A 288,358-nucleotide genomic window follows, 5' to 3' on the forward strand; every position below is an offset into this window, starting at 1 on the left:
ATTTGAAAACTTATTAAACTACAAAAAATAAACCTCATCAAAGTTCTAATCAATTCAAGAGTAATATCAATTTAAGCCTAAAAGCCTTGGATATACAAGATGCTCTGTAAGGACCATCCCAAATATATATTTTTCATAACCCTTTTCAAAAATGTAGGGATAAAGAACCTGCACATTGAGTTGGCAAAAATAAAAATATTATCGAAATCTGGAAAATCACTGATAAAAGGAGGAGGGAATGAAAGCAATAAAACTTATTTTATTGCCAGAGGAAATAAAAAGGAGTTAAAAGGTGATTATTAGAATAACCTCTAAGTTTCATCTAGCAATCAAAGTAGTTTTGATGCTTTTTCATCCTGTGGGACTAACTTAGGATTCGATAAGTTTCGATTAGCAGTTTTGTTTCATTCTCGCTTAAATATTAATTTCCATATTACGACAGCATATTACAAGAAATCCGCTATTACGACATATTTCTAAGTCACTTTTCAGATATTAAATAAACAAAAAAATTTATGTTTATGGCAAATTAAAAACTAATAACCTTCCACTAGTAGGACAAAAAATGTCCTTCTGCTGCTTAAGTGATACAAAATAGGCTCAAATACCAGACATTTTTATTTATATCTAGTATCAATACAATAAAACGAAAGTAAACATCGTTTAAAGCGAACATCGTTATATTCTTACAATTTTAATCCCTTATTTTTTTAAAAGCAATGCCTGTACGACCACCGGCTAAGTTATCTTAATCCTAAAAAAGAAAAATACTACCATTCTTTTTAAAATTCCTAATATGCACTAAAAGAATCTACCTTCTGTTGACAATGTGCCTATCATGTATGCCAAATTGATTATTTCCCTAATGAACCTTCTCAGCAAAATAAGAAAATTACAAACACGGTGATCCAGATTCGAACCCCAGTGATGGCTCGTTGATATGAATTCTGCACGCGACTCGCAAAGACAGTACTGACGTAAAATATCAGTTGTTGTAGACGGATCATGGGTGAGAGTTCACTTGCTGTCAAGCTAACGGTGGGAGGTCTGTGTGGTTTTCTTCTCCATGTAACGCACATGCGGTGTTAGTTCCATCAAAAAAACCTCCACGGAAACTAGTTTCTCCCAATGCTTAATCGAGGAGTTCCCTTTTCTTCTGGGTTGGGTTCAAAATAGCAAAGGCTACGGAGTTAGACATTGATAGTTGTTAACTCAGAATTAGGTCGGCTGCTCAAAGCCGGTTGCAAATAAATAAATAAAAAAACGCAAGAAATTCTCAACAACCTCTTCCTGTTTTTTGCATTTACTTGTAAACTTTAAATGTAGTAATATATTTTTAGAAATAAATTTAGATAAAAAATGTATCTTTTCATTTTCGCATTAATTTTTTTTATAAAATTCTAAGCGGTATATTTAATATTTTTTTGTCTTTTTCTTTGGTGATCAAACATTTTGACCTCATAAACTCATTAATCATTTTCTTACAACTTTTTCTTGCCCTAAATTTAAATTTAATTACTAATATAAAACTTTCCAAATTTAAATTTTTTGCTAAATTTAGAAAAAAGATTCAAAATAAAGGGATTTAAGTGTCTTACCCTAGCATTGATAACACCTTTCCTCCCAGCTGTAAGTAACAACAAGCAAACCACAACCCTCCCTTTGATACTTTGGAACAAATAAATAAATAAATATTTGGTTAGCTTTTGTCAACAATGCAAGAGTTTTGTCTTCGTAAATAGATGTATTTCATTGTGCCGGCGACGATTGGTGACTACGACAAATTGTGCTCACAATGTAAAACGAATTGTTACGGCAACGAATTGTGCACACGACGAATTATCTCGGGTACAGTTTGTGTCCACGATTAATGGTGGCTGGGACGAATTGTGCTTACGACGAACTGCCTAAATTGTCCTGAACTCTTTTTTACTTGTAACGAAAGTAGCGTAAAAACGTAAATTAAGGAATAACTTAAATGTAAATGTAGCTTTTCCTTTCACCAAGTCTTGTTGCAGGTTAACTTATTCGCTCTCTGTTTTCTGGAGGCTAATTTTTTAAAAAAGGAAAAACAAAATGTCGAACTATCTGGATAATGTCTTAAAAAAGGGAAAACAAAATATTGAACAATATGGCTACTGTTTTAAAGAGTAAGAACAAAATATCTAACAATACGGCTAATTTTTTTAAAAACGAAAAGGAAAATCAAAGGGCCTTGAGCAAAACATTTCGAAGGGCCCTTTAAATATTCTCTTTTAGCGAAAATCCTTAAGTGTTACGTTTTCGACTAAATCATTGAAATCGATTATTTATTTATAATTCTGTGAAATTTTATATCTAAGAATTAACATCAGTATTTCTTTTTTTAATTTTATTTTCAAATTTATATAAACGTTTAAATTTTCTTCATGCTGATAGTCTTAGAAGTAGAAGTGTTGAGTTATGTGCTTCATGCTGATTAAATCATCATCTATAAATGTTTAATTGCTTTCCCGAACTTTAAGATTTTTAAGAATAGTTTCCTTTTGCTGGGCTGCTTGAAATATGGTCACCATTGATTTCCAGTAACATGCCTAGGTTCCAGATTATCATCTATTTGATGTTATAGTCGTAGGGCATTAAGGTAAGGGGTGCGATTGTTCTTGTTTTCCAGTAGAGCCATTTATGGCCAAGAATTCAATTTCTGCGGCACCCATACGTTATAGGGCGCACCCATTTATGCACCCAGTCATTCAAATAACAGATCGTAATTTTGACCTGAACCAGAGAGCAGTCGATCTCAAATTCAGTACTCTTAGAGGTATAATTTGTTATGGGAACATGGAGGACTTTGTGACCCGAGAGATTTAACGTACACCAGTCACTTTTTACTTCGGCCTGCTAGATTCGAACCCCCGTTCTCACAAACGTGAGTCCAGCGCCCTGACGACTAGACTATCCCGGCAAATCTATTTGATTCAAATAGATAATGAATTTTTCAATGCTACGGGGAAAAAAAATTTTAAAAATCTCAATTTTCATAATTATCATAAATATATATATGGGGCTTTCTTAAGTTCTAGAAATGTGGTGTCCTGGGAAAATGCCTCGCCTCTTAATGTCTTTACACTTTAGCATCTAAGTGCCCGAAATTAAGGGGTTAACATGAAATTGATTATATATTAACATACTGTGAATTATAGAGCAACGCAAATTCTTTATTTATTAAGTAACTAAATAATATTTTGGAATATTTTTGGTTTCATTTTATTCATTTATAGAATCTAACTACCAAATTTTAAAATTTAATGCTGTTGTCATACTTAAAACCTTAAAAATTGGTAGCCATGTTTAAAAGAACATAGATCAATGAATAAATGGAAAAAAAATGAAGGTATTTATTTTAATTACTTAATAAATTATGTTCTAATAATTCTCAGAAAGTTTATATAGGGGAAAAGATCCCCTTTTACGTTTAAAGAGAATTCTTATATCAGTAAATTCTAAATGATAATCTTAAATTCTAATTTTTCCGCTGACTTCAGAAATATACTTTTCAGAAGAAAAAAAAAGGCATTCAACAATGCATTTTGCAATTTACGAAGAGTTAAAGATAGTTGAAATTGAAGATATGCATAATTTTTCGGTATGTTTAAAGCATATATTTAAACCGGAAATTTGCGAAAGTTAGCCTTTCATTCAAATTTTTCTTTTCCTATTGGTTTTGAAGGGGGAAAAAAAAAATTAAGGTTTTTTCTTGTAAACGTTTTTTCTCGTAAGGTTTTTTCTTGCTTTACTTATGTAAAATTATAGAAAAAAAATTCTAGTTGTGAATAAAATTTTTATTGTTATTTATATGGTACAAATTTGAAAAATTAAGGAAACGTCGCTTTAATTTATATGAAAAACAAGAAATCAGAGATTTATCGCCAAATCTGGCGATTTATTTCATCAAAGCAAAATCCCACTACTACCGGCGCGGCGCCGCGTGCCCCTGCTGTAATTGCTTTACCCGTAATTGGGCTTTGTTTGTCAACAAATATTCCTGGAACGGAAGATATTTGTCGGACAATTTGGGGCCTTTTGCTTGGCACCCCCTCCTCCAGGCGAAATTCTACCAACCCCTCATACAACCCTCCCCTTCTGTTCCAGCCCGCCAAAGTTGCCCTCTCATCAACTTGATTCAATTACCCACGTTTATTTGTAATTTAAATGGTGTGTATCTTATTAATATCTTAATGAATTCGTCGCAGAAACCCCCTCTATTCAAGACTTCGCCAAAGTGGAGAACTTGGGGAAAGTGGTAAAGACTATGGATGCTGAACGAAGCCAAATGTTGAAAGACCAACATTGAACAATTTGAGGCCCCGATTTCTTTTTCTGAATTTCCCATACCTCCTCAACCCCTTTCACACATATTCTAGATGAATAAATCTTTACTGGAATATAAGAATAGACCGCTTTATCTTAGAATAAAAAATAAAAATAATTCGTGATATTTTTTTTTTATCAAAATTCCCGTTGTATGCAGATTCGTTTGTAAGAAGACTGCATTTTTTTATTTTTTTCATACAATTTTTTTATATATATACATTTCCCTCCCATAAACTCCGCTTTTTCCCCAATGTTTGCACAGATTCAGTTTAAGAGATGAAGGGATATTTTTTCCCTTTCTTTACCTCGTGCATTTAAGAAAAGGGTAAAAAAAAAAAAGAAATAATAATGCTCTATGCGTTGGTTGTGATTGCCTTTACCGGTAACAACTCTAAAAAGAAAAAAATAATAATATTTTTTTATTGTGCTAACAGTTCGTGTCAAATACGTTTTATTAATCTTTTTTTTTTTATTCCTTTTATGTGACATTATTTTCATATTCCAATAAAGTTTCACATTTTTTTGTGGAAGCTTTTTCAATCATTCCTAAATATATTCAGTTAAATAATAAAATTAAGTTCATAAAGACACTTTTTATTTGCTTCTTTTTTATACTTTCAGCTCGCTTTTTCAATTTAGTAAAATGTTTGCTTTTTTATTAACAGAATATATCCGAATCTCGGATTTTAATATCTACCACAAGCTGTAAAAGTTTTTAATACCCCTTACCCCCATAAAAAGAATTTGAAGAAAAAAAAATGCAAAAAAAAGTTCCAAGCCAAAAGAAACTTCTTTTAGAGTCAAACGACTTTATTTTCTTAATTCTAAATTTGATTATGTTATTAAAAACATCTGCTAGACGTTGGAATTTTTGATTAGATATACTTAAAGAAAAAAAAAGAATGTTAAACTTTTAAATTGCTCAAAAAATGGCTAAAAGGGGAGGATACAGGGTGGGGCTACAAAAAAACTTTTTTTATGGAAGTTTAACAAAAGAAATGTTACTTTTCTGTAACAGATATTCACCAGCTATGAAAGCAGTAGCTAATTAAGCAAAGTACAAATTAAGTTAGCCTTTGTTCAGCTTCGTGCCCAGTTGCGGAGATAAAATTTGATTGGGTAAGTTGTTTTTTTCTGAAATTTGAAAAGAGGCGGAAAAAACATTATTTTTTTAATAGCTTGAAAAAGAACCCCAAGCTCAAATTCTTTTTTTCTTTTAATTTTGAATAATTAAAAAAAAAGAATGCCGCGTTTTTCATTTCGTTTCATAAAAGAAGTCTTTGTCAAATTTACCATGCATATTGAATAAAAATTATCCATCTATGCCAAAGGTTATTTAATTCTGATTTGCTCTGATTAAAGTTTAACAAAAAGATTTGTCTTTTAATTTTCTCTCGTAAGAAAAGATGAGTTTTTGCAGTTTTTTTCCCCTCCTTGTTTGTTCTTTCTTTTTTGGAATCCTGTTATGAATTCAAATTACTATTTGTGTATTCTATTAAATGATAATACTTCCTGTATTTGCTTGAATATTAACAATGTAGGCTCTAATTATCTTTTCAGACGGTTTTATAATGCATAAATTATTAATATTCAATAAACTGGAAAAATCCTACTAGTTTAGTACAATAAAACATGTTTTATTCACAATGTGAAGAGTTAATTTTTTTTTTCTAAAATCATAAGTATGAGACAGTAAAATAATTTCATTTTCAATTTAGTTTCAATCGGCAGAAATACCGTGTAAAAACATTGGTGATTAATACTGAAAATTGCAAAACAAAATAATAATATTCAATAAACTAGAAAAATCTTGCTAGTTTATTAAAATAAAACATGTTTTATTCATAATGTATTAGTGGAGGGTTAATTATCTTGTCTAGAATGAGTATTAAACATTAAAATAATTTCATTTTTGTAATTTAGTTTTATTCGGCAAACATATGGTGCAAAATAATGATGATTAATACAGAAAAAAGTGTAAATGACACTGAAAATTGTAAAAGTTTTAAAAACTAAGTATTTAAATTTATCACTTTAAAAAGACGTTTGGAAGGATTTTTGGTATTATTATAAGCTTATTAATTTTTGGTAAAAAAAATAAATAATAATATTTTCTTCTACCTAGTTCACCTTTAAAAACGTGATTTTTAAAATTGTTCTTTTATTTCCACCTTTTTATTTACCTGAAATTTATTTTGTTTAAGGAAAGTTATCCAACTTTCCATTGGTTACAAAATGGCAAAAAAAATTAGCTTTTCATCATTTAGATAACAATTGTATCTAGCATTGTCTTTAGGCAGAGAGCTGTAGTTGAAAACTGAATATCATCCAGTGGTCGGAAAAATTAAATTACTTTGTTACAAATACTACAACTACAAACTACTTTGGAATTCACTAACTACTTGGCTACTTTAAGCAGACGAACTTACATTAAATGTAAGGGAATAATTAAGAATTATTGAAGTGATACTTCTTATGCGACTTCCAACAAGGTTGCGTTAAACGTTTAACGCTACATTTTTATTGGCCGGGAAATCACGTGGTAGGATCCAGTTTTCCCTGATTCATTTCCATATTGTTTTGGTTCTCACTAGCATAAAAATAATAAAAGTATTGTTTTTCTATAAATATTTTTTTTGTTTATTTTAATACACATATAATTTAAAAGTATAGTATTTTTTATTTTCAAATTTAGTGGATAACAATTGTAAAAAATGAGTGAAAACAATCCCACGGACAATGCGACGGATTTAAGGTTATGTCAAGGTATGTCTCTTGTGACTATCAATTGATTGTTAGGTTTTCTCTTTTGAAATTACATTATGACGCATTCACATACATTATTAATGCAAATACATTTTCCATGGCGAGACGATGAGGCAACCACAAGCACTTCCACTGGTTCAAGAGGGAAAAATGCACAATATTACCGTTATTACAGAGCACGGAAGCGAGCGGAGCAGGAAAAAGAGTCGTTGAATAGAACTAGTGATTCTTCTACGACTGCTGATTTTTCTACAATTAACGTCGCAGGTTACGAAGTTTAACTTCTTCCGCGTGGAGGGACTCCGCGCACTATTTTTTTTTTGTTTATACTTACATGAGCCAGTAATGTTATTCCAAAATATTTTATTTTTAATTTATTCACTTAACTTCAACTTTCTATGCTTTTCTAGACAGCAAATAATTATCAAGTACTGGAATTTTTTTAATTGTTTAATGCTCTCTTTACTGTAAGAAATTAAGTGCATCGAAAATATGCTTCCTTCCTTTGTCCTTGCTAACGTCATCAATGTTTCACGAGTTTAGATTAGCATGTAAAAGTGCGAAAATCAAAGTAATAAATAATCTATTTTACATAATGGTTAGTTTAAATATTTGTCATACTAGAGCCCCTGAATAGAGTATAGTATAGGAGCCTTAAGTTACAATGTGATTCTAAAATACCTAATTCCTGTTAACGCTCAGCTGCAGCCACATGGTCATTTTTATGGACGGACATAGCAAAATTTATACACATCAAATTCGAAAAATTATTTGCGCTAGAGTCATGTTTCTTAACTAAACTAACGCAAAAAGTAGTTGCCATAAAACGCTACTGATTTTTTTATTTTTTTTTTTATTTATTTATTGGCAAGATGGGTCTTGGTCTGGATCTGATGGCGTCCGCACGTTTCAACTTCGTTCAAGAATAATAGTAAACAGTGAGCAGGGCCGGATTAAGCCAACACCTCCTAGAAAAGAGCAGGCCTCAGCACGGGTTACCATAAATATCCTTTAGTAGTCCAAACGTAATGACATATTTCGTATTTTCAACCACTGCGCAGCTTAGTACCCCGAGCGTAATGACATGTTTCTCATTTTTCGTCTACTGCGCAGTTAACTTCGTCACATCGGACTACTAAATTGATCCGTGCTCAGGCCTTCCTACTTCTAGGAGGTGTTGATTGAGCGCACGCGGGGCCCCAGGCCATTCAAATTTTTGGGGCCTTTACTTTAAATTTTTTTCTCGTACATTTTTTTTTCATTCAAATATCAAAGTATTTATATATATTTTCATTTAAGAAAGCACGTGCAAAATTAAAATAAATAATAATAAATTTAATTTTACTTTATTTTATTAAATTAAAACTAAAAAATAATCATAAAATTTTGAAAAAATCAGCGTTTTTCTTAATTTTTTAAAATTTATTTTCAAAAACTCCATTTTAAGGGGGCCCCAGGCCATGGCCTAGTGGGTAATACAGCCCTGACAGTGCGCGTGCGTTGCTATGGCGACAGCTGCCGGTTTTCTTTTGATTTTTACTAGCAGGCATTTTTAATGTATTTACATAATAATAATTTAAAGTATTTTTGTATTCTTTTTATTATTAACATATATAATTACTGGCTTGATGGTGATTTCAATATAAATATGAATGCTGAGGAAGGAAAAGTATTTTGTAACGTCTGAAACACGTAGACAGGCAGGATATGAAAACCAATCCGACGACAAGCATCAATTGAGACAGTTTTTGCAACCCATGGTTTGAAATGTCGTGGCGTTTAACGGAGTCAATCCAGAAAGAAAGAGCGTTTGACCAGTAATCCTAATAAGCCGATCACAACTTTTATTTTTTATTTTAACTTAATTTTGTTTTCTTTTATTTTTATTTTGTATTGCACTACTCACTACACTTTTTTTTTTTTGAAAAAGTACTACTACACACACTATGCTACAAACTATGAAAAAAAGTAGCGACTACGGTAATTTTCCACTTGTAGTGCATTACTTCCGACCACTGATATCATCGAATCAAAAAATTGGGTGGATAATAAATCTTGTTTGGCGATAAATTCTGCCAGTAGCGGTCAGAAAACTTACAATGAACGATATTTTTTCTTACGTAAAAACAATATTATACCTGGAAAATTACATTTATTGAAACTCATATCGGGAAAAATATACTTGAGGGTGCCTCTTGGCGAAATTGGCGACCTATGTTTGGCGCTATTCCTGTTTGCGTGGAACATCGTGGTAACTTAAAAGGCAGCCAAAACATAATGTTATTTCAATAAAACATTGGAAAATTTAAACAAAACATCGGCCAAAACTTGCAATGAACCCAATAAAAGCAAAATTAATAAACCCAATAAAAGGATTTTGAATCGAAGCAAAAATTAATGGAGTAGGCGCAGAAAGAAAAGGAAGAAAACAACTCACTTCTTCATTTAAGCTTGAATATTCTCAGATTTAGGTGGACAGAATTATCTAAGTAATAACAGTTGGATACTGTTTAAATTCATCATGAATAGAATTTGTGTACATCCATCGCCACATAAATTTGACGAAATACGAATCGAAAATGGCGTCTGTAAGCGGTGAAATTTTTTTCTTAAATTCCTTTTTATTACTGCCCACATACTTTCGATCTTATTGATCAGATTCAAAAGTAACCTTACCAGCCGGTATTCAACGTAGAACAAACGGACTTCTGAAATTACATATACCGTTGAACATTTAAAAATAACGTAAAAATCTAAACCAATCAGAATCACGATTGGGTTTCAACATCGCCTAGCTTGGCGATCAACTGCGATCTCAACTTGGCGAGAATCAAGGGCACCCTCAAATATAATCTACCCCTCATATCATCAACAAACGCGGAACTCCAATTAAAATTCAGCTAGTTAAAATTTATGTTGAAGATAATTCCTATTAGGCGATACTTTCTGCTTGTAGTGGTCAAGAAAAGAGATGCAGTGTGCAGTTACAATTTTGATTAGTGATAATACGACGACTAATTCTAGCGATCAGAAACCGAATGAAACTTTTAGTAACATTCTGGAACAGAGCTTGCATTGAAATTTCAGCACTCAAACTAACCTTAAAATAGTCTAAATTTTGATTAATGATAAATTTTATTTGGCGATAAAATGAGAGGTCGTCAATTTAAGAACTTAAGTAAACCGCCAGAAGTATAAGAGTCCTAGTGAGACGAACCAGGTAACCAATTTTTTCTTTTTTTTAAAGTTAGTTCAAATTTAAACATTTGACTACGTAAATCTCCCAAATATTATCTCAATGAGTCCCTAACTTCGTCTACAATAAAATCACACTGAAATTTGAGAAGGGGTGATATTATTATAACACCACCTGTGCATATATTAACTAAATTAATTAACAATCATTGTCATCAATAATAGTAAAACGATATTTTACGTTTCTCTTAAGCAAATAAGCACTTTTTGCCTTTGAATATATGACTAATATTTTTCTTTCAATTACCTTCGATCGATTATACTTTTACACATTTTAAAAGAATATCTGTACAAAAGAGAAAAGAAAAAAAATAGTGCGTGGAGTCCCTCCGTGGAGAAGAAGTTAAACTTCGCACCCTGCGACGTTAATTGTAGAAGAGTCAGCAGTCGTAGAAGGATCACTAGTTTTATTCAACGACTCTTTTTCCTGCTCCGCTCGCTTCCGCGCTCTGTAATCACGGTAATATTGTGCATTTTTCCCACCTGGACCTCTTGAACCAGTGCTTATGGTTGCCTCATCGTCTCGCCCTGCAAAATGTATTTGTATAAATAATGTATGTGAATGCGCCATAATGTAATTTCAGAACAGAAACAATCAATTGATATTCACAAGAGACGTACCTTGACATAACCTTAAATCTGTCGCATTGTCCGTGGGATTGTTTTCACTCATTTCTTACAATTGTTATCCACTAAATTTGAAAATAAAAAATACTACTCTATTAAATTATATGTGTATCAAAACAAACTAAAAAAATATTTACACAAAAACAATACTTTTATTATTTTTATGCTAGTGAGAACCAAGACAATATGGAAATGAATGAGGGAAAACTCGATCATACCACGTGATTTCCTGGCCAATAAAAATGTAGCGTTAAACGTTTAACGCAACCTTGTTGGAAGTCGCATAAGAAGTATAACTTCAAAAATTACTATATTTTATTAGTACATGCTAGCTGATCAAGTTCTATAAACTAATGAAAATCAAATACATTAGGTTAAACAATAAAAAAAAACTATACAATAGATGGTATAAGAGCAATGCCTAGCTAGTGGCAAACCTGCCACCATTGAAGAAATAATGGAGATTTTACTAGTGACATTTTAAGGCAACGCGTAAAGTTTTGATACATCATGCATAATCATGTAAGTCAAAATTAGAAATAATATAAACACTTACATATAGCGAAGTAAAAAATATGTATATAAATCTTAATCTAAAGAAAATTTGTTAAAACCATTATTTATAATTACTTAAACAATAGTTAATTCAAAAGCCGCCGCTGAACAACCGACACAATTTTTTGAACCCGCATTTGCGTTACAGGGAGAGGAAGACCACTAGAAACTCCCACGGTTAGCCTGACGGCAAGGGGACTCTAACCCATGATCCGTCTACCACTGAGGATATTTCACGTCAGCACTGTGGTCGGTGCAAGCAGAATTCGTATCGACTGGGATTCGAACCCGGTTTGCTGTATCCCCTGAACCATAGCCGCTCTAATGTTGTTCATTGCATTTATCTGTCATAGCAAATAAAAAATAATTAAATATTGAAGTGCAATGCAAAAACTTTTTTTTTTTATCAAATAGATCTATCGGTCAGCAAATTTCACTAATATTATGTTTAAAACACTTAATAAATTGAATCGTCTATAGTTGAACCGCGATGGCTCAGGGGATAGAGCGTTCCAATGCGGCGAACCGGGTACAAATCGTAGTCGGTACGAATTCCGCACCACACTGCTAACGTGAAATATCCTCAGTGGTAGACGAATCATGGGTTAGAGTCCCCTTGCCGTCAGGCTAACCGTGGGAGGTTCTAGTTGTCTTCCTCTCCCTGTAACGCAAATGTGGGTTAGCTCCATCAAAAAGTCCTCCACGAAGGTTAATTTCTCCCAATACTCGATCCAGGAGTTCCCTTGTCTTCTGGATTGGGTTCAAGATTACAAGGCTAGGGAGTTGAACATTAGTAGTCGTAACCTAGTCATTAGTAGTAAACCTCCTAGACATTAGTAGTCGTAAAATTGGGCCAGCTGTGCAACGACGGTTATAAAATAAAATCGTCTATAGTTAAGTTTAAAGCAATGACTACCGCTTAACCAATCAGAAAATTCTATTTCGTTTATAGCTCATCCAGCTAGAACGATTCGTCATAGAATGTTCTTATGTCAACTGTGACCTTCCTCGTGCTACAAATTATCTATGTTCCGAATTTCATGGGTTCGGGCGGATGGCTTAGGAGTCTATAAAGGACACACAGACAGTCAAATATTTATATATATATATATATATAGATGTTCAAAATGGATCAGTCATTTAGTTAGACATCCTTTATGTTAAGACTTCAAAAATTAAAAAAAAAATTTCTGATAAAACTTAACTTTGTTTTCTTGTTCATTTTTTATAAAAATTTTTTCCCATTTCAGAAACTTATTTGCCTGAAAATACTGTTGCTTAATGAGGTTATCATGCAATTTTTTAAATATTTTATTAATTTATTTATAATTAATTCCATAAAATTGAATATCACCCTCAGAAATTAACAGTATTTTCAGGCATTAACGTTACTTATTCTAAAATGGAAAAAAAAGTTCAATGAAAATATTACAAATAAATTTAAAACAAAATTAAGTACGATTTAATTAAAACAGTTAGAAAAAATGAATGCCCTTTTTTTTCCCCTCCTCATACTCTTTTGATATAATGATTTAAAAGGTCTTCATTATTACTGATAAGCATTTGTGAGAAACATAATTTATGAAATTAGACATAAAAATTTATTTTTTTCTGACTAACCATAATAGGTTTTAAAATTTTCAAAAATAAGAAAGACTTATTCATTCAAAATTTTGGCTATTTCTTCACTTCAAAAGGTTTCATTCTCATTAATAAAAATGATTAAATGAAAAAATAGGCTGTCACCTCTAGAAAAAAAAAATTTCTAATTCTGTAACTTAAATGTTTAGAAATATTTATACTTTCTTTTTTTTAAGTAACATTTTCAATTTTTTTTCTCAAGTCTAAAAAAAAATATTTTTTATTTAAACATTTTTGAGTTTTGATTACATTTTCAAACCTGTACCTTTTAATAAATAAATGATTTCCTAAGATACAATTAAGATGAGTTTTGAATAATTTTTTTTTTCATTATTTTGTTGAATAAAAACAATTTTTTTTAATGTTAAAAAAAAAGATAAAGAAGTTCATCAAAGCTACATTGCTAAAAGCAATGTCAAATGAAAAAGGACTAAAATTTGTTACAGAGAAACAAAAACTCTTCTCATCTTTTAAAATAGGTGTAAATAATGTTTTTTTTTTTTCAATAAAATAAATGTGCTCAGTTGCAATCAAATTATGAAACACTTTATTTCTTTAAAAAATATAGCATTAAAAATTTTATGAAACACACAACAGTCATGCAAGAAAAATCACAGATTCTTACAAAATAGGAAACATCTTAAAAGCATGTTTTCAAAAACGACACATTTAAGTAAATAGTTATGGACATTCAGCAAAAAAAAAAACAAAGCTTACACAATGTAAAGTAATCAAAGAAAACTAAACTTTATGCCCAAGTCTTTAGATTGAAACTTTTAATGCAAACTATTGCATTATGAAATAAAACAATAAATCAATCACACAAAAAATTCATTTCAGTGATACACAACAAAAATTAAAATATACCATTTTATGAACCATCATTAACGTGCAATCATAAAAATGCAGGGTGCATTAAAATTTTATTTGAAAAACAAAAATATATATGAATTTCTTATGGGTGTATTTTTTTTTATTCAAGTGCAAATAATATAAATTAAAAACAAAATAATTAAAAATACTAAAGTAAATAAATCAAATATCTTTACAAAATAACAAAGCAAACTACTAAAACTAATTAAGACATACAAAGGAGAAGAATAGAAAATTTAAAAAAATATATTTACAGTAAAAATAGTTTCGTAAAAAAAATTTTCTTTCTTAAATAAAATAAGAATAGTTAAAGTTACTACTACAGAATCAGATATATGTGATTGTCTAAGCTATAATTTTTTTAAGCAAAAATTATCAATTTGACCAATTTATTTGCAGTAATTTTTTAATTTATCAACTTTTTCTTTTTAAATTTATTTGTATTGATTTGAAAGAAATTACAATTTATTATATATTTTTTATTCAAGTGAAAATATTATAGATTAAAAATAAAATAACTAAAAATATTTAATAAAAATAAATCAAGATAAATATCATTACAAAGCAAAATACTACAACCCAATTAGTATACAAGACAAAAAAATAAATTGCATAGTAAAAAAATTTTTTTTTTTGAATTAAAATAATAATAGTCAAAGTTACTAATCCAGTATCAGATAAGTGTGATAGTTGAAGTTACAATTATCACCAATTTGTATTAATTTTTTTTTTAATTGATCAACTTTTTTCTTTCCGATTTATTTGTATAGATTTCAAAAAAATTACAATTTACAGCAAATGCTGAACCCCAGGATCATAAAAAATATAAAACAGAATGATAACAAAAAGTTAAACTAGATCATTAATTTTCGGTTAAAAAGCAAGACTGAAAAAATAACTTTTTCTTTCTTATAAATAATAATTTTTAAAACAGTACAGTAAGAACAATTCAATAGCTTTGTGGGCCACTTTTGGACCTGTTGTGGACCTTGAACAAAAAAAAAGGAAAAGAAAAACAACATCTATAGAACACAACACAGATTAAAATTTATAACTAAAAAAATAAAAATTTAAATTTTCAGACGATAGAATAACCATTCCTAACTGACAATGAAGTTTTTTTCTATAGAAAATATAAATATTTAATAATAAAATAAAAAAATAAAGAAAAGAAAATTAACTATTAAATCTTATTTTGAAAGAGGAAAGTTGTGAACACAAAACTAAAGAGACATATCAATAAGCAAAAAAATAGTAATATAATTAAAAAAGAATACTTTATTATAATTTTAAATAACATGCTGAGTTAGAATTCTGATAAACTACATCAGACATACAATAAGATAAAATTTATCAAAAAATCTAATTGTCTTCACACAAAATTTTTTTAGTTAATAATTAACAACATAACTTTAAGAAAAGAAGGTTTTATATAAAATTATAATCCTGATAAACATTTTATACTAACAATGGAATGAATTGTAATAGGAAAAAAAACAGTTTTATACACAAAGTTATAATCAAAAACTAAAATTTTAAACTTTGGAAATGTCAAAATAACACTAAATAGGAATGAGTTTAAAGTAATTAAAAAAGTAATTTTTAGTTCTTTAGAGCCAATTTAAATTAAATTAGTATTTTAGATAATTTTAAAACTATCTTAAATAAATAAATATGTCAGCCTTTTTAAATTAGCAAGTATTAATTTACTTTGAAATTTGCATTTAATTTTGTAAATTCAGCAAAAGTATATACTATGAGGGAAGTATACAGAAGCAAGGCTAAAAACTTAGAAAAAAATTTAAGTGAAAGAGATAAAAATATCTATATATGATGTTCAATACAGCATTTCAGGTTTTAAATGTTATATAAAGTTTCAAACGAAGAAAAATTTAATTGAAAAATAGGTTTAATGAAAAATTATTAATTTTACTGAGTTATATTTATAAAGAGAAATTATGAACATGAGTTAATATTACAAATTAAGAAAATAGAAGTATGAAATTCATATTTAACATTGCATTAAATGTAAATATATTAACAAAAATTTTACAAAGCTCATTCCATTTTAATTTCTCAAACTGTTTTACAATTTGACATGATTTGTAAGAATGTTTCCCCATAGACACTGCTTAACAATCTAATGACAGGTGAAAAACCGGTTTTTTTTTTAAAAAAAGAAAGAAAGGTTCATACTCTTCAAGTTTTGTACAGGCATGGACATTACTAAGTTATTTCTATTAAGTAAATCACATTTTTACTTTTACATGCACATTTAAAAAGCGGACAGTCACTATAGAAAGGATCAATAACACTTGCATTTATAAAGACATGAATGAAAAAAGCCTATATTGTACAGTAAATTATGTCAAAATTTACACAAATCTTATTACAAAACATATTGCACAACAGTAAAAACACCAAAACCAGTTTTCTTTAATTTTATTATACAGTTTAACTAACAAGTTTAGTTATGCTTGTACTTTTAAGTTGTACAAAATAAAATTATTTTCAATATCTCATATTTTAAAGTTGAAGTTATAAAAAATATAGCAACAACTCTACTATCTTCATCATATAAGGCCATTTAAATTTTGCACTAAAAAATTAGTCATTTAAAAAGTTCTTAAGATAAATTTCAAAAAGTTGCAATTAAGAAACTTTGCATATCTTGCCTCTCAAGATATTATTGTAGAAATGTATAACTTCAATTATTAAAATTATTTTTAATTGCTACTGTTCTTTTTATAAAAGTTTAACTTTGTTTGTTATTGCATACGTAATTTTGAAATTTATTATTACTTGAAAATTTCTAAAACAAAACACTATATTACAATAAGAATATTATCTATGACTAAAGTACAAAAATAGTTATAAATTAAGCTCTTTTTATGGCGTATAAGAAACATAAAAAACTGATTTCCAAGTAAACATTTATCTTGAGTGATTCTGATAATAAACCATTATTGTTCAGAAAAGATAAATAAAATTTAACGCCAAAATATCAACTTGGTTAGATATTAAATAAAAATCTAACAACAAGCAATTTAAATTAAAGTATTTAAAAAATTATTCAACTTTTATTGATAATTAAATACTATATGCTAATAATAAAATTTTTAAACATTATTTTTTTTATTCTTTTATACAAGATAGTTAAACCAGCAAAACATTAGGAAACATACAGTACGTAACATTTTCTACAAGTAATACACTTATGAAATACACATTTTTCCTCATATAAGGAACAAACAATTTAATATTAAAGGAAATACAACAGTAATCTCTAAATTTCTCCCCAATAGATATTTTTTTCAAAAAAATTCAATACCTTACAGTTTTGTGCACCAATATCTAAACAAATATTTAAGTGATAACTGCTCAATAGGCTAATAACATATATAAATCATCTACAATATAAACATTGAACAACATCTAACAAACATATGGAAATGAATTCTGCCTTTCTCCTCTCTCAAAAGTGAATAGGAGATAAAAACTATTACCAAGAAACAAATGTAACAAAAAAATACAACCACAAAAAAAAAAATGGTTTTGTTGATTAAAAACAGTTTATAAGTCATATTGGAAGTCTAAAAGCCAACAGCAGGCCGAGCAGCAGCCATTAGTTTCGAAAAATGACTGTTGGGATTACTCAGCAAAATAGTAGGCTGATCAAATTCAACAATCTGTATAAAAAAGAAAAGATATTTTACTATTACATACATACAAGCAGATCAAGTTCTATAATCTAATGAAAATCAAATACATTAGGTTAAACAATAAAATTATACACTAGATGGCATGAGAGCAATGCCTAGCTAGTGGCATACCTGCCACCATTGAAGAAATAATGGAGATTTTACTAGCAACATTTTTTAGGCAACGAGTAACGTTTTGATACATCCTGCATAATCATCTACGTCAAAATTAGAAATAATATATGTACTAACATATAGTAAAGTAAAAAATATGTATATAAAACTTAATCTATAAAAGATTTTTTAAAACTATTATTTATAACTAGGAAGCTTCGCCCCCTACTCGCTGGCGCTCGCCAACCCCCGGAACTGCTTTCGCAGTTCATTTCGGATTGCTTCGCAATCCAATGCTCGCTCATTGGATACGTTCTTAACGTCTAGCTTTTGTATACTTTTTTGAATACTGAAGTTCCGAAAACTTTTCACTGTAGAAAATTCTAAACCTGTACATTTCAATATTAATTTGAAATTGCAATTGTTAATTTGGGCATTTGGAGATACAACACTTATAGAATTGAAGGATTTGTTACGTCAAGCGCTCAGGTATCATAATTTTGATCTAGTTGCGCTTCTATGTCATTTTGTTTTATGTTGCTAAATTAACTTTCAAAAAATTCTGTGGCTGGCAACAGCATTTTTATTTTTTAAGTTGTTTATTTTTATTTTTTTTAGAATTCGTTCTTTTCTTAGCGAAATGATTTTTAACCTAACAGAATTCTTTGCCGACTGTTTTCTCTATAAATGAAGAAAATAAAGTAAATATTTAGGTGTTGTGAAAAGAATCTTATTTAGTTGTACTAAGTACTTCAGAAAAGCGCTTTCGACAAAATACTAAAATAGAGATCTACTACTCACTTCTGCCTAGCTTAATAGTATGAGATTATCGCAGCTGAATAGAACAACCTGATAATGCTCACTCTGGTTATTGTTTCCGTTTTTAAAAGCGCTATATGTTAAGCCACCTCATATAGATTTGCCATGTGACATTTTTAGCAGCAATTATTGGTCGATTTTCTAACGTTGCCATTCGGGGAGTTGTAATGAGGCTTTTTTTTTGGTGCCGTGTAAGAGAAATATATATATAGATCACTTCAACGACGGTTATAAAATGAAATATAGTTTAACAGCCGACCCAATTTTTTGAGTTGACGACTACTAATGTTCAACTACATAAGCCTTGCAAATTTGAACCTAATCCAGAAGACAAGGGAACTCCTGGATCAAGTATTGGGAGAAATTTGCCTCACCCCATTTGCGTTACATGGAGAGGAAGAACACAAGAACCACACACGGTTAGCCTGACGGCAAGGGGACTCTAACCTATGATCCGCCTACCACTACTAAGGATATTTTACGTCAGCACTGTGGTCGGTATAAGCCGGATGCAAAATTCATTTCGACCAGCCATCGCTGGGATTCAAACCCGGTTCACCTCAGTGGAAAAAAACAACAATTAAAACTAGTTTTAAAATACTTAGCATTCAAAATTCACCTCACAAAAAGACATTTTTGTAACAACAATTATCTAAAAATAACCTGTAAAGATTAATATTTATTTTCCTCAATCTCTTTAGGGCTGTTATCACATATACATGATCACACTCTTCTCCCGTCAGAGTCCAGGGTATTGTGCATGAAACGAGAATTTCTAACTCTAGCAGTCCAATATCGCAGAGACTTGATCACAATAAGGTGCTCTTGTATTAGTCAGTATACATACTCTTTAGTATGTATATACTGGAACTTTCTCCACCAGCCGATCCACAAGGGGTTAATAAAACATTACACTTAATACGTTTAAGTTCTAGTTATATTATCACAAAATTAAAAATAAAAAAAAATCCATCATATAAGTTGGTATGATTAGTAAGATTGTGAACACTTGCAGGATGTTATGACTCAATAATCACTATTTTTTATAGTTCAATGGAATAAACACAATATCATAAAATACCTCAGATTCTGTATATGTTTAAAATAATGCTGAAGTTTAAGTACTGTAGAAAGAAACTTACCTTTCCTTCAGACAAAACCATTACCCTATCACAATTGGCAACAGTTGTTAATCTATGAGCAATAGTCAGAACAGTGGAATTGGCAAATACTTGATTAATAGCATTTTGTATAACTTTGTCAGTTTCATTATCCACAGCAGCAGTCGCCTCATCTAACAATACAACCTAAAAAAAAATTTAAAACTTAGGCGAATGAGTACTAAATTTCAATAATTAGTTGAAGAAAGTTCTGAAAATTGGCCGATTCAATGTAAAATAACCTTTTTCAAAGGTTAAAAATAATTTATATACATGCTCTACAGGACTGGAAGTTCAAAATATAAAAAAATTAAGGACTAAATTATTTTTAAATTTAAGAACACTGATTCTTAAATGGGAGCAATTTGTATGGCATGGATATACAATCGGGGATAGTTTTAGGAGTTTTTAAAAATTACATTTTTCTCTATAAAAAAAAATGAGAGGGGATAATTCGTATAAATACAGATAATCATTTAGTAGTAGAAAAATATAAGGATTTTACCATTAAAAACTGTACAGTATGACAAGGGGAGGGGGAAAGAGAAATTAGAGCTTTTTATAAATTCCTCCAATATCGAATGTTTTCATAGTTAGTCCTAATTAAGTGTCATTTTCACCAACAATGGAAGTACGTTAAATTGATGCCATACTTGATGCGCTATAAAGACTTTAACATTCATTTCAGCAGATACTTTGTCTCAAAGAAAATAACAATTTCTAAATTTAAATTGTTTTTAATTCGTTATTAGAAATTTAATATTTATTCGTCCTGTTAACGTCAACCAAAATTAGGAAAATTGCAACAATTTCAGGACATTTAGGAAAATTGTGAAAAGTTTCAATGTTTTAAAAATATGCCAAAACATTTTTACTTACTTTACTTTCGCGTAATAATGCTCGTGCCATACACAACAACTGTCTTTCACCTACTGAAAAATTATTGCCTCCTTCAACGACAGGTGAATCAAGACCACCATCAAGGGAAGAAATCTAAAAAAAATATTTCGTTAGGAGAAAAATAGCACATTGATAAAGTTTTAAATTAATATAAATTTAGTTAAAAACTTATGTAAACCAATCGAAGGAATTAGCTTTTAAACACACAATCAAATTTACTCAAAACTAGAGAAAAACAAGATTCACAAAAGTCTGTTTTAAAGTTTAAAACAAAATTATAGCATTTTGCTAGTATTTTATGAAATTGGTGTGCTAATTAGATACTGACAGAGGAGTATGATCAAGAGCTATGTTATTTTCATCGCGCCTTACATATTTACATTTTATTTCAATGATATCAATATTTGATGTGACAATAACATGACTCTTTCTTGCTTTCCAGACACCTATTAGAAAAATAGTGTGTTTCAAAAAATCTAACCAGAAATTTTTTTTTTTTTTTTACTTTTCCCTATCACTTGGAGAGTAGAATATTTGAAGGAAAGTGGAAGTCCCTCAATTTCAAGGACAAAAAAAAAAAGAAGCAATTTCACAACCTCATCAAAAAATTTTGAAAATGTTTCTAAGAAAGCAGCAAAATATAGCACAGTCCTGTTAACCAGACAACTTTGTTAATTGGTAGTTCTAATTGGCACTTCTCTATAGCTTTTTATTAAAAAAGTAACTAGAAGTTTAAGGCTATCTAGACTCAAATTTATTATGAATACAGATTAAAAAAAAAAAAAAAATAAGTATTTTAATAACGCAAAGTCACAATAAGTTTAAAAACCTAATAACCCAAACATAATTAATTTATTTCTAATTTTTGTAAATTCATATGGAAATCATAATATATTTTTAAAAAATAGGAAAACATACAAAAGTTTACAAAAAAAAATATATATACAAATCATACCTTTAATTTCATATCAACTTCACTAAGAACTTTCCATAATATTTCATCTTCATACTCGCCCATTGGATCAAGGTTGTATCTACAAATTAAATGTTAAAACATTTTAAAAAAGATAAATATTTTAAATCATTGGCAATACAAAAATATTTCTTGATTTAAGACAATTTCCCTTCATATTATAAAATTATTTTTTCATTGAATTGTAGAAAAATAAATTAATCACTTTTGCAAGACAGTAAAAAAGTTTTGGTTCAATTTTGTATTCATTAAATCTAATTTTTTGAATTACAGGCAAAAGGCAGAAGAAACATTCTATTTGAAATATAAGTATACAGAAATTTAACTAACAAAACAAAGCATCCAGAATGAACTAACACATTTGCTAACAAAAATGAAAGAATTTACCTAGGGTTATCGTAGAAAATATAAGTAAAAGAAATAACTGAATGCATTGGTGAAAGCATAACAAATTTGTTGGAAAGAATATTAATAATAATACTAAAAATACATAGATCTCGAAAATAAAACAAAATGACAAAAATCTCAAATTTTCTACGTGTCATGCTAGGCATGTTAGCCTTATAAATACATGACTAAAAAAATTTTTCGAGTAAAAGTAACTATTTCTTAAAATAAACTTATGACTGCATAATCCTCTACACTAACCAGAACAACAAAATAGTAAAAGGATATTCCAATATAAAGTAAGAACAAAATCCTCTAAAGATGTTGTATAGAGGTACTAGAATTATATCATTATCGTTTTTATATTTAATTTTTTTTACTAAGCACAGCATTTAGGTTCATTTTTTTAAATAAAAATATGCAGGATTAGAATTTTAACTCACTGATGGTTCTGCGCGTAAAAAGTCGCAATATTGCTTGAAAACCTTACACAATGGAAACATGCATATAAAAACTTAAAACAAACGTGTATCTACTAACATAAAAGATATATGGGGAATAATTAATGCTGCCATTATAAAATTAAAATAAGAGAAATTATTTTCGTTCTTTTAAGAAGTTTTTACATTACATAAAAAGTCAATATTTATCAAAAACTACACAAAGGGTTTGTATTTTTAATGCATATTTCAATTGCAAATGTTCCTTTTTTTGACACTTTGAAAGCTTTAAAAATCTGTTCTATAGACGATGCATTTCATTTTAGAAAATACAAAACTAAAACAAAATAATGTTTCTCCATATGTTTAGAATTGAAAGAAAAGAAAAGATAATGTACCTGATAGATCCTTGAAATAATACGGGATCCTGTGGGATAACAGACATTCTAGATCTTAAATCTTCTAATCCAAGATTCTCAATGTTGATGCCATCAATTATTATATTCCCAGAATTCAATTCAACTAATCTAAAAAGGGCTGCTCCAAGGGAAGATTTTCCTGCAAAGATCGATATGTATATATAAAGTAATGAAAACATAACGGATAAATTCAGTACAGTATTAGGTGTAATATAAAATATACAAAAAGTATGACTTAGGGATAACATACCTAAAGGAAGTGGCCCAGAAGTAGCACACGAAATAAAATTATTACCCCTATTAGTAATCATGAGGTTTTTTATAAAAACTTTGAAACAGCTTTTTTATTGCTTCAAACAGCTTTGCTACTTTTTTTAAGTGCTTATTTTTAAATAGAAATAATTGAAATCTTTACACTTTTACATAAAAATCTCATAATTATATCAATTTTAAGAATAAGAAACTTTTTAAGGCATTTCATATGTTTTTAGAGATATGTAAAATACCTTAAATACCTAATTAAAAACAAAACTGCACAAATGTAATAAAATATTTGGTTTATTTATAAAAATAATACATTGTAATATATTCACATTTTACTACAAACATCCTACTCGTAAGAGATTGACGTACTTAATAATGAAAATTCACATACTTAAATAATGAGCAAGATAGGCTATTTAAAATTGTTACATTAAAACCATACTATAATTAGCTTAAGGTAATTACTGCTACAAAAAAACAACTTACATTTAGAATTACAATCAGATTTATAGCCAAAGAAATTTCCCCCTAAGTGTTCTTAGAAGGGTGACCCACCCTACCTGCTCTTTTGCACAGGTAAATGCATCCTCAGGACCTTTTCGCAAAGTTGTCTTTTTTTCAACAAAAAAAAAGTTCATTTTTTAATTTTAAGATAAAAAAAGTTGCAGTAGCAGAAACCAGGAACTTCAGATTATCATAACTATTGCAAATTGTTTTTAGGCTGAATTAATCTAAAATATAATTTCTCATATCTGAGTATTTTAAATTCTGTTTTGAAAGGCACTAATCTATCTAGATATAATTTTCAAGATTAGTGCCCTTTAAAACTGAAGACTCCCTTGTTTCAGAAAAAACACCATGCCCTTTGTTATTTTTGGTGAGATCTCTAAAAATACCCAAATAATTTATTAAGAATTAAGAGCATAAAATTGCTCATATTTTGAATGAACTACTGGCATTTGCAATATGAAAAGTAATATAAAAAGTAATATGAAAGTGAAAAATGCAATAAAAAATTATACAAGGTCCGGCTATTAATTTCCAGGACTGACGTAACTGTAGGAGAACGAAAAGCCGGAAGATGGCGCTAATGATTGCATATTGAAGAGTGTTTTCTTGCGCATGTGCAGTGCAATCGGCACCGTACTGAAGTAAGTGGTTCTCGTTGAAAGGTGCATTAAAACGTAGCTCTTAAATTCCTGTTGTCGAAGTGAAAATGGAGCAAGAATAAACATTAAATGTTGCTTCAAATTGGGCAAGACAGCTGCGGAAACCTACAAATTGTTAAAACAAGTTTACGGCGAGGAAGCATTATGTCGCTCAAGAACTTTTGAATGGTTTAAAAGCTTTCGGGACAGCGCGAAAGCGTGGAAGATGATCCACACACAGGTTGGCCGCAGACGTTACGCACGCCGCAAGCAATTGAAAAAGTTCGCTTCCACACATTGCGTTGCCTGTGAGGCTATTCTTAACCCAGCATGGTGTCGTTAAGATGCAGCATCCACCATACTCTCCAGACCTAGCACTCGGAGACTGTTTCCTAAGCTGAAAAATTCGCTGAAGGGGACAAGATTTCAAGATGTCGAAGCCATCAAGAAGACTGTAACGTCACTATTAAAGAGCACTTTAAAACTTCTTTCCGAAATTTGTACAGCCGAGCACAGACGTGCATTACGGCTGATGGGGATTACTTCGAATAATATTAAATGGCTATGTGTTTAATTTTATTTTCTTCTGAGTTATTCTATGAGTCCTGGAAATTAATAGCCGGACCTTGTATATAACAAGAAAGAAATTAATTTCCTGATTGAAAATAGATCAAAGAAAGTTGAAGGAATATAATTTTAACAATGCTATCAGGATAAAAAACATTTCTTTTTAGTTAATCTCAAATACCCTTGCTTGCATGAAAGTTAAGTAAAATGATGTCAATATATATAAAAAAGAGATGAAAACAGTAAGCTGCTATATATCAGTACAGTGGGTGATCGGTTAACGAACAGATCGGTTAACGAACAAATCGGTTAACGAACACTTGCACGAAAGGTTTTTGTGTTCGGTTAACGAACACATATTCGGATAACGAACACTTTCAAGAAAGATTTTTTGTGTTCGGACAACGAACACATATTCGGATAATGAACAAAACGAATTCTAACGAACACTTCTCGGCCTGAAAAAAAAGTACTATTAAACGTTTGTTTTCATTTTGCATACAAAATAAGATCACTGAAAGGAGAAATATTTAAAGCATGCTTAGTATTGATAATTACTAAATGAAACTTGAATTAACAATGAATTTAAATTTAAAGGTCATTCAATAATTATTATTATAAAGCTTAAAACACTTCTCGTTTACCACTCTGAGAATCCCAGAGCATTAAAAAAAATTCCATAATTAAGAACAAACTGCCAGTAATGTGGAGATCGAATCAGAGGTCATGGGTCATGCAGTATCTTTTCAAAGAATGGCTATTTGAAGTTTGTGCCCCGAGCATCAAGGACTACCTTGATACCAATGACTTGCCGTTGAAAGCACTGCTGCTATTGGACAATGCACCAGGACATCCAAAGGATCTTGAAGATAATTTGTTGACAGACCTTCCCTGGCTGACAGTTCAGTTTTTACCTCCGAATACGACTTCGCTGATTCAGCCGATGGATCAGGAAGTTATTGCGGCTTTCAAGAAATTGTACACTCGCGTGCTGTTTCGTCGGTGTTTTAAAGCAAGCCAATTCTTCTCAACAATGACTTCAAAAAAGTTTAGGAAAGAAAAATTTGACACTCTTGAAGCTATTCGTATCATTCAAAAGGCGTGGTCAGAAGTCACACAGCGGCAGTTGATTTCTGCTTGGCGGAAGCTGTGTCCATCCTTCGTTCAAGGTGACAGAGGTGATCAGGGAGACACCCCTGAAATTATGGATGAAATTTTGATAACTGCTAGAGATCTGGAATTGGAGGTGAACGAGGATGACATAGAAGAGCTCATAATGGGACATGTAGATTAACTGACGACAGAAGAACTCAAAGAAATTTTGAATGAAGAACACCAAGAAACACAGCGAAATGTGTCTCCTTCTGAACAAAAGGAAGACGAAAGAGGAAACCAATGCCGACATCTGCCGTTAAAGATCTTTTGAAAAAGTGGGAGGATGCCAGAGCAATGGTCTTAGAATGGCACCCAAACTAAGCTGATGTCAGTAGGGTTGGGGATTTTTACAACGACAATGCTATTAATTACTTCCGGAAAATCCTGAAAGAGAGAGAAAAGCAATCGACATTGGACATGTTTTTCTACGCCCCATAAGCAAAAAATGAATAGGACTGATTAATATGCAAAACTATATGTATGCATTATTTTTTAAAAAACTTAATAAGAAATTATACATTCTTTTAAATTTAATTTTTAGGGTCTCCAGAACGAATTAATCGATTTCACATAGAAGTCTATGGTGAATCAATGATCGGTTAACGAACAATTCGGATAGCGAACATAGTCTTGGAACGGATTATGTTCGTTAACCGATCACCCACTGTATAATATTTTAGAAAAAACCTCACCAGCGCCAGTTCTTCCAACTATTCCTATCTTTTCTTGATGTTCAATTTCAAAAGATAATCCTTTCAAAACTAAAGGCAAACTAGGCCTGTATCCCATTTTAACATCTTTAAAAACAATGTGACCACGCATAGGCCAGTCTGGTGAAGGTCTTGTCTTATCAATGGCAGAAGGAGCTTCTGATTCTAAGTCCTCAATGTAAGACTGCATACGTTCCACTGACGTAAATCTCGATTCTACCTCGCACATGAGTCTCACTATATATTGGTACAGACCACTTAGCTAAATGAAATAAAATATATATTCTTTTAAGAAAGTGCAACTTTACATGTTATAAAATGAATATGAATACCAAACAGATTAGTTAAGTATCAGAAAAAAATTCCATAAAATCTGATCATCACATACAAAATACGAATGAGATGTTGTTAAAGACATAATCTTGCAAAACATCTACCTGAGAACTATGTTTAAATACTAGAAACATTTAAAAATTTATAAATTTTTTTTTTTGTAATAATTTCTGTTTCTAAACAAATCCTGTAATTTAAGTGTTTTGGAATTATTTAAATTCCATTACATTTTTTTATCCAATTCATAAAATAGTATTACATAGATCTTTTACTGTAATAGCAAACTGTATACTCCCAAAAACTTATATTAATAATATAAAAGTTTATATTTGGCCTTGAATTCAAAGTACAGTGCCATTTTAAAGAGTTTAAAAAGTAGATAGCACTAAGGAATATTCACTTGGTACAAACAAATATGTACCACTTTTTAACATAGGCGTTTTTCAAATATAGACCACATTTTGTGGTTGGGAATTAATGGTTTAATACTTTATTTCACTAAAAACTTAGAACTATTAACATTTATTATGTTTAATTTTGTACCATCTCACTTTATTTTCAAGTTTTTTTTTCCAAAAAAGATCAAAATGCTATTAAAGACTGAAAACTTTTATAATCAATTAATCATATATACATGCTTAAAATTATTGATCAGTCAAAGTGAGTAAGACAGTTTTTTTTTTCCTACTTCACAAACCAATAGTTATATATTGAAACTTTAATGTTACTACCGCAAAGAAAAATTTTCTTCAAATGCAGTTATGCCATTTGAAATAAACAATTATTCAATTGTTTCAATTAATGTTAAATTTTAAATTAATTTTTTTTTTACTTTATTGGTTAATTCAAAATCTGGAGCTGAAAATCACCAATTTTCAATCATTAATCAAGAAATAACAGGTTAAGGAAAAGTTTAAAATAGTTTATGTAACATATAGAGGTTTAAACTGTATTCACTTTTAATGATAAACATGTATGTTATGGTCTTTACCTCAACTTACTAATTTAGATGAATTTGCAACTGTTTTTTTACAGGCATTTTAAAGTCTGTAATAGCAACTTTCAGAATGATTAAGATAAAAAATACATTGGAAAATCCTAAGCAAAAATAATAGTACTCAATATATATCAAGTACCAATAATAGTACTCAATATATACAAGTAAGTCCAACTCATATATACAGAAAATATGCTGAATAATTTTTTTATTTATTTTATTCAGGACAATCACAACTAAAGTAATTATAAAAAGAATAGGAATTCCTCATAATAAGAATATTTCCCCTCCATGTTACTGTGGTTTTGTCAAATCTGGCTTTTCTCTCAAACAAGTATATTTCAACTTCTTGGTTAACATATTGTTGAGGGAATTCACAACACTACAGCAAGATTTGCCGAAACCATGGTAATAGTGAGAGAGAAAATATGAAGAGCAGGGAAATCATATAACTTTGAGATGTCTAATCTATTAGGGAAAACTATATTCATGACTTATTATAAAATTATATTCCTCTGCGAGACAAACTAATCAAAATAATTTTTAATAAAAATCAAGAACACGGTGCGTAGCCAAATTTTGCAACAAAAAATAAGCACCTTTTAAGCACTTTTCAAGCACTCAAAAATATTTTTAAGCACTTTAAAAAATATATATAATTAGGCAGGGTTGGAAAGTTTTTGGCAGTTGAAGGTTTTAGCCGTCATGTCAAAAAAAAAAAAAAATTTTAGCATAGTTTTTGACAATTGTCAAAAATCATGAAATTTTTAATCATGTAAAACGAATGGAGTTTTCATACGCTACTAACCGACAGTATGCCAAAATTGATTGGGGTTGAATTAATTGTGAAAATGTTGAATAGAACAATGTGAATAATGTCTTTTTGTATAATACATGGTAAAAATTAACATGGTAAAGGAAAAATTAAGCACTTTTTAAAAACACCCAATGAAAAAAGCACCTTTAAGGGCTTTTAAAAAACAAAAATTTAAAATAAGCATCTTTAAGCACTTTTTCAAAACTCTACGCACCCTGAAGAAACTGAAGACTATGATTTAAAACAATTCTTACCTGCAGAACAAGAACTAATGCAAGAGCAGCAAATGCGGGATTAACTTGATCCCTCAAATAAATAACGAATAAAATAGTAGTCAAAGTTATTGTAAGGCACATAATGTCCATTCGGATTCCCATCCATCTCAGGGCACAATAGTAAAGATACTGAGGTGATGAGTGCTCATCTACAAGTTGAGTAAACCTGAAAAGTTAAAACTTAAAATTCAGTTTTAAATTAGAAAATTAAACATTTACATTTAAATATTATACAACATTTTAAGTTCAAACAAATCTAGAGCTTTTAAATATAAATTCTAACAAATATGCTCATTAATATGACAAAGACATGAGCATGTGCCCTACAAACATCAACCAATATAAAAATATCAATCAGGCGGAGACATTTAATTGAAATATACTTTTTAAATTTCCAATACTTACAGGGTTTTGTTCTCGCAGAGTAATTATATTCTTGATTAACTCAACAGTAAATAAATATTAATAATTTAAAAATAAAAAAATGTGTTTCTTTTTATATATTGATTCAATAATGAGATGCATAAAAATAAATAAAACAGAACAGGTAAGTAAAATATATTAAAATTTTATTTCTCAATTGCTAGAGTCATTAGAGTTTTTTTTTTACAACTAACAAGTACTACATCTGTTTTATACCTGAAAGAGAGAAATATTACAGTAATTTAAATATCAAATAATAAGTTTTTCACAAAGAAAATAATACTATTTATGTATTTAAATTAAAAATATTTGTAAATAAAAATTTAATCAAAAATATTGTTTTTAAATTATTAAAGAAGAATAACTATCTTGACTGCCATGTCATTGCCCACAATGAATTTAACTTGCATAAGAATTACATTCAAACTTAAGTTTTCTTCATTTAATTAGCTGTAAAGCATGCCTTATTATAAGGTACAAAAAACCTTAGAGGTGTTTTTATGCACACCTAGACTCACACAAGTGAATTTCCAAAATTATGCTTTTAAAATGTAACATTCAATAACAAAATGAAATAGAAAAATAATAATACCTATCAAAAAATTCTTCTTGTTTCTCGTAAGCTCTTATAGTTGATAAACCTTTCACAGTTGCAGCAACATGACTGAATACAGGAGATCGTGAGAAATTTTCATATCTCTTCAAGTCCCTAGTAGCTGATTTAAATAGCTTCTGTAACATGAAAAACACTATGCCAAGGAAGATTATAGGAATACCAAACCAATGGTAAACAATGACAACAAGAAGCAATGCAAAAATCATGGTCATCATCCTTTGTAAGAAAACCACCATCACTGTTGGCAGGTGAGTGTCAACTGAAAAATAAAAATATTTTCATTAAACTAGAATAAAATTAAACTATCGAAATAAATACCTCAAAGTTATTAAATAAAACTTCAATAATAGAAATACAGTTTATAGACATGGGTCTGTCCAGGACAAATTTTTATCGTTCACTTTCTACCGTTTAGTGGAACCTTCACAAATTCAACTTTAGGAAAAACGGTAATTTTACGAAATGCTTTTTCTTAAAATTTTATTTTTGTATTCCGTCAGAAACGTTGATTTTTTAAAATAATTTTTAATTTTCACAAATTATATATAAATTTTCAAAAATAGGTACCTTTTTATGAAATTTGAATTTATAATTTATGGAAGTATAAAAATATTAACATGGTTTATAATTTAAACCATGTTCATACACTTTTCATTATTTTTAGGCCACTTTTATCATTATTTTTCCATATATAAAATTTATACTTAGTTGAACTATAAAAAAACACTTTTTTCTAATACAGTCAAACTTGCTTATCATAAGCAATAATTTAACGAAAACCCCAATTCAACAAAGAAGTTGGAAATGTACTAAGTTTGTAAAATGTAAAATTTATGAGAAAATAGTGCCATGATAAGAAGTGAACCCATGCTTTAATGAGTAATAACTGTGAACTGTGTTTCATAAAATTTGCTCTCACTTGTTGACAAAATACTAATCTGTTAGCATCAATGCTATTGCTTCCAAGATACCTAGAGGACATTGTAGCTCAAATTCAATCTAACAAAGAAAAAAAGGAATGAAAGCAGTGGATATGAAGAATTTCAAGCTGAATTACTCCCAACATACTTAATGGCTCTCGAGCTGGCAGAAAAACTTCAATAATTTTTCCTTTTTTGACAGAAGGATGACATACATTTATGTTTTTTTGTGACATGAATCTTATTCGAAGAGAATTAACACAGTGAAATAACAACAAGACAGTTCACAGCAAATTAAATAACTTCTTTTGGGCTATTTAGAAATAAAATAATTAATAAAGTGCTATATTTATAGCTTAGTAAATGTGTATGAACTTTCATAATTTCTTTTTCACAAACCAGACTTTTACAGGAAATCGATAATAAGAAGTAAATAATGTGTTCCCTTCCAGCTTAGTATTAATTAGTTTGATTATAGTTATTTAATTACGCAGAAGCATAACATGTGTAATATATTATGTGTCTACCAAACACTAAATACTCTTAAAAAATTGATATACTCTTTTTTAAAGTTAATAAATCTGATGTAAAATTTGCAGAAAATTCCAATAAGTTATAGACTTACTTTCATCAACATCATGAGTAAATAAATTTAAAATTCTTCCAACAGGTGTAACATCAAAAAAATGCATTGGACTTCTAAAAACCTTCTGTAACAATTTATCATGAAGGCTACTAGATGCTCTTAAAGAAGCCTGAAAAATATTTAAACAAAAAAAATATCAAAAAGTTGAACTTGATTATAAAAATGACAAATTAGAGTAAAAAACTCTATTAACTAGTGCATATTAAATTCTAATATAAATGACAATAAAAAATTTAATCAATTAAAAACATGAAGAGTAACATACAAATAAACTTTTACAACATTGATTATGTTTATGTTAGCCAGTTTAAGTTGTGATAAAACAATGTAGCGAAATTTTTTTAACATTCTTTAAAATGTGAGCGCATAACCTGCTGTTATAGATAGAATGGTCTATGTTTAATAGCCACCTTGCAGTAAAAATAAATAAATAATAATAATTAAAACTTAATAATTTACTAAATAATTATCACATTCCAATAGATTCTGAAAAAAATACATTTAATACAGAAATGGAAAACTACAACCTATAGCCTGAGGGCCAATAATTACCCATGGTGTCTTTTGGCTAGACCCTTGAACTGTCTTAAATACTAATGAAAATATTGCAGGAAAGAAAAGCAGTAAATAACTGATCTAGTTCAGCCTTCCTCATAACACCAGATTATAAATACTTCATTTTACAAGTTTTATTATGCAATGGAATTTATGTTCATGGTAAAATATGATATCTCACAAATTTATTTAATTAAGTAAATTAATAAATTACAATTTTAATCTGAACTATCACATTTTATACAATATAAGCAATAAATTTCGATTTTTGAAATAAAATAAAAATTAACTTCTATAGCAAAAACCTTTGAATTTACTATGCAAACTTATATTTTTCTAGATTAACAGATTTTTAAATACTTAAATTATTCGCTTTAATGTTATTATCTGCACATGAGAAAATAATTTATGTGAATAAATTATTTGTATAACTTTTAAATAGAATTTAAATATGAGGCGTTTTCGAAAAGTAAAGATACAATGCTGCATACTTGCTTGAAAAAATTTTAATTGATTAAATGTATATTACAAATTTATTATAGGTATGTGCATACTTTTAAACATAGTTTCCACCATTGTCAAAGCATTTATTTAATATAGGCACAAGCTTTTGTATTTCACAGTCATAGAACATTGTCTCTTGTTGTCAGAACTACACTCCAACTTCAGTTATTATTAATCGAGAAAATTTCACCCTGCAAGAAGTTTCTTTAGGTAAAGGAATAAGGGAAAGTACCTGGGTGCAAGTCCAAGCTGTATGGCTGATAACTTAAAATTTGCCATTTGAAACTGGTTTAAAGCACTGTGTGAGAATGAACTTTATTGCACAACAAGTCAATTCTGCATGTCAGCAAGCCCGTTTGTTTATTTTTAATTGAATGATTTTAGTATACTTTTTTATGACTTTTTGCAAACCTAACCTTTTGCTTGAAGAAAACGAATTATGAGATACACTTTACATTTGGCGGTGTTCTGAATAGATGCAGATAATTATAAAGATGGCCTGTCAAACAAAGCTGACCATAAAAATAATGATCTCAAGGGAAAAAGTGAAATCAGTCAGTGTTGCCAATGAATTAACAGAAACTTTTCCTTTGGTATTGGAGAAGTATCTTTACTTTCAGAAAACGCCTCCTACATATTGCATTTTTACGATAACAGCTTTAACCATTTGCTTACTGCTGATACAACGTGGACCACATTAAAACATGATGCACTGTAAACAAAGGGTTAAGTTAGCGTTGATCCTCCATATATTATTCTTCAGTTCTTGTGGCATAGTATCAAAACATGGTTGTGCATTCCCAATTTAGAATTAAGTTATTTAATTCTAATATGCCCGATAATAAAAAAATAATCAAAATAATTATAATCTTGAATAATTGAGAATTCAATCTAATAATACTATGAAGGAATTGTTCCAAATAAATTATTTACCTTTGTAAAAAGATATCCATTGATTAGACTGATGACAAGCATAATCAAAACAGACAAACCATAAACCAACTGGTAAAATTCCACATGGGGGTGATCTGTTATGTTGATTGGCTCAAATGTAGGAGCAGCTTCAACTGATGAATTAACAGCATGTGCCATGCCAACAACAACGGATGAATTAACAGGATGAGCCATGCCGACAACAACTGATTTGAAAGTTTCATTCTAGAAGAAAATAGGAAACATATTTTTAAAAAAATAACTGAGGTATAAAAGAACATTTGATTTCATGTTAAAATATTAAATTTCTACATCAAGAATTAAATTTTAGATTATTTAATGAATATTGTTCCTGCAATCATATCAAGTTCTGCTCAATTATATTGGTAATTCAATGAATAAAATTTTCAAGAAAGAGAAAAGCTTAACAAGATCTTTAAATTACATATTTAGTTTATATTCAAAATGCATATAAAATACAGTCTTGTTAAGAATTTTTTTCCCCTGCAATCAAATTCAACTGTCAAATAAGCATTGATGGGAGAAAACGCTGAATGCAGTGCTTTTACTTAATCTTTACAAATAAAATATATATATATATATATATATATATATATATATATATATATATATATATATATATATATATATATATATATATATATATATATATATATATATATATATATAATATTTGCATAAAGTAACCCCAATTCTCAGGCAATGGCTTTTTTCAATTTAAAAATAAAGGCAAAAAATCACCATGCAGTGATTAAATATTGAAAGGGCTATTAAATTTTACACCAACAAACTTAATCACCAAGTAGAAATACTGAATAAAAAAAGTAAAAACATAAAATAGAAAGAATTAAAAATATTGTAGATGTTAAACCTTAAGAGAAAAAAAGTTTATTTAACCAAAAATTGACTTGTTTCTGAGCCTTATAATTTTTTTTTAAAGTTATGCATTAAAATCCTTTTCCTAATTACTAATTATTTAATTTCTTAAAAATATTAAAATCAAACTTAAAAAAGTAAAACTTTTATTTTAATAACAAAATTGTAAGAGAATCCCATTTAATTAATAGATTAAAGTTAAAAATGATTCAAAAGATAAATCAATATCTTTTGATAAGGCTGGAAAATGACTAATTGACATTTAAAGCTTATCTATCAACAATTTAGATATTTAACTTAAATGTAATAAAGAAAATTGATTTAATAAACATTTGCCAAAATGTCCCCTAATTTCTGTATCAAAGTGCAATAAAGTTCAACTATGTGTAATCAGTATTTTAATAAAACAAGAAATATCAAATATATAATCTGTTTCATTAAAATTTTATTATGAACTTACTCCATTTCCTTGAGAAAGCCACAAACTCAGCCAATATTTGCTGAATTCAACAGAGGCTGCTTGAATAATGAACCATATAATAACTAAAGAACTTATTATAAAACCACCTGCAGCAGCAATATAGCCCATGTAGGTATTGTACGATATGTTCCCTGATGCAATTTTCTCTTCCTCAGTCAGTTGCCCTGTAATTATTAAACATTGTAAAATTTCATAAAAATTATAAACTATTTGCAAATAATTTGACTCAAAATTCTAACATCGAAAATTCACTTACCATCACAACACAAATCACTGTCATTCAAATCTGAAACGGAACTTAATGTAGGAGAATTCATTCTACTGTGTGAAGGAGATCGTGATTCTTCATCAGTCACACTTGATTTATTTTCTATAAAAAAATTCAAAAAAGAACAAATCAAAACAAAAACTATAAATAGATGCATAATTCTATAATTATAAAATTAATCTAAAAATTAGTTCAATTATAATATAAGAATTTTTTCATTAATCTTCCCTATTGTCAGCAAAAATAAGTAAATTTAATATTTTTTTTGTTCACATTCTGTTTTATTGTTCACAACTTCACTTTCTACCATGTCTGCAAAATTAAATCACAAATTTCTTCATTCCCCTAAGGTGCTTACATAATATTTGAACATACCTGAAGATATTCAACCAATGAAAAGCAAACAAATAAATGTTAGTGCAAGTGATAACATTTTTGTATTGTATTATTTTCCACTTAACACTTTAAGAACTTCCAATAAATTCTCTGAGATGGATGCTAAGGACCATACAAATCAACCACTTAATTTCATTATTTGCTAACTGCAGTAAACATTGCTCTGGGGACCCTGTCAGTTTCCTGATTCTAAAATCATTCAACACTGCTATTTAACTACTTATCCCGACTTCTGGGAATCATTTTACATTTTGTACAATTCCTTTAATTTAGTTAAAGATCTTTCCAGCATCCTATTCTTTCTTGATGTTTGAAAATCAATTCCAATTTAATTTCCAAATTTTGCACCCAGGGGATACCTGTCCTTACACCTGTTTCTTATTTTCCTTCTTTTATTGTCCTGTTCCTCTTCCCCTGTTAGTTAAATTACTTTTATTCTTATTGAAATGTGTTTACGGCATTACATTGCTTCTGCCATTTTGTGTTTTGACATTGAAAAAGGTTCTTGTTTGTGTGCCAAAACTATAGTAGACTCATTTTTAACTTTATATTTGAGTTTTATTCAGGTTTTCTTTAATCAACAGCACATTTATTTAAATCTTAACCAAAATGATGACACTAAGAAATATAATAATCATCAAAATTGTAATAAACAGAAAGATAAAAAATTCCCAACATACATTCCTAATTGGTTAAAAACAGTTTTCTCTGTTTGAAATATAATGTAAAAGAGAAATACCTTCAGATAAATCTATTCTATATTCATCATCTTTTGAAAGCATTTGAATCAATGATGCATATTCAGAATCTTTAGCCATTAGTTCAGTATGTGTACCTTGCTCCATTATAGTGCCATCTCTCATGAATATTATGCTATCACACTCTTGAAGATACTAAAAATGAGTTCGTCAATTATAAACCTGGCAGCATTATAAATATTTAATAATAACAAGACAAAAAAGATTTTTAAAAAAATTTCTGTGCAATAACAAAACACACAAATTTAGTGAATGACTTAAAACAGAACGGTGAAAAAATAATTTAAAAGCAGAAACTTACTAATAACTTAAAAGCTGTAGCAAAACAAGTTTTTGCATCTTAATTTTTTTTTAAACAGCAGGTACTGAACTTTCATTTACCACCTGTTGATCATTTAACATTACCCAGTGGGCACCTGTGAATCTAAGTTACGGAGGCGAGCAACATTATCATTGCCACACTGCTAAAGATACCCGTTCATAGGATGGGCCACATTCATACAACAGAGAACACACACACATAGGGAAACATCCATGCCCTGAGAGGGATTCGAACCCACAGCCAATGGCTTCACAGTCAGGCACTCTGGACGGCAGGTGGCCGAGATCTTAATTGTAGATTACTTAAAACTCCTTAAAAATTGTTAAAATTTATTGTGATTTATGATTGTTTAAGTTTGTTATAGATTTTGCTCACCGTTAAAAGTTACAGAATTAATTATACTGCTTAACTAAATGGTAAATAAAACACAATGTACAACAATTTCTACATAAAGTTTCAATTTAAAAAATAATAGACTTTTTTTTTATTATAGTTAGATTTTCATGCCTAATACAGATTTTTTTGTCCCCTTGAAATTTACCAGCACTGCATTTTCAAAATTTCAATAAATATTAAGAAAACTTTGAGCAGTAACAAATTTAAAATTCCATTTTAAAGAATTTTTATTCTTGTTTAATCTTACAAACTAAAATGGTTTTATGTAAACAAATTATTTATAAACATAAGTAGTTGTGAGATTACCTGCATTTGATGAGTGACAAGTAAAATGCTTTTTCCTTTCAGGGCACCTTTAATACAATGTTGGAATATATGTCGTCCAATTTGGTTGTCAACGGATGATAAAGGATCATCTAACAAATACAGGTCTTTATCAGAATATTGAGCTCTAGCAAGGCTGATTCTCTGCTTTTGGCCTCCACTCACATTAACTCCTCTTTCTCCAAGCTAAACAACAATATACATAATTATTTTGTACAGAAAAAAATTATCGATTTATTAATAAAATCTATCTACTGCTGTTGAATTGTTAGCAGAATTAAAAAAAAAAAAGAATTAACACGTTGAATGCCATGGTAATTTTACATGGCTTGCCCATCTGGCTAAACGGTAAATAACGACAAACTAAATTCGCAAATTTGACAGATATTGCTAGTTTTTTAAAAGGTTTAGCACGACATATCTGAAAAAAGTGGAGAATTAAATAAGCATACTAATAGTTTAGAAATAGTGGTGGATAAAAATCTACTAAATTGAATTTATTAAACCAAGAATCACAATTAATAAACTACCACTTGAAAATATTTTTTCGCTGTCTGGAGCAAGTTGGTATTTCCCTATATAAGAAAAACTATTTTTGCGTGTTCTATAATGCATTAATTTCTTCAAACCATTTTAGTAACGATAATAATAAAAAAATATAAAAAATTTACTCAAATTATGTTTTTCTAACAATCTTGGCTTCGCCGGTCACCGGTGACCCCCGTGGTGCAATGAACAAACTCAGTACCGGTTACCCCATGGCATTCAACATGTTGATAAAAAGAGCACATTTTTTTAAAAAACTATGGTGGTATTGCATTTCAGTTTTTTAATATTTGAAAATAAAAAAAAGAAGAAGACATCTTAAAAGTGTAATAGCTATTCTTCTAAATTATTAATAATAGAAATAATAATAAATTCTTATTAATGGAATAATATGTTCTTCAAAACTATTCTATTAATAAATTTAGTTTTCCATTTTTATACTGATAAGTAATATTTATTGTTGTTAAAAAATCTCAAAGAAAATTAAGAATATTTAATTACGTTTTTGTAAAAATAATTTAATTAAAAACTTTTTTTAAGATAATTTAACCAAAAAAAAAGAGAAGTAAAACTAATTGCTCACCAACAGTTATAATAACAATGCTAATAATAATAATTTTCTTATTTAAGCTTCTCTTAAATAAGAAAAATTCTAGATATTCTAAAACTAAGTTAATGAATGAAAACAGTTCAATCCTTTATTGTAAAACATTAAACAACATTAGCGAATTCCAATTTACATGAGCTTCTTTCCATAATTGCATTTTCTCGGGTATTTTTCTTTTTATATACAGATATTGAATTCTTCTTTCTCTTTTCTCATTGTTTTTTCCCCTTTTTGAACTGAAGTCAATAAATTGAATTCAATTGAAATCAATAAATTTCTCGATGGAATATATTCATGGAAAGTTATGTATTTCTAGAAGGAATATATTTCTAGAAAGGTATACATTTCCAGAAGGAATATATTTCTAAAAAGGTATACATTTCTCGAAGGAATATATTTATAGAAAGGTATATATTTCTAGAAGGAATATATTTCTAGAAAAGTATATATTTTTAGAAGGAATATATTTCTAGAAAGGTATATGTCCATTCCGTCTTATTACCAAAATTTTAAAATGCAAACAAAAGATAAAATAAAACATACGTAAAGACAATTTATATGTATTTCTTTTTTACTAGTCAGTAATGAAAATTGAAATACAAAATTAGTCATAATATTTTTCTTTTGTAATGGACATTAAATAAAGTTGAACATAATTTTTTTTTATTCTTAAATAGACTTTTAAAAAATAATAAATTACTTCAGACATTTGCAATTTATTACTGAATAGCATATAGGTTAATGATAACAAAAATACACACTTTTGAATTACTTAAAAATAGAACATTATCAATAACAAAAATAATAATCAAACATTTTAAATCAAGAGGAATCAACTTGTTACTATGTATGTGGTCAACATCATTATTTAATTATAACTTATTTAAATTTTGTAGCCAACAATAAACTGAGAGAAGAATCTTTTTGGATAATTACTTTTATAAAAGCTTTATTAACTTTAGAAAACTTTAATATCCAGAAAATTTTTGATTAAAAAAGGAAACTAGCAGAAAGTGGCTAAATTGAGTATTCAACTAGAAAATCTAGGAAAATTAGCTGATAAACAGTATTATATGAACTACAATTTCATACAATTTAGATTTTAAGAAAATGACTAACAAAATAAATATTTCAAAGTAAAAATTACTAAATATAACTACAAATTCTATCAAATGAAATTGTGTTACCTCTGTTTGATCACCAGCAGGCAATGCTGCAATATCTTCAGGTAAACCACATGCATAAACAGCTTCATAATATCTATGAAAATTAAATAATTATTGAAATGTATAACCATAATAGATAGAATATTTGGTGATACTGATTGCAGATACTTTTAGAATGTTTATGAAAAAATTTATGCAAATTTTATGAGAAAAATGTAAGAATTTTTTTTTTAAAGAAAACTTAATTTAATAGGATTTATATTATTTGCTAGCCATCAATATAATTTTAACAAACCATATCCATCTGTGGTCTAAAACAGCCTAAAACCCGTAATTAACTTAATCTAATTAAGATATTTTATGATTGACAAATATGAGTGAACACACATTTAGCTTAATCATTTGTCACAAATCTTACCTTTTTGAGCTAAAGAGTTCACCAAATAAGACATTTTCCCGTAAAGTTGCATTTAATATCCATGGTTGTTGAGGCACATAAGCAATTGACCCTCTAACAGCTATTTGCCCTTTTAATAAGCGCATCTAAAAGAAAAGGGAATAATTTTTATATTCTAGTAATTAATGTATTTAGTTTTAATTACAAATTAAATAATGGTGAGACAATTACCTGCCCTAGAAGTGCTCCAAATATAGAAGATTTTCCACTAGCAAATGGACCACAAATTCCAACTAATTTGCCCTGGGATAACATTAATTCAGTTCATGATAATTTCATTTTATGTAACATTTTAAACACTCTTGTAAATTATATATACATATAAATTTCTTAAGCTCTTGAGAAAAGAATATAATATAGATGACTTACCCGTTGGAGAGTAAAATTAAGATCAGTAAGAGCAGGGGGTAGGCCTGACTCCAGTTGCAGAGTATTTACTAAAGCTGTGTCGCAATTTATTTCTTCTCCAACAGTTTTCTCATTATCAGTATCTAAATTTCACAAAATTCTTAATTAAATGATAGCATTAAGTAGAACAAAAATTCTCTATGATCAGGTGGGATTAAGTGGGTATTTGTTAAAAAAAAAACATTATTTTCTCTTTTTAAACTGAGGTAATTTGTTTAATATTTTTCGACGCATTTACTGGAATTGTGAAAAGCAGTTTTGTTTCAGTTTCAGAAACTGAAAATAAATTTAATGTTTAGATCAGATGTTAAAGATATCTGTTTATGATCTATTACATGTAAGTTTAAGCTTTTCACAAACTTTAATCTAATATCATTAATAGCAATTTTAGTTGAAACTGGTATAGGGGCATCAAAAGAATAGATCTACATAGAAATTTAAGAATTAAATTCAAAATTCTCTTCATTATGATTGTTTTCAGAAGTGGGGTAAGGTGGGTATAAGGTTAGGCTTAGCTAAATGTTATAAGATCTAAGCTAATGTTGACCGATCATAAATAAACGGTTCCCGGTAGAACACCACATTCAAGCATCACTGGCTGCGGTCAGTAAGCGGGTGGGTGACCACTTTGATGAGCCTGCGTAAAGACCCAGGGTGTGCGGTATCGGTCCTCGTTAAACTGTCCTACTGCAAAGTGCTCGGTTGAGTCCTCAGTTGAGAATCAAAATTTCAATGTCATGTCTTCGAGTCATCCTCAGGGATGTTTCCCAGACCCTCGACAATAGTCCATTGTGCAGTTCTAGTGCGACGTAAATAAAGTACCTATCTACCTAATTATTATATTATTTTTTAATCCAAAAAGAAAAAAAATACTCCATTCATCTTGATTTAACAAAAATAATTAAAGTAAAATCTATTCTTAAAATATTTCTGTTATGAGTTCAGTAAAATTAAAATGCTTGTTTAAACTAATATATTACATTAAATTTTGAGGAGTAGCAGTACATTGCAGAGTTATGCATTCAGAAAGCTGCTCTATATTCTTTTTTTAAACCTCACAATCGTAAAATGAAATTTGATATTTTTGTCAATGAAACAATAAAATAGAAATGTCACTTATAAACCTCAAACAGAACTCACCTAAGCAATTTACTTCACCCTTCCCGGATTTAAGACCATTAATTAAGCTAGTTGGCACCGCTTGCTCCCAATCCAACGTGGCTTTGGATACATTTACAGCAATATCTACACGATTTGGAATAACTGTATAATTTTCTTTATCTTCTAATCTCAATATTGCCTAATAATTAAAAGAAGAAGAAAAACTTAAGCATGCATTTTATGTAATTTTCCAATCTAAACAAACAAAAAAATTTATAATGTCCTTACTTGCAATCTTGAAAGAGCAACAGTTCCATTTACGACAGCTCTAAAACATACAGGTAAAGTCTTTAAACCATGAGCAGCAATTGAGTTAACCATGACTAAAGTGAAGGCCTGAAAACATGCATGCCATTACTATCATTAAACTGATAATAGCATATTTCATCAACATATTTAAGATAAAAGTTTTATTGCTAAAAAAATCTATAATATTAAGGATTTTATTTTACTGTATAATAGGAGTGTTAGCATGTTTACATTTTTGCATTTCACATGAATAATAGATGAAAAACTCTTTAGGGATTGTATTAATAAACAAAAGATTCCTCCGACCAAATTTTTCAGAAGTAGTACTATTTATAGAGTATTGAACTTAAATAAAATTTAAGATAAAGAAATAAGAAATGCTTGTTTTATTTTGATAGGTCTATTTCAGATGAAAAGATTTTAACTTCTTGTATTAATTAAAAAAAACATGCACTTTTATGATTTATAATCTTTGTGTTTTTAAAAGATTCTCAAAGAATCCTAGTTGTGTTGATAATTGTAACAGTTATTTTCTTAAAATGAGTTTTCACCTAAATGGATCTAACATAAAAGGAAAAAAAAAATTCAAAAATATAATAATATAAAAAAATAATATATTATGAATAAAATAATAAAATACGATATAATATATAACAAATAAAATAATAAAAATAAGAATTTTTCTATGAAAAATTCATCTTTGAAGAGGAAAAAACAATACAAAAAGTTTTTTATACTTCAAATAATTGGATAAATTTGAAAAAAAAAATTGGTCTATTTTTTTTTTATTTTTTAGCTTAGCATTATAATGATACCCAAATTAACATGTTTATGGTAATGCCATTACAACTACAGTAAATAAAGTCCTAAATAAAAAAAAATTAATTAATTCATAAGCTTTATAAATGTAGTTATCATGTTAACTAGACATTTTAAAGAATAAAAAAATAGAAGCTATAATTAAAAATTGTGAGTTAATTTTTGTTGTAATTACTTAGAAAAATAAATCTTTGAGGCACAATTTAGCTGCAATTCATAGAGAGAGTGGATTAAATATCTTATGAGTTTCGATTATTAAAACAAAATAAACATTGGACTCTATTGCAAATTTATGACACTTTTTTACTTCTTTTTCATGGTCCAGTTATCTCCCATGAAAGAAAATCTTACATAGATACAACATAATATATTGCAATAAAAATTTAAATATAAATATATACTGATAAAAATTCTCTTAAAATAAGGCAATAATTTAAATTGACTGAATGAGATCTTTAATAAAAGCTAGTATCATTTTTACCAAGTTCAAAATTTTCCACAAAAAAAATAAAAAATCATGTTTGTTTCATAAAAATTAAAGTGAAATCATTTAGTAAACAACTAAAAAAATATCTGTCTACTTTGAGAACAGAAATGACGAAATTTTAATAGAATTCTCAAGATTTTATTAAAAAATTTGCTGAATGCAAATAAATGAAATAATTTTGAATGCAAGCCAATTAAATAAAACTATTAATTAATGAGTGTGACTTAAAAATAACTATATTTTGAATTTGATACGTGCTGCCAATGCAAATATGTTAAACAATGATTTGTGCTAAAATGTTTTAAGCTTATGATGCATGTTTTAGAGCTTGACCTTAAAATGGATCCATAGGCACAACTGTGTTGAATACATCTAAAAAAAGGGAATTAACAATAACTTCAACTTCAACTTACTTCTGCAGGATCAATATCAAAACCAAAAAGAGTAAATGCTAATATGGTGAAAATTGTTGCAACTGCTGCTGTTATAAATGAGACAGATGAGCCTACAGAGTGAAGATACTGAACCTTTTCAATTAAATTTCTTTCTGAAACTCTTGCACCTAACAAAAGGAAGAAAAAAATTATCATAATTTAACTACAAACCATAGCAAACTGATATTTTATGTTATCCATAAACAGTCAAACTAGACTGAATTTATTAAAACATTTCCAGCGGAGAAGTGCTTTTTCCTTTTTTCATTTAAAAACAAAATTTAAAGCTAGCTATGAAAGAAAGCAACACAGTTCTACATTTAACTGAGTCAAAATAACATTTAATTTTTATGAAGCTTAAAGATGAATCATAAAAGACATTTTACAAAATAAGAATTACTCAAGACTGTAATTCTCTCCAAAATTTTAGTCTGTTTATTAATGAAAGATTTGTCCCCAAATAAAATACAATGTTTTGAAAGAGATTTGGATTTGAGAAAGTAAAAAAAATACAAATTTTTTCATACATTACAGAGTAATATAAGAACAAAATTTATAATAACTGTGAAAATAATGATAACAAAATTTTAAAAATAATATAACCAATTTATAAAAATATCAACAAAAATAAGAATCACAGAATAAAAAAAAATATGATAAACAGATCTCATGTTTATGCATAAAAAATTTAAGGAAGTGAAAAATAATTATATTCTGAAAGTAATGATTGCAAAAGGTGTAAAATTGAAAAATATTAATCTGAAAAACTTGTAACAAAGATAAATAAAAGAATCATAGAATAATAGAAAAAAAGAGAGCATACCTCTTATATTGTCAATTAAATGCTTTTCCCATGCATAGAGTTTTATCAGTTTTACATTGGACAAAAATTCAGACATCAAAGAAACCTGATCAATACATACATATTTGTTAGAAAATTATTTAACACTTTCTTAGAAATTCTCTCTTTTTTTTAAAAAATAATAATACTTACACGTTCATCTGTCGCTTTTATGGCTTTCTTTAAGTATCGAGCAGATAAAAGGGAGATCACAAACTGAAATACATATTAATCTATTTAATACTTATACAATTACTTGGAAAAAATAATAAAGAACATAAAGTAAGTAAAAACTAAGGACATTTCATACTAATACATGAAAACAGTTTTTTCAATTGTTATAGAATTCAAAGAGAACTTTCAAATATGACCTTAATCACTTTTAAAATGATTAAGTTGCTTTTTATTGTCTTTAAAGAATTGATAAGTACTTAGTATGAAAGAAAATATAAAAATAGGAGAATACTGTGAGCACAAATTAAATTACATCTAGAGTAGGATTGAAACAGTTTAAAACACATCTAAGATCTATTTGAGTATGACAGAAACAGGTGTGGAGCAGTTATAGAGTAGTTTAGAACAAATCTAGCATGTTTTGGGAATGAAATAAGTTTGGAGCAATTTAGCATAAAATAGGCTATTCTGAAAATTACAGCAACAAAAGCAAATTAAGTAAGTTTATTCATCATATTAATTTGTAGAGATTAGAGTAATTTGAAAAATAAAACTTTAGAATGAATGAAATATAAATTTACAAGCTGCAAACTAACCTGAATTCCATAAGTGATTAGGAATACAGCTATACCAACAAAACACACAGGTCCCAACAAATAGTATGTATAAACAACGGTTCCGATAACAACAAGAGGTCCTCCAATAATTAAAGGAAAGTTATATACCATCATGAAAACTTTCCGACAGTCATTAGAGAACAAGTTGACAAGCTGTAAATGAAATGTAAAAAAATAAAAATTTGCTTGCAAATAAGACAAAAAATTTAAAGGAAGTAATTTTTATCTAAACATTCTCTAAATTTGAGGCAGATCTTTTTATCTCATGAAAAATTAATAGAAAGTGCTGTGTTATTTTCTAATAAAAAATGAAAATTTTAAAACAGAAAAAAAATAAGGTCCGTAAAAATCACGATTAAAAAGAAAATCAAAAGTGTCAGTTTCCTTTTATATTCAAGTCACTTTTTTTCTTCAATATTTACCAATAAAACTTCTGATTATATATTTTAACAATACTAAAACTAATATAATTAATATTTGAAGCTAAAACTGTTAATATTATTTATTTATATTAACAGTTTATTAACTTTACATATTGATTATTAATTAATTGTCAATGTTGTTAATTTATTATTACTCCATAAACTAATCACTAAATCTCAATTATTTTTATACAAGCTCAACAGCCTAATAGTTTGTCAATTAGATATCAATTAAAGAATAGATTAGAAAACATTAAGAAAAAATCAGTTTTTCTAAGTTATTTTAACAGAACAAGTTTTCTTCATTGTTTAAACACATTTGCTTCATATTAAATTAACTTGAAACAATTATTTTCTTTAAAAACAATAAAGTGACTTAATTTCATAGTTAAATCATGACTTAACAGAATCTCAGTCTCTGATTAAAACAAGAAATGCAACTATCAAAACAGAAAAATTTCAAAGATATTGCAGATTGTTTTAAAAAGTAAAACCACCACAAATACAGACCTCACCAGTTGATGTGTTTGACAAAATCTTTAAAGAGGTTATTTTTTTGTACAAAAGAGCTGATACAGCAGATGAAGCTCGAATGGAAGTCCTAATGTTGATTGCCCACATAAGGGATAAACAGAATATACGTAGAGTTTCACAAAATAAAAGACCAAGCATCCATGTGATGCCTTCAAACTCATCTTCATTCGGTGATTGAATATATTCCAACAGCAGTCTCATAAAAATTGTCTAAAATAAAAAAATTAGATTAAATAATAATAAGAAATCATCAATATAATATACTGCCGTGCAATAGAAAATCAACATAAGCAATAAAAAATTTTAAATTAAAATAATTTTTTTTTTTCAAAAATCAATTTTCTTTCTCAGTTTTCTGAAATTCAATTTTATAGCATTAATTTGATAGCATTAATGTGGGAAAGAAAATAGTTATCAAGCAGTTTTTCTATCATGATCTGATCTATTGTGATGCCCTTACTCTGTTTTTTAAACTGCATGGTGGTATATGCTACTGATTTTAAATAGTCATCATGATCCAAATACTAATTGTACAGAAAAATGAGTAATAAATGATTTAAAGCTTATTATCTTTCTGCAGTCAGGATAAATGGGAAATTTTGCACAACAAAATTTACTGTCATGTCTGGTTCAACCAAAGGAAGAACAAAATGGAATGTTTAGCAAAAAAGGAAATGTTGGTAATTAAAAGATCAACTCACTGAACATTTGCGACTTCTAAAGCAGTGCGTCTACTAATTGTTTATCTGATGCAAAAAAGAAAAAGAAAAACAGTTTATCCTTTGTTATTTAATAAGAAAGTTATGTACGTTAGGGTAAGGTAAATTTTCTTTACACATTTGGCCACTCAGTCTTTTAAATATACTGAAAACTTTAGATCAATAAGAGAAATTGACTAATGACAAAACTATACCAAAAACTAGCTTTATAGGCAGAAGAATGTAACATTTTTCTTAACATATTGCGTTTTATTTTCTCATTTATATAAAAATAAATGAAAACCAATATGATTTATACTTCATTTCATATTTTCCCCATAGAAAGCAATCATTAATTGTGAAAAAACTTAAAATTCATGTGATGCTAAAAATTATCTGCTACCTTCGTTGTATGTGCCTAAATATTTTAAACTAACACAGCGTTTACCTAATGAGTTATTCTGGAAATTCAATTTCATGAATATTCAAAAACTAAATATTAGGTGTTTTTTTTCCTTTTGCAAATGATTAGTATTAAAGAATATTATTACAAATAGAAATAAAAACTATTGATTACCCTCCTATTTATTTTGGCATACTATGAACAGAGTATTGTAATATAAATATAGTTATTATCGATATTTTCTTCTTTTTATTAATTTGAAAGAATATGGCTTTTCTACATTTAATAATCATTTAGCATACAGAGAGGATGCTAAAAATACAGCAATTTAATGCTACAAGTATATTTATTCTCTAAATATCCTTAAAATACTTTTTACTATGAAAACTTAAACAACTCCAGCCATAATTATTATTAGAGTTTGAATATAGTTAAAATTTCAAACTTTATGCAATTAACATTATCGAAACTAACTAACATTTACTCATTAAAATAATGCCAAACAGATTATTTTTCCCTTGACAAAAAACATTACTTTAGTTTAATCAATTGTTTGAATAAAAACTGGTTCTAAATTAATTTAAATAATTGAAATTCTACTGTAGCTGAAATGTTGAAGCTCAAAAAAAAAATCTGAATTTTATTTACAAGAGGGTTAAATCTAAGTAGTAATTGATATATAAATAAAATACTTACAGGCCCAATGAAACCAAACAACACACAAAGAATATACATCAGGCAGGAAATGATATAACGTGTCTTCATGAAAAGAAATAGTGTATGTGAAAGTGAAGTTCGCTGAAGGCCATACTTCTTAGTTTCTCGAGACCATATAGAAGAAAATCTAAACAAAGAGATAATAATAAATAACAAGACACCAGATAATTACGAATGACCTATGGCAGGAATTCCGAAATTCCATGAGCCACATACTTGATTAACAATGCAAGCAAAAAAATTTATTGGTAGTTAGACTATAACAATTTTTGAGCAAATGACTGAAATTTATAATTCTAATATATTTTTATGCTTTAAAATTCTTTAATTAAAATTTAGACAATTTATTTTATACATTTATTGGCTAAAATAAAAAAGAAATATGATTCCACTTATGCAAGCGGACCACCATTAATATATATTTTTTTATAATCCTTGTCAAAAATAAAATATAAAAAGTATACATATAAGGGATCACTAACTAATAATAATTTAAAAAAAATTATTTAAATTATTTCGAATCATTACAAGAAAGGATGGGCTTTGAGTAACTTTTCAAGTAAAAACTGCGAAAGAGAGAGGACAAGCCATACTTACACATTTTCAAATACCTTTCTTTCAACACAAATTTATATTATATTGTAATAAATTTCAAAATAATTAAATACAAATATCCACAAAAAATTTAATCTTTTGCTTCTCGCTGTAAAGTATATACAGGGCTTTTGTGTGTATCAAGTACAAAAGTATTTAATAAAATATATATATATATATATACTATAAAACACACCCATGCCTTCTCATCAAACCTTTCTTAAATAAAGTATTCATTATTTACATTCGATTCTCTTTATAAAGCTCAAAAATATTCTTATTGATAAAAATAAATAAAATGCATTTGATGCAATATGGATAAATGTCAATCTAGAATATGTTAAAGTTTGGGACAACTATGTGTAGCATAGGAACTTACCGAGCTCCATTAATATGACAACTATCAGCAGGTGAACAATGATAGAGATCTGTTTGCACAAGGCCACGTCGAAAAGTACGCCATATTAAGGGTGTCAACCAAGAGAAAAATGTAAATGCACAACAGCCTGTCATATCTACAGGCATGTACGTTCCTGGACTGTAAAGAAAGATATTTTTGTAACATGAATAGCAAGACATGAAATAAAAAATTTAAACAATAAAAGTCTGGAGACACATAGTCTTTTTAGGAAATCAACTATAAATGACATGAATTCTAGAATACATATTAAATAAATTAGAATTCTTTGAATTAAAAGATTAAATCACAACTGTACAATACAACACACAGATATGTGGATGAATTCAAAACGTCTAATCCCTAGTACCAAAATAACATTGGCCCTTAGTGCACCAATGTTCACGAAACCTGGCTCAATAAGGTTATTTTCCAATATTAGCCCTGTATAGAATTGTCCGATTTACCCAATATTTCAAAGTTGTAGAGCCGCGATGGCTCAGGGGATAGAGCGTTCGCTTTCCAATGAGGCGAGCCAGGTTCGATTCCCAGTCAATACGAATTCCGCATCCAGCTGGCACTGACCACAGTGCTGACGTGAAATATCCTCAGTGGTAGACGGATCATGGGTTAGAGTCCCCTTGCCATCAGGCTAACCGTGGGAGGTCCCCATGGTCTTCCTCTCCAAGTAATGCAAATGCGGGTTAGCTCCATCTAAAAGTCCTCCACGAAGGCAAATTTCTCCCAATACTTGATCCAGGAGTTCCCTTGTCTTCTGGATTTGGTTAAAAATTACAACATTACATTAATTGAACATTAGTAGTCGTAAACCCATAAAATTGGGTCGGCTGTTCCACGAAGGATATAAAATAAAATAAAAAATATTTCGAAGTTACTTTACAACCAACATCGGCCCTACATAGAATTGACATATTCATCCGATATTTTATACTCAATATTCAGCCAATATAGGCCATATATTGATCATTTGTAGGCCAATATTGGTCCCTCGGTGCATGTTCATATAGGACACATATTAAACCAATTTTGAACCCAATTGGGGCCAATGTATAATTGTTTCTAAGGACAGTATTACACAGCCTTAGGTTTGCTAAATAATACACGGGGAGATAATTTTTACACTGCAAGTTAATGACAATATGAAAAAATTATTCATATTTAAATAAATTATTCATATTCAAATATATTTTACTCATGAATATTTTAAATTTACAAATTTTACAGCTTCCTTGAATTTAAAAAATAAAAACTCCATTTAAATAAGTCTTAATTAAAATTTTAAAAAATAAGGAAGAATGATCCAGACTATACAGGAAAATATGGTAAGCTTATCTAAAAACATAGATATAAAATAATTTAATATACCCAGTTCTGACTCTGACTGGTAGCAGATGCTTCAAAGAATGGACATAGCGCTTGATTCCAGGTTGACTTTCATACTTGAATGAAACAGTAGTTGGTTTGTATACGGATTCATACGAATCATTTTCTCCCAGAGAGCTAAAAAGAAATTGAAAACAAAAGCGACTTAAAAAATATAAATGTTGTTAAATTTGTATATAATAGGTAGTCTGTTTTTTAAAAGATTACGAAATAGTTATTTAGTAACTAAGTTCATGAAACATCTCTTTCTATAGAAATGCAGCATAGAAATCAATTCAACCGTTAACTTATTCCTGAAGCCCAGGAAGCTTTGGAAATGAAAATCGTGATTTTTTGCAAGTAAAAAATAATATCTTTAGAAGCAACTGTGTCAATTACAATATTACACAAAGCTTCTAACTTTTCATCACTAAAATAAGTTGACACAATTTTAAAACTTATACTGCTTACACAGACAGAAATACATCAGACTAAAACAAATTATGCAACCAAAAAAGAGTTAGCTTATTGTTTTGCAATGCATAAGTGCAGAGTTAAAGGTCATGTGGGGAGAGTTGTTATCGACAATGTCAACCTTCATCTATGAAAAGGTACCCCCAGGGATGAGAGTAGTCAGAAAATAAAAAAGAGGAAATCCAAGAATGAATATATATATATATATATATATATATATATATATATATATATATATATATATATATATATATATATATATATATATACACAAAAACTTGACAAATAAAGTGCGATTTTTAAACTGAAATTTATAATTCCGATGATTAATTTCAAAATTGTATGAATATGAATCACATGCATGATTTTAAATTGAGAGAATATGAATCCCGATATGAAACTCTATATCGAATTTTAAAAAATGCGAAAATACAAATCATAATGCGTAATTTTTAGATCATGTAAATACAAATCACAATGTCCAATTTTTGAAGCACGTATAAATACGAAAATCGACGTTTGATATTACAACAGCTAAAACGAATCACGACATCGGATTTTAAGCTCGTGTGAATACAAATCGCTACATAGGGTTTTAAAAGAGCATAAATACAAATCGCGATATTGGAATTTTAAATCTCGTAAATAAGAATCGCAATGTACAAGAGTTAAATCGCCTGAATAAGAATCGCAATGTTCAACTTTTAAATCAGGTAAATACGAAAATCAATGTTTGATAGTAAAATCGCGATTTTAAAAATGCATACATACAAAACGCGATATTGGATTTTTAAATCTCGTAAATAAGAATCATAATGTACAATGTTTAAATAACGTAAAATAGAATCGCAATATGCAACTTTTAAATCAGGTAAATACGGAAATTGATAATTGAGATAAAAAATCGCGTGAATAAGAATCGAGATATTTGCAGAGTCTGAACTTGGGATTATTAAAAGGCTCGTTTGTATTGTTTTTGTTAAGACATAATAAATAAAAATTTACAAGATTAATTGAATGATTAAATAAATATTTTCCCAGCAAATCCACCTCCATTTTTTTTTTCTTCGTTTGCTTTTATGCCAGACAACAGGGTCACGCCGTCTGAATTGCGAAAATACGAGCTATCAGGCGGACAAATAAAAATACGGAAAATCATATTTTCAGTGTGTAAAAGCGGAGAAAATAGCTAAAATAAGTAAAAATACAGAAGGGTTAGCAGCAAGGACGTAGTTTGATTTTTCTGTTTATCTTTGAAAATCGTAAATAAATATAATTATTTCATTTCAACGACTGAATTTTCAAACAAAAAAGAAGCAATATTTGTATATAAAAAAAATTTAAAAAACAAAACTTTTAGAGAATCTGAGTTTTTGATAAAAAGGCTGAAATTTGAGAGGGAAAAGCGAAAAAAATCTCATCCCTGTATCAACCAGTTTTATCCCAAGGAAATGATTTTAAGAGAAACTCCAGAGGAAGGAATGAGGACTTCAATATTTTCATTCCGTGGAAAATTAAATTCCTCATAAAATATTTTTACTTGTTAAAAAAAAAATTTAGCTGAAATTAGCGGAAAAAATGGAAAAATCTGAAAAAAGTGGAAATCCGCAAATCCATGGAAGAATCACATCCCTGTACCCCTCATAGAATCGAGTTAACATGTCTTCTAGTGAATTGGAATTTTGTAGTGGTAGACACATCAGCACTCCCCCACCAGAATTATACCTGTGATAGAATTCGATGAACGGATACCACTTGTTGATTTATTGCTGTTTTATGAGAAGCTGCATTAAGATCACCGAATTTTTTTTTACTGCTGACCGTGAGAGCTGTATTAAGTTCACGATGGTGGTCTCTCCCGTGTTGCCTTTAGCAGTAAAGTGTATACTTTGTGTGTGATTGAGACTGAGAAGCAACCGTGTGAGGAGGACAATGTCGCAGTCACGAGTAGCAAGTCAACTATTCAATGTGGACCATCCATCAAAGTAGGCGTGTTTAAATCGTAGTGGGCGCATCTGCCAAGGTTGGCCTGTTCACATCACGTCCGAAGGTCACCAATGTTGGGAGAGTAGATATTGACAATGTCAACCTTCATCTATGAAAAGGTACCCCACCATAGAATAGAGTTAACATGTCTTATATACAAGTGAATAGGAATTTTGTATGGTAGAAACACTACAGTCATTTTGCATTTAATTTTTTTAGCACCTCAAACAGCTAATGAGAAGAATGAGCAATAAACAAATTAATAGGTGATATGAACCTTCACTTTTAGAACAAGTATTTTAAATATTATAGAGGAAAATATTTACTAATTAATTAAAATCCATAGAAAAAACTTTATAAGTAAACGCTGAACTTACCTTTCAGTTCCTTCAGGAGATTTGTTTGAAGTCAACAAACAGTTAGACTGAATCTCATTGATTTTCTTCATTCGTTCTAGAGAGCCTACTCCTGCCATTGTGGTACTTTTTATTATGATCCAAAGAACTTAGTCTTGCTATGAAATAAAAATAAGAAAAATTTTTACAAATAGAAATTAACAAGTTTATTCAGAAAACTCTATAAAAACAAATTTATTAAAAATAAATTTTAAAAATATTATTTTTCTCCAAATTTTTGTAATGCGCAATTTTTACTATTTTACTACTCATTAGAGTCCTATTATTAGATTAAAAATATATAGATGTTCTGAGTAAGTTTAATAAAACATCAACTTTCAGACCACTATTCTGCAGCTCCTTATCAGAATCCCACTTATTTGTCAAGTACTTATATTTCTTCATGTTCACAACAATTGCCATTTCTAAGGCACTACAGCCTGGTTCTTGCAATAAATTAAAAAAATATAAATATATGAAGTCGTGCCTGTTGGTGGATATGAATCACCCATGAGTTTATCTCTTTTTTTTTTATGACTTCTATTTTGTTTGTTTATTTATTGCATGTCAATGTCAAGTTATTGCAAAACTTAAGTGACTTTTTTGAAACAATTACCAATGAAGAAATATTCTGCTAACTAGAAACATATAGATTACTTATACAGAGCATGTGCTACAGATTTCAAATCATTAACCAGTAAATTAGAAAAAGATCACAAGAATTCGCCAAATGCAAATCCTTATTTATGATAAAAAAATTTCTCTTAGAAAACTATTTTACGGTAGTTTGTTTCAGGCTTATATTATTTCGACCAAATTGTAATTAGTTAGGCGGCACATTTATCAAAATTACTATAATTGGATTTAAAAAAACTGCTTTGTTTAGAAAAATTCATTTTGATGTAATTTTGAGGATCGAGTTAAATATATATTGTCTTTCTAGTGGAAAAAAATCCTCGGGCCGGGCAAGGTTGACTCAGCCTTTCATCCCTTCAGTGGGTCGATAAATGAGTATCAAGCATGCTTGGGAACTAAACACTGGGTGTTCCGTGTTCGGCTGACCACCTGACCAGAACATCTGCTCCTGCACCCCAGAGCCCAAGGTCAAGAAAACTGAGATGGGCACAGTAGGCCTTGGCCCACTATGGGCTGTCGCGCTGCTGAGTTTAGTTTTAGTGGGGGAAAAACCATTTGCTAATACTTTCACCGAAACACAATTTTATTCGCGAAATTTATGATCCTGTCGTATTTGGCAAGGTGATGAACTCTTATGTATGTTTCTACAGTGCTCTCCCAAAGCATGTTTAGAAGCCTTTCATTTAAAAATGCACCTTTAAATGATTATTTTTTCAAAATTTTCAGTTTAAAATAGTAAAAAAAAAAAAAAAAAATTCAAGTTTCTTTATCAGTTAATCCTTTTTTTAGTTTACTTTTTTAAGAAAATTTACACACCAAAATTTTTTTTCAGCTTACCACCTTCAATTATTCTTTGAAAGCTTTAAATTTGACACTTATTTTGATAATGAGTGAGAATTACTTTGTGAAATATACAGATAAAATAGTTTAAGAGCAGGGGTCTGTCTAGGTTATTCTGTGAGGTACCTATTTTGTGAAAATTTAGGCATAATTTGTAAAAATTATATAAAAAATTTACACAAAAATGTGGTAAAAATATGAATTTATAGTTTCTGAAGGGATACAAAAATAAAATTAAGAAAAAGTATTTTGTGAAACTACCGTTTTTTTCTAAAGTTGAATTTGTGAAGGTACCGCTAAATGGCAGTAAATTAGGCCTGGACAGACCTCTGAAGAGGGTAATTTAAAAACTGTGAATCAAATTTAGTTATTACATAATATTACACATTTAGATAAATTTTAACAGTGGTAATCATAACCCATTCAAAACTCTAAATGCACTTTTCTGTGAGAAAGCAATCTAATTTTTTTTCCACATAGATTTTTGCCTGAGGGTGACTACAATTTATACTTTTCAAGCTAGCCCTCTTTTGTGGTTTTTTTTTCTTGTGGCTTGCTGCCTGGTAATCTCCAATAACTGGTGATTATTCTGCGAAATTATTCTGTCGCAAATATGAAAATCTTCCCCAGTAAATAAAAGATTATCACAAAATCTGGCAAACAGAACGAAGCTTAACTCTGAACAAACTACTCCGTTATATATTGGTATATACGTATATATTATTACAGTACAAAAACAGAACAGTTTTACTAAGCGATTTCAAATGACAAACAGTTACCAATATGTATAAATTTGACCCATCTGCTAATATGACATTTCAATTTACCACAAAATAAAATATAACAATTTAGTGATATATATTACTTAATCTTGAAAGAAAAAATATAATAATAAATATGAATTTTATCATTTACGAAAATCACACTTGTAGAATTTAAATATATGGAATAATTATTTGAATATCCATATTAGATCGTCCAAAGATTTAATCAAATGGGCATTTTGCTCTTAACAAGAAAAGATCACATTCTTGGTTGAAAACGAAACTTCATTAACTCTTCTCTTCCACGCTGCAAAAAACGTTCTGCTCTAGGGTTGCATTATTTTTATTCACCACAAATACACATAATTAAGTTAAAAAGGATCAAATTGTAAATTTTTAAAAATTGAAAACTGGTTGTTATGGGAATAACATAATATGGTTTCATTTGTAACAACCAATAACTAGAAAATGACTGATAATAGTGTATATGACACCAAAAGTTACTTTATGAAAATTTCTTAGAACTGTTTAATGTCTGCAGATATTTTACAAGCATTCAGAATAGGTAGAGTTGTCCAATAGTAAGAAGTAGTACAAGTTTGTTTGTCTTTGCTGCTGAATTTGCAGAACGCTTGAATATGAAGAAACCTTATGTGAAAATTTAAAAATAAAGGGCTTCTTTAAATCGATCTTAACACCATAATTGAAACTGTTGCAAATGAAAAAATACTTATTAATAATAATATATTTCATACGAATTATAATTTATACATTTGAATACTATAAAAATAAATAAAATTTATATATTTAACAGTTTATTAGCTTAATAGTGTCATCATACCTATCAATATATACATTTTTTAATTTTCTTAGAAAAAGTAATTTCTCTACAAAATACATTTTATAAAAGAATCGCAATTTATAATTAATACATCAGATCAAAATGCAATGGAAAAATTTTTAAAAAAAAGTAAACTCATAAAAATTTTAAGGATCAACACAAATTATTTGTTTTACTGCATATCTGAATCAAAACAAATCCACAGGTGATATTTCGCACAGTAAATAGTTTCACTGTCGAAGACCGCACATATAAATACAAAACCGCAATATTTATTCGAACAGTTAAAACACAGAATAAAATTCTTACGGTGAAGGTAATTAATGGCATCTTGTAATTAATATGTAATTGATTTTCATCAGTTTAGATATTTTTCAACCCACGATAAAGCTTTCCTATTAAATTTTCGTTTGAAAAAGAAAAAGAAAAGAAAACAAATTATCTTGTGTTTGTGACAGTAGAGTTGAGTTGACGATAACCCTTAATAACAAATGTTTGTTAAGATGCTAACGGATACAGTTAAATATAAAAAAATAATAATTTTTGTCAGCAATGGGGCTAAATTTTCTAATAATAGTACTAGAATGCGAAGAAAAATGTTTTATCAATTTACAGTTTCCCTTCTATCTTATAGTAGCTTTGTTTTGTTTCGTTCTCATCACAAGCTCGGTTTTTCGCGGCTCCCCATCGATAAACACCAAACCGTGTTATAAATACGGAATTACGGGCTTAATTTTAATTAACCATCAAAAGAATTCGCGATCGCAACGCTCGAGTACGCCGTCTAGCGGGAGCCTGTAAATATCGGACATTAATTTATCACGTTTTCATTTAGTTCCATCAAAGTCATTGACTGAATCAGACGCCATTTTTTAGCAGCAAATAAGAAACAAAATTTCCCTAAGGAAAAGGCCGAAGAACTTGAAAAAAATCTCCAGAATATTAGTAAATCTTTCAGGAACAGAACACGCCAAACATTTGAAGAAAAATTCCTCAATAATTTTTAATTTCTATTATCAACAAACTTGCAACTGATGACTTCCGATTTCGGATACTGTTACAGATGTGTGTATTAAGGTAAAATGCATTTCTTCTGTCTTCAATTCATTACGAATTAAAGTGAAGTCAACATTGCTTTCGTCATTCCAGTGAATAAATATGAATTCAGAACATACAGAATTGTAATAGTTATAGCATATTCTTCTTCGTTATAGAATAGTATATATTTCTGTATCCATATAATTCGGAAAACAACAATAAAAAATTATCCAAGTTACTTGAAATAGTGCCATTTGTGCTGATTCTTAATTAATTTAAATCGTTTTCTTGGTAAGTTTTTTTTAATTTTGAAAGAATAAGTTCAACTAGAATTCAGCTATTCTGTTTTTAGCTACATATTCAAATTCATATCAATTATAAAATTTTGCTGTGTAGTATGTTATCTAAAAGTAATGAAGGTATAAACTATGTATCTATTATTTGAGAATAAAGTTTTCAAACAAGGAACTTATCATTTTGGTATTCTCCGGGAATTATAAATCAGGTAAGTGCAATGATTCTTACAATAAAACATTTGCTTGTAAATATTTTTTTTTCATTTGATGATGGTTCTCTACAGAATGGTTTTTTACGTCTGATTAAGAACTATAAGAATAATAAAAAAAGAAACAATATGAAAGTTTTTATTTCAATGTTAATAATTCTCAAAATCGTTTTTTTTTATCCTAAGAATTCTTTATTTTCCGTTTTTTAGTTTATAATTTTTTGATAAAAATTGTTCTCAAAATACTTTTGAAAAATTAAATGGTATAACATTATGTGTTTATGTATACTTCTTGTATATTCCAATGTTTGAAATAATATGATTCAGAAAAGTATGGAATAAAAATTCGGTACTTACGACGTATTAACGCCACCGCCGCTACAGATTTGGCGGTTTTTAAGTGCCGCCAATCTACACTTAAAATTTTTGCGACAGTTCATAAAATAAAACACTTTATTTAAAATCAAAATAGTTAATTGGATTTCGGTGGAAAATGAGCCGATATAGAGTTAGCATAGATTCAAAACAATCATATCGCCATATGAACTCTGATGAATAAGATTCCAAATGAAATAACATTTCCAAAACGTACGTTTGCCAAGATAAAGTTTTATGTTGTGGGAATTACATTTTCGTTTTTTCGGTAAAATATTTCCCTCCTGAAAAAATAAAATTGCATCTTGTTTTGTTTTTGGCAAATCCCAAAGACGAATATTCGTAGCACTAAAAATGGCGACAAAAAAGAATTGTTTTTTTTTTTTTTTTTTTTTTTTGTTTCGTCAGCATTCTTTATTTTACGTTTCTAAGTTTCTAAATAATGATTTTTATTGAAACTTGAAATTTTTTGATAAAAATTGTTGTCAAAAAACGTTGTTTACAAAATTAAATTTCATAAAATTATGAGGCTTATGTATACTTTTTGTTCATTTTAATTTTTGAACTAATATGATTCTTAAAACTATAGAATGTAAAGTTTAAATGGGCCTTTCATGTTATATCATTACATTTAGTAATACTATTTCTCGGGCATTAGGTTTTAACTCTTATAAGAATATACATATTTTTTTCTGTTAATGTGCAAATATTTTTCCGATGTGTTTTGGATATTCCTTCTCTAATAAAAAGAGATACCATTTTGTTTTCGGTTGTACAAGAAAGAAGATCAAGCATTTTTCTTTTTTAAATTTAATAAGCCACATTAAAGAAGGAACGTTGCAATGCTACACGCTACATTAACGACGTCTCCAGAGTAACTGAATGACGGTTCATATGGAAATCGCAGGTAAGCGTCTCATACAACAACGCCCCCTATAGTTCGTTGCGATCGCGAATCGAAAATGGAAAAGAACTCCCAGCTACTCATCAATCATATTGCTTTTGTCAGCATTGTGTATGAGACACTTTGTGACACCTTTTCAAAAGACTAAAATAAGTAAAAGAAAGAAAAGAAGGAAAGTCATACAACACTTATAAAGTTTGTAAATAAAACATTAAATCTAAATTTATTAAATTTGGAAAAATAAATTCTGTTATTTTCAGAGACATGAGTTTTTTTTTAAAACATGTACGCTTCATTGTATTAATTATGTTAATTAAATTAATAAATCAACTCTCATTATAAAAACTAAAAATTTACTTAAAAAATTTGCAAACAATGTCTCAACTTAGAAAAAAATCCTTATTGCAATTCTTTTATTCGAACTTTTTCTTTATTATTGTTATTTATTATTATTCTTTATTATTATCATTTCTTGCAGGGTGCCGAATTGAGAGGTCACAGTGACCTCCCAAATACTTTCAATATTCGGCAAATTTTGACTGTCCATTCGGTATATTAACGAAAAAAATATTTTCCTATATTTTATTTAGAAAACTACAAATGAAATTATGAGAAACTCATCATACTTATAATAAAATTCTAATATATTTGGCGTTATTAAATTCCGAGTTATTAAGTTCTGAGGATTGAGGAGTACATAGCAGAGGGCCTAGCCTTTAATGCGAATAAAATAAAATGTAACAAAAATATCGAGACAAAAATTGGGGTATTACATAAAACTTTAGCTCACTCAGAAGGAACTGCGTCAGAACTTACTGGGATTGACGGGCGATAGCGAGCAGGAAACATAGCAACTCTTGTGATTATTAAATAAAATATTAAGAATTTAGCACTTATAAAAATTACGTGTTTATTAAATTGGTGGGAGGCTCTTACAAAATTCATTAGTTGCTTTAAGAAAAAAAAAAGAAAAAAAGGAAAAAAACTAATTCAAACTGCGAACTTTTAAAATATTTATTTTTATAGTAGTAATTTTAAAATATTCATTTTTATTTCATTTGTTTGTATGCTGGTTTTATTTTATTTATCGAATAATTAATAATTATGTGTATTAGCTGGAAAAATAAGACATAAAATCGTATTTATTATATCCATTCATATCTACTTTATTTCATTTTTTAACCCATTAACGCCCACTGTCCTCAATTGAGGGCAATCAATAAAACATTAAGTAAAATTTTTATTTTTATTTTAAAAAGAATTTTTCTTTTCTGGGAATATAGTTAGCAGCACTATCAACACATCCGCAATATTTTTAATAAATATGCTACTATATTTGGTTTGTTATTTGGATAGCCATTTTGAGATTTTTCTAGCCTCACACAAGCATCTTCTTTTTATGTAGTAATATCAAATAAATTAAAGGCAAATTATTTTATTTATTTCAGTTTTTCTCTTAAGAGTATATTTCAATACATAACGCTAAATAAATTTGTTTTTTACAGTTTCTTTTCTTTTTATATAACATTAAATTTTACTGTCCTCGATTGAGGACACTGGGCGTTACAGACAAATTTTAAAGAATTTTCCAGAATTTGTTTTAATTCATTTAATTACGCACGCGTGTTTGTATTTTGATAGAGTAAGTGAATTATAGAATTTGCAGACATTTTTTAAACATTATTTCCTTTATTTTTAGAAATTATTTTACCTTGTACGTGATTTTTAAATGTTCGCATTTTTTTTTTCAAAAATTCAATGCAATACTACATCCCGTAAATTTCTTACAATAAGATAGGATTTATTACAGTAGCTCAGGAATATTTGTTCTCGAACGAATTTAGGCAGTTATTTCAATTCCTCCTGAGGTTAATGAGCAGGATTTGGATGGAATGACAATAAACCAATTACAATTGCAATGAATTTCGAATAAATTAATTCTGTGGGGGCAAACAATGTGGTGGTGCAAAGTACAAAAGGAAAGAGTACCTGTTCCGCAATTAAAAATCATACGTGAGTGCAACACTTTCATGGGGTGGGGGGGGGATCAACATACCTGTTTCTCAGAAAAGCACACTAAATCAATAAGGGGCAAAAATGGAATTGGTGTTTATTTACAAGAATGATGGACATGTAGATAGTGAATGCTTACATTTTGTAAAAAACTCTTAACAAGAAAGAGAGTAAGGAGCAGATTTCAATAAAGTATGTTCGAGGTGAGATTGTCGTAGCATATTTGAAAAAAAGGACAGTTAGATCGAGTAGACGGCAAATGACAAAATCAACCTCTACTGCTGCAACTAGGATCGTACTGGTGAAGTACGATCCTATTGGACATACAATAGCAAAAAAGGAGAAGCAAAGACGTTGTCAGATGAAGAACTGTACATCAAAACCAAGAATATTTTCTCAGAAATGCAACGCAACATCATGCATTGCATGCTTTGTTTTCCAAAGTTTCATAATAAATTGAACAACTAATGGTGTATATAATTTAGTGTATATTTTATATGCTTTCATGTACTGAATATTTTACTTATTTTTACTTATTTTATGTACTTACGTATTTTAAAAATGCTCTACTAAATAAGTATACATAAAGTGAAATTACGTGGTATTATTTATTTACTGAAATTGGCTCTCTTCATATTGTTCCTTTTTTGTAAATCAAAAATTAAAAAATACTAACAATAATGTTCACAAACATTATCAGAAGTCTAATATTCGATTTAGTTTTCAGGAATAATGCAATTTATACTTATTCTATAACAAAAAAATTAAATAGACTTTTAAAATAAGAACTAACCACAATATTTGCATGTTGTTCCAAGAAAAATCATTTTCTCTCTGGAATGCCCAGTGTCCTCAAATGAGGACGGGCTGTAATTTTAAAATGAATGCAAAATATTCACAAATTTTAAGGTTTGTACTCTATTTAGGTCATAATAAATAGGATTTGAAAGATTTATTGAAATATATTAAGTAGAATTAATTTGGGCGTAAATATAGTACTTTAAATAAGACCAAACTACATTTTTTTTATCTTAAAGTACAATTCTCATAATACCTGTTTTACTTTTATCTGGTATTCGCTGAGATTTGCCGAATAAAAAAAATTTTATTATTCGATTCATGGAATTAAAATCATGGAGTAAAAAAATTATGTCTTCATTTTAGCTACGAATTCATTTCTTTCTTCAATTTCACTTATTTTTCATTTATTTATTTTACTTTATTTTTTTTACCTTTATTTACCAAATTGTTAATTTTATAGCTAATTTATTGACTAGAATAAAATTAAGGATTCCTGCAAGAGCCCTTTGTGGGAGGATTCATGGATGTTAATGCTTCACAATGTGGCAATCGCTGTTTGTGGCGTCGCGCAAAAGCAGTCTTGACTTCCTAGACAGACTGGCAACTATCGGGTAATTGAATGAATATTCGTACCCGGTGTCCTTTTTTAAAAGTCTTTGTCAAAACTAAATAAAAAAAACACATTAAGAATCGCTTATTCGGCATCGCATATAGACACATAACACACTAAGGGTTTCCAAATCAATATAAAAAGTGAGAGAAAATAATTAAAATAGTATAGAAATTTTACGAATCACTATTGAGAAAAGTGGGTCGTCAAAACCTGTTTAATTCCAGGATAAAACGCGAAGGTGTTTCTAATAAGTGCCTTCAATTCCGACGGACGATCAAGCTGATATTTCTCTTTTAAATTCTCCCTTTTTCAATTTTAATGCATTTGACTTTCTTTTTCTCTTTTTCTCGTTTAAATATTAGTTTAATTACGATTTTTTTTGACAAAATTGTAAAAATATAAATTATGAATTCAATTAAAACAATCTTTTATTTTATGAGATAAAAACTTTAGTTGAACTTCTTATAATATTATTCTTCTTAAATTACTATTGATAAAAAAATTTTTTTATCTTCAGTTACAACGATTTCCTGGTACGCCACATCCTGTGTTTCATCACATTGTTGTATTTCATGAAAAAAATTAATCATAGGTATTACTGAAAGTTTCTGAGATCCCCTCGAATTCTTGAATTTTTTTCCTTATCATTCAATCATGAGCATCATATATCTTTTTTAAGATACTACGATAGTTATTTTAGCCCATTATATTAGTCATAAATCGTTTATCGGTATCATTTAAGGCTACACAGTACCCTAAAAGTCGCAAAAATATGCAAAAAAATATTTTTGCATTTTTGGGTGGCTAATGTGGTTGGGAAGCAAGTTGAAAAATTTTGCATCTGAGATCTAATTAGTTTTAGAGATATTAGGATTTTTCCGAGTTGTGTCAGACTCACAATTTGACATGCGAGGGGGCGTGGTTAGTTTCGTTTTCTTTTAAATCTAATTTTAAAACTTTTTTTTTCAAAAAAAGACTTATTTTATTTCGATGATTATTAATTTTCACTTTCTTCAAAAGTTATCAAATTTCACTTTCACTTCTAGAAGCATTGTTGTTTATTTATGTTCGGTGTTTTATGGATGCGTTCTAAAGTTGTGTTTATACTAAATTTTTATTTATAAAAAGTCTTTCTTAAGACTAATATTTTTTAATTTATAAATACATTCGTAACAGAATATTTGTTATACTTGATTGACTGAATATTTATATAATTATGCTAGCTATTTCTTTAATCCTATTGCTTTGTTTGTCTAAACCAATGTTACGTGTATTTTAGCCGATACAGGTTACATATAAATTTTAAATGTGAAAAAATATAATACTATTAATATTCAAGTAAATTAGTGTTTTTGGACCAGCAATAAGTTTGTTTATAATATATTAAGAAAGTAGGACTGTACAAGCATTTTTAGTTTTGGTTTTATGGTTCTCTTTACTTTAAATGTCATTTTCTCAGACTTTCTTTTTTGTTGATGCCACTGTTTTCGATTCCCTAAGGCTTTTTTCCCCTTAAAGATAAAGCCTTGAAATTTCTTGTAGAAACTTTTATGTATATACAGACCAAAAGTTAGTATGGATTTTAGTGTGAGATGTATACATTTTTTTTAATAAAAATTTGAAGTTGGAGTTTTTAGAATTTTCGGATTTTCCACGTGTTTAGTAACGATAAAAATAATTAAGATTCAACTAAGTATCAGAGCATCAAATCCATACTAACTTTTGTTCCTAATAATCTAAGATATTTATATTATTTAAAATAACTGGAAAATTTTAAAAATTAAAAAAGTTATAAAAATTTAAAAAAATCTTGAATTTTTAAAAAAAATTTAAATTTTTTAAATTGTGGTTTGTCGATTTCCCTTTTCTTTTTGAAAATCAGTTTAATAATATAATACAAATGAAAATCTATTATTAATTTTAATATTACAGGCCTTAAAAAATTTTTTTAAAAAAGGGTACCGTGTAGCCTTAAGATGATTACTTATCAGAAGTAAAATTAATGGTCTATATTTAGAACATAAATGTTTTCATATAATTTTCGCGAGTTTCTTTGACAATTAAATCTCAGCATAGCATTCTCGTTTCATGGTGTACTTTGACTTTTTTGTTGATAATTCCAATGTTATTTTTTTTTATCATTGTGTAAGTAATACCAAATAAAATTCTTGCTTTAGTTTCCTTTCGAAATAACTGGATTTATCTTTGAATTGGGACATTTATCTAATCTAAAGCTAAAATTCCTTTTTTAAGATGAATAATGTGTAACATTTCGACATTTTCACAAAGCATTTTTTTGGGGTGAATCATTAAATGTTCGGTTCAGTCCATACTATAAATTTAATTTTTCCGGAAGAATTTATCTTTTCCTCACTATACCATCATAATATGAAATGAAGTTGAATATTTATTGCTATGGATTTGATTTTTAAAAAAATTAAAAAAGGATAATTTTTGCATTTTAACTTCTTATGAAAGTCGTTAGTCCACCAAATATGGTGCCCCTGGGAAAGTGGCCAACAAATCTGCCCTTCAGATGCCTGTATGATGTAGGTCCAGGATGGCGAACCAATGGCACGCGTGCCATTTATGGCACGCGACACACTATTCCGGGCACGCCACCGATCACAAAGTTCACTATGAAGCGTGTTAACAATTAAAATAAATTCACAAAAAGCAAACAAAATAAATAAACAATTATCAACAAAAAAATTAACAATTAAGCCAACAAAACAATTTATGACCATAAAAACCTAGCTAACAATAAATAACCGGTAAAAAAAATTTAGCAGTCCTATTTAAACTAACATCTTACAACCTAATATATAAGTTATTTGTCATCTAATCTGCAACAGCAGAAGTCACACTGATGTTACTTTAAGTTGAATTACGCTGATAACTGACACATTGCAAAATGTTTTTTTTTTTTTCATAGTAAATAAAGAGTTTTGAGTTGATCAAACAATGTTGAACAATTTTTTGAAAAAATGGCTCGTTGGTGCATAAAGGTTCGCCATCCCTGATGTAGGTCATTCCCCAGGAGGGCATTGGAAAAAAAAAAAAACTTCTTATGAAGGTCTGAAGATGTGAAAAATGATAAAACATAAATAGTTGAAGCAAGTAGGAATATCGTAGAAGAGTTTTGCATTTAATTTGTAAAATATTTCATTACAAATGTATTATCTTTATTTGCAATTTTTTTCACTTATTTTATATATTTCATAGCCTTTTTCATCTCTGAGATACCCTTTAATAACTAAAATATTTACCCAAGATTTTATCTAAAAGCGTATATGGGGAAGCTCAGTAAGTCCTCGTACAACGAATCTTCCAAACTTTATCGCGAAAGCTCTGGTTCTCTGGTAGGGAGAAAATTAATTATACTTTAAGCATTAATATTCTTCAGAAAGAACTGGAGTTAAATAGATATACGTTAAAAATATACTTTATGCACATTATGCATTCTAAAAAGCATATGACTTCTTAACTAATATTAGTTTAAATGATTTAGTTTTGGTTTAATTCAATTCAGCGCAAAAAATTATATAGTAAACAATACCTCACTTGTCTAGATCGAAAAATTCAAGTGTTTCCCTCTTTCATTCCTCCCCGAAGTTTCCACGGTGGCGGGGACAAACTTCAGGTTTTCATCAATCATGATTTCTAAAAGCAATTTGTAGCGTTTTCGTAATTATTCAAAATTTTACGTATTGTAACGCAAAAATTGACTCATAACTAAATGTGTCTTAATATACGAGTTATTGTTTATTTATTTAAAAACAAACTTGTTAATGGGAGTCAAAATTGAAGTAAAAACTAGAACTAGATACTTAATTATAAATATTTTTCGTTCAAAACTAGGATGGAGTATAATATTAGTGGGTCATTTATAAATAATATGCGCTTTTTTATATTCTGATAAGTCGAGAAAAGCGACTAGACATAATTTACTCTTTAACTTCTCCCTCTTCCGGATTGTTTCCGTTCTGTCTGATGAATTACATCCGCTTTATTTTTACAAATATAAATGTTAAAACCCGAAACGTTCTCATTAAGGCATAAATTATTATATTAAAATGACCTAAATTTTTATATTTTGTCTCGTTTAATGACATTTAGTTTATACTGGATACATTTGATTGCAAGAAGTTATTTTACTTGATTTTTATAAATGTACAACTTGCAAAAAAGGGAACTTTCAATATAGGGTATTCAGTAATCACCACCTTTAGCATACATTTATACTATAAGTCTCAAAATTGAAGTAAAAAAGGTGTACAATGCGCTAAAAAATAAATGAAACACCCTGAATAATTTTTGATCTAATGATCAGATCTTCATGTTTTAGATTCTATCCTAATGTTTCATGAGTTTGACTTCAAATATGTTAATTAGTAGGTGCAAACGATATTTTAAGTTACGATATCAGACGCAAAAATGCTCCTTCTAAGAATAAACACACCTTTTCTTCGACAGATTCAGATATTTGATTCTCAAAACATTGATAGTAGCTTCAATCTGAGAAATACAGTTTGGTTAGGAAAGACGTCACAAGTTTCGACCCTTTAATGTTAATTTTACTATTTGCGTATTTCGTCATATCATGAGAACACTTTAGGCGAATTAAAAAAGTTTTGCACACAGTTGTAAAGTTCGTGTACCCGAAACAATTAAATTCAAAAAATAATTTTTAATATAATTTATTATATTTTGTTATTTTATTTAATAATCGCAAAATTTTTGAACAGTAAGGTTTAAAAATATTTACACAATTTCATAATTCAGCTGCTGTAGATTAAATTTTAAAAAAAGTAGTAGATAAGATTTTATCAAAGCTGAAGCAAACTATGTCGCTATAGTTACAAAGTCAATTACAATGGAAAAAAAAATTCGCAGAGTAATTTTAGTATTTCTGCAAATCTTTCGAGTACATTTACATCTGTGGTAATAGCGGATGGGTTATTTCTTTGAAAAAGAAAGCGAACGCGAAATAATCTTGCTATCGCTTTCTCAACTTTATCGAAAAAATTACATATTAACATTTCACGTATTCAAAAACGTATTTTTACGTGACCTGCATAAATTGAGTTAAATAAGATTATTCAACAAAATCACAAACAAAAAAAATTTGCGAAATTTTAAGAAAACAATAATATATTTGAAAAAAAATTCAGGAAATTGTTTCATTCAAAAACTGTAGTTTTATCCTTTCTAAACCAGACACTGATAAGTCTTTGTGTTGAAACGGAGGAACAAATGATAAGATATCGAAATATTTATTTGTTCAGTTGGTTCACATAATATCGTCTTACTTATTGCACGCGGTTTGAATGTTTAAAAAGAAACTCGGTCGTGACTGACTATTTTCTTCACTGAATTAATTATTAAGATGATGCACTGATGTATTTCTCCCTACTGTTTCGGAATGCACTGAGTCAGTGAATGCATAAGTCGAAACATTTTAATACTTTTTTTTTTACTAAAATGTCAAATGGATGTAAATTTAAAAGTCGTCCATTTTAATATTTTTTTTAATAAAATGATAATAGAAAAAATTAGAAATTAGCCATTTAAATATGTTTTTATAATAGTGTAAAATAGAAGGAAATTTAAAAATTGATCTCCTTAATATTTTTTTTAAAACGTGAAATAGAAATAAATTTAAATGTCAACCATGTTAATATTCTTTATTGAAATGTCAAATAAAAGGAGTTTAAAAATGGACCATTTTAATATTTTTTTATTAAAATGTCAAATTGAAGTGATTTTTAAAAGTCTGCCATTTTAATGTTTTCTTCATAAAAATGTCAAATAAAAATGAATTTAAAAATCGGCCATGTTAGTATTTTTTTATTTTCATTAAAATGTGAAATCGAAGTGCTTTTAAAAATTAGCCATTTTTTTTAATTAAAATGTCAAAAAGAAATTAATTTAAAAGTCGGCCATTTATATATATATATATATATTCTTTTTATTAAAATGTAAAATAGAAGGGAATTTAAAAGTCGGCCATTTTAATATTTTTTTTTATCCAAATCCATAACGTAAATAATGCAATCAATTTTTATTCATTGTTACCAGTAAAATCGAGAAAATTTCTATCATTTCGCGTTCTTATTACAAAGATTAGGAAAGACCCGAATTGAAATTTAATTTCGGCTATTCATTGCAATATTTTAGTTACATCTCGATCTTTCTACACCTAATATCAGCAATAGAGTTACACTAATGTGTCTAAGAGTAAGACAGTGAACGAGAAAATCAGCGGATCGACAGAAGAGGAATCAATAAATGAATACACTAGCGAACCAATGAATGTGTGAATCAACAAATCACTGTTTCGATTAATCAGTTAATAAATTACTGAATCTACACCAATAAATAAATAAGGTAATACCATCGAAATATAAATTAGTAAATCATTTTGATTTTAAATGTCTTCTCTAGCATTAGAATTGTGGTAGAAAGTGTGGACGAAGTTTTACTTGAACGGAAGTAAACTCATAAATACGATAAGTTTCAAATTCAATTATTTAAATTTTTTGTTAAAATATTTTAATAAACATGAAAAATAATAAATTATCAAACGATAATTAATTATTACAGGAAAAATAATAAAATTTAATTATTTGCGATTTGTACATATTATAGGATAATTTTATTGTTTGTTTCATTTTTGTTCATAAAATAATCCACAACAGCTGAACAAATAAATCCCTATAAGACAATTAGAAAGGTTACTCGAATAAAATTTCTTATTATTTTTAGTTGTAATTGAAAATTTCAACCAACTTAGGTAAAATCAATTATATTTTTGCGTAGACGATTGCTTTGTAAAGACATTCCAACATTAAAAATATATATATTATTTATTATGTGATAAAATTGTACCAAATGTTATTGGTTCCTGAATGTAAAATTATTTAATTGCAAATAGTTTTTCTTTAAATTTCAATCAGTTTTCTTTCTTAAATGACTTAATACTTTATAAAACAGGAGCGGTTTTATTCGAAAACTTTTATTTCGAGCCACCAGATATGTGCGTGATATTTCCAAATAAATGACCAAAATAAGTCAGGCAATTATCTGAGTTAAGTAAATATTTAAGTTTGACCAATATGTTTGCACTTTCTGTTTTCCTGGCAGTAACGCTAATGAAGTCTGTTTGACATATAGCTATTGATTCAAAACTCTTGACCTCTCCTCTTCCTTTCGTGCCAGTTTAAAAGTTTCAGTTGAAAGAAAAGTTCTAGACGGTTTCAAAACCGTAATAAAAAGTAGGTAAAAAATGAGGTAAGCTTTATGATTAATTGGATAAATAGACTACTACCGGTTATTTTAACGTAATTTTAGAATGAAAAATTCTAACAGTGTACCTTGAGACAGTTCAGGCCGTTCTTAGATCTGTTCATTCTAATTCTGGCCACCGTAACGCCATTTCGGTAAGCTTCTTCGCTGCTTTAATATAATCTTTATTTACCAGAAACAATTACAATTATCCAGCTGCAGACAATTAACATAGAATACACATAACAGGAAGACCATCACGAGACAATTTCGCAGTCTTAGTCATAAATGTTCCTATTCGTAGAATCTCTTAAATTCTAAATTTCTCATAGCCCTAGAGTACTTTGAACAATTTTTTCTTTCATTCAGCCATTTCTTGTCCTTTAACATAAAAATAAAAAGGAACATTAAAGATTGAGCATGATCAAAGTGAGTTTTGAGATAAAAAAAAAACATTTTTTCCGATTAAATTTCTAAATATTCATTCAAAAATCATTTCTTCCTTCAAACAAATAATTTTAATTGAAGTCATTCGTATAGTAAACCTGAATAATTTTTGTTGTAAACCTACCGATAAGAATAAACAACAACCTTTAGTTCAGTCAAACTGAATTTAATTTGAATTGAAAAAATTCTTAATTCTAATATATTACAAATTATAATATAAAATTCTAAATTATAATAAATTATAAGTCTAAGGCAAGAGTGTTAAAAAAATAAGACACGTGGATTTGAGGACAATGACATTTGCTTTTTTTTACTCATTTGCGAGTTTTTTAAAATCTTTTAGGCCATTTGAGATTTTACGATAAGTTTATTCAAGAGTTTAGTTAATATGTCTTTTGCATAGAAAGAGAAATTTCAACTATATGAAACAAAAGTTGCAGCTGAATTACTGGTTTACTGTTTTCCACCGTGTTCGAAAAGGTAGCTATTCAACTTATAAAAACAAGAAAATAAGAGTCTCAACGTTTGATAGAGCAAAGTAATTAATTCATACACAAAAAATCACTATTTTATAAAGAATTAAATAAGGGATTTTTACGTTTGTTAATAACGTTCCTCTAGAAAGGCGTGTGCCATTTGCTCAAAATCTATACTGATAATTTATATTGAAACCTTGAACAAAATTAGAGACAACGTAGGAAAACGTTTAATCAAATGGGACTAAACAATTGCCTTTCCTTATTTTTGCTTCAAGCGTTATAATTTTTAAAAAAAATTATAAAAATTACACCTAGATTCCTCTTAATATAGTTGGCAAAACTGCCCAGGGTGGGCAAAGGCGCATTGTTGAAGATTCCACCAGAAAAACCTATTTCTTTAACTGAACTACTATTCATTTACCCAGATCTCTCTCACAAGGTAAACTAGGGAAGTGTGACTCGCCAATTTTGAAATAAACAAGTGGGATGTATGCCTTATGAGGAATAATTTCAGGGGGCAACATTCGTTTCGGCCCATAGAAGGTCCTGTGAGAGATAAAAAATAATTCAATATATAGAAAAATCAGTATTTTATTACTTCAATGCAGACTATTAGTTATTGTAATTGTCTCATATTCCAACTAATTTGTAATTAATTGGATAATTAATTAATTTGCTAATTAATAAATTAATTAACATTCGTTTCGGCTCATAGAAGGTCCTGTGAAAGATAAAAAGTAATTCAATATATAGAAAAATCGGTGTTGTATTACTTCAATGCAGACTATTAGTTATTGTAATTGTCTCATAATCCAATTAATTTGTAATGAATTAGATAACTAATTAATTTGCTAATTAATAAATTAATTAAAAAATAAATAATTAATAAATTATTGTTAATTAATTGTTAATTAATTATTAATTGATTTGCAATAATTGCATACTCCAATTAATTTGGAAAGTTTTTTGAAGAAAAAAAAATTTGATGTCAATTTTTTTTTTAAATTTACCTAACAGGTTTTTCTGAAAAACCTGTTAGGTAAAACCTGAACTGATATATAAAATTTTCGAAATCATTTTTGACAATAAATATGCATTATATAGTACGTGAAAGTACCACAAAATTAATTGGAGTATGAGACAATTACAATAACTAATAGTCTGCATTGAAGTAATGATATACCGATTTTTCTATATATTGAATTATTTTTTATCTCTCACAGGACCTTCTATGGGCCGAAACGAATGTTGGCCCCTAAAATTATTCCTCATAACGCATACATCCCACTAGTTTATTTCAAAATTGGCGAGTCACACATCCCTAGTTTCCCATGTAAGTCAGATTACATGGAATCTAACCATCATGATTTCGGACTTTCCCTTTTTCGAATTGTGAAGAGTTTAAGGTTCTCGTGGTCTTCCTCTCCATGTAACGCAGATGCAGGTTAGTTCCATCAAAATAATCCTCCACGAAGGCAAATTTCTCCCAATACTTGATCCTGGAGTTTCCTTGTCTTCTGGATTGGATTCAAAATTACAAGGCTGCGCAGTTGAACATTAGTAGTCGTAAACCTAAAAATTGAGTTGGCTGTTGAATAACGGTTATAAAATAAAATCATATTACGAACATCAAGAATAAATTCATATCAAGAATTGAAGATCATCTTACACAACAGAATGTGCTAAAAACATGATGCGCCATTAAAAATTATTAATGATAAACTACGTTTGTTACCCAATACACCTTACAGCAATTTTGAGTAGTCCACAAAAAATCTAACTTCATATTAAAACTACTTTTACGATCCAAATGTTTGGTTCAAAATTAAATTTTAATGAATGTTTTTTTTTCCAATGGCAGGCACTGAATTTGAATCTTTTGCCTATACTATGCCAGAATTGTTGCTCATTTCGCGTTACCCAGTGGGCACCTGTGAACCAAAGTCACGGAGGCGAGCAACATTGCCCACGCCACACTGCCACAAACCCGTTTATAGGGTTGGCCACATTCACTCATCATACACACAACAGAGGACAGCACAAAGAGAGAGAGAAACATCCATGCCCAGAGTGGGATTCGAACCCGCAGCCTATGGCTTCGCAGTCAGGCACGCTAACCGCTCGGCCACCTGACCGGCTTAATGAATATTTCAATACATTCATTCTAAAAAGTTAAATGTTAGCTTCAAAATGATAAAATTAAAGTGATAGCTTCAATTGATAGAAGAAAAATTCAATACTAAAAGTAGTTTATTAATTTTATAACTTATAAATAATTCAACTCAAATATGTGAGAATGCTATTCTTATCGTTAGATTATTATCATATGATTGGTATTATAACAGCTTACTCAATAAAAACTTATCGAACCAGAAAAACAAAATTTAAATAAACACAATAAGTTTTTAACAGAACTCGTTATTACTTATTAACTTTAAATTAAACCATACAACAAATAAAAGAATGGTTAAACAATTCAAGTTTCTACTTTACAGTGTGAGTTCGAAATTAAATTGAGCCCCCCGAGAAAATTTTTCCCATAAATAAATTATGTATGCTGATAAAGTTTTTCGGCGTTCAAGCGCTTTTCTAATAATGTCATTCTAATAATTTCATTCTAAAACGTTATTTTAATAGTTAACAATAAGTTATTTGTTAACCAATTTGGTGATAATGATCACCAAAGGAATAATGACAAATAATTTTCAAAATAATGACAAATTTATGCTTAAAAACTATTAATTATTCATGTCACGCTAACTGTTCTACAACAAATTGCATTGTATAAACATCCAAATAATTTTTTATCTAGAGCAATAATACGACTGCATGTGTTTCGAACAAAAATCTTTAAAAAATATCAAATAAACAATAAAATAGAACTTAATGTAAAGCTAAATATTGTTTTTTTAAAAAAAACAAAAATTCTAAACATTCTTAAAAGCATGATAAAAAATGACTTCACGCTTATACAATAGCTTTCAGTTCCGAAGCGTAGCTAATATTATACATAATCTATATACAAAGTATCAAAAAATCTATATTAATAAATTAAAATGTTAATACAAAAATTATAAGAGTTTGAAGTAATTGTATCGCAAATTTTTTCCTCCATTTCTTTTTTCTTTTTTTTATTAATTTTTTTTTTTTTTAAATCAGTTTCTTAATTTTTGGGTCGCAAAGCCTGCTGTAGGGGGTGGCAAAATTTTTTTAGCAAAATATTGATATTTTGTTTAATATATTGCAATAATTTTATGCTGAGAAATATTTTTACGCAATGTGCATGAAAATAAACATTAGACACGCAAAGAATCGGATAATATCGAATAATTAATTTGGAAAAAATTACTCATTTACCATTAAAATTGCACTAAGAACTTGTTGAGTTATTGAAGGATTCGGGAGTGAAAATAGATTTTAATACCAAGTCTTTAGAAAATTTTTCTCTAGAAGTAGCAAAAAAAGTTTTTAGCGAATTCTGAAATTACCATAAACTATCTTTTACCTTTTTTCAGTGGCTGGGTGGCGCAGTTTGTTTGTCGTCGGCCTTCTGAGCCCAAGTCTGCGGGTTCGATCCAGACATCGGATTTTCTGGATGCAGAAAATCCTCAGCGGCCATGTCGTATGATTATGCGGCATGTAAAAGATCCCTGGAGTGCCTTATTGACTCTTGGTATTTCTGGCAAAATTAAATTCCTTGTGCACTTTAGCATCCAAATAGAGTATCGGTGCTGCCATCTAGTGTGGCAGAAACAAGACGTCCAAATTAACATGACCAACCGTATCTCACCCATTGTGGTGGCCACTGAAAGAGTGGATACCACCTCTGGAGAAGGCACTAGGTCTGCTCATCGGCAAGACCGATTGTGCAGCTCATTGGAAATAAAAAAAAATTAATAATCTTTCAGCTTTTTCTACGTCATATTTGTGGGAGGAGACAAAAAATCAATGGACCGATCAAACCGAAAGAATATTGAAGAAATGCTTCGTCCTGCGGTGCCAACTAGTTTGGCAAGATTTAATATATAATTACAAATAAACACGTAACCCCTTCCAATTGATATTTAATCTTTGCATATGCGTTGTTAGAAGTAAGCTTGTTAATTAAATTATGCATATTTAGAGTTTCTCTCATCTAACTTCGTTAGAGAGTAACGACATAGACGCATACATTTCTGATTGGTCCAGAGCCAAAATTTACTGAAATAAAACTAAACAAACATTTCCTCGTAGACTTAACATAGAGTGATCAACTAGGTAATTTTATCTGGCGGAATCTGATAATTCCAGGTTCGTATTATTTTCCTTTGCCTTCAAAAATATCTTAATTGTTCAAAGTATTCTTTATATATAAATTTAATGTTAAAAAATCATTTATTTCGTGATACAATTAAATTTTAAAAACTGCCGGCCAGGTGGCCGAGCGGTTAACGCGCCCGACTGCGAAGCCACTTTGCTGCGGGTTCGAATCCCGCTCTGAGTATGGATGTTTCTCTCTCTCTCTCTTTGTGCTGTCCTCTGGTGTGTGTGATGTGTGAATGTGGCCCACCCTATAAACGGGTTTGTGGCAGTGTGGCGTGGGCAACGTTGCTCGCCTCCGTGACTTTAGTTCACAGGTGCCCATTGGGTAACGCTAAATGAGTTAAAATTCCGGCAACTTCATAGGCAAAGATTCAAATTCAGTGCCTGCCATTCGGGAAAAAAAAAACTATGATAGCTCCACTTTTATCAAGTTATTTATGCTGTTATATGCCAAATAATTTTTTAATTTTCTCATAAAAAGTTAATTGTCTGCTAAAAAATTGTTTCCAGGAACAAATTTTGCAAAAGGACTTAAAAAACAATTGTATTTTTATATTCAATGATCTGAATTTGTACACTCACAATTTGCTGTACTTGAACTCTAGCCTTTTGGCTGGAAAATTAAAAATGAAACATAACTAAATATTGATACCATAGCAACAATAAAAATTCCAAAATAAACGAAATTTCGATAGAATAATTCCCGAGAAATTGAATTTTAAAAACGTCGCATATTTAAAATTAGATTTTTCAGGAACTATACGACATATTTCGTTCAAATTTTGCATTTTGACTAAAAATTACATTATTTAAAATGGTGTAAAAATTTGTATTGCAAATTTAAACTTATCAAAATACTCAATAAAATAATAAAAATAATTATTAAAAATTATTTCTTAAATGGAATTATCTCTGAATTAATGAATTTTATAAATTTGAGTGAAATCATTTTTCGATTAGCTTAAAACATTTTCGGGATAAGGTGATATAAGTAAAAACTAACATTATTGGCTCAAACTTAGAGTCTCTCTCCTCTCTAATCAAACTAATGGAGCCCAGGCTGTGGCTACCTCCTATATTTTAAGAGTCAGAAATCCGTCGGAAAAAAAATGTATATTCAAAAAAAGAACGTTTTTGTGTCTGATTTAGTAAATTAAAATATCGTCTGCACTTAGTATGTTCGATGTCAACCCGTTGAAACATTAAAACCGAGTCCTAGTACGTGAATGTAGATCAAAAGTTATTCAGGATGATGAGTTTATTTTACTCTGTACACTAACAAATTATTAAACAAATTTTACAAATGAAATTATTGATTCACTGAAACAACTTTTGATTGCAGGTACGCATTTAATTCTGTAGTTTTCCATTTCAAGATTTAGACACGCGAAATTTATGATGTTTACATAAACGGACTACAAATATAAGGTTAAGCAATCTTAATTATGCCTGGATAGAATGATTTTAATTCAATTTGCGTTATAGTCGCACCTGAGTAAATGCTTGAAATTATTTAAAGCAACAGTAGATAATAAAATTTTCACATTCACTCACTCAAACTAATAATGTCAGCCATTTTCGCATTTTTGATAATCGGTGTAATATCTCAGACATTCTCTCAAGATTTATTCCAAAGTATTGCGAGGTTAAATATTCCTCAACCACACAGAGCTGCTGGCCTTAAGAACAGTCCAATCACCGACAATGATGACAGCCAGCTGGAAGAGACCGATTTAAACACTCATATTATAACTAAATTTGCAGCCTACAACTTGCACGTTTCGAAACTGGATGGCATTTGCCCTATCTTGTTTGATGTTTCGTTGTCTCCCGATGAAGTAAGAGAGAATTTCTATAATGAAGCTGTTTACTTTGCCCTTGATAACGGTCTGTATGAGGTTGGAGATCTTCCTCAGCGACTTGCTGTTGCTGCTGCGCAAGCTTTCCCTAATTTAACACCTTTGGAATTTTTCAAAGTTACTTCTAATACTTTACAGCTCATCATGCAGAGAGCTGGAATCGTAACTGAGGACAACTATCAAGTCTTGGACCGCTTGAATGCAAAATCCATTGAAGATGCTATGGATTCAATCAAAGTAAAGGATTCTCAATCTGCTTTGCACGCAATCATTGTGGGAGCCGGAGTATTTTTAAGGTCTTTATCTATAAATTCCCCGGAGGATATCAGGTATGCACTTGCAACATATGCAGATCAGTTTTCAAAAGTACCAACCACTGGAGATTTCCAATAGAACTAAATAGTTTTCACTGATATATATCTAATTATTTTCTACTTTCTATTTCTCACGCTTCTGAAATTCAACACTAGAAATTGTTCTAGTAGCTGATATGCGAGTATTTATGAATGAGTTAATGAAAATGCGTAATTTAGATTAATTTATATGATATTTTTAAAAATTTTAAAGTTGCTCACCATCTCACCATCCAGTGGAGTTGGAAGATAGAGTTTAGTATCATTGGATTGTTTTTAAAAACTATTGAAAGCGTTTATTTCCTCTTTTTCGCTCAGATGTATATTTTTTGTGTTATTTGACATTCTCCTAACTTTTTTACATCGTGTATATAATCTAGTTTTGTAATAAAATGCCTCTTTTAAATTATAAATATAGTATACTTTTGTGTTTCCCTTCAGTATTTCACTACCTCCAGCTGAAGTTATAATGGGATTTTTTTTTTTAAAGTCTCGTTTTTCTTGGAAATCTTTTTGAAGTTGCGTTTTTCTCTAACAAATCTGCGTAAAAAAATTAGTAATAGCGCGTGAACGAGAATTTAAGAAACGAAAGCGAGAACTAAAAAGGCAGAATAATGTCTTGTTGACAGGATATTAAGTAAATAGCGAAATTTAAATTAGTGAAATTCCGGGTCGCGGAACGTAAATTATTGACGGGGGTTACCGCAATCTGGAAAATGTGATCCCAATAGTTTCGGTTGGAGAGGGGTCGAAAGTTAGGGTCCCTTAATTTTAATTTCTCTATCCGCTTATTTAGCCATATTTCGAAATGTCTTAAAGAAAATAGAAGACCTTTTACTCACGATTATAAATTAAATTTACCCAAAGATGTAAAAAAAAACATGCGAAGAAAAAATGCAAATGGTATTTTATAATTTTTTATTATTTCATTTAATAAGAGTAAAAAATATTAAATTGTAATGTATGCATATTTGCTATGTACACTATGTAATTTTAAATGACATATAAAACTTAACTGAAATCAGCTAAATAGTTTTTGAATTATAAAATTTCAGAATTGTCATATTTTTAAAATTACATTCCAAATTCTGACATTTAAAATTACGTTGATTAAAATGATGTAAAAATTTGCATACCTTACAATTCATAATATTTTCTATCCTTATTAAATAAAATAATGTAAAAAAATTTAAAAAAAAACATTTAAAAAAAAACATTCAAAACATTTTTTGCGCGAAATTATCTTTGGGTAAACTTAATATATAATTTTGTGCGAAAACATTTTTGATTTGCTTAATAAACTTCCGAGCTATAGTTAGCTTTCTTGACTATGCTATCGGAACCATATTTTCCAGATTTCCGTGTTTCCCATACAGTGATAGTAAAAAATGCAAATCAGTCGAAAAAAAGTAAGCTTAATCAGAAAAAGAACGAATAGTAACAACTAATATTGCATTATTTAATGCTTATAATATTAAAATGCTTCTATCAAATATTAAAATTACCGGCATAATATTTCCTAATATGCCTTGCGTCTGAATTGTATTATTATCGAATAGACAGTTGAGTTTTCGTCGAATGTCATGCTTTTTTTCTATAACTACTAGACGAAACACTCTTTGTCCTCATCTTCTAAATATTTAACATTAGTCTTCTGAGCTAATGAGTTGAATATAGAGATCAAGAGCTGGTCTTGTGCGTTTACAACAAATCAATTTTATCTCTCTTTAAAAATTGTCAATATGTTTTCATCGATTAAAAAGTTTCTTATAAAACTAATTTAAGAGGTTTAATGCAGCAAAAGAATCTTCCGCAGCAAGAGCTACAAAAAACATGCTTTAAGAGTTTAGTACATTAAGCATTGCATCGTAAGCATTTTATAGTTTACTTAAAATTTTTGTTATTGTCGAAGTCTTAGCAAGCAATTATATTAGTTATTCGTACAGAAAATATGTCTTAGGTGCGCAATGTCGGTTTTAAATTTTTATAAACTTTTGATTTCAAAAAGTCATTTAAATTTTATATTGATTTCAATATAAGGAAGTTTCATTTGAAAATACTAAAATTATTATTTGTCTTTGTTTTTTTGAAGAAAAAAAAATTCTGACAAATATTTCGCTTAAGGGTTAAAACTCATATCCTAACATTTGACCAAAGTCCAAAGCATGATTTTTTTTATCACAAAACAAAGTTACCATTGATTATAAAAGTATGGATTTGTAATTATTATTAGCAATTTTATTTATCAGTCATATTCAACAATTTGAGTTAATTTCATATCTCTTTCTAAATAATAATAATTTCAACGCTTCAAATATTCCCTAAAATTTTGCAAAGATATTAAAAAAACTAACTAGTTTTATAAACTAGTAATTAGTTTGACTAGTTAACTCCATGTAACGCAAATGTGAATTAGTTCCATCAAAAAGTCCTCCACGAAGGCACATTTCTCCCAATACTTGATCCAGGATTTCTATTGTCCTCTGGATTGGGTTCAAAATGACAAGGCTACGGAGTTGAACATTAGTAGTTGTAAACCCAAAAATTGGGTTGACTGTTCAACGACGGTTATAAAATTAAATAAAATAGAAATAATTGAGCTGCGGTGGCTCAGGCTTTATAGAACGTTGGCCTCCCAATAAATTAATCCAGGTTCGAGGGGCATTGGCTGGTTGATTCCAATTCTGCTACCTGCCTGCACCAACCGCAATGCTGACGTAAAATATACTGTATGATACACATATAATGGGTTAAAAAATCCCCATGCCACCTAATACATGGAAATTTTACCATGTTTTTCTCTCCATGTAACGCTCCATGTAACTCCGGAATGTTCTGGTTAGTTCCATTGAAAATTCTTTCACGAAAGCTTGTTTAGCCTAATGCTTGATCCGTGAGTTCACTAGTCTCCTGACTTGGGTTCAAAGTTACAAGGATAAAACTTAAAGTTCGCATGAAGAAAATATAACTGAGGAAAAAAAAACTCAAAAAACTACAGCAGCTTTCTGTTTTTTATCTTTTTTCTCTCTCAGCAACTGTGGTTTTTCTAATTTTGTTTCTCACCTTTATTTTTCCATTTTTTTCGTTGGCAACTTTACGTTTTATATTTCAAATCACTTTTTCTTATCATTCTAGCAAGTCTTGAAAATAAGTGCCAATTTTCGAGCTCTTGAAACATGTCGATTGTTATTTCCATCTTGTATATTTTTAAAACGAATGAAGTTTTAAATCAAGCAATTAAGAACCTTTTCAGTTTCTTAGGATTATTTGTTCAACTATAATATTATGTTTAATTATTTAAGATGTGTTAGATCAAAAATCTATATATATATTTCTCTTACACGGCGATAAAAAAAGCCTCATTACAACTCTCCGAATGGCAACGCTAGAAAATCAACCAATAATTGCCGCTAAAAATGTCACATGCCAAATCTAGATTGGGTGGCTCAACATATAGCGCTTCTAAAAACGGAAATAACCAGAGTGTAAAATATTATGTGCTTATGCGCATCGTATTTTTTGTTAAATAATTTATTTATTATATATCAGTTTATAGATGGTAACGAGAAGAGTTTTGTGGTTGCTATGGTGACTAATTAGAAGGTAAATTGTTTTTTCGAGTGAGTGTGAGATTTGTTTTTTGGAACTGCGATGCTATAATTTTATTGCTTAGTTAATAAATCTTCCTTTTATATTAAACGTGATAGTAGTTTACTTAATTATTTGATTCGAAGTCCTTGGAGTTTTATTTGAGGTCAGTTTATTTTGTATTTTTTGACAAGAGAGAGCATTCTCACCAAACGAGATTTCTTCCGAAATTCAATGTTTTGTTTATGCAGGGTTTTTCCATTGCAATTTCTCTTATTTAAATTTTTAATAGACTTAATTATAGCCAAAATTTTAACCTTTTTAAAGAGATATCAGTTTTAGAAATTTTATCTTAAGATTTTATACTATAGTACATTTCTAATAGGTTTAACGAATTACATGTCATTTATTTGAATTCAAATTTATTTTAATGACTTAGTATTTACTAAAAAGATTTAATTTTGTTTTAAAAAAAAAGTTGTTATATGGATTTGAATGATTGTTTTGAATTCTTAGAATTTTGTGCATTTGCAATGTACCTAAGTTAGTAGCGAGCGAAGCGAGCTTGGTTTGCGAAGCAAACCATATAAGATTGCGTAGCAATTTTCGGGGGTTGGCGAGCGTTAGCGAGCAGGGGGCACAGCCCACTAGTATAATTTAATACTATCAAACAAATAATAATATTATCATACGAATTTGATTATACTATTATACTTGATCTAAAACGTCTTGAATCAAATATAATAATATCCATACATATAAATATATAAACGTTCTATTAATATGATAATATAATAATAATAATATTATATTAATACAATAATGTAAACATTCTACTTTTAACATTTTAGTAATAAAAACTAAATAAGAATTCTTTTCGCTGTACTTTGAATTTGTATATTTTAAAAAAAAACAAGGACAAAAATTATAAAGTTCCATAACTTGTAATTCCAATATGCACAACATAGATCAAACATAATAATATTCTAAAGCACCTAATTTTCGGTGTATTTTATTCGAGGTAATACGGAAGTTATAATTGATCTATCAATCTTCGAAATGATCGATCCTTGGGAATACAAATGACAGGCACAGTTTCAACTGCAACGTCAATGGAATTAATGCAATAGGCCATAACTGTGTTAGGTAATTATGGTAATATTCCCAAAATAGATCAATATAGAACATTATACTCCGCCAAAGGCATCAATAAAAGGATAAAAATAATTGCCTTTCCATTTCTGGTAAAAGTGTAGGTGAGATCAAATGCAAATATATGGAAATATGGTATTAATATTAGTATTAATATGGTATAAATATTTAGGGAAATATGGTTAACTGTAAGAACGAATATTTTTTTTTCATGTGTAGATAAACAGTTTCCTGAATTTCAATTTATTTAGATTAATTAATTACTTTTGTTATTTTTTATAATAATAAAACCTTTTATTTGATTTTGGGAACTGATTTAATAAAGAAGTTTTGAGTGTAGCAGTTCGATAAAATAAAAAAAATCATTTTCTCCATTTTTGTCTAAGCTTAGGAAAAAAAAATCTAAAAAAAAGCTATAAAAAACTTTTTGCATTATATTGCCGAGGATTCCATCATTTATAATCTGTTATATTGTTTGCAATAATCCCTCTAAATGTTCGAATCTAGTAAAAGCATTTTAGCACATTATTTTACTTGTCAAAGTAAATCGGTTAGTTATTTTTTTCTCACTTTCTACAAAACATTATCAATTTCTCTAAAAATAAATATAGCTATTTATATATTAAAATATAGCTAATATGGCTGAAATATAGCTAATTTCGAGAATTGACTATATGATTGATATTTTTGTTTTAAACGTTTCCTTTTTCTCAGTGACATTTTAAACTTCTCGAACTTAACTAACATTACTTAAAACTTATTTTTAGTAGGTTTAATGTGAATTTCTAATTCAAATATCTTATGCTGTGAACCGATTACGACATGACTTTCTTTTTTATCTGATAAAACATTATTATTTTTTTTACTTAAATGTTATATGTGAAGTAATTTCAAAACTTAGTTCGCAAAACAAATAAGAATTGCGAAAGTTCACTCAGTTATACAATATAGCAGGCGTGGCCAAGCTCCTTGATAGTCGATCCATTTTTCAAAATGTGAAATTTTTTGCGAGCCGCAATTCAATACGTATTTAAAAGGTATGCAAAAAAGGTCTTAAGATTTTTTTTTACATAAATTATATTTATTGAGAACATATAAGCAAAAGTGCAAAATATGTGTATTGAATTTAAATGTTAAAAATTAAACACATTTATTTTACTTGATAATTCTCTAAAATTTGGTGAATAATTGGTGGCAGCACTTCTCAGTAATTTTTTCAGATGCTAGTTAGTTAATACTAATCGGTTTTTGGATTTCACGAATTTTAAAGTGGAATAAAATGATTCACATAAGTACGTTGTTCCGAATATTGAAATAATTCTACAATCAGCCTTTTTTAATACTTCGATTCTGGTTCAAATTTCCAAAATTTAGTAATCGACGTCGACTTCTATTTTAATTGTAGAGCTTGTTCTTCTTGCAGCTCTATTAATTCTAATTCTCCAGATGCTTTTTGTGTCATAACTATATTGGAAATGGAAAACTCTCCTTGAATTGAACAACGTTGCACTTAGTCTTTCATATTTGCTCTCAGTAATTTAAAAGACATTTTGAAACACATAAGAATCGATAATAACTTTTTAGAATATAATATCACAAAAATTGAAAGGGAACTCGGGTACATTTATCGAGAGCCACAAATAATCCATCAAAGAGCCACATGTGGCTCGCAGGTTGGCCACCTCTGCAATATAGAATAAAAACTATCACCAAACTCCATCGATCACTCTCTGAGTGTAAGTTAATTTATTTAATATATTTTTTTTAATTCTTCAGGGAAACTGAATCTCATCCAGAAATTCACGTTTCTCCTATTCAGCTATCATTAATGTGGAAATATACGTGTTTCATAGACATGAACTTTTCTTAAATCTGAATAATAAGTCTTGCCTGACTCAACTTTGTCTTGCTTATTTTTCTTCTTCTTTTGTCAGAAAGAAGAAGGAAAAAAAATGATCCAGATTAGCATTTTTCTTTATTTTCCAGACACTGTATCTTATTTAAATAAATAAGAAAAAAAGTAAACGAGAACTATGGGAATAGCCACTGAATTAACATATCGGTAGTTTTTAGATCTTGAGCACCAGCCCACATTAGCAAATTAAACGATGAAAAAAAAAAAAAAAAAAGTGATAATCGAGGCAGAAATGGTGGGGAAAAGTCCATCACTTCTCATTCTAGTCATAGAAATAGTCAGACGGACGGGAACCAGGAGTTTGGCGCCATTCCACGATAGGTACGATCACTTCTAAATCAGATCTAATTGCATACCTGGGAAAAATGAGAGCTAGGAAAAGGTGGAGTATTTTATGACCACTTTGCGTGACAAACGACCGGTGAGGGAGAACTGTAGGCATTGCTGTTTAAAATTTTGAATTTCCATTTTGGAACAGTTACAAAAGGTGATTTTGGTTTTTTTTTCGGTCAAAGGAATTTCAAATTTTGAAAATTTCTCTTTAACTCTTTTATACCTAAATTTTATTATTTTTCTTTATTTTAATTTGCGTTTTTCATGCTAGGGTCTAAATTTTATTTAAAAAAAATTTAATTTTTGCTGCATTTTTCATTTTTTTTTAGACAAAAGTACCATGTATGCTTATAATATATAGTACCATAGTATATAGTATGAATAGTCCATGGATCAAACACAAATAAAAATAGAAAGAAAAAAAATTCGAAGCAAAAAGTAAAAAAAAAAAAAAAGAAGAAAGGAAGACTTATCTTCATTACGGCACAGACCATTCTAAATTCGAAAATTTCTCCAAAATTGATATGAATATTAGTAATTTTCGCGCAAATCTTAACGAAAAGGTATTTAACTCTGCTTTGTCCCAATGATTTAAAACAAAGCTATCTCCACAGTTAAAAATTAAATTCAAGAAGTTTTAGATTAACAACAAATAATATTTGCAATAGTAGTAAGATTCAAATAGTAGTAAAAGTTGTATAACTTGTGCGTCCCATTTCATTATATATTTTACCTCCCATTTTGCTGTACGCAATACATTTACTGTTTATCAATTTGGTTTGTTAAAATTTCAATTTTTTAAAAAAAAACTATTTGCATTCATTTTATTTTTATTTAGCAAAAGTTGTTGAAAATTTAAATATCAATTTTCATTATTAGGTAACAAACTTTAATTTTCATTTTCGTATTTACATATTTTTCTCTCAATATTATTTTATACCCCCATATTTTAAATGCATAAATTTTGTAATTAAATTAATTTAATACTAGGTTGGAAAATTTATCTTTATAACCTCATCGTAATATACTTATATTTATTTTTATTTATTACTATAACTTTTTTCTACCCTCAATTAGGAAATAACAAAGAAAATGAGGTAACCTTTTATGAAATATTTGAAATATTATTTTCACTAATAACGGTGTGTAATAGTCATAGTTAAAAATCATTTCAAATATTTGAGTATAAAAGAGAATAGCTACTAATGATTTATAAGATAAAAACTGAATTATTATTATGAGTTTTGTTAAATGTTATTATTTTTATTACAGCTTAAAAGATATTGCAATCCTATAACAACCAAAGTAATTTCTTCCTCTCCTCCAATTTTTTTTTTCGAAACACATAAATCTACGAGAATCAAAATCGTGGAAGCAAGCAATTCTAACATTCATATTTACAAAATATTTTTTGGCTCATTTTATAATGAAGAAAAAAACATTACAACCCTAAGTAGAAAAGGTAATTGATCATCTTCACCTTACAAGAGAAAGGTATTTTGATTAACCGGAACTTTCTGGGAAGGTACCATAAATACAGGAGAAAGCACTCATCTAAATTGCAATTTAATAAGCGCAGAAATAGAGAGCGGACTTAAAAACAAGATTCAGCGGTTTAGGCTCATTGCAAGGGAAATGTTCTCCTCCACTTTTGAGGGGAAAATGCCACTCATGGATATACAAGATAATTTCTTTCATGCTCTCTTTATTTTTGTTTCAAAAAGCTTTTCACTCTTAAAATTATACGTGTAGTAGAAAGAATTCGTAAGCTAAAGTTTGAAATGATGTACATTGTGCAAAAAATATAAATAAATGGACCATCCTAAATTACTTTTGATCTAATAGTCGAATTTTCACATTCTAAAACTAAATGGTTCGATGGGGAGGGACCTCAAATATGCTAATATTTTTAATTTGCAAAATCAGTCACAAAAACAGGATTTCTCTGAATAAACATGCCTTTTTTTCGACTGATTTCTGACCCCCAAAATATAGAGGGTGTTCACAATCTGGGAAATATGGTGTCCTTAGTTTGATCAGGAGAATGATCCAAATTGTTTGCGTATTTTGCTATATTTCGAGAACTTTTGTACCAGGTCAAATTTTGTATTTTGCCTTGCAAATTTACGTACTTTAAAATGATGTAAAAAATTTTTACACCTTATTATGCAAAATTTTTCCGACTGTTGTTTAATAAAATAATAAAAATTAAAAAATGTTTGTTAAAATTTATTTTGGGCATGGATTAACGAATTTTATAATTGTGTGCATGTGTAGAAATTTTCAATTCGTTTAAAAAGTTTTCGAGAAATAACGAACACGCAAAGAGTGAAATTATCATTAAGGGATCCAAACTTTGGATCACTCTCCTGACCAAACTATGCAGACCATATTTTTCAGATTGCGACTGCCCACTATATTTTGAGGACCAGAAATCCGAGTCTTTTGGGAAAAAGGTATGTTTATTCAGAGAAAGTAAGTATTTAAGTCTGGTTTCGTCGCTCAAAATACCGTCTACACTAATTAATTAGCCTATTTTGAGATCACCCCTTAGAACCATTAAGATTGAGTCCCAGTACGTGAAGATCCGATTATTAAATCAAACGTTATTCAGGGTGGCCAGTATATTTTTTTTTGCGCACGGTACAATTAAAGAGCATTCCATTTATAACGGATTTTTAAAAAAATCAGATTTCTTAAGCGTCGAAACATTGGAAAGGTATTTGCAAAGTATTTCTTTCACTGAAAACCAACGTGTTTTAAAACTTTTGTTCTAAACTAAAGTTCTTTAAGTGAAACCTATGATTTACAATGAAGACTTAAAAATTATGTATTTTCAAAGCGTTACTTAACGTGTTCTACCACAAAAATCTTTATTTTTGCTTATCAGATTTTATTTTAAAACAAAATTAAGTGTTTTAGGATGATTTATTTTTACATATCCACCATTTGTTTAGAAGAATCTTCTTGGCATTATAGCCCAGAGCAGACCAGGGCCGCCCCAAGGAGTTGCTGCTAGATGCCTGTCATTTCCAATTAGTCATTTTTAATGACTGAAATCTTTCTCCACATCATCAAGATATCTGAGAAAGGGTCCTTTTGTTTTCTAATGCTATCTGGCTAGTTGAAGGTTAACAGCTACCTGGGGTTGTTATCCTCTGATTGAAATAAGTCACCAAGACACACTATTTGGTTTGATTTGATAACTTCTTACTATATTTGGTTGCTAGTATGGATTATAAATATTATGATTGCAAAGAATTTGAAAGACGTTATTTTTTTAAACTGCATCGAAAAATTTTGTTTTAACTCTCCAATCGTTGAGTTCCTGCGCAAAATTGTATTGTAAAATTCCTGCTACGCACTTTTTCCCACTCAATGACATGAAGAAACCTGATTTTTCATACAGAAAAGCCCGCATCTAAAAATTAGATGAAAGCCAAGACGATCAGAGGGTTAAAGATTATTTGCATTAATTAAAAAAATTAGGAAAAAATAAAAAACTATTTGATAATAAGTTCAGTGTAAGGGAGCAAAACGGTGAATCAAATTTATCAAAGATTTAATGGACGGGTTTTCACGAACTATGATGACTCAATCTTGATGGTTTGAGAGCACGATCTTAAATATGCTAATTAATTAACTCAAATGATATTTTAAGTTAAGAAATGAGACACAAAAACATATTTTCACTGAATAATTATAATCATTTTTACGAATTGTAAAAATTTCTGACCCTTGAAATATGAAGGGCAGCTGTAATTTGAAAATGTGGTCTTTTATATTTGGTCAGTAGGGCAGTCAAAAGTTTTAATCCTTTAAATTTCATTTCATTTTTTGGTTACATCTCGAACTTTCAAAGCAAATCGAAAAATATTTGTACACAGTTACAAAGTTCGCTTTATCAAAGATATTTCTTTACAAAAAAAATTTTTTTTATAATACTTATATTTTAATTAATGATAGTCTAATATATTTTGAATTGTGAGTATTAGAAAAGTTTTCGTCATTTTAAAGTATATTAATTTAAGTGTATGAATTACGTCATTTTAAAGTATACGAATTTGAAGAGAAATGGGCCAAATAGTTTCTGAGTTATCAGTTTTTAAAAATCTTTGACATAATTTTTTTTTCAAATAGTAAAAATTAATACATTAATAATAATAATAATACTTGTACTAAACTGTTACACTTTGGTTAAAATTAAAAGTTATCGATTAATAAATAAGATCAATAAATAATTAGTATTTATTAATCGATAAAATATTACTGATTAGTTACATTTTAGCTTCAAAAAAAGTTTCAGCTTTTATTTGAGTATCACGATTTTTAAACTAAAATTTTAGTAAATGAGTAAACTAAAATAATATTCGATTCCTAACTATTTGCTGCTCAGATTTTCATCAGTGATTTTTTTTCATCAATTTATACTAGAAAAGTGGAAAATGATGGGGAAAACTTTAATATTCATCTGTTAGAACAAAAATACCAAAAAATCTACAAATAATTTATATTACAAAAAAAAAACCCAGAAACATTACGAAATTTGTGATCATGTCTCTGATATAAATGTAAGCCATAAACTTTATAATCATGAAATGGCGTTCTTCTTAGAACTTTTTTTTCACTTGTTCTGCAATAAAAATCCAATTTTCTCACTTAGCAAACGAAATACAAATAAAGCTATTTAGAAAGTATATTTTAGCCATCAAAAGTACACATTTTCCCACCCCTTTCTTCTTTTTTTAATATCTAAGAAATGTTCGTGAAGTCTGCAATGGGAGACAGAGATGCAATATTTTGAGTTTTATTGGTTGATCGGACTGGTTTTTATTACTGGGATTGATTGCTTGTTCTATAATAACGTCTGCAAAATAGTTCCAAAAGTTTAGTTGTTTTCGTACTTAGGGTTAATATCGTTTGGTTTTATTTTGTTTTAGAATAGTGAGTTCAAGTTCCTCTTCAAAATCTGAATTTCTTTATTGCTCTCTATGATACAATGTTGTGTTGTTAATTCCTATCTCGGAAAGTGCAACTAGCAATTTATAATTTTTTTTCAAACCAGTTAAAAGTTCTACAAAAGTATTTTTATAGTAGACAGAATAGAATAAGCAATATACATTTTGTAAAATGCATTATACATTTAAAAAGTAAAAGAAAGAGTAACTGTAAAATATATGTAGAACAGTAAAGATTTTGTTACATCATTACCATTTTTAATAGATTTTTGAAAATTAAATTAAAAAAATTATAATAAATAAACAAATAATTAAAAAGTTATTTAATTAGTATTTAATTAGTTAATTAATAATTTAATATTTAATTAATTAATAATAAATTGATTAATATTTAATTAATTAATGTATAAGTAATTTTATAATTAATAATCAATTAATTTATCGATTAATTAATGAAAAATTATTAATTAAATTACTTAAGTGGTCGCAAATTTAGGAGAAACAAAAACGCTATCAAAAATTTGTCGGAATTCTGCGAAGAAAAATGGGATTTTAAACATCAAAATTAATTGATTGCCTGATGAATTTTGAAGGTGCTTCCAATAACTACCTTTGAACTCATTTATGTTTTCTTCGGCAATCAAACACGTTATGGTGTTTTTGGCCTCACTTTTTAAAAATAATTTGTTCGATTTCCAGCTGCCCTTTTGTTTTTCATTCGTAGTCATTTGTCTAATATTCTAACCACATGCTTGTTCTTAGCCACCACAGCAAAGAACCATATTAATTTTACAGCATTAAACAATTCTGTTCGGTCGCTCAACTAGATGTTGAGATATATAAAATTCAAAATGTTATTTTATAAACTTTATTTGAATAGCAATCCTCTTTTTTTTCTTCTTGATAATACTGCATGCTATGTTTGCCTAATAAAAAAATTTTATCGACCACTATGACTACTACGTACGGAATTAAAGCAACCGCAAAAGATTAAAAATTAATTTGGAATCTCTAATGTATAAACCTTTTTGGTTTCAGTTTTGACAATAATTTTAAAACTATATATTAAGGATAGACATTATAGAACACCCTATATGATGTTGCTGTATGCGCCGTAGGCTGTTTGGCAAATCGGGCTATTTGCAAACAATCGACGTCACTTTGCAATGCTCTTACAAGGCTCACTGCAATAAACCTAATAAATGACGTTGCCAGTTTGCAAAAAGCAGATATCGTAATTAGCTGACGACATAAACATAAACAAACTATGATTACTCATGGTAAAATCATTAACTGTCGTACTTTCATATTATAAGGAGCTATTCTCTTTTTAAATTATTGTGCTATAGTATGATAAAGAACCTAAATATGCTATTAAAATATGATTTAAAAAAAAGTTATCCCTGAACATGAAATATCTCTTCCGCTGAACACTTTCAAGTGATAACGCAAGAATTCAACAGAAAACTTTAAAATAATTTCTGTTGTTACGAAATATTTACGAATATGTTGAATTTCAAAAGGAGTTTCAGTTATCTTGCATTTTCCTGCTGCAGCGATTTTCTTTATATGTTATTCTTCTAAAATCGCCAAATCATTTCATTTCGAGTTGCAGTTGAATCACTTATCTGCACTACCGATTCCTCTTTTACTGTCTCTTGAGTTTGTTTACGCATCAACAAACTTTTTCCTCGTTATCATGACATCCTCAGTTTATTCAGTTTCCTTCAAGTTTCTCTACAAAAATCTAATTTTCATATCATTTTTTTCACACGCAAACTTCTTTTTTCTCAACTCAGAATGAAATTCTTTTCCAGAGTTGGTTGTTCGCGTTCGTAATTTGCTCGTATAAGGAATACAAATGGTTTGTTCAACACAAAATTTAAGCAAATGAATTCTGTCAGTCAGTGCATCTAGAAATTTTAAAAATATGTTGAGTTTAATAGCTGAACAACTTTAGACTCAATATATGCTGCGTTATTGTGAAGTTAAAATACGTAGTTTTAGCTTAAAGAAAATAAGAAAATGAATCAGAATTTGCAATTTTTGACTGAAATAAAATTGGTAAAAACTTTATCAATGAGTAATAAAACTTAGATATTTTGAATCTTTAATGTTAATTTCTTTGAACCTTATTGTTAGGTTATATAGGTACAAACATGTTGTTGTTTTTTTTTTAAAAAAAAGGGGGGGAGCGTGATAATGAGAACAATTTTATAAATTTGGCAAAAATGGTTGCATCACCGTTTTGGACACATCTAATAAAAAAAAATTCTTATAATTTGATTCTATATCTTGTTCTTGAATGCTACATTAGCTGATAAAAAAGTACAGTCTTTTAATAATATGTTTTTTTGAAAATAAAGAGTTGATTTTGCTTAAATTTACCCCATAATATGAAACCTGCAGGGATAAGTCAAAGGATTAGTTGTTTTATTTAACTTTTAAAAGGCATGCAACATCAAGGAAACTAATTTCAAGCTAAAGAAAGGCGTTTTAAATAAATATTCTTAGCAATGTTATTAATTGGTTTTAGGCCTCGTAAATTCAATTAATCAATTTTGTTTAGTCACCAGTATCATTTGTCATTATTAATTGAATTTATTTATATATTATATACGTGTGGGAATTATGTATCACGCTGGTCAAATAATTTTAAGGCAAATTTATTAAACCAAAAATAAAAAAAATCACGAAAAAAATTTATGATTAACCTTTGTAATACTCTTTTTCTTACATATTTTCAAACTGATACACTGATTTATTGCATCCCTGATGCCTTTTTTTTCTCTCTATTCACTCGCTGTATCAAAATTTTTTCATAAAAAAATATTAAATGACGATAACTGAAGTTCATTTCTACTTTCCCTTGGCTAATATACAGGGTGATATATATGGCGTTATATCAGGTGATCTGGGTGACCAAGGAATTGGACCTCCTCGCCCAATCCATCTTCCTGTCTCATCAGTCGTCGGTCTCATCAGTCGTATACTTAGACATGTTGGAAAACTTCGTATTTCCACAACTAGAATAGCTTCAGCCACATGTCTTTTTGCAACAAGATGGTGCACCACCTCATTAGGGTACCATCGTTCGTAGTTCTTTGAATGACGAGGAGGTCCAATTCCTTGGCCACCCAGATCACCTGATATAACGCAGCTGGACTTTTTTCTTTGGGGATTTATAAAGGACAATGTTTACAGAATCGTGTCGAACATTGATGACCTAAAAGCCAGAATTACGACCGCAATAGCTTCTGTGGATGCCGACATGCTTGCCGCTACCTGGCGTGAAATTGACTAGCGACTTGATATTCTCCGTGCGACGAAGGGGGCACACGCGGAAGTTCATTAACAAGGGTCATGAAACTTTTCGAATCTATCTAACCGTTTATGCTGTTAATTTTAATCTATCTTTATTATTTTATGAGTTATTAAACATCAAAATGGGTCCGGGACTTTATAAACACCCTGAATATTAACCTTATAAAAATTTGATAAGAAATTTTTCGAAAAGTTAAGGATCGATATATAAACGCATCACATTTTTAAACTTTACACTAACTTATATTATATATATATATATATATAAAGAAGTACGTGACAGATGAAGTTTGATTTTTTGTTATATGAAAACGATTTAATGGTTTCACATGGTTACGAACAATTATTCTAATTTTTTGGGTGTTTTCCAATTAAATTTTCTAGAACTGTTTCAGGGAGACAAAAATATACTTCCGTTTGTGGCGCTGAACTAAGTGCCTGTCTATGGCTACCGCTTACCTTGTAACCTAGCAACCAATTTCATAAAAGGCTGTGTCACCGTCTGGGGTGGTTTCCCTGTCGGTTCCTCATTTAAGCATGAGCGGGAAATTTAGTTTCGCCATGGACGAGTCGTTGAGTTTAGTTCGATATAAATTTCTAAATTATTTATAAACTTATTTTTAAGTGGTTTTTTATCGTAGTAGGAGATCAATATATTTAACCTAAGTGATTGACATCGAAAATGGATAATAATTAAAATGAAATGATACCAGAGGAATTCATTTTGATTACCAAAATGAATTTATGATAATCTGCAAAACTTTCTCCCTGATTGAAATTTTTTTTAAAAAATGGGATTGAGATGCGTAGAACACACATTGTTCGTTTTGTTATGCTCTGGATGTGTTACCGCATGGTTTAATTTATTTGTCAGTAGAACGGAAGGAAAAAGAATTCTAGGTAAGTTTTTGGGCATGGTTTAAGATTTACTTAAAATATAAATACTAAAATATTTTACTGTAATATTTATCGACCTTAAAATTATCTATCTATTAACGCCTGACTTTGTCTTGAAATCTCTATTACAAAAATTATGTTTAAACAGAGAAGTGAATATTTTTTTATGCTACGACCTCTTTAAAAAAAAGTCCCAACAGCATTATTTATGTAGTATTAGGATTTTGGTGAGATTTAAGATTTTTATATCAGCTTATAAGTTGTAGTTAAGACAATAGAACACTGCCAAAATAAATGTTAATAGTTAACCATACAATTTTTTATCTTTATGAAAGAAAAATTAGGAAATGACCTCATTCGATGATGCTGTGCATTAATGGGTTAAAAGAGTTGCTGTTACCTTTATTGTGCTTTAATTGCTTAGAGTGGTGGCTGAAAAGCTGAGTAAAAACATTATAGTGTGCAGAATCGTTTTTAAAAATTTTCAGTAGTGCTTGTATCTTACAATCATCACCGCATTATAAAAAGTTATTTACATACATGTTTGAATTATTTTTCTGGCGTGGCAATCAAAGCCATCTTAAATCAGATTTTAAAAAATAGACAATCAAATATTGTGAATTTTTTATACCAACTGATAAAAATTCTTCCTGAAAAGGCATGAAAGTTGGCAACTATCATTATATGGTTTACGACTATCAATGATCAATTCCGTAGTCTTGCATTTTTGATTACAGAACTACGTAACAAGGTGAATCCCGAATCAAACGTTGATACAAACTAGCGGTCGGGTACGGCATTCTTAATGGAAATAACTCGCATTTGAGTTACATTGGAGAAAAAAATCTCGAACCCATATTCGGTCTACGACTGGAAATATTTTCTCAATTGCACTTGACTGATGCATAAATCGCATTTATCAGTCATCGATTTGTATTCGAACCTAGGTCACTTCATTGAGCTCCTTACAGCCTGAGCCACCGTGGCTCTCTGTCAATTGATTTTATTATATTTTATAACCATCGTTGAACAGCTGACCCAATTTTTTGGGTTTATGACTGCTAATCTTCAAGTTCGTAGCCTTGTTATTTTGAATTCAATCCAGAAGACAAGAGAATTCCCAGATCAAGTATTGGGCGAAATTTGCCTTTCATGGAGGACTTTTAGGTGGAACTAACCCTCATTTGCGTTACATGGAGCGGAAAAACACGAAAACTCCTACGGTTAGCCTGACGGCAAGTGGACACTAACCCAAGATCGATCTACCACTGGGGATATTTTACGTCAGCACTGTGGTTGGTGCGCGCCAGATGCGGAATTCGTATCGACCAGCCATTGTTGGGATTCGTACCCGGTTCACCTCATTGGAAGGCAAACGCTTTATCCCCTGAGCCATCATGGCTCTCTGTCAAGTGATTTTATTTTATTTTATAACCGTTGTTGAACAGCCGACCCAATTTCATGGGTTTACGACTACTTACGTTCAACTCCGTAGCCTTGTAATTTTGAACCAATCCAGAAGACAAGGAAACTCCTGGATCAGTACCCCCAGAGGTATTGATTTGTTGTGGGAACATGGAGGACTTTGAGACTTGACAGATTTAACGTGCATCAGTCACCATTTACTACACGGGGAGTCTTCGGCCGGCGAGGATCGAACCCACGACCTCTTGGAGATGGGCCCAGCGCCCTACCGACCAGGCTATCCCGCCCCCTCTGTCAAGTGATTGAAATAATTTCGAAACGAATGACATTAACTTTTCATACTTTACTAGGTGTGTTTATAGTGCGAGCGACAGTGTAAATTTTTTACAGCTGAATATCTATTTTTTGCAAGTAGTAAAAAAAACCTCTTGTTTTACAAATAAATATAACTTCTTTCTTAAATAAAAGTTAAAAAAGTATAATTCTGAAAAAATATAAATTCCGTTCTTAAATAAATTCTGGTGTTGGAGTTTTATAGGTTTTCAGAGCGGTTGGTGATGTATTTTTTCCCTATAAATTAAACAGTTAACAATTCGAAAACTAACTATCAAAATTCCTTTCACCGAATTACTCTCTGTACTTTTTTCAGCACACCATGATATTTTCAAGTTTCTAAACCTCATAATTTTAGAGCAGCAAAATAAAATGTAACGTTATATTAGACCTTCAAAACTGTGGCATACTGGCTTTTTTTTAAAGGAAATTCGAAGACATAGATAATTGTTACATTTTTATATGATGCATAATTAAAAAAAACTTTGAATACTAAATTAATTATACAATTTTCACTATAATATATAAACACTGGAATGCAATTTAGTTACTTCTTAAAACGTGTATGCATTCTTTTAGTTTCTCTTTTTTAAATTTGTTATTCAATAAATAAAAAAATTCACAATTCTGCTAAACCCAAACAATTCTGCTATTCCTAAAGTTTTTAAAAATTAAAAAAATTTTTTTTTTTTTAAATTTTGATAATGTTAAAACAATTCTATTTAAATCCTTTGTTTTTAACAATTTTAACAATTTTTCAATTAACTTAACAATTATTAATTTTTTTCAATTATTTTAACAATTCCATTTATTTTGTATAAAAATATTCATCTTTTAATATTGTAACAATAATTGTATATACTAAAATTTATATATTCACTTTATATATTTAATATAAAATTTTTATACTACTTATTAATTAATATTCTTTATGTAGGATTGAATGCTGAGTTGCGTTATGTAGACAATGGAACAGTTAATGATTATGCCCTTGGATTTTCAATAATGGTTCCGGAACACGTATGGGAATTATTTTTCACCTGGAATAGCTTAAAGCCCACACCAGTAAGATTTGACATGACTCAAAATAATTAATTAATAATAAAGAAATTTTGTTCTATTTCTATTGCAGATGAAATGTGCTCCATAATTGACTTAAACGGTCCTCAAATCCTATGAAGTCCATTTAGTTTAGGTCTCAAAAAGTAAGACAAAACTAACTCATCTATATTTCTTGTTCAAAGGCCTAAGAGAAAAAGATATCCATCTGTTAATGAATTTGATCATGGATAAATCTTCCACTAGACTTCCGCAAAACTAATTTAGTGGAAGATACTTAACCTTCTACAAAAGTTCATCTTCACCAAAGAGAAATATTTCTAATTATGTTATTTATTAAATAAATTTCTTTCGAGCTTTTGTTCAAAAGAATCTTATGGAGCTCTGTGCTTGAACTTAAGTATATTAGCTCGAGTGTCTTAAAATTAAGTGTAAAGAAATTCATAAACTAAATCATAATTAAATGGAATAGGAGAAAAAATATTCATCTTCCAGAAAAATGAATTCAAATCAATTTCAGTGTGATTTAAGTATTCAAAAAAAGTGCTAATGTTAGATAATGTATTTATTCTTATCACGGTTTTTATAATTCAAAATTTTAATTATATTTAGTTTTAAAATCGTTGATGTCTGATTATTTTATTTTAATGAATTTTAAAATTTATTTTGTTAAATTACTTTTAAATTAAATTTCAATTTCAATTTTTTTATTAATTTTTTTATTTTATTAAATTTTGTATTTATTTGTTATGTATTATGTTATGTGTTTTGTATTATATGCTTATTAAATTTTAATTTTAAAATTTTTTTTATTTTATTGAATTCAAACTTTTAAATTTATTATTTAAATTATGTTTAAATTGAATCTTAATTTTATTTTTTTTATTATTTATTTTATTATATTTTAATTTAAAACTTATTTCCTTTAATTTATTAAATTTTAATTTTAAAATTTATTTTATTAAATTATTTTTAAATTAAATTTCAATTTAAAATTTTTTCAAATTATTTATTTTATTTTATTAAATTTTAATTTCAAAATTTATTAAGCTGTTTTTAAATTAAATTTAAATTTCAAATTTTTTTTCAATTACTTATTTTATTTTTTTAAATTTTAATTTTGCGAAATGAAAATTGCAATTTTAATTACGATAGTTAATTTTGGCTAGAGACGACTGACACAGTTTTGCTTTGCGACGTAAGTTATTGAACTTAACTTAAGTTATTGAACTAAAACTTACACCTTCTATTTCATAAAATAAGCATTTTCATTTATATATGATCTTGCAAATGACATTTAATTCGTAAAGAAAGTATCTCGAAATAGCAAACAAGTTCAATTAGAGAGAGAAAAAATAAAAACATTAAATAACTTTTGATCTAATCATCGGATTTTCATATCAAATTGTTATTTTAATGATTTACTGAATTTAACAGTACACGTTAAATATTCAAATTATCTCAACATTTATGATAAACAATGAGACACAAAAAGGTCTTGCTATGAATAAGCAACTTCCAATTCCGAGGAAATTTGATTCTTGCACAATTCGTGCGTTTCGTGTGAATATCGCACGAAACTTCAGCGTGAACGAAATGACTAAAACTTAAAAATACTTTGAAAAGTTTTAACATTTTTCGTTTTTGAAAGTTTTTTTTCTTCTATTTACCACCACAAATGCACATCATGCCAAAAGTAATAGCCGATTATGAGGAATATATTCTAGTTGTAAACAATCTCTGGTAATTTCATAATTTCATCTGATGATAAAACTGGTCGTAAATCCGCGCTTTCACTTTCAGCAACAAAGCTATTAGTGGATCTATAATTTTTCTTCCTTTTAGGATATAGCTTTTAGATTAATATTAAGTTATAACTTAATATTTATTGAATAAACAGATAGTTCTATAGATACTAGACTGTAAGGAATTCAGCCGTTGCCTGCTATAACAGTAAATATAGTCAAACCCAGTTATAGTGAACATGGTTTATAGTGAACTGTCGGATATAGTGAACGAAATGTCCTTACTATGCACATATAATATTATTTTTTGTGGATATAGCGAACGAAAAGAAGGGAGGAAATTGGATATTATGAACTTTTTTCTGTCTTCAACTGATTTTTTCCCTTTATTTTTTTGGTAATTTTGAAATTTCTACATAAAATACATACACCGATTTTTAAAACCATCTATTGATTGGAATGTAGCCATAAGCATTTTTTCTTGTTTGCTTCTTCTATCTCAGTTTCCCATCTCTAAATATAGGCGATCCCTAAATTTTTTGTACGCAAGACGAAGAGTAATAAAAATAAAAGTTAACACATATTTTTTTTGTTACTACATATTAATTTTTAATCGTTTTTGTATTTTTTTTATTGGTCATTTATTTAAATAATGTGTAGTAAAAGGGAGCATTTTGGAAATTTTTTTTAAAATTGTTTGCAGTAGGGATATAGTGAACTCCCGGTTATAGTGAACAGATATTTCGGTCCCTTTGAAGTTTCACTATAGCAGGGTTTGACTGTATTTTATTTGCATACCTTGTATTATATTTGCTTTTGCAAAATAATTTGCTTCTTAAATTTTTTTTAAATGTTTCCACCATTAAATTTTAGATTTTCAACAAAAATTATCATTGAAAGTTGATTGAATATATATCTTATAAGAGAATTTCAAGCAAAAAATTACAACATAACATCAAATAGATTCATTATTATTAAGCAGAGTGCAGTGATGACGGCCATACTAACACACATATGTAAATTAAAACGGACAATAACAAGATTAATTTAAAATTAATGCACTTTGTAAGCACTTTCACTAGAGTGTATATAGTGTTTGTAGAAGAACATGAAATTATCTTTCCTAAAGTTGATGACACTATAATTTTTTTTTTTAGATTCCCTACACCATAGATATAGGTGTGAGCAACTATGAGGCAATGATGAGACCACAACTAAATATCACTCGAAAAGGATTCGTGCCTATGCATTTAGGAAGTAAATCTGTCTTTTTACTTTCTTAGCAATTGAGTTATTTTTTGAAGCAATACGCTAATTTATGTATTTTATCTTCTTACTGTTATAATTTCTCTTAATATGTATTTGTTGAAACCTTATTGGAAATGAAGTCAAATAAATATAAACATACTTGGGAACAAACAATTTATTTAACCTATGAATCTCTTCGTATAAAATTGTTTTGCAATTATTTCTTCGTATAGAATCTCACAATTGGTATTCCTTTGGTTAATTTTTTTTCAAGCACAAATAATATATTCTATACAATTGTTATTTTTCAAACCAAAGTGATCCTCTATTTCGTTCCATTAGCAAAATATTCTTGGATAAAGCTACAATAATTATATATTTTTAAACCAAAATGTTTAGCGGTTTTGTGGGAAATATTTGTGTTTTAGAAGAAGTAAACAATGATGAATAAGAAGCAATTACGAGAGTTGGCGAGAGGATCGAATCCTTCTTGTTTATTGAACTAATAAGAATGTACAGAAATATTTAAAAATATATCTCACACTTATATTTCAAATGGCTTCCTAACAATATTTGTTTTTATTTTTCCAATCAGAGTTTAACTGTACGCATGCAAGAACCTGAAAAAAAGTTTACATTTAATATGTAAATCTTATTACAGTGCATTGATTATCGACCTTATTTCTAAAAAAAATTATGAAAATTTATTTTATTCAAAAATACAAGTCAAAATAATTTTTTATAAGATTTAAAGCTATAAGATTTAAAAAATTCTACACATAATAAGTACCATTTTCTGTTTTAGCATTCCGATTGTTGCTGCGATGTACTGGAAAGGTCGATGCAGAAGTAGGAATATTTATGAGAATGAATTTTTCGATGCCACCTCCTTTTCCTGAATCTATTTACTTCACACTGAAAAGGAAAAAGATATGCCACATCAGTAATTTGACTTCACCTATATTATTATAGAAATATTTAATAACTAACTATTAATAACTGTTAAAGATAAATTTACTTTGTTACGATTCACATACGAGAAATTTTTTCATAAAAATTACTATTTATATATTTTTTTTAAATTTATTTAATTTATTATGAAATTTATTTTTTTTATTAAAAACACATATAGATAGAAAACTAATAATTATGACTTTTTTGCTAATTTTATATCCCACGAGAGCGTATAACTTCGACAGATATATGAAAAATTGCGATTTATAAACATTTAAAACATTTATGTCAAAAATGGTTATACATTCAAGTTTACATTTCAATAACTTAGCAATAAAAATATTTTTTAAATTTGTCCAATCACTGTTGACGAAAACGGACAGAAAGACATCAAAACCAGTTTGATTGCCGGATAAAAACTAAAGATCTTTTCGATAACTGTTTTTTTACCTCCGCTCAATTTCTCCCGGAAATCAAAATAGTCTTGATGTTTTCAATCTTGCTTTTTTGTTTATAAATACATATAACATAAAGCATTGGTTTTGATATCGCATTTCTCATTTCTTCTCTCATTAATTTGACTTAGTTCTTCTTTGATGACTTATTTTACAAGAATTCTAAAAATATGAATCTTCTTGAGACCTGAGCTTTAAATAAAGGTAGAAAACTAATTTTCACTTACGAAAATGTGGTTTAAAAGACAGTAAACTGATAAAGTCGATTATATATTTTCTTTAAAAATTAAATTAATTGAACTAATTAATTAATTTTTAATTTAATTGAATTAAATAATTTTTTATTACATTTTACATAAAAATTCTTATATTTTAATTTCCACATTTTTAGCGTATTGTAGAATATTTTTATAGTGTAGGTATTTCTTCGTATTTTAGCCATGAAACAAAATTTACTATAGACTGCTCAATACTACTTGCTGTTTTAATTCACTGTGCAATAAAATATACATATGACATAAAACGATTATAAAAATTACGATTATAAAATTTTCCTACCTTTCTTTTTTTTGTGATTTTTTATTTATTTCTTATTATTTTTTTTAATTATTATTACTTTTTTTTTTTTGTCGACCGAAAATATTAAATCCAGTCATATTTTTACATAGACATTCGCCTTGTAAACTCATTGAAGAGAAAAAATTGTAAAATATTATTGAAATGATAAAAGTGTACTAAATACACCCCTATATACTGGGAGATGAGAGATTAAAAGTAATAAATTGTCAAATAAATAAAAAAAAATCTTGAGATCTCTTCGAATCTTAAGACTAAAGTAGCACGTATTATTTGAATCAGAGAAATAAAAATGACATTTCACAAAAGAAAAATTAATAAATAAATAAGTATATCCTAAAATGAAAGACGCAAAATATTTGTATTAAAAAGTTGCTTATTTTATATGACTTTTCGAAAATTAACTGTGATAGGTAAAAGGAGAAATTGTCTACTATACTTAATTATAAATTTTCATTTTTTTTTCATTTCGCCATTTATTGCGATTTTACAATAAGGTTTACTTATCAATCATAGCTTTCAGTGACTTTATAGAACCGTTTTGCTCAAATAATTCTAATATAGCTTAAATTGGACATACTTTTTAATGATATTTTTAAATTTAAACAAAACAACACTATAGGACTTAACAAAACAGGGATGTGAAAATGTACGACTGTTGATAAAATTAAAATAAATATTGAATGAATGTAATAATGCACAGCAAATGCTTTCCAAAGAAATTTAAATTAGAAATAATAATCACTGAAGCAAGCAAATTAACATTTTAAAACTATTGTAACTAGTATAACGTTTTGTAAACTATTTTACGACTTAGCATAAGGCAGCTATTCTAAATTTCCATAACTTGTCACATTAATCACGTGAATAACCATTTTTCATTCTATAATGTCATTTGTTCCTACCGAAGTAAAGAGTTTAAAATATTTTCAACTTGATGTCCGGTAATCTGATAATTTTTAAAAATCTGACTTTTTAAAATGAGTTTTAAGTAAAAAAAATTTTCGAATGGATTGGTCTTTTGGTGTTTGTCATCTTTCATGCTCTTCTGACTGCTGTTAACAGTTAGACCACCGAAACGCTTTTAAAAAAAAATTTATTTGAAGTATTTGGTATTTTTAATTTTCACCATTTTTCTTTTACGTGGAAAGTTTAATGTTTTATAAAGCATTAAATATTTCTTATTTGCTACGTAAATAGAAAATAATTTCTTCAACAGCTGTTTTTGGGCCAGGGAGTCATTAAGGTTGAGGATCAGCTGTTAAATTTTTTAACAGTCTGGTATTTTCAATTTAAATGAAGATTAGAAGAAATGAAGCGTAAAAAATTTCGTCGGGATACAAAGCATTTTGTACTTCCTTTTGTATTTAAGGAAATATTTGATGAAAAATACTTATTTACTAAGTTCATTTATTTATTCTATTCATTTTTTTTAATTTTGTCATTACCTTTTTTTTCATCTTTGAAATTTAGCCTGTTCCACAGCACCGAGTGCTTAGAGCCCGCTCCAAACTTCTTCAACTTTTTAAAGGTTATCGTTTACGGTTATTAATTGTTTAACAGTTGAATTTTCAATTGATTCAATTCAAAATTCAATTTAATAACGCTATTCCATCATTATTTGTTCATTTTCTCATTCTTATTCCTCTTGACGCAATAGTAGTTCTTTTTTTTATCAACTTTAAATAATTCTTTCAGAAAATTAAACTGTAGTAAAAAAGTTAAAAACTTAAAGAATAATGAAATATAATTCACGATTTTTACGAACTTAGAGAACATTTCTACTAAATGTGATTTGATTGTACTACTTTAAATCCTCCCGCCAAATTCTTAATTTCTTATTTTATATGAACTTTTATTTTGATAAAAAAAACGGTTTAGCTTTATAAAATATTGTATCAAAATGAATATATGATTGGTATTAAAATGAAAAGTTTTATTTAAAAACATTTGAATTTCTCACAAAATCGTTAATTTATAACAAAAAGAGATGAAAAGAACCTATCCACTCATGTCTTAAGATGAAAACCGATTAAATTTCAGTTTGTTTTCGAATGCCACTGTCAGAACAATTTGGAACCAGCTCTATAAAAGCTCCGTTTTAGGGAACTGACCCAGTATCTCTCAACAGCCCATTTAAATCAATAATTTCTAATAAAATAATTAAATTTAAATTCACAAACAAATTTAAATTCACAATTATTTTTCAGGAAACAATACTTCAGGTGACAGTCTTACAATTGGTAAGTTTAAAAAATTTTACTTTTTTAATCTTACTTGACTTATTTCTAAAAGCATATTATAAATAAATAAGTAAAAACACTTTCTCTATTTTTTAAAGATTGTGCCTTGCTTTAAAAGAATTTCATTCAAAGTGCATTCATGTCTTAAGCTTACGCTCTAAACGATATTTACGTTTTAAAAATATAACCAATTTTTAACCCTCTAACTATAAACTACTCTGCGATATTTGTTCAAAGATTCTTATAATTAGTCAATTCATTAAGGCATTTAAAGAATAGAGAAAACAATAAGGATCTAATGTTTATTCTCTATGAAAATTTGAAAAAAAAGACACTCTAAAATACCTTAACTGAAAATTCGTTTCTTAATCTATCATCATGCTAAATTTCGTAGCTTTAAGTATCCTCCCCAAATCAACAGAAGCAAAAACACAACAATGTGTAATGTTACCAGATGCCCAAAACAGTGAAAACAGTACTGATTTAAAAAATCTATTAAAAAGATGCAAAGATACAGAAATGCACTGCTTGCTGTCGTCTGCTTAGGAAACAATAATTTAACTAATCCAAGTTTTAAAATCGATTAAGACAATTGCAAGCAGATGTCGCATTTGATTTTGTCCTCAGACTGTGCTACTGTTCTGTGAATGGTAGTTGTTTTTAAAATAAATTGTTTTATAATTTTTCCTAACTGGCCGCGATCAGATGATTAACTTCGAAATTAATTTTAAAACTCTGTGAAAATAAATAAACCAGCTTCCTAGGCAAAATGCAGCTGATTGTATATTTTTATCACCTTACATTTTTAAGTTCAGAGAGAAAAAAACTATAGTGAAAACTACCAGAATCTTAAAATTTACCATTTTTATGACTCTATGGTAACATAAAAAACCTCGGTAATTTTTATCGAAGCTCATTGACAATGATTTTGGTATAATTAACTACAAAACAGGGTTTCATAATATGACATTTTTTATTTCCAATGAGCTGCACAGTCGGTCGTGCCGATGAGCAGACCTAGTGCGTTCTCCAGAGGTGGTATCCACTCTTTCAGGACCACCACAATGGGTGAGATACCGTTGGTCATGTTAATTTGGACGTCTAGTTTCTGCCACACTGGATGGCAGCACCGAGACTCTATTTGGATGCTAAAGTGCACTAGGAATTTAATTTTGCCGGAAATACCAAGAGCCAATAAGGCACTCCAGGGATCTTTTACATGCCGCATAATCATACGACATGGCCGCTGAGGATTTTCTGCATCCCGAAAATCCGGCTTCTGGGCCGGGGATCGAACCCGCAGACTGCGGTTCGTATTTTTTGCACGCAGAAAGCCGACGACAGATCAATTGCGCGTATACAACTGCATAATATGACATAGAATTTGATAATGTGATAAAATTTGATTATTTTATAATGCTACCTACGGCAGGGTATTAAAAAAAACATTTAAGCTGTTAAATTTACTTTCCAGTTTTGTATTTTTTACTAAACGTTTGGTAACAGGAACTATAATTTTAAAAACCAGAACTGCAATAAACTCTTATCACATAAATAGAAAAAATATGAAATAAAATGGTTTAAATACTGTATATTTAGGTTTTATTAACCAAAATTAGGTTTCGCTTTTTTTTTTTTCAAAAATAGATCTATTTTCATACAGTACGGTGGTTTTACCAGAACCTTTTTCTCCGCGTTTATTTCACAAATTACCAGTCATTTTTGGAGAGCAAATAGCGTAGTATGACAAATCGCTTAAGGATAACAAATAATTGTAATGTATTTTATGAACTTAATATGAAACTTACATACTTTTTTTATACCTTTAGCTGATGCAATGATTGACACAACTGGTTCTCTGTACATTGCTGTTGGCTTCATAAGCGCTTTTATTCTTATAATAGCCATGGTGGCTGTATTATGCTATGTGAGAACAGTAAAAGCTCGGATGTCAGATGTTATACAGTAAGTCTATACTAAAAATATATTATATTCAAAACAATTTAATCACAATAAAAACGTAAGTATACCAGGGCTTAGATATTTTTATACGGAGAAATTATTTTTTTTATGAAGACCATATAGAGGCACATCCGTAATCAATTCCTTTAGCATAACGTTTTAGACTCGCTGCCAAAATTTAAGTCCAGAAAGCATGCAAATTTGAATATCACTAATTAATGCACTATTGGAGCAGACCTGCAATCAAAAATGTGATTAGAAAGCAATAGATTTTATAATGCTGATTTCAGGAATAATAGTGAAAACAGTATCAAGTACTCTTTCTTCAACAAATCGAAAATTTTGATTTTTATAGTATTTATTACATACGCATCCATAATATTATAATCTATTAAAAATAAAGGGGGATAAATTAATGGCATAAATTGTGAATACCTACTGGCAAACATTTGTGGTATAATGGGTAGTCTGTGATTCGATCAAATAACAGCAAATTTTCAGGTACAAACTTCAACTTTTTTTTAATAGATTTAAGTTCAAGATAGATTTTATTCGAGAGAAGAGGCCAAGATATTCCGATCTAGACTAAAGAGATATCATTTAATGCATTTTATTGCGCTGAATCGAATAAAAAAAATCTCAAGTCGATGGGACTACAAGCTTAGAAGGCATTAATATTTTATATATCAAAAGTACATTTTGATCTCATTTGTACTTTTCGTATTGACTGAGACAATTAAATACTTCTAAGATTACTATCAAGATGTATAAGGTATTAAATCTTATGTATTTTTTAATATTAAGTCTAATAAAATCAAAATTAGATCAAACTAAAAGTATAAAAGAAATGCGGGTTTTATATATTAGAGTTGCCGACCAGGTGGCCGAGTGGTTAGCGTGCCTGTCTGCGGAGCCGATGGTTGCTGTGTTCTATGTCCTTTCTCCCTTGTGTGAATGTGACCCGCCCTATAAACGGGTTTGTGATTGTGTGACGTGGGCGACGCTGCTCCACCGCCGTGGCTTCGCCACTGGTGCCCATCGGGTTACGAAAAGAGAGTAGCAGTTCTGGCATAAGAGGCCAATGGGGCAATACATCCCAAGTGTCCGCCATTAAAAAAAAATATATATATATATATATATATATATATATATATATATATAAACTGCTGTTTGTAGAAAATGCAACACCATGAAGGAATCATCAGAATCAAATGAAATTCGCAGCAAATGTCAATTATAGGATATTATGCAAATTAATAAAGTTTCAGAGCTATCGCGCGTGCGTGGCGCGCGCAGCGCCCTCTGAATTGATGCTGAAAGCGTATAAATAAAGTGCTGTAGCGGGACGTTGAAAATAGTCTATGATTATTTGTTAGTGGCAAACGTTTAGTGAGACCTGAGTATGCCTCCACGACGGAAGAATAAGAAATTCAAGCAACTTACGGAGTTTGAACGAGGGAGGATAATCGGCCTTCGAGAAGGAGGATTTTCCTATCGCGCAATAGCAGCTCGTATGCAGCGGAACAGTTCCACAGTGATGCGAGTTTGGAAGCAGTGGACCGACGAGCACCGAACAACTCGAAAAACAGGCACTGGACGACAGAAGGTGACGTCAGAGCGCGATGATCGACACCTGCTCCGCATGGCGGTGAATGATCGCACAGCTTCCTCCAGGCAGCTGGCAGCACATTGGTCTACTGCTACAGGTGTACAATTGTCGGCTTCGTCAATTCGTCGTCGTCTGCTGCGCCGTGGATTGCGTGCAAGGGTGCCATTATACAGGATTCCCCTCACGGCGGATCATCGACGGCTGCGTCGGCAGTGGGCTCTTGAGCACAGAGACTGGCGAGCTGATTGGCACCAAGTTGTCTTTTCAGATGAATCACGCTTCAATTTGTGGACCCATGATGGCCGTGTTCGTGTTAGACGTTATGCCGGTCAACGCTGCCTTCCTGAGTGTATTATTGAACGACATAGTGATCGAACACCCGGAGTTATGGTCTGGGGTGCGATTTCGTATCATGGACGATCCAATTTGATACGAATTGAGGGTAATCTCAATAGCAACAGATACGTCCGTGAAGTGCTACAGCCCGAAGTCGTTCCTTTCCTTCAAGGCATCCCTGGAGCTATCTTTCAGCAGGATAATGCACGCCCACATGTTGCGCGGACTGTTAGAGACTTCTGTTCAGCACAACGCATGCAACTTCTTCCTTGGCCTGCTTATTCGCCGGATATGTCGCCTATTGAGCACGTGTGGGATATGGTTGGTCGGCGTCTCACTCGTGATCCGCGTCCTGCAGTTTCCAAAGACGAACTTTGGTTGCGCATACAAGCGATATGGAATTCTCTTCCTCAAGCAGATATTCAACATCTGTTTGACTCCATGCCACGTCGTATAGCAGCACTTATTGCAGCGCGTGGTGGCTGCACCAAATACTGATTTCGGACGCTTAATTTGTTTCTTTTGTTTTGAAAATTTCATCATTTATTTGTATCAGTACAAGTCGTTTCTGCATTAAATTTCATTTGATTCTGATGATTCTTTCATGGTGTTGCATTTTCTACAAACAGCAGTTTATATATATATACATATATTAGAGTTACACTCTTTAATTTATACCCGAGCGTCCAAACACAAAACCCTTACAGCTTCAGTACTGTAGCTCCATTTATTCTTAGTTTTATCGATTTTATAAAAAATATACATGAAACAATAACATTTCTATTTAGCATTCTATTTTTAAAAAAAATTGGTATAAATATATAAAATTAGTACTATCCCAATATGCGATCCACCAGGTATTTATTATGAATGGTTGATTTTTTTTTTTTTTTTTAGCTTTAAGATAAAGTACCACTGTCCAGTATACCATATATTTATGTTTTCTAAGGTTAAGTGCCCCTGCCTGGTATATATTTGCCCGGTATACCCTACACTGATGTTTCCCAGAATACTGTAATGTTCTATACTGCAGTTGCGCCAACTATTGATCAGCTAAATAACTACACTGGCGGATCGCATATTGGGACAATACCTGTACTTTTGTACAACATAACTCCTTCAACTTTTAAACTACCAGCCCCAATGACTTTAATTTTATCTCATTCAATTTAGCGTAAAAATTTTTTCAAAAACGACACCTCACTTATTCTTATACGAGGGGCATCCAGAAAGTAAGTTTCCCTATTTTTTTTTAAAAAAAAAAGAACTCACACTTTCAGAAACATGTACAACAATGTTTCTGAAAGTGTGAGTATGTACAACAATTGTACAACATGTACAACAATTGGCAACAAGTACAGCAATGTTTCAGCTATTTTTTAACATAGCCACCACCAGAATTGAGACACTTGTCGTATCGAAAAATCAATTTTTGTATCCCTCTGTCGTAGAACTTTGCCGCCTGTGAATGGAACCAGCGTGTGACAGACGTCTGCGGCTCTTCGTCGTTGCCAAAACGCTCACCGGAGAACAGGAATTTTTTGAGGTGCAAAAAAGAAGTGAAAATCGCTGGGAGCAAGATCAGGACTGTAAGGTGGATGATCAAAAAACTTCCGTCAAAACAGCTGCTGTGCGTCGAGCCGTATGTGGACGAGCACAACACCTGCACTAAGCATTCCACGCCTCTTGTCTTGAATGGCACGTCGGAATTTCTGCAGTTCCGTTGAAGACGTCTGTCACACGCTGGTTCCATTCACAGGCGGCAGAGTTCTACGACAGAGGGATACAAAAGTTGATCCCACGATACGACAAGTGTCTCAATTCTGGTTGTGGCTAAATTGAAAAATAGCTGAAACATTGCTGTACTTGTTGTCGATAAATATGTTCCTCAAAGTGTGAGTTTTTTTTAAAAAAAATAGGGAAACTTACTTTCTGTATGACCCTCGTAGTAATGGCTTAGTTTCTTCTTCGCTCCATAATGGGTAAAATATTCATTTTTCACCTTATATTTAAACCCAGTTCGTGAAAAATTCTTATATGACTGAAAAAGTAATGGATACCAACAAACAATATTAAAAATTAGGTATCGCAATAATTTTTTCAAACTTCAAATTTTGCAAGCCTGTGCATTTAAGTCAGGAAAAAAAAAATTGGCAAAATCGAATTATTCATTGTTGAAGAAAACGTAATGAAGATCCATTACGTCAATTAAATTGACGGGTGAAACTTGAAGATGTTTCTAATAATAACCCTATGAACCTCCTCTCAGTTTCATCAATCAGTTTAACAGTTGTGTTGGGCCGGGGTAGCCTGGTCGGTAGGGTGCTGGGCCTATGTTCAAGAGTTCGTGGGTTCGAACCCCACCGGCCGAAGAGTGATTGACGACTCGACGTTAAATCTGTCGAGTCGCAAAAATCCTCCATGTTCCCATAACAAATCAATACCTCTGGGTGTACTGGTCAATCGTTCTTTGATTCAGGTCAAAATTACGATCTGTGGATGAATGAATGGATGTATGAATGGGTCCGCCCTATAAACGGGTGTGACAAATGATGTGGCAGAAGTCGAATTCTTGGTCATAGATGGCGCCACTGGAAAACAAAAACAATCGCACTTGATCTCAATTGTGCTTGTTTTTATTACTTCATTTCTTTAAATAAATCACTTTTTTTAAAGTACATTTGTGAGTTTTCATGGAACTTAGGGCTCACCATCTTACAAGGGTTTGATTTGTATAAGCTAAAATTACCAAATTAGTTCAAATAGAGACATGAATGACATGCTTCTTATATTTTCAAACAATCAAATGAAATTAAAATATGATTTTATAATGAAAATTTGGATGTAATTCTTTGCCTGTGCTTCTTATTTATAGTTATGGAGAAACTTCGCCTGTACTTTTGGCTTCAACACAGAATGCCTTCTTGAAATCTAATACCCCAAGTGTTCACAGTCATGCTAACAGTAAGTTTAAACTCTTTACTTAATATTAATAAAAATTATAAATACAATTATTTTTAAACGCATTTTTAAACTGACGATTATTTTAAACCAATAAACCTTTCTAAAAGGCACCAATTTATTTCTCAAAACAATATTTATTTGATATATTAAAAAGAAAGTTGCTATCATGATGATAAAAAGGTTTATTTTTCTTTACTCACAATTAATGCAAAATAAGTTTTTTCGATTTTCGATATTTCACTTCCTATAAGAACAAAAAAAAAGAGAGCAACAATTAATTAAAGAAAGAAGTGTAGGATTTGCTGTGTTTTGCTTCAGAAACTAAGTTTATCCTTACCAAGTTGCAAAATTAGTTGTTTTAAGCTCGTTAACTGTGTAATGTGATTCCACAACAACAACAGAAAACTATAAAAGAATGTTTTCAAAATAGCACCATTTGCAGCAAAAACGAAGACAAAATAAATAAATCCAGTATAATTACAAGGTGACCACAATCTGGAAAGTTATAAAAAGTAATACTGATAGCAAATGTTTCCCAAGGCTGTTAGAAAACATAATTTCGTTTAATGAAGAAGAAATGAAGTTGGAATTTAGAAATGAAGTTGGTCAGTTATAATATCATGATATACACCGAAGAGTCATTGCATTATGACCACCCTCCATCTATAACAACGGGCTCGCCCAGGTTTTAATGGCTTCTCACCCAGGAACAATGTTTTCAAGAGGCACATTAGGAATCATAATCCCCATAGAACAATCCCTGACGCCTGTAAGCTACTTGAACATAGTTGCAGACCAGGTTCACCCATTCATTGCAACAGTTTTTCCTGCGGGGGATGGTGTTTAATAACAGGATAATGCGCCATGTCATAAGGGTCAAATCGTCATGGATTGGTTCGAGGAACATTCCAGGGACTTTCAAGTTATGTCTTGAAACCCCAAATTCACCTGGTCTTAATCCAATAGAGCATTTGTGGTCCTACTTGGAAAACCAAATTCGTGCTGCCACGCTACCCCCTCGCAATGTGAGGGAATTGCAGGACCAGTTGGTGAGCGCTTGGTACCAGATACCTCAGACTACCTATCAGCGCCTTGTGGAATCAATGCCACGGCGGGTGCTGGCAGTTTTGAGGTCTAAAGGTGGTCCTACATGTTGTTAGCAGGGTGGTCATAATGTAATGACTCTTCTATCTATTTCCTCTAATTTACAAATATATTTTGGTAGATAGAAATTATAAAAGACAATTTTCTTCTTCAATATTTCTGTGCAACTTTATAAATTTTTCCCTGTTGCTTTAAATTATTTCAGTTTGATTTATGAAGAAGAATGCATTTTCAATAGCCTTTCCATTCAGTATAACGTCATCTCATTAAAGAAATATGAAAATAATTTTGAAACTTCGAGAGAATAAAGTACCTCGTTCCTACCAAAAAATTCAGCCAACCATACATGTATGCCTTTTTCCATATTTCTTTAATTGATTTTTCAAACCATAGTTCTTATTTTTTTCTTTCTTTGGTTACCCGTAATTGATGACCATTGCCCTGGTTCGGGACGAAAAAAATATTCTTGCCCACGGCAGATCTTGAAAATGTAGCTGTTACCGTGACTAACCAAAAGCAAAAGAATGTCGACTTTCACCGGTTAATGTCAACAATCACATAGTCGTTTTGGTGAATGTTCGAAATATTTGTTGCATCCGATTTGATATTCATTTACTCGTTAATATTATTATATTTATTCGATATTTTAATATCTGCTGTGGATAGATTAAGAGAAACATCAATGTTCGAAGTAGCGGTTAATTGCATACTGGGCAGTGGCACTTGACCTTAAAAAAACATTGATGTAGGGCATACCGGGCAAATGCATACCGGGTAGTGGCGCTTATTTAAACCTAGTATATATTTCAGACATTTACCAAAGCGACTCTGTGATTGTCAACATTCACCGGTGGAAGTCAACAACCACCCATTTCTGTCACTCACAGTAACCCAAGAACAGCATGTTAAACATTAGAAATACATTAAAAAAACTTACGCATACAACAATGGCGGAGTTAAATAATATTGGTGAGGCATGTATATATATATGGTGAATAAATTAATCGAATATTTCTTATTAGTGAATAAATTATTAGAACAATTTCCCTTAGAACAAAACGTATTTTTTTCTTTAAGGTTTTGCAAGCAGTAAGAAACTAACTTCTTCTACCAACATCCCTTACGAACATGTATCTAGTTTGAAACAAATCAGAGATTTGAGACACGTATCCGAATATGTGGCTGAGATCAGGATGGATAGAAGAAACATAATTCTTCGAGAAAAATTACAAAAAGGTATTATAATTGCATTTACTCTTTTTTATTATTATTAATATTTCCATTTATTCCCAATCTTTTCAAGCTACAAACATTTTAATTTTTGAAATAGGAACGTATGGGAGAATATATAGTGCAGTAATAGTTGACTCGAATGAATTGTTACCAAAAAGAAAACCAGCAATTGTCAAAACAGTTACAGGTACACGGCTTTCTCACACTTTCTCAATGCATGTTTTCTTTCTTCTTCTCCTCTCCCTTTTTTTTCTTTTTAATGCAAAAAATTTTAATTTAAAAGCAATAACTTTTATTTTTAAATTTAGAAGAAAACCTATAGTTTTATTGTTTCATAAATTAGATTACGTTAAACGATTTTTGCTAAAAATGCAGGTTTTATCCAACAAAAAAACATTGAAATGCATGCAAGCACAGGTTATAGGTAGCATACTGGGTGTTTTTAATTTTAAAATGCAGCACCTTTAAAAATATTTTAGCGTCTTTGCAAAAAAACTTCTTAAGTACGTGCATTTAAATTATTTTTTTAAACAGAACAATTTGGAAAAAAAACCTGTAACTTTATTTATATATTACGTAAAAGGATTTTTACTAAAATTGCAGGTATTTAGCAGGCGAAAAATTCTGTTGAGATGCATTGCTAGAGTAGATTGTAAGCAGCTTAATAAATCTTTTTAATTTTAAAATACACCACCATTTAGAATCTTTGCCAAAGAGCCGCGATGGCTCAGGTGATAGAGCACTCGACTTCCAATGAGGTGAACCGGGTTCGAATCCCAGCAATGGCTGGTCGATACGAATCAGCAGCCGACTTGCACCGACCACAGTGCTGATTTGAAATATCCTCAGTGGTAGACGGATCATGGGTTAGAGTACCTTTGCCATCAGGCTAACTCGTGGTCTTCCTCTCCATGTAACGCAAATGCGGGTTACTTCCGTCAAAAAGTCCTCAGCGAAGGCAAATTTCTCCTAATACTTGATCCAGGAGTTCCCTTGTCTTCTGAATTGGATTCAAAATTACAAGGCTACGAAGTTGAACATTAGCAATTGTAAACCCAAAAATTGGGTCGGCTGTTCAATGACGTTTAATGTTCAATCATTTAATAACAAAAAATTAAATTAAAAACTTCCAAATTAAATAAATCATTAAGAAACAGTGACATTAAATTCTATTTTCTACGATAAATTAAAAGGGTTGTTGCAATAAATTAATCTAATTTCAATTTGGGAATTCATAAAATCTTATTCTGTGTTAAATATCTGTTTTTGCATATAGAAATAAATTTTATCTTTTCATTTATCGGTATTATTCATGATTGCAAGATAATTTTTTTTTCTTTCTCCAGATCAAGCTAACTCTTTCCAAACATCACTTTTAATTAAAGAAGGGATGAAAATGTTGGGATTACAGCATGAGTACGTCTTACCACTCATTGGCTTATGCACTGAAGATCAGTTGCATCCAATACTTGTTTATCCTTTTATGGCCAATGGAAATTTGAAATTGTTTCTGCAACAATGCTCAGCAGGATACGGATGTGTAAGTATCTTTTTTTTTTCTTTGTTAGGTTCCATACCTTCTGCATTGACTTCTACACAAATTGATTCTCTTTCTTTAATTTAAAATGCAACTTAACCCTTTACTATTTATAAAACCGTGGGAAGCATACTTCTCATAAGCATCATTAATCTTTAAATGTCGATGGAGCCAGGATAGCCTTGTTGGTAGGACGTTGGGCTCGTGCTCGTGAGAACAGACGTTCAAATCTCACCAGCTGAAGTGTGTTCCAATACCTGTGTATCAAATGGTGACTAGAGCAAGTTAAATCTGTCAGGGTCACAAAGGCCTCCACGTCCCCATAACAAATCAATTCTTCTGGGGGTACTGAATAGAAGATTGATTGTTTTCTGTTTCAGATCAAAATTACTATTCATAGGTGAATGAATGAAGTATGATTGGGTCCTCCTTGTAAACGGGCTGTGGCGTGTGCAAGACTGAAGTTGTATTCTTTGTCACTGAAAAAACAAGAAACGCACCCTTTGTCATAAAAATTCGCTTGATTTCAAGCAGGCTTTCTAATTGGCAAGTGGCACAAGTAACAACAACAAATGTCGATGAGAAGCTATATTATCACTTATGATTTGTACGGTCATCTGCTTATAACTTCAGAAAATAGAAGAAAAGAAATTCCAGTGTAGGGCATTGTTTACATAAATGAAGGTAACAGTAAAGGTTTGCGCATGATCAGGAAGAGGCGCCGACACTGGAGACTTATTTCCTCTCGTGCATTTCGCACTCTTTCATTTGATCATATTTCATTGAGTTTATTTTTAGTTATAAACACAGAAATCATAAACACAGTTATTTATAAACACAGAAGTTCAAGCTCAATGCCAATTTTGGATTGTACAAAAATATTTTGAAAATCCCACCTACAAAAAAATGAAATTGATTTTTATGTAATAAGCTATTTTATTTTTTTTTTAGAAAAAATCAATTTCAGTCCTAAAAATATTTTTAAAATAACATTGCTATAACGTTAGAAAAAGATAGCCGTATAAAGTGTTAAACCGTTTTTCCTTTATTGCAACCTTTCGTCTCCAGACTGGAAAGAAGAGCATTGTGTGACAGATAAGATGAATTCTCTTTTACGGTTAATTAGTGTTTTGTACTTAATAAGGCAATGAAGAAAAGTTAAAAGCTTTAGGAGAGATAAGACAGGCGGAACAATAAAATATTGGATTATTTTTCGACATGACTTTGCCACATTAACAATTTTTTTCGAATTTCAATTTTTTAATAGGTATAAATTGTACAAAATTGTTTACATATTTACAATATTAAAATTAAATATTCATCGCATTAAAAATGGTAGAAATGTATCCTTTGATGAAACTAATTTGATTCACTGGTCATCAGAAAAAATTTAACTCATGTTGTAACAGCCCTGTGTAATTCTTTCATTATATCCTCCGGTATTTATTTTTTTATTCATTCAATTCATCGATATTGAAGTACATAAAATACGAATTAAAAGTTTAATCAAACATAGATTTTGCAATAGTACTGCATCTTGTAAAATTATAGATGTCTTTTTAGGCATTTGGAATTTTTTAAAACATGTGCAAAAAATGATTTTAGACATGTCAAGGAGACGCAAAAAATAAAATAAAAATTGGGAATGAAAAAAACTGCAAAAAAAAAAAAAAAAAAAAAAAAACTTTAAAAAAATCTATTTCACTCCTTTAAACTCTCGATTTTATTTAAACTTTACATCTGAGTTGGTTATTCAGCGTCCATAACACTGCTAGCATACTCATTTTTTTTACGTTTATTATATTACAATAAAAAACCAGACGATTTTAATTCAAAAATATCTCACGATTTCATCAAAGAAGCGATTTCATAAATAAGTGTTTAAAAAAAATGGCCCTTTTTATCGAATAGTTTTGTAATAACCTTTAATGTCTCTCTTTGGGAAAAAGTATTTAACTAACTAAATTAATTCAAAGTAAACTGCTGAAATTAAAAACTAATGAATAATTTATTTTTTCAAAGGTATTATGGAGAGTAAAAATCAAACAACGTAAATAAAAGAAAAAGGAAAGTAACGACAATGTCGCCACAAACTTCACCTGTAACATTTTGGCATTTGTTTTGATTTTTAAATGAATAAATTGGAATAAACGAGATTCATACAATGTTTTAAGGAAAAAAATAGAACATGCTAAAAGTTAATTTTTATACAGCAAATAAAACAATAGTAATTCCAAAAAGTGATAAATTAACTTACTTATGAAACATATAAGATCCTCTTATAACAAAGTTTTCCAATGCAATTAATATATTTTCTATACAACTGAATGTAGCTCAGAAAACCTCCATATTTTAAGATTTTTGACTTTAAAATTTCCGCATATTTTCTTTCTTCAATAAAAGCTAACAATTAGAAACGGAAGGTAGAAAATTTTCCTCTCATTTCGCCCTCCAGTCACGTGGTTCAGTCGCATTTTAACCCTCAATGCACCGGGTTCACACAAACATCCATCATATGGTTTTAGCCTGTTGCATACACACAAAATATGGAAAACCATAAAATTACTGACATTTTCGTGAATTTGCCAAAGGGTCTATTAACAGGATACAAATGTTCAATTCAAATTAACATTTTGCAGTGGTTTGTGCTGTTCCCCAAAAAGGAATTTATAATGAAGAGTAATGAAACTTTGAGTAAACTATTTAATAAATAATTTGTGATGTGTGCAAATATTTGAAACACGGTATTTTTCTTTTATCTAGGTTCTAACGACAATCGATCTAGTGTCGATGGCTATACAGATTATCAAAGCCATTGAATACTTGCATTATAGAGGAGTCATTCACAAGGATATTGCAACAAGAAATTGTGTGTATGTTTTACAATCACATTTTTAACTACGTAAAATTATACGATAATACATATTATGAAATTTATAATGGTATGTTATAAATATTGTTTAATATGTGTTATGAACGTATTACAATTACATTTTTCAAATATGGTATAGTTATAGTATGTTTTTTAAATAGGTTGCGTGTATAGGATTAAATAAACTTTCTTCATTAAATGGCATTTTTTCAAAAGAATATTTTAATAATCGGATGTATGATAACACATTCAATTTTTTTTCTGACTTAATAACTATAAACTAATCTGACTTAAAAATTAATCATGTATATAACAAATATGATGGAAACATTTCATTTGCTTTAAAAATTATAATGGTGGAAAAGTCAACATGTTTTAAGCACCCAAAAACAAGGCGCTCATTTTCAAGACCTACAAGACGTGGGATAAAGTATTTTTTTTTTTTCATAACCGTCGTTGAACGTTCAACTCCGTAGCCTTGTAATTTTGAACCCAATCTAGAAGACAAGGGAACTCCTAGATCGAATATTGGGAGAAATTTGCCTTCGTGGAGGACTTTTTGATGGAGCTAACCCGCATTTGCGTTACATGGAGAGGAAGACCACGAGAACCTCCCAAGGTTAGCCTGACGGCAAGGGGACTCTAACCCATGATCCGTTTACCACTGAGGATATTTCACGTCAACACTATGGTCGGTGCAAACCGGATTCGAACCCGGTTTGCCGCATTGGCCATCACGGCTCTGGGATATAGTATTTGTTGAATTAGACGCTTTTTGAATTAAACGTCATTCATAAGATTTGTATTAATGGTCGCCTTACTTTTGAGCGCACGAAGTATGTCAATTTTTTACACCTTTATAGTTTTTTTTAATGACGTTTTTCCATTTTCAAGTTTATCTTTCAGAGTCAGTTTCTTGGAATTATTTATATTATGTAACTAATGCAATTTTCATTGAGAGTAATATTTTCATTCAGCAAATAGCTTTTAAAGATCGTTTAGAAACGTTTACGACATTCCCTCGAAAGGTGGCTTTTATCTGGTTATGAAGTAAATGCCAGAAATCTAATAAAATAATTCAGCGTGCAAATGAAGACTTAAGTTTTACACACGCAGTGAAATTTTCAAGTAAAGTCGATGAATATTTGAGAAGTTAGAACGGACTGTTCTAAGAAAAAGTAGCTCAAAGCCGTGTAATTTCGTATATGATTACAGTCAGTGCAAAAAGAGCTGAACCATTCTTATATGCGAGTTTCTATTTATACTTTTAGAGCAAATGCAAAAGACATTTTGAATGCTCTAAAATCGTGTATACTGTCGTATTGCTTTGGCGAAAATTGCCTGAAACTCTCCTTTAAAACAAAAATATGACTAAGTCTTTTTACTTATACTAAGAATATTTATTATTACGTAAGAATTAATTTTAGTATTTAAACAGATAAACTGTGATTGTGAAAAATTTTAAATTAATATTTATACCGAAGGATATTAATTTCGAACAACAGTGGAAGATTTTGTATTAATATAAATTTAGAATAGAAAACTTACGGATTAAACATAAAATAATAATGGAAGGAATAAAAAAAATAGTAATAGTATTTTCGATAAATAGTATAAAATATACTATTAGTAGAGAATACTATAGTACAAAATTCTGAACTAATACAAATTTAAAATAAAAAACTTACGGTTGAAAATAGACTAATAATGGAAGGTATAAATAAAATAGTATAGTATTTTTCATAGTATAGTATTTCCTAACCTTATCCCTCTGATATACACTAAAAAGGAAAAATTGGAATTATAGTAGACAATTTTATACTAACTTACTAAAAGAGATAAGCTTCTAGTAATAGTGGAAAATTTTACACTTCAAGTAATTTGTGATTATTAAATTATATTTTATGGTGCATACATATAATTTTTTTCCCGCTTTTTTCCTTAGAGTGAATGAAGATCTTCAAATTAAACTTGCTGATAATGCTCTTGCAAGAGACCTTTTCCCAAATGATTATCATTGTTTGTGTGATAGTGAGAATAGGCCAATCAAGTGGTTAGCTGTTGAAAGTATAGTGAGGAATGAATTTTCATTTGAAACAGACGTGGTTAGTAATTGATTCTATATAATTATTAATGTGCATACCATATATATACGTCAGAGCAATTTTTATACACCTTTCTAGTTTTAAGATTCTATATTATGAAAAATCAATTTAGAGTAGTGTTTTGATAATAAAAAAATAGCTTACCTTGAATATAAAAACCAATTTCGAGCTAGCGAACTTTATGAACTACATATATATTAAAATATTTGTAATTATTTAGTAGGATATCATAAATAAAAAACATTGTTTATGCGAAGAATCTGTTCTAATTATATCTCAAGAATATTTTACATAACTATTGTCCTACAGTTTAATAGTATGCTCGCATAGTCATAATAGTATGCTCGCTTAATGTAAAAAAAACAATCTAAATCGTTTTCATATTTCAGTTGGATTTTGAATTGTTTGCGTAATTCAAACCATTGCCATGAATTTGTCAACTATTCTTTCGGGTCATCTGCATGTAAAGCAGAAATCATATATATATATATATATATATATATATATATATATATATATATATATATATATATATATATATATATATATATATATATATATATATATATATATATATATTGCAGCTTATGAGCAGTAAAGAAAACTTATTATAATTTTCTTCGTTGATCTCTCTTTTATCCTTTTTGTCTGTGTTATATATATAATTAATTCGTGAGATGTAACTTATTTATTTTTAATTTTTTCATTTGGTATACAAAGGACAAAAATTTTATTTCAAAATCTGAAAGCCCGAAGAAAATATTTCAAAATTTTCAAAGTAAAACCCAGATTTTTTAAGAATTGGTTACGAATATAAGAACTTGCTGTCCAAGAAATAAATTAACTGGTGTTCTAAGCAGAACGCAGCAGCAGAAAATCATTCATTTCTATTTTTGTTTGGTTTTCATTGATTTTTCATATTCTTTTATGCTTTTTATGGGGGGGGGGGTGAGGGGTATCTGGTACTTAGGATTAACCTAATAGCAATCTTTCCTTTACAAAAAGCTTATATATTTCAGTTCATTTATTGTTCAAAATGTATTCTTTATTTCAATAGTGGTCTTTTGGAGTTACATTATGGGAGCTGGTCACTCTAGGACATCAACCCTATGCATCAGTAGATGCGTTTGAAATGTTTTCCACTCTGATGGATGGATATAGATTAAATCAACCGAAAAACTGCCCAGATGATCTGTAAGAATTTCATGCCTATAACTATAACCATAGTTTAAGATTTATATATGTTAAAAAGAATTTAATTTTACAATTATGCAAACTAGATAAATTTTAAAAAATAAAAGAACACTCACATTTCTAACAATAAATACACTGCATGCCTCATAAAAGCTGATTAATTGGGTAATTTGTGCTGCTTATCTAATTTCCACACATTAAATTTGCTACAGTTAAATTTTTAAGTACAAAAATCTTAAATATAAATCTAAAGCACTGATTGAAATATCCCAAAATACAAGTACAATTAATATTTTTATAAATTCTAATTCTTGCTTTCCAGGTATAAATTGATGTGGTACTGCTGGTCAGAATTACCAGAAATCAGACCGTCTGTTAGGGAACTCGTAAGATGCTTACAAGATCTGTATATAAAATTAGGAAGTTTTATATGAATAAATTATATACATCCTTTTTGTTATTAATTTTATTGTATTACTGGAATAGAATTAAATACTAATACGCATTACTTTTTTAGCCTACCAAATGCAAATAAACAATTTTTTTAAAACTATATTAAGGTTATTGATGGCTTAAGAAGTCAAAATTTAGAAATACTGAGTTTTAAACTTAATGCTAACTTTTCAATAAAAAATATCGAATGATTATAATTAGAACCCAATATGAAAAAAATTATTACAAAATAAATATAGGTTTTATTATTACTTGAATATAATAAAAATGTGCTTTAATAATACGCAGATCTCTCTTTTAAAAAGAAACAGAATCAAGATTTTGTGTAGTGCAAGTATTAAGCCAGGAACACACATGTAATCACATAAACAACACTCTACATAAAATTCATTTAATGGTTTGCATAGCAAAATTTTTTATTAGTTATTGCAACAGTTTAATTTAAGGTAAAACACATATAAGAACTTTACATTCTTTATCTTTATAGTTACAATTTTCGAACCAGAACCAGGTGTTTTTAAACTTTTCAGAGGGGAATAAAATTTCTTAGAATAGTCTAATTCTTTTTTCTTTTTTTTCTCATAGCTTTAATAAAATTGCTTTGAAGAAATTTTTAAAAAATTCATCATTAAACCTAAAAGGACTTTGAACTAAATTTTTAACATTAAATCAGACAATTATCGCATTATCCTTGCTAACCTCAGGATCTTGTTTAAGCAATACTCATACAAGAATGCTTAGAGAGTAACAAAAAATAATAAACACAAAGGAAAAGTTGGAAAAGAGAGTCAACAAAAAATTGGTTTTAAGCAAAAACAAATAAATATAAAAAATTTTTAAAAAAAAATGCTATTTTTTCTTCCATTTATAGAATTGTTATTGTTTATTTATTTCAGTGAAAAGCAAGTAGTAACATTGATTTAAATAACACTTTCATTTACATGAAAGAATCATACACATTTCCCAGTCTATATTCTCATCAGATTTTGATGTATTTTTGTCACCCAGTGTTTTCCTTTATTCTTAAACTTAACTCAATATTTTTTTTTTAAAAAAAGACAAATTTAAATTTTTATTTATAAATTAAAAAAACTAATAAAATGCAAATAGAAAAAAAAGCATTAACTACAAAGTAAATGCAAGCTAAATAACAAATTCAATTACAAATATATGCAACAAATAATAATGTTGAATAAATTTTTATTAGTAGTAAATATAATATACATAAATCTGAAATACTCTGACATAAACAATTCTTTATTTTTTCACTCGTTAATATTTCTTTTCATTCTCCAAATAAAGACAATGAACAAATAATGCAAGTCATTTAATTAAACACATTAAAATTAGTTTGAAGGCAGTTCTCTGACAGCCTAGTTAAAAAAGATTTAAAAAAAAACAATTAGGAAAAAAGTTTCAACTACTAGTTTTGTTTTCTCTTTTCTTAATGCTTTTAAAGCTTTCAATAGTAGTGCACAGTTATTTTTTAAAAGAGACTTTGCTTGATAATTTAATGGCTATCTCATTTAGAATAACTTTTTTACAAAGATGTCTTTAAATAGAAATTGTGCTTTTTCTAAAATAACTATACTAAAAAATAGAAATTTAAAAGATATTTTTTCACCACTTGAAACTGGATGAATCTCTCATCAAGTAGCATCTCAAATCTTTAAAAATTGTTCTAATCTAGCTTTTAATCATCAAAACTCCAATAAGTACTGTAACAAACAGTTCCCACTGAGTGAAACTCTGATAAGGCAAACATCAAAACATAATTAAAAACTAATTATTATTTTTTCGAAATGCACAAGAGTTTATAATTAATATATATCCAGTATTCTTACTGACCCAAGAAGAAGAGATCAGAATAAATAACTACACATATATGATACATATACTACAAATATATTTAAGTTCAAGGCACAAACATTTATATTAAGCAAATTAATACTGGATGGAAATTGAAGCTATACATCATCGCACTAACAACTGAAATCCAGATATATACAAAGGTAAATTTGAAACATCAGTTCATGCATAGATAAATTTGACTAAGGATATCACAAATTCTGATATAAAAAATAAAAAAAATGATTCCCTAATTCTTTTAACGGTGGGCACGTGTATTTATTTATTATGAAAAACATGATCAATTTTCTTGCACAAATGCTATTGCTATGAGAAAAATTTTATTTTGTTTTGGTGTTACATAAATAAAATACATTTTTTTCAATGAAAATAAAACTGTACATGACAAGGTTTTATTAAAAAAAAGAATTGCAAGAAATGTGAATCCTTAACTTCTTCAGATGTCCAGCAGAAGAGTTATTAGTAGTACAAAGGAAAACATATAAACAATTTTCTTACATGAATCTTAACTCTATGGTGAAAATGTGATTTCAGTTTTGTAGTTATCTATTAAAAACATTTATTAAATAAAAACCAGAACTGCACACTTCAAGATATTAGTCAACTATATCAAATGACAGAAATCAAATTAATATCAATCCTTAATTCTTTCAGATATTTAAGGCTAAAATTGACACTTTATCCATAGAGTCAACATAGCCATAAGGAACAAAATTATTGTTAACCATTCCACGTTAATTTTCCTTAAATGCATTTGCTTTTTCAGAAAGTTTACTAAATTTTATTAATTTGGTTAATAATTTTTACCGATTTTATGTTTACCTTTTCCTGTCATGACGTCCTTTATTAATTTTTCCTACTTAATAAGAAGCATTTTATGCAAAATTTAATGATGACGCTTTGCACCTCCTTGTCCTTTTTACAATACGCAGACATTTTGATTCATTGTTAAAAATGTAATAAAATAATATGTAACAGTGTAATCTATGCATATTAGCAACTGATCAATAACATACATGTGTGCAACTTCAAAATGCTTATAAATAAATAATTGTTTTTTATTGAGGAATATTTGAAAGCAAAATATTTATGAAATGGCGAAGCAAAATATAAAAGATGTATTATTATCTATTTTATTTTATAAAAAATTGATTTTTGCTAATCTCTCATGCTATTTTAAAATTTGACTTTATAAAAGAAGTTAATTGCTTTAAGAGAAATATTTTGCTTTCTTTTTGATTGTAAGAAACATTTTAATGCAAAACTCAATGAGGACACTTGGCTCCCCCTTTTCCTCCTTTACCACGACAAGACATGTTGAGACTTTGTCAGTAAGGAAATGAAATAACATTAAACTGTGTAATATATCTGCATATTTGCCACTGATTAATAACCAACACCTGAGAAGTTTCAAAATGTTTAAGAATAAAAAATTATTTTCTATTAATAAACGTTTAGAAGTAAAATACTTATGAAAGATGGAAGCAAAATATTAAAAGGTGCAGCCTAGTTATATTTACATTCAATTTAATTTATCTTGTGAAAAATTACTTGCTAATTTCTTATTTTAATAGGATTTTCAGAAATTTACCATGATAAAAGAGGCTAACTGATTCTTAATAAAGATGACTTAACAATGGATAGTTTCATGACAACTATTTCATTTTTTTTAAATATATATATAAGTGCAAATATTATGTAGAACCAGAAACTTGGCTCAGAATATATAACCATACTTATTCAATTTTAAACTTACTTAACACTAAGAAACTGTATACTGGCACATAATCATGAAAAACAATTCATAATAGCCTAATGAGTGCCCACCTAAGATCTAACTAATAGAAATATAAAAAGTTTGAAATGCATTACTTAGTAGCATAAAAATTAAAATAATAACTACTAAAATGCAACTTAAATATTTTTCTTTACTTTTATCAAAACAATAAAATTTCACAGTGCACAAAACAATTTCTTTATAAATCTATAATCATTTCAACAAACCGTTAGAAAATTTTAGCAATTAATATCCAATAAAACACATTAGAAATCAATGCATACATATATATATATATATATAAACATCATGATACTTGTGAATTAAAAGTGATATGGAATGTGTAATGAGTTCTTCATACACATATTATCTCAGTATGGCGTTCTTGGAGAGATGTTTACCAGATCATGTGTGCTGTAACACATAAAAGAAATCAATTAACACACAATTCACAATCAAAAAGATAGAAAAAATTTATTGAAATGACATGAATATTTGATAGATATACAAAATTATTATGGAAACTAAACATTCATTAAACTAAACAAAAATTTCCGAAAAAAAATGAATTTCTTATAGGATAGAAACAGGGTTAGAAATTCAGAAAATTTGGTAACTGGTACAAAGGACCAGTAACTAAAAGACATTACTAGTCTGCACACATTTTTACTCATCTGTTTACATGTCTCTGTTAAATTTGTTCTAAAAACATTAACTCAGTGAATTAAATGAAAATTTAAAATTACAGTATAGAAATGTGTATTGTTTACAAATATGATGAAATATGCTATATTGTGGCAAAAACACATACCAAAACATAAAACATACCATCTTTTATATCAATTGCGACTCAGAATAACTATTGATTACTTATTTGTTAGTGATCTTGGACCAACAGACCACCAAAAATTTTAAATTCTTAGAAATATGAAAATCCTAATCTACAGAAATAACTGTTTCAAGAAAAGCCGAATTACAAATTCATTTAGCATTGAATAATAGTGTAACAAATTTGGTATAAAATTTGATTTTTAAAATGAAAATAATAATAACTTTAAGCCCTACATCTGAGGAGGTAATTAGAGGAAAACCGTGACACGGTGTACAAGATTGACACTTAGTTTTACTATGTTATTCAATGAATTAAAGATTGCTGGGTGAAAGAGGTTAGCAGCATGAGAACTCCCGCAAAGATCACGTAAACTGAACTCAAGAGTCAGAGATGACTCAAAGTGTCAGTCATACAAAACTGAGTCATCAATCAAGCCCTGGAACAAAAGAACACTTCTTCCAAAATAACAAAAATAAAATATATGAATAGTTATAAACTAAGTTACCCTATCCTCTCATTATTAAAAGTAATGAGTTTAATAAACTACTTTTTTTTCAATAATCACAGCAATTTTTTTCAAAATAATCAAAGCAAATACATAATTCAACGGATTGTTAAAAGAACAATTGGTTCTATATTATTTGTACGTTCAAAAAATTGAAAAAAATTTCATCTTTACAAACCCTTTCCGTATAGACATAAAGATGAAAAAAATTTCATCTTTATGTCTATACAGAAAGGGTTTAAATACACAATATAAACTAGTTTAATAAAAAAAATACTGCCAAACATACCTTTTTCCATACTTGAAATGGATAATTAAAAAGATGACAGCAAGTAATAAACAAATACTTCCCACAACTATGTATGCAATGCCAAGAAAAGGATTCTTCCCTCCCAGCCAAGAAGTATTGGACAATATTATTCTTTTGGTTCCTTTAAATGAAGTGACTTTATAGCCTGATATTTTAGTTAAGCAAAAATAAAAATGTTTTTCTAACAACAAAAACATTCTAAAATTTTTATTAACAATAAGTAAAAAACAATAGACTTGAATAAACATGGGTGCCGAACTTATATTTTTAGGAGGGGAAAAGTTTCTATTTTGCCAAATGAAATTCCAAATGATTATACCAAATGAAATATGACAGAATCATAAATTAGCATCTGCAATTATTCTATCATATTATTAAGGGACATTAGGTTATATAAAAGGACATCAAAAGCGACTCAAACCAATTTTTTTGAAGATATAAGTTATAATTAACATAGTTGTCAACTTTTCTTATTTTCCCCAGAAGATTTTACTTTTATATTTCAAGTGTTAGCAAAATTTATACTTTGATAATTTACTCAGTGTTGAAATAAATTTGATTTAAAATATTCTAGCTCATTATCATACATAATCAATTCTCTCAGTAAATGCTAAAGTAATGCAATAGTGCTAAAGAAATTTACGATGGCAGTTTAGAAATTAAGTATGATTGGTGTAGTATAAAATCTACAAATAAGTATATTAATCTGAAGGCCACACCAATTCTGGAAACTGTGAAGGCCATGCATGCATTAGATAAAGGTAAAGAAATTCAATAGCATGAGGAGAATAGCAGTTCATCTTAATAAGCTAATGAATATTTTCTGTTTTGGAATTTTACTTTCGGAACAAATTAAACTAACAACTGTTTCAACTATGAGTTTCACAGTGAGAAAAATACTGTGTTTGCAAATGTCTTTTATGAATGGTACAAAAAATTAATATTATAAGATAATGTTTCGGATGGAACTGGCTTCCATGTATTAAAAAATAAGACCACCATGATGAGTGACTAACAATGGCAAGGATGGGATAAGATTTAAGACGAAATTGTGAAATGGCTACATTAAACTATACTTAATATATTTTTTTCATAGCTATTTAAAAATGTCGAATAAGTGTGTAATAATTTTTTTGCGTTTCTTAAAAAATAAAAGTGGGAATATGAAATTCTATAAGTATGCCATATAGCCAGACAATATTTGATGAATAGTGAAAATCTTGGAGGTCCCAACGACCTCCCATCCCGGCTACTCTATGAATAAATTATATATTGATCAGATTTTTTCATACTAACATTCAAACTTCATGCTTCAAAGGTTTGTCGCTAAAATATACTAGTATAGGGCCTCAAAAAGTTAATTAAGAGAGTAAATGAAAATTTGAATATCTTAATGCCTATAAAAATGTAGAAATGCTTCCTGACAAATTCTGTCTCCTCTCCACTGCCAATTTAAAGTTTTAATCGAAAAAAAAGTGAGTTCAAGTAATCTTAGAGTAAACCATAAAGTTCTTAATAATAAATATTGTTCTTTCAAAATATCAACGGTAATACAAATTATAGCATAGTTCCTATGTTACATATAAATAATACTTCCTCTGTGTAATTCCACAATAATTTGTTTGAATTTTGATAGCTTCAAAAATATTTTAAGTATTTGAGACTTTATGATTTATCTGAACTCACTTCACATTTTTTTACATGAACTCACTTCACATTTCGAATTACTAACGTAGATGCAGAATTTTCAAATGAAATATTTCGCCAACAGCATAATGTCTCTTTAATGTTAATTTTAACATATTTTGCCATATCTTTAAAAAACCATAACTTATTTTGCCATATCTTTCAGAATTATTTGTTCCATCATGTTCAGATTTTGTGTATTTTTCAACTTTATACATATATAAAGAACTTATTGTTTCACAGTGAATAAATAATTTTCAAAACATAAGTATCAAAAGATAGAGAATGAAATTGAAAATGCAAATCAAGAAAAAAAATACACCTGGCTTTTTAAAAAAAAGTTAATTATACAAGTCTCAATAATAAAAAGGATACGGTATTTAATTTCCAATTCATACAATCCTTCTGGAAGACCAATTCTATAACCCTCTTTTTCATGATTGACTCGACGATACAATTTCCTAAAAGTAGGCAAGGCTGCTGTTCTCATCCATACAATCAAATCTTCATTTTCAAAACCGTTATTGTTCTTATTCTGTTTGTCAAGATCCCAAACAGCAACACTCCAATTTATGGGTTTCACCGTACCATTAAAAGCTAAATTTGAAAGAAAAAAATGTGCATATGTTACTCAATACTTTAAACAGTCCTAAAAATGAAATTGTTTATTCTCAGAAAAAAGCTTAACATGAAATTTAAGAACTCATTTTATTTAAGTCTAATATTGCCTCTCCCTGAGATATTTTTTACACATAAACATTTTTAAATAAAAAAATAAAGGTTTCAAAGATGTACAAATATGGATTATTTTATGAAAAGCTGTACACATATGGTATATTTTAGGAAAACTAAACAAATTGTACGCTTTTTTTCCTATTTAATAACTAAGCAAATATACAACAATACACATAATTATTCAAAACATAATTTAAAACCAAGTTAATACGCACATGTTAATACACCAAACAAATTTTAATGACCACAGCAATAGGTTATTATATTTTTTAAAAAAATGTCAGTACAATGATAAAATTAAAACAATAAACTACAAACCAATATTAAAATGCTTGATTTATTAATATCTCTTTTAAGGGAAAAATATTTTGCTTAATTAAAAGGTATTATAAACCATTCAATCATTTTTAATTTTTCAAGGCATTTACTGATTAATAAACTGTTCATAATATTAATGTAAATAAAACTATGTGTTTATTTTAAAGTTTAAGGTATCTTACTTTTTCACATATATCCACAGGCTTTTAAAATCAATTTAATTTTATTAAAATAATTTGATACTAATTTAGATTGGGGAGAGAGGGGGGGGTAATTGTGCCCATGTTGGGAGCCTATGGTTTAAATATACCTTTTTAAGCAGGAGTCATTGGCTTTAGGTTAAAATTTTTAGCATGAATGAATTAGCACTTCAAATGAATAACTTAATATAGAACTGGTAATTAATCTTTACTGATTAATAAATTATTCATCTCTATTGGGATGAGTAATCTGTGAACAATTACCCAACTTTGAAAGCAAAAATTAAATCTGGTTTAGAAGTTTCATATTAGTTACAATATTATAGTTTACTCATTGGGAACACAATTGTAAAAAATAAAATTTCTTTCATATAGTATTCACTAAAAAATTATGCTTAGTAATACAGCAAAGCGATACATAATTTAAAATAAGACCCATACACACAAAAAGAAATGCAACAAACCTCGTTCTGGATTTACATCAAAACCTGGAGGATTTCTGAATTTCACTTTCTTATCAGTAGGCCATGCAATACCATCTTTACGGACGGGCACCTCATCTCTCTTTTTATTAGGTAAGTGAATAAACAGATTAATTTCATCTGAAAAGCAAATAAATAAAAAATTTATAAACAGAAGTACAAGTTAAAACATTAAGAACTAAGTTAAATTTACACACATACAAATGCAAGAAATTAGTTAAATATATGCCAAAAAACAAAACCGGAATTTTAATTTGTAGCATTTTTCTCCCTTTTTACTTTAAAAGGTTATAAATTAGAATTAAAATGAAGTAAAAGTAGAGGATTTACAACCTTATTGCCATGATTAACTTTTTGTACAGCTCATGCTATAAAAATAATTAAAGAACTACAACTTTTTTTACCAAATAAAACTTATATGTGGAATTTATTTAGTTTTGATTTGCTACACATTCTGTTGCCATAAGAAAGAAATTTAAAATATTCTTTTAATTCAAATATATCTTTGTAAAGTAATGAATAAGAAATTGAAAGCTTCATAAAATGATAAATAAGAATAGAAAGTTCTATAAAAGAAATAATTTTTATAAAGAGAAAATTCTTATTCATTATTTCACATAATTTCTTCTATAAACGTTCTTTTTTTTGTGCTAATGATGAATAAATTCTAATAACATATACTGCAATTAGATAAATTTATAAATAAAATATAAATACATAAATGTAATTTGATTACGCATTTTAAAGCAGCTCTAATTAAATTTCCATATTATCTAATCTAGGGTGTTCCTATAAACCTTTACCTTTTTTATTTTTCATTGAACTTTTTCTTTAAAAAAAAAATTAAGATTTGTCTTCCTAAACCCCTTCCTTTTTTTGTTATCAATATTTAAACGAAATTTAAACCAACAGGTATAAGAATAAAAATATAATAAAAAAATTAAATGAACAAGCTTAAATTTTCCTTAATATCATGATTGTGATTATATTTGAGCGATCATTAAACAAAATTGGAATTTAAATATTGTTTTTCCAGAAAAAAACATCATGATAACTTATAATTTTTATTTATAAATAAAAACTTTCGAAAAAATTATTCTATTTATTGCTAAAAAATGTGAAAAATACAGAAATAAAACAAACAAATACTACAAAAAAAAATTGAATTTAAATAAGATTTTCTTTTGCAAAACTGAAATGTCATGCTAATAAAAATTTTTTTATTTATAACAATATAATAAATAAATAACAATAGTATATCTTATTAAATGATCTCATTTATAACAGTTTAGTGAAGAGAAAGTTCAAAACTCTTTTAACAAAAGAGAAACAGACTGTGAAGCTATCATTAGCAGAAAATGAATAAAAATTCTCAAGCTAATTTATCTGTGAATCATTATTGATTTTTATCGGCTGTAATATATTCTCTCACTATTATTACACTGCTAATTTTATTTCATAAATGAAGATTAAGACTAAAATAGCTTTTAGTTAGTTTTAGTTGCTTTAATTTTGTTAAGATATCTGATAATAATAGATTATAAATATCCTAAAAAAATAATAATAATACATAGCATTTCATGGTTAGCACTTTGAGTTACCAAGTGATTAATAGTCATTAAACTACCAAAAATAAACATGATACTCTTCCATAAGCGAATTTTATAAGTGTAATTTTAAAAAAAATGTTTCTAATAAAAGTGTGAACACTCAACAAATCATAATGCATACAGAAAAAAATTAAAACTAAAATAAAAAATTTGGGTTTATTTGTATTATTTATTTTTAACAAGTTCTTTAGCCAAACATATATATCAAGTATATTTTTAGAATAACTAGTCTCAAATATTAGGCTGCACGTTACAGTTTTTAATTTAATTGTTTAAAATTTTTTCTTAAGAAACATAAAATATAGAACAAAGAGATTCTATATCCTTTTTTAACACAATATCCTTTTTTAACACAATATCCTTTTTTAACGTAAAAATTATAAACGTATAAAGGTTAAGTAATTGTTTACATATAAAGGTAATGTGCAAAGATAAAATAATTACAAACCATTAAAAAGACTGTTAGCGATAGCTCCACATGGAGCAATTGGAACATTATCTATCTTATCATAAGGAGCACAATCTCCAGAAGGTTCTTTAGTTAAATCTCCTAACAGTTGGGCATCATCCCTAGACTTAACATAGCGTCGATGATTTTGATAATAGTTAGTGAGTCCATAATAAATAAATACATCACGCTAAAAAAAAAAAGATTATATATCAGAATATAAATCTAAGCAACCTAAGCCCAAAAAAATTAATTTTCTACATTATGCTGAAATAAATAAATACATTATGCTGAAAAAAATAGTTTATTAACTAAAATATAAATTTAAACATAACATTTGTAAAAAGTTTACATAGTAACAATAATAAATAAGCTCATAAGATATTAGTTAACAACATAAATCTAAAATAACACAGATACACTATTTATTAAGTAAAAATAATTAGATAACAAATAATTACATATTTAATAAATGCATTATGCAGGAAAAAATTAGTTAACAAGTTAGAATAAAAATTTAAATAACATAAAATAAACAAAAAATATTTATTGATAAATCTGAACAACAAATTAGTGAGCCAATAATAAATACATTATATTGGAAAAAGTTTTAGTGAACAAGCTTGAACGTAAATTTTAACAACATATACAAAGAAATATTTATAATCATTGATAAATATCAACAACAAAATAGTATGTCCTAAATAAATATAATAAGCTGGGGAAAAACAAATAAAACTACAAAACTGAATAATATGATGCGCACAAAAAATAAAATAAATCAGTAATAAATCAATATAACAAATTAGTCAGCCCAAAATAAATAAAAACCTTTACAGGAAAAAATAGTAACAAATTAGAATATAAATCTAAATAATATACATAAAATATTTACTTTTAAATATGATAAAGATGCCTGCTAATATTATATTAATCACTAGTCAAAAAGTAAATATTAATAACTATAATAAACTGAATCTTGTTAAAAAAAAACAAAATTCTTCCCAAAATCAAAATGAAAACATATCTATTGAAAATATTTTATAATTATCAATATATTATTCTAATTAAATCTAAATCTATTAAAAATTAATGACTATGAAGAAATATTTTAAGTATTAAAAATGTACAGAAAACCACTAATTTCAAGAATTTTATTATTAACTTCTGCATTTGTATAAAGGTAAAACAAAACAATTTTTTTCAAATACCTGATAATACAGAATTTAAAATTCAAATTAATAAAAAACAACAATACTAAAGAGTTAGTTTTAGACAAAACATTTTTCTAAATATCTATAAAATGTTATAGTTCAGGTAATTAATACTTAGATTAATAAGAAATAACAAAAATAATAAATTGTTTCCAAAAAACATATCCTAAAAATTGCAAGATTTCAAAATACAATAAACTTATATAAATTCGAGAAAAATTAGCAGTGCATATAACTAAGTGCATAAACGGTAGCATGTAACTAAAACAAAATTTTAATGCTATAATTTATTAAAATTAAAAAAAAAATGAGCTAAACTTAAAATAAAAATAATTGAAAATTCATCTGAACTAAATAATTAAAGAAAATGCACAAGTCTAATAAATAAAAATATTATTTTTTAAATTTTGAACTTTCGTATTTAATTAATAAAATTGAAATAAAGTGTACAAAAATATTTCAAACTAGAAAAAATTAATATAGGTAAAAAATACATACCTTAAACTGCGTAGTTATATTAAAGAAAAGATTACAAGTGCAGTTAGTTACACCTTTATCTAATAAATCAGCACAACTCTCTCCTTTATCAATAGGGTTTGAACTGTTACAATAGGTATAAGGAATTTGCTTTTCTTGTACCTAAGATTATACAAAAGTAAGATTAGACTTCTTTCCACAAAAATAGCACTGTTGAAAAATAACTTAAGAAAAACACTAGCAACTATTTTAAAAAAATTTTTTAAAACAATTATAAAACTAATGAAATAAAAATGTTAATGAAATAATTATGAATGAATTACAAATGACATTTAACAAAAAACTCATATTATGCAATTTGACCAAGTTTTTTTAAGAGATAAGGTTCTAAAACCAAATGATATTAATGATCACTGCATATAAAAACAGAAACTATCTTCCCTTGCTTTAAACACAGTTATTGTACGTTAAGCAGAGTGCGCAGCCAAATTTTTCAACAAAAAATAAGCACCTTTTAAGTACTTTTTATGCATTCAAAATAGTATATTTTTAAGCAATTTAAAAAATATTATAATTAGGATAAGTACAGTCATATTTTCCCCCTTTATATTGCTGAAAGTTCTTTTTATATACATGTTAACAAAATGTAAAATACTTTTCATGATCATGATAAAATAACTAGTTTCTGACAAAGAATTATTTTCTTGATTATATTAACCACCATAAAAACAATTTTAAATAGATTCAATATTGAGTGAATCATTCAATTTTTTAAAATTAATAATTACTTTACACAATCATGTAAAAAAAATTATTCAAAATTATAAATAATTAATTTAACTGTTATTTAAAAAGATTATCTCTCTTGCAAAATGCAGCAAAGTTGCTCATGAGAATGCATGAATCCTTCCCACCGAATACAACCCAGTATTCGAACCCGCAAATATTTCATAAAATGATTGGCGCTTTCATACGCTACGGACTGAAATATATTGTGGTTGAAGGAATTACGAAAACGTTGAATAGAACAATGTGAAAACCACGTTTTTTTCGTAATTTGAGGCAAAAATAGATATGGTAAAGAAGAAGAAAAAAACTCATTTTGGAAAAGGGAAAATGAAGCACTTTATTAAAACACCAAATGAAAAAAGCACCTCTAAGGGCTTCAAAAAAGGAAAATCAAACTAAGCACCTTAAAGCATTTTTTAAAAATGCTACGCAAGTATACTTAAGGTACTATTAAAGTATACTTAAAACTTTATGCGTCTCTCAACCAATTTCTTAATAAATGAAAAGCATAGTCTGAATATAGACTTGGATTTTGAATTTAATGACCAATTAAAGACAAAACCTTATTATTACTAATACATTTACAACCAACATTATAAAGTATTGTTTGCATTTAGTTTAGTTATGTTACCATAATTATTTGATTTTGCATAAATTTCAGAAATCTGATATAATTTTGCAAATTATTTCCTGCTTGCAATATAATTTACTAAAAATCCAATTCTTATAATATGACCTATATTACTTACATGCTTTTAAATGGATAATATAACCTCCTGTTTGGTATCAAATTCAAAATTTTTGTTCAAAACTTTATAGTCAATATATTGGTTTAAAACAAAACATTCAACTTCAAGAACACTGGCATTTCAACAATTCTATTTTTAGATTTCAACTAATTGAGTGCATGTGCATTTCATTCAATTGATATTATGACACTTATTCAAGACAAATGTTTAAAAAGATAAAATGGGGTGAATGCATTTAGGTTCACCTTCTTTCGACACAAGCTTGCAAGAGAAAGATTACAGAGTGATAGTGACAGAATACTTAAAAAGTAATGTCTTTCATACCCCTTTGTTGTCATTCACTTTGTCTTTCACTTCCTTTGTTGTTTAATTTCAAACTATAGAAAGGATGTGCTTTAGGATAAGGTTATGGATTTGGGGGGCCATTATACTTTTTTGTGCTATTTGACAATAATAAAATTATAATTTTACATCTAAAGGGTTATTCAATATGCTCCCTACAACGGTATTGAATAAATTCTTGAGATTTATAGTTCTACCTTTCTGACTCTCGCGATTTACTTCACTTCCCTGATGAAAAAAAATTTATGAAATTAGTTAATTGAGGAAAGTGTGTTCTATTAATTTTTTTATTTGCCTCATTTAGCTTGCTCTTAGCACCATGTCTAGGAGAAGCATAACAACACAACAAATGATGACCTTGTGAGAATAATTTTCTGATCTAATTCAGATCTAGAGATTTCCCAATTGGAGAATTACAAGCCATTTTCGCTCAAGGGATACAGCGTTCGCCTTCCAATGAGGTGAACCAGGTTTGAATCCCAGCGATCACTGGTCGATAGGAATTCAGCACCCGGCTGGCAGCAATGACAGTGTTGACATAAAATATCCTCAGTGGCAGACGGATCATGGGTTAAAGTCTGCTCATCATCAGACTAACCATGGAGGTCTTCGTGGTTCTCCTTTCCATGTAACACAAATACAGATTAGTTCTATCCAAAAGTCCTAGATGAAGGCAAATTTCTCCCAATACTTGATCCAAGAGTTCCCTTGTCTTCTGGACTGGGTAAAAAATTACAAGACTCATCAAACGAAAATTACTAGTCGTAAACCCAAAAAATTGATCAGTTGATCAATAACAGTGATAAAATAAAATAAAAAAAATTAGAGAATGATAAACCAGGAATTTTAATAGATAGGGAAAACATATAAGAAAATTAAGGAGTTGCACTCTAGATAGTAATGCAAAAGAAAAAAAAATTGCCATAAAAAGAAGTTACACTAGCTCAAAATACAAAATAATTATGTCCAAATGTCATATAACTAAACCTTGTTAGTCATGATACAAAACTTTAATTTGACATTACTTGGAGTTAGGAATAATGACTATAAATAAAGTGCAACTATTAAGAACACCACTGCAACAGGAAAGAATAAATTTTGATCATCTGAAATTCGTTTTTTTGTTACGTAATGATACTAATAACTTTGGACGATTAGAGCGCTACAGTAGTACATTAAATGACTTACTTGATTTGAAGAAACAAGCAGACCAATTCCAACTGGTATAAATGCCAATCCAATGATGAAAAAAGTAGGTAATACAGTTCCTGCAGTTAAAATAGGCTGCCAGGCAGGGAGCTTTTGTTGTTTGAAGGCACTATCTGAAAATATGAATTAAGTTAAAATCCTATTAAATATTATGCATAAAATTAAATGGACATATGTTCCTATTTAAAATAAATGGCAAATACTAATTTTTTTAGAAATCGCTTACTTAATTTTAAAAAAAATGATTGTCGAAAGATTATTCTCGAGTATTTTTTTCATGAAATTTAGAAAATATGACTTTTAAAATTGACGCTTAAAAACTTTCTCCCAAATAAAAATACTTTAACGTAAACAATGTAACTGAATGGACATAAAATATAATATTAAAAAAAAAACTCTGATGAAAGAAAAATTCTATAAGCTAATATTCAATATTTAAATGATACAGGTATATCATAATTTTATTAATAAGGTCATTATAATTGCTACTAAATTTAGTCAATAAATGAATGGAAATAAGCATATTAAAAAAATTTAGATGTTTTAAGCTTACCATGAAAACATTTAGATAACCTATTTTAAAATATAAAAAGAATGGAAAAAAAAGTTAAGGATTAGGTAGAAATATGTCCATTGGTTGTAACAGTAAATTAGTGCTCTACTACAAAATTTGCAAAATATTTTTCAAACAAATTTGATGTTTTCCTGTGTATATTTAGATTAACAATAAAACTCGGAACTTTCATTTAAAAAAATATGCGGAAAAATATTGATATTGAATAATTAGAGATTAGATTAAAAAATTGTAAAAACGATTGGATTGTTAAGATTAAAAATATAGTTAAAAAAATTAAAATAGTCATTCATAAACAGTTGGGGAAAAATGTTCACAACTTTAAAATGTATCGCAAAAACAAAATTGTTTCATAACGATAAATGAATAATAAATAAACATTAGGTAAACAAAAATTAAAAGAAATAATAATATGTAATTAGTATATAAAACACTCCCAGTAAGAAATTATCTCTTTGATAATACAATAAATGATTGAAAAATTTAAGATAATTACTGGAAGGTTTTTTCGAATTCAAATGTGGGTCTGCAGACACTTGAGAAGCCATCTTTAATAAATTTGTTTTGGTTTGATTTTCAGCGTTGCCATTTAAATTATGCAAACTCAGAAAACGCCTGCACAAAAATTAGCAGCCAGAAACATCAATTCGCGATCGCAACGAACTATAGAGGGCGTTGTTGTATAAGACTAATATCTGCGATTTCTATATGAACAGTAATTCAGTTACTTCAGAGACGTCGTTAATGTAGCACGTAGCATTGCAACGTTCCTTCTTTATTGTGGCTAATTAAATTTAAAAAAGAAAAATGCTTGATATTATCTTATGCAAACGAAAACAAAATGGTATCTCTTTTTATTAGAGAAGGAACATCCAAAACACATCGGAAAAATATTTGTACATTAACAGAAAAAAATATGTATATTCTTATAAGAGTTAAAACCTAATGCCCGAGAAATAGTATTACTAAATTTAATGATATAACATGAAAGGCCCATTTAAACTTTACATTCTATAGTTTTAAGAATCATATTACTTCAAAAATTAAAATGAACAAAAAGTATACATAAGCCTCATAATTTTATGAAATTTAATTTTGTAAACAAAGTTTTTTGACAACAATTTTTATCAAAAAATTTCTAGTTTCAATAAAAATCATTATTTAGGAACTAAGAAACGTAAAATAAAGAATGATGACGAAACAAAAACAAAAAAAAGCAATTCTTTTTTGTCGTCATTTTTAGTGCTACGAAAATTCGTCTTTGGGATTTGCCAAAAACAAAACAAGATGCAATTTTATTTTTTCAGGAGGGAAATATTTTACCGAAAAAACGAAAATGTACCAATTCCCACAACATAAAACTTTATCTTGGTAAACGTACGTTTTGGAAATGTTATTTCATTTGGAATCTTATTTATCAGAGTTCATATGGCGATATGATTGTTTTGAATCTATGCTAAACTCTATATCGGCTCATTTTCCACCGAAATTCGATTGACTATTTTGATTCTAAATAAAGTGTTTTATTTAATGAATTGTCGCAAAAATTTTAAGTGTAGATTGGCGGCACTTAAAAACCGCCAAATCTGTAGCGGCGGTGGCGTTAATACGTAAGTACCGAATTTTTATTCCATACTTTTCTGAATCATATTACTTCAAACATTGGAATATACAAGAAGTATACATAAACACATAATGTTATACCATTTAATTCTTCAAAAAAAGTATTTTGAGAACAATTTTTATCAAATAATTATAAACTAAAAAACGAAAAATAAAGAATTCTTAGGATAAAAAAACGATTTTAAGAATTCTTTACATTGAAATAAAAACTTTCATATTGTTTCTTTTTTTATTATTCTTATAGTTCTTAATCAGAAGACGTAAAAAACCATTCTGTAGAGAACCATCATCAAATGAAAAAAAAATATTTACAAGCAAATTTTTTATTGTAAAAATCATTGCACTTACCTCATTTATAATTCCCGGAGAATTCCAAAATGATAAGTTCCTTGTTTGAAAACTTTATTCTCAAATAAAAGATACATAGTTTATCCCTTCATTACTTTTAGATAACATACTACACAGCAAAATTTTATAATTGATATGAATTTGAATATGTAGCTTCAAACAGAATAGCTGAATTCTAGTTGAACTTATTCTTTCAAAACTAAAAAATACTTACCAAGAAAACGATTAAAATTAATTAAGAATTAGCACAAATGGCACTGTTTCAAGTAACTTGGATAATTTTTTATTGTTGTTTTCCGAATTATATGGATACAGAAATATATACTATTCTATAACGAAGAAGAATATGCTATAACTATTACAATTCTGTATGTTCTGAATTCATATTTATTCCCTGGAGTGACGAAAGCAATGTTGACTTCACTTTAATTCGTAATGAATTGAAGACAGAAGAAAGGCATTTTACCTTAATACACACATCTGTAACAGTATCCGAAATCAGAAGTCATCAGTTGCAAGTTTGTTGATAGTAGAAACTAAAAATTATTGAGGAATTTTTCTTCAAATGTTTGGCGTGTTCTGTTCCTGAAAGATTTACTAATATTCTGGAGATTTTTTTCAAGTTCTTCGGCCTTTTCCTTAGGAAAATTTTGTTTCTTATTTGCTGCTAAAAAATGGCGCCTGATTCAGTCAATGATTTTGATGGAACTAAATGAAAACGTGATAAATTAATGTCTGATATTTACAGGCTCCCACTAGACGGCGTACTCGAGCGTTGCGATCGTGAATTAAAAATCTCAATATATATTTGCGCTATCTAATGACTATCTAGCAGCATTAGTTCGCATTTGTTTTAAACATGTACTAAACTGACTACTAACTATAGTTTGTCTACAGTAAGAGTACCCCCGCAACAAAGTCTAAGTCTGCATGCTGCTATGGAAGCAAGAATAACGCCCTTCAGGAAGGGCGACTCCCTTTCTCTCGCAGACCCGAGCTAAAACTTGTCATAAACAGTGACCCTACTTAAGATAGTTATACCTAGTTATTATTGTCACCTTAACGGGTCCTGACGAATGGCTAGGAGGTTCTGTAACTCGCTTTATAACTAGACTAACTATAAACTCCCCATAAAAGGCCCAAGCCTACAGCTTTCTTGATCATGTGCTCAAGGGTGCAACAGCAGACGTTTCAGTAGGGTGGTCAGCCGAACATGAAACTCCCAGTGTTTGGTTCCCAAGCATGCTTGGTCCTCATTTTATCAACACAGAAGGGATGAAAGGAGGGGTCAACCTTGCGGAGGAGCAAACCAAAGACCCGTGACACGAGAGCCCAAAGCACTACCACTCAGTCACTGGGCGTCATTGTGAACATATAAGATTTTAAAAAATAACATTTTTAAAGCTAGAAAGAAATTATATGGCGTCCTCTTAAAATCTGACAGACTTGTAAATTATCTACTTCTTCCTCGACCACATTATAATATATATATTCCTGAGTAATTAATACCTTTTCTAACAAGCGGCATCTTAAAATTCTTATTTAATTTTGGCCCAATCTATAAAATTTTGGATTTGGTCATATGAAATTACGTACTTTAAATGTTGTAAAAATATGTATTAATCGCTAGGTATCAAAACAATAATAATAAAAATATTTTTTACACAGAATAATGCTTGACTTTTCAGATTTAAGTATAAAATGTTTATGAGCTTAACAATAAGATCTCTATTACTTGATTATAAACTTCATACATTTCAAAAATATGTAAATAACAATAAATATTTTTGGAGAGAATAACGTTTTTATTAAGTAATATCTTACCACTTCAGTTTTTTTTGGATTGTATTTACTTAATATCGGATTACTATTTCAGGTACCCCCGCTAAATTGTTCCCAGGGGTACGGGAACAGTTTAGCGGGGGTACGTGTTCTTATGCGAAATAACTTGCAACAAACGAAAATTTCAAAATTAGCCATGCAAATTACGAAAGTTTATGTACTTTTCTATTGGTTATTTTTTGCTGAGTTTAACAGTTAATAATTAGTAGTGTCAACTGCCAGTTGTGATTTTTAACTTTTGTGCAATTTTTTTTATGGTAAAAAATGCATTCAATTTAATCAGGGGCACACAAATACATTTTTAATTAGGGGTACACAACGTAACGAAAAATTTAGAAAGGGTACACAAAAGTCAAAGTTTGGGAAACACTGATCGAGAATCAAAATCTGTTAAGAAAGAGGCATCTTTAAAAATAATGACAAATAATTGCTTTTTAATGCAAAATTTTTTAAATGAAATAATTGTCACCACAATTATTTATCATATTGAAGACTACTCTTAAGCGATTAAGATTGTATCTCTTAATACGCAATAAATTCTATTATTAGGTGAAAATTATTAAAGTGCTCCATTTATTATTTTGCGCACTGTACAATACTTAAAAAAAGAAAGAAAGAAAAAACGGATTACCTTGAATAACTTCTGATCTAATAATCGGAATTTTGCGTTTTTGACTAAAGGCTCAAGGCGCGATCTCAGCTATGCCTATGCTAAGTGCCGACGTCATTTTAAGTTACGAAATCAGACACAAAACCATACTTTTTTCTGAATAAACATAATTATTTTATGATTTGGATTTTTGATTCCAAAATATAGGGAGTAGCCGCCATCTGGGATATATGGTTCCCATAGAGAGCGTTCGAAGTTCGAACCTTTAAATGTCAGTTTTACTTTTTGCGTATTTCGCTACATCTCGAGAACTTTTTAAGCAAACTGTAAAATTTTACAATTATTCAATTATTCACATGTAAAATGCACATTTATAAAATTCGATTATATAAAATAATCCACACAAAAATAACTGTTATTTAATATTTATTATTTTTATTTAATTTAATAATAATCGAAAATACGTTGAATTTTAAGGAATACAGCTTTTTACATATTTTTAAATATATTTAAATATTTTATTGTAATTTTGCATGGCAAATGCCAAAGTTTCGTTAAAATCAGTTGAAAAGTTCATGAAAAATCGAATTTTTAAACAAAAATCGTAATTTAAAATTCGATTTCTTAGGAACTATTTGATCAATTTTTGCTCAAATTTTATATTTTGACATGTAAAAATGCATTCTCTTAAGTGATGTAAAAACTGTGTACCCCTAGAATATATTTACTATAAATTCCTTTTTTATATGAAATTATCTTTGGATAAACGAATTTTATAATTGTGGGCTAACATTTTTTTAATTCGCTTGCAAATTTCTCGAGATATAGCGAAACACGCAAAAAGTAAAATTAACAATAAAAGGTTCAAACTTTCACCGCAGTCTGAACCAAACTATTGGGACCCTATTTCCAAGATGGCTGCCCCCTATATTTCAAGGGTCAGAAATTGATATTCGTAAAAAAGGGATATGTTTATTCAGAGTAAGTATGTTTTTGTTTCTTATTTCGTTACTTAAAATATCTTCTACACTTATTAATTAACATATTTGAGGCCACTGCTTAAACCAGGGGTCGCCAAACTTTTTTGATCATCGACCCTATATATTTTTCGAAATCTCCATCGACCCCCACAAAAGTAATTTTCTGTTAATTAAAATAAAACTCTATTAGATACTGTGTTTGTACATTTATTTTATGATTTTAAACATTTATTAAAGTAATAGTTCATTGTGTAACAATAGTTTTATGAAAAATATATTAATATTGAAATTTAAATACCTTATTATTAAATGATAAGTAATTATGCATAAGTAGATATAATAAGTAAAGATTTACTGCTTCTTGATCAATGAGATGGGTGTGCCTGGTGTTTTTTTGCAAGGTTCGCTATATTGGATTCAAAATTGATCAATTTTAATTTTCGTCAAAATTGGTCAATTTTGTAATTTTCGTAAAAAAATACAAAGTGTGCTATAGTTTTGTCGCAGGCTGTACTAATCCATATTATTAATGCTTACCTTCCTTTTTGTGCATTGATAATTAAAATTGATATCTAAACCAAACGAATGGTTTTATCGAAACATAACTAATTATCCAAAACTATAAAAGTTTTAATAGTGACACTGCAAATATTCAACACAGTTTGCAAAGATAGCTGAAACTGCGTGTGATATTTGCATTTGTAACGTCATTGCTCGTCACACGTGACATTTGGACAAGCGCACATATGTATATGACTTATAAAGTGCGCTGAGTTCGTGCCACTGCGCGGTGGTACGTAAATACTTGTTTCACCCCAATAAATATACGTTTATTAATTTATGTTTTATAAAGAAACTGATATTGGGTCAATTATAAAAAAAAATTCACAAATTATACATACTTAATTAGGTATGTGTGATTTGCGTATTGAGAACCGTTTTTTTTCGACCCTTCCGATTCGGATCGACCCCCATTCGCCCCCCTGTCTCAGATCGACCCCCGCTTTTGCTAAATAGACCCCTGGGGGTCTATATAGACCACTTTGGCGACCTCTGGCTTAAACCAATAAGATTGAGTCCTAGAAGGTGAAGATCATAAGTTATTCAGGATGGTCCATTAATTTCTTTTTTTTTTTTTTTGCGCATCGTACATTATATGTAACAAGATGTGTTTCAATGTTCGTCTCTAAATAATAGTTTTTTCTTTTAAAAAAATATAAACTAAAAAATATTGCGGCAATTGTTTTTTTTTTTTTTTTTCATTTGATGATTTTTATAATCTTGATCATTTTACAATCGAAAATTGACGACAGAAACTACGAAAAAAATAATAATATAGGTAATACAGAAAAACAGTACAAGACTATTTTCTGATCCTTTCGTGCAGACCAATGGTCATGCTTCTTCGGTTGTCCTTGAAAACATCTTAAAGAAACGCATTGACCTCTCATTTGTCAGGTAACCACTGGAAAAACGAGGTGAAATTGAGATGTTCATTTATGTTTAATTCATGCGAATAAAAAAAAAAGATTCTATCAAAAACATCAAGCGATTTTGAATTCCCTATTTGAACCAAAAATAAAAATTCAAATTAGAAAACGATAAATAAAACACGCCATTTATAAATTGTTTGTTGAAAAAAAATTTATTCTTTTATCATGCATAAGTATTAGTATTAATATTTATGCATATAAAGCTCCTAACTTATTTTGAATATCGAATTAACTTATTAGTACAAGGTGTAAAATTAACTTTAATGCAAGATGTCACAGTATAATAATTAAAAGAAAAATAGAAACCATATCGTTAAATAAATTAAGACAAAATAATGCGAATTAAAATACATAATGTTAAGCAAAACATTATATTTCAATCGTTTCCGGCACAATTTATTATTTCAAAAATCACTTAATTAAAATTATAATTTTGGTAAGCAGAAGTCTAAAATTATAAGTTTTGAGTAAAATATAAAAATTTATGAAATATTTTTCAAAATAAGAGCAAATGCTCTTATTTTGAAAATTATTGCTTAAAATCTGCAAATTTTTCATGTCACGCTAACAGCTCTACAATAAATTGCAATGCATAAATGAAAATTTCTAAATATTCTTATTTAAAGCTTGATGAAAATAGAAATTCACACTTAGACCTTAGCTTTTGGTTCAAAACATTGTACTATTATGCAAAATCTACATACACAAAACGCCAAAGATTTCTAGAGTATAAGATTCTATAATAAATTTTATTTGTAATGTGTGTAAGCGTAAAGATTTTTTTTTTCGAAATCAACGTTTTTTAGAAAATGCATTTAAAATGCAAGGAAATTCTGAAAACAAAAAAGTTGATTAAGTTCTAAAAAGTAAATTTTATTCGCTTTAAAAACATAATTTATTTCATACATAATAAATTTTCGGAAAATTACAACCGGTCAGCGAAGAAATTACTATAAATTCATTTTTATAAATCGAAGATCAAAATTTCAAAGTGTTTTGAAAAGCTAATGAAATAAAAGTCAAAGATGAATAATAATTATAATTATTATTATAATAATAGTAATAGAATTTTTTGTCGAAATAATTAATTTTTACCCTGTCGGTTACTTTAAAAATTAGGAAATGATCTTAAAAACATGTCAATTTGTAATTGTTTGCTAAAAAACTATTTAGAGCGTGTGTTCTTTCCTTTCACGATAAAATATTAATAAAATACTATTTTTTAATTATGTGTAAGATACTTTTCAAACAAAAGATTATAGAACTGGACTAATTGGTTGTAATATTCGAAAAATAATTTTACACGTGATATTTTTTGATAAAAAAAATCATAAAAATGCGAATTTATTTAGGTTTGGAGCGCAATAAGCAACGCGTTATTCATTGTATGCATTATCTGAAATTAATTAACTTTTTGTTTATTTTAATAAAGAGATTAATTACCCAGGTTTGAGGTAATTAGTGATCACTTACAGGATACTCGGTATTACAGAAATGAACGCAAAAATAAATTCGTTTGATAAATTATCAATGTATTTATATATAGCTTACAGAACGTTTATTTTGATATTAATATGCTTTACGAGAAAGAAAAATTGTCATTATTCAACCACGATCTATTGGCCAGTGACCGAAAGGCTTAGTGGAAGAGGGTTTCTTTTTTATCGGTATGGAAAGTTAAAGCACCCGAAATAGCGAAATATCAATATATCTTTTTTGGCGAGAATTAGAAACTGGTACACCATGATTCTTTGGTTTAAAACGATAGAGCATCAGAGCTTAAGTTACATTTTTTTATTCGTTGGAATAAGCTCTACCAGTTCGCTATACTCTTACTTTCCGCACACCAACTCGGGTTGAGAGACTTATAATCTAAACAGAATAATTAGTTTTGAAATTAAATTACTACTTTACCCCGGGTGTTTTTTTCTTCTTTTTTCTCACACTATCATTGAAGAATTGGTTCGCATAGCGGATGTGCGTCTTTTACGTTTTTAGCACTGCAATTTGTAAATTTTTAACTCAACCTTGTAAACAAAAATTATTGAGACAAGTATTGAGACAAGAAAAACTTTTTAAAAAAACTTATCAGATTTTAATTAATCATGCATCACTTTCGAATTTTGGCTTTTGATGATTAAACAAATTGCAGTTTTATGTAGACAATCAGTTGAGAATATATGCGGAAAAAAAATATTTTACTCGAATTTAAAAAAAAAAATGGATTCCAAATATAAATAGGCATTGATTGCGTCTAAAAGGTTAAAAATTAAACGAATGCACGACCAAGATGATCCTTCGTGCGATTAAAATAAAACAAAAGATGACAAACAAAAAAATAATAAAAAAAAATTGTTTACGAATAATTATAAAGATCACCTTACTTATTCCGTTTTTAGAAGTGGACATGCAACGATGCGATCAATATCTGCATCCATTCATTTTTTGGGGACAAACGGAAATTTACAGAGTGGACACAAGATCGTGTTAACAGCTCGAGTGCATCCTAAATTGCTTCTAAAAAGGAATCAACGTCGTTGAGCAAGCTGTAAGTTGAAATGTTAAACTTTCTATGACTAAATTTTTGTAATTTTAATCTTGGATACAGTATTTACTAATTTAGTTAAAATATTTATTAATTTTTAGTCATAATTTTTAATTTTATGTATCTAACTGTACGTACTTTCTAATTTTGATCATGAATGCTATATTTTATTAGTACTGATCTATGGCGTAATATGCTTTCCTCGGCTGAATCATGTATTATATAGCTGAAGAACAAGGTATATTTTGTATTACAGTATCAAATAAACTAAAATAAATATCTATCTATACTGTAATGTACCAATCGTACCTGTACTTTCTCATAGTATTGAAACGATGCAACAATCTTTTTCTCGCGTGTTTAATAAGTCTTTTCTGTGTTTGTGGTTATGGTTTCAATTGTTTTATCACAGCTGCAAGCATAACTTATCATTATACTATCACCAAATATAATTTATAATTAAGTTTCGATGACTTTCTGATTAGTTAGAGCACTCAAATTTAAACTGGAATTCCGTTTAAGATGAAAATAGAAGTTTCAATCATTTTAGAATTCATAACACCATTTTATAGCCCATCGTTACTTTGACCGTTTTTCGACGATTTTATTTTATAACCGTCGTTGAACAACTGACCCAATTTTGAATTGACAACTATCAATGTTCAACTCCGTAAACCCAACCCAGGCGACAAGGGAACTCCTGGATTAAGTATTGGAACAAACTAGCTTTATTGGAGGACTTTTTGACGGAACTAATCCTTATTCGCGTTGCATGGAGAGGAAAACCACGAAACTCTACCTTGGTTAGCCCGACAACACAGGGTTTGTGACCCATGATCCGTCAACCATTGATGATATTTTTACGTCAACACTGTGGTCGGTTCGAGCAGGGAGCAAAATTCGCATCAACCAGCCACAGCTGGAATTCGAACCTGGTTCACCTCATTGGGAGGCGAATGCGCTGTCGCCTGAACCACCGCGGCGCTTACCGACAATTTTATAACCGTCGTTGAACAGTCGACCCTATTTTTGGCTTACGACTATGTATGTTCAACTCCATCGCCTTGTAATTTTGAGCCCAATCCAAAAGACAAGGAATCTCCTGGATTAAGCATTGGGAGAAATAATGTTATTATGTATGCTATTATACGTTGTTCTACTGTATATTATATTGTATATATATCTTAATGACAAGTCAAGCTAATGCAGCTTGTCAAAAAATTGCATCTGTGTAAAGGACATTTTGGGGAAAAAACAATTTCGCATTTGAATTACGTAGATGAAAACTGCACAAACCTCAAATTATCTTATAACTGTAAGCAATATTTGAACAAAGGAATAGAGACATTTTCCCCCCACGCTTAGAGTTTTGTATTCGTTTATCAAAAGTACTTTGGGTTTAATAAAGTAAAGTAGTGCGAAGTTTTCATGTTTTTATTTTTTGTGCAGATTGAGTTAGTGCTAGTCCTATGAAATTAATATCACAAAGATGATTAGTCTGCGTAGGGACCGAGGGTGTGCGGTATTGGTGATCGTTAAACTGTTCTACCGTAAAGTGCTCGACTTCGCGTGTAGGTCGTCTGGCTATCGACTAGGAGGTGCCATCCCCTCTGCAGAGGATCAAAATTGTGATGGCATGTCTTCGGATCATCCTGAGGGATGTTTCCCAGATTGTCGCCAATAGCCCATTGTGCAGCTCTCGTGCGACGTAAATTAACTACAACAACAACATCACAAAGAGCGAATTTCAAAGATCTAGCTAGCAGCTGACTTGTGAAATGTGTTGAAAACATTTCTTAATAAGTTAAGGTGTTTGAATCGTGTTCTTTATCAAATCGTGTTTTTTCGTTTTTCGGAATAATTAGCTATCGTCGCATGAAATGATGCTTTTTTTGAGAATAATATGCTAGTTTTATAGCTAATGTAAGTTAGAACACAACTATTCATGACAATTAGATCAAGTTTAGCCTATGTTTAGCCATCGTCTTCTATGTTTATTTTGAAAATGGTGCAAAACGATATTTTCGTTGGCGCAAGAGATTCGAAAAAGCATGTTCATACTAAATAAGACTTACTTATTAAGATAAGAAATTTCTAATTTTTGGCTACGTATTCCTCAGATTATAAGAAAAAAAAAAAAACAATATTGACATTTTGTAATGATCGGAAAAATTAGAGAAAACTAAAAAAATCAAATTAAATGAAAAAAAACTAAATAAATGAATGAAAATGTAAATTTTTTCTTCTTTTTTTCTAGAGGCTATGCTGGAGCAGCTAGGCCGTCTGATTTCAGTTCTTTTCATTATTAATATATGTTCACGGATAGTGGCAGACATCGAAAATAAACAACAACGTTTTCCTTCTTCTGTCAACCACCAGCAGCCATTTTTTAACCAATCAAATGGCATGGAAGAATCGAAGATGAAGGCAACTTGGATTTTTCTGGACAAACCTGCCGAAGAAGCTTTGAATGAAGAGAAGTTAATGAGAATGGCTAATTGGGTATCGCAAGTAACGGCACTCCCGCCACCCATGAAATATCCCAATACCAAAAGACAGGAGACAGAGACAACAAAAGAATGGCAAAAAGGTCCAGAGGAGGAAATGAAAGAACCAGCTGGATCTAAGAAACCACCTGGCTGTGCACAGTATGGTCGATATTATTGCAGCTACAAAGAAGATTATCCCGTGTAAGTGGTAGTCAGAAGTTCATCTACAAGAGGAACTATCTCCGCTGATCAGCGAATTTAAACATAATTCAAGTTCTAAAATGATTCATTATATATTACGTTATTGAGTAAAGTAGTAGATCATTTGGAGTCAAATTTTTAGAATTTATTTGTTTAAAAAGAAAATGGCGAGGTTATAAATGTCTTCAAACAAGAAGTTTAAATTCGCTGATCAACGAAGATAGTTCCCTTATTTTTCATTAGGTAAGACATTTGTTTTGAAAAGCATTTTTGCGATGTACTAAAATACTAAAACAGTTTGTGAAACTTATTGTAATTGTTGTAAATCATGATAGCTTAAAATGATATTACATCAAGCAATATTATACAAAACCCAAATAGCACAAGAAATATATTAATTTTGAAAATATTGTCCCATATCATAAAGACGTGTGTTACAATATTGAATCCATGCTTGAATTTTTGTAAATTCCTAAAAGCGCTACGAGTTTTTCATTTTCATTTTTCAGTAAAATTGGAATATAATCAGGCTTCAAAAATTTATTATTTAATCAAGTAAAGAAAAATATGATATTTACTTGAAAAAAAAATAAAAAATTCAAATTTTTTTACTTAAAATTTATTTTCTTGGCACACTTTAAAGATTAGTTGACTACACCACAGTATAATTTTATTCGCAGTTCGTTAACTATAATAAACTTATTAATACGAATGAAGTAAACAATTTGATCTTAATTTAAATGCTACAATTATTGATATAAATCGCTGAAATGTGGGTACATTATTGAATGAATTTTTTTTTTTTTGTCTCTGAGTTGTAATAATTACTGAAAAGCACGATCTTGAAATAAGTTTTATACAGTCAAACCTCGATATCTCGATGTTGAAGGGAAAGGAGAAAAAATTCGAGATACCGAAAATTCGAATTATCGAAAATCGCATGTTATCGATGGTAGAATAAAGAAAAATGCTCTTTACATAACTTATTCACTATTCCATATTTATTCTAAAAACACTTTTTACACTTAAAAAGATTCAATTGTTGTTTGCTTTAGCGATGTGTAAAAAAAGTTTGTCTATAGCACTTTCGAAGTGGACTATAGCTTTAAATGCCTCCTCTGACATATTCAGCTGCCTCTCAATAAATCTCCTTACAGTGTTCACTGAAGAAAGTGCTTGTTTGAGAATTGGTTATAATTATGAGAATTAGTTTTCTATTCTTAAAATTTTTTTTGGAATATTTTTTTATTTTCAGGAAAAAAATCTACACTATTTATGGAGAAAAAAATTCAAGTTATCGAGGGATTAGAAAAAAAATTCGAGAAATCAAGTTTTTTTTAACGTTGAGTGTATAGGAAATTTAACGGTACAACTTTGAACTTTATGAGCTCTATAAACATCCTCAAATTATGCAGATAATCCGAAGCAACCGACTAAGATGGCTCGGCCATATCTGGAGAGGCTCTGAAGATAGCCCTGTAAAAATTGCCACCTTCAAGAACCCTCAGGGGTCCCGCTCTAGAGGTAGACCACCTACTCGATGGCTCAACGACACCGAAAACGACCTCAAAGTCCTAAAACTTAAGAACTGGAGGGGAGTTGCCATGGACAGAGGGAGCTGGAGAAGGCGTGCTGTTGAGGCAGCCAAGGCCTGCAAAGGGCTGTTGCGCTCCTGAAGAAGAAGTATAGGAAATTTGAAGGGAATATTTTTTTCTTTGAGATATCGAAAAATTCGTGAAATCGAGGTTCGAGTTAGCGAGGTTCAACTGTATTTCCCATTTTAAATTGGAATGTATCCCTCAAGACATTCCTAACACATTATTCTATCACTTAAACTATTATTGCGTTAAATAGTTTAGCGCGACGCAGTTTTTCCTTAAAGTAGTAGGTAAAATTAAATATTTCTTTATATTGCATCTAAAAATATATTTCAAAATTAAAAAAAAAAGAAGAAAAAAAGAATTCCTAAAAATAATTTCTGACAATGCTTACTTTACATTTTGTCTCCTCAAAAGGTAAAAGAAAGCATAATTTATCACATGCACTAATGTTCTCATCTCTTATGTTTCAGAGACGTGGTGAGCCAAGTAATTAAGTACATGAAATGGCCCCTGGAAAAATTATTCAGAGATTTAAAACAACAAAGAATGCCACGAATAGCAGAAAATGCAGACGGTGCTCTGGTATGTGATTCCATTACGCGTATGATACGTCCTGGATGGGCGAAGAACAACAACGGCAGATGGGTCGTTATTATCAACACAGAACAGTATGCGCAGTTTGTGACAGAAGTTATATGCAGGTAAATAATTATTCACAGGGTGTTTTGTAATAACTGCTCTTAATGCATGTTTTTAGAATCCTTGTTTAAAAGAAGTAAAAAATATATGCAGCATATAAGTAAAAAATTAATATTTATATAAGGAAGAACAAAATATTTTCAAATCGCGATCCAGCACTTTTGGAAGTTTGTAAGGAAAAAGTAAACATAAGAGTTTGAGGTAACATGATGATAAGCCACATTTTCAAATTTTTATTTTAACTTGATAACACCATGCTATCCAGTAAGACAATAAAGTGTTTTCTGGGTGTTGTGCTGTTATCTAATGGAAATTCCAAAATAAAAATTGTAAATTATCAAGCTGGAAACAATAATAAGGAATAGTTTGAAGTAAAAATTTCCTCGTTGAAAAAAGTGTGGCTTAACACTAAATTTTCCTTAGCCCATGAAAACAAATTTACTTGAAATAGAACTTAAAGCCTAAAATACTCAATTTCACTGGACAAATCAACTGTTTTTTATGATTTTAACTCTTCCTTTGATATTTCCAACTCAAATAATTATTGCCCTGATTTCAATTTTTTTTAATCACTTAAACAATAACTTACGACCCATGACAGGCATAATTTTTGAGAATTCTAAAAAGGTGAATTAAACTGCCTAATCACACATTTTCAGGATTTTTTGTATTATGACATTTGAATTTATTCTAAGCTGAAACGTTATCACGCTTTCTGCAGTCTCATGATTGCCAAAACGAAGTGTCATTTTCTTCTAGTTCCATATTTCCACAGCTAGAAAACAGCTACCTTAATAAGCTTCCATGGTAATAAAATGAAATATTACTATTTTTAAATTTAAGCTTATTAAAAGTGAAAAATTTTACAGACAGATATCTTTTAGCTAAAAATAGAAATCAAGTATTGAAAGCTTTGGGAGAAACATATTTTTTATCCAAGTCATTTATACTACTTCAATATTTAGATTTCTGCTAGTGTTTGGTGTTACAATATAGCGATGCAACGTCATGAAATATTGATTTTTCATTTCGATATGTTTTTACTAATTTACATTGATCAGCATTTTTTTTATTCCAATGAAATTTATCAACAATACGTTTATTCGATATTTATGGTTATCGACAATTTTAGCGAAAGTGTAGAGTTTGTAATCATCTGTCTTCGTTATTTAAAGCTTTTGCTATTGACCCCGATATTATCGTTATTGATTGTTATCGTTTGATTTTCTTTGAAAGCATTGTATTTTATAATGTGTTGTGAGAATTAAAATATAATTATTGTGTTACTAAAAAATATCTATATTTCACAATTTTGCAGCTCTTGTTACTAAATAACGTCTGAATGAATGAAAATAGGTGATAAGCTTGTAACATGTTTTTTTATCACAAAAATATCTAAGATGATAAATATTTATATTAGCTTCAATAGCTCACCAACTAGTGGGTGATTTAAGTATGTAATATGTGTACAGGATTGTACACAATGCGCTGGTTCATTGAATACTAGAAGTTTAGCAAACAATACTTTATTTAACAATTGTAAATAATCAAACCAAAATCATTGCGCTATTGCAATGGTAGCCACGACTGGCTCAAACAAGAGTTCAAGAGCAACTGACTAGTTCGAAACAATTACAACAGATGGCGTTTCGCTTAAGACTGAACAATATGATTTATGGATATAGAGTAACGCGTGTATTTTCCAAATAAGGTCAAGGTCGAGCTCTTTTTAACGAACTGTGATTTAACGAGAATTCGGATTCAGTAAAGAAGTTGGAAATACTTGGTTAGTACAATATTTAGCCTATTACAGTATAGCTCGCTTTTAACACGTTAACTTCGGTTATAACGATCAATATTTTGTGGCCGAAAAAGAAGAAGTAGACTAGAGAATAATTTGAAAGTTATGCAAGTGTTGTTGAAAATGTTTTCACTTTCGAGATACCTACTCCCGAGGATATTGTAGCTGAAATTTAAGCTGTTTTTTTCTCCTTTTTTTCAAGCTAAGGCAGATGAAAAATATTTATAAAAGAATTTCCAACTGAACTGCCCTGTTAATGTTAGTATTACCAGTGGTCAATACCAGCAATCCTGCTTCGTGAAACCAAGCGAATTTTTAAGGCAGAGAGTGCGTTTCTTGTCTTTCAGTGGCGCCGTCAATGGCCAAGGATACGACTTAAGCCACACACACCTCACAGCCCGTTTTATAAGGCGGACTCATTCGTACTCCATTCACAGATCGTCATCAAGACCCGAATCAGAGAACAATCAGTCTCCAATTCAGTACCCCCAGAGGTATTGATTCGTTATGGTAATTCGGAGGACATTGCGACCCTGACAGATTTAACGTGCACCAATCAGCATTCAGGCAGGATTCGAACTCCCGTTCTCATGAACATGAGCCCAACGTCCTACCAACCAGGCTATTCCGGACCTTTGAACTGCCCTAACATTGCTAAATGGTTTTACAGTGCGTTACAGTTTCACAGTAGAAAAATTGCAAACTTTTTTCGAAAGTAAGAGTTCCTTTGACAATGTCTTTCGGGCCTTAAATCTTATTTAAAAAGCAATAACACAACAAAAATGCAATAATATAATTCCAAGCAAATTAGCTAATTGCTTCTGTTCTGTACAGTAATAAATTATGTAAGAACTGTATTTTTAATTCAGTGACAACTTTTTCATGTACGAACTTTTACGATTTTTTCGCGAACATTTTAATGAGAACTCGGTTATAACGAGCGAACATTGCGACCCCTTCGTGTTCGTCATAGGCGAGTTCAACTGTGTTTGAAAATTATAAAATTAAGTATTATAACTGGGATAATGATTGCTATTCACTTTTTTTATAGATACGATAATTCCTACTGCAACTTTGTACCACCATGTTATCAAGCAACCTGCCAACAAAGATACAACACCCAGACGTTATTGGCGATAGATCCATATAATCCACACAAAGGACCATTTCTTTCCAAGTTCCTTTTCCCTTCCTGCTGCGTTTGTTATGTGCCCAAAGTTAAATTTGATAAAAACAGTGACGATTATTGAAAATATGAAAAACAGGGTGTTTCTTAACGGTCACCCTTAATACATATTTCTCGAATCTTAGTAAAAAATGAAGTCAAAGAAATATGCACGTTTGGAGTTGCAATTTAATGTAAAGCTATAGGATAAAAATGTCATCAAAACTTGACGAATCACTACTGAGGAAGGCTAAATTAAAAAATTTCAGGTGAAACTAAGAAAAGGTGAAAAGTGATTGTTAGTTTCATATTGTAAGCTGGTTTTGATCCTTCCTTCCTCAATAGTGAATCGACAAACTTAGATAGTTTTTTTTTCATAGCTTAAATATTTTGTGATTCCTAATGTGCATACCTTTTGGACTTAATTATTGAGAAAGATTCTAAAAATATATATTAAAGATGGTCATTACGGCACAGCCTTCATATTGTCCGTTTTTAAGACAATATATTTTAAGTAAATGTATTAAAATATAGCAGTTTTATGTTTATTTAATTTATTTTATAACCGAATTAGCTAACAGCATGTAATATTTATGTAAAATAATTAGATTAGGAAGAGCAGGCTCTTAGATTGTTGTATTTTACTTTTAAATAAAAAAAGTTTATGAAATCTCAAGTTAGATTTTAAAATATAATTGTTATATGTTATTATTTGAATTTAAAATATAATGGTATACATTGGTTTTAATTACTAAAAAAAAAATCTAAACGTTCCTACAACACCTTGTTGTGGTCTAGAAGGGCAATGTGCATAAAAGTTTTACTGTTTCTGATCAACAACACGATTTCGGCAAAGTGGAGAGCACTGCGCACCGTCCGTCTTTACTTTGAAGACATGCGGGTACTAATCGATCGGCAGTTAGATGTGATTCAAACCGCAATCTGGGATAGAACCCCGGTACTTTACAATCACTTTACCACTGTCTACTGAGGGTCTATTAAAATTTATTTAAACAAGAAAAATATGGAAACAGTGAAATTGCTAAAATTGTGGTTAAAATTATTTAAGCACGAAATAAGAGAAATTACAAAAATTATGATTACTCAACACGTTGAAAAAAAAATTATGTACCATTGTTTTCATATACAGAGTTTCAAGGCAGGAAAAAAAAATACAGAATTTAAAATTTCTCAAACTAAAAAAGAATTACTCTGAATTCAAAATATTAGTGAATTTCATTTCAAATTATTCCAATAAATGAAAACAGTTTTTTTAATTAAACAAAAATATTCCTAAATTAGAGGGTAGATTCGGAAACAATGAGGACTTCTTGAATTTTAAGGTTCAGTTAGTGAGAAAACAGTTTAAAAGCGTGCTTCATATACCACTAGATAAAGTTGTAAAACTCTTTGAATATTATTTGTTCTCACATTCTATAGTGCTATGCGAAAAGGAGAAAAGCTTCATACCAGTTTTAGTAGCATTATAATAGCCGATAAACTATTTATCAAATAAAACTTTGCAATAAGATTACAAGAATAATAATAAGCTATCTGTTGCTACAAGGAATAACCAAAATAGAAGGACATAAAAATTAGCTGTTTGTCATATTCTGTTTAAAAAGTTTGACACTTATTCTCCTATAGTTTCAAAGTTAGTTACAAGATTGTGAATAGGTGGCATTGGTAGCTTGCGCTCAGCTCAATATGACCACTATTTGTAGAAACAAAATACTAGTACAGTCTGAGAAGAAAATGAACGAACATTCTAAAAAAATTATTTAGAATTGTCTACTATGCACTAGAATTATATTTTAGCTCTACTAAGCAGCATCCGTTGACAAACATTGAAATTTAGTGAATAAATTCTTGATTCCTAAGCAGAACGCAGCTATTGTCATTTCAAATTGTCGCTTAGAACACTAATGATATACAGTCAAATCCTGCTATAATGAACCTTCAAGGGACCGAAATTTCGGTTCACTATAACTAGGACTTTTCTCTATATCCATTCTGCAAACAATTTTTAACTAATGGTTTCAAACTCCCCCCTTTTATTACACATTATTTAAATAAATGATCAATAAAATGAAATACAAAAATGACTGAAAAAATTTACGTAGTAACAAAAGATGTGTTAACATATATTTTTTTATTACTCTTCGTCTTGCGCACAAAAAAAAAAAATAAGTAATCTTTAACTGATGAGAAATCCTCAACATCAGATATGGAAACACATTCCGACTCTCCGATAATTTTTTCTGAATTTATGTTATTCTGCTTTTTAAACCTGTCCCACCAGCCATTCGAGCACACATAAGTAGTCTCACCAAATCGCCTAGCAAATTCATTGGCTTTGACGTGAATCATTTGTTCAGATACTGGAAGATAGCGGCTTCTTTGAATGCTGAACCAATTCAATAATGAAGCAAACAAGAAAAATGCTTGTTGCTACATTCCATGATAAAAGATAGTTTTAAAAATCGATATATGTATTTATTTTGAAGTAGAAATTTCAAAATTATTACAAAAAAAAAAAAAATGAAGAATATCAGTCAAAAACAGAAAAAAAGTTCATAATATTCAACTTTTTCTCTTTTTTTGGTTCACTATAACCACAAAAAATAACACTATACGTGCATAGCAAGGAACGGGAACGAACATTTCGTTCACTATATCCGGGAGTTCACTATAACCCATGTTCATTATAGCGGGGTTTGACTCCATATACTAAAATTATCAAATAATTTGATGAGACAATGAAAATGTTTTTGTCATTAAGTACAACACCAAAACCATGGTCACCACCACCAAAACAAATTTTACTGTGGTAATGGAAATATGTCAATTTTTTCAAATAAATATTTAATGCTATGCATAACAACAAATGCAATGTATAATATTGAAACCCACTAAAAAGTTGCGTGGAAAAAAAAACAATACAAAAGGAATTTTAAACATTTTTATTTAAATATCACTTGGGCAAGCAAAACGCTGCATAATAATTATAAATATAGCCATGAACAAAATAACACATTAATTCAAAGTGAAATTAATATGATTTTCACTTTTCTTTTTCATGACTTTAAAAAATGCAAATTGACAACGCAGACATAAAACATAATTTAGTTAGCATACAATCTATGACATAGAAATATCACTCATAATTTAGAAAACACCAAACAAGTGTTATTCTTTTTCAAAATGCTTCACTTAAATTTTCAAAAGAACGGTTGAAAGCATACAATTCATTGTGTTTATGTAATTACCCTCCCCTTAATATACACTTTTAAAACCCTTTACAAAAATTAAATTACTATCAAATTAATAATTTTGTCAAGAAAAAAAAAACAGTATCAAAATCTGTGGAATCATTCAAGTTAAAAATGGCATTAAAAGCAGCAAAACCTGTTTAATTTCTTGATCAAGTTAAGGGGCTTTTCCAAAGACAGTCTTTCAACTCCTTACTGTTTACTAGGCAATCAAAGAGGTTTTGCTGTTTTCAATTACATTCCTTTAGCTTTGATTCATTACATTTCAATAGTGTTTTTGCTTCTTTTTAAGTCCAGCATTTAATTGCAAAACATGTGTTCTTTTGACAAGGATTCCAATGATATATATTAAGAGTGATAATTACATAACACCTTGTATATAATAGGCTTATTATGAAACAATAAAAAGTAACAAGCCACAGAGTATTTAAATTAAAAAAAAATCTGTAAAATCAGGTGCATACTTTTTTGTTTTATAATTCAGTATAATTGCTGGCTTTGGGGGTACGTATGAATACATATATAAACATACAAGGATTTGCAAATCCTTCCATGACAAAATTTTTAAAAAAAATTATGTATGGCGAAAACAACATTTTAACACAAAACCAAAGAACAGTAATGCTAGTTTACATTCTATAACAGGATGCCTCCTAGAAATTTTCAATTTTATAAAAATCAGTATATATACACTAAGAGAATTTTTTTTTTTAAATGTGGCTTGTTATTGTTCCTTAATAAGCTCTTCATATCAATTTTGGTAAATGAGAATCCAATGCCTCACAAAGCAAATAATTTTTTCTTTTCAATATTTTTCGTAGTCTACACTGTAGTAATAACATTCGCAAAGTAGATTTCTCTAAAATGGAGACTCTTATTATCTTATTAGAATTTGACTTAGATCACTCAACAATATTCAGGGAAAATTTCCGAGTTCCAAATACAGTAGAGAACCGATTATCCGGAATGATCGGGACTATCGCTATTCCGGATAACTAAAAAACCGTTAAACCCAACTAAAAAAGAAATATATTTATAAATAATCTTAAAAATAAGAAAAAACGATGAGGTAATACACTAATGATTATTTCTGAAATGATGGTAAGGTAAACATCTTTCAAAAAAGAAAGAAAAATCCTAAAATCTGATGAGGAAAATTTTTTTTTTTAAAAAAAAAAATTGCGGGAAAATTCATCGAATTTCGTTCCGGTTTTTTGGTTTTCCGGTTTTCTGATTTCCGAATAACGGGTTCTGTACTGTATTCCTTCCTTAATAACAATAGGAGAATATATACCATTTATCAAACTCAATTCATTTGTGCTCAGCAACAAAGGGAATTTGATAGAATCTCTCTTACAAAATGGATCAGACAGTTTTCACCTAACAACAAAGAGATTTCTTGGTTAGAAGAGAATGATTCCTGCTGTCCAATGAGTAGGACAAATTACCTAAATTTTATTACTTGTATAAATTTCGAAGTTTAAATACTTGGGGATAGTTGCAACTAATTTTCCAAAATAAATCTGTTTTCAAATGTAGTATCTGATTTTACAATTATTGGAATATTAAATTTAATGAAGACGATGACAATTTATTTTCTTCTTTATCAGAAAATAAACTAGGAAGTTAAATCTTGCTGACTAACAGGAAATATTACTTAATTCTGCAGTGAAAGTTAATTTAATTCTTAAACTGGCATTACTGTTTTTACACTTAGTGAAAAACAATCTAACTACCTAAATAAAAATGCATACAGTTTATTTTTGGACAATTTTGATTAAAGTTCGTGATTTTAAAAACTTAGGTTTACAGTTAGCTGAATTTCACAAATGTAATTAAAAGTGAAATATACATACAATATATTTCGAATAATATTAATTCAGCAAAACTGTTTAATAGCAATACATAATGATTGATTCAAATTAATTAAAAATGGAAAAGAAATTAACCAAAGTAACTACTGAAAAACGAAATAACAAAGCCAAAGAAAAAAAGTAATAACAATAATTTTACATTTATTACTTTTTAATACTTGAAATGACAAAAAAAAAGAAAAAAAAGAAAGTTTTTTATACCTTTAATGTAGGTTGAAAAATACTTCTTTATACAACAACTCAACTAATTTATTTATTAAGAAAAAGGTACTCCAGGGAAAGATAATTTCTTAAAATTTTAAATGAATGCCATTTAAAAATTTAAATTACTTCACATTATAATGCTTTGTAGATTTTTAAATCAGTGCTTTCTATAATTTTTTTTTCTTTGAATCAATATTTTTTTATAAACGAATTTAAATTAAGCTGATTTGAATCAATGAACCCTGATTGGGATAGTAAAAATAAGTAAATATAAATTGCATTTAATTTAGTTTTTAAGTAATAAGTTTTCTATTAAAGTCAGATTAATAATCATTCAGCATTGGAAGTTTTATTAGAGTTTTTATTAATGTTTTAAAGATGACAGTAGCTTACTGAAATCTCCAAACTTGAGAAAGTCAGACGTAGTTTATCAGAAATTCATGGTTGCAGTGTTCTTAAAGAAGTGGTAATAGTGCCTCTGGACTAAGATTGAAAGGCTTCAATCATTCCCCCTTCATCAATCAAGTCTCTAATCAATAATCATCAATCAAGTCTCTAATATTTTTCTTATAAAAATTTGACAGATATGACATTTTAAAAAGCGAATTCTACAAGAAGATTACATAGATAATAGTGAAACCAAAACTAAAATAAGAACTTTTAAAAAAAAAATATTAAAAGTGACTCATTAATTTGCCAAACTATTTTAAAATTGAAAAATAGCTTCAATAAACATTATTCATATACTAAATTGACAATTGATTTTGCTGATAGGCCTTAATCCTATACATGTCATTATATAGCTCAATAGTACACAAGAGTGTATAATAAATAGCCTTTATATTTCCCTGATGTTGCCATAGAGTTGATATAGTAGGTAGAGGAACCAAGTCCGCTTTATTCCTTCCGAAAAGACACGCCACAGATAGCAAGCAAAGAGTTACAATCACGTGATGGAAAGAGTGCAATACTTGGCGCAGTATCACAAATGTTGGCGCACTAAGTTTTTAAATAGCTTTATTTCGATATTACCGATGCGCAAATAATCGGAGCATTTGAAAGACAAGTTTTTAAACAGCTTTATTTCGATATTACCGACGCGCAAATAATCGGAGCATTTGAAAGAGAGAAAAAAAATATTTTCGTTAATCATATTTCTTTAATATTATTAAATGGGTTTTTAAAACATGAGGAGTTTTTTTTTCTCTTAACAAATAATTTTTAATTAAAGTACTGCCTTTATTTAAAAAAATTCAGTAGTTCTCGTCTGTACCCTTAACACTATTCCTTAAAATTTATTCATTATATAAAAATAAAAAACGATATTCTGCATCACTTATATTTATTACTATATTCAGAAATTTTTTTTAAAAATGTTTTTATTGCAAAGACCTATTTTAAAAAAAAAATTACTAATATATATTGTAATAACTATTGTTATTTTTTTAAAAGAAAAATAATAACTTAGATACAAAAATCAGGATTTTTTTTAAATCTACCAGGGCTTGAAATGTGAATTTGAAAATGTTGCCCTCCTTTTTTAATGAAACACAAGTTCGTTTAAAAAATTAATTTAATCTTTACGTTTTAAAAGTTTTATCACTGTTAGATAAAACAAATTGTAAAATTAAACAGATTGTCTGAAAAAAGTTCGATGCTTAGAAATAACGTTAATGTTGCAACACTTTTATCATTTTTATTTATGCTCACCAAGAGACTGCTCGAGAGGTAATATCAAATTTCGGGAAAAATAGCTTCGGGGAAAATAAAACCCGTTTTTAGTAGAACAGATTAGTTAGAAAACATATTTTTGATTAAATTTAATTACGTTTAGAATTTTATTTATATATTGAATACATTAAATTATTTATACAATAAAGATTATTTACATTATTAATTTAGAATTTTGACTTCTTTTTCTCCTGACACTTAAAATAGATATTTTCAAAAATAAACTGCTGTTGCATTTTAACTTAATGCTCAACAATTTGTCTAAATATGAAATAAAATATTTATTCTAATATAAAAGTTTTCAGCTCCGAATAGAGAAAAATATAAGATTAAAAGCATTAAACTAATCAAAGAAAATAATAAGAGTTTAATTAGAAATTTTACTTTGTATTTCATGTACAATCTAATTCCATAAATTACTAGGAAGTTTAAATTGTACACACAAAGAGACTAGTAGAAAAGCTTTCGAAATTTAAACAAAAAATACTTAAATAAAATAGAAAGCAATTAGAATTTTTACTTTGTACTAAATGTAGATTGAAACTAATGACGAACTTATAATTAAAATATCTTACTTTTATTTGTGATAGAAATTGCAATTTATGCAACTTTTTATGAGGTAAATTTATGCAACTATTATAGGTCAATGTATATTTAATAATTTTTATGCAGAAAACCAGTATCTTAAAAAGTAGCAGTTAAAAATATTTTACTTTACAAATAAAAGAACCATAATCATTTTATGGACATTAAGAAAATTACAATGCCCATTCATAAAAAATGCAATTTTCTTAAAAATAGTAAGTGCATTTAAAACTATATCTTTTAGCCAGCTGCAAATTAAATATATACAATCTAGATAAAGGTAAAAACAGTTGAAATTTTACAAGAAAGGTTCACGATGCTAAATCTTTGCACCACAGCCAGCTGTTAGCCTTGGCCGTCTGAGCAGTTTATTCCATACCAATGCATAACATGCGCTAATTTACTCCTATACAACTTATCCACTTCTATGTTATGTTTTCTAAATTTGTTGCACTAAATCAAACTAATTCTACGCTTTAATATACTAGTAAAATAAAGTATTTCCAATAAAGCAACTATTTTTAAATAAAAAGAAGATAAACAAGTACTTAATGATTATATTAAATATACCTTAATTTATTTTCTAAATAGTACATAATTTGTATTCATTTTATGTATAGTAACAGAATTATATAATTTTATTAAAAATTAACACTAAAACTACTATACACTATTTTATGTTTAAATACTAAAAATATTTCATAGAATTTAATTATTCATCAAACATATAAGAATATACAAATAATTTGGTTTTCAAGCATTCCTATGTAATTTAAAAAAACACAACTTCTTATGTACCATATTTTTTATTTAAATATATATATTTAAAGGAAACATTTTAGAGCAAGATAAATATTGGGTTTTAGTAATCAAGAGGTAAAGATATACAAAATCTTCAGAATATACAGAAATGATATCGACATTTAAAGAGAACTAAAACAAAACCGAAAGTTTACTCAACTGTTCCTTGGCGCTAAAGTATCTCGCCAAGGAAGCCAACAAAGCTTTGCAGCTATTTCAGCTAAAAATAGAATATATATTGAAATATACTTAAACATTATAAGTTTAAAGTTTAAGAAACAATAAAAATTTATGTTAAATGCAAAAAAAGTGAGCAAAAACGAGCGTAATTGATTATTAAAGCAAATAAAATATGATTATCAGAGCATGATTGAGTATCGGAAAAATTTTAAAATCAATTTTAAAATAGAAAAAGTGAAAAAAAATGTCGCCCTTTCTTGTAAAAAGTTATCGGACAGTCCCTAGAAAACTTCTCCGTGCAGCAAAATGCTCAGGACTTTTGTACCATTCTTATTTCTGAAGTAAAAAGACAGACAGTTAATTGCATCAGACGATCTCAATGCTAAACGAATGGACGGGAATCGAAGCGGTCTCAGTGAACGGCAAGTTTGGGCTACAGTCACGTGACTTTATCTTGTCCACGGGTTGGGGGTTATTCTACTCTCTCTACCCAGTATTTCAACTCTATGGATGTTGCATGATATATAAATAATAAGCTCAATTATTTTTTATTTAATAACAGCAATTTGTAAATCCAGTAGCATAAAAGGAAATACTATGTTTTAAAGGTAACATAGGTAGTACATATTTAAACAAATGGATTTACATATATAAAGTAGGTTATGTATATGTGTATCTACTTTATACTAATCTGCACTTCTGAATAGATCCGCTTCAAAGTATGGTATTGAATATAGTTAATCTTTATTTTGATGAGATGAACTTTAAACAAAATTTTTTGCTTAATCTAATAACGTAAAAACACCAAAAGGGGCAATAAATAATAAATAAAAATTGAATATGTTTTAGCTTAATTAATTGCGGTATACGTCTTTGATTTTTGTGCATGATTTTTTACTGTTGATTGATACCGACTTATTGATTATTTACATTTTCCATCCAACTCAAACAAAAAAGGGTATTCAGCTAGTTTATAAGTATAATTTTATTAAATAGGCATTTTAGGTCACAATACTTAATTGCTGATTTACTTAGCACTTTACGATTGCTTTAGAAATCAAAACAGCATATTTGAATCCCTATTTCTAAGCACAGATTAAAGTTCATAAACAGATATGGTATTTTTAAGTTATCTTGGTACCAGACAAAAGTCCATGCCTTAAAATTATAGCTAAGAGTTTTAAGTATAGTTACAACTAAACTTAAATTATCAAATATCTGCCTGTTACAACTTTTAAAAAGTTTATCTTCGGAAAAATAAGTTTAGTTTGAGATTTCACTATCTATTCAAACACTAAAATTAATTAACAATTTGGCAACAATGCAATTTATATAAAAGTCTGCAAGAGTTAAATATATAATTAGCTCATGCATTGCTGACACATTTTTTATGCACTGATGCTTTGCCAGGTATCGAGAAACAGGATAAGTATTGTCCAAATAAAAAATATTAATAGACTAAAACTGGATGAGATTGTATAAAAATTAAACTATTTTATTAGATGCAATTGAGTAACCCAGATGCTCGTAATATATAATTATATATATATTTGATTAATGTGAACATACTTTTTTTCCTATTTTAATTTAGAAAAAAATTAGTTAACAATTTAAATTTCATAAAGCATGAAATATCAAGGGCTTCGGGTAATAGAGTGGTAGAGAGTACTTTTACCAAATTTGAAATTTTTACATCACACTGTAGTTAAGCATTGTTTTTAGGTAGATACACGTGTTTCCAGAAAATCTACAAGATAACAGCCCAATACATAGAAGAGATCTCTTATGGCTCACAACAAAATGTTAGTGTGTTTCCCCAAAAATGCTCTCTAGATAAATTTGAAAAGAAAATGCTTTGTATCCATACATTGTCCTAAATCATTCATGTATGTTAGTTAAAATTTTCAATAAGAAAGGCTTACACTCTTGCAAGAGGAAAAAAATAAAAAACAACTATGGGGGGAAAAAAATCAACAAATTAACTGACATTAGAGACATCCTAGAGAGGAAGTACTTTAGAACTTTCAAAGTATTTTTACGACTTTATATAGCTATTAAACAAAACAATAATTTCCAAATTTTTTACTCAGTATTCTTTTATATCTAAAGCTGTTCATAAAGCATCAAAATTGGGCTTTTTAAAACACATTTTTAATACATACAAACACATACAATACATTCTTATTAAAGAAATAAAGCAATATACTTTTACTGAATGATTTAAATCTTTATAATAAGAAATATTATTTTAAAAAACATATCTTACTTCATTATTAAAATTTAAAAAAAAAGCAAATATTAAATATGGACTACTTTAATAAGTCCATGATTTAAAAAAATGTAGATAAAACTTACTTACTTAAATGTGTTTTACAATAACGTTTGATCAATAATGAATTTATATTTTGACAAACTTGAAAAATATATCACTAACAGAATAATATTTATACATAGATATATAAATAAATTCTTTAAAAAAAAATAACGAAAATTTTTAATTATTAACTATTTTAACTTCAAATCATTAAAACTCTTTGCAAAAAAAATCATTATATTAAATAATCGTGCTTATACTACAAGGTCATTATTTTTTCAAAAATTGTTTTATTTGTTAAGTTAAAAGTACTATTTTTAAAGTTTTTTTTTTAAAGTTAACAATCAAATTAAATCTGTTGTTTGTAAATATCCCTAGTATACAACGTGTCAAAAATAAAGACTTTTATGAAATTAAAGTATTATTGATCAAAATATTGATGATTAAAGTCATAATTTAAACCTGTTTTTTTAAAATCATTAATCCTTTAAGCCTACAGACATTGGGTAAAACTGTGGCAAAACTCCTCTGTTATACAAGATTTCCATTGAAAAACACGGGGAAAATCTATTTATTGATGCAGGTATGTCACCAGCTTAAATTTCGAAAAAAAAAAACAGGCACTAGCGCTCAGAAGGTTAACATAAAGCAAAAATAAGATAATTTGTCATGCTTTTTAATGAGATTTTTAACAATAAAAACAAAAATGCAACCATTTTAAAGTAATGAATGTTTAGAAATTTTAAATAAGCTTAATATTATGTTAGCAAAAGCTATATTTAGAGTTTAAAAAATACAAAATGCTAGCAATATTGCTAATTTTAGTAAGATATTTTTGATGTTATATTATTAAAATATATATTTTGGTATCATATAACATTGTAACACTTTGTGTACAATTTAAATAATTATTAATTAAATCACTTGATGCAGAAAAGAAATAAAACAACGAAAAACTTTCCTGTTTTAATTAATTGTTTAACGAATTGTATTAATTTACATTTTCACTAAATATATATATGAAATATACTTGCTAAAAAAACTAATTAAAGATTTAATAGCTTTAAAATTTCTGATGTTCTTTAAAATGTAATAAAGTTTAGAAAAAAAAATTCAAATTAATAACAACAACAATAAAAACGATTTAAAACTAATAATAACTACTTAAAAGGAAATTGGGTTGTAATTCTTATGAACAGCTTTTTTGAATTCCAATTGCTATACTTCTTACTTGTTTAATATGAGTATCATGAATCCTCTTACACAATATGATAATTTCAGAATGCTACATAGAAAAATATTGTAATCTATTTAAATGCAACTATAAAATAAAATGAATATTTAATTGATGATATTGAGTAAGAAATTTAAAAAATATCCACAAAAATAAAAGTTTAAAACCATTTACATGACTTAGAGATGTTATGCATTAGACATTTCAATCAATGTTTTAACATTGAAACAATTTCAAACAATGCACATACTCTAGATGAAGAGTTTTCTGATAAGTCTAAGGACAAACTGTGGTGGAAGGTTTACAAAAATGTGTTCCGTACATAAAACTCGACTATACATCTAATCCAACAATATTAGAAAAAATAGCCTTCTATAAATCCAATCATGCATTAACAATTTCTTTTTGAAAAATGTTGATTCAAAGTTCTAAAATTTTCGTGTACAATATTTAGAGAAATAAGTTTCACATTATTCTCTTGCATATAGTTTAAGTAATGTTATTGTTTCAAGGGAAAATAACCCTACAGGACTAAAATAAGCTTGATAATAGTTAGGAGGTTACCACATGCTGATTAAGTTTTTTTTTTCTTCATCAGGAGTAGAAGTAACAGTTCCTCTACTTGCATCTCATACCCTCAAACTCAGTTTGTTTGGTAGGTGGTCAAAAGTGCAGCATCAACAGGTTCCATGCAAGATGGGCAAGTAAAAGATCTCATGAGCCAGTCGTCAATGCAATCAGTATGATAGATATGCATGCATGGCAAGAATCGGATGGGATCCCCAAAGAGGAATTCTCCCATACAAATGACACATCTGAAACAAAACAAGAGATAAGATTTCAAAACTCTGGACCTCTATTAGGTACACAAGATCTTTACTAGACAAACATTAGATCTTGCGGATCTAGAAGCATAAGATCTTGCTGATCTAGTGCTTCTAGTTTCTTCTTCAAAAAAGGGCTAAAATTTATCTCTTATGGATGGTTTCTTATCTATATTTTATTTTTATAACCGTCATTGAACAGCTGACCCTATTTTCTTGGGTTTATGACTACTAATGTTCAACTCCGCAGTGTCATAATTTTGAACCTAATTCAGAAGACAAGGGAACTCCTGGATCAAGTATTCGGAGAAATTTTGCCTTTGTGGAGGATTTTTTTGATGGATCTCACTCGCATTTGCGTTACATGGAGAGGAAGACCGCGAAAGCCTCCCACGGTTAGCCCGACTGCAAGGGGACTCTTACCTTAATGGAAGGTAAATGCTCTATCGCCTGAGCCATCAAGGCGGACCATGTATGGACGGTTGACCACGTAAAGCTAAACAGATAGCACTAGGGGTTAAAGTTCATCGAACCCCTGTGAACATTTATTTATGCTGTGATATTAATTTTGCTTGTATTAGGTTCACGATCTGTTAGAACTTATAAATTACAGATAACTCTTATGAATGGTAAAATTATGCATGAATTTAAAAACAAATCACAATAATAAAACTTCCTAGAATATTGAGCCTGTTCACACATAGCATAATATGTGAGGAAAGAAACACCAGAAGTTTACTAAATTTCTAACGGTTTCAGGAAACTTGTTATTGTTTACATTCAGTCAATTATGCATAACAAATAAAAAGTAACAATCATTCCATTTAATAGTGTATAGAAACCGAATTATTCAACATTTATTGATTATTTGTGGTTGAAAATATTACATTGCAATGTGTAGATTGTATTTTTAATGTGATTTTTTTCATTGCAGTGAACACTTAAATGCCCTGGGGAAAAAAAAATCTGATTGGTCTAATTTAAGCACAGGAGTCATACCAAATTCAATAAGAATAACCCTTATATTCCCAAAAATGATGAATTGAAAAACATTATTAATTCAGTTTTAAACTGTTCTGTTATTGCTTTTTTATCAATAGTTATTTTAAACATTTATAAAAGAATTATCATGTAATTTGAAAACAATGAACTAAATGTTTTGAAAATCTTACAGTGGAATGAATTAAGGAAAAATTGCAACTTGAAAGTTGTAATTTTGTAAATGTAATCAGAACCTGCTTCACAATCTAAACATTGTAAAACTCTTCCAGTATAAATAAATAAAAAAAGATTTACTTGCAATAAATTTAAAACATATTAGAGTTACAAAAAAGAGATCATATCAAATACCTGATTAATGATTTATATATTGCTAGCAGATAGAAACTACAGAAGTATTTAGGTAAGATTAATAATTGGATAAAAGTAATTTTCTTCAATTAAATCTTCAAACTGAAGTAAAATGTATATAATAATTATCATACTATGGAAACATTGAACGATTCTCTAGATACATTTGTATCAATATGACAAGTTGGGATTAATTCAAATTATTTGTTTTCAATTTAATTATTTTTAAAATGATATGTTATAAAAAATTTTTTGGTGTTAAATACAAATTTGTCTTTAAAATTAAAAGATAAGGTATAATATTTTTAAATTAATAAAACATGTAAAGTTTTGCACACTTTGCATAATTATAGTGGATTTTGAACTTTTTCTGTTAAAATATTATTTTTCAACTGTATATAAATTATTTGAGCGGAGAATCTCAGTGGTTAAGGGACTGAACTGCTGTTGTGAAGAACTGGGGTTTGATCCCTAGTGGAGGCTGAAAGCCCACCCAATTTCAGATCAATGGGTACCAGTTTGTCTAGGAAGCAGAGGCAGCAATGTGTGCAGTGCTGACTACATTGTCACAATCATGGCATTGGTCACAAAATTATGGAGTCTTAACCTCTACGACCACCCGGCCTACAGTGGGCTGTTTCTGGGATGATTTATTTTATATAAATTATTTGAATGTCTTATTTTTATATAAATCTATAAACTACATTAATTATGAAAATCTATAAAAAATAAAATAATAATTCAAAAGGCTTTTTGACACCTTGAATTAGAATTTCCTCTCTCTATATTTTTATCAAATTATATAAACTGAATATTGTTTAAAAAAATAGGTGCTAGATATGTAATTTTATCCAATTAGTTTTCGGCTGGCAGGCAAAAGGTCACACACTGACCAGTCAAGAACGCATTTGACCCTCTAGGCTGAATGCTTTGTATCCCTAATATAAAGCAACCATAAGAAATTAAATTCTTCTCATTCTGGTACTTAGAATAATTTCTCACTATGCAAATAAACAATTTCTCCATAATAGTTAATTATTCATAAAATCGTTTCTCCACAAAAATAAAAAAGCACTTAATATATACCGAAAGGCGATAAAAATTTTTGAAAAATTGTTCCCATAAGAAAAATGATGGAAATAGTAATAGATATAAAAATGTTATAAAAATTAATAATTTGCATACTCTCTATTTTTCTTGCTTCCGTCATATTTACCAACAGGTAAGTGCTGAATCAATCCAATTCTTTGGGCAATTTTTATTTGCTCTTCTTCAGTTAATTGTGACGCAGGACGACTGACATTGGGAGATGGATAATATACTGGTACTGACACTGTTTCCTACAGAAATATACTCACATTTAAGAAATTGCCAATTTTCAATAAATTAAACAAGCAAAAAAATTTCAAATTTTTGATGAAAGTATTATTTTTTTCAATAACATAATTTCGCTTTTATTTGAAACTTGATCTATAAAAGAGAAAACACTAAATTAAAATTATTTTTTTATTTTTGAAGTATGTAGTGTATTCTTACTCTAATTGATCCTACTAAACTAATTGTAAAAGTATAGTTAAGAAAAACAATCAAGTGAACACTTCTTTGAAGAAAAAATTAATAAATATATAAAAAGTTGTCAACAAAATACTTTCAAAACTTTTGTATTTTAGAATATATTCCTAAATCTCGTATAATAATCTTATAATTCTAATAGAAAAACTGAATTAATAATTTTATCTTGGTAGACCAAAAATCTGAAAAAAAAAGAAAAAGATAATTTGCTTTTTTTTCGGTTTAGTAGTTATTAATAATTTGTTTAAAACGAAATTTGTTATAAAAAAAGTATAGTTCTTAAAAGAATAAAAGTAAATTAATGAGAGTGATACTTGTTAAAGAACAGAAAATTGAACTTTTAAAATTTTTTTATTTTTTTTAAAAATTATATTCTCGTAAAATAAATGATATTGCAATAACAGGCTGAATCAAAAGCATTATGTTTATAAGTATAGATCGAAAAAACAGCAATAACTCTTATATGAGTACGAAACGCAAAACAATAATTTCTAATAAAATTAATCATTTATGAATAAAATTAATTATTTATGAATAAAAGTAATAACGTTAAAAAATTCAAATAGTTTAACTTCTTTAAAATTATTTCCAACTAAAAAAAAATTTAAAACATAAAACTTTATTAAAACATTAATTTTAGTGATTTTTTTAAATCTATTAATTACTTGATACGGTGGTGGGGGCCCTAGCTGATCAGATGAAGATTCTCTTGCGCTCTGATTTTCTCTTAACAAAGAAATATCATCAGTTGAAACAGATTTTAAGCAGTTCCCCATTTTTAATTGATATAGTAAATGTATCAGGGCAGTAGCACCAGTGAAAGTAGTCCGACAACTACGAAACTCTAAATGTGACCATCATAACAAAGGAATGGGTCTGGAGAGATTGCTATCTAATTTTTATTGAGCTCTTTTAAATGAATTTTGCACTCAAGTTGGTGCATTTGTAATGGAAAACTTCGGGGAAGTAGATAGCATGCCAATTGTTGAAGTATATATACTTCAGAGCATAAAAATATTATTTATCAACAATGGAACTATCGTCAACACAAAACAGCTGAGGACAGACAACAAAGATGCAATACAACAACCAATAGGAAACTAGTAAACATTGCAGGCCTATGAAAGTTTATCTTCTTCTTACGTATCGAATGAATTTCGTATGAAATAGTTGATTTTTTCGTCTTTCCATTTAGCAAAATCATCCATAAGTATATTTTTAATGATATATATTCTTTATAGCTAAAAGATTTTCACATTTCCTGCGAAAAATTAATATGAAAATAATTTTTAATAATGACTGCAAAATTAACTGTGACTGTTTCTCCAAAGAGTTCGAATCTAATGTTTATTTACATTTTAAGTTTTGTTTTGGTCGTTCTTGGATATCGCATGATATTTGCTGTTCATGTTAGCACTGTCTATGATTTTAGTTTTAGTTATTTGAAGTTGCGTTGTTTGAAAAAATAATGGTATTATTGTTATTTAATTCAAATAAAATTTGTAATGGTGTAAGAAAATGAACAAGTAAAACAAATTTATTAAATTTATTACTCTAGTGAAGGCTTACTGCATTGTGTTTCCAATAACGTTAATATTATAACTTTAATCGGTTGCTATGACTTTTTATTGGAATTATTCTGTTTATATGAAGTAATATTTGATTTTATTAATCTATAAAATAGGTGGAAGCAATACACTTTGCACAGTGAATGAAAGCTGCATTTTAGTGCTATTTGGTTTTCTTAAAAATTTATTTAATTATACAAAATGCAGCATAGGTATAAAATTTTTTTTTTTTTGGGGGGGGGGGATTCTATACGGGCTTATTGTGATGCTTTATGGGTATATTTTTCGTATTTTGTAGATTTGGAAACAATTTTAAGTTAATATTAGAATTTCAATTAGTTTTATAAAATTTGAATTACTTTTAAGTTATTTAGTGCAAGGTTGGGGTTTTGGACGTCCTAAACTGGTTTTGGACAGGACACGTGGGTTTTACTGTCCTAAACTGGGTAAAACTGTCCTAAACTGGGTAATACTGTCCTAAACTGTCTTAAAGTGTCCAAAACCTTGAAAAAAAATACTAAATTTGTTCAAAAATTAACCTTTTATTTTTCACAATATTTTTTTTTAAAATTTTATTTCTGCATCACAGGATGATGAAAAAGACATCTGTTTTAAAAAAAATTGTTTTTAAATATAAATATATTAGTTTAAATTGAAAATACAAAGTAACTGAAAAATGTATTAACAGTTTTGAAGGGCATAACATCAGTTTCAGTTACTGACACAGGTGATGTATCACCCCTATGCTAAAAGAATTGAACATGAATTAAATAAAAGTATTCTTGAAAAGTACTATAGATAAATAAACCTGTTTATGACGAACCAAGCACTTAGTCCCTAATATTTTAACCTGTATGGCAAGGCCAAACTTCAGTTATGTACTACTGAATGAGAGGACCAATTGAACTTGATTACTGATTAATCTTCCTTTGTTTAAATTGAAGAGTCAAACAGTATTAATAAAACATTATACTTCTAAAAGCAAATATTCTCTAGTATATTTAATTATCAATATGTTATTAGTACTATGTTTAAGTTCTATGTTTATTTTACCTCTTAAATATTGTTCAGATAAAATTATGACATAATTTGAGTAAAAGGGTTTTGGACAGGACGGTTTAAACCAGGGTTTAAACCGTGGATTAATCCATTCTGTCCTAAACCTTGCCAACCCTGATTTAGTGTTTAAAAAAATTTTTATTCAGCATTGTTGTATTTAAATTAAGGAAATTATAATTATTTATCATTTAAGTAATCATATAAAATTGAACATAGTAGAATAATGTTTGTCATTATTTTCTAAACTAAATTCTTGAGTTTTTTTTTTTTTTTTATGGTATGTCTAGGTTATGTTAAACATTTCTACTACTTGATTAAGTAATTAAGTTTGTAAATATGCTGGATTTTTCCTTAAAATAAGAAAAATTTAATTAGATAAATTTAAAAATTGTTTTATGATTCAACATTTTTATTTTCTTGATAATTATCATCAGTATTTTTTTATTTATTTATTAAATGGCCATTCCCCCCCCCCCCCAAAAAAAAAAAAATTATAACAAAAATAGTTGAATATCCTTGTACCCAGTAATGAGGAAAATTCAATGTTTTTAAAATAATTCCTTTATTTTTCAGGAACAAAGTGAGTTTGAACATTTAAAACTTAAACCTATCTGCAAACCAGATGTCCCTTTGAAGCATTCAAGATTCACAAGTTTTGATGAAAATTCTCTTTCAATAAAGTATACTTTTTCTTTCTAAAAGATATTATTTATTTTCGTAAATTTCCTTTTGACTTTATGATTTGAATTCATTTTATCATTATTTGTTTAAAAAAATTTAAAGTCTTTTTTTTAGCATTTAACAAAAGTTTTTTAGTGCAGTGTCTGCTGCGTATATAAATCATGTCGGTTCTCAGAACATTTGATTTAAAAACCAGAATGTTAAACTTTATAAGCTAAATTGATTACAAAATTTTAAATATATATATATATATATATATATATATATATATATATATGTAACTGAGTGAAAGTGCACATGAAAAGTTGCGTTCCTTGGTTATATGTTAGGGAAAATCTTGCAAAGTAAAATCCGTAAAATGTCTTAATTTAGGGAAAGAGGGAAATCTTAGTAGTTGCTATTGGTTTATGAGATAGATCGAGCGTTTCCCACACAAGAGCAAAGGGAAAAATGTCCTGCTCTTAATTAAATGCATAGTTGAGCCAAAAATAGATTTAAGAGCAGGATGTGGCTTTTAAAAGTGTGAGAAAGTATTTCAAATAGAATAATTAATTAGGAATAAAGTAGGAGTTGTTTTATAGCAAAGAAACTGACATAAAAAGATTAATTGAAGCTTTTTATGTTACATATATATATATATATATATATATATATATATATATATATATATATATATATATATATATATATATATATATATATATATATATATATATATATATATATATATATATATATATATATATTCCTATTCTGTCTCAAACTATCAGTTTGTCAGATTTTATTAGATGAATAGTTTACGGGGCATAGAGATGATCATTCATTTTTAAGCTTACCTATATAAATTTTTTCTGTAAATGAGAGAATTTACAGATTTTTTTTGGTAGATCTTTTTGATAATTTCTTGTATTCATATGTTTGATTTTATTCAAAATAATTTGTCTTATCAAAATTTTATTCATAGATATTCATTTGGCTATCAGTGTGACTTTGGACCCAATATATGTATGCTTAATAAGGATATTTTAATATTGATTTCTGGAAACTGCCTGTGTTTGTTGGATGTCACAACACAAAACAAAATGTTCTTACCTTCAGTTAATGGGGTTGGCTTTAGTTGTGTAAATGTAAGTCTTTGCTTTTGAAAGATGTATTTTTTTATGTGCTCAGTAGCTTTATATTTATCATTAATTTTTAAAAAATTTTATTAAGGCACATTCTTCAGAATGTTATTTTGCTGCTGCTGAAAAAGGGCAAGAATTATGTATAAATATTTTTGAATATCCTTCCTTGGAGGTCTGCAAAACATTAAAACATGATATCAACCTTATGAAAACTCATCTTTTGTCATTTGAGTAAGCTACTTGTTTTGTCAAAGTATTGAATGTGTAATAATATGTTTCTTGCACAGTGAAACTTATCAAGTTGGTCAAGTTTGTAAATTGACAATCTGTTTAAGTTGACTTGTTTTACCTAGATCCAACTTTATCCTATATATTAAAAGAGAGCAAAACCTTTGTTACCAGACATTTTATCTTGTATGTTGACTGCATAAATAAGTCATATTTACCTTGGAGTTTTATAGAATGCTATTTTAAACCTTTCATTTGTTGACCAATGGAAAAACAAAATTGTCTAGGAAATTTAATATAATAATTAATTAATAATTTTACATTATGAAATTTTTATGATGATGACTCTAGGATGATAAAAAAAATCAACTCAAAACTCAGCGGCGCGACAGCCCAAGAGGGCCAAGGCCTACCGTTCACATCTCAGTTTTCTTGACCTTGGACTCTGGGGTGAGGAAGCATATGTTCCGATCAGGTGGTCAGCCGAACGCAGAACCCCCAGTGTTTAGTTCCCAAGCATGCTTGGTACTCATTTATTGACCCACTGAAGGGATGAAAGACTGAGTCAACCTTGCCCGGCACAAGGATCGAACCAGGGACCTCTGGCACGACAACGCGAAGCGCTACCGCTCAGCCACCGGGCGTCGATAAAAAACACAGAAAAAAAATCAGGTTATTATTTTTTTCTATTCTATGAATAATATATGTGAAAAAAAATTCTTGTCTTTTATTAAATAAGTCTTTTTTTTTTTTAAAAAAAATGAAAGTAAATAAACCTATCATATTCATCATGTCTAAAATTAAAAATTTCTAATTAATGGATGCTTTTTTATAAAAAAAGTTTTAAATCAAGTTTATGATCTAGCTTTGTATGTTTGTGGCTACTGAGAATCTGATTGTTGTTACTAGTGTTAATGCATATTCATCATGTCTAAAATTAAAAATTTCTAATTAATGGATATTTTATATGAAAAAAAGCTTTAATTCAAGTTTATGATCTAGCTTTGTATGTTTGTGGCTAATAAGAATCTGATTGTTGTTACTAGTGTTAATGCATATTCATTATGTCTAAAATTAAAAATTTCCAATTAATGGATGTTTTATATAAAAAAAGTTTTAATTCAAGTTTATGATCTAGCTTTGTATGTTTGTGGCTAATGAGAATCTGATTGTTGTTACTAGTGTTAATGCATATTCCTCATGTCTAAAATTAAAAATTTCTAATTGATGTATGTTTTATATAAATAAAAGTTTTAATTCAAGTTTATGATCTAGCTTTGTATGTTTGTGGCTAATGAGAATCTGATTGTTGTTATTAGTGTTAATGCAAATTCCTCATGTCTAAAATTAAAAATTTCTAATTAATGAATATTTTATCTAAAAAAAAGTTTTAATTCAAGTTGATGATCTAGCTTTGTATGTTTGTGGCTAATGAGAATCTGATTGTTGTTATTAGTGTTAATGCACATTCATTATGTCTAAAATTAAGAATTTCTAATTAATGGATGTTTTATATAAAAAAAAGTTTTAATTCAAGTTTGTGATCTCGCTTTGTATGTTTGTAGCTAATGAGAATCTGATTGTTGTTACTAGTGTTAATGCATATTCATCATGTCTAAAATTAAAAATTTCTAATTAATGGATGTTTTATGTATAAAAAAAGTTTTAATTCAAGTTCATGATCTAGCTTTGTTTGTTTGTGGCTAATGAGAATCTGATTGTTGTTGCTAGTGTTAATGCATATTCATCATGTCTAAAATTAAAAATTTCTAATTAATGGATATTTTATGTAAAAAAAAGTTTTAATTGAAGTTTATGATCTAGCTTTGTATGTTTGTGGCTAATGATAATCTGATTGTTGTTACTAGTGTTAATGCATATTCATCATGTCTAAAATTAAGAATTTCTAATTAATGGATGTTTTATATAAAAAATAGTTTTAATTCAAGTTTATGATCTAGCTTTGTATGTTTGTGGCTAATGAGAATCTGATTGTTGTTACTAGTGTTAATGCATATTCATCATGTCTAAAATTAGGAATTTCTAATTAATGGATGTTTTATATAAAAAAAAGTTTTAATTCAAGTTCATGATCTAGCTTTGTATATTTGTGGCTAATGAGAATCTGATTGTTGTTGCTAGTGTTAATGCATATTCATCATGTCTAAAATTAAAAATTTCTAATTAATGGATATTTTATGTAAAAAAAAGTTTTAATTGAAGTTTATGATCTAGCTTTGCATGTTTGTGGCTAATGATAATCTGATTGTTGTTACTAGTGTTAATGCATATTCATCATGTCTAAAATTAAGAATTTCTAATTAATGGATGTTTTATATAAAAAATAGTTTTAATTCAAGTTCATGATCTAGCTTTGTATGTTTGTGGCTAATGAGAATCTGATTGTTGTTACTAGTGTTAATGCATATTCATCATGTCTAAAATTAAGAATTTCTAATTAATGGATGTTTTATATAAAAAAAAGTTTTAATTCAAGTTTAGGATCTAGCTTTGTATGTTTGTGGCTAATGAGAATCTGATTGTTGTTACTAGTGTTAATGCATATTCCTCATGTCTAAAATTAAAAATTTCTAATTGATGTATGTTTTATATAAAAAAAAGTTTTAATTCAAGTTTATGATCTAGCTTTGTATGTTTGTAGCTAGTGAGAATCTGATTGTTGTTACTAGTGTTAATGCATATTCATCATGTCTAAAATTAAGAATTTCTAATTAATAGATGTTTTATATAAAAAAAAGTTTTAATTCAAGTTTAGGATCTAGCTTTGTATGTTTGTAGCTAATGAGAATCTGATTGTTATTACTAGTGTTAATGCATATTCCTCATGTCTAAAATTAAAAATTTCTAATTGATGTATGTTTTATATAAAAAAAAGTTTTAATTCAAGTTCATGATCTAGCTTTGTATATTTGTGGCTAATGAGAATCTGTTTGTTGTTACTAGTGTTAATGCATATTCATCATGTCTAAAATTAAAAATTTCTTATTAATGGATATTTTGTTTAAAAAAAAGTTTTAATTCATGTTCATGATCTAGCTTTGTATGTTGGTTAGCTAATAAGAAGCTGATTGTTGTTACTAGTGTTAATTCTTTCAAACAATGTGTGATTAAAAAAAATCTTTTATTTTTTGTTTGTAAAAAATTATAAATTTCTTTTTTATCCTTCCTAGTCCTGATGGTGAAATCTTAATATCAATAAGTGAAGATCCAGAAAATAAGATTTTTATATGGCTTTGGGAACAAGAATATTTGATATATGACACACCTGTAAATGAATTAAGAATTTACAATTTGCATTTTTCAACTGCTGATTCTAGTATTTTCTTCACTTCTGGGAAAGGACTTATAAAGTATGTTATTCTACTTCTTTGTTTCCTTGTTAAAATAAATGCCAAATTAATGTTTATTGTAATTAATGTCTTATAATTCTGCTTTAGAGATTAAATAAAAAGTGATTTATTAAGCTTGTGAACAATTTAAGCCAACCAATATATGTTAGATTTAGAAACTAAATAAAAAAATATATATGTTTTGAAATGAGATTCTTCTTAATGCCTCTTCTTAAGGGTTGATATTTCGTCCTTTAAGCATCGTGTATAGTGATTTTCTGGGAAAAAAAATCCCCCACCAAATTATTTACTTTCAACTGGCCCTGCAGTTAGAAATTCATTATACTTGCTTTACTTTTCATGGAACAAATTACTTTCAGTTATGTTAAATATTTTTTTAAAGCTGCAAATCAAATGGCTTGGAGTCATAGTGACTCAGGGGATAGAACATTTGCCTCCCAATGAGGTGCCCCAAGTTCGAATTCCGGCTGTGGCTGATTTTGAAATTACGAGATAAACACTTGTTTTTTTGTGAGGAGGGATTATCTTTAAATTGATTAATTATTACCAAACTTATTGTTTTGTTTGGTGATTAAATTTAGCAAAATTTTTAATTACCTTGTAAAATGTAATTAATCTTAGTGTAATTAATTATATTACAACCAACATTCATTCTAAGCTGTACTCCTCTGCTGGCAGGAACAAGATTTTGTAAAGCTACTTACAAAGCCTCAAGATTCACACTCATTTTTTGAATGTTAATATTGAAGGAATAGGGTTGTTTTTAATTTTTACAAATACAAAATAGTCTGAGTGGAAGTATTATTTTGCTATTTAAAAATTTCTCTATAGACTAGTTTTTTAATGCATTCCACAGTTTGTTCCCTAGCAAAAGTGCTCTTAGCTGCTGAGGTTGTAAATACAGTCAAACCCCGCTATAGTGAACATGGTTTATAGTGAACTCCCAGATATAGTGAACGAAATGTTCGCTCCTGTACCTTGCTATACACGAATATTATTTTTTGTGGATATAATGAACCAAAAGAGGAGAGGAAGTTGGATATATTTTTAGCTTTTTTCTGTCTTCGACTGATTTTTCTTCTTAATGTTTTGGTAATTTTGAAATTTCTACGTAAAATACATATACCGGTTTTCAAAACCATCTATTAAGTGTAATGTAGCCATAAGCTTTTTTTCTTGTTTGTTTTTTCTATTTCAGTTTCCCATCTCTAAATAAAAGTCATCCCTAAATTTTTTGTACGCAAGACGAAGAGTAATAAAAATTAAAAATTAGCACATTTTTTGTTACAACATATTGTTTTTTATTCATTTTTGTATTTCTTTTTATTGGTCATTTATTTAAATAATGTGTAATAAAAGGGAGCAGTTTGGAAAAATTAGTTAAAATTGTTTGCAGTGCGGATATAGTGAACTCCCGGTTATAGCGAACAGATATTTCGGTCCCTTTGAAGGTTCACTATAGCGGGGTTTGACTGTATTAAATTTTTCCGCAATTAAGCTTGAAAATATACAAAAAGGGGAAAAAATAGAAATAAAACTACATTTTGTTAGTTAAAGTACTTGCAGTATTAAAGTCATTATAATTGTGAGATCTGAAGAAAAGTCAAAGGGAGGAGATGTCTATCTATTATATAGATTAGAGTGAGTTAAATAAATAATTATTTTTACTATAAGTTAAATAAATAAAAAAAAGCTAACGAATTGAAAATTTTGCACCCAACTATTTCTTTTCCTGTAAGGCTAAAAAATAAAATTATCAAAAATATTGATTTCAGTGTTTGAAAAGAGGTAACTTATAGAGTGTGAGGGAAACGTTTAATTTGGCATTTGTATTTTAATATTGATGCCAATAACAGTACAGAAAATGATCTCCATAACTTTGCAAAACTATTTAAAAGTAACTATATCAACATGTAGAAAATTTTTACTGGCTGGCAACCCTATTTCTTCATCATTATTTTTCAATATCATTTTAATTTTCCTTCATTGTTCTGAAATAACAATTAGCTATTACCTCCCATTGAATATAACATTTTATGTTTCATAAAGAACCGACCAGCTTGTGTTAGGGGTCAGGGAACTTGCCATGCATCTGAAAGGTTCTGGGTTCAAAACCCGGACAAGGCATGGACATTCTCTGTACTATCTGTCCTTAGTGGGGGAGCAACGCACCTAATATGGTGCCCTTGGATAAGTGGCCAACAAATCTGTCCTTCAGATGACAGTATGACGTAAGTTATTCCCCTGGAAGGCATTGAAAAAAAAAAATGCTTCATGAAAATCTATTTTTTGCAAATAAAAAAACAAGGATAATCTCATTGTGGGATCAAACTTTTTGTAGATTGACATTGTAGCATAATTTTAAAATGTTCCTTTTACGTCATATATTTAAAATTTTCTTTTCTTATGTTGTCAATTTTTGCAGGTTATGGTCTTTCTCTTGTGTAAGAGATGAACGTGACGATATTATTGAATTGCAACTTAATCAAGCTTTTGAGTTTACAAGTTCTAATAAGGAACAAATAATTTATTGCACCGTTTCACTGCCAGAGAACAATGTAAACATAACTTATTTTTTTTAAAAAAAATCACCTATGATAAACTACATTTTATGAACAATTTTTTCTAAAACTATGGTTTTTGTACCTTATACTTGAAATATTCAATTATGTTTAGTTTTTCAGCTTAATAGTTAGCTTTTTAATAGTTGTTGTTGTGAGAAAGATTTAAATTTAATTGTTTTCCTCATGGTAATGTTAATGTTTCTTTTAAATATATGGACTACAAACATTTGATAGTTGTTATTAATATTCAATTTTCTCAAAATTTTCATTTTTTTAAAATAATGAATACATTAAATACAATAACAGTAACATCGAGAAAACTGAGGAGTTTTTCTTTAGTCATCTTTGTTTACTTGTGTAAAGAGTCAATTTTTGTCTTTTAGTTGAAACTTTCTATGTAGTGAAAATAAAGATATTTTAAATTGTTTAAATCCCAACTTTTACTGTCATTAATCTTAAAAATATCATAGGTGAGTTAATATCTTGCCCATAAATTTTTTAGTTATAAATATAATCTGCTAAACAGAAATATAAATGTTTTTACTTACAATTAATGACTTCATTTAAAAAAAAATTGCAGACTGTTAAGATTTAATGGCAAAGACATGATTCCTTGTTTTAGCCTCTCATGTGACAACTTAAGCAATATATACATCAAAAATATATTTTATAACTATGTTTCGGTGCTTAAAATGTTATAGTAGTAGATATTTTTGCGCTTTTAAATTTGTACTTTTAAATTTTGGTACTTTTAAAATTCTTAAACTTTTTTTAAGGCTCTGAGCAAGTTATTTCAATTTTTGTGGTTGGTTCTTAGTTTTGTTTCTTACTGAATTCACTACAAAGAACAACTTTAAGCAGTAATAGGATGCCACTGAATGATAAACTCAAAAGATGAAAATTTGCTTATTAATGTTTTTTGGTAGGAATGACACATTATGTAGAAATAATGTGTTAATTGCAAACCACATTTTTGTTGAATCACCTCTTTCTACATTTTTGTTTTTAGCAGTTACATCTTAAACTTATAAGGATAGTTCTAACAATGGATATTTTATTTTAACAGAAAGAAAAGTTTTATACTCAAGACAATTTTCAAAATTTATAATGTTTATTTTATAGTATACATTTATATCAAATGATATTTGAAATTCTGGTAAAATCATTAGAAAATTAATTTTTTACTGTGTACTTACAAATAAAAGAAATAAAAAATATTTTAAAGCAAATGCAAATAGAAAATTGTCAACATCATTTTATAATTTAAAATTCATTTTATAATTTAAAAATCATTTTATTTATTAATTATAACTAATTTTTAATCATTTTATTTTATAATTTAAAAGTTGTTAAAATATGAAATGTATTTATAAATTTTTTTAAAGTTATTATAATTTTAAATGCGAAAATTGTGTTAACTTCTCAATAAAAACATAGCATACAGCTCGTATTTTTATCAAAACTTATTTTTAAAATTTTTCTCTAACTTGCATCATAAAGATATAAATATATGTATAATAATTATAAACTTTTATGACCATTGTTTTAGATTTGTATTTATTATCAAATAAATTTTTGTGCAATATTATAATATAATGTATGCATTACTGCCTCATGTTGAATTAGAAATGTTTTTTAAATGCATTCTATTTATTTTGATTTGATGAATCAATGCTTTTCTTCATGAATATGAATTACCTTTCTTTTGTTAAGATTTTGGTATTTTATTTTATTTTGTAGTTTGTATCTGGTGTGGAAGATGGATATCTCTATTTTTTCCACGGTAATGTAGATACTGAGGATGTTACAAACTGCAAAACTATTGGAATGAAAAACTCTTTGCCATGCCATAATGGAAGAATTAACAGTATTATTAACCATCAGGATCTCATAATTACTTTTGGATCTGATGGTTTCGTTAAGGTGAGTATGTGTCCTGAAATCAAGTGAAAAACTACAAATTAAATCATGTCTAAAACTTTGTTTTATGAAGGAAAAAAACAGTAAACTGTAAAGATGCTATGTAATATGTCAGGAAACTATTGAAATCTAAAATCATAAAAAAAATAGTATTCTTGTATTTATTGAAATCTCTGTTGAAACTATACAAATTAATTAAGTATCTAAACACTTTTTTTTCTAGTGTGTTTTTTATGCTTCTGAAACAATACTTTTGAGTAAACATAAAAAATTATATTACATTCTAAACTTTTCATGAATGATGCGGTTGATAATATTTAAAAGATAAAAGATCTTCTTTGAACAGAAAATGTATTCTACCTCCTCTATGTTAAATTATAGGCCATTACATGAAACTGATTTCTTCATTTATTAAGGAACTAAATAGTATTTTTGAACATTTTTTGTTTCATTCTATTCATCGGGATGTGTTTTATTTAGCCTACTTACCAAATTTTAAGTCTTAAGGTTCTATATATATTTAAAACTTGCAACTTTGAAGAACTTTAAAGTTTGAAACCTAATTGTTGAAAATATTTTTAATACTTACAATCATAAAATCAAGCATTTAATTACTAAGTTTTATTTAACACATTTCAATAAATAAAATAATAAAGTTTTTTTTAAATATGAAGAAATCAGGTTTATATAATTGTTCTATCCTAACATGGAAGAGTTCCTGTTTAATTTTGAAGAGGACCTTTAAAAAAATAATGTCAAATTGTGATGCGATTTTCAAATTATTAATAAAAAAGGCTGTGGGTAATGTAGGTGTATACATTTAATGTAAATAAGGATATTAAGTGCTGTAGAATATGTTATTTTTTAGGTGTGTTAAGAAATCAATTAAATTCATAATTAACTAGTGAAAAAAATACTATATGTGAAGATTATTATAGTATTTTGTAAACAAAAATTAAATGTATTTTATTTAATCTAGTTTTGGAAGTATAGTGACTTTTTTAAAGTTGGAGAGAGTGAGGAAGATTCAGAGGAGTCATCATCTTCAGAAGGTTCTGACAGTTCAAGCAAATCAGATACTGTCAGTACTGAGTCTGAAAAAGAGCTCATTCACAAGCCATTAAACTATTTATCATTAAATCCAGTAAAAAGTATTTCCCTTTCTGAAAAATCAAATCTAATGCATGCTGTTCTTGTTTCTAAAGATGCTACAACATACATTTTAATTCAGGTATGCTTGGATTGATATAGTATTATTTCATTTGATTATGTTACAACTGTAAAACTCTGAAAAAAAAAGGTTATGATTATAAAATAACATTTATTTAAGAAATTATTTAATACATTTTTCTACATGCTTTAACTTTGAGTTTTTATAGTTTTCTTAAAATTTAGTAATTTCCTTCGCAATTCAGACCATCTAATGATAAAATTAATTTATAATTTAAGTGATTTTGATAATATTAATGAATTAAGTGTGTAATAAATATGAAATATAATATAAAATATTATATAACAAATACAAAATATAATTTATATCAGCAGACAATTTTGCAATGCAATCAGTCAATAAAAAATTCACAGAGATAAAAAGTAAGATAAATTAAAATGTACTGCACCTCATTCATATTAGCTTTTATTTCTATTGTAAAAGAGATGTTTTTTTTAAAACTTTATCTTTATTAAAAAAATACCCTGAAAAAGGTAATAAATCTTATTCTAAAACACTTAAGGTCTGGTTTCTTAGGACAAGCACCTTATCTGGGCGTCAGCGGGACGTCAACGTCACGCTGACGCCAACAAAATACTGGTTTGTTAGCTCAAGGCCTGGTTTCTTAGAACTAGCGCCTTATCTGGGCGTCAGCGGAAAGTTGACGCAGATCTGACGCCAAAAAAATACTTTTTTGTTAGCTCAGCATGAGCAATCGGTCCAACGCAGACATTATCTCTCATTGCGCATGCGTTAATAACGTAAACAAATATTTATTTTGAATTTGTATTGATTTTGTTATTGTCGACCAGTGTTTTTGAGAACAAATAATGACTTTGTCCAAGAAAAAACACATTATAGCTGAGCTAAATGAAGAGTGCTATGTTTAATGAAGAAGCTATGTTTAATGTCAAAATCAAAATCTTGGCTGATTTCAATGTGCTGTTGGATGTTGTGCGCCATTGCCACTGTGGTTAGCGTCACGTTGTAATCCAACTGCAGTTGAGTTGGACGGTAATTGTAGTTCAAGATGAGCGTACGATGACGTATACTATTAAACTCACAAATGGACCAATCAGAGGTTAGCGCTGATTTCCAGCTGACGGCGTCCTGTCCTAAGAAACCAGGCCTTTTAACAAATACAGACGAATTTTAAATTTTTACGTTTTGATAAAATATAAGCAAATGCTTTTTCCTTAAATATTGTATTGATTTGCTTAATGCTGCTAGGTATAGTAATCAAAATTAATTTTGTGTTTTCATGTCTAAGGATGTTGATTGAATTAAAATGAGTTTAGTTTAATTAAAATTTATAATATTTAAATAATAAATGAATTCTTTAAATCAACATTCTAAAAAAGTCCTAACATTTTGGGAAAGTGATGAACTAAAATTTTCAAAGTCCACCCCATCCTCCAAATCTGTATAATGCAGGTAATCATTATTTTTTTACTACAGTTCGATTTGAAAGTTAATGAGAATATTTCTTAATTTTTTTTTTAAATTTATAAACTCCGAATATGAATTTAATCTGCTCTTGTCTTAGTGTTCATACTCTTGGTTAATTTAATATTAAAAAAAAAAAAAAAAAGACTTGGTGGTTGGGGTCAACTTTTTATTGCTAATTGCAATTGGTACCATCTTTCACTTCAAAACCATTTGATTGTCATTTTATGGCTTTATTGTTGAGATTTGTGACATTAAAAATATGTCAAATTTAATTAATGTTGTACAATTTAATAAGACTATAATAAAATATATACCCAAATAATCTCAATGTTTCCAAACATATAATTTAGAACTTTTTTCCATTAAGCTCTTCATTTGTGAATGTTTTAAGCTTATTGAAGGTACTTAAAAACTTCAGTTACATTTTGGTATCTTTGTGAACTTATTTTAACTAATATGTATTTGACATGCCTTGATATAGCTTATTAGCATAGCGAATTCAATAATCAGCTTTAATGTATTCTCTATTGATGCTGTAATACTTTTTTTTTTTTTTTTTAAATTTGGTTCTTTCTTTCTACTTTTATTTATATTTTAAAATAATTTTTAAAGTAATATAATTTTTTTTCCATGCAGGATCTTTGTGGCAAGCTTTGGAAGTTGAATGTTCCTGATGATTTATCAGAAATATCACCATCACTGTTAATTTATGGCTTTGGGCTAAATTTAAGTGGCATGGCCATGTGTCCAGTATACCCTCTGTTAGCTGCTACTTCAGAATTAGGTATATTTGTTTGTAGAAAATGCAAGTTAAAAACATTTATTGGATATGTCCTTTTAATGAGGAATATTTTTTGAAGTTGATGTTTATTTAAATATTGTCATATTGTAATAGATTTTGAAAACATCCAATTTATTTATATATCTATCTGTTGAATCGATTTAAATGTTTTCATGTGAATTTTATTTCGTAAGAAGCCGCAATACAAAATTACATCTTTGCATCTTATCTGAATAAAAAAACATAAAGGGCAAAAAGAAAAAAAAAGATTTAATGCCATATTTATTAATGGTAAAAATTGGGTAAACTTGAATTTTGATTGCATTTTAAACAAACAAGTCTCAAAGTTTTTTTTACAATTTACTTTTACTGTAATTCAATCTCATTGAAATTCAGCTCTTATTTTTTTTAAATAATATTATAGCATATTTATTAAGAACTTCCAAAGTATCAAAGTTAGTTCAGGTTTTAAATTTTTATATGTTCTTTTCTAATTACTGTCATTAATTTATGTAATTATGGACAGTTCTTTTCCAAATTCCGTTTTTTAAGACAGCTATGCATATTATTAGCTTTTAATAATTTTTAGATATTTTGACTTGAACTTTACTCTGCCGATCAGAAAGGAATATGAATTTTCAAATGATTCAATAATGAAATAGAATCATATGGTCTTAAAGCTAAGTGTCTTGTATATTATTTTAAACTTGTATTACATGACATAATCATTCAACTATAGCTGCTATTAATGTTACCGATAGTCCCATTTATTTAAAATTCTTATTATGAAGAGAAAACTAATATTTTTAGTTTTTAAGTGTACTGAAATTATCTTTAATTATTTAAAAATCTTTAATTTGTTATTTAAATATAAATGATTCACTATCATTTTTTAATTTATGTAGGTCATATAGTAATCTTTGAGTGTACCAAAAATGATATACTGTTGACTGATCATTTTAATAGTTCATGTACTCAAATAATATGGCCTGATAAAAAGGTATTGATGTTTTTATGATTCATGGATATAAACTTTTGTTAACTATATTGTGACAGTTTTCGTAAGTCAATAGAGATTTTAAGTTTCCTTATCTGTTATTTTCTAAAATTTAAATGAAATATATCATTGTCTCCTTAAAGAGAACTGCTGTAATGAAAAATTAAATTTGCTTCTATGAAAAATTTAATATAATTTGATATATTGAAAATTCTTCGATCTTATTTTGAGTTTTATATATTAGAGTTATTATTAGTCCCGCACTATTTTACTATTTTAGTTCTGCTGTGGACTAATAGTTTAAAACATGGTTAACAGTGGAACACCAAAGTCAAGCATGTCAGTGTGAGGCTGGGTAATTAGTCTACGAAGGAACCAAGGCTGTGTGGTATTGGTCCTCATTAATATCCCATTCTGCAGCTCTAGTGCGACGTAATTAAACTACAACTATATTAGATTTGTTTTTAATTTCAATTTTTTTTATAGTTTGGTTTTATTCAAAACTATTGATTTTATTCAAAACTCAATATTTATTTTTATTCAAAGGAAGATATCTAATAATAATGATAAAATGTTTTACTAATGCTTAAATGTTTGAATGCTAACTAATGCTTAAAATGTTTACTAATAATGCTCATAATTATAAAGTTTCTTTCTAAAAAATTTAATTTCACCCAATAAATAATTTTCTTTGATATTTTGTTTAATAATGGAAGAAAAAATTTTGAATTCTAAGGTATAAAAGTTTTTGCATGATTTTAAAGATTATAGTTTCATATAATCAAATACAAAATTTGAGCACAGTCAGTGGAGAGTAGTGACTGCTTTATCAAATTTTAAAAGAGTCATACATTTAAAATATGATTTCTTGAGAACCATTTGACCAAATTTTCTCAAAGTTAGTATTTTGTCATATATTATTTTAGCATCACAAGCATTTTTTTCCCTCTCTGATGAGCGAGAAAAGAAACTTTTGAATATAATTCTGAAGTAAAGAAAAAAATCTTTCAAATATTTCTGCAACAAAAAAAAAAACCCCCAAAGTTTTTTACTTCCCAAAGGAAAAATCTTTCTACAAGAATTCAGTAACGTTCTACGACAATGTGGCCGCGTCGCCATGATTCTGCCACAGGGGTGCCAAGCATTCAAATTCGTTGATAAAAAGTATATTTATTCAGATAAAGTATATTTTTTATTATAATTTCGTTATTTAAAATATTGTCTGTACTAAGTAATTAGCATGTTTGGAGCTAGGCCCTTGATCAAGAGTCTTGGTGTGTGAAAATTCAATCATTGGATTAAGAGTTATTAAGTTTGTTTTTTTGTTTTGCACACTGATATATAATTACAACATACATTATAATGTGTGAATAATTGTATACACTAATGTAATGAAAAAGTGGGTTGGAAAGGAATTGATAAAGTATAAATATGTTTAGCAGTCATGGTAGTCATTAGTCAAAATAATTATAAATACAGAGGTCAAGAATTAAAGTCAGATCTTGTGATAATATAATAAAACAAAATTTGTGTATTATAAATAATTTTTTTAAAATTTTTTAATGACAGTCTGCAAAGTTTAACTTTTCTCTTAATTAACAATGTATTTACAAATTGACAATTGTTTGTAGATGGGACAATGTATTTATTAATTGACTGTTTTATTGTGTATAGTTGGATGGCATTGGAGCATCACTCATCCTTGGATTTGAAGATGGTACAATACGTTGGCTCACCATTGTTGGTTCTGAAAGCAAAAGATTAGAAGCGAAAGCCATTTCAAAACCTCATTCAGATGCAATTAAGTCTCTCAGTTATAACAGCACACATTCCATACTTGTCTCTCAGGTAAGCAATTTAATTCTATTTGCCACTCTGTAGATCTATCTAGTACAGGAAATCTATGTAGTAGGAAATCTACAGATTTACAATCTTAAGGCTGTGATAGCCTGGTCGGTAGGGCGCTGGGCCCATGTCTGAGAGTTCGTGGGTTCAAATCCCGCCGGCCGAAGACTCCCCGTGCAGTAAAGTGACTGATGCATGTTAAATCTGTTGAGTCGTAAAAGTGCTCTATGTTCCCATAACAAATCAATACCTCTGGGGGTACTGGATTGGAGATCGATCGTTCTCTGATTCAGGTCAAAATTACGATCTATGGATGAATGAATGGATGTATGAATGGGTCCGCCCTATAAACGGGTGTGATGTATGGTGTGGCAGAAGTCGAATTCTTCGCCTTAGATGGCGCCACTGAAAAACGAGAAACGCACATTCTGCCTTAAATTTGCTCGGTTTCACCAAGCAGGCTTGCCCGTGTGGCAAGTGGCATTAGAAACAACAACAACACAATCTACATATAGACAAAAGCAATGAAAGAATTTTTGTGTAGATATGAAGTCTAAGCTCTTAAAATTCAACTAATTTATAGATTGAAAAATGGAGAATGGCAATGATTTAATCGTCTAAGTATTAAGCATCTTAGCTAGTTTGTTTTATTTTTTTTTGTTTTGCACTTTTTTTTAAATCGAATTATTAGATTTTTGTGACGAAAATTCCGTGTCAATTGTTCAGAGATGTACGATTTCTTGATGTTTATATTAATAATTTACTGTAACACATTCTTGTAAATAAGGCAAAGTTCTCCTTAAAAATGATGATGGTGAGAATGCTTCCTTTTTTTAGGAGAAAAATATTTTAGTGATTAAATGTATTTTATTCATCAGTATAATCAGTTAGAGTTTGATCTCAAGAGAATGATTTCTGTATTTGTGTCTTAAACAAATAATAATCGTCTTATTGTTATGTGCGTTTTCACTGGACAGAAAAATTGCATAAATATCATTAATGAAAAAAGGACTAGATATCTTCGGCTATAGCTGTCATCAATATAAAATTAAGTAAGTTTATGATGGTATTTATCTTTAAATGATTTATTTGTCTATTATTAATCCTTACTTCTCTGTAATATTTATTTAGCATTCCTTCTTAATATTGTTCTCTGTAATTATTGTAACTTTGATTTTATTTATTATTCAAAATTAAAGGCTTAGAACTAAAAGTGTTGTTTTTTATAATATTATACAGTAATTGCGTGATATTGCATTATTTTCCAACATTTTGTGATAAAGATGTATAGTTACTGTTTTGCAATGATTACATTCTAAATAAGCTACTATTATTTTTTAATAGGTTATTGCTACTTTTTATTATAATGCATTTGTTTTTTGTTATAAAATTCTAAAGCAATATTAAGAATTTAATAAATTAATAAATTCTTTTAATAACTCAAAATTAAATAAGATTTTCAAAACTACATTCATGTATGAAATTGTGATGATAACTCAGTAAAATTATTTGTTTATCCTAATGGAATCAAAAACTAAATTTCAAGAACTATGCCTGTGTTATTAAAATTTTTTTTTTAAAAAAATAAAACAGTTTTAAATTTTGACGTCTAGCCTGCATTAATTTCGATTCTTAATGATTTAATTTTGAGCTGTGTATAGATAAGAAACAAAAAAGAATGTGGAGCAATTGTGGTGTGGAATGAATTGTGTAAAAAGAAGCGAGCATGGGGTGAAACCTAGTTTAAACATATTATTCATAGTGATTTTTCTAAAAGTGCTTAAAATTTCATTAAAGTAAATGAAGTAATTGGAAAATTGGTGAGAATGACAAAGTAATTGCTTAGAATTGCATTAATTTGATCTTATAATTTATATTTTTTTATAGAGTAAAATATTTTATCTGTTTGCTTACATGTGTTGAACAAGAAAGAATATGGGTATAAAAATTTATCCTATCTTCATTTTTCAAAGGAAAAATGTAAAATAGATAATTTGTTATTTGGAAATTCTAAAATACTATTCACATATAATTTATTATAAAAATATTATTATAGTGTTTCACTCCACAACGGTTTCTAAGTTTATGCAGTAGTCAACAAAATGAGTCTGTTTCTATACTTATTGAAGGTATTGAGCTAAAATCCTTTTAAATATCTTGGAAAAAATTGTGTTTTTGTGTTTTATAATTAGAATAAAAAGCTTTAATAAACCACATACTAGTAATTATTGTGGGAAAAAAAATTGTTAAGTCAAAAACTGTTTAGAATGTGCAATTTCCAAATGCAAGAATAATAATAATAAAAAAAGAATAAAATATTCATTATTTTCGAAATATTTTTAACCAGACTTTCGTTTCTCTACACTTTTAGGGTTTGGATTCCAAATTATTCTTCTTATATCTTACTAAGAATGGTTTTACGCCTATAGGTTTCTACATTAACCGGCATGAAGTTGATCAATTAGAGTGGGTTGTATACAACAGCTCTGACAGTTATTCTGAGGTATGTATGAAATCCACTTCTTAATCTGAATTTAACTCATCTAGCTTATTTCCTTAAAAATTTCTTCTTGTAGTACGATTTTTCATAATTCTATTTTGCAAATTTTTAGAAACAATTTAGAAAAAACTTAAGAAACTAGCGTGAAATTAAAATAGTTCTTAGAATGTTATTTATTAAAAAAATGAACATAGGATGTATTTTCAATAAGAAAAAATGGCAACTGGCAGGAAATTTTTTTAGTCGCCTTTGGGATATTTCGGCAGGTGTTAACCTTTAATTTTGCCCTATATCTAACAACAATATATTTTCCTTAAAACAGAGAATTTAAGAGCTACATATGTAATGTTTATGAAACATGTTTGTTTTGTTATATGCAGGTAAAATGATCAACAATTTGAAAACATAACTTTTTTTTAGCCACTTCATAGACTTCTCATCATTTGCAAATACAGTTACATGCTGGAAGTTGATATACCAGCGAAAACTCCTTTGAATGATGCTGATAATGTCCAAGAAACATTTTATATTGAAAACAACAACTGTCAAATTTATATAATTGACTCTCTAATAGATTATCATGAGGTAATTTTTATTTCAAACATATTTTAAGTTTTATTTTAAAATGTCACTACTTATTTATCATTAAAATGTCACTACTTATTTTAACTTGTTTTAAATACTGGACCTGGTATCAGAAACTCTCTTGCACTGCCGCATGTGCTACAGATTATTTTTCATCTAAGTTTTTTTTTAAAAAACAAATTGAGCAATTTGCTGACTTTTCCTTTTTAAAATGCAACTCTTAACTTGTTTCTAATTAAAATTAAAAAGTTGATTTGAGAGAGCACCACAAATTATTACAGGCTTAACTGTAGAAAGATTTATAAATTTTTTTTAGTATCATTATGTAAAATTCATCTTAAATTTAAACAACATAAGGTTTTTATGTGTAACTTTTATTAACCAAACAATTTAAAGGTTTTCTACATTTGTAAATTAAACTAAATTTGTACAATAAGCTTTATATGATTGCATTTAGGTGGCTGACGTATTTAGATTTGCGAAGATAGTGCTGCAGATTCATTTTGTAAATTTGGCATAGTGTACAACAACTGATAGAAAATGCTATTAACTGTAGTGTAAAATTAACTGTATATTAAGAAGATTATATGAATAATATATTTCTTCATAGAAAATATAATATTGATTTTTCTTAGTACTGATTTAGTAAATGTCTTACAAAAATTAGTTTAACTTATGTTTTTTATAAGTATCATAGAAATATGTTATACATATTTTTTCGTGACAATCGACGTAATTTATTGCACAGTTAAATTACTTTAAAGAATTCTGGGCTTACTTTTGTAAGTTTAAATTTTCTAAGAATAGTGAATAAGTTTTTGTTTTAACTTAGATTAGATAATAATAATAAAATTTAAAGAATTGAAATACTCTTAAAACAATCAATAAAAGATGAGTATTTTATGCTCATGAACTTGTAGAAACATTGTCGTCACCATAAAAATGCAGGATGTCCAAGATAAAAAACAGTGCTATGAAGCACTTCATATTAATTTTTCTTAACGTATGTTTTTCATATTGTATTACAGACTTATCAAATTAAGATGTTTAATCTCTCTGACCAAAATTCTCAAAATCCTTTAAAAAAAAAATCTGTGAAATCTTCAAATAAATACAACTTTTTGTAAATTTAAGCTTAAATTTAATCGCAACCTATCTTTAATAACTATTATATTCTAGTTAGGAGACAGAGTTGTAGTTAGTGATTGTGAAGAAATGACAGAAGAAGGTAAAGAAGTGTTAAGAAATCTGAAGTATGATGAGAAGAAAGGTATGACCTCCAAAACTTACAAAATTGGGCATGCTGAAAGGGGCATATGTATTTGTCAACACAGAATTTTTTTTCAAAATTCTAATTTTGTTGAAAGTTTTTGGAATTCTAAGTGCTTTTTCATTTTTCCGTGCAAAAACGGAAAGACTTAGGAGCTTGAAATACCGCAATGTGCAGACAAATGTACCAGAAACTCAATGGAATAAAAATAATTGAGATTTGATTTATAGCATTTATACATTTGAGAATTAAAATCTATACATTTGTGAATTATCGATGGTTAAATTTGTAGTAAAAAATATCATGTAGGCTGATCTACTGCCTGCTGAAATTAACTGCAGAGTTGTAATTTGACGTGCAGTTTGAATCACGAGTTTTGAATGGTGCATTTTGAAATTTTTAATTCCAGTTTGTTCGAAAGTTAGTGCAATTTTAAGGGATTTTTTTGCAACTTATATTTTCTTTAAATAATAATTATTTACTATTTGTTTTAGAAAAATTTTTTTCTTGTGTTTTTCATTTTAAAAATTCACGCTTGACTTTATGTTAAAAGTAACAAACTAAAATTTAAAAAAAAAATGATAATAATAGGAAGAGAATGATTAGATGTTGCCAGATATTAATTTTAATGTATTGAAATTTGAAAGTAAATGAAAACTGTTTCATTGTGAACTGTTATGTGATGTTAGGTTTTAGTTACATATTGATAACACATAAAAATATTTCTTATTTATTACTTATTTATTTATTGTGCCACATGTTCTATAGTCTTAAATATAATTTTTTTCAAAACTAGATACCCTCTCATTTCATTACATTCTACATATTAATAAAATGTATTTACTTAAAATTAGAATAATAATATATTTTATGAAAAAATGCCTCCTTTAAATAATTGAAAAATCGGAATCGTCTGCTGTATAATTTACAGTAATGCTTATTGCTTAACTTGAAACAATTTTTAGGATCTGGAGTTAAAAATTTGAATTGAAACCACTTTCTGAATTTCAGAATCCTAGCATCAACAATTGGGAATTTATAAAAGATGCTCAAGCTCCTTATCTCTTTTGTTGTGATAAATGTTTTTGGGCAGAATATTTATTTTAATAAAAAGGTATCACACTTTGAAGAAATATACATAAAATTTTTTTTTCTCATCCCATTGTTGGTACTATGCAATTTTTGATAATTTGAATTTTCAGCATTTTAATTATTTTTTCTCTCTTCAAATTTGAGAAATCAAAGTTTGACTGAACAACAGGACATAAAATTTCAGTATAAATGATACTGTCTTGAATTAAAATTGTATATCCCTACTATTTTGAATTCATGAAAAATCTGAACAATTTTCAAAATGTTAGCATATATATTATATAAAAGCTTTTATGTTGAATGAAAGCATAAAATAATGTAGAAACCTAAAAATTGAAGCATATTTATAGCAATAATAATTACATGAAATCAAAATTAATTTGTCTTACGGTTTTAGTATTTCCAAAAGTTTCCAAATGTAATAGTTTCATAATTAGAAAGTGCGTAACTCAGCATTTTTTTGTATTAAATTGAAAAGAAAAGCTGTCTTATTCACCAGTCAGAAATTTTACACCCTGCTTTAGAATACAGTAAAACTATTTTTAAAATATAACAACTGTTCAACTATTAGATTTTAATCTTTTAAAACACTTCTACTTTATTCTTAAGATTCAATAAGTATTTTTGTTTTTACAGCAAGAAGAGAAAGTTATTGGGAGGAGTGCCTTGGAAAGTCTTCTGAACGCATGATTCCACCAAAAATCCTTGCATGTCTTTCTTCTGTTAATTCAGGACATATTTGGCTTGCTTTTGTATGTTTTATCTTCTCTTATAATCACTATTCTAATTTCTTTAAACTGTCCCATTACATCTTAGTTAGTTTTTTGATCAAAAATTGGCACTTCTGCACAAATTTAATTTTGTGACAAGTTAACCTGAATACGTTATAATCCTGAACCAAACTGCTCTTAATAGTTCTAATAATTCTGAGGACATTTTTGCCTAATCTGGTCTGATTTTAACTTCCTTTAAATTAGACATTTTACATAAAACTTCACTTGATTCTTTTACAAATTTAGTAATTTTGTGACAAAATTATAATTTCTGTTATGTTGTAAATTATACAAAACCTTTGATATTTTCATTAAGTAACTTGTTTTCTAATTTCAAGTGAATTTCTACAATTGTTAAAATTGATGTTTTAAAATGAATGAAAATTGCTGATCAAATTTTTTCAGAATTTCGAACTATGTCACTAAACCTAATTTTGGTTGCAATGGTAGAGGTAATACTAAGTTTGCTGTTTAAGTTTTCATGTAATCTCCTTTTTACTTGTAAATGAATATTTATAATCATTAGTAAGTGTTAGATTTTTAAATATGTACTTGTTATTTCTCTGTTGTTGCTTATTTTATTTTTAATGTTTTTACTTTTAAGTATATAATTGTGTATATGGCTTAAAAACTTAATGTATTACAAAACCAAGTAGTAAATTACTTATTTTTAAACATTTTTTGTTTTGGTATTATTTGAAATGCATAAATTAAATTGTAATACCTTTTGATTGCAGGGTAAATTTGACTTCAGGTATCTTTTTGAATTTGCCTTATGCCAGGAATTTCAGCAATGTCCAGTAGAGTTAACACCAGTTAGAGCTTTGGAAATCTTGACATCTGAATGGAGTAGTGTGCTTTCTCTTCAGTATAGGTAACGCTAGGCTTAGATAAAATAAAAAAAACTTGCTGAAAACCCGAAATTTAAATTATAAAATTTTTTGCAAGCAATTATAATTAACTCTTAAATATCACTACATTAATTAAATCTTGATACTAGTTTCTATCCTTCATCACCCTTTATTTTGGTGAAATTTGTTTCAAAATCACCAATTTTTTAAGAAATATCTTAATATTTATAAAACAAACTCTATATTAATCATTATAAATACCAGCATGCCTGAAAGTCAAATTCAGTGATGTAATCATGGAAAGAGTACCGCATTGCAAAGCAGAGAAAAAAATATTTATACCTGTCTCTGCAAGATTGACTTGCAGGTTCAGATTGCAGAATTTTGACTGTTTTTTTTTTTGAATGAGTAATAATGAAAAATTTTTTGTGAAGTTTAAAAATATTATCTGTCGAGTAAAACAGGGAATTTTGATCATTTTTTGTTTACAATGAGTAACATAAAAAAAAAATTTTAGCGGATGAAAAATTTTTCTCGAGCAGTGTTTGTATGTTCGTCGATGTATACATATCTGGGTAGCACAAATGAATTAAGTTTATAACTTTATTTACTAAGCAAATATAGTCTATAAAAATAATTTAATTCGCAAACTACTTTATTATCACGGTTCAAGATTTTTAATTTATTTACGATTTATTAAATGTTATATTAAAAATGACTATTTTAAAATAAACTACATCATCAAATTTAATATGATTCTCTTGTAAGTTTCGTAATTACAATTTCTAAATCTTTATAAGTCATTACTTTCAGTTTTTAAAATTTCATGAACTTCGTAAAAATTCCAACTAAAATTTCATGTCATAAGGAACTATCATAAGGAAATTATTCATCAAAATGGTGAATGGTTTTAAAATTTTTAACATTGATGTGGATTTCAATTATGCTATACTAAACCATTCATTATCTTAATCTGTATTAGTATTCAATCAATTAATTTAACTTTTACTTACTTTGAAATAAAGCAATTTTATTTTTTTAATTTGTTATTATTAATTCGTTATAATCCTTATTAATTTGTTATGATCCTTTCATAGTCCTTGTGGAGAATTTATATTTATGGGATTGCAGAATGGATCTTTGAATATTTGCCATCTAGAAAAAGCTTTTGAACCTTCATCAGGGTATCATTTTGGGAAATTTCAACTTCATGATGCTGAACTGGGACAGGCAGAATATTTACAGATTTCTTCTGATGGAAGGTAAATATGTAATTTTATTTTAACAATTCTAAAAAAGTAAACTGCCTATCTTGATATAGAATAGTGAATTGGTAGTTTTCTTACTTATCAGCTTATTTAACAAATGCCAGCCTGTTGACTATAAAGTCATTAGTCATCTTGCTGTCTGATATTTTTGCAATACATTTACAGCAGTCTTGCTTACTCCATTAAAAACTTCATTTATTTCAAAAATATGCAATTTGGAAATAACAGTATACATCTTTAAAGCGCTCAAATACATATGGCATTTTCAAGACTTGCCAGATGTGAATGAGAAGAAACAAAAGCGATTTGAAATATAAAATGTAAATTGTAAGAGTTAAATAACAATTATAGATTGGTGTGAATAAAGTAAAGTTATTTATGTATTGTTATTAAAAATGGATAAATGGGTTACATAATTAGATGTATCTCTGGTTATAGTCATGATAATAAATAGGTAAATGATAGAAATGTCATGATAAATAAATTAAAGGCCGAAACATAAAAGAGTAATTAAATTAAATTAAGGGGAATGTGATCGTTAAGGAAAGTGGTAGTGCAATGCTAATGTGGGATAACAATAACCCAATAGGTTCAAAGGGTCACAAAGTGTGAGGTTTGAACAAATTGGATGATTTGGTATCACCAAATTTGGAAAAAGGGAGAATCTAAAATAAATTCAAGATTAAAGATAAAAACGATAAATAACATACTATATCCAGATACGGACTAAGACAGTAAGATGATGTTTCCAATGAAAAATTACAAATTCACATTTATGCATGCCCATAACAATAATTGAAAGGTACTCACCCTGCACACACAGGACATGATAAATCATGAAAATAGAGGCAAATAAATTCTCCAGCACAAGATTAAATTATTAACATATCATTTTATTTAGAACATACATCTTTCACCACATGTACCAACACAAGAAAGGCATTTTATTGAAATGGGTGACGGGAGAATTAAAACACAGAAGGCGTCATAGATAAAAGTAAAATATAAAAGAACGAGTAATTTAAAGGTTAATATAAATATGGAAAGAAAGCTTAAATTCGAGAAGGATTTTTTTTTTAATGTTAAAGAAAATTAAAGGTATAAAATGTTGATTTAAATTTTACAGAAATTTATTATAGTTATGGATTTAATTTAAGATAAAGGTTAAGAAAAAATGTAAAAAGAAATCCCTCGATACGGACCGAGGTCCGCATCTCCGAGAAAAAAGGGTAACCTGCCCAAAGGCTGCAGAAAAAGAGAATGTATTAAAAAAGACTTAAAAATTCCTTAACTGGTATAGGACCAGAAAAATTACGGCCAATTGAAATTAAAGAGGCGGAGAGTTTGAAATTTAAAGAAAAGAGATTGGTTAGTTAGCCCCCCTTAAAATTAAAAGAAGAAAAAGAAAGGCGTGAATAGAGGGGTTGGTTGACTTTCCCCACAGGAAGTGCGATGACCGCATTGACCATGAGAAAGGTCACCAAGAAAGTTAAAATTGCTAAATTGAAAAAAGGAATAACGTTTAAAAAAAAATTAAAGGCTTAGGTAAAATTAGAAATAAAATTGTCACATTAAGTGCAAATGTGACAATAAAATATGCCAGCGAAAAATGGAAAAATGAAGATGGGAAAAAAACTAGGAAGACCAAGTAGCCAAAAGAGAAAAAAAGATGAAAAACATAATAAAAAAACCACAGTGGCCTAGAGGGGCAAATTAGGGTAAAATGCAATTCAATGCTTGCATTTCTTGTTTCGTTTTTGAAAAATTTTCTCTCTCTCTGCTAGTGTTATTTTTCTTCTTTAGTTTTTCACTTCTATTTTTGCATTTCTTTGTTGGCAACTTTACGTGTTATATTTCAAATAATTTGTGTTTCTTCTTATCATGCCTTGCAAGTCTTGAGAATGAGCACCTGTTTTTGAGTGCTGGAAATATGTTTACTGTTATTTCCGATTTGTATATTTTTGAAGCAAATAAAGTTTTTAAACAAGTAATATATTACTGATTCAGTTTCTTGGGATTATTCATTTAACATTCTTATTTATTTGAAAATAAATTTCATGTTCATGTTGAAAGTAAATTTTTTCCTAGTACAGTGGAATTTAAGTTGATTTTCACATTATAGTACTTAAAAGTATTATATTTGCATAAAAATTTGGTGTATTAATTTACTTAAATGAAATATTTTATATATTTTTACTTAATGAGTATTTTGCATGTAATCATTGAGTAAATGAATAATACCCATGAACTTAGAAAAGTATAATAGCATTGTCTTAAATTAAAAATGAGGCTAAATTCTTCAAGAAAATTATTGAAAGAATTCAAGTGGTTGTGACTTTTTATTATATAGGCAGTGACTTCATGTGGCTGAAATTTTTTCAGTCACATAAAGTCATTGCCTATTGATCGATATAGTATTTTTTTGTAGGATTCTTATTTTAAATTATTTATAAGATCACTCTGCTTTATAATGATACAATTAAACTACATTGCAAAATTTTTGTTGATTAAAATTATCAGACTTTTCTTAAACTTCTAAAAATTTTTAAAATTACAAAAATATGTATTTTTAATAAATCATCTAAAACTTAAAATCTTTAGTTTGTAATAAAATTTTGTATTGTAAATTGTATTGTATTGTTTTGTAATGTATATTGTATAAAATTGTACATTCTTTTAATTTTGTTCTGTTGTGAGCTGTTAAAAATTCTAATAAAAAATATATTCTTTTTTTGAATTCTTGCAGTTGTATTATTACAGGAGCTGGTGATGGAAATATTTTCCTGCTCAAGTTCAATGCTTTACAGTATAAAGACACTATTTTTCATGGGAATTTGCCATATTTAAGCAGTGTGAGAATTTTATTTAATTATGTTTTGGCTTTTTGAATTATGTTTTAATTTTTGGTGATTTTATAAAAGTCATTTGGTTTCGTTTTTGAAAATTTTAACTTCTCTATTGTTATAATGCATGATATTTTTCAGTATTTCCTTTTCTATTGTATCTTAAACTTCTCACAATTATTTTCTCAAATTATCTGATCCCAGATATTAGAAAGATTTTGCGCAATGCTTGTCTTCTTAACTGTAATTTTTTTTCTATTTCTTAGCGACACTGTGATTTCTTGGAAATTTTCCACTCATACGCCGAAAAGTTCAAGTAGAATTAGCAAGAAACACGTAATGCTTTGCAAAATCTCTCTTTTGTTAACACCCCTTGGTTTAGTCACATAATTTATTGATGTTCCTTTTGGCTGAAGTTCTAAAAATTATGACATAGTTTTGTTGGTTGAATAGCAGTTTAAAAGATAATTAAAGGAAGACAGAAAAAGTACAGTTTTCTGCCTCCTGTTTAATTAAATTTAATTTTAAAATTAGCCACAGCCTTTGTAAATAGATGGCGTTGCTGACTGGAATAAATATAAAACAATTTTTTTAGTGCATGTCAGGCACTTCCTGCTGAAATGTTTGCACAGTTCTCAGTTAGTTTTTTCGTCAAACTGTGCCACATTTTTACTGCAAATGGGTTTTCTTTCAGTCACATTTTTTATAGTTTTTTTCATTTAACAGCGTCATCTGTTACTTTATTTCTAATTTCAAAATATAATGAGAATAAATTTTTCATCCCACAGCAGAATGCAGAACACTGTTCTATTCTATCTCCTTTTGTTTTTCATTAATTGATTTTTCAAAATGTCTGTCTTTTTTAGGATTGTTAGGATCTTTCAATTGTTCAGTAATTTTTTATTAGTTGGGCATAACTATGTATTTTTGTATCGAGAAAAATACAAATAATTATTTATTCTTAGAATAATATTATTTTTTCTAATTGAATAATGAATTAATACTTTATTATGAAATTATTTATGTTTTATTTTGCTGGCTTCATTCAACTATTCCATAGTAGTGAAACCTTTCAATTTTTTTTACTTAACATTTATATTGCTTTTACAAACTATCTATAAAAGTACTTAAGTATTTTGATAAACCAATGCTTTTAGTGTATTTCAATTTTTAACTAATAAATTTTCATTAAATGATTTTTGTAGACATCATATGAAGACAAAGTGGCTGAAGATGAAGGCATGCTTCCTTTGGAAGAGGCATTGAAGACAAAGATGGCAGTAAAAAATGAAAAATCTAAAAATGAAAACTTAAAATTGTTGGAACAGTTGAAAAATGAATACAACATAGTTTTAGAAGAATACAATAAATATTTAAATAAATGTGAGTCATCTTTAAAAGGTTTTGATGAAATTCCTGAAGATTTAAAGCTGAATACTGATGTATGTATTGAATAACTGACCATATTTAATATTTTAAGCATTTAATTTTTTTGTATGGTGAATATTAATGATCTATAGTTTTTTTTCTTTCTAATTTGCGTACAATTTGAAACCTTAGACTTGTCATTGATGACCATGCCGAATCCACTGAATAAAAATTTTGTTTTATCTTATATAATTATAATTTAGTAAAGCTTTTTTATTATCATGAACTCCAAAAATTCTTTGGTTACGGACATTCAACTGCCATTGTGAAGGACTGAGTTTCAATCCTCGGAGATGGCTTGTAATCGACCCAGTTTCAGATTGATAGTTACCATTTTAGTAGACTATACTGTCACAATCGTGCCGTTGGGGTAAAATTTGTGAAGACTTTATTTTCATGACTCCCTGGCATATGACAGGCTGTTGGGGGTAATGCTTGCATGCATTCATGTGCATTTAAATTTATATTAAATATGTAAACTTTCAACATATGTAGTTTCTTCATTTTCACTAACTTCTTGAATTGGGGATTGCTTACCCAGCATGCATTGGTTGAGTCACAAAGTATGCTTTGTAACATGCTTTATGTTATATTGCAGATTGTGCCACAAAAAGCAGTTGAAGTGTTTGAGGAAGACACAAAACGATTATTGCAGAATGTTGACAGTCAGTTTGAAAGAGAATCGGAGCGCCTTACCCTATTACACAAGAAATACTACGACTTGTAAGTAATTTTCAAATTTATTTTAATATTGTTTTGTTACTATTTTCATTTCTGTACAAAATGAAAGTGTATCTTAAATCCCTTAATTGTTGCACTACTTATGTTGGTAATCATGCACTTGTGTGAATAAAAAGTAGCAGAGATAAATATTGCTTACCTTCTTCATGTGCTTGTTCCCTTTCGTTGATTTCACTTTATATTCCTCAATAGTGCAGGAATACCTAGTATGGCTTAATCAATCAATTGAGGCATTATTAATTCAGTAAAAAGTTCAGATTGTCTTTTAAAATAAGAGTTTATTTTTAAATAAACATAACTTGTAAATATAAGTGGGTAAGCTAGTGCTTTTAACAAGATGGTGGATAGATTAGTAGTGAAGTGAAACTTACTGAAAGTTATACATTACATAATTAAACAGCTACATCCAGTGACTGAAATAATATGCTGAGAATCATTTAATTAGAAGATTAGTGCTGAAATATCTATTTTATAACAACTTAGACAAGAATATATCGGTAGGGCGCTGGGCCCATGTACAAGAGTTCGTCGGTTTGATCCCCGCCGGCCGAAAACTCCCCGTGTAGTAAATGGTGACTGGTGCGCGTTAAATCTGTCGAGTCACAAAGTCCTCCATGTTTCCATAACAAATCAAAACCTCTGGGGGTACTGATCCAGGAGTTTCCTTGTCTTCTGGATTGGTTCAAAATTACAAGGCTACGGAGTTGAACATTAGTAGTCGTAAACCCGAAAATTGGGTCTGCTGTTCAACGACGGATATATAAAAAGTATATATGCAATATTTTTTACTAAAAAATTTTTCATTGAATAACTCACAGAGAAATTTTGTGTGTTGAAGAGCAATCAAGTCCTATCCTGATTTTAGTCAATTATCCAAGATTTAAAATGAAGCTCAATATGATGTATCGAAGTTAATAAATATTAAAAATTCTAAAATGCTTACCAAGTGATTAACTGCTTTGTTTATTTTCTAACGTCATCATTCATCCATTAAGAGATTATATGCAGAAAATTAAACAATTTAAAGTACATTTCTGTTGTTCTATACTTTATATTTTTTTTATAACACATACTAAATATAGTCTAAATTTTCTTAGCAATTATAACAATAAATTTTCATATAGAGTATTATATTAAAATTCATTTCAAAACTATTTAGGAATTCTTACTATCTATTTGAACCTAACTGTCTGAATTTTAGCTTTAAATCTAGAATAGAATCTGAAAAGATGTGTGTTGAATATGAGAGTAACAAATTGGAAAGTTATAGAGAATGTGTTTTTCCTATGTCATGCTCTGATATTGTTGATAAATCTTACCTTCGTATATTTGACATGCTAAATGAAGTTGGAGTTAAAGATGCTAAAGGTAATATAAGTAAACACAAAAACAATTTTGAAATTTTTTTCATTTCTTACTTTCTACAAAAGTCATGTTTAAAGATGCTTTCTATTTATCGAGATGCTTTTTTTTTAAAACTAGAATTTTAATGTTTTTTTTTTCATTTACAAACAATATTCTTGTACAATCTTGAAATCTATGCCAATGCTGAAATAGATTGTTTTTCACCTCAGATGAGTTTTTCACCTCTTTTACATTAATTTGAAATTTTGAAAATTTTAAAATTTATTTGAAATTTTTCTCAGATGTAATTTGCATGTTTGAATGCATAAAATCGAAAGCAATATAAATATGAAAATTATATAAAAAAATAATAAATAGAACTAAATCTATTAAATATGAATATTTACATTATTATAATGGTTAATAATATTCATATGGATTATATTATATATTATTATAATGGTTTATTATAATGCATTATATTATTATACTGGATTATAATATTCATATGGACTGTCTTTTCCACTGCTTTGATCAAATACAAAGAAAGCAATTAGTTTAATTTTTAATTGTGTTACACTTTTCATTAAAATTGGAATTTTTATGAAAGATTTATTTCAAATGCTATAGTTTCCTCGTAAAATTTAGATGCTTTAAAATAAATTTTTTTAATTGCTCACAGAGTTAATCTTATGATGAGTTAATAATATAAGCAAAAATTATAAATTGTTTCTTTTAATTACCATTAAAAAAATCATTACTTAAGAAATTTAAACAAACTTTTGAATATAAATATAATATCATTATATAAGTGTCATTATTGAAAGTAAGAAAACTTTTTGGACTTTTTAAGAGTTCAAATTATTTAATTAAAAAGTATAAAATGTGAAAGTTTCTTTCCATAAAATTTAAATTTATCCTTGTGTATTATTATATTTTAAAATGATATTTAATTTCCTACTTTTGCTTAAACATTTAATTAAAATAATGTTTTTTCGCTCCTTTTTTTCCTGTTATCATTAAAAGTATTACTAAGTTCTAATTGGAAACAATACATTCTTACTTTTAGTGTTTAAATTTTGCCTGAAATAAATATTTCTCACAGTATTGTTATACTTAATTTTAAATAACAGACTGAAATTTCATTTATTTCGTCATGTTTATGTCTTTGGTCTGCAGTTTGCATCTTAATTTTTAAATTTTTACAAAGCAGCTTTTTTCACAATTATAGAAATTTTTTTAGCCATTTTTTTTGTTTATAAAAATTTTTTCTTTTATTAACAGTAAAATTACTTAACAAATTTTTAAAAGTAAATACAATGTTTTTTTTTTAAATTTTATTTATTTTTATTTTTTAAATTTCGCAATGAGAACTTCACTTGGAATTTGTAATGGCATATTTTTTATTTACAGAGGAAATCCAAGAAAGTACCAAAAGGAATAAAACTTTAATGAATCTGAAAATGAAATTGTCTGCTACTCGTAAAGCTCTTATTGATTATACTGAGGACACTCCCATATTACCAGTTGTTTTGAAGTACAACAAAAGGAAAAAAGAATGCATCAATGATCTTGAGAAGGTATAATTTTAAATGTTTGAACATACATGCATGTGTTTCTGTTTGTCTACTGTTTATGTCTTTTAACTCAAACTTTCTTTGTTGTGTTATCTTCTTCCTTTAGTTCTTTGATTTTACTTTGAATTTTATGTCTATTGATAGTACTAGTTAAAATTGTAATGCATTTTTAAAATTTTATATTTAAATAATATTTCAGTAGAATATTTTTAATTTTAATTAATATTAAATTTAATATTTTTTATTTGACTTATGTAACTATGTATTTTAAGAAAAATTTATCACATTTTTTTTTGTTTACATTTATTAGCACTTCACTAAGAAACCAGTTTATAAACACTTTGGTAGTACTTATTAAAAGTTGGCTTGGATATATTTTTGATTTTGAAAGAAACAAACGGTGATTAGAGTGCCAGGTGATAGAGTGTCTGGGTCACTCCCAATGAGGTGACCCAGGCTCAAATTTGGCGATAGCTGGTCAATATGAATTCTGTTCTCTGCTCGCACCAACCACAGTGCTGATGTAAAATATCATCTGCGGTAGAGGGATCATGGAGAAGAATCCAATTGACTGACGTCGGGCTAACTGTGGGAGGTTTTTGTGCTATACACAAGGCTGTAGAGTTGAACATAAATTTGTTATAAAACAAAAACTGAGTCGGCTGTTCAATGCTAGTTGTAATATATATATATATATATATATATATATATATATATATATATATATATATATATATATATATATATATATATATATATAAAAGACCGTGAATGACCAAAATCAAGAGAATGTTGACTTTCACTGGTGAATGTCAATAGTCACATAATTGCTTTTGTGAACGTCAAAATTTTTTTTTATATCCGATTTATTAATTTATTCGATGATCTTATTACATTTATTTGATATTTTAATATCTCTTGAGGGTAGATTAGGAGAAACATCAGTGTTCAGAGTAGCTCGTAAATATATACTGAGCAGTTGAATCTTAAAAAACAGGAGTCTAGGGTATACTGGGCAATACTGGACAGTGGCACTGAACCTTAAAAAAACAGCAGTGTAGGCTATACCAGGCAAATGTATACCGGGTAGTGGCACAGAATCTTAAAAAACATCCGTGTAGGGCATACCGGGCAATAGTATACCGGCAGTGGCACTTAACTAGACCTAGTATATATTTTGTACATTTACCAAAGCTAGTATGTGATTGTCAACGTTCAATGGTAGAAGTGAACAAACACCAATTTCAATCATTCACAGTAACATATATATATATCTGTTTGTGTGTTAGTTTTATCGCTATAATCTATGAAATAAAAGTTTTTTTATTTCTTAAACGCTATTTTTTTAAATTTCTTCATTTCGTGGGACGTAGGACCTCAGTTATGTCTCTCCATCTCACCCAAGTTTCATTAGAAAACTTTATTTCATTTAAATTCTTATTACTCTAAATCAAAACTCTACATCAAGTTATATTTGATCTTAAAGCAGTATTTCATTTTCACTTTATCAACCAGTTTATGCTAAAAAAAAAAATTCAGAGAAATTTATTTACTTAGAAGTTTTTGGATTTTAATGATTATTGTGTTTACTCAGTCTCCTATAAAAATGTAGATTTAAGATTGACATCATATTAATGTGAGTATTTCTTTGAAATAGTTATTCTGTCTTTAGCCTTTGTTTGATTATTTTGCAATTGTTGAATAAAAATAACTGTGGTATTTTATTTTTAGTTAATCAGAGAATATGAACAGTTTGAAAATTTGCAGCCAAATATAGGCATCTGCAATGAAGCAAAAGAGCAACTGGAGTCTACTTTCTTCAAGTTCAAGCAAAAGTGTGGATTAGAGATAGTATATCCTGACATATTGTGTACTTTTTCTGAAAAGAAGGACAAAACACAGCTGTTTGCAAAAAAGGTTTAGTCAGTTTTATAAAAATTTTATGAAGTACTTTAAGAAATTCCAGTAAGAAATTGAAATGTTATATTTTTACTGCATCTAAAAATGTTTCTGATATTCTATGGGTTTGTTATTTTTGTAATAATTCCTTTAATTAAACAGCACTGTATCTGCATCAACCTAATTCAGAACGGAGATTTACTCAAATGATATTATAAACCGTTCAGACATTAATTAAAGATAATTTTGGCGATTTTAGACTCTCCTCCTCCTCTTGTCAGGAAGAATGAGCTGATCACAAACACACTTCACGCATACAAAAGAAAATCACAACACGCGCCATCTCCTAGTTTTTTGCTTTAAGTTTGACTTTTATTGTAGTAAATCTAATTTTAGGATTTAATTCAAATAAACGATGTAACTTTGCACAAAACAAAATTTACATTTTCATTCATTTTATAAAATTTGTTATAGAATACTCTTTAGGATACTTTTGAATGTTTTGTGAAAACTAAATATTTATGTTTTTTATTTTATAAAATCGGAAATTTAGTCAGGTTAGTATATTTTATAAATGATTTTAGTTGAATTAAAAAAAAAACTTGATTTCAAACTGTAATTTTGAGTGAAATGGAATTATAGCTTGAAAATTGTGAAAAAAGTTGGCTCTAAATTGCTTTTTTAAAAAAATAAAGGGAAAAGAAAAACTGTTGTTCCAGTATGCTCCAAAAACATTAAACACTCACTAACTGATAGTGATTAACTAAATAATTTTTAATTAAACACATTTAATAATTATATGATGGTGATGGCAAGTGGATATATTTATTAAGTTTAATTTATAATGTTTTATAAATGATTTATGTTGCATTGAAAAAATTTTGATTTCAAATTTAATTTAATTTAAGGGAGTCAAGTTATTGTTCCAAATTTGCAAAATATACTGCTGGCTCTAAATTGCTCCTTGAAAAAAAATGTTGTTCTATTTGCTCTAAAAGCATGAAACACTCACTTAAAATAATTTTTTAAATAAATACTTTTAATAATCATACCTTGACAGGTGTGATTGGCAAGCATATATATTTTTTAAGTCTAGAGGTCAGGCATTTAATTAACGTTCTTATTTATTGTAAAGGAACATATTAAAATATATATAATTTTTGTTAAAAACGAAATACAGAATTTTGTGAATTAAGAATATTTTTCTGTTTTTTTCCTTTGAATAAAAATATTTTTTCTTTCAGATGAGAGATTTCCAAAAGCAGTTTAACACTTTAGTGGCTGAAGCAAATACTTTATCCAGTTCAAACAAAACTGTTAGCCATAAACATTTATTTTCTACTGAGTATGACCAACAACAGCATAATAAATTGGTATATCTTTTTAAATATAAATGTCTATTTTAAAAAGTACTATATATAAATTCTTATTAATTTTGAAAGTAAATATCTTATGGTTTCTTTAATGTCTAAAATAGTATCCTTTTTAAATTATTATTGATAGAACATTATTTCTATGCTTATGTTTCTATTATTCTAAGCATAATTTAGAGTAAATATTTATTTTATTTCTTATTTAGATATGTTTTTATTACAATTTAAAGTTTATTGGTTTGAAATCTTTCAGAAGCTTTTTACATCTTTTTTAATACATTTGAATTTTAACAATTTTATAAATAAAGCTATATATAAATTTCACTAAAAAAAATTAATTTAGTTGAGATAAATTTAAAATTCACTGTAAATAAAATAGATAAATTTCATTGAATATCATGATTATTTTAATGTTGACGTTTGGTAAATTAACACAGGCCAACAAAATTGAACAAGGCATATCTCAAGGCTTATCTCAGATTGTATAAAACCCATAGCTGAACTTTGTAAAATTAGTGATAACTTCACTTCAGTATTAAAACTTACTATATTTGAACTAATAAACTATTTATTTGATTTTTTTTTATCTTAGAATTGTTTTGACATTCATATATCAAATAAAAAAGGACAGCAGTCTGATGTAAAGAAAGTCTATCCAAAGGTACTATTTTTCACATTTAAGTTTGTATTAAGGCTTTTTTAATCTGTATTATTGCTTTTAAGCTTTCTGTTTTGGTTACATTGTTTCAAGTATCTATTATTTAAATATACAGTCGAAGATTTATATAATACTACTCTATAAGTGGCAATTCTCCATAAACCATTTTAACTTCTCCGGTTTAAGCAACAAAAATCACATTGAGGAAATTAACTATAACCATCACCTGTTCACAAGATGCAAAGAAAAAAAAATTGAATAAGAGATTACCCTCTAATGTTCTTGATAATTTCAGTTTTTTTCTGTAAATAAGAATACTAAAGTAAATGTGTTTGTCTTTTTCAAAGTAATTTGCTTCTAAAAACTAAATTTTAAGCATATAAATATTGATCTGTTTCAGATATATATATATATAATATGTTTATTATATATATATCTGTATAGGTATAGGTGTGTATGTTGCATATATGCTTATAGGTATGTATGTTACATATATGTTTATAGGTGAGCTTAATTCAGTTAGTTTTACCCTAAGCCTCATGCTTCAAGACTTATAATATAAAGATCTTCTAGTATAATAAAATAAAAAAATTCAATATACACTTATTTTAAAATTATTTTTAAAATGAAATAAATGTATCTTATTTTTTTGTTGTTGAAAATATAAATATTTATTTTTATTGATCTTAATGATTTCCAATTTTATTAAATAATTTATTTATTTAATCATTTATTATATATTTCAATAAATAAGTAGTTTGTACATTGTAAGACAAGGTTGAATTACTTTCTGAACTATGCTTTATTTGTTTTTATTAATTTGTTAATTTTTTGGTTTTAGATTAATTGGGGGAGTACTGTTGTTGACAGTAGAAAATCTTCCGTTAGGAAATTCTCTTCTGTTATCAAAATGAGGTAAATGCGGAAAGTAATTCTATTTCTTCATAAATTATGCATAGGCAGTGCATACACTCTCAGTCTTTTCGATTTTGTATAGATTACCATTCTGTATAAATTATGTGTTTTATCTCTGTTTAGACCCATAATACATTAGCCATAATGAATAAAAGAAATACTGTTACATTAAAAGAAATCCTAAGATGTATTTTATATTTACTGAAAACGCTAGTTTTTATTTAAACTTTTTCAACTTTATAATTTAATTATCAATAATGTTTTCCCTATTTACTATATGCTAAAAAAATCATCTCAAAACCTTTTAGCTTGAACTTAAGAGGTCATATCCAGTGTATTATCTATCATTTTATCCATATGTATTATAAAAATTTGTTAAAGGGAAAATTAATCATAAGCATAAAAAGAATTTATAAATTGTCAAATAAATTAAAATTTATAATAAAACAGAAGACTGAATTATTAAATAGACATTTATGTATTGCCAGTTTTTAATGAAAAGTTTAGTAGTAGAATACATTTTAATGCTATGATTGTGTTTAATGTATTTAAAATCTAACAAAAGCAAATGACTTTTTTCTGTGTCATTTTCTTTATTCATTAAATGGAAGCTTTAGTGTGTTTAAATGTTTATTTAGAATAAAACTTAGAACATTTGCTGCAACAAATGTTATTTTCTTTCAAGATTTTTGGAAAATAATTGCATCTTTTTTTGTTTTGAAGATTACCTGTTGTGTGTGTAAAATTATGTAGTTATCTATCTGGAATCAATATTTTCTTTGGATTCATTAATTTATTAAAAACAAAATAATGTGTAATTCTTAGCAATTGTTTCTTAATTAATTATAGTTTAGGGTGTAATATTTATAGGAATTTATTTATATATATTTTTTTGTAGAAATAATAGGATTACAAACACAGGATTTTCCATTACTTATACTGTATTCAGTAATTTTTGAGAGGTGTTTTCAGAATTTTTTTATACTACTAATTCATTAATATGTCTAAAAATATATTGGCAATTTGGCATAGCCATGCCATTTCAGTCTTTTTTTATTCTAGTTTTCTTTACAAAGCAGATATCATTAAAATCTTTATTGTACCATGAATAAGCAAAAAATAGATAACTTTTATAATATTTATTTTTTAATTACAAATTATCCATTTTAAATTGAAATATTTTGAACTATTTAATTTTAAACATAATTTTTTATTTATCTGTTATCCAATTCTGGTAAAAAATAGTTGCAATAGCCTTTTAATACTGGCAGCTGTTTCAAAATCAAATATTTTAATAGCAAGAACTACTATATTTTAGGATAAATTTCTTCAGTAATGTAGGATTTGGTTTTTTAATACACTCTAGAATCTTGATAATATTAGCTAATTATAACTTCGCTTAACTCAGATTATTAAAAACTGAAAATAAGTAGATATTTTTTTATCAAAATAGCATCAAAGAAATGTAGAATTTCTTCATATGAAATTAAACATGTTAAAAGAGCTGTAAAAAAATAAAAAATAATAATTTTTGCAACAATAGACATTATTCTGAAAAATAAAAATTTATAGTTATTCCTAAAATTAAATAAAACTAAGACTAAGAGTATCAGGACAAGAATGGTACTTTTTATTTAATTCTCCTTTGTACCTACATTAAGGTAATTTTGTTTAACATATTTTGAAGTTTTAGTGGCTTAAAAATATTGAATACATGTAAAGATTTATTATTCTGTGTTCTGTCTAATAGCCGACAACATTCTGAATCATTACCATCTGATCTGCAAGAAATATCAACTAATGACTTATGGGAACAGAAAAAACTTCAAGCTTTCCATTATTATTTGCAGTTAGTGAAAGCTAAAATGGACTGTGAAAAGAAATTTTTTGATATTAGGCAAGTATTATTTCAGATAGTTGTCGAACTAAAAGTGGATTTTTTTGAAAACTTTTTTTTCTTGTGTCCTTATTTTCTAACTTTTGATTATTGATTAAATTCTTTTATCAAACCAATTTCAAGTTCTTAAGAGTTGAACGTTTTTATCAGTGTTCAAATCCATAACCTTGGACCCATTTGGACCCAATCCAGTGACATTATCTCTAAAGTACTAATTGTTATGTATCTACATTTACTAAAACCATGCGATAAATTATATTTTAGTGATTTGAATGTTCAAGAATGTTATTTAGAATTTTATTTTAATAATTAAACTTAGTTAAAGTCATAGGACATATAATCCTGTGAGTTGACGACGAGATTATATATTTTCTTTATTTTATTTTATTTTCCAAATATTTTTTTTTAGAAGTAAAAAATTTTTAAAATTTAAAATATTTTTTTAAAAACATATTTTACTAATTTTTTCTTCTCCTTTAGAAAAAATCTCTCTCTGTATATATATATATATATATGTAATACAAAAAGTAAATACTTTTGTATTAATAAAAGAACTAAAACTCTTTCGTTTTCATAAAATGTCTTTGTTAAAGAATAAGCGTAGAGAGATTCTATTTTGGGAATTCAAGGCTGAAAACATACCATTGAAATATAAATAGATTTATATTTCAAGGGAAGAGTTATTTTTAGAATCGTTCCCTTTTTCAATTCCATATAAGGAAGCAGAAATGATTTTCCTTAATGCATAAGGTTACAAGGAATGTACGAATGTGCCTTTTTACTTCAAATCTATGTTGGTATAAAACGTAAGAACGCATAGTTTTGCGTGTCCTTTCATCATGATTTGATCCTGATAAGCTGTTCAGGAATTGTCAGAAGTCTTGTCCATTCCCCTCCCATAGGGAGTGTGGACGTAAACTGTTAGCAATACCAGCCTATATTTAAATAAACCTGTTTAGAACGTCTGATGGCTTATGACTGCTATTATTTCAAGCTAAATACAACACTGATAACAGGGTTGGAGCCCTGTTACTACATATATATATATATATATATAAAAGCAATCAATGAACTTATTATTTATGTAAAATTCTTATATTTTTTTAAAAAAGATTATTAAATATTAATGGTAAACATTAACTAAAGTACTTGTTTTTTATAAGTATTCTTATTTGTAGGTTTAATATGAAATGCTTGGAGTTAAATGCTTTAAAATCAACTGTAATGGATGAACTAAGGTGCACTAAAATAATAGAGAAATTTCAAATGGATGTTAAAAGTGAAGAAGAAGAGGCAAGTTTATTTTTCACCAAATTATTCCTTCCTCTCTTTCACATTTTTTTAAAGTTAGAATCCATTGGATTGTTTTTTGTTTCCTTCAATGATTTGTAATATGAATTCTTTCGTTCTTTATGCTCACTAATTTTCACATTTAAACATCTTACAGAGTCATCCCTCATTTGAAACTGAAAAGTTTGTTTTTATTGTGAATATCTTCACTTGTCGCAGTTTTAGCACGAAATATTTTTAGTGTAATAAATATTTAATAATAATTATTTTAGTTCATAAAATATTAAAACTATGTAACTTTGCAAAAAACAAAATTTACATAGTCATTCATTTTATAAAATTTTAAGTAGAACTTTAGGATCTTTTATTTTCCTTCTGTTGTCAAAACTCATGACTTCTGAAACTCTTCAAAGAATTTTTTTCAACTCTTATTTTCTCTCAATTTAATTCCAACTTTAATATTTTTCTCATATTTTTTGTTGCATTAGTTTTTTTCGTTGGTATTATTAAAATTTTTTGAAGATAAGGATGTAAATTGTAATATTTTATGTTAGCATTTTTCATGCCTCCTCTCCCTAATCAGCAAATATAAGTAAATAACAATGCCTAATCCTTGTAAAATGCTTACATATTATTTAAACAGCCCTTTACACATAAAAATATAGTTTTTCAATTCAAGAAGAATTAGTATTCACTAGTCAGGCGTTGGAAATAAAATTAATTACAGTTAGAGAATGAATGAGGGAAAATTTTTTTAATTATTATTTATAGTTGCAAATTCTGTTTATTCATCGTTCATTTTGCAAGTAATTTTAGTTGTTAATTGTAATGCATTTTTGTTTTGTTTTGTTTTTTGCATGAACGATTTATTGTTTAGGCTTAAAAATGTTAATCAGTGAATGATAAATTTGGATTTGATAATTCTTTTTATTGAATTTTAGTTAATTATAGTGATGGTTACAATTGAATTATTAAAGAATTTTTCAGTTTTTTTTTTAAAAACTTTTTTTTTGTATGTAATATGTTGCATATCTTTGTATATACATCATTATTCTTGGTGCATTAAGAAATTGCATTTATTTAGCTTTTTAAAACTATTTTTCTTCCACTATAAATATCAATATCAAAATTGAATCTGTTGTTAATTGTTTTTTTATGTTTATAATTCACTAACATAATCTAGAATTATTTCTTAGTGTAACTGAATTTTCAAGATTTTATTAGAACACATATTTGTGTTTTATATTTTATAATCTACTTTTTGTAACTACCTCATCTTAATGTATCTATCTATCTATCTATCTTATTTTATCTATCTTATTGTATTGTCTGGGTGGGTAAAAGACTTTCATTAAACATATATTTTTGTGATGAAACCTTTTTAATTTCTTATAGCTGGTTACAGTTAAGACCAATATTGAATTATTAAAAGATTTTCGCTCGAAAGAAAAAGCAAAGTGGAAGCAGTGTTATGAGGACATGATGAAAGTAGTTGGTAGAAATAACAGGCACAAAGGTTATTTCAAACAAATATTTGTTAAAAGAGCTTTGTCAGCCGCTAAATCGACTTATCGGCGTAAGTGTTCTATCAATTTTGTGTTTATATTCTCTTTATCCATTTTTGGATATCTTTTTTTTAGAAAAATACAAAAATACATAATTTATTTTCATAAAACAACTTCAGATGTAATTTTTTTCTTTCAGTTTATAAAATTACTAAACAACTAAATAAAAGTTCTACTACTGTGACATAGAATTATTATATTTTAATCATATTTATTGTGTGTTTTATTTTTGAAACAAAACTCAAATGTAAAAAATATTAATTTTCAGGTCATTCCAGTAGCGAAAGCTCTGAAAGTGAACAAGACATTGAGAGTGAGGATGATAATCAAAGCTTTTGTCTATCTGATATTGATGAAAGTATTTTGAAAAAAGTAATGGATTTCCGTCAAAAGAAAGAAGAGATTGAGAAAAGAATGAAAATATATAAAAGAAAATGTAAAATTTTAAAGACCAAACAAAATGCCATTGCTAGGAAGATTCAAAAACTGCATGATTCTATGACTGATACTTTCATAAAAGTTGATTCTATTTTGGTAATATTTATTAAGTAATTTTTTTATTAACAGTATATTATTGTTTTTCATAAAAGTTAAAAATTTATTGTAAGTATATAAGTACATTGTGTGATGAATTATGGAACAGGACTAATTTTTTCCCATGAATGCATTAGAAGTTTTTGTGAATGCTAACAAATGATACATTCTGATTTTTTCCTGATTTTTATCATTTACTCTTTCCTATAAGTGTACAAAATCACTGAGTCTTACTGAAATATAGATATTAAGACCCTAAATTTTAATTGTCTTATTTTTTTTAGCCCTGCGTTTTAAATCTTACAATTCTAGAAATTATTTTTTAAATGTAAAATCATTCTAATCTTAGTATTTTTAATAAAAGTGAAAGCATTGCAAAACATACAAAGTGGAGATATTCTGATCACATTGTATCACATATCAGCCTATTTGCTCTTGTCTATACCTTTTTGTATCTTAACTAAAAGGATTCCATACCAATCCTTTTTAAGTTTGATAAAATCATCAAGGGATTCATCTGTAAGATTGATCAGTTTCTTAGATATTAAGCATGAACACTCAATTTATAAAAAGAAAAATTAAATTTTTATGTGACACAACTATTAGCACATTTTTGTTGGAATTGTTACTTTTTCACAACATTTTAACGGAAATATTAATCGTTATAGCTTTCGAAACTCAATAATATATTGTTAGTTGAAAATTGTGAATTGTAAAATAACTCCAATCAATAATTTTTTAGGTTTTTTGGGAGTTTGATTTCTTTAGCTTAAATCAGGTTTCATGATAATAGAAAATAGTATATATTTTGGAATATTGGGTGAAATTTATGCAGTTCAACATCAAGAGAAAAAGGGAATAACTTATACTGATTAACTATTGTAATGTAAGTAAGAGGAGGTTTGTAGGTTATTATGAAATCATGACATGACGCATTTCTAAGGCGATTTTCAATTTTTGAATTTTTCACAGAAATGATACTTATTTTGTATTATTTTTAAAGTCACAATTTAGAATATACAATTGAGACGCTGTAACTTAGAGGATAGAGTGTTCCCTGTCCAATGAGTTAAACAAGGTTCGAATTCAAGAGATAGCTGGTCAATAAGATTTCAACCACAGTGCTGACATAAAATATTCTCAGTGGTAGATGAATCATGTATTGAAGTATCCTCGCAGTCAGGCTAACTGTGGGTGGTGTTTGTGGTTTTCCCCTCCATGTAATGCTAATGCTGGATAGTTACATCTAAAGGTTCTCCACAAAGGCGAATTTCGCCCAATACTTGATCCAAGAGTTCCTTTGTCTTCTGTACTCAAAATAACAAGGCTACAGAGTTAAACATTGAGAGTCATAAACTCAGGATTGGATTGGTTGTTTAACACCAATTATAAAATAAAATAAATGCATTTATGTGTAATTTTTTATGAAAGAAACAGTGCTACATTTAATGCGAACATCTTAACTGTCCTAGAAACCTCTCATCCATCCTAGAAAGACTTGAAACACGGCACTTCAAGGACATGAAGATATCTTTAGACAAGACCATACCATGCCCCCATATGCAAACATTGCCACCAAATCCCACCAGGGCACATTTTCAACTATCAGGCCACTCTAGCTATATTGTTTAAACTCAATTCTCCACCAGAGGACATCCTATACAATCCTCAGGCACCAGAAATCGCAAAAATTATCCTCTAAACTTATATTGCGAATATTTAGCACTGTAATAGATTAGACAACAACAACATGAAAGAAATCATATTTTTAAAGATGATGCATCAAAATAATTTTAAAAAGAAGTTGTGCTAGTGCTATGTGTATGTTGCTCACTGGTACTTCTTCAAGAAACCATTTTATTGTAACCTCAACAGAAAAATATAATTTTTACGTGAATTATAATGTAATTTCCTTACACCTAGTTGAGTTAAACCATGAAATAGCAAAAAAGTCTAGAAAATAATTTAAGTGCATTTTTATTTCAGTCGACTCGTAAAAAAGAGGCTGAATCCTTTAAGTGGCCTGTAATCTTGTACCCTGAAAATTTACATGAAAACTACATAGATAATCAGAATTATGATGTTGGAGAACAAAAGCAAATTATGGATGAAGAAATGGCTAGAATACGGAAAGTCATCACCACTCAAGTTACTGTCATAAATAAATTTGTTACAAGTTCTGTGCATCACCTGTTTTACTTAGTTATATCTGCTGAAATAAACGATCTGATCGATGTCGTGCTGCTCTTGACGCCTCTAATCAAAACTGTTTCGTCTGAAACGGATGAGTATTTTCATAACATTATGTACCCTCCAACTTCAGTTTTGGTGGTCGTTGATTCATCCAAAGAGGAAGAATTTAATTTTATTAAAAATGTTTTGGAGAAAGTAGAGTTTTCTTCAGACACAGAGAGCATTGATAACTTGATTTATGAGGAAAATGTGAATGGAGACTCTGACTTGTTAAAAAAGACTATGACGTCTTCCAAAAATGAACACGATCTCGAAAAAGATAGTACTAAAAAAGAGAAAGAAGTTGATGAGTTTGACTTGACAGAATATATGGTAGCAGATGAAGATATTGTTGAAAAACATCCTTCAACCTCTCAGTATGATATAAATACAATTAAAGACTCAGCCAAACTGGATTCCAATTGTACAATGGATTGCCTAAACTGTGATGCAATTGTTTCGACTGCAATAACATCAATTGACTATTCTGAACTCACACAGAATAACATTTCTTTAGATTTAGATTACTATATGCGTCCATTTACGTATGATTTACAACAATGTTATGAATCTGGTGGATCTGATGAAAAAGCTTGTGAATTTGTTGACAGTGATGTTGAGCAACGGTTTCCTACATATCCTGGAGGTGGTCTTGTATTGACCATGCCTGTTCTTGTAAGTATGCAGGAAGAGGACGCAGATCATTTCCCTTATCCAGAGTTTTATCAAAAAGTCGACTTGAAAGAAGAAGAGATTCTGAAAGTCGAAGCGGTTCATATCATTCCAGCACGAAAGAGCGAAGTATCGATTGAGTATGTTTTACGTCCTGAATCAGATTTCGTTTTAGTTGATGTCAACATTGTACGTAAAATGCTGGAGTCTTATTACAAAATGAAAGAATCTACTAAGGATTTGGAGCAAGAGTTTCAGTGAGTTAATACTAAAATATAATAATTATATATAAATAGGTTTTCTAAACATTTGCACTTGAAACTTGCATAGTTTTTTGACTGATTTAGAAGCTTAAAATCTTCGGTTTACATTTGTTCCTATTTTATTATGTATTGTCATGGAGTGTACAAATTCATAGATTTATTTTGTTAATTACTCAAATATATTTAATTTTTAAAATACGATGATGATGACGATGACTTATTCCTCATGATCTAATCTTAGGCTAGTCCATGAGCCCAAGAACCTTCAAAAAGTCATAAACAAGATGAGGTCTGAAATTTATATCATCACTGTCAAGAACTGAACAGGTCAAGAGATGGTCAGGGGAGGTCTTCACAGTGTTACATTTACTACATATCAAAAATGTTTTCTGCCCCTTATCAAAGGAAATACATTTATTGTGGCTGGTTGCAAGCCTACTAATAATGTACTAGACAACTTTATCAGCTTTGATGGTAAAGGCCGTACTTGGAGTTCGACTGTTACACCAGGGATGAGTCTAAGGGGTGTAATACATTGAATGGGCGATGTCTGTCTGAAATGTTTACTCCTGGTTGAGCTACAAAGGTGTGTCCATCTATGCATTTCCTTATGCCCAGCTAAGATCTGCAAGCATTGGAACCAAATAAGACTTCAGCCTTTTGGTGCTTCGGATCTTTGAATTTCAGAAGCTGTTGCAATCTTCCTGATGTCTTGAGCCATTATTCAAGCAAATATGCTAAAGATAAAGATGACATGAAGGATGAACTTCGGTCTAACTCATTATAGTTGAGAATCGCATATATTGGTCACTTAAAGTCCAATGAATCTCCAATGCTTCCACCTTTAACCAGCTAAAACTGGGTCTAACCAAACCTTGTTGATTGAAGCCGGAAGGTGATAATCTATAGTACACAATATTATCTCGGTCACATCCTTTTACTTTAAAAAACATTAATGTAGGGAATATGTGGTATACTAGTTAGTGGTCCTTAAGAGGATGCTATACCTTGAGAAAAGCTTTTTGGTGTGAATTCTCTTTCACTTCCATTACTAATTCAAAATTTAAGAAAAAGAAAAAGTTTGTTCAATCTAAGCTAGAGTAAGCCATGAAGTTTCAATTGTTGACAAAAAAAAATCACAATGCAAACAAATTATTGGAAGAGACCATTGCGTAATCCTAAGTTATCTCATAATTTATTTTTATTTTGATATTTTAAAAACTTCTTTGTCTAAACTCACTTTCTCTATACTTGAACTTTTAAATTCATTATGGAAGTGTAAGAGAATTTGTGTTGAAAAGTTTCTTCTGTTCTCTTAACTTTAAAACATAATGAATTCTAATATCTTAAGGGACTTTTAGGCTCTATACAGGGTTAGAGTTATTTATTTATGCATTCCCTACTGTAATAAATTGCTTTATCAAGGAATATAACGTAACTTTGGGCTTTCAACGTGTAGGATTGATTAGATAGAGCTTAAGCTGGTTAAATTTGGAAGCGTTTGAACTTTAACCGCCTAGGATACGATTGGTTCTTCGTTTCTTAACAGGTTAAATCTAGGTTTATCTTTCAGTCTTGATTTATCAGTAACAAACATTCCAAATATTTTTTTTTATTTAACCATTACGAATTTCATTTTGTTTGATGGCCAAAGAGAGATTTTGTTCTGATACTTTCTAATATCGTTCATAAAATGTTGGAATCTTACTATGTACTAGAAAAGTCTATTGCAATGCTACATAAGGTAAAACCAATTCTTTGGAAGCTAGGTGATCACTGTTCATCTTGAACCCATTACAAACAGCTGTGCAGGCAGACAGTCAGTTGCAAATACTATCATGAATAAAAATATCAATATAATTAAAATATTTAATTTTTTTTACCTAAGTAAAATTGGAAAAAAAAGTTAAAACTATTGTTTTTCTGTTTTTTGGAGTAAACATCATTAGTTATATTCATTAAAATCTACCTATCTGTATTTTTGTTTGCATTTGTTAACTGTCTGTTAAATTATTTATAAATTCGGAAACTTATTAGGTCACTGAAGGAAACTCTTGCAGACTCAAAACATGACCTATTCTACAAACATCAGGATCTTAATAGAGCACAACGAGAGTTAGATCAAGAGATGCTCAACAAATTCTCCCGCAATGTTGATTTAGAAAATCTTTTAGATGAGATTGAAGGTCCAGAATATTTGATTAGAAAGTATGACCTTGAAAAGGGCTTAGATGGCCTTAGAAAGGAATTGAATGAGGCAAAGGTATAAATAAATATTCAGCTATCATCTTTCTGTCAAAATGTGCTTGTATTCTAATTCTAAAAAACAATTAACATTATTTTACTATATATAACAATTAACTGTTTTATTCTTTTCCTAACATTTAATATTTTCCAATCATGTGAAAAGAAGGTATGTTTGTTCACAGGAAGTATTTGCACCTATAATTTCCGAACATGTACATTAATAACTTTTAATATCGTGTAAATTAATAGATTAACATATTTAGGACTGGGCCCGTGAACTATTAAGGCTGAGACTTAGTCTGTGTAAGTCCAATTATTAGATCAAAGGTTATTAAAATTATCGTTTTTTGTGAACTGGTATTTTTAGATTTGCCTCAACAGTTAAAAATGTATCCATCTAAATTCTAAGCTAAGCTTCTAAGAATCAAAATGTAATCGTTAATTGCTTTGTTCTTCATTTAATTACATAAAACTATTTAATGTGTAACAATTAAAATTTTTATTTATTCTCTTTTTATGCTAACATACATTTTTCACATTAATCCAGTTCATTCTGCACATTTTGAAGTTTCATTCTCTCAATGATTCCAATACTGAATAAAAGCATTCTTTAAGTTCTTGTTGTGGTCTTGCTATTGGTAAGATTCATTAAAAAGAAATATAATGGCAAAGGGCTCAGAGATCTGGTAACCATAGGATTAAGGATAAACCTCTGTCCAAGACACTGTTTATGAACCATTGATGTGCATTGAAGAAGAATGCATGTGGAACTAAAAAATGTGTGGTGCAAGCTTCCTTTTTGTCTAACAAAAACATTTGTAAATGGAAAAAAAATGTATTCTTTATTACAAAATTAGTATTCTTTATTACAAAATTAGTATTCTTTATTACAAAATTAGTATTCTTTATTACAAAATTAGTATTCTTTATTACAAAATTAGTATTCTTTAATTAACAAAATTAGTATTTTTTAATTTTGTGGGAAGATTTCTGTTTTTATATCCTGCACTAAAATAATTGCCAAGTTTTGGCCACTTTTGGTCATTAGTCTGAGAAAATTAAAATAAATAAATAAATAAATAACAGAAGGGAATTAAAATAATGGTTATAACTTGTAGCCACCTATGGACAAGCTCTACATATTTTTTTAAAATTTTGCACCTTTGGTGGTATGACAAAGTATTTATACTGAAATATTCCCAATTTTTTTGTTTCATTTACAATATATGTAACAATTTCAAAGATATAAATATTTTGAAATTAGGTCATTTATGTGTCTAACCATGAATATTAATATATATTCTCACTACCTAGATAGAAGAAGCAGCTGCTTTAAAGTCATTTGATAATTTGAGGTTTGAAGATACAAAAGTATGTTTTGAACTTCTTAAGCTTCGAGAAGAGTTTAGAGAATTAAACAAACACTTTGCTGTTAAGCGTAAAGTTCTCCCGGTAAGATTTTATGCCTACAATGTAATCTACAGCAGAAAAAAACATTTGTTATGGAATTCTTATACTTATTTATTTATAGATCTGCAAGAAAAAATTAAGTGAAATTTAAAAACCGATACCTTTTTTCTCCTTTATCACATTGCCGCCATAGAATGCATAATCTGTTTAAAATATGTGTGAATTCATTTTCTGAAATGAATAGTATAAACATTGAATTACATTATGACAAAGTGCAGGCTTTTAAAAGGGATCAATATATATACAGTGAATTCGCGATAACTCGAATCTGATAGGACTGACGAAAAACTTCGACATATCGGAAATTCGACTTACGGTTAGTTGCGGTTTTGGACTTTCAAAATATTGTCGGATTATTTAATTAATGCTTATTAATTACAAATTTTCTAAATGCTTACAATATTTAAGATCATTTTTCTGACAAGCCATTTACGATAAGACTGTTTGAAGCACTTTATGATACCCTGGTCCATCGGCTGCAACTTTGCTGTTGTGTTTGGCGGGAGAAACTGCCAGTTTACTGCTTTCAAATTAGGTAGATCACTATGTGCTGTGCTTTTATCCATAAAGAGTATCACTTTTCTTTTTTTAGCGAAGAATTTCTGATCCAATTTTCTTACATAGTCTTCAAATAAAACTGATGTCATCTAAAACTTTTTGTTAGACTTGTAATCCAAAGGATACGTTTTTACATTCTTGAAACATCGGGGATTTCGGTATTTTCCGATAACAAGTAAGGGCATTTCCTCCAACTAGGACAGTATAACGGTCCTTGCTCATTTCACCCCCTGAGCAGTTTTCATCCTTAACATAGTCTTATTTGGAAGACATGTAAAAAATAAGCCCATTTCATCAATATTGAAAGCATCATTTTATCTGTATCCTTGAAGTAAATTTGGTAACGTTTCATTTAACCACTGTTCACATACTTCAAGAAGGACAGCTTTAGCTTCTCCATGAGCCGACCAGTCTGTGTAGGGGGCAGGGAACTGTCCTTGCATCAGAAAGGTTCTGGGTTCGAATCCCGGGCAAGGCATGGATGTTTCTTTCCCTCTATCTGTGTTCTATGTCCTTTCTCCTTTGTGTGTGAATGTGTGAATGTGACCCGCCCTATAAACGGGTTGTGGTAGTGTGACGTGGGCGACGCTGTTCCACCGCCGTGGCTTCGCCACAGGTGCCCACTGGGTAACGAAAAGAGAATTAGCAGTTCTGGCACTTTCTGTGGCCAATGGACAATAGCTCCAAGTGCCCGCCATTAAAAAAAAAAAAATGCTTCTCCATGAAGAGTGCGAAAGACATTGTGTGTGTGTTGCAAAGAAAGGGGCAAAATATCAGCTCCTAGGTTTTTTTCTCGCTTTAAAAGATCCAAAAAAAAAAATCGAGTTAAAGGGAGTAAAATTCGAGTTATCGTACTTCGAGTTATAGCGAATTGACTGTATAAATAAATATATATATATATATATATATATATATATATATATATATTTAAAACTTTGTCTTATATTACTGAAACTGTACTGTAAACTCTGTTTTTTCCAAAATATTTAAAAACATTGATATTTGATATTAGTACTAAACAGCTCTTAGGTTCCTTAAGTCGACACTTGAAAGCAGATTTTTATGCTGACGTTGAATAGCTATATATTGCAATAACTGATTTTTTCTGAGAAATTGTCTCATAATTGATTTTGCAAAGGTTGGCGTCATTAAAAGAAAAGATTATTTTTTATAAGCATGCATATGCCAAATACTACTTGCCCCCCGAAAAACTTTTGAATGAAAAGAAAATGTGCCTTAAGTAAAATTTGAGAAACTTTCTATCTTGAAAGAAAAAGTATCAAGTGCTCAGTCTATGAGTGATGAAGGCAACCAACATCTCATAACTGGAATAAAACATAAATGCATAAAAAAAAATTTCGACGCAGCTCAGGCTCTGATAGAATTGGCCTAAAAAAATTGAAAATTTTCATAGAAAATATTTCTTACAAAATAACTTTAAATACAAATTCAACTATGTTATTTTCTAGTATATTATTTAATTTTAGACCAAAAAATGAATGTAGAGTATGGTATTTGGATGTTCGTAACCTATTGTTAGAATCTTAGCAATTTAGTTGATAAAATTAATGCTTGATGTAAGTTATTAAATAAGGTAAGTTTTTAATTATTAAATGGTTTTGATTATAATAAAAAAATATGCATGAAGTAATATTTTTATGTCCTTTATTTTTTTTTTTTTAAAAGTCCTATATTTTTTTATTTCTTACTTTCATTTCTGTCCTGGGTTTAGGAGCATGTTATAAAAAAGTCTATATGTTGTATGCATAGATGTTATTTTTTTCCCTACAAAGTGAAACAAGACAGTTTTTGATAAGGAAATGTCTTTTTTAAAAAACTGGTAAATTGTAAAATGAAAAGAAAAAAGATTGTATTGAACAAGTAAAAGCTAGTGAAGGACAGTAAAACTAGTTTAATTTTATAACAGATAAAGGCTAATTCTATAAAATGTGCTTTGTAAATATTTTGTTGCTTTTGCTAGGTTTTGTAAAGCTGATGTAAAATTCAGAAAAATGCCTCATACAACCTTCCTGCAATAGTATGATGTATAATTCAATAGTAAAAAAATAAAATAAAATGAACAAGTAAAATCTACTAAAGAAAATGCATGTTTTAATTTTATGAGAGATGAGTCTAATGGGCAACTCTATACAAAATGTCTAATGGGCAATTTTATAAAATGTGTTTTGTAAATAGCATCTTGCTTTTCTAAAGGTGATGTTCTTAAATTAGGAAAATCACCACTTAGAATCTTCTTGCAATAGTTAGATGACATAGAATTTTTAAAAAAAAACCCTCAATGAGCCTTAAAATTAAAAGAATTATTAAAAATTAATAAAAGAGACGTTATATTTTAATTTTATGATAGATGATGACAATTCCATGTCTAATGGTCGATTCCATAAAATGTGTTTTGTTTAGAACCTCTTTTTTTTCAAGCTGATGATTTTAAATTTTTGCAGTGCCTAGTTTAGGAAACTATAATATAGATTAACTTTAAAATTTTTAAAATTTTTTTAAAAATATTTTATTATAAGCCAAGAAATTATTTTTTTAGTAACTGTTATCTATTGCCTTATTCAAAAATTTTTTTTAAAAAATTTCTTATCAGTTAGTGGCTAAATATTTCCCTCAATTTAAGAGTTAAGGAAAAAATTATTCAAATGTAAAATTTCGAGTAGCTATACAATTTTCTAAATTCAAATGCTTTATCCTGGTCTAAAAAATTATAATAAAACTTGAGCGTTAAAAATTAACATTTTGATTTGCTTAAATGACAGAAAATAATAAAACATTAAAATTTTTATTTCTGATTCAAGTTATTAAGCCCATATGTAATTTATTTTATAATACAGAGTTAAAAATTGTTTATAGAATCTTATATTTTAAAATATTTTTTATTTCTTCTTATTTAGAAAATTGGATCTATTAACCTTGAGCCTGAGGATCCATCAAAATTATGAGTTGAAATTGTAAGTAAAACAAAATTGTAACTTCTAGTTTTATGTTTTGATGGAAAAATAAATAAATAAAGAGTTATGAAAAGAAATTTCATATTCTATTTATTTCAACTTTTGAAACATATCATATTTTTTAAAAAAACTTTTTGTCCTAAATAATTTGTGGTATAATATAATGGCAGACATATCTGAAAAAGTGTTAATATTTTTTCATAAATTTAGAGAGTTCCATATATTGTGCTTCCAAATTTATTGAATGCAATAAATCAGTTTTCTTTTCAGTTAAATCTCAAAAGTTTGTTTTTCTCTCCTTGTTTTTATGTGATTTTATAATTTATTTGGTTTGATTATTTTTTAGTTCCGTTGAGTTTTTTATATATTTTTATTGTTGTTTTGTTAATAATTTGTTTTATGATATTTACCTGTGTTTGTAAACAAGCTTTAGCCTAATTCAAAAGAAGAAAAAAATTTTTTTTTTTTAAACCTTTAAAGTATGTATTTCTACTTGAACCTTTAAAGTGTATGTATTTCTACTTTTTATCTGTTAATACTTGTTTATGTATGCTGTGCATGTAACAAAGTTAGCTCCAGTGGGAAAAAAAAGCAATTTAATTTTCACTACAGCATGGTAGAAATACTTGTTGCACAGTTTTGTATGGTCTGAAATTCAATTTCAGCTTTAATAAATGGAATGGGCAATGGCTGCAAAACTGTATAATTCCAAATGCAGCATAACCTTGATTACTAAAATGCAGTCGGACTTCTATTTAACGAACTTCCATTTTGCGAACTTCTCTATTTTGCAATTTTTTTCGAAGAACAAAGAACAGTTTGGAAATTTCTTCGTAAAATAACTTCCAAATAGCAAAGTAAATTTTCCATTTAACAAATTTTTCTTTGAGATCCTCTTTCCCTATTTCCCAAAATATTTCGAACTTGTTAACATATTCTATGGGGGGAAATGACCTTGAATTGATTTTCGAAAGCTCTTAACTTTTGAAGAAAGCAGTAAAATCCATTTCCCTTTTTGTTTGCATTTCAAAAAAAAAACTTAGACAAAACTAACGGATTTTATCAATAGCAATTAAACTTAAGAATGTAATGTATGTTTAAAATTACTTATATAATAAATGCAGCTATAATTTTATACAAAAATTTAGCTTTTTTTTAGTTTAAAATGTATGTAGCATGTCCTGGACAATGTTTTGCTCTATTCTTGCTTTCCATGCAGATTTCTTTTATGGTTAAGATTTATAAAGTAAATAGTAGATGCTAGTCTGCAAAATAAAGGTGTATCAATTGCTATTTTAATTATGTCTAGTGTTTATGAATTTAAAACCTGTTGTGTTTAAGTATTTCAAATGGTGATTTTCTATTTAATGAATTTTCCATATAACGAACTTATTACCGGTATTTAGCGATTTCGTTAAATAGAGTTCCGACTGTAGTTATTAACTAAAAATCCCTGTTATGAAAATTCAGTATTTTTTCAAATTGAGTTCTCTTTTTAAAAAGTAGAGTAGTCTCTTGCCTATCCGGTTTAATCAGGCGGAAGCGTTGACAAGATAACTAGATAAAGTTCCACTTTTTACCTCTCTCTTATATTATATTATTAAGAACACTAATTAAATAATTTAAGATCAATGATGCATGGAGAAATAATAATTGTTTCTTAATAACCTTCTCAAAAGTGAAAAGTTTCTCCTAGGAAAAGGTAAAATGTACAGATAACTATTTCAGCATTCTTCAATTTTTTCCCTCCGCCTCCCGCGATAATTTTTACAAAAGGCTGCTGTTACTTTACTAAGCCAGCTAATTAAGAGCCTACCATACTGTAAATGCATTTTTTTTTAAGAACAGAAAAACAACAACATGCATTTAGGCTTGTGTTACTGTTTGAAACTTGTTTATCAAAAAGTTGGTGTAATAAAAGTGGTGGTATCGAAAAGTAGAACTAAACAAATTGGTGATTATAGTAACAAACTTAAATTATCTGAAAAATGTAATGATATGTGCATAGTGGGTTCAGTTTCAATTACTTTTTAGCATATGTACTATTAAATTAAATATTTAATTTCAATATGTTTGAAATATTAGTTATGAATGAAAATTGCCCAACAAAAACAGTAACATTTTTATTTTATTTTACAACATTATGACATTCACATATATATTTGGAAAAAATTATTAATGTAATACATCTTTCATTATGAGACATATATAATTTATATCTAGTTTTAAATATGTACAGTCATATATATTTTTATATAAAAATTTTTATTATTCGCAACAATTATTAATTTACAGTCGGAATTAAGCAGCAGCCTAATTCTGTCATTAGTCATAGTTTACAATTTTGTACTGTCATTTCAAATTTATTTTATATTTAAGGAAATAAAAATTTCTTTTTGTAAAATGCTTATAAGAGGCAATTTGTTAAAATATTCAGATTTTATTAAATTCACACATTCATAGTGAAATAACATATTAATTCTTTCCTAGAAATTGTACGAAATATTTTATGAAAATGCACATTGATATTGCTGTGGGAATGCTTCTAGTAATAAAAATGGCAGTATGTTTTTTAGATATAGTACTCATTGTTATACCTTACTCGTTGTGGAGACTTGTGAAAGTTGCTAATGAGATATAAGTGTGATAACTTGGCGTAATGTATTTTTAATTAATGTTAATCTTTAAATTAATCTTGAAAAAAAAAGGTATGCTGATCAAAATTCAGTTCAATATATTTATTTTTAATTGAAATTAGTTCGTTGTGCAAATGTTGAGTACTTAGATAGTTTTCATCTTCCATTATGTTGGTCTTTAAAATATATTTTTTTGTCCATGTAAATTGTGATAACTATTAGAAATTTAAAAAATATAGTAATTATCAGCTTATTATATTATATTTTTGCTTTTAATTTGTCCTTTGGCAAAAAATGTTTTTTCATTATCATGGGAAAAAAATGATGAATTTGAAGCATGCAGAAAATCTTGAGAATCACTTACAAACACATTTAAATGCATATATTCGATACTTTGTTACATGAATAATTTTTTTATTAATGGTGTTTTAAGATAGCAGGATCTAAGCAAAAAGTTCTAAAAGCTTAAGTAAAATTTTACAGCAAGTTGATAATAGTGAAGTTGGATCATCATGTTTAGTCAATGCCAAATTATAAATTTTATAAATAAATATTGATTGTATTAATCATAAACACAAAATTTTTTTGATAATTATCATTTATATGATTTATTGTAATTTATATGTGAAATGAAATAGAGCGCCTGTTATTAAACTCTACATGAAATGTAGAACGTGAGCTCTTATTCAGGTGAATACTAAGAATAACAAGATTTGTGCTGCAATAAAATATTCTTTTAAAAAAATATGATATCAAACGTTTTGCAGTTGTTATTGAAAAATTTAGCTATTTCTATGATCTGAAATTTTGATTTATTTATTGGTCAGTAAACTTCCGATATTAACAAAGATTATTATTCGTTTTGTGATTTATATGTGATTTGATTACAGAACACAATCTTATGCACAAAATGCTGCAGAAAATACAATTTTTTTAATACTTCATGACCATCCAAAAAGAGCTATGAGATTTTGCAACCTCATTTAAAATGAGTTTTCAAATATATAAAAATAATTCATTGAAAGTTTAGGAATGCAAGTTGTTCTTCCACTTATTATAATCACAGTGAAACAATAACTGATTTTATCCACATTAAAAAGTCAAGTCGTAGCGGCATTTGCAAGTGTAACTCCAGTAATTCTTCACAAGACACGGAGATTTATTATTGTCTTAATGTCTGTCCTGCAAATAATAGTATACATATCAAAACAAATTGAAATGGGTATGAAACATTTTACTGCTTTAAACATTTCAGTGCTAAATTTTTATTCGTATGTGTTTATTAATTTGTATGATATTATTTTGTAGTTCTCCTATTTTTTTCTGTGACCTAGTATTAGTATTTTGACCTTTGAAAATTCTGTCTCATGGTATTTTGTGCATTCAAGATTCTGATTAACAGTATTTTGTGCATACGAGATTCTGATCAACGGTATTTTGTGCATACGAGATTCTGCCATCAAGTTTCTATGCATATGAGTCTGTGTTAATGAAATCTTGTGCATTTCGTGTAAACAAGATTCGATTACTGTACTTAAATTATCAAAATATTCTTGTGCCCCAAACTTGTTTCCTGTGTAAATCTGTAACACACTATTGAAATTATTTTTTGAAAACTATTGGTCACAGCATTATTGTTCTTGTACACTCATTTTCACTACAAGGATATATGGATACTTTGAACTACTTATAACATGGATTTCATGTATACAAGCTATGGATTATTGTTCTTTGATATACAAACTGATTGTAAAATAAATATTAAAGTAAGTAAGCTTTAATTTCATAAAACAATTGGGTGTTTGCAACTTATTTCATGGTTGTGTCCAATCACATCGTTGTGCAGGGCTTACAATTTTAAGGCTTGGCTTTAATAACACGTTGAATAAATTTTCAGATCAGATTTAATTGGATATTTGTAAGTGACGTCACGCGTGTGTGTTGAACCTTATTGGCTGACCCACACATGACGTATTTTCCAAGCATCCAAGGAGATTTGGCAACCCAATTCGGTGGTTGCAGAACATCATAGACTATAAGAAATCTATTATCAAATTTAATAAACATATTAACAACAACTATACTGGTTTTTTGAAAAATAATTGTATTATAATAGAAATAAACTACCAATTTTGAGTTTGTTCATGCTGTAAACTGGATGACTTTGCTAATTTTTTTTTAACTATGATTTTTGGGGCAAGTTTGAGCTTTCAGTTGTCTTTTAATTGTTTAAGGAATTATATTTAAATCATGGAGATAAGGAATTTACCAGAGTTCTAAGAACCCTATTTTTAAAAAATAGGGACAATTAATCAAGTTCACCTGTTGAAAAATTAATTCGAGATTTGATTTTCAATTCTTTTCTTAATAAATATATAATTTTTATTTTTTACTTTAATAGAAAATTATTCCAAAATTCTTCATTAGAATTTTTAATTCTAGAATCGTATTTTCCAATTTTTGGAATAAATTTGTGTGTTGTTTAATATAATTTTGTTGTCAATTATTCAAAATTATTTTATAATCCTGCATATCACAAATATAGAGATCTTTTTAAAAGAGAAATTTCCTTTTCCACATGAGTGACAACATCAAATGAAGTATAACTTGAAAAATTAAGCTACTTAGTTACTTGAAAGTTTTAAATCTATTCGTAATACAAGAATATCAATTTGTAAAAGCCTTGGTTAAGCAGTTTAAAGCCGAGTTCTGGTCAAGCAATTTCTTTTAAAAAAATCGTTTTTAAGAATTTTTTTCTTTTTCTTTTTTGTGCACATGAATAGATGAAGCCATTCAATTTAATAAACTAGTATGTACCCAAAATGTATTTTTCTGCCCTCTCAACCAGAACTCGATTTTAAATAACCTCCACATCAAAAGTGGGTATTTCTACAGCATTGGAAAGGCATTGATATAATTGATGTTTTGACGTTAAGAACACTTAAAATGACTTCAGTCTGGCAGTTACATTAACTTATCTTACATATAATACTATGGGTGCCTTTTTAAAACAGATCTGTTTGAGGTTCTTCAATCGTTGTATTATTTGAGTAAATCGGGTTTTACTTAAATGGTAGACTTTACGAATGCATGGATTTCAAAAATTAGTGGCTATCTCAAACATGTCTATTTTACAAAGGCACCCATTTTAATTGTCTTTGTCCTTCTTTGGTTTCTGGTCCTCTCGAAGTATGGTTGCTATCTCTTCTTTCATGAATGCCCACGAAATGTTGGACCCCACCAGAGGACATTTATTTCCACTAGGACAGAATATTTCCTCGGAAGCATTATGTTCTTTGATGCTATTTTTGGTGCAAGGAAAACAAAACTTGTGGGCTGGCACTGATGGACATTGAACGAAGTGTGTGTCTTCCAGCCGTTGCTGGCAGGTGCTGCAGTGGAAAAACTGGTTGGTTTCTTTTTTGCTGCTGCGTTGTGGTTGAGATGGGTTTGAACTGGAGGGGCTTCCACGCTCCAAGGCTTGAGATACCACACAGTCGATGACCGATGAAGTATTCGTTGGAAATCCTTTGAATAAAATATTTTTGAATCAGTAAAGCTTAAATAGAAATGTTTTAACTTTCAAGGTAGTGCTCTGGTGGAGCAGTCGCTTAAGGCCGCTAGTTGGCTTTAGCTACCTTAAGGCCGCTAACCTCACACCGCTAGTTGGAGAGCTGGGGTTTGGGAGATCGATACTGGCGGCCGATACAGCAACAGGTGTACACACACAACAAAGTGCACGTTAAATCTGTCGTGGCTGAAAGTCCTCTCGTTGGTTGTAATGTGCAGCTCAGCAGCTCAGGCGCTGTCCGCGTCTTCTGACCAGGGTCAAAATTGCTTGGCATTCCTACGGTGCTGAGGTAAGTATGAAAATACTATGTTATGATGCGAAAAGAAGGTTAACGCCTTAATAACTTTTGATCTATTTATCGGATTTTCACGTCATTCATAGGAAGAACTGGTTTCAATCTTAATAGTTTGAGTGTTTAATCTTAAATGTGCTATATAATTATTCTTGTCCCTCAAAAAAAAATTAGTGGGGGAAAAGGGGCTACAATCTGGAAAATATGGTTTTAATAGCTTACTCAGGAGAGCGGTTTAAAATTAGAACTCCTTAATGTTAATTTTCTTTGCCCACTTAATTTTTACTGCTTAATCATTTTATCAACAGCAGTATGTTTGAAAATTTTTCTTACAAAAATAATAAATATTAAATGTTGATTAATGCATTACCGATAGTTGCGATTTTATTATAAAATTTAAAATATGATTTAAAATTTAACTGCAAGAAATTTTTTTAAGTCTTCGAGTTTTTTTGTGAGATGATTAAGAAATTTTATTTTTAGCATTACAATTTAAATGGTTTATTCTAAAATCCACTGATTCCTTAAGAGGATAAAACCTTACATTGTAATGAAAATAATCTTAATAATAATACTAGGTTAAATAGTTTTTAAAAGCAATTACGAATAAAATGTCATTTTTTATTAAAACTTCCTTTTTTTCAAAATTGTTTTTTAAGAACACTGTTTTTTTGCAGTTCTTGAAAAGTAATGTGTTTTTAATTGTTACTCGTATTTTTTAAAACCTACTTTGCCCAATTCAAATTTCAACTTTTTAAAATTTTAGGTTACAAGGTTAAAAATTTTGTTTATTAACATATTGTAAGGAATTCCAAGAAATCTTCGGTATTACTATCTCCCACTAGATTAACGGACAAAGAACTCACGCCCTTGATTTTGTCATTCTTAAGGACATAGATTTGCTCACTTCTTTTAACTTTGTAAATTATTAAAGATAGAATTAGAGATTGGCTTCCCTGTCAAAATTTGACTCATTTTTATAAATTTTTTTCATGACTGAACCAAAAACTCAAATTACTTCATCATGTTTATAAAAAGAACAATTATCATCTTAGTGCAAGTTACTATAAACATATGCAGCCAAATACAAGAAACAAAATAAAAGGAAAAAAAAAAGTTAAGTTGAGTGCTGTTTAAAAAAAAAATCGCTTGGCATTTTATTATTTTAAGATATTGTTTGCTGAGACTTGAGTTTATTAAATCGTTTTCTATTAATCGATAAAATACTTCATTATTATTCATGTGAAAAATCGTCTGCAGCTTTCAAGCTAACTTGTTGAACCAGTGAATGATGTGTTCTAAAGTGCGTTTGTGAAATCTAAGTAGCGAAGATTCTTTTGTGAAAATTCCAGCAAATAAAATAATGTGTAATCTTTGTAATAATGTGTAATAAAATAATGTGTAATCACTCTGTAGTATAAACTTTTTACTTAGAAGAAAAAAGGTGGGCACAAACTTTCGAAGTACTTAACTATTCTTTAGTATTATGGCTGCAGAGACAATTTTTCGTGTGCAGAACATTTAGAAGAAATTCAGGTAAAAGTTATTATCATTTTATCCTAGTATTACTCACCTAAATTACTGCTTTGTATTTTTCTAAGTATTATGGTAAAGGTTAAAAAATAGTTATTGCTTCATTCAAGAATTTTACTATACTTGCTTTGTTCCAAAGAATTTATAAAATTTTTATTTGTGTTTCATTTTTTAATATATTGATTGTTACATATATTTTAATTGTTATATATATTGATTGTTATATATATGTTTAATATATTTCATTGTTAATAAAATCGAAATATAAACAGCATAATACATAAATTAATAGTTAAGATCTACTTGTAGATCAATCAGTTCATATAATTTACTCTTTTCTTAACACAAAATTAGGTGAGTAAAATAAAAAAAGTGTTTAAAAATCGTAAAGCTTTGAAGCAAAAAAAAAAGTTAAACTGATTCACTTCTCCCAAAGTATTTGCTTTTTAGTAACCACAAAGTAACTCAATATGCAGTGATAATTGTTGCAGTGTTTATTGTTTAAGATTGTTTCCAGATAGGTATTTAAAAAGTTTCCAGGCTTTTTGGAATTTACATTAAATAACAGCATAATGTTCAGAAACATATTGGTGTCTAAATGGAAATCGTGTTTTTCGCCAAACAATTTAAAAATGGGGCTTATCATTATATTTTCCGATCTTAGAGATATCTAATAATAAATTATCTTAACATTCTTATATTTATTATATCGTAATAGAAAGAAGAAATATATTACTAGACTTTGCTTCATTATTGTAAATATTACGGCCTACTGTCACACTTAAACATGTCATATCAGCTTTAGAGTTTTATTATTCGAATTGAATTGTCATTTATAAAGGAATGCTTTAGTATCACATAGCGAATTCTTAATTTCCATAAAACCTGATTTAGCGATTAATTAATTTTTGTTGCTCATGCACAACAATATACAGCAACTTAACTTCAGACTAGCGTTTTAGAATAGTACGAAGAATATTTTTATCTATTTTAGGATATTTTTAGAATAGTAAAAGTGTATTAAAATGTTAGTCTCAGGTTACACGTATTCTATGCATAATGATTTCATTTTATGATCCATATTCATTGTGAAATATATTTACTTATTCCTTAAAAAAATTTTAAAAATTAGTTTCTAAGTTTTGCACCATGTACTGTTGCAATATCACTGTAGAATAATATCTTAAAAAACTGTATGTAGTTAGCATATATGGCAACGTTACTTTTAAAAAGTAACGAGTAAAAGTACAAGTATTTTTAAAAAAAGTAACGAGTTAAAAGTAAAAAGTTCTTATTTTAAAAAGTAACGAGTAAAAAGTACAAGTAAAAGTACAAGTACTAAACAAAAAAAGTAACGATTTAAAAGTACATTTCTAGGAAATCGAAAATTCAAAGTTACCTGAAATTTCATTGAATAATATTCTTATGTTCTTTAATGTTTTTGCAAAATTGTTGTTATTTATTTAATTATTTTTAATTTTGAAAGTTATGGATATTAATTTATTTTTAAATTCGCAAGAATATTATAATATAATTTTATAATGTAATCGTATAATATAATTTTAAAATCAAATATAATTTTATTATCAAACTTTTTATGGATTTGCACGAAAAAGAAATTTTATCTATTGACTTTAATTTTTAGTTTATTATTTTTATTTAATTAAATTACCATTGATTTAAAATTGTTTTACTCTTTAGAAACGCGTTTTAAAAACACAAACATAAACAAAGCAAACAGATAGCTTTGTGATCTTTGAGCTAGTAAAAAATAATTGAATGTGTAGTATAAGTTGAAACAGAAGGTATTTAAACACAAAGTTAGCTGTGAATGCATATATATTGCATTCACATTATTTTTTTTTTTTTTTTTTTTTTTTTTTTTTTTTTTTTTTTTTAAGAAAGCTTACCGAGTTTTAGTAAAAAGTAACGATTTCATTCGATATTTCCGCTACAAATACTTTTACTTTTTCCCTAAAAAAGTAGCGAAAGTACAAGTAAAAGTACTAAATTTAAAAAGTAACGAAGTACAAGTAAAAGTATGTATGGGTAGTTAGTAATGGCTGTTAAAATTGAAAATTAGAAAGAGCTACCGAAAATTCGCCATTATTTGAATCGTGGTTTAATTCGTGGTTTAATGGTTTGATTCGTGGTTTCTGCTCTTTTTCTCATATATCTGTTAATTATTGTTTCCATGACATAAGGTATATTGATACAATTGTCACGCAAATTTTTTTTTTAAAAATAGAAATCAGAGATTGATTTAGGGGTTCAGGGCACATGGCCGAGCGATCAATTAATTGTTTAATATTTATTTTGCAATTTTAACTGATTTTCTTCCTGTTTTATACGAATTTAAAGGCCTAATTACTTTGTTTTTAAATTTATTGCGATAATAAATTACATCATAATTACTATTTTTTTCGTAGTAACCATTCCATTCACCGATAATTTTTGTTACGTGTAAAAGCAGAGGTCTTCTCAAAAGTCTGCATATAGACCTCTTATTGTATTTAATTTGTAAGTTGTGAAATTTTTGAAAGCTAATTTTTTTGCAGTTATTGAAGGAAATGTTAATACAGAGTTTGCTTCTGCAATAATATTAGTAAAACACAGCAGTGCCAAACTGCAGTAATATTAGTAAAATAATAGCTATAAAAACATTATGTTAAAAGAAGAGAAGAAAAGTAATGTAACTGCATACCTGATTTTATGGCAGTTGTACCTGCATCAAAAGAATGCACTCTTTCTAATGAATCTTTTTTGTACCTTCCATCATAGGAGGGGGGTAAACTCTCAGCCCTTACAAGCCCTGGACGGCTGCTTTCTTCGGGTAATGCAGTGAGACGTCTGCAGGGTTTTATTTGCCGGGGCGTACTCTCTCTAACTGCGGGGGCTGATCGGGTTGCTTCGATGAACTCCCTGTATTGTCTTTTGAGTCGACGAGCATTTTCGACGACTCCTTCGATGCGATCGGCTCCTTCATAGTTGAGGCAGCCCCTGCATACAGGTTCAGAATATTCGAGTAGTATTGCCCAGGGAAATTTCGGGAGATCGCAGAGATAGCAGTGTTGTCGCTTCTGCTTCTGAGAATCTTCCGCCATCTTGCTGCTCCTCCACCATTCTGGTTCCCATCCTCCTCCTCCTCCGCCCTCACGCTTCATTATTATTAGATGCGCCCTATACGACAGCCATTCTTGGCCACCGTCAGACTGAGATTGCATAGTGTAAAAAAATAATCCAAAATAAAGGGTCCCAACTTCTAAGCTATATATATGTATTGTAAGAAATAATTTAGCATAAAAAATTATAAAGGATATTGTTACCCGAAAACAAGGAATCTCTAAAAATATATTTCATCTCTAGTTAGTAATCGTTTTAAAGCTTTTTCTCAGAAGAGTTGCGTCATTATGCCTGATTATTCATGGAAATGATATTAAATACTCATAAATATTACACCTACACAATTGTGATATTACTGTGAAAAATTACGTATTTATTTTCAAAGTTATATATCTACTTTTAATATTTGAACTTCGTAGGGAGATATTACGTCATCTGTCCTGATTTAAAATAAAAATGAATTAAGTTTTTTATTATTATTGAATTTCTCTGGCGTGATTACTTGTTAGTCGCATTATTTAAAGATTGAGATTCCTTTTTAAGCTCCAAATACTACATTGTATTTCAATCTGAATTTAGCAAACATTTGAAATTTTAATATTCAAAAGCTATCTGTTATGGTGATAATGCAAAAATTTTAATTAAAAAAAATTACAAGAATTTTTTTTGTTTTGAAAGTTGAGAGAGTGTAAAATTTTTATTTAAATAAGTTTTTCGAAAAACAAGTTTGTTCAGTTAAAAGATGCAATTGCGGAATTATTATTTTTTAAAAAAGTATTTTTCTGATACAGTTTTTTAACTTTTACAGCAGATATTTTCTGAAGTGTTAAAATGTTTTCAAAATGTCGTGCATATTTGAATTTATCAAAAAATAAAACATCACACAGATGTTTTTTAAGTAAATAACTTTTTTAAAACATATCTTTCTGAAATAAAAGTTTTTTAATTATAGAGCATGGATGTTAAACCTGCGACCACAGTGTGGCACGCGCGATCCGCAGATCAGTATGTTTTGCTGATTAACAGCCTTAATGGAATCAAGCACGTTTATCAAACATATTTTATCAACATATTTTATCAAAAATTAATTATAAAAAAATTATTTTTTTCATTGTTTCAAAAATTTGTTTTCAAACCTTACTGGTTTTTTAAATTAAATAACGTTCAACGATCAACAAATTCACCTCTAAGTCATATTTTTGACTGGGTTGTTTATTTCGCCGAAGGAGACGCAATTGTGAAATTTTTGTAGTCTAGATCATTTATAATCAACTTTTTAATGGATTAGGACCCATAGATGCCTTACCAAATTAATGGGGCTGACTGTGGGAGGTTCTCATGGTCTTCCTATCCATGTAACGCAAATGTGGGTTAGTTCCATCAAAAAGTCCGCCGCGATGGCAAACTTCTCCGAATATTTGATCCAAAAGTTTCCTTGTCTTCTGGATTGGGTTCAAAATTACAAGGCTACGGAGTTGAACATTGGTAGTCGTAAACCCAAAAATTGGGTCGGCTTTTCAACGACGGTTATAAAATACAAATTAAAATGAGTAGGATTTTAAGTATTTCGAGATTTTAAAAAAAATCAAGACTGTAAGTAGAATAAATTCATAACACTCATATTGTTCAAGTGAGCGTAGATTTAATTTTTGTCTCTTACATGTTCGTATGGTATCGTGGTGAATTTGTTATTAAAATATTTCGCTCAACATATGCTAACATTAAAAAAACGTACTAATTTTCTCAATTGATACCTTTGATGGATAATAATCAAAATAACCCTGTGCATTTATTTATTCGCTATTATTAATTATGCCAGCTGATGAATTTCATTAGTAAGTTTTTTTTCGCCAAAACGAAACGAACTTTACTTGTTATAAACTTCTTTAGGTTGAAAGAATGTATAGATCTAAAACAGTAAACAATACATTTTAAAGCAAAAAATAATTAAGATTTGATGGCTCTGTTCAATAACTGAAAGACGTAATAACTTAAGAACAAAAAACCTAAGTAAATGAGTATTACGTTAAAAAGTTAAAATCAGTCCATACTTTTATTCGACGCGTTTAATTGGTAATTAAAATGGTAATTGATAATTAAATTAACTTTTTTAAGATTGTGTCAATATTTTTGTTACCCAAATAATATGTAGCACAATACTATCGTATTCAATAATTATGGCTTTGTATAATTATGTTATCATATATATTAACGATGTTATCTAATATCAATGTTATCCTATTCGTTGCACCGATGTATATTATCGGTAGCTGGTGAACTTGGCTTCATAGTACCATTACCAGAGAAGTACTCACTTTTTTGTTATATGGGATTTATGATATTTTCATTTAAAGGATAATAATACAAAGATTGAGGATTTAAAATTCGTGGTCATTATTAATAGGTGGTATTAAAATGTTTTGGTGTATTAGAATTTAATAAATTTAAAAGCCTTCAAATTGAAATGCCGTTTGCACGAATTAGAATAAGTTTATGTTTAACACCGCCATTGAAAGTAAAGTATAACATTTCTTTAATTTTTTATAACTTATGTTAGACTGTATATTTTTTTCTAGCACGCTTTACTCCAGCACATGAGTTATGCTAGCTTTAAGGATATTTGATATTTTCTACTGGTTTCATGTTCTTTTATTTTTTAAATATTTTGTAAAAATGATGTTTCCACGACAGCACACGCTTAAATCTATGTTTAATTATTTTTTTAACTAATGAAATATGATATTTTCGATACTGTGTTCGATACTTACAAACAATCCCTTTGAAAATTTATAAACAGATAAAAAAGTCACGATCAGAAAGCCCATTCTCGAATTATTTCATACATCCTGTCAGATCTTTATATAGAGATATATTTATTGTTTTTAAGTTATATAGAGATTTATTTATTGTTTGCTATAAATAAATCTCTATATAACTTAACATTTATAGGATAGGATTTATAGGATACAACCTATATAGGATGATAATTTTATTTTGTCGAGTTATTAAAGAAGTTATTAGACATCTAGGAGGAGCAAAAAAATATTGGGTAAAAAAGCACAATGTGATCAGAACAGTAGCGTAAATTCAAATGAAAAAAGATCAAATAAAATATTTAGAACAAAGGGTACAGTGTTGATCTTCGTTATTTTTTTACGCAAAAGCCCTAACTCTGAAGGAAATCGAGTCAAATTATTCTCGAGAAATTGAAGATTAAAAATAAATAAATAAAAGAAAACTAAAATAGATTAAATTACTACCTTTATATTTTAGTATTAGTTATTAAAACCGTTTCTTCAAAAATGTGGTGTTTTGCATGCGTAAGCTGACATTATGCAAAAATTCATCTTAATTTACGATACACGTTACGTATATATGATAAAATTAAATAAAAATTTAGCTTTTATTTCTTGATAACTTATTCTAACGTTAAAAAAAAAGTAAAAGATATATCGTATTGAAAGTCAATGGATTGAGTTGGGTTTTCAATACAAAAATGCATTATATCAAACGGAAGTACAGAATATGCATTTTAGTTTACTGATCAACCTCCACAAATAAACACTGGTTTCTTAATCAGCTTATATATTTGTCCCGTGGTGTTATTACAAAACATGTCATAGTACATTAGAATGTGTGCTCATAAATTTTGTCAGATAACTCAAATTGGTTTGAAGATGAATGGGATATGACAGCAAATTAATTATACAGAATCTCAATCCGTGACGATGATTTTTGCTTAAGGGGGTGATCCTTTTGCGAAATTTCGGCTCGAGGAGGAATATTCATCAGGATTCCTATCGACATATAACATGTAATGTTATTAATAACTATTGGTCATTAATTTATTTAGGAATAGAATGCATTAAGAACAAAGGCTTGATTAGTTAAGTCATTTGATCTGCATTCTCGAAGACAATTTTTATAAAAGACCTATTAAAAGAAGGGCATGATTTAGTCAAAAGTTACGATTACAGTAGCTAGATTTCGCATGGCCATGTAATAACCCGCACGCTTGCGTACGTAAGATTCATGCAGAGCAATTAGGAAGATTTTGCACTTTTATGTTAGCTTCTGTACTCTCCCGTTAGTAAGATTGAAGCAAATACGCATGCTCGCGTTTATTTTAGATGCTACGTATTTTTACATTATGTTGGCGTGATTTACGCTACAAAGACAAAGCTACAATCAGCTGTTAAAATTTGTTTTCTGTTCAAGCCTACCTTCGAAATTAAAACATGGGCATGGAATGTGAAGATATGTATTGATGAAATTTTGAAACGAACAGTGTGATCGTACATCCATTGGTTCATTCAATAAAAAAATAATTTTATTGATATTTGCTTAACTTTATGGTTGTCTATCTGCACGAGTTCCATAAGAATTTTATATTTCGCTATTTCAAAATTATCAATTATATTTATTTTAACTATATAATTTAGTTAAAAGAAGTTAAATAATCAATAAAAGTTCAATAATATTTTTTTAAAAAATAACCTGCATTCTTTATTCCTGAAGTCATTAAAATTTATTATCTATCAAATTTTTCTGTTCAAAGAACCGCAATTTTGCGTAAAGCAAAGCATCTTGAATCGTATGCCACAGCTTTAAAAAAATAGTTTACAACCATTGTAAATGTTTGTTTTGATTTTGCGGTCAAAGTTAAAATGATATTCCACTGCGTTAGAGTTTTTAACTTCCAGATTTTTGCCAAATCTCTTGTTTTCACTTGCATAAGTTTGATATTTTTTCACTGGTGCATGTGCATTTTATCAGAACTGACGCATAAGTGCGCATGCGCGATTGCTTAGAATCTTACGTACGGAAGAGTGCGAAAGCTAACGGAAATTTGCGAAATCTCCCTATTAATACAAAACAACCTCTGTTCTCTACTGAGTTTGCGCAAGACCTACTCACGGAAGCGTACAAGAGATACTACGTGAGAGTGCGAAATCTCTGTATCTATCTAATAACAGAATTTCGAACTTTCTTGAAACAACATTTATTTTTTCTCACTGAAAAGTGATCCTCTGAGTAAAGAGTTGAAAATGTCGCAACGATATTTTTAGTACGAATAATGCCGGCTATAAGTAAAATTAAGGAATAAATAAATAAAACAAAAATAAAATTCGTTATACATATAAATGTGTGTTCTCTTTCGTTATTGATGTCATGAGAGCTGAATTGTTGACACGTCGAAAATTTATGAAATAATATTTTCTTCATCTCTGCTTAGAGACGCAGCTTTTCATGACAGGTGTTGGTAAAGTTAATTGACAATTATCCAGTATAAGATAAACACACCGTTCTTGTTATTAAATTTCTCATTATTAGATAATCTATTTAAGTCATAAATCTAACGCAAATACATAGAGAGCGAAATAAAAAAATTAGGTAACTCATTTTATTTTAGGTAGTAAAAATATCATTTATACTCGTTTTCCGTGTCATCATGTTACTAAAGGAAATGAATATCGTCATTTTCTATCAAGGAACTTTACACTTGACTAGCATTTTAAAAGAAGTCGAAAATGTTATTTCAGTTGAAAAATAGAGTTACTGAGATGTGGTCGGGAGGAATTCAAACGAACTGTCAGTTAGAAGGAATTCCTTTGAATTTTACGAACGGTTCTGCACTGAAAAGAAGCATTTGATTGAAACTCATAAAAGATTCCTCGTGGTTCTGAAGGATTTCATCTGAGTGCAAATATTTTACAAAATCTTGAAGACTAAATTTAATGTTGGAGGCGGCTTTAGGCAGTTATTGAATGCGTTTTTTTAAAACTATTTTACGAAATTGAAGTGTGATGAGTTTTATTTGATAGGTAATGAAATAGTATTTTTTTTTATTTATTTATTGCTATATGAGCATTCGCATAGAGAAAAAAAAGTTTAATTTGTTTTTCGCCCATAGAACACATACTAATTTCTATATGTTCTCAAAAAATATGTTTGTGAAATTTGAAAGATGTGAAATTTGAAACATGTTAGGAATGTTTTTATTTTAGAAATATTTAAACTTGGTAAAATATGTATTATTTTTATGACTTGACAGAAAGGGTACGGTTTCCCTTTTGTGCGCTGTTTATGATATAAAATGAGTTTTGTGACATTTATGATACAAAATGTTGTTCAAAGATAAAAGAAAAAGACTGAGTCAAAACTAAAATCTTTAATAATTGAGTGCTATACGCAAGAACAACGCGTTTTCATTTTTAAACAATATTTTGTGCATTGCGCCATTTTTTACCGCGTAATTTCTTGCTTTGGTGACTAAAATTGGTCGCCCAAATTATGCAATTAAACGCTGTCAACGTTTCTTTTTTTTCTTGAAGAGTTTAGATAAGATTTATTATGTTTATGAGCCTACGATAAAATTGAATACCGTATTAATGAAATGAAATTACATTTATTCAAAACAGTCATAAAAAATTCTGTTCCGTATTCAAACCTTTACTGTGTACTTTGTTATTCAATAATAAATGTTTTTAAAAGTAAAATCTGTGTTTTCAATCAAAATTACTTCTTGCGGGACTTTAAAGGCCCCATGTGAATGACGAAAACATAATCACAAATTTTGTTTTACAAGAAATGTTTAAAACGTTACATCCTTCTCCAAATCGTTGACTTTTAACCGTGAAAATATTAACTTTGGTAAATGACCTCAGAAATAAAGCAATATATATCATTAAAAATGTTTTCACAGATGATTATTGTCTTATGCGAGGTTGTATTTAAGTTCCCAAACTATTTTAATTTAAAATAAAATACTTATATTCATGTTAAACAATTTTTTTAAAAGATTAAAAAAAAATAAAGCTAAGGATATTTGCGTGTGATTTCAGTGTACAATAAACTTGGCGATTTTTACGCTTCAAGAGGCCACTTTTACTTATTCTAAATTATTGGTGCTATTCCTTCCGGTAGCAGAATTTACGGAGTGAATCTACAGCACTATTTTCATTCAAGTAAATTTGTTTTCGACCTCAACGCAGTCTGACAGAGGTTAATTCAGCTTAATGTAACATACATGTGACAAAATGTGCAAACATAAGGTCCTTAACAATTATAAACTTTGTATTATGTTCAAGTTAAGTTTTATTCAATGATACTAAAAAAATAAAATAAAAATAAATGGGAAAAATTCCATAACAGTAAAGTCTGTAATCTAAGCCGGTAATTAAAAATCATTTCTTTTTGTTCGTTGCGATATTATCTTAATTCATTTAATTAAATTTTATTAGAAAAAAAGTTTAGATGTTTCAGAAAACAATTCCCCCCTTTTTATTTGTTTGCTGTTAAACAAAAAACATATCTGCAGATGAAAAATAATCTGCAGTGGCTGTAGTTATCTGCAACGCCCGCTGCCGTGCTGAGGGTTTCTGTTACGGGGCTAATCGTTATTAAGTAAGAACTAAGTAAAGGTAATAAAGGAATACCACTAAAATGTGCCTTTTTATCTTTAAAAAATAACAAGCACTTAAAAGTTTTAAGTTAATCATATTGTAATAAAAATATATATATATTTCAAGGATTATATCTAACATTAGAACTCACTACTGAACAACTTTATTTTAAGCTATCACTCAATAACTTGATTTGACATATATATAAGCATGTATCTGGAGTTAAAATACATTTAGAAGTTATCTGAAACTCAGAGAGCTAATTGAAATCCTTTATCGGGTATAATGGTCATTTTAGGAGCTCAATTGGTATTTTCAGTTTAACTTTTCATCTTGATAAACAAGCTACCTTTTGATGTAAGTTAGTATGATCGATTTTGATCCCTTTGAGCATTTGTACTAACCAGCATTAGATCAAGTTATATGTTTCCATATAAACACATCGAGAATTTTACTGAACCAGCAATAATTTGCCCCATCTTGTTAAAGCTTATATTTTTTTACATGGATTCTAATCAAGGTCAAATCCATCAGACATGTTTAAAAATAAGAAATTCTTGTTTTTGCCTCATTCGTTGAATTACTCAAAGGAAAACCAAAGTATTATAATCATGTATTGTTCAACCAATAATAAATAGAATACAATCAGTTTTATGCATTTAACAATGTATGCAATATCCTTCTAATAGGCGATAGTCTTGTAATATGCGTCACTTCTATTTAGTACTTGCACTTCAAGAAGAGGAAGATCACGGACACCCAAACATGTGACAAATGACGTCATCGTCAGCTGATCATTTATAAGTAGAATGGAGTGTTAAAGTTGAGCTAAAATTCACCACATAAGTTAGAATCTTAATTAACGTGAAGTTAATTAAATACAATGCTGTATCACTTATTGAATTTGTTAAAATATAATTCTTACTTGTCTATGACTTTCACATATTTCTCGGGAACTGTTTGATCAATTTCGCTCAAGGTTTATCTTTTGTATTCGTTATTCATGAATTCTTTATAATGAACTAAAATTCAGATTTTACAATTCAGATTTTTTTTACTATTATTAAACAAAATAATAAAAAAGGATAAATACTAACTAAAACTTATTTTTTGTATGAAATTATCATTGGAGGAAGAATATTATAGTTGTGTGCAAAAAGTTTTCAATCTGCTTAAAAAGATCTCGAGAGATGGCGAAGTACGCAAAAATAAAATAAAATTAACATTAGGGGATCAAAATTTTGTACCGCTTTTTTGACCAAACTTTTAGGACAATATTTTCCAGATTGCGGTTATATTTTGGGGGTCAGAAATCCGGATCCGTCGAAAAAAAGGTGTGTTTATTCAGAGAAAGTACGTTTTTGTCTCTGATTTCGTAAGGGTGGTCCGTAGATATATTTACATATATATATATTTTGCTCACTGTACTTAAGATATAATAATAATTATGAACATCATAATTATTATGTTATAGTCTTAATTTTTAAGAGTGCTTCTTATTAAAAACCTTTTCTGAACGGCTTACATTATATTAGGTGATATCAATGTTATACATTTGGCAATCAATACGATTTAATCAAATTTTAAAAGATGAAAATTATATAAATATATATATGATCATAGCTTTAATTCAGGCAACAGAAGGCTTCGCTAAAAACTAAAACTATCATGTAACAGAAAGATGTTAATAAAATGTTTTAAATACATAATGAATTCTTGCTTATACCTTATGTCGTTAAACTATTAAAAAAAAGATAAAAGAAAACACTAAAAAAAAATTTATCAGTTCTGTATGTAAATTATAAAACGACACATTATGAAATGGGTATTTACTTATTTATTAAGTGAATAATATATTTACATACAATTTATAATTCTCTCGAATAATGTTTATAAGCAAAGTTTTTTCCTCTTCTGCCAGTCAAATGTAAAAAGAAAACTTTTCCCTAAGGATATAAAGTTCTATCAAATAGAAAACTATGAGGTATGATTTTGACATGAACGGAATTTTTGTATAAATTTCGCCCTAGAGCATTTTTCTTTGGGTTGTTTTTCTTCGATTTTCATTTCGGAGGAATTTATACCTATATATATATATTTTTTTTTTCTATTTTGCTTTTTGTGCTATGTTATATTTGGTGTGAGAGAATTAAAAGCTCCAGGCTTGTGCTTCGATTGATTTTAGTTTTTTCTTTTTCGGAATTCATCTCTCCATGCTGTTTATAAATCCTATGCTTGTTTTTAAAGTAGCATTTTTCCATTTCTAAAAGTGTCAAGAACATGTAGTTACCATCAGATGAAGTGTTCTTTTTATCTTGATAAGAAAATTTCTTAAATGCCTTTTACTAAAGAATTTAGTCTTTAGAGATTTAAGAGGGAATTTAAATAAAGCGAACATATCGGATTAGAATAAAAAAAAAGAAAGCCATTTTTGTTGTAATTGTGAAGGATTTGGAATTTCAATGGAAGAAAAAGGTTCCGTGGCTGAAAATGAAACGTAAAAGAATGATTTTCTAGGAATATTATGATTAAATTATTTTACCGAAATTATCCTAAAAAGAAAATTTAAATAAAATATACTTAAAAAAAAGAACATTGAGAAGAATTAGTAGTGAAATAAAGACTTCTGAAATTGGGATCCATGGTGAGAAAAATGACTGCTTAACACATTTACACATTTTTATAGGCTGCAAGAAGGACAAAAAAGAAGAAAAAAAACAATAGTTGAAAAATGTTTGGCACCCCAAAATGTATTAATATTTTTTTCCGGAGCCTAGAAGCCTTTTTCTTAGACTTAAATCTCTATTGCCATGTGCCGGTTGAGATAATTTCTGCAAGATAGAAGTTAACGGTTAAAGTAACTTTCCTTTATTCTTAATAATTTTCTGTTAAGGTAATGGAAGTTAACTGCTAAAGTAACTTTAATTTATTCTTAATAATTTGCTATTAACTTCGTGCAGGAAGCCTTTTCTTAGACCTAAAAAAATCTCTATTGCCTTGTTCCGGTTGAGAAGATTTCTGCGATCTAGAAGTTAACAACTGTTAAAGTAAATAATGCTTTTCACATTTTTGTTCAGCGTTAAAAAATAAAATGATACTGTTTTGCTTGATAAAACTTGTTTTTTTAAAGCATTTTTTTATTATTTTCTTTCCTTAAGTTTTGTGTCAGCTCGTTTGTTCATGTTGGAAAATTGTCGAAATTTCGATTGCCGATAATCATTTTAAATAAAGATATTAATTAAAATTTTATAAATCAGGCCTGTTCCCAGCTTGGTTTAGCCGTGATCTAAAATCTATGACCAAATTGAATTAGTGACCTAAAATCAATGGGTGGATCTACCTCACGACCCAAGGATTTATTTTAAAACTGATATTTATGTAATTAGAAAAAATAAAACGTTTTTAAAAACCACGTTTTTCAAATAGATGAAAGGGAGATAATGATTCTATTTTGTCACACCTTAAACGAAAAATGTAGGGAATTTGATTAGTGATAAGCTTTATTACGAAAGTAAATAATGCATCCCATTTTTTTGTTAAATGCGAAAAAATGAATATTTACTGTTTTGTTTAATTTTTTTACATGATTTTGTCTTGAATATTTTTTTTAATTATTTTCTTTTTTAAGACTGGTGTCAGCTCGTTTAAGCAAACATTGTAGGAAAATTTTCAAAATTTCGATAGACGATAAATTTCAGGAGGCATTACCATAAGGCATAGAAAATTTGAAAATTCTATCTAAGATTACGAAATTTCGATTGTAAGATTCCTTCCTCATAACACGAACTTAAGCAAAATAAGATGGTAAAAACCAAATAAACATTCACAAAAATTCACAAAATGCAACCAAGATTTGAATTTTCGAAATCAGAAAAAGGTAATAGCAAAACATCATTGTTTAAGTAGTTGAATTATCTATAAAATAGAACTGGGTGAATAATAACGTGACTTATATTTTTATATTAAGATTAAAATTTTGATAAACTAAATAATAGTTAAACTAATAAACTTAATTTGCATTTTTCCATTTTATGTCGTATTTAGCACGAAATTCATTCAAGGGTATGAAAAATCAAATCAATACGAATTCTTCGTGATTCATTTCAATATTAATGAAATTCTTGATCTTATTTCAAAAAATAAAATGTACATGCATTTATGATAACAATATAATTAAACATGTGAAAAATAATTCGTAACTCTACATTTTATACTGTTTAATTAATGTTTATAATTAATGCTTTATAAAATGCCATGCATACTTGCTTAAAGTTAAGAGTCAGCTAGTAAGTTGCTTTTGAGATCATGTAATTAAAGATTGAAATATTTAGGTAAAACAACCTTTTTCAGAAACACGAATTAAGGCATGCTTGACTTGTTTGAAAGCATCTTGCTTAAATCTTTAATTACGATGAATGCGAGCGAAGCAGCATCTCTTTGAATTAACGAAACACGCAGCTGAAAAGTAAGATGTGCCTGCAAAAGAATAGTTTGTTTCTGCCGACTCAGAATATGTGTAGCATACTTTTGTAAATCAGCAAGTAAGTTATAATATCTTTTTGTCAAAATAATTGTAAATGCTGTTGATATCTATTGTATTGTTACTCCGAGATACTTTCGTTTCATAAAACTATTTGAAAAGTAATAATGAGATTTACTGAATATCCTATAAGTTTGTAGTTTTCTAAATTATGAAAAGTTAAATAACTTCAAATGTACGGATAAATAAACATCCATTCAAAACTTATGAAAAGAAAAATAAAAGAAGTCATGTAAATTGGCAAAAATAGTTTCTTTCTCATATGGAATATACTAAGCAATGCCAAATGAATAAAAATAAAATTTACTATGTTACTATTTCTGATCCTACGAAACTCAAAAACATTTCCATTTTTAGGAGTATAACGCCACGGAAATGTAACGCAAGAATTTGTTTTTGTCGAAATCACATATTATTCCTCAAAATTGACGAAAATGAAAAAAAAAAATGTAACTTTCGTAATTGCGAAAGACAGTTTTATACACCTTTTTTATGCACTGTAAAAAATAACTATGAATTCTATTGAAAAACAACAACATATTTTTTATTGAAAAGAGCGGTTAAAAGATAAATACAGATTTTTGTCCTTTTACCCGCAGATTTTACCATCCATTTACTCATTGATTTTTGTCCGCTTACATGCTCGCTGCCAAAAATTGCGGTTTTTTTACTGACTTTCTTTGTATATTCGATGGTTAAAAGTTGTTTTTTTGCAAAACAGTTTTTTTCTGTATTTCACTAGACAGATTAAAACTGTCAATACAAATTCTAATTTTTGCTTTGCGGTTTGCTTACCATAAGGTAATTTGATCTTTTTTTTTCAAATCATTTTACTATCATATTCTATTCTTGCTCTTACTTTTCAGGAATTATTTTATGGTTTTGAAAATCGTATGAATAAAATTGCGATGCGATTTACTATTCGAATTGAATGTTCGTCGAATACATATTCTAACTGATTTTTATCTATCTTTAGATATAATATTTCTTTAAGTTAACCCTCCAAACCTTGGGCGAAATTCTACTTAAATTTTCCTGCTGTTTTTCCCATTCAATAACATGGTGAAACCGGCTTTTTAACGCAGGAAAGCCTGCGTCTGGAAGTTTGGGAAAAACAAGAACTAACGCTCAAAGGGTTTAAATTGGCAGACGATATTATAAGGATGGGCCAATATAGTTTTACAAATTTTTACACTTGTATATATTTATGATTGTGTAATATTATTGTAAAGATGAGGTGACCAGGTTTGAATCCCGGCGTTGACTGGTCATGTGAATTTTGATCTCGTCTCGCATCGACCACAACGTTAACGTAGTTATTTCATACATTTTTCGTTAAAACAACTGAGTTTGTCTGTTAAAATAACAGTACTAATTTGCTTAAAAAACAGGCGTCCGTTTTTAAATAACTGTAATTTTCTGTGAAATAAATGGTTTTATTCTGGCAACCAGTTGACAGTTTTTTTTAAATTTTTTATACTGGCACACCAGTTGATAGTTTTTTCTGTAAATTTACCAGTTATTTTTAAAGTGTATGCATAATCAAAATATTATATGCTATTTGACTTATTTCAATTTTTAATGCGTCATTCTACGTATACATATATAGATGCGGGTTATTTCATGTAAGCGCATGCAAGTAATTTGAGTTTTTAATTATAAAAATATCATGTTTTATTGGGTATTTTACTTATAATATATAAGATCTCTTGAACTTATACGAGAAAAAAGATCAAATCTGATCAAATAAAAAAAATGAAATTGCAAGATGCCATATACAGAATTTATTTTTATTCTATAATGCAGATGGGCGCCGGTGTCCCTTTTATATACTTTTTTCTGACACTCCAAGCATACATAAAAAAACATTCCAATAGTTAAGAAAGATCTTTTAGATTATCTGAACTGAATTTAAACTAAAACATAAAATCCGAAAAAAGTTGTTTGAAAAAGATTTTTTTCATACGTATTAAGAAATTTATCAAATATTGATTTGATAAATTGAAGAAATTTAAATGTTAAATAACTGTTTCTCTTAGATTTAAATAAGTGCAAATCTTAAAAAATTTGTGTTTTGGAAGTGTTTGGTAGATTTTATCCTTAACGTAGAATAAAACATCGGTATTTCATGCTGTATTTTATAGTCATAAATTATTAAAATGCTAAATACAATATTTTCCCCTTTTTTTTACCTAAATTAACACAAAATAAAGAAACAAAAATGTGAAAAATATGTTTAATAAAAATTCTGCGTAAAAGGGCTAATCGAATGATAGTTTAAGAACCGAAAAGTGAAATAAATACTGAACAAACAAAATACATAAAATACATTTGATAAAAATTGCATGTAATTAATACTAGGTAAAGTATATAGTTGAACTCCCAAATTTTATAATCTGTTAAAACGTGCCTTTTTGAAATAACTACATCATGCTTGTGACTTTTTTGTTCAATATCTACCATAATATTTTAGGGAAATTAGTCTAAGTAGATAACAATGTGAAGGGATATCTTCCTAAATGAATTTAATCTCGATGTTGTTTCAAATAATGACTGCATTATATAGGGACTCATTGGTAATTAGATGGGATATTTTCTTTTCGGAATTCTTTCTAAATTACGTGTTCCTTCAAGCAAATATTTAGCATTTTTTTTTCTCTAAATAAATGTTATTTCTACTGTCTTGATCATCTAATAAATTTATCGAATAATTAGGTCAGCTAAATGAAGTAATTAGGTGCATTCTTTTTTTTCCTTCTCACTATTCGCGAGAAAATGTTTGTGACCTTTATTGGGATAAATCAATTTAAAGCTAACTATGCAAGTTAATGTTTGGGAAGAATTTCTTAGTTTCTGAAAGATTCGCATTTCTTGCATACATGGATTTGCTGTACTTAATTGTTACTCGTCTTTTAAAGTCATATTTTCTGTAGGGAATAGTTTGAGATTAGTTTTTCAAATTCCTGAAATATAATTATTTTAAATCCTCCAAGAAAATGTGTTACGTTTAAAGTTCTGAAAGTGTGAGTTATTGGTGTTTAGTTTCTTTTGGCATGCAACGATTGAAAATAAAATTTGTTAGATCGGTTGAAAAACTAACTTTTCACAAAACAGCTTGTGTGATAGATACATTTTTCAAACATTATTTTTTATAGTATGTATGTGAGAGGCTTCAGTTAAGTTCTGAATGTATATCGATTTTAGCCTGGTTGTTTTAATTTAAATATTCGTGAATCCAGTGTTTGTCCTAAGCGTTTCTAGAAGAGCGGCCCGCCCTGTCTGCACTTTGCTCCCTATAATGCGCCCTCTTTGCTCTTTTTGTAAAAGTAAGCAGCCATCCCTTAGAAGCACTGCCTTTTTATTCATAATTCATTTTGTAAGAAAAATTAATTTATCGTTAATACAATAACTATATACAAAAATCATCTGTGTTTGTAGGTTTAATTCTGATTACTATTACAAATATTTACTTTGTTAGGATTATTCTCAACTGGTTAAATTTTTATAATATTCTTTTTTTTCCAAGGGGTATTAAGTTATTTTAAAATTTAAAATTATTTTTTAAATAAATGCTTTTTTTTTAAGAAAATGCACCTTTTTAGTATAAATTATAGAAAAATCTTTTAAGCAGTTTTTCAAAAAAGATTTTTTTTAGTTTACTTTTTTTTTGGACTAAATATATATGTACAGAGATTGTCTCTTAGCACGCCTTTAATTATTATTTATAAACTACAAATTTTTCTCTTATTTAGATAATGAGTGAAAATTACTTTTTGAAATATACGCATAAAATAGTACAAGACGGTAACTTAAAAAATGTCAGGATCAAATTCAGTTATTACATAATATTGCACATTTGATAAATTTTTACGGGGTTAAGTGAGGGACATTTCAAAACTCAGAGTGCCTTTTTTTATTCCGAGGAAAAACTGGTGAATCAATCTGGTTGTTCTAATCTAAAAATGAGAGAATCAATGAATCCACTGATTCAATGACTGTAAATTATTTAAACAATTAAAAAAAAAGAATAAATAAGCTCAGTAAAACCGAAGATGAGTGAATCGTTGAATCATCAAATCGCCAAATTATTTAAATAATTAATAAGATAAGTAACAAATCACAATATGAGTGAATTTATGAAGCAGCAAATAGAAAATCAGAGAATCGTAGATTTCGAGATTCAAGCAATTAAGTATCCCCGAATGAAAGAATTAAAAATCCCGAGAGTCATAAATTATGTAAATCAACGAATCAAAGAATTAACGATTAAATTCATGGCTTAGTGATTCAATAAATGTGCGCAGCGATAATGGTGAAATTTAATGAAACAGCAGACCATTGAATGTGAAAAGAAATTAATCAGTAAATGAATGAAGAATTTAACTAAAAACAGAAACATTACGTCAGTGAATCATTAAATCCACGAATTAGTAAATTATTTAAAAATTTATTAAGTGAATCAAATCAGTAAACGGGCGAATCAATAAAACAACACAGCTACAAATCAGTGAATCGTATATTTAGAGAATCGGCAAATTGGTGAATAGTAAATTCAGAAAATCGGTGAACGAATAAGTAAATGAAACGATATAACAGTGAATCAAGAAATCAACGAATCGGTGAGGGAATGAATCAACAAATTGAACCAAAAAATAAACCAATGATTCACCGAGTCAGAGAATCGATGATTGAGCAAATCAACGAAGCAGTAAATTCATGAATTATCGTATCAATAGATGATGGTATGCATAAATTGGCGAATTGATGATTGGATGAAACAATGATTCATTAAATGAATCAAATTTTGACCAAACCAGTAAGTAAATTGGTGGCCAAATTTTTAATTTGGCCACCTTATTATAAATTTTATTTAAACATTTAGTAAATTAAATAATGAAAACAATAAATACTGAAAAACAATACATAATTATAAAAAAAATACTTTTTGCAGGGAATTATTCTGGGGTATTGGGTATTTTATTCTGGGATATTAGTATATATATGGGATATATTATTTGGTTCCTTAAAGCAACCCACTTAAATATCAGGGGTCTGTCCAGGCCGAATTTACTACCGTTTAGCGGTACATTCACAAATTCAACTTCGGGAAAAACGGTAGTTTCACAAATTCAATTTTAGGAAAAACGTTAGTTTCACAAAATACTTTTACTTAAAATTTTATTTTTGCATCCCTTAAGAAACGATAAATCCATATTTTCACCATATTTTTGTGTTGATTTTTAAGTATAATTTTTAATTTTTCACAAATTATGTCTAAATTTTCACAAATAGGTACCTCTCAGAAAATCCCGTGATTCAAGTTGCAACGTAATCTTTCATCAACTTATTTGTTTTAAATAATTTACGAATTTCAAGTTAGTCATATAGATAAAAATTTAAGAATTAAAATTATTGCCAAGAACATTTCATTCGAGCATTTTTCCTCATCATTATCTGGAAAATTTAATTATGGTCTCATATTTTGCCGTTATATTTTGAAATTAGCGATTCAGTTAAGGATTTCAATTAAAAATATAAGAAATGTATTGATTTCTGGAAAAATATAAGTTTCAGTTGTAGAGCATTTTTTAATGTTCTCTAGAAATAATTAAAATTTTAGTTAAAGTATTGATTGAGAAAAATCAGAGAGGAATAAAAAAATGAATGCTTTTCAAGTATATTTTATTTTTTATCTATTGAAATTACACGCAAAAAATTTAATGATTCACAATGATAGATTTCATATTTGTTAAAATTAAGAGCGTGTGTATTTTTTTAAAATTCATATTCTATAGTTACAACAAAAACAAGATTGATTTATATGCATAAGAAAGTAACTTTTCCTTTGAATTTATTTTTTGTAGTCTTTTTTTACGAATAATTTTGCAAAAAATTTTTTCATCTCTTTTATAAACTGTATATGCTTTATTATAATATACAGCACAAAGACACCCGTCGCTGTTTAGATTTATAAGTTTTTTTTCTCCTTATTAATATACGTGTTCAAATCATACTGTATAAATACACTGCAAAAATACTGTGGTATCTTCACACCAAAAATATTGGCAACTATTTAACAGGTGGTTTAAAGGTACAGTAAAGGCAAAGTAATGTAGATGTAAAATACACTTTAAATAGCTATTACGTAGCCACGCTGCCATGAAATTCACGAAATAGTTATAACTCAGTCACGTTGTACGTAGTCATAAAATGCAGCCACGTAGTCATGTAATGCATGAAATAGTTAAAACACAGCCACGCAGTTATAAAATACATGAAATAGTTATAAAAATGCTCTGCCTTTTAGTACCATAACTTTATTAACTACAATAAAATTCAAGACAATCTGAAATAAAATTTGTATTGGAAATAAAAACATAATTTAATTATGTTTTTAAATGATATTTTTAACAAAATGCTGAAAGTTTAAGTTTCGGAAAAATAGTGAACTAAATGTAATCTGTAAATTGAAAAAAGTTACTTTTAAGATGTTTTTGGATAATTTATTATTGCTTTTACGTTCAATTTTAAAGTAAAATAAGCATAATGTTAAATTGTGTAGATGTTTAATGCAGTATTACATTGAATAAGTTATATTTTAAAGGAAAATATTTCGATAAATTCTGAAACATTTTAACGTAACTGTGTTATTAAGTATTGAGAGTGTAAAGTTATCTCCAGGCAGAACAGCGTGTTCTATAATCGTTAAATTGATTATTCTTGCATATTTAACTTAGTCAAAACAATGTGAAAATGCAGTAAAAGTTTAAATGTCATTGTTCTTAACATTTATTATGTATATTCAGAAGAAAAATAAATAGTATAAAGTTATGGATTTAGTTTAGAATGTAGCGTAATTCTTTATTAGTCAATGATTATTTAAGTTGTTATATTAATTAAGAACAGAGTATAATAATGTTTATTAAATTTAGTATTAGTTGTTATTAATAATAATTATATTGTACACTGTAAAAACTGTGGGGGGAATATCTGTTCAAATTTGATGTTGAACAAACAAGAAGTAAAATTATGTGAAGTAACACCTTTTTCAAGTTAATACAAAATTGATCATTCGTATACAATTTAAAGGCTGTATGAAAGCTCTAAACACCTAAAATGCAAAAAGTTATTCCAAGATCACGCTCTTACACTATACGTTAAATATTTTAGCATCCAAACACTCCAATGTTGGCGCCCTTTTGTAACTGTTTACAAGCGAATTTTGCCGTTATGAAGTTCGTTGTTTTTGTCAATTCTGCATAAACTAACATATCTACATAAACTGAAGTTCACCATTGAAATACACACACATCTTAGATGTTTAATAAGGATATTTATGCTTTAATTTTTATGTCCTTTTTGTTGTCGTCGGCTATTAAAGCAGAAGGGGTGTGATCTATGGGCAAGAATTTGACTTCTGCTACGCCCATATCTATACGTCACACCTGCTTATAGAGTGGACCATACATCCATTCATTCATCCACAGATAGTAATTTTGACATGAACCAGAGAACGGTTAGTTTCCAATTCTTTACCACCAGAGGTATAATTTGTTATGGGAACAGGGAGGACTTTATGACCAGACAGATTTAGTGTACACCAGTCACCATCACACCAGTCACACGGGGAGTATTCTGGCCGGCCGTGAGTCCAGCTCTTTTACAACCAGTCTGTTCCGGCCTCCAACGTCTCTGTCAACTGTATTAAATAATTTTATAATGCATAATTTTTTATGAGCTACTGCTTTGTTAGGCTTAGTTTAAATTTGTCTTAATATTCCTTCCGTATATGTTTGATTTACAAACTTATTTTATTTTGATAATTATTGTATGCATGTGATTAATTAATGATTCTGACCATAATTTCTAGTAAAATTTTTTTTTTTTTTTACTGTTATGTGATCATTTTCTTGCAGTATCTTGCAGTAAATTTTCGTATTACCGAATATCAAAAATGGTGGGCAGCTACTTTATATCAAGTAATGTAAAAGAACATTCTTAGTGTTTCACTACACCTGGAACTATACTTGCTTCTTAGTGTAGTGAATACCACTTTCGTGTAAAATAGTTGCGACTACTTTTAGTGTAAAGATACGATGAAATCTTTTACAGTGTAGCATTTTATTACAAATTCCACATCTCAAAACAAGAACACGAACAGCGTTATATTTTTAAGGCGTTTGTAAATAGTAATATTAGTTTGCTAATTCATATTTTGTTTCAAATTTTATTCTACCAAAAGGGAGAAAAGTTTCACAAATGCAAATAAACTGCTGGAGATATTTTTTATTCCAATTTCACCAAGAAAAAACTTTTTTTTTTTTATTGAAATTCTCGACAGACTTTTCTACACGCTTTTGCTTTTGCGAAATTCAATTCTGTTGAATTTACAAAAAGTAAGAAGATAAGTTAACAGCGGAAGATTTTGGTGAAAATTCTTTAGAGCTGCGTGCAAATAAGATTGACGTCAACTAACTACACTGGAAGAAAAAGTTTAAAAAGTTAGTAAAATTGAGAAATTGGATCTTCTAGCGAGTCATAGTGCGTTATCAAGAGAACTTATTTATGTCAAGTAACATCCAATTGTAAATTTTAAAAGCAAAGGGTTTTTATGTTTTATAAAAGATATTCCTTTTTCTTTAGAATGTTTATTTTTGAAAATAAAATAACGTTACACTGCAAATAAAATTTTAGTTCAGCTTTTTTTTTTTTTTTTTTGAAATTTTTTTTTTAGCTTTCAGAGATTACTAAACCGATTATTATTCAGAGATTATTATTAATATTCCTTATAGTTTGTTTTTTCTTTTGCTAACTCTGCTAATGATTTAATAATTAATTTCCCATTTCCTGTGAAGTGGTATAGAACATTTTTAAAATATGCAAGGTTTTTTAAGAGTCATTTAATTTTTTTAAAATTTGTTCATAAACTGTGAATGCATTTTTTTGAGCGCTTCTTATTTTTCAAATTCATACAGAAAATACCTTAATGATCAATAGTAACTGTTCAAAAAGCGCTTGTATTTATTATTACGCTTGGCAAGACTTTTAACTTTAGGTATTGCTACACTGCTAAAGATTTCTCAGAAAAAAGGGTTAAATAACGCTTTTTTAATTGTTATTTTACCATATTCAAACAAAACAGTCAAATAACCGTAAATAAGATGGTATTCAAACTGTCAATTGTAAGAAAAACCGTTTATTAATGGCTTTCATTTGACACGTTTAAACAACCAGAATTTTATAGCACCAACTAGGTTCATCTAATGAAGCCACTTAGTTTCCTGCGGATAGGTACATATTACAGTCGAGAGGGCTAATCTGTAAATCTCATGACCAACAGAACAGGTTTGTATCCCAGTGTTGACACCACAGTATTTCTCTCATTTTGTTCATCACGTAAAGAGTTTCCAGTGTCCTGTATTCTCCAATAGTTCTCATTCACGCTTAGATGGCAGCACCGTAAAGCTGCTAAATTATCTCCGACTAAAAACTCAGCGGCGCGACAGCCCTTAAGGGCCAAGGCCTACTGTGCCCATCTCAGTTTTCTTGACCTTGTGCTCTGGGGTGCAGAAGCAGATGTTCCGGTGAGGTGGTCAGCTGAAACCACCAGTGTTTAGTTCCCAAGCATGCTTGGTACTCATTTATCGACCCACTGAAGGGGTGAAAGGCTGAGTCAACCTTGCCCGGCCCGAGGATCGAGCCAGGGACCTGTAGCACGACAGAGCGCTCAGCCACCAGGCGTCAAATTATCTCCAATGTCCAGTTATATTTCTTTTTTACTGTTTTGAAACCATGCCAGTTGTAAATGATTAAAAAAATCGTATATTATTGTATTTATGTTTTTTTTAACCGTAGTAGTTGTAAACTGTTCAAAACCGTAAAGGCAAAAAATGCTGTTTACCGTAAACTTTACGAATAATTAGATGGAAAGACTGCTGCCTGTTATTTTACCATGATTTGAGAATTAAAATTCAAGCAGCGTACTATAAATTTAAAATGTTAAATTTTTCTCCCGTATCTGAAAAGCTCTCGAATTATTAAAAATATTTGAATTTATACATTTTTATCATCTTTGTTTGAAGCGTGACACATATGAGTTCCCGTAACTAGTTCATGTGATATACACGTGGAACACATACGTTTAATATAAACACAAATTTCAAAACCATATTTTTCTGCAATTTTATTTTACAGTTTCAATAAACTAGAATTTCTGAAGTCAAGCTTTGAATTATTAACCTTTATTAAAATAGGTGATATTGAAAAATATATTTTTAAACTACGTGATTCATTTTAGGAAAACTTATCGCTTATCAAACGTTTGTTTTAATCTTCACATGATGCATGTGCTGAACACCTATGTTTGATATAAGCACAGATTTTAGAATTATACTTTTCTGCAATTTCATTTCACACGTTTCAATAAGGAAAGATCTATTGAATTCTCACTATTCTATGCATTTTAAAAATAATGACATGCAATTCATATGCAAACATCGTTTAGTTCTCGAATAAAAGGATTCGACAAGATGTTTCGAATGCAAAAATAGGATTACACCCGAAAGAAATAACCTGCTTAAAATGATTCGGGAACTGGAAGAATATTTTCAACACATAAAATTTTTGGGAAGGATTTGAAATCGTTGGTAATTTGATTAAGTAAAATGTATTCAATTTATGATACTGGATAAAAATTTGGAATGTTTTAAAAACGGATGTTTTCTATTTACAGTAAGAATGATTCAAAATATATCAGAGAAATGGAGGGACGAATCAGATAATTGAAAAGAAATACAAATTCCGAAAAGTATAGATTGAATCAATATATGGAAGTTTCACTTGCTAAATAGATAAACCTCGCTCTTTGAATATTTTTAAAATTTTTATGTCTGAACATTTTATTGAACTGTTTTAAAAAAAGCAGATTTTTTTAACAATAAGTATCATTGCCACTAAATAAATTTAGCCATTGAATGATAAATAATTTATTTTAAAAATATTTATTTATTAATTCAGATAATTAATCATGTTTGCTTTATAGATTTACATAATTTGTCAAGTAGACAATTGCTATGTGAGGTAAATATTTGCGATTCTATCATATATTCTTCATATTTAAAAGTTTGTTTAGTAAGTTGCATTATTTTTTAAGAAAAAAATCAAATGTTATTGCATAACTAAAAGCAGCCTACTTTTCAGGAAAATTTTTAAACAATTCACAGTGTCCGTTTTATTGTTGATTTCGATATATACACTGGAAATTGCGTGTTTCGGACAGAATAAAACTAATATAATTATATTCTTTTAGTATTTTTAGACATGTATGAACATTTTCTGTGAATATGATTCCCATATTTTCATATGAAATCAGTTTTTAAAAATCATGTTTTTCAAAAAAATTTACGCAAAATTCCCGTTTTATTGTTATTTTTAAATGTACTTTGAAAATGGCTTGTTTTGTTAAAATAATGCTATTTAAAAAATAATCTTGAAATATTTCTACCACATTTTAATATGTAAATAGCTTTAAAAAATTAAAAATGAAATAAAAATAATAATAGAATAAAACATTTTCACACAATGTCCGTTTTTGATGAGATTTGTTTAGTTGATGAGCGATAATTTGCACCATTTTTGACGAAAATCAATTGGCAGTATTTTTTTTAATTTAAGTATCCATTTCTTTTTTGAAAGTTCGTTTAAATTTAAAACGTACAAATAATTAAAATAATAACCTGGATATATCAAATGCTATATTAAATTAATGATTATGTATAATTTAATTATTTATATTTATAAAGTATTTATATTTGCAAAGTGGTTTAAAGCAGTGCGTTAATAATATCATTGCTTCTCACATAAAATTTAAATATTAAATGCACGTGAATCGTGTTTCATAACGAAATTCATATTCAGTTTTTCGAGTTGCAGTGTTCTCTGAAATAATTATATGCGCAGTTTTAAAAGAGATCACAGAAGCTTTTAAGGAAATGTAAGATTAACTATATTAATCTTAAAAGTATAAATGGCATTTCATATTTGCCTATTCTTGTCTAGTGAAACCGAAAAAAATATATAAAATATTTTAAATTTAAATAATCTATGCTTCATTTTAAGATTAATAGAAATTCCTCCAAGTCATAAAGCTTAAAACATGTAGCCAGCTTCTCATATTTAGCAAGAGAAAAGCTTTAATAAAAGTGCCCTATTTTTAAAGGGATCATTAAATCTCTAACTAATGTCTATAGGAATTTGTTTTTCTGCCAAAATCTTTCTATACTAAGTACTAAATTGAAATGAAAATTCAGTTTAAGCTTTATGAGTCTTTCAGAAAAATAATATAATCAGTACATTAACTCTCCTGCTTTTAAGAAACTCATTATTTTAGGAAAAAAAAAGAATGTATGAAGTTTCACTGCTTCATTAGTAAGAAAAATGTGTGATAGAGGATAACATTGCTATATCATTTCCTCGTTAAATTTCTTATGTCCGCGTAGATGCGTTTTTTTTAATAATTCGCAACTGTTATAATTGACCATAAATTTATTTTCCAAAGAATATTATTATTACTAGGCTCATTTTTTCATTAATGAATTTTAATACTTTTGCTGCCATAAATAAAATTCCAAAATTTTTTTTATACGGACACTTTTGTAATTGCTAATTTTTTTTTGGTTACTTGTAGGTTTTTGGTCACATAAACTTAGCTCTAAAATTTTCTTATGTTTTTTTCGTAATAAAAACATTTAATAGAGTTAATAGTAATAACTAACTTAAGTAAGTTAACACGAAATAATAACAGATTTTCTCAAGGCGAATTTTTTAAAATTTAATTTAATTTAGCAGTATTATAGCTTCGAAAAATTATTTCAGTATGCATGAAGAAAATATGAACATTAGATATCATCATTTAATAATTTTAGAAATTAGTGCGTCACTAGGCAACCGTTACTATGAATGATTTTTATGCAACAAGTTAAAAATGAATAAAAGTACGAAAGAAGAAAGGGAAAATTGATGAATTAGTGAATCGAAATGTTTATAAATTCGGGGAATCGATATATCGGTGTTCTGAGATGGAACTATAATAGTGTTTAAATCCTCTCTTATAAGTTTCAAGTTTTCAAATTACGTGAAAAGCATAATTGTCACTTACATGTTTTCTGTATACAGAGTGTTTCAGTCTTGCGGTTACAAAATTTTAGGAAAATTACAGTACATTTAGACGGTTGGAAATCCCATAACAGAAAAATCACTTTCCTGGTTCCATGGTGATGATATAAAACTCAGGAGAAGGACATAAAAAGCTTGATAAAACATATTTATTAATTTCAGCACTAATTGTCCACTGTGATTCTTTCAGTTGGTTTCAGCATGTTGGAGCACTCACACATTATAGCTGAAGCTTGTGTCCCCACCTGAATGTAACATATGGCCAAAACAGTTGATTATTTTATTTTATTTTATAACCGTCGTTGAACAGCAGACCCAATTTAATGGGTTTATGACTACTAATGTTCAACTCCGTAGCCTTGTAATTTTGAACCCAATCCAGAAGACAAGGGAACTCCTGGATCGAGTATTATGAGAAATTTGCCTTCGTGGAGAGCTTTTTGATGGAGCTAACCCGCATTTCCTTTAGATGGAGATGAAAACCACCAGAATCTACCAAGGTTAGCCTGACGCCAAGGGGACTCTAACCCATGATCCGTTTATCACTGAGGATATTTCACGTCAGCACTGTGGTCGGCGTAAGGCGGATGCGGAATTCGTATCGACAGGGATTCGAACCCGTTTCGCCACATTAGAAGGCGAATGCTCTATCCCCTGAGCCATTGCGGCTCACAGTGGATTATTTTGTATAATTCTGTGAATTGGCCAAGTCGATCATCAGCTCTCACTCTGTAAAAAATTCCGGATCAAATTACCGTTTTAAGTACCGGCACTTTAGGTACACCGTAAATAAAATCCATTCCACAGTGAAATCTATTTTTATTGTAAAATATTGTACCGTAATTCACACAGTAATATTTATGTAATGAGTGTGATTAAATGATTCTATGGTAATTATTATTTTATTATTGTAAAATTTACAGTGTAACAGATTCTTTGTTCCGTAACATGCTCCGGTCATAAGTATTGGCATCCTGAGTACCGGTGATTTTTTACCATAATTTGACCTGTAATTTTTATAGTACACTTGTTTTGACAGCTAGGGTATACGTCAAAACCCTGGTATACGAAACCCTTATAAATAGAGCTGAACAGAAATCGAAATAGTAAAAGTTGAGCACATTGAAGGCATTCAGCCATTACTGTATCATAAACAAGTATATTAAATTTGGAAAAAACACACTGGGAAAAATAACACAAAACTAATACAGTAATTACACTTTATTCTAGGGTCTTATTCCTGCATTTATGAGATACTTATTTACCGTAATTGTTTTTACTGTTACTTATGGTACTCGCCAATAAAAGCAAGCCTGCTTGAAATCAAGTGAGATTTTAAGGCAGAGGGTGCGTTTTTTGTTTTTTCAGTGGCGCCATCTACGGCAAAAATACGACTTCAGCCACACACACGTCACAGCTCGTTTTGCAGAGAGGTCCCATTCATATTCATTCATCTATGAATCGCAATTTTGATCTGAAGTACACCCAGAATTTTGATTTGTTATGGGAACTTGGAAAACTTAATGACCTAACAGATTTAACGTACACATGTCACCATTTAGTACACGGGGATTCTTCCGCCTTTCAGGATTCGAACTCACGTTCTCTCGAACAGGAGCCCAACGTCCTATCAACCAGGTATCACGGCCTGTTCACAGAAATGAAACAACTGTCTAAATGTTAACTTTTTAATTTCAAACGTCAAAATTTGGCTTTTAATTAGCTAGATGAATCACATAACACAAAATAATTACCAAAAAACAGTTAATTAAAAAATAGCTAAGGTTTTTATAGACAATAATTTGCTAACTTTAAATTTTTCATGTGTTTCTGCGTCAAATTTTACTATATTGCTATTATGATACCCATTTTTTATGCATATTATAATTCTTTTAAATTTAAAAATGTTTGTGTCATACACTTTTTTCTGCATTTATTAACATTAATATTATATTCTCTTAGAAAGCTTATCATTTGAGTTGAAACATGCCTTCAGCAAATCGTATTAAAATTGCAAGTGCAATATGACACGCGTTCAAAAGTCACGATTATTATACGTCTAATGAACTTAAAGTCATATAATCACACAGAATTATTCAGTTACAGATTTAGATGTCACATCTCAATGAGTTAACTATCATGACACTCCCAGGAGATTAATAGATATACCACTTTAATAATAAACATGATGTTTGTTTACAAAAGTCATGAATTATTCTGACGTGTTTTCAAATACATACCTCACATGCATATTTATTTCATGTTAATTTGATATTCCATTGTTCTGAAACCTCAAATGATTTAATTGTTCTCAATTAAACTTCTATACACGATTTTGAATATAAAGCTCCTAAATATATTTAAACATCATTGAGATAGGTTATGAGACAAATCAAGAAGTTTGCTAACTAATTGTTTTAAAATACAAAGTAGTACTATAATAAAATCTTATAATAAGATGAATTTAAATAAAATATTTCCTCTTTATTTGTATCCTCAACATTTCTTTTTAAGAAAGAAATATAAAAGATTTTTAAATAAAATTTTGCATACGTATTACCATACTTCGATAAAACTTATACCATACTTCGATATATAGAATGAAAAAACTTTCTGTTAACACAAAATCTCAACTAAAAACCTTCTTGCAAGCTAATTAATTGACTCTTGTAACTAGTTTCAATCCTTTGCAGAGTACCTAATTTTAAAGAAATTATTTCAAAAAATGACAGATTTTTTTATAGTGTTTTAATTTTTATGAAATCTTATATTGATTGTTATACATAACAGTCCATCTTTCTTTAAATTTAGCAGTTGCTTGAAGATATAAAACTAGTTATTGACTTATATATTTTGTCATTGTATCCATCCAGGATAGAATATAGAAATTTTAACAATTTATATGCATATATAGGGGAGAGTGGGGTCAATTGTAACAGCGTACGATTGTAACAGAGCACAAATTTCGAGTGTCGGGTTCTAGATTTGGTTCCTAGGTGGCGCACAAGGTGTATTTAATAAATCTACATGTACACCCCTGCTGGCAAACCTTTTTATGTACTTTTGAAAGAGTTACATCACAAAAGATATTTTCACGCTACGTAAGTACTTTTTTTGGTATTAGAATATTATATTGTAACAAAGTAGTTTTGTTTAAACAAATAAAAATTATTAACCGAATATGTAAGTGGACACCTTAATTAACATTTCAATAAAAAAAAAGTTTTGTAAATTAACTAACATTGTTTTTAACAAATGAAGCTGAAATGGCGTCTTGGGGACGATTGTAACAATAAGTAAAGGGACGATTGTAACAGCTGAAAATAAATAATCTTATGTTTACAAACCATTACTTAACTTTTTAAGAACCACCAATAGTTTCCTATATCATTTATATTATGTTGTATGTGCATCATTTTATTTGTCACCTTTCACAACATAAATTAAAATTTTTAACCCCTTAAAGTTAAAAGTTTAACCCTTTAAGTCTCTGCTCATTATTGTTTTTACTCCTAAAATATCACTACTATTTTGATCAATAAAAAAATATATCACAACTATTATAATATGTATAATTAACTATGTTTTAGTTGAATTTATGAACTGTTACAATTGTAAGTGGAGACAATTGTAACAAGTGCACGACTGTCAAAAATTGTTAATAACTAATATAATAACATTTAAAATAAGGTATTTATTTTTTTCCCCAGTAGAGGATAGTCTACTTTACTCGTCTGTCAAATAATGCTAATAATATATTGGATTTTTTGTTAGTTAAAAATAGTTAAGTAAAAAATTTTACAATTGTCCCCACTCTCCCTATATATGGTAATACACTGGAATAGACTTATACATACTGGAAATTGCGTGTTTCGGACAAAATAAAACTATTTAAAAAATAATCTTTAAGGTCTTTTAGACATATATGGTAGTTTTAAGAGGGTATGACGCCCATATTTTTATATTAAACTAGTTTTAAAAGAATTTTGCTTTTCAAAAAATTTTTAAAAATTCAGAAAGTGCCCCTTTTATATGTTACTTTAATTTTTACATTCGAAATTGCGTGTTTCGGACAAAAAAAAACTATTTTAAAGATAATCTTTAAGGTATTTTAGAGATATAAGGGCATTTTGAGAGAATTCGACGTCCATATTTTTATATGAAGGCCTTTTTTAAAAAATCCCACTTTTAAAAATTTTTTAAAAAATTAAAAAGTGTCCGTTATGTTTTTTTCGATTTATACGATTTACACTAACTTCCGTTTATAAGATTTCTTTAAAGATTTCTATATTTTTTATAAAAATACTTCTTGGCATATATAAGTATTTTCTGAAAAAATGGTGTGCAGTTTATAAAACAAAATTTGCCTCACAAAAATAATAAAAGGAAATTCGCAAATTGTTCTTTCTTATGTAAACGAAAAAATGAAATATTTCAAGAAATGTAAAAATGCTTTTCAGTCAAATTTTATTTATATCACAAAAGGAAAATAAATGCTTCTCAGGAGGAAGATTTATCATTATTTTTAAAAAAAATATATTTTAAGTATAAAAAATTATAAGTTAATAAATAAATTTCCTTTAAAAAATCATGTATTTTAATTTTTTTTTAAAAAATAAATTTTTGAGTTTAAAAAATTGAAAACTTTTCTCCATAAGAAATAAATAAGTTTTCAGTATACATTTAAAAAAATGACACAATTTTTATATGACAATTAAAAATTAACATAACAGAACCGGCGTTGTTGAAAGCCGTGAGTGTTCTTATGCTTAATATTAAAAAAGCTAAAACTTTTCATCCAATTCTAAGTTTTCGATCATGCTCTTTAATTTAAGCTTGATTTCGTCTTAATAAGATGAAAAACTCATATTTCGTCTTAATAGGATGAAACAGATGAAAAATTTCGATCGAAGCGAAATTTCAATAGGAATTTTTCTTCATAAAGCGAACTACAAACGGTACTTTCTGTTTTAATAAGAATATTTCTGAATTTTTCAAATCTTTCATATTTGGAAAGATTTTATTGTAAGTTTTTCCCTTGTCAGTTTTAATTTTTGTCTTTCATTCAGAAAGAAATAAAATTATAACTTCCGTCTTTTCATTTATTTATTTATTTTCTAATAACCGGTGTTGAATAGCTGACCCAATTCTTAGTTTACGACTATCAATGTCTCCAAAGTCTTGTAATTTTGAACCCAACACAGGAAACAAGGGAACTCCTATTTTCAAGTATTGAGACAAACTAGCTTTTGTGGTGGACTTTTTGATGGAACTAATCCGCATTTGCGTTGGCAAAATTATCAAACTTCGACCAGTCTGTGGAAATAAAAAGGTTCAGTAGCACTGAGTCAGAGTTAATTCGAAATATCAATCACTGAAAAAAAATTAATATGAAAAAAAATGTAAATTTCGTCAATAATATTCTCAATAAAGTTTTATTTGTGTGGAAATTTTATTTATGAATATATAAAACACTATTTTCGATCAAATGTTTCCCCATTGGGAAGATTTTACTCGTGATAAATTATTAATTACACCAAAAAACAAATCAATAGGGTAAATTTTCACCACATGAGCTGAAAAGTTAAACCCTGATTTCTAGACGTCATTTATTAGGGCAGGCTTCTAAGTCTTGTCAATATTTGTAATGCCAAAAGTTCGGAGGAATGACTCAAAATTAATTGGGTCGAAGTTATTTTAAAGGCGTTGTTTGAGAATTTATTGCCTTCCGCTCGATCCTGAAGAACGTCAACTGAGACATCCGAGGAAGCGGGCGACAACGCATAAAAGCTTATTTTGAGATATGTTGATTTTAACTGGGCGACATTTTATTGGAAAATATTTCACTGTCTTTTGAAATAATTCATCAAACTATAAGCTTTGAGCCTCAAATTGATAGTACTCCAGAAGGAAAAGTCAATTACGTGAATTGTAATTATGCATTTAAACAATTGTTAAAATAATTTTGTGTACGATGAGGGAATGAAAACTATTTTAAAATTGATTTGAGATTGAGGAGGGAATGAGTTAGCATAACTTTTAAAAGATGAAAGTTTTCCATTGATCCTAAGTTTTATGATTTAATAAATCAGTGTTTAATTTGCAGTTTACAGACTAAGGACAAATAATACTGAATGATCATTCTATTGGAACTAACATTATACTTTTTTAAAATATAAATAAATAAAAATAGTTTCATCCAACTATTTTTAGTTGTACTAGTAGGAACTGAAATAGCTGTACTAAACTGAAACAAAATGTGTGACTTTTTTTTAGCAGAAATTAAGGTAACGATTAACGTAATATTTTTTGGTTCTAAAATGTTACATTACTAATGATAGTAATTTTGGAAAAATAATTAGTAATATGTGCTAAAATATTGTGTTTCAGTTTAGTACTGAATCATTGTTTGTGTCACAATTACTAAAGAACGAGATCAATTTATTTTTATTCGGCCCCTGCTCACCAACCTACGTGATTTATTTTTCATTCATCATTCTTTTACGTGCTTAAAAACCGAATGAAATGCTTATTTTGTTTATGAAACATATAACTATTATAATTTTATCTAAGAGCATTTTGCTAATATGTTAATCGTAATCAAATAAACGATTACCTAGATTAGATTGAGTCGTATTTAAAAGAAAACCGTACTTAGAAAAAAAAACTGAACTTAGCAATACAAAATGTACCACTCAATACGAAGTAATAAGTAAGAAATAATTTTACTAGTTAATCATGTATAACGATAACTTTATACCATATAAAAGTTCAAATTGGAAACAGTTTTTGTCTCTCTAGTGTTTTCTATATTTTTAATAATAAATACTGATATAAATGTTAAGACTATATCTGAGAATATCTTATATATCATTCTATTATTTTTTTTATATCTTTCATATTTTTTGTTTCTTTTAACGTCAAGTCAAGTAAGTGCTTGCAAAATAATGATATTGAGAGAAATTTTTCTAAAAGAATGCATAAACAGTCATTCTTTAAAATGAAAATAGTGAAAAAAAGCGAAAAAATTAGTTGAATTGCAATAACTTTCGTTCAAATTGAAATTTCGAAAAAATGCGTGAAGTTTATAAATGAAAATTATCCTCTCAGCACGTCGTGTTTCAGTTATATTGCTTCCAATTATTGGGCTGCACATCTGCCGCACGATTTATTAACACTTTGAATGCCATGGGAGTCACCGGTGACCGACACTGAGTTTGTTCGTAGAGGCATGGGTGTCACCGGTGTCCGGCGAAGCCAAGATAATTAGAAACACATAATTCGAGTAAATTTTTAATGCTTTTAATTTTTTAAATATTATTATCGTTACTAAACTGGTTTGAAGAAATTAATGCAATAAATACCGAGAAAATTATTTTGGTCAGACGGGTAAGCCCTGTAAAATTAGCGTGGTATTCAACGTCATAATATCAGAAGTTTACCAGTTGTTAATTCTCAAGCTAATAAATGAATCGTTAAGTTCTTTACTTCTCTGTACTTCGTACCGATTTTTCAACACACCTTCGTAATTTCAATTTTCTAAGTCTAACTGTTTCTAAGTTTATAAAGAAGTGAGATAAATTTTTAAAAAGTACATATAAATGTAAAAGCTTCCGATCTAATTGGAATTCTGGAAAAAAATCGTGTAAAGTTTATAAACAAATATGCCTTTTTTAATGCTTCAAAATTTTTTTTCTGTAGTTGATTTTTGCAGTCTGCAAAGCGTCTTGCACGGTATTTTTTACTACAAAGCTTAATAAATAATAATTCTAGAACTAATTATCGAATGCTAAATTCTTTGCTCCATTGCACTACTTTCACATTTTTCTACACTATAATCATCAGATTATCTCTTTCAGATTTAGATTTCTGTTTTTTAAAATTTTTAGCTCATTATAAAGTTTTTAACTCAGTCTTAAAGTTTTAATATTTCTGTCATATATTTGTTTGCATCTGTTTATTTCACACACGATTACAATTTTAGTTTTAAAGTTGAGTTTTTTTCTTTCTTAATTTTCATAAAAAACACTTAATTCAAATAAAATTGCATAAATTCATGTAAATTATTATTTTTATATTGCGAATTTCTGTAGAAACATTTACATTTTTAAAACAATTCCAATCTTTTATCTTACTTATTAATTTTTTTAATTTATAAATAGGGTTTCTCTCATATTTTTTATTTACTCTTATTTATTTAATCTGTTATACGATGAATTTCATAGAAAAGAAGAAAAAAATGTGCATTGAGAATTTACTGAAAAACATTTATTATAATTGTCAGCAGTTACGCTTGCACCCGTATTTGTTCTTCTACTAGTTGAAATTAAAAAAAAGTAATGGTGTTTGTCAATCATATAAATTTGCATTTTATTCAAAAGAAAAATAAGTTTAAGAACAAAAAGAATAGACACCAATTAAAATATTTAAATCATATCATAATTCATTCTAGGGATTAGAACAGAACGTACTTTGTCATCATCACACGCGACATCCCTAACAAAAAACATTCAAGCATTTTATAAAATATAAAAGAAATAAATAACCGAATGATGAGAGTGATTTCTTTTATTTTCAATCGAAAATAATAAAAGAAAACTTTAAACTCTTAGTCTAGTTATTAGTTAAGCTTTTTACCGCAATGGAGATCTTTACCCACATGATCGAAAAACTTTGTACTGAAGTACAAAAAAAAAAAAAAAAAAAAATGCAATGTTCCTAAAAGCTTCTTTTAAAAATCTCATAAACCTAAAATATGTGGATAGTTTAAAAAAAGTGTAAAGTATCTAATTTTTTGCATAAATAGCTTAACTTTAAAAATAATATTAACTTATGTGCAGAGTTTGAAAAAGAAAGATTGATAAATACTATGTTCCTGAAAAGATATAGTTTGAACTTTATTGCCTAAACTATTTGGATACTTCTGAAAAACAGCAATATGCATAGTTTTTATAAAAGTATCCCTCTCTAAAATAACATTTATTTAATTTATTTTCCTAATCCCCCCCCCCTGAAAAATACAACGTTGTAAAGTTTCTGAAAAGAGACATCTTTAAAATTTTTTTCGCCTAAATAATGTGGACAGTAAGGAAAAAAAATAAATTAACAAAATTTAAAATGGAATGTTCCTATATATAGCCTTTCTTTAAATATGATAAGCCTAAATTAATGAGGAAATTTTGGAAGAAAAAGCTGAAAAATCTAAAACTATTAAATAGTCTTCTTAAAACGTAATGGAGTTATAAGTATGGGAAAACTTTGAAAGAAAATCTATTTTAAAAAGGAAATTCAAAATATGACGATCTAAAAGAAGATTAAGATTTTCAATTCCTAAGTTTGAAAATACTCCTTAAATTATATTTAAGCATTAAATGTCAGAAACGTCAAATGTAAAATTTTTTTCTCCGTTTTTAATCCATTTTAAGTTGAGGTACATTCAATTTACATAGCAAGCACTTAAATAACATTTGAAGAAAAGTCTTCTTGATTCTGATTTCTTTTAGAAATTGAAAACCATTTCCTTGAATTTCGACAATTCTTAACACAATCTTATTTCCCCTTGAAGCGAAAGTATTTAATAAACCGTGTCATATTTAAATCATAAATGCACCACACAAGAAATTTTGCCGACTACGAATTTTCAAAACCTAAAGCTACAATAGTTGTCATGCAAAATTGTTACATCGTTTGTTGTTTGCTAAAATAGCCTCTAAAGTAACTTTTAATAATATTTAAACAGACCTTATATTAAAATCTGCATTATTTTGAGCCACAATCAGATTTTGAAAGGTTTTGTAAGGTTTCATCTTTCTTTTTTTATTTGTAAACGAATTTGACTTTTCAATTAAAAGAAAGAATTCGAACTCCAACATATATTTTTGAAAATTACTTTTTTGTTTTAGATTTCTTTTGCGTGTTTATGCTGGATCTATGGAGTCGGTAGCTTAAATGTTAAACTCCGACTCTGGATAATGTTTCATATTATTATAAACAGTTGAAGAAATAAACTTTATAAAATAAATTTGTACGAAATAGTGAAATTGTACAAAACCTCAAAATCTCACACGTGCACTCGCAAATTTATAAACATCTTATTACAAAAAATATTTTTGGAAATATTCTGTAACTTATAACAAATGATGCATAGATTTTCTTTGTGTACCTTTTTAACTAACTTTTCAAACGAGTTAAAAAATTATTCCGGAATGCATGTACTTTTTCAATAGTACAATGAAGCACAGCCTCAAAACTATTTAAATGAGATATGTTGTGTTTAAATAATTGTCTATCTGAGTAATATGTTTTTTCATATAATTGCAAATATCTGTCTAAATAATTATTAGAGGATCGAAAACATTGTTTCCGTCTTTTTAAACCAGGGGTTGCCAAACTTTTTTGATCATCGACCCCTACATAATTTTTCGAAATCTCCATCGACCCCCATAAAAGTAGTTTTCTGTTAATTAAAATAAAACTATTAGATACTGTGTTTGCGAATTTATTTTATGATTTTGAACATTTATTAAAGTAATAGTACATAGTGTAACAATAGTTTTATGAAAAATATATTAATGTTGAAATATAAATACCTTAATATTTATGAAATAATAAGTAATTATAAGTAAGTAGAAATAATAAGTAATTATAAGTAAGTAGAAATAATAAGTAAAGTAACTACGGATTTATTGCTTTTTAATCAATGACATGGGTGTGCCTGGTGCTTTTTTTTGTTCTGCAAGGTTCGTTATATTGGGATCAAAATTGGTCAATTTTAATCTTAAATCCCCTCGAAACTCCACATTTAATTTATTTCTGTCCTTAGTTAAGATTGAATTTACGTGACTGAAACCGGCTTCAACCATACAGGAAATTGGAAATGCTATCATAAATGGCTGAGCTATTTCGTAAAGTCTTACATATTTTTGCATTATATTTATATTTGTCCAAAATTTGCTTATTGTTAAATTTTTAAAAAGCGTCTTTGCTTCAAATCCCCATAATAATTCAGCAAGCTCATCTTGTAGGTTGATGTCCACGTTTTCAATTTTAGCAGAAAATGGCACAATAATCCAATCAGGGATGTCAATGTTTTCCAAATCAACAAAACGCAGTTTAAAATCGTCGCTCAATTTTTGAAGATTAGCTGTATATATTTCCAAGTCTTCCTTTATTTCTAATTGTCACATATCTGAAAAATACTGATAATCCTTCGACCAATCGACCCTTCCGGTGCGGATCGACCCCCATTCGACCCCCTGGCTCAGATCGACCCCCGCTTATGTTAAATAGACCCCTGGGGGTCTATATAGACCACTTTGGCGACCTCTGTTTTAAACTATGGAACCTACTTTTTAACCAAGTGTAGTCGGAGTTCTAAAAACTTTTTGACAGAAACTTTTTGAAAAGTCGGAAAACTTTTTGACTTTGACTCCGACGAAATTTCTTCCGAATCCGTCTCCACAGCCCTAATTTTTATTCGTATCTAAAGCTATGTATCTAATAGATATTTTTAAGCATTTATAGTATTTAAAAATTCATTTAAATATATATTGAAATTGTTATAAAAATGAAATTATTAATTAAATGAAATATTAATTTAAATGAAATTGCTTACAAGATAAACACTTTTAAGGTTTAAGCTTCAAACACTCATAAATTAGCGTAAAATTTTACGATAGCATTCTCAATTTTGAAATTAATGATTTTTGAGTAACACTAAAAACATATTCTAACGTAAAACTAATGCAATTTTCGTGGTACTTCAGATTTTTTAAACATTTTAAAAATTTTCATTATGTTTCAATAAAGTTTAAGAACGTCCGTTGAATTGTCTGACAGACATTTAGTGTTAATTTGTCATATTTTAAGTTATTTTATAACTGTCGTTGAACCAAAGACCCAATTTGGAGTTTACAACTACAAATATTCAACTCCGTAGCTTTGTAATTTTGAGCCCAATCCAGAAAACAAGGAAACTCCCCATCAAGTATTCTGAGAAATTTGTCTTCGTGGAAGACTTTTTGATGGAACTAGCCAGCATTTGCTACACGGAGAGGAAAACCAAGGAGAGGTTCACTGCACGGAGGGGAAAACCACGAAAATCTCCCATGGTTAGCCTGATGGCAAGGGGACTCTAACCTTCTGTCCGTCTACCGCTAGGATACTTGACGTCAGCTCTGCAGTTGGTGCATTATTTGTATCAACCAGTCATCGCTGGGATTCGAACCAGGGTCACCGCATTTGGAGGTTAGCTCTCTATCCCCTGAGCCACCACCGTTCTTATATTTTAAGTTATACATTTTATATAATATTAATTTAAAATTAAACTTGATTTGTAACAATCGGAAAATTTGATCTGATTCATTTCAAATGATTTCTCGCAGCCATGTTGTCTAAAAGTCAAAAAACGATGGACAATATATTAACTGAGAAATATATTATAAAATATTTTATAATGAAAGTGGCAGACACAAAGAAATAAATACACAAATAAAAAAGAAATTAGTTGACTTTTATTCCATAATGCAATAACTTTGTACGAATTTTTTGCCGCTCTCAGTGAATGATTATTATTATAAAAAATATTAAACAAAAAGATTTAAAAATATTTCATTTTTGTTTGACAAATTTTCAGTATTAAAAAAAAATCCTATTACTAAGTAAAAAGACTATTTTTTAAGACGTGACAATTTCTTTTTTATTACAAAAATATCCTTAATGGTCTCTTTAAGGCTTGCGACATATAAAAATAAACATAATTTTCTTTAAAGTAAACTTCATTATTTTACTTTTTTTGGAATAATTATTGCTTCATAATCTTAATAGGATTTTTAAATTATAAATTCTTTTTAATCGAAAAGTTCAAAAGAATTTCCTAGTTAATTTTATGCAAATCAGTTACTTTGGTTTTTCTCAAGTTTATGCATAATGCAAGATATTTAGTTTAGCTAAATCTGTAATAAAACGCGAAACTATAATCTTTTGTACTGTTACAGAAACAAAGTGTTTTTTATGTCAAAGAAGTATTTTTTAGGAAATTTTTCGACAACCTTGTTCATTAACATTTTATCTTAACGAGAAGCAATGGCATTATAATATGCTTGGGGTACATAAAGAATATATTTAAAATAACTTTCAACGTCTTTTCATTTTTTTAAAACAGAATAAGTTGAAAAATTTTTAATTAAAAAAAATCGATTTATTTTAGAAAATTTTTTTTTCATACGAAGAAAATTCATTTTTATGACATATTTTTTGTGGTTTATGCATTTTTTAAATATTTATTGAAGAGATTTATAAAACATAAAGAAATAAATATATAATATATCTAGAAATAAAGATATAATAATATATATAAAGAAATATATTAAAAATATATGTAACGAAATAAATATATAATATTAGTGGGACCGGAAAGTAATGTTGTTTCGGTGCATTTGATATTTGTTATCAAGATTTTATTTTTAATCAATTATGTATTCAACTTTGTTAGCAGCAACCTTCCAATGCCGGATTGAAAATGAATCGAAATGGATCGAAAGAAATTAATTGGTTTCTAAGACTAACTAATATTTAATGCAACGAAATGACATTACTTTCCGGTCCCTTTAATATAAATATGTAAAACATAAAGGAATAAATATATATTTTATAAAGATTTATAAAACACAATACAAAGATTATATTTTACGCTTGCAGTGTAAATCTTTTATTTTCTCTCACACGTTTAACAAAATAGAATTGAAAATTGCTGAATTTTAAACTTATTAGTCCACCTAGCCACAAATGCTTTTATTTCTAGAAATATTTTAAGTATCAAAAATATCAAAGTATACAGTAATGCTTACATGCTCTTAAAATTTTAAGTAAGTAATCTTATAACTAACAAATTTGGCTTAAACATGGAATGATTTTAAAATATCTTTCTTAATATTTTTAATTTTATTGTGAAAGTAAACACACAGTAAGTTTCATTTATTAGTTACTTCATAACAAATGAAGCAGTTAAATCCCGAGAAAAAAATTAAATAAAATTATTAATTAAATGAAATATTAATTTAAATAAAATTGCCAACAAGATAAACAGATGTAATGTTTAAACTTCAAACACTTATAAATTAGCGTAAAAGTTTACGATAGCATTCTCAACTTTGGAATTAATGATTTTTGAGTAGTACTAAAAACATATTCTTACATAAAACTATTGCAATTTTCTTCGTATTTCAGAATTTTTAAGCATTTTAAAAATTTTAATTATGTTTAATTAAAGTTTAAGAACATCCGTTGAAACGTCTGATATTCATTTAGTGTTAATTTGTAATATTTTAAGTTATTTTATAACCATTGTTGAACCAAAGACCCAATTTGGAGTTTACAACTACCAATATTCTTTTTTATTCTAGAAATATTTTAAGTATTAAAATATACGATAATGCTTACATGTTCTCAAAATTTTAAAGCAGTAATCTAATAACTAACAAATTTGGCTTAAACATGAAACTATTTTGAAATATCTTTCTCAATATTTTTAATTTTATTGTGAAAGTAAGCACACAGTAAGTTTTATTTATTAGTTATTTCGTAAAAAATAAAACAGTTAAATACCGAGAGAAATTTCTATAGCAATTCACAATTACCTCTTTATTACCTCGGTCAACATGTGTGGACCTTCGCTTCTTAGCTTTTAAAAACAGGCTATAAGAATATGTATAGTTATACCTTCACTGAAAGATTCGCGAACGTTTAAGTTTTTTTGGGGATTCAAATAGTTGCAGACCATGTAATTTATTTAAGTAGAATTCCACTTAAACTCAAGCGATTTTCGAAATACGAAGCTAAATCCACGTTTTTGAAAACATAAGTAATTTTAAATAGTATATAATTTAGTTATTCTGAAAATATTTTTCTTTAGAGTTAGCAGTTCTGTGATCTGTATGAATTTTTTAAATTTATGTTTACTTAATATTTAAAAATACAGTCAAGAACATGCATGTCCACGTATGTGTACTTTGCGTATGTGTCAGTGTAGTAGTCAAGTTAAATCTCATAATATTATGATTATTTAATTTTATATCTATTTAGTAATATTTTAATGCGTATTTTAATTACATAAAAAATTAAATTGAATAATTGTTTTACATTAAGGTACATAGATACAATTAATAACTTAAACTTTTTATAATTTTGAAATTTTACCGCACAGGTATTAAACATTTTATTATTATCAATAATTATTTATTTGCGTGATTTGCATAATTAAAATAGTTTTGAAACTAAGATTTAATGTAGTATTGTATTGTACTATTTTTCTTTTATTTCTAAAATTCAGTTTTTATCTGTAAAAATTTTTTTTTTCTAAATAATTATTCTCTATTCATCATTGTATTTAAATAGACCATAATATAACAATATGCATGTTTTTTTCAACCTTAGGTTCAATTTAACATTTGAAATATTTATAATCTTTTACTTAGTTAAGACCTGAAGCTCCACGAATGCATACCTGAAATTATTTGCCCCCCTGGCAGTTTAATTCATATTTTGTTTATCTTATAATGAATTATTGCAATAAAATAGAAATTCGGAACTGAGAAAAGCTTTGTTGCTATATTCCTTTATACTTCAGTAGTGAAGATGTTAATATTTTGCTAGCTTTATTTCATTTACTAGTTAAAACGGCGTTGATCAGTTTTAAGACTAAAATTATAAACTCAGTACTGTCTAAAAAGAAATAGTTTTGTTACATTACATATGAAGTTTATTATTAAGTTGCTAAGGGCCATTTGTGCTCTGTACAAAATACCAGTACTGGGCCAGCGCTAAGCATTCGCCACCTCGTCAAATGCGATAAAATCGTAAATTCAGCGCAACAAATTGCATTTTGGCGAAAATATTGGCAAACGATTTTTTTCTACCAACAAGAAAAATTTTAGACTCCCCACGATCCTGAAAATTACGTCAAAATGAATTTTTTCTGGGCAAACCTTGTATTTTTTTGTTCGATTTCAGTAACTTCCGCTAGGTACGTCGCATAACCAATTAGAATTACATTAAGTCCAGATAATCTCAACAGCAAGAGAGTTTATGCATACATGAAAATACCCTTAAAATTCAAACTAACACTTTCGATGCCGGATCACGTCATGTTACGTGACGAAACTCTTTCGTACAGTTTGTGTCAATAAAGCTAATCAAGTGGTAGCCAAGATTCATATTATAATCTAGCTATTTTTGTAGAAATTATGTTTTCTCTTGAAAATAACATATTGATCACTAAAATAAACTTATCGTAAAATTTAAAAACTAAAATGGTTGCTAAAATAAGAAAAATTAACTTCATACTTTTGATATTTGGATAATTTACTGACTAATAATTTGAGGTTCTTAGCGTATGCCCTGCAGTACAAGATAATTGTAATACATTTAAAATAATATTTTCGTTATCCTATGAAGACATGCTTTTAAGATCAATAAGATTCAAACAAACTAAAATCAACTGTAAGTATATATTTAATTGTTCAAATGTACAAATCTTACATTTGAAATTATTTTCAATTCTGTAAAAATATTAAGAAATTTTTTGTACGATTATAACCAGTGTTCGATTTTTAAAAATGAAATATCCGGAATCTTAAATTATCAAATGGTACGACCAAAAATATATTCCAATAAAATCTTTAATTTTTTCCTTGCTTCAAAACTGAACACAAATTTTGAAAAAATAGTAGTGCAAAATGTAGCTTCTGTTATTGTTAGGTTTATTAAATTAAGCGAGATATAATTTTGAATTTTTAGAGGTTTATGTTTTTTCCTTTAGAAAATCGAACACTGAATATAACTACAAACATATCACACCATTCTATTAACGACGAGCTAAATATACTTTTGAAATATTACATAAATCATCACAATTACCGTCTTTGAGTCCTTCTATTATGATCTTCACATCGATGTTGTTTATCCAACCATATTTCACAAGGCTGGCAACAAAACTGGCAGCTTTCTTAACGCTTTCCTTTCCAGGTTCACGTGACTCTCCGGAGATAGTCCTACAGATAGCTTTCTCGAAGCAATCACCATTTTTCATTGCTCTGGAAAACTTTCCGAAGTTTTCCACAACCTTGCCATAATCATAAGAACCAGCATCCAAGCTTCTGGCTTCTTTCTTGTTTGAAGCAGTTGTTGTGACCACCTGCGTACCCGATGACATGCCGCCCATCAGCCCGTTGATCACCACAGGCACAAAAGAAGCCAGCATAACGGATAAAGGAACGAGTGCCGCTGCAAATAAGGGTTCAGACGCGAGACTGGACAAAAGACCACCTTTCTCGTCTTTCTTATCTTGTATTTTTCCCAAAGCTGCCATCCATGGATTGGTCGGCGGAGAAGTTAAAACGCTCTGTTCTGTTACTTCAGGAAACCTGAAGGGACCTTTGAAAGCAGGGTAAAATGGATATCCTTTGTAGTTTTGTCCAAAACCAGGGTAGTTGAATTGAGGGTAAGCTTTAACGTTACTCTCTTGCTGATAGCTTTCCTCGTCATTGTCGTCATCTGCAGTGTCGCCATAATTATTTTTGGGAAATTTGTGACCCTTGTCATAAGTACGTGCAAATCGCCTGACTTCAGGATTGAAAGTTGAATCCATTTCAAAGGCAGTTTCATCAGCAGTAAAATGCTGAAAGACGCACATAAACGTTGTTATACAGAGTAGTGACTTCATTGCTGAAACGATCAGATTTTACTGTGCTGCAACTAAGCTTGTATGAATGAATGTTTCAAACAGTCTGTTTTTATACTACTATATGCTTGAGATCCAAAAAAACTTTTATTTCCAATGGATATCGTGACAAGTTTTTTTTAAATCTTTATTTGGGCCATTCATCTGGCAATGAGAGGTAAAGCAAAGCGTGATGAATGAAACTAAAGAGCATAATCTATTGCCGAATGCAACTGTTATTGCCAGAATTTGTAACCTAAAAAGTGATAAAATAATGCTCCCAGACAACTGTTTTACTTTATCTTTCGCTGAATTTGTTTTACTATTCGGTCAACCTTGGACTAAATAAAAAAAAGTATTCCGTAAGAAGTTATTATAACATAGAAATGTATTAATTTAATATTAGTAATAACCCCAAAAAATAATGCGAGAATATTATTTCTAAAACAAAATTAAGATATAAAATTATAAAAATATCCCAAGTTTCTTAGTAATAATTAGAATGTTATTTGTAAATCATTAAGTATAATCATACAAAATAAGGCTAAATTTATATGCGCTGTTATACGGGTTTCTTTCTTTTTTGTTTCTTAAAAATAAAGGCTCAAAAAACAGAACAAAATAGATGCTTTGTTTTAATGCTTATTAGAAAACGTTAGAATGTTTAAATTGATTCTATTATCTGTTCATTTTAACTTATAGCATATATGAATTACCATATCGACAAAGGAAAGAAGGATAAAAAATCAGGTGGAGAGGGAAAAAAAATCTAAAAAGACAGAGTCACATTACTAGTTATAAACTTTAATAGGATTATATTCTTTAAATAAGTAGTATTTTCTTTTAGATATTAAGAAACTAAAATGAGTTTTAAATGATTTTTTAGCGAATGTTTTGATAAAAATACAATTAAGTGTCTTATTTTGTCGAATTTTTATTTTTCCATTGTGATTAAGGAAATTTTACTTAGCAAAATGCACCAGCTTCTCTACAATGCATCAGCTTTTTTAGTGTTTAATATTTGGAAGATCATTTCCGTGAGTTATCTCTATGGAAAATGAAATGGAAGAGATTTTTCTTCTTTTATTTTTTTGATTAAAGAAATAAAAATTTTTGTATCTCAAATTTGGATTATTTATTTTTTTTCTAAGATAAAGCTTAGAAGGTGTGCACACAATTCTGCAAAATAATTAAAATAAAAAGTAAATTTAAATTTTTTTATAATACCCTCTATTAATGTTGGCTGCATTAGTTTTTATGCTTTATTATTATTATAATAAAGCATAAAATACGTAATAATTTTATATTATTTATTATTGCATTTGTTTAATAATTTATTATTGCATTTGTTTAAAATATGTTATAATTTTAAACAAATGCAGCAAATAAAAAAAACAAAATTTTAAGCAAACGTAGCATCAAAAAATTTCTTTTTTGCAATCTGTCTTTGAAGGAAGGATGTGATTGCACACACGAAAGAAGAAATTGTTATTAATAATAAATATAACTAAATTGTCAATAATAATATTCATTCTTAAATGATGTTGCTTTTTAGAGTTTTGTCAATGTATATTTTAATATTAGAAGTTAACAAATCTACTTAATTTTTAAATTACCAAAACAATGGGGTGTAGAAAAAAAATAAAAAACCAGAAAATTTAACTTTTAGTAAAATTAATTGGTGATCCTGGATCATATGCCATATTCTTGCCAGTCTCATTTTTTGACTTCTTAAACACTGCACAATATCTTCCAGCATAGAGCAATATTCCATATCTAATCAATTTGGAACAATGTCTTGGATCTTCAAACTCTCATTTGGATCTTCAAACTCTCCTTTTTTGATGGGAGTTATTGCACAGTTTTGAACCGTTTTTAGAAAGAATCATTTTCATGCGTACTGGTTTCTTTTTTGAGAAAACGCTTAATTATGAAATATTAACGTTTAATTATGAAACTGAAAACGATTACTGTAGTAGTAGTAGTACTTTACTAACGTCACATTAGAACTGCCCAATGGGCTACTGGCGACGGCCTGAGAAACATCCCTGAGGATGATCGGAAGACATGCCATAGAAATTTTGATTCTTTGCAGCATGAATTCCTTCCCTGTTTTGGTAGCCCGATGACCTGCGCACGAAGTCGAGTACTTTACGGTAGAGTAGTTTTAGGACGACCAGTACCACACACTCTCTGTCCCTTCAAAGGTTCATTGAAGTGGTCACTCACCAGCTCATGATGCTTGACTTCGGTGATCTACTGGCAGCCGTGTCTTACGATCTATGAGAAGATTATTATGAATAGATTCTAATTCAATGGCGTTTTTGACCAGTTAGTCCACTGTCTCATTTCTCGGATAGCTCACACGTTCTTTAAATTTATGCAATAAATAGTTTTTCAAAATAAGTGTAATCAAGAAGAGAATGGTCACTTGTAGATGTGGTCACTTATTCCTAATTTAATCCAAACAAAGTGATCGTGAAAAGATTTAATGATTTATAGTTGGATTTCACTGCCTATTTCTTAGACTGAGCTATAGTAAAAAGTTCTAAGGCAGGTTTATCATAGTTAAATCTAAATTTGTAACATTCTTACATTAATTTTTTAGAACTCCAAGAAAATTATTTCTTTTAGTTTGCAATTTTTTTATATATAAAACCAGAATCAGCCAAGAAAGTTGTATTGATGACCTGAAAATTTAATTTAATATATTTTTGAAGCTGACACCAGTCGTATTGAGTAATAACCGTCCTTAATAGAAAGTTTTAGAAGACTTGTAGAAATGTAAAGAAATTTTGCATATATTAAGGTCGCAAACTAGTTGTTAAGCGAAAAAAAAAACACTATTGAAATCGAAATGAATCATTACAGGGATGGAAGGGGGACTGAAAACATCAAAACTAGTTTGATTGTCAGGGAAAAAATTAAGAACTTTTTTAGTTTTCTAAATCTGCAGCAATCAAACAGATTTTCACGTGCAACAGAAGTGATTCGTTTGATAGCGTATTTTTTTTCGTGCTTAAAAAGAAATTTTTTTGGCTCTTAATGTAATTTTTGTTCTTAATTTTTGATTAGAATTCTAAAAGCATTTATTAAGGGTGATCATTAAGAAACATCTTGTAAATTGACTCTAAATTGTGTTACATGTGATTTTTCTATAACAAATATCTTCGGTTTTACTAAAAAATTTAAAATTCCATAACCGGAAAATAAGATTGTCTATATATATTTAAGATTTTATAGATATGAAACTTTTACTCATGTAAATTAGGGATTTGCTATAAAAAGATTTAAAATCATTTCAATAAAAGGAATTGGACATTGATTAAAAAATTTAATCAATGGTATAATAAAAAAAACAAAGAAAAAAATTTTTGACAGTTGTATAAAGTGGAATTCGTCAACCGATATATATGTTTCTGAAATTTAATTAACTTTAAAGATAGGAAGAAATTTCATTTATTTTTAAAAAATTATAAATTGAATTTATAAAACTTTATAAAGCAAACAATTGTATCTCATGCTATAACATTTTATAAAAATTTACTATATATATATATTTTTTATTTTTTTCAACATAAAATAATTTCATATATTAATATGAGGAATTCTCTTGAATTCTAAGTATACAAAGCAACTTAGAAAATGTAGTTCGGGAAAATCGTATTGTTCTACAGGAGGAAAAATAATATTATTTTGCTACAGTTATAATTAATAGTTGTATTTCGAGTTTAGAAATACGAAGTTATTTTACCACATTTAGTTTTTCTTACGAAAAACAAGGATAAAACTAATAATTAATAAAAGGATAAAATTAATTGTCGTGTTTTAGCTCTACTTTTAGGAACACTTTTTTATAAATCATGCTCAAATCAGGCAGCGCATCTATAAAATCACGCAGCGCATTAAATTTTTTTGATCGAAAATTCAGTCAGATATTAAAATAAGATGCTTTATTCTGTTTATTAAACAAATTCGTTTTTTTTTAAGTTATGAGGGTTTATTAGAAAAGCTATATTAGCATTTAATTTTAGGTAATCTTGTTTATATATTCTTTTGTGAAACCGGATCTTTTTGGCATTTGTTATATAGTTTTAAAAAACAGATATATTCTGCTATTTCGTTCTCGTTCTTATATGTTTCAAAATAAATAAAAACTTGCAACGAATAAAATGTATTCCGATTTAATTTAGTTCGGGAGAACTGTCTATGCAAACTTAGATAGGAATGATGAGATTTATTGCTTTTAAAATGCATAGCCAATGGCAATCTTTTAACAACCAAAAAATTTATCTATATTGCAATGACATCATTAAAATCACATATCCCTTCCAGGAGGTGAATTTTTTTTCATTAAAAAAATTCGGAATATCCTATGATAATGAATTGGAGTTTTCATTGTCACTTTTTCTCAAATTCACAAATTTTTTTTTTCCTTCATGTTTTCTGCAGCCCAAAGAGATAAAGGGATAAAAAAAACAGGCATCAATCTTTCAAAGAGAATTTTATTTTTACAAATTTTTTGTGCTTATTTTACTTACAGTTAAAAAAGAAGCTTAGCATCTTTTTTGTCACTTTACTATTTTTTTTTAAAATATGCTTTTAAAATCTAATTTACTTCAAAATATTGATCATATGAGAATGATAGTTAAAAAAAATCAAGTGTTTTTTCCTCCAGGAAACATTTTTAAGAATAGGTTTGATGAGTTATCGAAAATAAAAGCAAAACTTTCATCACTGTATTGAAACTTTAAATAATGCTTTAGAGCAGTGTTTCCCAAACTTATGACTTTTGTGTACCCTTTCTAAATTTTTCGTAACGCTGTGTACCACTAATAAAAAAAATGAATGCATTTTTTACTGTAAAAAAATTGCACAAAAGTTAAAAATCGTTTACTCAGCAAAAAATAGCCAATCGAAAAATACGTAACCGTAAATTTTCATGGCTAGCTTTGTATTTAAGTAAAATTGTTTGAAATATTCGTTTGTTGCAAGATATTTCACATAAGAACGCGTACCCCCTCTAAACTGTTCCCGTACCCCTAGGGGTACGCGTACCACACTTTGGGAAACACTGCTTTAGAGTATCATCTTAAATGCACTTAGTTAATTCTAAATAGTACTTTAAAGAAATACTATCTGCAATTGACATGCATGTACGTGTTATTTGATTTAATATAGTTTTTTTTCGAATTGTTCATTTTGAGATGTATTATTTTGTTTCTTGCTTAATAATATATATTTAAAATGTGTATCTAACTTAGAGGACTGTATAAATTAAAACCATCAATTGCAAAAACATTAGTTCTTGCACGATAGCAAAATCCATCATTGCAGAACAAATTCAAATTATTTTATTTTGATGCTAGCAATTTAAATATTCTACACGTTTGATATATATTATTTGCTGAGTTTTATAAGAACGCATTATTTTAAAAATTATTTGCCTATTATAATATATAGGAACAAAAATAAATTAAAGAGAAAAATTTCTGGGAGAATACTTCGCTGTCTTGTATATTTATTGCTGTAAAATATTATGGATAAATGTTTCTGCGTTCAATATTTATTTCGTTAACAAAATTGAAATATTTATACTGCATATATGAGTTACTCGCATATTCGTATTAACTTTTTTAAAACTAAAAAAAACAAAAAACAATATTTTCTAAGATTATATTTTGCTCCAGAGAGATCTATCATACATCTAAATATTTTGTTCATGGTACTAATTTTCAACGAACAATTTTAAATAAATAAAAATTGAAAATAAAAAACACTCCAGAAAACGGTTTTTATCAAATTTGACTAGACATTTTTAAGTTCATGTTTCACAAAAGCTTAGGAATGGTGTTTCAGCTATTTTTTTAAGTATGAACAAATTAAATATTTTAAATGTTAGAACAATGTACATTTTATGGATTTAAGTCTTATTGTACAACTATCAATGAAATGCTTAGCCACTTTTGATTTATGGCTTTCAATGCTCGACTTCGATTTCGACATTTTGTACCCAACCCAGAAGACAAGGGAATTCCTGGATCAAACATTGGAACAATTTTGCTACGTCGAGTACTATATTATAGAACTATTCCGCATGTGCGTTACCTAAATAGGAAAACCACAAACATATCCCCCGGTTAGCCATATGGCAAGATTAGTAGAGTACACGCTTTATCCCCTGAATTATCTTTGTCTTATTTGTATAGTAGTCTTTCAAGATTATTCAAGACAGGTTATTCAAGATTTCTCATTTTGATAAAAACAAATTAAAATAGCCTCTTATGACTGTTTGTATTCCACAAACTGTAATAGAAACGTAAAAATTTTATAAGTTTTCAATGTACAAAAACATTACATTTGTTACATTTTCAATCTACTACATGCGTCTAATAATTATGTTTAACTCAGGGTGGGCACCCACCTGGGAAACCTGGAATTGTCAGGGAATTTTTTTATACTGGAAAAATCAGGGAAATTTAGAATAAAACATGGAAAAATCAGGGAATTTTAGAGAAAAGCTGGAATTTTTGCTTCAATAATTGCTTTAATTCACTAATTTAAATTATTTACTAATTTTCTTAATTTGAATTATTTCATCCATTATACCCACTTTTTTTAGACGTGAAATGTATCGCCAAACAGTTGAAATATCATCAACTTAACAATATTTTGTCTGCATCAAAATTTGCTCCATACAGCTCTGTTAAACTGGAATGCTACATAAATTTCTCCCACGGTCGCTAAACGAGTGGCATTAAAAAATTACTTCAATTGCTACTAAACTAAATATTTTTAAAAAAATTGAAGGTCAGAAATTAAAATTGAAAAATATTATTATTAAATTTTTATGATTTCTAACATCGTCTATTGAGATCGCTGCCTATCTTAATAATATCTGATATTGCAATCTGGACAAGGGATTTTAATATAGTTACGTTATCGTGCGGTTTTTGATGTCTGTGACAAAATATAAGCCCTATTTCCATAAATTTAAACTTATTAAAAATATAATCCATATTATTTTTGATCCATTGGTATGGGAAAGCTTGAGGTTAGCTCTCTACTTAATTTTGATGCTAGCTGATTATCCATTCTCTGAACGGGGTGAATAAAAATAGAAAAAGAATAAATTATTACTGAATACTAAGAAATCACGCACAAAACAAAAAGGCATATACCGATATAATTGATAAAGCTAAAATAATTTTAATTTTCATTTATTTATTATTATTTGTTGCTCTTCTCAGTGGCTTTACGTTATTAAATTAAGCATGTTTTTTGTGATTCATCCCATGAGAATAGAGATTAACTGTATTCAGCATGACTTGGCATAATGCTATTGCTCGCGTCTAAGCCAAAATTTACCTCCATAATAAAATAGTAATGCACAATAATTACGGCAATAATAATAATTTACATCAGAATAAACTACTTAGAAGTAATTTGTTCTAGTACATCACTTTCGAGGGGTTGTAACGTCAGACATTTATTTCCTTGAAACTGCTCAGTATTGGCACAGCTTTAATAATAACCACAAGTATCCGTATATGTCTTTATACCAATATTAGTATATCTGGTACCTATCACATAAACATTCAACCTTTGAGTTTTGTACAAAATGCATTGATCAGTGTTACTAAACAAAAACCGAAGTTATAAGAACAAATACAATTGTTATACGACATTGATAAGGTTTTTAAAGCATGAGCATTTCTCTATTTGACCTTTAATATACTGTTTTTAAGCAGTGGTGAAAAAAGCTCTTCTAATTCTAATTCCTTAAAATATTTCAACCCTATTTTTTATACCACTGGAAAACATATCTTCTGAAACTTCGGAAATTCAGTCGTAGAATTCTTATTAAAACTACACCGATTACCATGATACCAGTGGTACTTATTACCGAAATTAATTAAGCATCATCGTATAGCGATTTTCTTATGGTTTCCCTGAACAAATAAGTACCCTTTCTCCATTAGGCTTCTCCCGAACACATACT

At 28.4% G+C, this 288,358-nt stretch overlaps 7 protein-coding genes across 10 annotated transcripts; 3 read left to right on the forward strand and 4 right to left on the reverse strand.

Annotated features, from left to right (window-relative positions):
• Positions 1–16,246: 16,246 nt before the first annotated feature.
• Positions 16,247–57,227, reverse strand: LOC107455422 (ATP-binding cassette sub-family C member 12). The gene is made up of 30 exons (XM_016072979.4): positions 57,048–57,227; positions 53,640–53,776; positions 50,806–50,940; positions 49,402–49,560; positions 48,408–48,555; positions 46,587–46,820; positions 45,634–45,807; positions 45,017–45,079; positions 44,846–44,930; positions 44,002–44,150; positions 42,262–42,369; positions 42,013–42,172; positions 40,834–40,955; positions 40,636–40,707; positions 40,426–40,550; positions 40,029–40,101; positions 37,671–37,874; positions 36,628–36,781; positions 35,481–35,594; positions 35,204–35,388; positions 33,847–34,071; positions 31,834–31,963; positions 30,265–30,547; positions 29,229–29,415; positions 26,810–27,089; positions 22,963–23,122; positions 21,720–21,798; positions 20,744–20,857; positions 19,847–20,011; positions 16,247–17,759 (listed from the first exon to the last, which is right to left on the reverse strand). Exons 2-30 carry the CDS (start codon positions 53,735–53,737, stop codon positions 17,664–17,666), a joined length of 4,281 nt encoding a protein of 1,426 aa, XP_015928465.2. The 5' UTR covers positions 53,738–53,776; positions 57,048–57,227; the 3' UTR covers positions 16,247–17,663.
• Positions 57,228–70,132: 12,905 nt separating this feature from the next.
• Positions 70,133–121,299, forward strand: LOC107455419 (inactive tyrosine-protein kinase RYK). Of its 4 annotated transcripts, none has more exons than XM_043047166.3 (14): positions 70,133–70,264; positions 96,577–96,704; positions 99,601–99,700; positions 100,497–100,634; positions 103,887–103,919; positions 105,749–105,884; positions 110,702–110,790; positions 112,972–113,130; positions 113,225–113,314; positions 114,474–114,667; positions 117,428–117,537; positions 119,482–119,641; positions 120,699–120,835; positions 121,158–121,299. In XM_043047166.3, exons 2-14 carry the CDS (start codon positions 96,645–96,647, stop codon positions 121,267–121,269), a joined length of 1,518 nt encoding a protein of 505 aa, XP_042903100.2. In that variant the 5' UTR covers positions 70,133–70,264; positions 96,577–96,644; the 3' UTR covers positions 121,270–121,299. The 4 variants fall into 4 exon arrangements, with proteins under 4 accessions (XP_042903100.2, XP_042903051.2, XP_042903004.2 ...); XM_043047117.3 differs by lacking the exon at positions 70,133–70,264 and adding an exon at positions 75,351–75,490; XM_043047070.3 differs by lacking the exon at positions 70,133–70,264 and adding an exon at positions 84,725–84,856.
• Positions 121,300–122,471: 1,172 nt separating this feature from the next.
• On the reverse strand, positions 122,472–138,043 carry Cdc50 (cell cycle control protein 50A). Its single transcript, XM_016072980.5, has 8 exons — positions 137,911–138,043; positions 136,820–136,953; positions 133,773–133,913; positions 132,061–132,250; positions 129,985–130,122; positions 128,643–128,864; positions 126,561–126,726; positions 122,472–125,348 (listed from the first exon to the last, which is right to left on the reverse strand). The coding sequence occupies exons 1-8, from the start codon at positions 137,960–137,962 to the stop codon at positions 125,306–125,308; spliced, it is 1,086 nt and encodes a 361-aa protein (XP_015928466.3). The 5' UTR covers positions 137,963–138,043; the 3' UTR covers positions 122,472–125,305.
• An 8,676-nt stretch (positions 138,044–146,719) lies between these two features.
• Positions 146,720–155,487, forward strand: LOC107455421 (neurotrophin 1). The gene is made up of 4 exons (XM_016072977.4): positions 146,720–146,858; positions 149,113–149,545; positions 151,617–151,847; positions 154,698–155,487. The coding sequence occupies exons 2-4, from the start codon at positions 149,118–149,120 to the stop codon at positions 154,894–154,896; spliced, it is 858 nt and encodes a 285-aa protein (XP_015928463.1). The 5' UTR covers positions 146,720–146,858; positions 149,113–149,117; the 3' UTR covers positions 154,897–155,487.
• Positions 155,488–157,759: 2,272 nt separating this feature from the next.
• Positions 157,760–171,848, reverse strand: LOC107455418 (RING finger protein 11). The gene is made up of 3 exons (XM_016072974.4): positions 171,418–171,848; positions 170,366–170,520; positions 157,760–167,821 (listed from the first exon to the last, which is right to left on the reverse strand). The coding sequence occupies exons 1-3, from the start codon at positions 171,526–171,528 to the stop codon at positions 167,650–167,652; spliced, it is 438 nt and encodes a 145-aa protein (XP_015928460.1). The 5' UTR covers positions 171,529–171,848; the 3' UTR covers positions 157,760–167,649.
• Positions 171,849–172,040: 192 nt separating this feature from the next.
• Positions 172,041–230,251, forward strand: LOC107455425 (uncharacterized). The gene is made up of 34 exons (XM_087166201.1): positions 172,041–172,223; positions 173,953–174,059; positions 175,025–175,187; positions 175,273–175,415; positions 178,604–178,783; positions 181,209–181,341; positions 183,088–183,270; positions 184,247–184,498; positions 186,563–186,710; positions 187,613–187,707; positions 189,379–189,552; positions 191,921–192,052; positions 192,470–192,634; positions 193,814–193,904; positions 195,633–195,748; positions 196,507–196,643; positions 197,718–197,882; positions 200,635–200,740; positions 201,937–202,173; positions 202,758–202,882; positions 204,102–204,268; positions 205,658–205,824; positions 207,553–207,738; positions 208,965–209,093; positions 209,686–209,754; positions 210,593–210,666; positions 212,417–212,563; positions 213,742–213,856; positions 215,249–215,429; positions 215,687–215,952; positions 217,939–219,113; positions 221,157–221,382; positions 222,681–222,818; positions 226,310–230,251. Exons 1-34 carry the CDS (start codon positions 172,221–172,223, stop codon positions 226,355–226,357), a joined length of 5,943 nt encoding a protein of 1,980 aa, XP_087022327.1. The 5' UTR covers positions 172,041–172,220; the 3' UTR covers positions 226,358–230,251.
• LOC107455424 (interferon regulatory factor 2-binding protein 2-A) lies at positions 228,465–237,650 on the reverse strand. The gene is made up of 2 exons (XM_016072981.5): positions 237,103–237,650; positions 228,465–232,530 (listed from the first exon to the last, which is right to left on the reverse strand). Exons 1-2 carry the CDS (start codon positions 237,620–237,622, stop codon positions 232,151–232,153), a joined length of 900 nt encoding a protein of 299 aa, XP_015928467.4. The 5' UTR covers positions 237,623–237,650; the 3' UTR covers positions 228,465–232,150.
• Positions 237,651–288,358: the final 50,708 nt, after the last annotated feature.

This window comes from Parasteatoda tepidariorum, chromosome 6 (genome assembly GCF_982258835.1).
Source record: "Parasteatoda tepidariorum strain Cologne lab strain chromosome 6, Ptep-v5.0, whole genome shotgun sequence".
NCBI lineage: Eukaryota > Metazoa > Arthropoda > Arachnida > Araneae > Theridiidae > Parasteatoda > Parasteatoda tepidariorum.

Bases quoted from the DNA above. Each gene is read 5' to 3' on its own strand.
- LOC107455422 (XM_016072979.4), bottom strand. From the start codon at position 53,737: ATGGCAGGAGTAGGCTCTCTAGAACGAATGAAGAAAATCAATGAGATT. The intron at 42,173-42,261 runs GTAAGGACATTA...TTTAATTATTAG, and splicing joins TTGCTCTTTCAAGATTGCAA to GCAATATTGAGATTAGAAGA. The intron at 35,595-36,627 runs GTATTTCTCTTT...ATTTTTTTATAG, and splicing joins TAGAATAGATTTATCTGAAG to AAAATAAATCAAGTGTGACT.
- LOC107455419 (XM_043047029.3), top strand. From the start codon at position 93,776: ATGGGATTGAGATGCGTAGAACACACATTGTTCGTTTTGTTATGCTCT. The intron at 105,885-110,701 runs GTAAGTCTATAC...TCTTATTTATAG, and splicing joins CGGATGTCAGATGTTATACA to TTATGGAGAAACTTCGCCTG. The intron at 119,642-120,698 runs GTTAGTAATTGA...TTATTTCAATAG, and splicing joins TTTCATTTGAAACAGACGTG to TGGTCTTTTGGAGTTACATT.
- Cdc50 (XM_016072980.5), bottom strand. From the start codon at position 137,962: ATGGCTTCTCAAGTGTCTGCAGACCCACATTTGAATTCGAAAAAACCT. The intron at 126,727-128,642 runs GTATCCTTTTTA...CTAAAATATCAG, and splicing joins TGAATTGGAAATTAAATACC to GCTATAAAGTCACTTCATTT. The intron at 125,349-126,560 runs GTATGTTTGGCA...TATGTGTTACAG, and splicing joins CATTTCAAGTATGGAAAAAG to CACACATGATCTGGTAAACA.
- LOC107455421 (XM_016072977.4), top strand. From the start codon at position 149,118: ATGCTGGAGCAGCTAGGCCGTCTGATTTCAGTTCTTTTCATTATTAAT. The intron at 149,546-151,616 runs GTAAGTGGTAGT...CTTATGTTTCAG, and splicing joins TACAAAGAAGATTATCCCGT to AGACGTGGTGAGCCAAGTAA. The intron at 151,848-154,697 runs GTAAATAATTAT...CTTTTTTTATAG, and splicing joins GTGACAGAAGTTATATGCAG to ATACGATAATTCCTACTGCA.
- LOC107455418 (XM_016072974.4), bottom strand. From the start codon at position 171,528: ATGGGGAACTGCTTAAAATCTGTTTCAACTGATGATATTTCTTTGTTA. The intron at 170,521-171,417 runs GTAATTAATAGA...ATATTTCTGTAG, and splicing joins GGCCCCCACCACCGTATCAA to GAAACAGTGTCAGTACCAGT. The intron at 167,822-170,365 runs GTATGCAAATTA...GTTTTGTTTCAG, and splicing joins GGAAGCAAGAAAAATAGAGA to ATGTGTCATTTGTATGGGAG.
- LOC107455425 (XM_087166201.1), top strand. The intron at 195,749-196,506 runs GTATGTTTTATC...TTTTGATTGCAG, and splicing joins GACATATTTGGCTTGCTTTT to GGTAAATTTGACTTCAGGTA. The intron at 210,667-212,416 runs GTAAATGCGGAA...TCTGTCTAATAG, and splicing joins TCTTCTGTTATCAAAATGAG to CCGACAACATTCTGAATCAT.
- LOC107455424 (XM_016072981.5), bottom strand. From the start codon at position 237,622: ATGCAATCTCAGTCTGACGGTGGCCAAGAATGGCTGTCGTATAGGGCG. The intron at 232,531-237,102 runs GTATGCAGTTAC...TTTTATTCAAAG, and splicing joins TACAACTGCCATAAAATCAG to GATTTCCAACGAATACTTCA.